Source organism: Athene noctua, chromosome 3 (genome assembly GCF_965140245.1).
Source record: "Athene noctua chromosome 3, bAthNoc1.hap1.1, whole genome shotgun sequence".
NCBI classification, from domain to species: Eukaryota; Metazoa; Chordata; class Aves; order Strigiformes; family Strigidae; genus Athene; species Athene noctua.
In genome coordinates this window covers 50,284,077-50,572,434 of record NC_134039.1, presented here as the reverse complement: position 1 = coordinate 50,572,434, position 288,358 = coordinate 50,284,077, and the positions used below count along the sequence as shown (strand labels likewise).

Sequence of the window (288,358 nt, the reverse complement as noted above, 5' to 3'; positions counted from 1 at the left end):
CTGCCTTGTATCTTAATTATCCCTTATCTTTGAAATTGATAAAGGCCATTTTATTCAAAGAATTGAATACCAGCACATTTACAGGTGCTAGTGTTCACCAACATATAACCATCCTAGCTGGCTAACATCAGAGAAGTCTACCTGCAAATCAGAAAGTCTGGTAAACTTTAATGTGGTGAGTCAGCCAACATACATTTATCTCTATAAACATTAAAGAACTAAGAGACCCTGTCAGAAAGACTGAGTATTTTAAAATAATAACAGTAATAAATAATGCCGAAGATAAATACTGCAGCATCCTATTACAATAAACCAATTTGCAGACCAGTGATGGAAAGTACCTGAAGGTGACACATGCACAGCCTTTATATTGATTCTGAGGACTGTCAGTAGGTGAGGGGCAAAATTTTCATTATTTCATTATATGACCTTTTTTGTAAAAGATGAGCTGTTAGATACTGACAGAAGGTGTGTTTGTGTCAAAGATACCCTGAAGGGAACATTAACAATAACCTCTATATGCACCCACACATAAGGACAATCATCTGAATATTTTTGGGGGGCCACATTAAATGTGGGAAACAGAAAGGGAAAGGGAAGAGAACTTCAGTGAGGCCATAAAGGTGGACTTCGATAGCCAGCAAATTGTTAGGACTGGATCTGAATGATGATTGGAGAATGAAGGATTTTTGAACAAAAAGTTTGCATTTGCTAGGCTACATCTATGACTCATATTCTAGGATCCATTCTCCAGCACCTTAGAAAATCTCTCAACTGCAACCTCAAGAGAGTGAGGTGATCTAATTAATCATCACTACATTTGGCATTATTCAGCCAGGAATTAATCTACACGTAGTAACTTCTTAGGCTGTTTAAGGTATTTACAGACTTCTAAAAATAGCCAAATGAAAACATTAAGGACACAAGAGATAAGAAAAAGTAAGGCAATAATGCAAAGTGTTATTACGAAAGCTATCATCTTGGTAAATGAAACATAAAGCAAAAAGGAATGAAGTTCCTTCAGTTTTGTAATTAAGCATCAAAATATATAAATTCCCAGACTTCATTAGAAGATACTGGAAATTAAAGAAAATGGGACCTCCAGTGAAATTATGCCAATATAAAGAGTGCAGATAAGAGCTTAGGCAAAAAATATAAGAAAAAATCTCATAGAATGGTGAGCCCACAGAGATAAGGGGAGCTGATTGAGGAGGTAAAGAACATCCTTGGAAAATTTTATAAAAAACTGGGTATTGCAGAGTAATACTCAAGTCAATAATAGAAAAGCAAAGAAAATTACTACCTCAAAGACCTATCTTTTCTTTATTTAAAAACAGAAGATAGATAAATCCTGCACAGTTTGTACATAGAAAAGAAAAGCAAGGTTTTTATAGGGGTTTTTACGCATACAATCATTTATTTATTTAACAAAATCAAACAATGAGAAGTACCTCACAGAATCATCTAGGTTGGAAAAGACCTTGAAGATCATCTAGTCCAACCATTAACCTAACAATGACAGTTCCCAACTACACCACATCCCTCACCGCTATGTCGACCTGACTCTTAAACACCTCCAGGGATGGGGACTCCACCGCTGCCCTGGGCAACGCCCAACAACCCCTTCTGGAAAGAAATACTTCCTGACATCAACTTCCCTGGTGCAATTTGAGGCCATTCCCTCTTGTCCTAACGCTTGCTACTTGGTTAAAGAGACTCATCCCCAGCTCTTTGCAACCTCCTTTCAGGGAGCTGTAGAGGGCGATGAGGTCTCCCCTCAGCCTCCTCTTCTCCAGACTAAACACCCCCAGTTCCCTCAGCCGCTCCTCGTACGACCTGTGCTCCAGACCCTGCACCAGCTTCGTTGCCCTTCTCTGGACACGCTCGAGTCATTCAATGTCCTTTTTGTAGTGAGGGGCCCAAAACTGAACACGGGAATCGAGGGGCGGCCTCACCAGTGCCAAGGACAGGGGTAAGACCCCTTCCCTGTCCCTGCTGGCCACACTATTGCTGACACAAGCCAGGATGCCATTGGCCTTCTTGGCCCCCTGGGCACACTGCTGGCTCCTGTTCAGCCGGCTGTCAATCAACCCCCCCAGGTCCCTCTCTGACTGGCAGTTCTCCAGCCACTCCTCCCCAAGCCTGTAGCGCTGCTGGGGTTTGTTGTGGCCCAAGGGCAGTCCCCAGCATTTGGCCTTATTGAAACTCCTCCAGCTGGCCTCAGCCCATGGCTCCAGCCTGTCCAGGTCTCTCTGCAGAGCCTCCCTACCCTCGAGCAGATCAACACTCCCACCCAACTTGGTGTCATCTGCAAACTGACTGAGGGTGCACTCGATCCCCTCGTCTAGATCATCAATGAAGATGTTAAACAGGAGTGGCCCCAAAACCCAGCCCTGGGGGACACCACTCGTGACCGGCCCCCAACTGGATTTAACTCTGTTCACCACAACTCTTTGGGCCCAGCCATCCAGACAGTATTTTACCCAGCAAAGCCTGTGCCCATCCAAGTCACAAGCAGTCAATTTCACCAGGAGAATGCTGTGGGAAACGGTGTCAAAGGCCTTACTGAAGTCAAGGTAGACAACATCCACAGCCTTTCCCTCATCCAATAAGCAGGTCACCCTGTCGTAGAAGGAGATCAGGTTTGTCAGGCAGGACCTGCCTTTCATAAACCCATGCTGACTGGGCTTGATCCCCTGGTTGTCCCACATGTGTTGTGTGATGGCACTCAGGATGAGCTGCTCCATCAGCTTCCTGGGCACCAAAGTCAAGCTGACAGGCCTGTAATTTCCCGGATCATCCTTCCAACCCTTCTTATATATGGGCGTCACATTGGCCAATTTCCAATCTGTCAGGACCTCCCCGGTCAGCCAGGACTGCTGGTAAATGATGGAAAGTGGCTTGGCGAGCACCCCAGCCAGCTCCTTCAGCACCCTCGGGTGTATCCCATCCGGTCCCATGGACTTGTGTGTGTCTGTGTGATGCAGCAGGTCACTGACTGTCTCCTCCTGGAATGTGAGGGGTGTCGTTCTCCCAGTCTCTGTCCTCTGGCTGAGGAGGCTGGATTCCCTCAGTACAACTAGTCTTCTATTAAAGACTGAGACAAAGAAGGCATTAAGGACCTCAGCCTTCTCCTCATCACTTGCTGCCATGTTTCCTCCTGCATCTAGCAGGGGATGGAGGCTCTCCCTGGTCTTTCTTTTGCTACTGACATACTTATAGAAATATTTCTTGTTGTCTTTGATTATGGAAGCCAGATTAATTTCCATCTGGGCTTTAGACCTCCAGACTTCTGCCCTGCATAGCCTCACAGCATCTTTGTAATCACTGTGAGTGGCTAGCCCCTTCTTCCAAAGGCTGTAAACTCTCCTTTTCTCCCTGAGTTGCAGCCAAGGCTCCCTGTTCAGCCAGGGTGGTCTTCTCTGGTGTCAGCTTCTCTTACAGCACCTGGGGACAGCCTGCTCCTGTGCCATTAACACTTCCTTCTTAAAGAGCGCCCCGCCTTCCTGGGCCCCTATACCCTTCAGGATCACCTCCCAAGGGATCCTTTCAAGCAGGTGTCCAAACAAGAAAAAGTCAGCCCTTTGGAAGTCCAGGATGTCAGTTCTGCTTCCCCCTCTCCTGGCCTCTCTAAGGACAGAGAACTCTATTATTTTGTGATCCCTGTGCCCTAGTCGGCCTCCAACCACCACATCATCCACCAGCCCTTCTCTGTTCACAAAGAGGAGATCCAGCAGGGCACCTTCTCTGGTCGGTTCACTCACCAGCTGTGTCAGGAAGTTATCTCCCACACATTCCAAGAATCTCTGGGACTGGTCCTGCTCTGCTGCGTTGTATTTCCAGCAGATGTCTGGGAAGTTAAAGTCTCCCACAAGAACTAGGGCAAGTGATCATGAGATTTCTCCTAAATGCCTATAGAATATTTCATCCACCTCTCTGTCCTGGTTGGGTGGCCTATAGTAGACTCCTACTACAACATCTGCCCTGTTGGCCTTCCTCCTGATTCTAACACTCCACCCTGTCTTCACTTATACTCAAAGCAATCATAACAGTCCCTAACATACAGAGTCACTCGACCGCCTCTATTACCTTGTCTGTCCCTCCTAAAGAGCTTGTAGCCATCAACTGGCATACTCCAGTCTTGGGAAACATCCCACCGTGTTTCTGTGATAGCCATGACATCATAGTTTTCCTGTTTCATCATGGCTTCAAGCTCCCCCTGTTTGTTACATACACTTCAGATGGGCTGATGTTTTGCCCCCTTCCCCCTTCAAATCTACTTTAAAGTTCTCTCAATAAGCGCAGCTGACTCCTGCCCCAAGATCCTCTTCCCCCTCTGAGACAGGTGCATCCCATCTGATGCCAAAATGTCTGGTGTCCAGTATACAAACCCATGATTGAAAAATCCAAAGCCCTGCTGGTAACAACAGTCACAAGTTCATCTGTTGAATTCTCCGCTATTATTCTTCATCCATCCCCACAACTGAAGGGATGGAGGCGAACACAGTTTGTGCTCCCGACCCCTTCATCAGTTTCCCCAAGGACCTGAAATCTCTCTTCATTGATTTAGGACTTCTCCTGGTAATGTCATCACTACCTACCTGAAAAACCAGGAGAGGGTAGTAGTCCTTGGGTCTCACTAGAGCAGGGAGTTTAGCCATGAGGTACTTCACACGGGCCCCAGGGAGCAGCAGACTTCCCTATGAAGCCGGTCTGGTCTGCGTATGGGGCCTTCGACACCCCTCGGAATGGAGTCACCCAATGACTCTTCTGGGGTTCTTTTTAGAACTGATTTTAATACCTGGTCTAGAATGACCCGGGCTTGGTGGGCCTTGATCTTCCTCCTTGTTTGTCTCATTCTCTTCATCCTTCTCTTCTTCATTCAAAAGTTCCAGGGCCCCATACCTGTTGTGAAGGGACACCATGGAGGGTGAGGGAGGTTGGGAGAGGATTTTCCTGCCTCCCTGAGCAGGGACCTGTTTCCAGCCTCCCCCATCTCTTAGGTCCCCTCCTTCTGCCTGGTAGCAAGAGGACAAGGGATTACCTGCCTCATTTGGAGCCTCCATTTGCTCCTGTTGCTTTAGGGGTGCTAGGGTGTTACTCCACCAATCAATTTCCCGTTCACACTCCCTAATACTTCTTAATCTCTCAACCTCTTCTTTGAGTTCCGCCACCAGGCTGAGCAGGTCACCCAGCTGATCGCAGCGCACACAGGTGCTGTCACTGCTGCTCTCTGACAGGATTGACAGGCTCAGGCACTCCCTGCAGCCTGAGACCCGAACCTCTGCATGTTTGCATGGCAGCTCCGTCTGGGTCACCATGTTCTTTCTGGCGGTGGTTTTGACATGAGTGGAGACCATCACAAGTCTTCTTCAAGCAGCATGATGCCTGAAGAGAAGGGTTGGATGCCTAAAGAGGAGGGAAACTTAGACTAGCTGCTTTCAGCATGAGCTGATTTTATTAATAAATGTTGATACTGATTCTTGCCCATATGTTTGGCAAATAAAGTGAGTATATCAGGGTTATGTGCAGCCAGATAAACCCACAATAAGTAAGTTGCTGACTTTCTGTGGAGTGCAGTAAGAAAACCCTTGAGCAATACTTAATTTTCAGGAAAAAAATTTCAGGGTATTTTAGGCTCTGCCTGCATGACTGCTTACCCTGTTCTTCTGCACTGAGAAGAGTGTGATAAGCTGTCTTCATGGTGTTTGATCCCAGACATTCCAAAAGCATATTGGTACATGCATAGTAAACACAAACTCATTCTTCCCCAAAGAAGAAAAAATATCTTTTGACCAAGCAGAACCGACAGTGAAGTACATAGACTGCAGAAGACAACATTGTTGAGGATTTTAATTTCTGCCTTACTTAAGGATTCCAGAACCTCTCTTTTAGAGAGTGAAATTATCTTAAATAGATTTAACTTAATAAAAAGTACCTGGCAGAGTACTCTCTGTCCCCCTTTGGGTCATATATATGAACCATGAAAACTCTTGCTGTAGTAATACCCTAGACCCTACCACATGAGGAATGAATGTTGGATCAGACCCAGATCACAGTTTTATGCAAATAATTTCTACTTTTAAGAAAGCAATAACATCTTTGTTAGATCTTAGTTTTGGTTCAATTCCTATTTCACTGCAGATCCCCCAGTCATCCACTCTACCCACAGTGGTAGGTCACTCAAATCTGCCTGTAAACCAGGCATTACCCAGCAGGGAAACTTGGTGTTTGAGAATGAATCACATTGTGTTTCACTCCTGCCACCTGAGAGTTATCCTCCAGCAACATCCCAGGAAGTCCTCTGACCCATTGATTTCCTTGCTATTGGCCAGCATACGATTAGCGTAACAGGATTTTTTTGAAGTGAAACAAGAATTACAACCAGTTCAATTTTGAAATCTAAAGCTGACTTACCAATCAAAACATTTACACCACAGAACACCAGTAAAATGGTATTCTTATTTAAGTCATGTTAAGTAGTAATCCAAAGAATGTGAAGCCTTTCTATGTCTCCATAATTAATGTGTCTGATATTTTCATAGAATCATAGAATCATTTAGGTTGGAAAACACCTTTAAGATCATTGAGTCCAACCATAATAGTTTACTGAGTGATGTTATGCTTTATGGCTTTATGCTTACTGACAAATAATCTTCATTCACTACTAATACTGAAGTTACACAGCCTAAGATGAGGTGAGAAGTTCTCAAATATCAGGTTATTTGAATGAACACACTAAGGCTTACATCATAGCGGTTGGTAGTCCAAGGCATAGTAGCCCAGACTTCACTGAAATAGGTAAAATTGTTATGTCTAATAAAAAGCCTTATGAGATATATGAAAAAAAAAAAGAAAAAAAAAAGGTTTTCATAGAAATAATTTCAGGTCTGCTACAACTGAATCACTCTGGATTCTTGCAGAGCTAAGAAGAATTGGTTCTTCCTTCATTATGTCATTTGATTTGTTCATATAAGTAAATTAACCTAATCATTATATGTGAATGAGTAATATGATGTTTTGGAAAAAAGCTATTCCAACAAGAAAGAAGGATGTTTTTTCTGCCCTAACTTTCCCGTGCATGAGAAACAGGCACAGCCACTATTCATTTGCTTTACTATTCCTGAATATATCCCTACCAGCAATGCAAAAAAAGTACAATCTATTGACTTAATGGATTGTTAGTGAAAATTAATATTGTTTATTCCATTTTTTGTAATGATTTGTTCTGTGACAGAGATAGTAATTAATATCTTCTTCTGGCAAGTGATGGTTACAAGCACAAGAGTTTATTTAATGATCTGATCTTCCCCTGTGAATATCACAGCCATTACAATTCTAGTCAGAGCTAGCAAGTACTTTTGACAAAATCATTGTATCCACAAACAGCTTATTAAATTCTGTTAAAATGACATTTGACATTACCAAAATGTGTTGCTTTCCTTTAAACAATTGTGCAGGCCAGGTTCCTTGAGAACAGCGCTCCGTTACTGCATCTATCATTCAAACACCACCCTACATGGAGACTCTCTGCTCTGTATGCAGTGCACAAAAGTCCCCATCAAGACAAAGGGTAGGGCATGTCTACTCAGTTGGACCTGAGAAAGATGATCTGACACATTGGGAGCACCACACTAAGTTGCCAGAACTGTGTCCACCTGTAGTGCTTGGCTGTGGAAGCAATACCCTGGTGCTCACATGAACGAGACAGCCAAGAAGGGCAGCTTAAACACAGCACTGTGAGTGAAGGGGACTTGCCAGATCAGGTGAGCATGACCCCATTGCATGGTGTGCAGGCAATGGGCAGTGCTGGTGATTCACCCAAGTCCATGATGGAAATCAGAAACAGAGGTAAAAAGCTGAAGCAGGTAATGGCTGGAAAAGCTTGACCTACCAGCCCATACTTCCTCTTTCAAATGAGAATCCCAGGTTTAGGGTATCATAAACTTTTTATCATGAAGTTGGCAGTAATGCAGGACTTCATAAAGAAGGCAATATTGTCTTCTTTGGGTTGGGATGTCCAAAGCCACTTGGTGGGGCTTTCATTTAGTGGGAGAACTCAGCAACTGCAGGAATAAGATTAGGCCAATGCTGAGCATTTACAGAAATTTCACTGAGGTTTTTAAAGCAAAGATTTATAAATATGAGTTCATTCACAGTCAAGGGTATTTAGAAAAAATATGATCTTAGTGAGGCCTTTTCTGAAGCTGTCACAGACTGACCCAAGCTTCCCGGACTGAGGTTTTGCTCCCGTTTGCACAGAGATGCTCTGACTGCTGCATTATTTCATCAGAAGTTTCTATATGCTTCAACCATGTTTTCAAGTTAAATTTTAATGTTACTTTAAATGAAAACACAGATTTGACAAACTGATGAGGTCACTGTATTAAATGAAGCCAATTAAGGTTTCTCCCAGATTTTTAAAAAAAATTCTGAAGCCTGCTGTCTAAACATAAGGAAAGAAATTTCACCACTGTGTCTGGAGAACATTTAGTTCTTTTATGAGCTTCTGGTCTTCCATTTAGTTTATCTAGCTCCATCTACCCTTTTTTACTGTATTCTGAGGCATTACAAATGCCTGAAAAGTATCGTATTTATCAATAGAATAACAGATAAAATTTTGTGTAATTTTATCTTTTTTTCAGTGAGTAAATGTGTGTGATCCTTTGCTTTTCAGTAAAGATTTCTTCTATCTCTCATTTTAGACATGTTCCCTTACTTCATTTTAAATCATATTCAGACTGCATAAAATAGGGCCCTGAAAGCTTCAGTTAAAACAGCTGTCCTCATCTAAAGCATTTGCTTTGATCATGACCAATGGCACTAACAAAATTAAGGAAAATTATTTATAAGCTGGCATTGGTTGTAAAATGATGATTCCTACAATACTAATGCAGAGCAGCAGATCCTCCTGCTTCCCTCCCCTGCCCAACAGTGTTATTCCTAAATTAGAAGGTGTGAAGCATTTTTTTACTATTCTTTCCAGTTACATTAAGAGCAGGTAATAAAAAAATAAATGGCACTTTCATGATCTTATTATTCTTGCTTCATGTTCCAAGAAAGAAACTTACAAAATTCCTCAGCCTAGGCTATGTATGAATAAATAATATACATAAGATATATGAGAAACACCAGAAACAAGGCAGAGCCGCTTTGTCTCAGAACATTTTTATTAACATGACGTACAAATGGTGCTCTTTCCCATCATGGTTTCACATCATTCCAATATTATAAAGTAACACATTAAAATGACTATCAGAAAGAAACACTGGGGGAATAAAACCTTTTTGGGATGACATCCTACCTACTCCACCAACCTCCTTTCTCCGGGTTTGGTGTGGTATGTGTGGCATGTGAGCAAAGGAATCTTTTTTCCAGTGCTACCCTGGGGGGGTGTCAGGCGGTGATAAATCTGCACAGAGTCAGAGCAGGAGGCCCACCTCTGGTATGGACCAAGGGAGGGGGTGTGCGGCTGGGCTCAGGAGTCACCAGGACCTGCTGCACCAGCTTCCTCCTCCAGACAGGGCTGCATCTGAGCCTCCCCTGCTCCCACTGCTCAGAGTGGGCCAACAAGGAGAGGGAAGAGCTCAACCATCTTTCTGACAGTGGCTTTTTCATCAGCCTGTAGGACGTCTATTCTTTCCCTCAGGAATGTGTATAGATGGGATGACTGGCATTGTTCAGGTGCCACCCTAAAAACACATCCTTGCGCTCTACTGAGGAAACCATCCCGTGGAATAATACCCATTGAGTCTAAAAAGACGTCAGTGGTTGAGCATGATAATTAAATATGAAGTCTGGGTGAAGACTTTCATCACATGTGCACAACAGGATCAACCTCTCTGCAACAGCTCAAAGCAAAATAATCATTTGGACCAATTATTGTTGAGGCTTAGAAGAAAGAAGCTCTGCATTTCAATAATTTCATCATCCATCTAAGTTTGCAGACAGGTAAAACAACAGAAGTAGTTCACCCAACATCAGAAGGACTCTGTTTTTCGCCAAGGGAATTATATAGTCATCACTCATAAAAATGTTACATTCAAGAACTAGCTCAGTCCAGGATTTACAATGTTGGTCTGTGGCTGTGGGCACACTGGAATTTGCTGCTGTTTATTTTAGTTTTAATATGCACAATAACCAAGAAAAACGTTAATTTAACTGGGGAGGAAATTAAGCAATCATTGTATTTCAGGATATTTCCACCTCTAAGAATATGTTAATAGAACAGAAGATCTATTCACCATCCTGTACATTTATCCTTGATATGGCATAGTGACCTGTTCAAATATAAAAACATTTCCATGGGCTCACTACACAGTTTTGTATAGAATGTTCTGAAGTGCCAAAAGTTATTTAGGACCTCAAGAGCAACTCCAGTAATTGCCACAGTGTAGTTGCTTTAAGCTGGTATTTTGCTGAAAACATGATCTATCAATGTAATGAATGGGACTATTTATGTACGGAGAGTAGGATTTGGTTTCAAAAGTGGTCTTGAGCAATGAACAAACTGTTTCAGTTACAATTAACAAGTAGCTTTGGAACAGAAAAGGAGCAGGTAACAAAACAAAAGCAAAAACTATGGTACATAGAATAAAATATCAAGTTGTAGGACTGCAGAACGAACATTTTTAAAGTGTTTTCTGTAATATTTTTACTGGGATTATATTACAGTGAGGATTAAAAAAACCCTTAAGATTTCACCATTAAAAAGTTTATGTAGTCACCCAATTGAAAAGCTGTGCAAGAGCCTGTAATGATCACCATCTGGGAAACAGATGCAGATAATTAAGGAGAATAATTCCTTGAGTTTTATGTTGTCATTCATTAGAAATTAATTTTACTTAAGATGATTAAAGCACAAAATAATTTTCAGCAGTAGAGCATCCTGTAAATTGTAATCATGCTGTAATTGCACCCTGTTTTTGACTAGGTCTGGGAGTTTTTCTTGGGAGAGAAATACCAACCCTTTCAATAGAGAATGGAGAGGAGAGGGCTGTTCAACCAAATATGGTGAATAAATGTTAAGTAAGAGGAGCTTATTTCATGTGAAATAGAAGGTGGCACTACTAGGTCAGCAAGAAGATAATATAAAGATCAGACTGTCTTTATGGTTCTTAGCCAAATGGTCACTATAAAAGGAATTGATCTAGCAAGTATCTAGTACAGCTGTTTTTTGATTCCAGTTCAGCAAAGCATCAAATTCATCCTTATATTTCTTGATATTTAAACACATGCTTTAATACTTTGCTGTGTTGTGGCTATTTGGATTGATATTTTGTCCTGCAGCTTCTAGTTTTGCGAATATAAGCATGCAAGACCATCTGTATGCTGACACCTATGCCACAGTTCCAAACCAATCCACAATTAAATCTGAAATAACCAGTTTTGTTTATATGTGTAATAACCACAGAGGTAGTTTTGTAGTCAGCTCCATGTTTGGATATAAATACCATCAAGAGGCAGAAAAAGGAGTAAAGGTTTTAAGAAACCATAGATGTCATGAAAAAGGGCAGAAAAACAGTGAAACAGAATAGTAAAAGAGTTTCTAGTTCAGAAGAGGATGTAAATAAGTGCTTAGTTGTATGTGCTTAAGTGGGGCTATGCAAGTGCTTAAATTTAGGCATATTGTGTAATGTATTTCTGGATGTGTCAGAATGGGGACTGTTTCTACATGAAAGCTAAATTTCAGACACTTATATAAAAATATTATCACCCATAAGCTGCTAGATATTGCGACTTAATGTTTTCTCTTTCTTTGAAATACAGCTAATGGGTCTCATGTCTAGACACTCTGTGCAGAATCCGACTCTTTGATAAGGATCATCTTCTGTAAATCACATCCCCAGGACCAAGCTCGATGCTGCAAAAGTGAAATATGCTTGCTAGAGTTTCTGTGCAAAGGCACAACTTAAAACCAGATGTTTATTTCAAATTCAATTTTACAGCATTGACATCTTCATTCTGATTTATAGCAACGTCATTCTTTTTACTATCAAATCAATAATTAACAAGGTAGTACAGATAGCAGTTTATGCTACAGCTTTCATTGGATTGTTCAAGATACTGTTTCAGAGGCTACTCTGAAAAGCTTTTTGTTGCTGCTCCAGCTTATATATGAAAATATCACTTAAGATTATTTTGATCACCCACCCTAAGAAACCTCTTTATGGAAAAGAACAGTAGGATCTTAGTATAGTTAACGGTAAGGATAATTAGATCCACTACAATTAACTGACCCATGTAATCAATGAAGAAAAGATCATTAAAAAAACCAAGTGTAATATGCAGAAAGTATATTCTCTTCATTTACTTTGACATGATTTTCTTAATCATAATACAGCAGAGTGTAAAGGGGAATATTTAAGTTTAGATTTATATGGTTATTTAAAATTGAATCTAAAGAGTAATAACCAATTAATATGCTGTTCTTAGGGGATAACCAGCAGCAATAGATTCCACTGCAAATCCAAAAGAATCCATGAAAACAGTGTCAGACTGGGCTGCTGTTGACAGGCAATTCTGCAGGTCTGGCACCCATCCCTCTCACTTCTGGAGATCCTTTGGGGTGGATGGGGACCAGGAACAATATGCAAATGTTGTTGGGTAACAGACACCTCTCCCCAACCACCGTCCCTCCCCAGTGCAGCCAGTGCAGAAGAAAACTATAGTGTAAAACCAACCTTCCAGGTAGCATCTGTCCTGCTGCACCAGCCCAGGGCTCCAGCCAGACTGGGCAGCTGCCCAGCACCCCAGGGAAGGGAGGCAGCTCTGCTCCGCTGGAGCCAGTGAGCCCCTCTGTGGGGGTCCTGCTCCTGCCACACTGGGGACTACGGAGGGGCACATGGCTCTTTTCAGCCACTCAGAAACATTGATACTTTCCTGGCCAATATGCTGGCCACCACAGACCTTGAGCATTTTCCACTCATGTGTGTAAAACATGCTGCTGAAATTCACAGCTTGCTATCAGCAAATATTAATAGTTGATTGTCTCTTTATAAACCATTTATAACCTTAATAACACATGATCCATGCAACCACAGGAGGAGAATCTGCTTTGACAGTAATGCACAGGAGAAAAAAAAGGGAAGCCTTTCCTAGAACTTGGTAAACTTGGCCATCCTCCTCCTCCTCCTCCTCTTTGTGCTGGGGCCAGACTGTCTTTTCAGTAATATTTGCAAAGTCAATACGTGTACAGGCTGTTACAAATTATAGGGCATTGCTACAATGCCACTCCTCTAGTCCAGATCTTATTTTGAGGGGAGGTAAAACATATGAAATAGAAAGGGTAGATTATTTAGACAAATGAGAAATCTTTCTATTCTAGAAGTTACTGTGGATGATCAGCTCTGTGAGATTCCACAGGTTTTTTTATTGAATCATCCTTGCAACAAAATAGTATTAAATATCATCTACCAGTTAAAATGTTTGAACACCTTGTAAGGGAGGGTAAAGCTAGTTTGCAAGAAATATCACTAAGATCAATGACTATTTTTAGAAACAGTCATTTGTAATGTTACTTGATTCTCTTTCAATCAGCCCTGAAGCACAGACAATGTCCTTAAGATTTGCTGTGTCTAAATATAAATGTTTCTTATACTACTCTATACTTCATTAAAAGTAACGGTAGAAAAGACTTTCAATGCTCAACATGAACCCTCTCATATAAAACATCTTGTCAGTTCTGTTTGTAATAAAAAAAAAATCTCTATCTTCAAATGCAAATAACCCTGGTTTGTTTGGCATAAGTGGAGTATATGCCTTGTATGTATCCTGAGCAGTTCCTGCAAGTAATACTAAAGCCATAAAACCTTCCATGTCCCCTCCTTAATTTCTATATCACCCATCTAGTTTTCACAACAAAATTTCTGTCAGAGTACCTTCCATCCCACCACCAAATTAATCTTTTTATAACTAACTTTAACCTCTGGCTCACATCTCTTACAAAACAGCAGCAGTGTTGTTCTTTCGGTTCAGAGACATGCACAAATAAACCTTCTGAGGCTTTCTGCAACAACCACTTGCATTAAAATACACTAAAAAGAAAAATAACACAGCTTTTTGGAACCATCATTTGGACCAGTTGTGCCACAATGCGATACCCAAAGGAATCAAGCACTCATTACTTTTAAACAAGTTCTTGAATCTCCGTTATAAGTTATAGAAGAAGTAATAGTATTGGAGTACTTGCTGCATGCAGGGACTGTCATAACCTTTTTTGACTGCTGAATTCTATATTGTGTGGTGGTCAATAAATTTGATTACTACATTCTGATTTCTTCTGAGTTTGGACAGAATTGATGAGAAATAGCTACTGACCGGCTGCCTGTGATGCTCTGAAGTATTCTTCTGAGGGGAAAAAATGACAAATTAAGAACTTGGAGATTTCAGTAGCAGCAAGCAAAAATACGTATGAGACTGTGTGTAATTTTGCCAAAAAGTAATCTGCCTGGGGTCACTGCCAGTATAACAGCTCCATGTCTGAGCTGCGAATGAACATCTCTGCCATGCTGGTGCTGTATGTGGGGTGCTGCCTTCAGTAGTCAGATGCCCCCATGGCCACCTGGCCTCTGCAGCACAGGGAGCAGAGCCCAACAAAGCTGCAGCCCAGAGGCACACACTGATGGCAAATAGCACAGGGCTTTCTGGGGCAAGCTTACTGTCCTCTGACAAAAGTAAGGAGCAGTTATGATGAAAACACTTGCAAATTCAGTGGAGAAGCCATACTGCTCCATGAAGAGGGTAGAAACCAAACGGTGTTACAGCAGTGACAGTTTGCTTCCCTACTCAGCATGAGGAAGAACTTCCCTCACCTCTTTCCTCACTTTCTTTGCTTTAACCTCTGCCATCTCAACTGAGTCAGGTGGTGCACTGCTCAGTGAAGGCTCAACCATTTACACCTTAGAAAGAGTAATTGCCTATGAGTTGGTGTCTTCTCTACACAAGGAATACAACACAGGGCTATGTAAGCTCTGGCAATGTATGTGTCCCAATGGGAGTGAAAATTATTTAGAAAATGTTTCAGAAAATTAAAATCCAATTACTTTCTCAGTATCTGCAGGATTCTTTATTGCAGAGCTCCTGCTTATGGCTCAGCAACACAATTAAACAATAGAGATCATTAGTTATCATAATCAAAAAGCATTTGCTGAGCTGAGACAAGGTATTTGAAGCATGTTCCTGAGCCACACAGGTGAGGACTGATCCTGCTTTATTCTCAGACTGCCACCATGGGTTGCAGGTCCCCCAACAGTCCAAAGCAAATTGACTTCTGAAAATTGTGAGGACAGAAATACCTTAAACTTTGTAATTGTCTTGTTCAGTCTTTTGCTTTAATAAAAAAATGTTGAACTTTTAATCCACTGGCATAAAAATCATCATTTACTGAATGCAAGCCAAACTGGTGACATGGTCATACTTCTAAAGACCATGTCAGAATGTGTGTGTCTTGGAGAATTAAAAACTGGGGCACATGTCTCTGAAAGGCTTACATACCTTAACAGAAAGTTGTATGAGACCTCTGCAGTTTGGCCAGAAATGTTTAGAATCCAAAATCAGTTAAAAGACAAGTATGCCAATACTCTTCCCAATACAAATTTTTCCTGATCAAAATATGAAAATATTTTTTAAATCTGAAGTTGAAACAGTTATTTTTAATCGAAGGGGTTTGCATTGGTATCCATAATTATAACAGATAAGTTACCTTTTTTTCAGTGGATCATTTTATTTTATAAATAGATCTTTTAGAAAACTAATAATGTCATTATAATGCTGTTAATCTCTCAGGTTGACAGCTATAATGCCCTCAGCCCTGGCATTAGAAGGAAAATACTTCTGAACTCCTAGCTATAAGCCATTTCTCTTTAGTTTCAAATTGTATTAAAACTAAGAAAAGGTTACTCTATTTATTTTGGAAATATTACACCCAAAGGAGAAGTTTAAGCAGCAAGAACAAAGCCACCAGGGTGCAACCTAAACAAAGTTATTCTTAAAAGCAGATGATGTATTATTTTACTCTGAGCAAAATGTTACGCAATAGTAATTTGTCTCTGAAAGCAAGTTCATAGGGCAAAAATATCTGACTGTGAGTCATGAAGTGAAAACTGAGCAAAACGACTATAGGGACTTCTTCTGATTAACCTGGATAAAGTAGTTCTTAGGAAACTCATTAACTTACTTTCAAGAAAACAGCAGTAAAAGCAATATTAAGTAACTGTTTTGTGCTGTTGATGCTGGATCATGTGCAGAGGGCCAAAGCAAATATTATAATCATTAAGATACAGTACAGTGGTAGAGCCTGTTTGGCTCAGTGGCCTGCAGAGCAGCAGCTCCCATGGCCAAAGGCATCCCTCTCCTGTCAGGGCCGTGCAAGCCAAGGACAGTCCAATCTGGCAAGATGTTTGCTGGTGCAGACACAGTGATAAACAAAGCAACATTAGCATGTGTCTAAAAAAACCGCAGAGGAAATGGAAAGAAAAAAATTATTATTGCTTCTACAAAGAGAACTTCTCTCAACAAATCAACTGCAGATGAACTGGTGGACAGTCAGTGAACCGGTCACCATGTTTGCTTCTCTCCAGTCCATGGGCCAGTCGTTCCCACTGCAGCCAAAAAAACCATGGTCTCTCCAGATATCACCCTCACAGAGCAAATGAAAACGCAGTTTCTTTCCACAGAGTCATGGTAAGCACATCGAGAGTCTCACTAGCACAGTTGCACAATAGATTTTCTTGGTACATTAAGGTACTTCAGCATTCGGTCCCTGAGACAGTAATAGCTTAAGCTCTGCAGAAGTTAGTCACTGAACTGTTACAACATTTTACTATCTATGTATTCCTACATCCAATATTATTTTGAGATAAACACTTCTTGCTTTTAATTACTTATGTAGATTTAATTATTTATTTCAATTTATTATATATATTTATATAGCTAGTCATTAAGAAGAAAGGGCTTCTTCACATGAAGACATTCCATAAAATTGATCAGAATTAATTTTTAGAATGGACTGATGAAACCGAACCAAACCTCTTGGGAAACTGTGCTTTTATAGGGAATTAAGGTGAATTGAAATAATTCGGGTTTTGCATTGGAAATAAAATATAGCCATTTCATTTCTCTATGAGATACAAAACATAGTGCAGTTTTACTGATCCACTATAAATTCTTACTGTTACTTAGTTCAGGGAAGTTTTCCTATGTTCTGTCCCAGTGATACACCCAAAGTACCTACTCCTTGTGCCATCAATCACCAAAAGGCTGTGTAGTACTAAACAGTCAATACACAGGCAGTTTGTCAATATACCACCTTTTCTTTTTAAAAAGGCAGTAAGTAGTACTAAAAAGGCTAACATTTTCTTTTCACTCAGTGATTTGTCTAAAAAATTATGAGAATGGTCACACTGAGCAGCAAGATTATTGTATCTTGCAGCACTGTGCAACACAAGGCATTTAAAAGTGTATATTCTTCTTCCCCCTTAATTATGCAGCCTATATTTTGCCCACTTACGCATCTGGAATTAATGCGAATGTTTGTTAAAGACTGTAACATATCTTTTCAGGGTATCACAGCAGTGCTGGGGTGGATGATCTTTGTGCCCTTGGCTGTTTCAGCTGAGTTTCAATTATGAGCACTGTCCCTCTTTTTCTTGGTCACGGTGATAAAGACAGGTGCTGACAGTCATGTTTAGAATCCTTTTTCCTTCTGTGGTCAGCAAGGTAACTAATTTCTTTTGTAGAGCCCGAGGTGCTTTTCTTGAACTTCTGATATTGTGTGCAACTTGTTGAACCCTTCAGAAACTGCCTTTGTTTCTCTTGTAACTGTAGTTGTAGAGGCTTAGGTTTTCAGTGACTATACAAGTCAACAAATACTGGCTGCACACAGTTATTCTGTATGATAACTCAAAATTTAAGCCTTTAAGCCTTACTGATTCTTATAATCACTAGCCCATTAATTCCATTCAATCTAATTAGCTGTATAAAATTTAAAAAGACAGTATTTCCTATTTATTGCTACCTATATTTGTCAGGCATTATGGTTGTTTTCTTGCCTAATTATAGAGAGAAACCCTACTATTTCACACATATTTAGAATTGTGAGTAAATATTAATATTTGTGAAATTAATACTGTATATCCAACTGACTGGTTTGTTAACCTGGGCTAAACTATCTATAATAAATACAAATAATGGGGTTGGTGGTTTCCATTTTCTTATTGATTTATCATATTAGTAAGTCCTTGTGCAAAGATAAGCTATCACCCTTTGAATGTCAGAAACAAATGCAGCAAATAGCTAAATGACATACTGTGTCTCACATCAATACTCTGACTACCTTGTGTGCATGTTTCGATCAAATCAAACTGCAGTTTGTATTCTAAATTTTGTATCTAGTCAGACTATGCTCACAGGACAGCCACTTGACCTTTCTGTTATGAATGTCAAAGTGAAACACATCTCTCAAAGGTAAGTACAGCCAGAAGATCCACTAGACCACTGGGCATTCATGGGTCCACACAAACCTAAAATTGTTTCTATCTTAGTGACTGATTTAAAATACCACGGCAGAACCAAATCATTATGGGCTTTAGAAGGCTCTTACGAATGGATGGGACCTCAACTAATTTTAATTTTTTTTTGAGTAATTAGAGTCCAAGGTTAATTGCCATCACCCTTTCTTGCAGCTGGGGAGACTGAACAAAATCAAAAGATCCTTCCAGTGGAGATGATGCCTGCAGGCAGGGACATACAGAGCTGCGCCCTGCCTAGAGGTAACAGTGAAAATATTTAGTGGAAAGGTTCTCATGCGGCACAGTTTAAAAAGTTCTTCATATCAACAAATTTGTCCAAACCTTCAGCTGCCAGCCCCCACCTTGTATTTCTCTCCAGAACTAACCTCAAATAACACCATGCTTGCTGCAAGGAACGGGCTGTCAGCATTCACTTTGTGTTTTTGATTGGAAGCTGCTTTAAACCCATGGTACAGCCCAGGTAAAGGGCTTTAAGGCAGTATCTAATTGATTTGGTATATCAGTTAACAAGCCTTCTCTTGTATGTTCAGATACAATTTAGTCCCTTTGTCCTCAATTTTCCATAGCTGGAGAAAGGATATGGAGCAGGCTGTAAAGTCCCAACAGCAAAGGAACTGTAAGATGATTTTGTACGTCTTGTGGCCTTTCTTGAAATTTCCACAATTCTTGCCTAACAGAATTGTTTGATAAGCTCAAAAACGACCAAGCTCTTTGTTCAAAAACAGAGTTGGCCTTCTGGTTCTTCTTTGGCAGTGCTTGGTACTGTGCAGCCAGGGGTAGCTGGGAGAGTTGCTGTTAGATCAGAGGTAATGGAGAACAAATATTAATGGTGTTACTAGAGGCATTTTCTACATTTCACCTTATGGATTGCTCTAAATTGCCATCTGACCTATGCTACGTCCCATGGTACCTGGCAGGAGCCAGAAAGTATCACTGACAAATTGTCTGAACTCTTCACTGTCTCCTCTGCTCCACTAGAGCAGCTTAGAGAGAGTTTCTGTCCTCATAGCTGCACCCAAAATAAAAATGATCCTCCTCTTTTTTTTTTTTTTTCTCTCAAGAAAGCCCTCAGGTCATTAACTTTTTTTGGATGGGAGGGATCAGACTTGCACTACCACCTACTCACATTTATTTCACTTAAAAACTTCCATTTCCTTAGTGATTTTCCCCATTTTCTATTGGGAGATTATAACTGGATACCTATGAAGAGCCTCTACAGTTAGGAGACAAGTTCTCCCTTTTAGAAATATCAATCCATGAGCACAAGGAAGATGGGTACTTCATGATTTCAAGATGTGTTTCAGCTAATGCACACCAAGAAACCTTCCGGTCTCACAAAATGAGGGCCTAGAGAGGGTCAAAAAAAGAGAAATGGTCTACAATATCCCTTACTGACTGTTATTTTATTTATGCCTGGGCAATTTCCAACACTGGGAGCATTAAGTCTGTAACAATCTGTTGTAGGAACGAAGATAACAGCACAACACTTTCTTAATATCTTGAGAAAATTAAAAACAGAAAAACCCATTCCTCTAAAGCAATTTCTGAACATGGAGGAATATATAGCCACAGCTTGATTTCAGTCTCTGCAGATTTTCTAAGCAGAGTTTCTCAATCACCAGGCTGGTTGAAAGAGTATATGCTGGTTTTGGTTTTGCCCTGACGTTCTTGCTGTATTTATTTTGTTCATCTAATGGTTTGTGTCTCCAATTCTGAGTTGCTGAGCCTTTCTTCAGAAGAAAAATAGACTGAACTTTCTCAGAGGTGTCATCACAATATAAAAGCAAAGAAGCTCCAGAGACAGCAACATCTATGGTAGAGCTGGCAGTAGGAGGATGGAGTTCAACTCAACACCTTTGTTGTACTCCTTGCCACAGGCAGGACCTTCCAGGGCCTCATGTTCTCCTTCAGCTGACTCCCAGATGTTGAGCATCTGTCCAGTAAGATGTGGCCACAGCACTTAGCCTCAAGCATCGTCTTCCCAACCCTCTGTTCTCACTTTACCTCTCTTAGGGAAATAAAGCTGCCTGCTTTGAGACCCTTGTTGAGTAGGCTGAGTGGGTATGTACCCACCAACCCAGATGGATCCATCCTTGCTCACCAAAATTGGTCTCTGCCAGATTTGTTGGAGAAGAGAAACTTGTGTAGGCAGGCTGTGGAGTACCTGAACTGCCTTTCCACCATCTGGGATGGAAGTGCAAATACTTTCCTCTTTTGCTTTAGCTTTCATCAGCCTGGCTGTCTCTGTAGAGTTTTTATGGCCTTTGCCAACACAAACTCCTCAGGGAGAAGAAGCAAAGAGAGCTCTGTGAGGACAACTTTTTAAAAAATGTCCTGCAGTTTCAAGATTTGGATAGCATTAAACAAAATCTTGAACTCGATATTAATCTAAATATTAGTTAAAGTGTTTGGCATTTTCCTCAGAAAGCCTTCGTAGCAGTGAAGATAGATGAAGCTGGTAGCCACAGTGGAGGCAGGAGGCAATGACTCAGTTACAATGACTGCCAGGTTTGGTTTTCATCCCAAGCTGCAAACAGACTGAAGAATCCCAATTAATGGCCTTGTGGACCTTAGCACAGAGCACAATCTCTTTGTCACTAAAATATTACTTTTCATTATAATCATCTAAACTTAAAAATACCTCAAACATCAACTTTCTTTCCATCCTATTTATCCTGAGTTTTTTCAAAATCCCGTTCAAATTGATGGGATTATTATTATGATGTGATTTTAGAGCCAAGATCTTAACATTGACTCAGAAACTGACAGCCACCCTGATGCTCAGATAACTTGTAGTGTACACAAATAGTTGCCTTGCTGCAACAACCTTTATGTTGTATTAGTACTGATAACCCCACATGTTAATATAGGGACAGGAGGATTTAAGGCATTGGAAACACCTAAGTCCTGCTTTTTTCCTGTGTCACAGTATCCTGGGTTTCCTTTTGTCTTCAGTACTAATGTACTGAAGTACAAATGTCTACGTATACAAAAGTACCTCCTAAGTTGTAAGGGAAGTAAGTGGCATAGTAGTCTGTAGTTCTCCTTTGAGGTGAGGACAGAGCAGATGTCCTGGATTTCACATCTGTGTTGACTACCAGAAGACATTTGTCTTTAATCACAGAAATCTCAATTTTATGGTCCTCTGCTTTCATGTTTCTATTCTATCCTCTTGCTATGTGTTTGCATATGATAGTATCTTTGCATCTGTATCCCATTCCATCTGCTGTATAAGAACTACAATCTGCAAAGGAAAAGTTATGCAAGAGTTTCCAGCACACAGCAAGAGCAATTTACGTGCTTATTGAGGATAAGGGTCTCTCAGTACTCATGCATGGTATATACGTTTTCATCCTTTATAACTAACCCTACCAATCAGATTGGACTGAGTGACTTCAAAGACCTACAAAATACTGCCTTAAAACTGCAAGGTACTGTCTTTAGATACCGCATTTCAGCTGTCAGGAGAACTGCAAATTCATCCAAACAGTAACATTTTGAAGACTTTTCTTCCACCTTTCTTTAATTTTTTTTTTTTTTTCATTTCAAAAACAGATCAAGCGAACAGAAGATGGTGCAGAAGAAGGATGCCAGAACTGGGGCTGAAGGATCTATAACTTTGAAGTTCAATGCCTTTGAAGTCATACTAAATAACACTAGTTCATGGCAGTAACTAAAAATCACAGTTTTTAACTGTTTATGTGGAATTCTACTTTTACTAGCAAGAATAAGAATACAAGCTCTCAGGAAACGTTCCTGCAAATATCTGCTGCTAAATACTGTTTTCTATTTTTTTGTCCCATCTCAATTCTCCTTAATTTATCTTCTGAAACTTAAAATTATTATTTTTCCTGCAGCTGTAATCTTCTCATGTGGCAAAAATATTTTTTTTTTCTTTTGACTTCAAAAAAAGTACACAAATTTATGGTTTACTCATTTCCTAGTTTGCCCATCAGTATTTTGAAGAGAACGTATTTTTTACAGCCAGGATTTTCAAAGTAAACTTGGACTGATAGATGTGTGAGTTCTGATGAAAGTCTTTAAGGAGTATTGACTATCCTCACCTAAGTGTCAAAGCAGACCAAACACTGATTATTGAATTTTTTGTGGCAAACGAGCAAATATAATTTTCTGACACATTGGACTTCTAATCACTGTTAGCACAGGTGAGAATAAAAACTACAATGGATAGATAGCTACCCTAGAGGTACAAGATTTTATTCCTAGTACAAAAAAGTATAAACATAGAACTAGGCAAAACCAGATCATACTCAATTACTATTGTAGGGGGTTTAATTATTATTATTTTTATATATAATAGTAATTATTATTTATATTATACAATTATTATTATTTTAAAGAACTCATTGCTGAAGGTAGCATCTTTACTCTTTGAACAATATCGTATCATTTTCATAAAGTCCCAGCTGTTGTGTAAAGAGACTGCCTGAGGATCCCTGTTGTCAGAGTCTCCAGGAAAGATTATGATTTTATTTTGTGAAGATCATAGTATTTGAATGGGGTAATTTGCTAATATTACCATATAATACAGAAATCCAAGCAAAAAAAAAATTAACCCATCAGTATTTTGCTCTTTTGGTCTTAATTTTTACGTAGAAGTCTTGATTTAGGGGCATTTAGGGGCTTTACTTATTATTTTTCAACTTCTAGGGTTAAAAACCCCATATAAAATATGACTCTACACCTCACTGTTTAGTACACCTTTAGTGTTCCCTTCTGTTATTGAGAAGATAGATGACACTTGTACCAGAACATGGATCTGTATCTGTGTCTTTTAAACTTAGTAATATACCATGTTTATTTAATTCTGCATTAAACAAATTGTGTACAGTTCTTTCAGCTTCTCAACTTGATTGAAGTATGCCTTTAAGAAAAATGTAGCAGGCTATGCTTGAAAAATATTATTTAAAATTTATTTGAACATGAAAATGCCTCATTAGCTCTGAAATGTGTTTCTGAGTAATAACAATTAAACAATAAATCACTGTTTGAAGTCAGTTGATTCTCAAAGATACTAATTAAATACAATCTGTTTTCCTTTTTGAAGAAATTTAGATATATTTGAACATAACCATTACATGAGAAATTATTCACATCTCAGTAGGGTATATAAGACCTAATTCTTGCTCCATTTAAATTTGTAGCTAAACTTCATTAAACTTCACAAGTGCAAAACTGGCTTTACAACATATTATAATGTTTGATTCTTCTCTTTTTAGTTATTTTTATGCATGTGACTGGATTTGCTCCATAAAAATATAAAAAGGCATTCTAAGAACTGAATAGCTTACTTCTAATTAGAACCACGGCTTCACTTCAACAATACTGTTGCTAGTTGGAGGAAGGTTTTGCAATTATTTTTTTTTTGTGCAACAGGTACAAGTTTTTGTAAAGGATGAAAGTCATCAGGCTTAATTTGAGTAGCATGGCACCTCCCCTAGTGTGCCCATTTATTTCCCTGGATTCACTGAAAAGATAATTCTGTTGAAGTCCTCATCATTCAGAATACATAATGAAACATTAATAAATATAGCATGAAGGAAAAGTCATGTCTCTTCCCCAACTAAGACTCTCTGAAGCAAGGAAAGTGTTAATTAAGATGTCCCAAAGCTCATTTCTGATGCTTGACCATAAACTGTCTGCAACTCAGATTCCAAAAGAGGTTGATGTCCACCAGACCAGCTCCTTGGCAGCCATCAGTGATGGTTCCTGACAATTTGACCTTTGATTGGCACTTTCTGCTCAGCAAAAACATCTGGAGATAAATGCCCACCATGGATTATCTGAACCTGTATCTACATTAGACACCTAAACCTCCTCCAGGACAACTTGCAAGTGTTTCTCAGTGTCAGGGAGCTGTGACAATGTGAATGACAACTTCAAAAGTAAGACAGTGTCTGCAAGCATGCAAATGTTGAGTATTTCTTATAAGCAGAATGGCAAAATAAGTTTCTGTACAGTTGTGGGTTTGTTTGTTGAGTTGGGTTTTTTAAATAGTATTTTAAAAACACACATGGTGCATTGTTTGAGCTTCTTCACTAAAAATCACCAGGAGTTGAGGCTGAGGACATGAGGAAAGTTATTTCGTTCCTGGAAACAGAGAGAAGAGGAAAGATCCTACCCTTACCAGTACCTAAGGAATATCTCCCAGATTAATCAACCAGACTAAGGAGTAATTAGAGGAAATTGGTCAAAACAGTCAAAGTTGAAAAAATAGGTGGATTGTGACTGATGAAAGTCCTGGGTGTCTGCTCTTGTGATTTGCAAAGCCCCTCCAGCTGCTTCCCCTGTGTGGACAGTGCCAGTGATGGGGAAATTTCCAGTGTTGCCCGGTACCTACAAATCCCTCTAACCACAGATGTTTCTCCCTCTTGCCTATCAGGTCCTTCCCTTGCAGGCCCACATCCCCAGCAGGGAGCCCAAAACTCCAGTTTCATCTCTCCTTTCCTTTGCCTCCTCAGCACAGTTACCCAGTTATCAGGGAGCCTCTCTGGGCTTCAGCTGCAGGCTGGACACGAACTCCAGGTTTACAAAAAACTAAGCAAGTTTAGTAAACAGAAGGGATTATTTATACCATCTGCACCTTAAATGCCATTTTAAGTGTTTCAGGAAAGGTCATCTAAAACTGGCAGTCCAGCACCAGCTCTATATTCACTGGGGATTTTAGTGCATTTAATCACAGAGTGCATAAAATTTATACCATCCTAATTCATACGTGCAAGGTCTTTTTTCACTGCTCTCCACTTAGCATGAGACTTTAAAATCAAATCACTTTTATCATTGACCTGTAGAATAAATGCTAACCAGTGGTTCCTCAAAGCTAGTGTGTTTCATTACCAACTTTTTGCCAATGTTAGCTTTGAGAAAGTCAGATCCAAAGGGCAAATCCAAATACGCTGTATGTTCTCTTTGGGAGAGGTAATTTTCAAAATGGACTGTAAAACTGGACAGAGTTTTACTGTTAAAGTAAATATTTTTATGTTTTTAAAATTTTTCTATACTATCTTACATATATAAAACCACCAAAATATTAGTATACACTTGGTTTTCACAATCTGTCCCTGTAAAATGTTTCCTACTAACTTCCTGTAAAAGTTACAGAAAAATGCACAAAGTTGAGGGATGTGATGTTTTATTATTCAGGTACATTTTTAGAAGCTAAAAGGTATGGAATGATTGTGGGGTTTTTTGTGTAGCGGGTTAATGCTGAAGTATGTATGTGTAATCCTTTCTCTATAAACACATAAGTATAATCTCTAGTCTGCACACTGTCTAGTCTAGCATTAACTGATGACACCTGATGGAAAGCACAGTGCAACAAAAACTGTATTTTGAAAATTTTTTTTTATTTTGACATGTGCTCCACAGGGATACTTCATTTTGTGTAGGTTTATTGATCATAATACGGTACAAAGAAGAATCCAACCACAAGAAGATGAAATAGGACATTCAAATGGAAATGAGAAATATAATTTTAATTTGTGAAGGGCACCATTAGCATATTTTATCAGACAATAACATGTTTAATCTGTTTCAACCTAGAGCTATTAGGCTCATGTCATTTACTTTCAGAGCACAGCAGAATGATTTCAGCTGTTGTATGTGCTCCTGTTGGAAATTTCGTTGTCCCTTAACATTTACACTTGCTGGATGACAAAGTGATCTTCTGGGGCTTTGAAATCTATGCATGTAGACTCTTCAGTGCCATCCTAATCATCAATGAGATGATAGGTCTTACCTTCCTATAATAAAAATATTTACAGAATATATACAGAACAATATCACTCTAAGAAAGATCTCAAAGAAATATCCAAGAGGGACTGGAGGAAATAATTCCAGATATGAAATCTCTGATCTAAAACCTATTGAACAAAAGAAAAAGTAGGGAAAATAATATGTATATAAAAGGCAATTAACTAAACCACCCTAGTCTCTATATGCAACATTTTATCTTTATAATTTCCCAGTGGAGTTGTGAAAGCATGACTGGCAGAGTTTGCTATTTATGTGATCTCCCACACTCAGAAAGTTAGCATCATGGAATATGACAAGGAAGTAGAGAGATTTCTTTCCTTTCCTCTGTTTTTAAAGAAAACTTTGCTAAATTTAAATTCTAGGCACATATCACCACTTCGCACATTTTTCTTCATACTGTAGTCAGTGCCTGAGCAATGTTAAGAAATCAAATGTAAGTAAGAAGGAAATCAGCATAAGTAGAGCCAATATATCAACATAATTACTGATAACAATGACACCATGTATACCACATTGGTTATCACCAAAAAACAGTGTTCTGAACCATGTCATCTACAACACAGTAGATAAATTGGTTTTTATTCTTATAATTAAGGGGGAAAAAAAAAAAAAAAAAAGAGAAAATAGCATTTCCACCATCAGAAGTTTTCCAAAACAGTGTACATTATTCCTCAGTGTACACAAGAAATCTTTAGCAAGAGTTGCTAAATATCCCATCCCTTGCACAGTATCAGGGCACCAGTTACACACACTCTTAGGCTTTTAAGTCTGCATGTAGATGAAACATTCTGAAATATGTGCCATATGGAGGGACCAACCTTCATCTTGGATGCTGTCTCACAGTCCCTGCTACCTCACAGACTAAAAAATAGTGTACTAGAAATTACAGTCAAAAAAAGTAAGGGAAGATCACTGTGTGATTAAACTTTAATAGTGAAGGAGTAACACCCTTAGAAGACCTGCTATCAGAGTTTTATCATAAATATGCACAGGCAGAGACATGTTGGTAGGAGAAATCAGGGAGGCAGCAGCAGCTCCTTCTCAGCTGCTGGGCAGGGCATTCAGCATCACAGGGTTTGAGGGGGATTTCTGTGCTGATTGCTTTTCTCAGAGCTACTCAGGTAACCCGTCTAACTCAGTCTCAGCTGCAGCTTCACTCAGCTGAGAGAAGGATTCCCAGGACAAGTCCCTCAGATGACCTTGGGACCAGCAGCTGCTTGCCCACATAGCCACAGCAGTACCTAGAAATGAGGTGGGGGTGTGGAGGAGAGGATTTTAAGAACAAAGAAACTGAAGAAAATTTAACACATTTTTTTTGTAAATGTCTTCTGCCCAAGTTTGTGTCAGAGGTAACTAGACTGACCTTTACTGTGAATGGAATAATAAGGAAAGACTTTTTTAAAATAAATATAATTAAATAAGATCAACCTCAGATAAACTTTCACCCAGCATCAAACAAATACACTTGTCCTTCCATAATGGGACCACACATAGCAACCCAGGACCGTATCTGTAACCATTCATTCCTCATCTTACCTTTCTTCACTCTCCTTCTTTAGGCTCTCAGCAGTGCCTTCCTGTATATAATAAATTCCATTGTGCCGAATTAATATTGGCAAGAATATGCCTTCCTTCTTCTCTCAGAAAAATTAATGTGGTGTCATAAAGCTGAAAATGCTGTATAGTTCAATATTAGGGGCTCTCACCTTGAACTCAGTTGGAGGCCAGCATCTTCCTTCAGTGTAAAATGACAGTGCTCTAAAAAGCCACAGAGCTCTGTTGTCAGCATCACATACTAGCTGCATTAGTTTGCATTTTATTTCCTAGCATGATTCTCTCAGAAATGCTATATGAAATGACTCATGCTAAGGTTTTACTTTCAATAATGGATGTAAATAAAGTAATTCAGAAATAGGTATGGAGGAATTTGGCCAAGAAAGTTAGAAGGAGTAATAACATCTATAGTCCAGTACTGAAAATGTATCCTTTATACACTACAATGTATCCATTTTAAATATGACAATGAATAGAAAATCATTTCAGGGACAAATATTTTATGAGACTCTCAGAAAGATGTGGTGAAGAGCTCCACTCTGTTCATTCTGAAGATGAAGCAAAACAGCTGTTAATTGATGTCCAGGGACCACCTAGCAAAAGGAGGAGAGGTTTATTCTCAGTAAATATGGGACGATCCAGAACACCTCACGGCATGGCATTATTCACTGCATGTGTTTGTCTGAACAGAGTTCATTGCAGATAAATTCATTAAATCCACAACATTTAGCCCAAAGCCATTCGCTTAAATTTAATTCTTTGCTCTTGCCAAAAATACAGCAAGGCAGGCAAAGGGAAATTTTTGTTTGTTTGGAAGTTGTGGGGATTGCAAGGGGGATGGCAGGTCTTTCATTTTATCCTCCCTGATAACAATTATATGAGGGTTAGAGGCACTTTATAAATAGCAACAGAAAAGCATTTAATCATGGTATCAACTAACTAAAATGCCAGTTTATTTGTCTTGGGTGATGACAAGATCATCCTTTTCAAAGCACAAGATTTAATTATTCAGTTGCAAAACAGTCAATTTTAGTGAATGTCTCCTGACACTCTCCAAAGAAATCCATATGCTGTGAAGCTGCATTTATGGACCAATTATTTCTAATAGAAACAGCCCGCATTTGACAATGCAGCTTGAAATCATCTGAAACAAACCCAGCAAACCAATGGAGAAAGCGTCCCCTCACTTTTAACACTCCCATGAAATATATCCACCAGTGGAGCATGAGGCTGTGTTCTTTAAATATGTTATATACTTCATACACTATATACATATATATTTAGAAAATAAGTTGTTTTTTCCTTAGGGCCACATCAAAACTTAGGAAAAGTCAAGCGAAAAAGTGCTCAGAGGCCAAAAGTTTATCTTTTTCATCCAGCTGTATAAGATGACTTAATAAAAGCTATTACTTCTCCTTGCAACCTAAACCTCACTAAACATTAAATAAACACACTTTTTGAAAAGGGGTCCCAACCTCCACCTGCAATAAATCTTTACAGTTTACACATAACAGAATATGTTAGGGCTATTTGTGAGGGTATTTGTATCCTTCTGGCTGGTATCTTTAACAGGCAAAATAAACAGGAAAGAGGAAGACAAACTCCTCCTGGTTCCTAACAGTCATCTAGGGAGCCGTGCAAACACCTTGCCCTTTCTGGATGTCAGTCTGGCATACACAGCCATGAGCTGATTATTGAGTTAATTATTCTACAGCCAGATGGTACTGTATGTGAAGGCTGTTGTGCCGATCGCTTTTAAGCATAATTTTTTGAGCCAATCCCCTACTCCCAAATTCATTTGAAGCATCACTTCAGGGTGGTTTTGACAGCAAGTCTGCAGAGGAAGTGCCCTTTACAGGCTGTAAAGTTAAGTAAAATCATCAAACCCAAACAATTAAATCAAGTCTGGTTTTATGCACAACTGGCAACAACTCATTTCTAAACATTTTTCACTGAGATAGAGGCAAAAAATTCATATATTTATTAATAATGCTGGACGAATGACATCCTGTTCCTTTCTCCATGCTATGTTTCTTCACTGGCTGCAGAAGAGGGAAGCAGCATGCAGAGAAGTGCAGCCCCTCCAGTACAGTCTGATGCTTTCCATACCCATCATGGGCACCAGGAGACAGAACATAACATCCCATTGTATTTTAAAAGAGTGTTTTCGGCAAAAGTCTCTGCACCACACACCCTAGTCCTGTGCCATGCTGATGAGCATTGCAGGAGCTGTAAACCCAGTTAGGATGGTGGTGTGCACTTCTTACAAAGTAAGAAAAGCTTCAAAATGTGCATGTTGCCATCATGCTCAGGAGGCCCCAGTTGTGGGTCTTGCAAGCATCACAATTCAACCTTCTGTTTTTTAGTTTAATTTTCACTGGTTTCTATTTATACCACAATGGAAGCTGCAATCCAAGGAATTAGTATAACTGAAGAATCAATTAACTGAACACCGATAGCAGTATAATCTTCAAAGTGCACTTCTAAACTGTTAAGAATCTGAAGACCTTACTCATACAGAAGAAATTGCTAACTGAAATCTTCTCAGTTGGTTTGGAGTCTGATGCAGGGGCTGTCCTTTCCCTCCTTTGCCCTGAAATCACCCCTGCAGAAATAACTGAGGGTCACTGCCATGGTAGATGCTGCTCTGTGCTGCTCTGGCAGCCCTGTGCTCGTCTGAACTGGCAAGAGAGCCAGCTAGCCTCCAGCTTTTTGTGTTGCCAAAACAAAGCAAATTAACTGCAGTGAACAGTTTTCCTTGCTCTGTATTTTTTGTATATATATATATATTTATTTATTTATTTATTTTGAATGTGTGTATATATATATGTAGTCCAGAGAGTCAACAGTTTTGCAATATTCATATTCTTTTGCATGTATATATTCAATGAAGTGACTAGTTTTCCTTGATTCAGTGTGTGTGTGTGTGTGTGTGTGTATGTATCTACATGCCATGAAAAGTCATTCCTGCTTGTCCCACCATTTAGGCAGCAGACTCATGCTGAGGTGCATCACTTGCATTGAAATCAAGCAGCACAGATAACGAGTGGGACTTAGACACCTGTATGCCAGGAAGATCTTGGTTAAAGCCGCTGAAATAAGTTGCTAAGCACTGTTCTGGTTAATAACTGACTAGTAAAATGAAAAGGGAAACAGCAAGTTTTGGCAGACTTTCACAAGCTGGGTAAATCAAGCACTGAGTACACAGAGGGCTTTTAGACCATGCCAGATGCTCACAGCCCAGTCCCCCCAGCCTGATAGCCCTGCTAATGGATTAAACTGTCATGACGTGGCTAAATATAAATACCCTGTGAACAGCAGAGCCTTAAACAACTGGTGCCCAGGGTTCAGAGCCCCTGAAGTCCTAGGGGTGACAAGGAGGACACTCTGGGCCCAGCTGTGCCACCCTCCTGCTGCTGTGTGATGACCCCTCAGGCATCCCATACCAGAACCCCTGGAGGGGCAGGGGCCAGGGAGGGTCAGTCCAGGCCCCCCACTGCCCTGGCACGGGGGGATTGCTCTACTCCCCTCTCTAGCCCAGCAGATAGCTTCATCTCAGCCCCATTAACATTACCAGAAGCATTATTAGCACTATTGGTAGCCACCTGTATAAAACTGAACAGACTATTTGCTACCTTTGTTCTTCCAGTTGCTGGCCCTCTTCTGAGGACAGAAGCCCATCAGTCCATTTCCTTACCCAGTAGTCAGAAACCTGTTGAGCGACAGCACACTTCAAATCTTATCACAGGGAAGCAGAAACGATGTATGTTCTCAAATGCAATAAAAGCGAAGCATTGTTTCTTCCGGGTGTTAGAGAAGGCAATTGATGGTAGCCTTTGACTGCAGGGCTCCATCTTCTGGTCTTAGGAAGATATTGTATGGCATAAGGAAACAGCTCATTTTCAAAATACCTAAGAAATTAGGACATTATTCATATACTGGAGACATACTGTTTCATTGGGTTAAAAACCTATGTTATTCTTTATTTCTGAAGTAGTGCAAATATTAGAAAAATTTTATGATAATATATGCTGCTCTGTGTAGCTTCAAACTTGCTTCCTTGAGATGAACTGAAAATCCTTTGACCACATAGGATATTCCTGCTGTTACGGATGCAGTGTACTAAGCTGGAGGGGACTTCTCTTCCACCTTAGCCTTTGACGAGTTTCTGTAGCTGATCTTCAAAGGTCTCTTCCAACCCAAACTATGGGTTCTATGATTCTATGAAATCACAGACTTCTATGATTCTATGAAAACGTTCTATGATTCTATGAAAACATTGCAAAGAGGCATTTTGCTATGTGTTCCTTTTTCTAGGGCAAGGTTGTGAGGGATACCACCTCAGATGTAGGGAGTGGAATGACTTCTCTAGGACATACAACTTTCCAGACCTCCATTGTCTTCCCCTATAGGCTTAACCTCACGAGCACCCCCAGCTCTGTCCAGACATGCTGGAAATACTGACCTTTAGTGTGGTTGTCCTCACAAACTCTCACTCACCAAATAATTTTGAAATGCACTCATTCATTGGGGTTTTGTCTCAATCAAATTAAAAGAATGGGAGAACCCTTTCTTGTGTTTAACACCCGCACACTACTCAGAGACAAATAAATATCAATGCATTCAGGTCACAGACCCAAAGCTGGCTACCAGTGCACAGATTGCCATGTTTCTCTGAGCTGCCTCGGTGCAAAGGCCAAACAACTCAAAAAAATTAAAAAAAAAAAAAAAAAAAAAAAAAAAAATCACAGCAGAGCATAGAATTTGGGCCAACCACTCTAACGACAATCCTTCCGTAAGAAGTGAGATACATCTCTACTCCAAAATACTATAGTTCAAAAGCAGTTTTACACATACGTAAAACATACCTAGAAGGTGGGATGAAGGTCAAACCTTGAGGTGATCTGCAAAGGAAATATCAGTGGAGGAAATGCAGCATTTGCAGTGAAATGAGTAAGACAACCTCATATATAAGAAAATGGAGATCACCCAATGTGAAATTCCTGCCCATTATTTTTAATTATTGATGAGAAATATTTTTTCATTTCAAACTATGTATTATTAATGATGAATCACAGTGCCAGAGCCAGAGGAGGCACTCAGAAAAGTCAGCATTCATCACAGTCATTATTTACAGTTAATATTTTATCATCAGCTTAAAATGCAAAACATGTCAAGGAAATACCAGATCCCTACATCACAGACTTGAGGTCTGAGTTTCTCTCTTCTTATCTGTCATTCACATAGCCAGAAAATTCATAGAATCATAGAATGGTTTTGATTGGAAGGGATGTTAAAGATCATCCAGTTCCAACACCCCTGCCCTGGGCAGGGACACCTTCCACTAACCAGGTTGCTCAAAGCCCTGTCCAACCTGGCCTTGAACACTTCCAGGGAGGGGGCAGCCACAGCTTCTCTGGGCAACCTGTTCCAGTGTCTCACCACCCTCACAGGAAAGAATTTCTTCCTTATATTTAATCCAAATCCACCCTCTTTCAGTTTAAAACCACTAGCCCTTGTCCTATCCCCACAGTCCCTGATAAATGGTCCCTTCCCATCTTCCCTGTAGACCCCTTTCAAGACTGGAAGGCTGCTATAAGGTGTCTCTGGAGCCTTCTCTTCTCTGGGCTGAACACCCCAACTCTCTCAGCCTGTCCTCATAAGGGAGGTGCTCCAAGACCCCTCACTATCTTTGTGGCCTCCTCTGGACCCACTTGAGCAGGTCCCTGTCCTTATGCTCTGGGGGCCCCAAAGCTGGACACAGCACTGAAGGTGGGGTCCCATGAGAGTGGAGTAGAGGGAGAGAGTCACCTCCATTGACCTGCTGGCCACGCTTCTCTTGATGCAGCCCAGGACATGGTTGGCTTTCTGGGTTGTGAGTGCACATTGCTGGCTCATAGTCAGTTTTCCATCCACTAAGGTCTTTTCCAGCCTAGATGATTCTGTGATTCTGTAATACCCCCAGGTCCTTCTTTGCAGGCCATCTCTCAATCCACTCATCACCCAGCCTGTATTTGTGCTTGGGATTGCCCCAATCCATGTGCAGGACCTTGCACTTGGCTTTGTTGAACTTCATGAGGTTTGCACAGGCCCACCTGTCAAGCCTGGCAAGGTCCCTCTGGATGGCGTCCCTTCGCTCCAGCATGTTGACCACACTACACAGCTTGGTGTCGATGGCAAACTTGCTGAGGGTGCACTCAATCCCACTGTTTATGTCTCCAACAAAGATGTTAAATAGCACTGGTCCCAACACCAATCTCTGAGGAACACCACTTGTCCCTGATCTCCACTTGGACTTCGAGCCGTTGACCACAATTCTTAGAGTGAAACCATCCAGCCAGTTCCTTATCCACCAAGTGGTCCATTTGTCAAATCCATGTCTCTCCAATTGAGAGACAAGGATGTCATGTGGGACAGTATCAAGTGCTTTGCACAAGTCCAGGTAGCTGATGTCAGTTGTTCTTCCCTTATCCACCAACGCTGTGACCCCATCAGAGAAGGCCACCAGATTTGTCAGACATGATTTTCTCTTTGTGAAGCCATGTTGGTTATCATCAGTCATCTTATTTCCCATGTGCCCTAACATAGCTTCCAGGAGGATCCACTCCATGATCTTGCCAGGCACAGAGGTGAGACTGACTGGCCTGTAGTTCCCCAGGTCTTCCTTTTTCTCCTTTTTAAAAATGGGGATAATGTTTCTCCTTTTCCAGTCAGCAGGAACCTCACCAGATTGCCACAACTTCTCAAATATAGTGGCTTAGCCACTTCATCTGCCAGTTCGCTCAGGACCCACGGATGCATCTCATCAGGTCCCATGGACCTGTGCACCTTCAGGTTCCTTAGAAGGTCTCAAAACTGATCTTCTCCTACAGTGGGCAGTTCTTCAGTCTCCCAGTCCCTGCCTTTGCCTTCTGCATCTTGGGCAGTGTAGCTGGAGCACTTACTGGTGAAGACTGAGGTAAAAAAGTCATTGAGTACCTCAGCCTTCTCTGTATCCTGGGCAACCAGGTCTCATGTTTCCTTTCAGAGAGGGCCCACCTTTTCCTTAGTCTTCCTCTTATCACCAATGTACCTATAGAAGCTTTTCTTGTTGTTCTTGACATCCCTGGCCAGATTTAATTCTATCAGGGCTTTGGCCTTCCTAACCTGATCCCTGGCTGCTCAGACAATTTCTCTGTCTTCCTCCTAATCTACCTGTCCTTGCTTCCACTCTCTGTAGATTTTCTTTTTGTGTTTCAGCTTGTTCAGAAGCACCTTGTTCATCCATGCAGGCTTCCTGGCATTTTCACCTGACTTCCTCTTCACTAGGATGCATAGAGGAAGTTCAGTTCTTCCTGAACAATATTCTAAGGGGCCTCTCCTTTTCTTCCCACTCTCTCTGACGTCAATGGAAATTTCCTTCTTAGCAGTGGGGATGCATCTAGTCCCACCTCTTTAAAAGTACCACTACCAGCAGGAATGATTCCTCTTCACAATAGACAATATTCTGCATGGATCTGACATTTTCAAAGGCTGGGGAGGTAGACAAGGCAGGACTTAAAAGACATTTGATGGAAATTTAATTTTGCCCTGTCCTTCTCACAGTCTCCTTGAACATCATACATTTATCATACAACCATGGATGCAAAAAATTTTAATATTTTGTCATGAGGTGGTGTTTTCACTATGTTGCCAGGCATCTATTTTCCCCAAATAATATTTTGCCTGTCAATGGATGACATAAATATAACCAGTGGTGTGGTGTTGAAAGGCAATTTCAATGTAAATGAGCTACAAGAGAACAAGAAGGTTTTACATGTAGCAGCTTTCCAGCACCTATAACAAATGACAGGTTAGTCTGCCCAGTGATCTCAGTATATGTTGAGGAGTATTGTGGCAGTTAAGCATGTCCAGATTTCAGGCATTTTGCAATGCAGTAAAGTGACCACTAACAAATACTTCAACAAACCCTTCTGATCAGGCTTTGGTGTGCTTGATCAGGCCATGCAGTGTTTTCTGCTGCATCATTCCCTTTCAAATATGAAAAAAAGCAAGGGAATGAGTCAACATATTGCACTTTTTTATATTTTCTCCTTTTTTTGAAGGATGGTACTTCTGCACAATCAGGTTACAAAATATAATTTCATATCACCAATATTTGAAAAAAAAATATTTTTTTCCAATTTTGTTAAAATAACTTAGGCATGACGCCAAATGGATGCAAGAGCTCAATATTTTGAAATTAGACCAGCCTCAGATTTGCCTACATTTAAAATAGCAAATGAGCCACTGGGAACCAAATCCTCCTGACTTTACAAAGGCAAAATTTTCATTAACTTCACCCCCTACACAGCTTCCAGATATTACCTGTGAGGGTATTGCACATGACCACCATGTCCAGCATGTTCCTCTAACTTACAGCTTTAATTGTTACCTAGGGTGGTGGCTAGTGGTTCCATACTTTTGTGACTCTCTGGAAACTGTGGCAGGGCTGGCTTCAGCAAGGCTATGGCTGAGAACATGGGGGTAGGTCACTGTGCTCCCTTGCACACCATTCAGGATGTGCCCTGCACAGACTATGATAATGGTAAAATGAGGGGAGAAAGGCTCTACAGGTATGGTGGGTTGACTTTGGCTGGCCACCAGGTGCCCACCAAGCCACTTTCTCACTCCTCCTCCTCAGCAGGATGGGGGAGAAAATATGATGAAAAGCTCACAGATCAAGATACGGACAGTGAGATTGCTCATCAGTTACCACCATGGGCAAAACAGACTTGACTTGAGGAACATTAATTGTATTTATTGCCAATTAATGACAGAGTAGAATACTGAAAAATAAACATAAATCTAAAAACACCTTCACCCCACCCCTCCCTTCTTTCCAGACTCAACTTCATTCCTCATGTCTCTACCTCCTCCCCACCAGCAGTGCAGGGGACTAGGGAATGGGGGTCGATACCGGTTCAAAACACATGGTGTCTGCTGCTCCAGTATGGGGTCCCTCCCACTGGATACAGTCCTGCATGAGCTACTCCAGCTTGGGCCCTTCCTCAGGCTGTGGTTCTTTAAGAACAGCTCCAGCTTGGGTCCCTTCCATGGGGTGCAGCCCTTCAGGAACAGACTGCTCTGGTGTGGATCCCCCACAGTGTCACAGGTCCTGCCAGCAAACCTGCTCCAGCGTGGGCTCCTCCCTCCACGGAGCCACAGCTCCTGCCAGGAGCCTTCTCTGCAGCATCCTCCAGGGCACACCTGCTGGCTCTGGTGTGGGGCCCTCCATGAGCTGCAGGGGCACAGCCTCACTCACCATGGTCTTCACCACAGCCTGCAGGGGAATCTCTGCTCTGGCACCTGAAGCACCTCCTGCTCCTCCTTCTTCACTGACCTTGCCATTTACAGAGTTGTTTCTCTCACAGTTTTCTCACTCTCCATCATAGCTGCTGCTCAGCACTTTTTACCCTTTCTTGAATATGCTATCACAGAGGTGCTACCAACATTGCTGATGAGCTCAGCTTTGGACAGCAGTGGGTCTGTCGCAGAGCTGGCTGCTGCTGGCTCTGTCCAACATGGGGGCAGCTCCTGGTGTCTTCTTACAGAAGCCCCCCCTGCAGTCCCCCACTGCCAAAACCTTGCCACAGAAACCGAACACAACAGGCAATCCCTTCAGCAGTCCATCCTCATGATGAATTTCAGTCAAATCCAGATCTACCATATTTAAAATCTGCTTATGGGAATTAGTATCAGCTTTTGGTCAATGTTCTTAGTGAAAAGGGGCTGCTGCTGTATGAATACACAGCTGATAGTTATGAACAGCACCATCACTAAGATACTATGAAGAAAATGGGCGTCAGCTGAACAGAGAGCTGGAGACTGAATCCTGAATTTTAGGAAAGCAGGTAGTCCATGCTTCAAGCCAGTAGAAATCAAATGTGTTAAGTGCCATGAATTTTCACACTTCATTCCCTAATTATATTTCTGACCCATTTAAAGCTGAATTCTGAAAATTGTTACGGCAGTGTATGATGCTTAATGCTTCATGTAGCCTACACACAATACTATGCTGCTTCTTTTGTGGTAATTGTTTCTTTGTTTAATTTTTTTCCCTTTCTTTTTGCACACATTTTTGTATGCATCTTTTTTCTGTATGGTTTTGAAAGGCATAATGAGATGCCAAAGTGCAGGGAGGTCACAGAATTATAACCTCAATTTTCCAGATTTTATTTACTCTTGAATTTCAGAATGCACATTTTCTACTGCTCTGGGAATAACGAAATTCAACAGAACTATTTAAAAAAGATGGAGAAATCTATACAGTGTCCTGGTTTGTTCTAAGGAAAGCTGCATCTATGAATAACTTCATTTCCATTACATCCCCAGACTATCATTACTTTCTTTCCTCTCTACCATGTATTTTTCTCTGACTTCTTGGGTTTACTATAAGGATCAGTATCTGTTTCCTGAAGGCAGGCGAGAATTTTTTTATCCTCCACTTGAAAAGGGTGGTGTATCATCCATGCCTGCATTATCTAAAACAGTGTTTCTCAAACAAGGGACAGGGGCTGATAAGGATGTGTGCCAGTCTCCAGTAGTTGAGGCCTTTGGTAGTTGAAGCCTTTGAATAGATCACTGAAGATTTCGAGGCAGATACCAGACTGCTTTTCCAGGCATAATCCTCAGCATGTCAGCTGTGGCTTTCTTACATGTAAAGGTATGGATCAAGCTTTATTTTTGTTCCCCCTTACCAATAGCTGTGTTACTGTTAAGAGGAGTGGGACATGTTGTGCAAGCTACATCCCATTTGTATTTGGTGCTGGCTAAAGGAACAGCTCCATTACCTATAAGCAGCTAATTCCTGTGATGGTTTGACTCTGGCTAAATGCCAGGTATCCACCAAGTCGCTCTATCACTTCCCCCCCCCCCTTCCCTTTGTTTTCTCAACAGGGTAAAGAGGGGAAAGAAGATAAACTAACCCTTGTGGGTGAAACAAAAGCAGTTTTAATATAAGCAAAGAGAAGCAAAGGTCCGTGAACGGAAGCAAAAGCAAACAGATTTATTCTCTCCTTCCCATGGACAGGCGATGTCGGGCCTTCTCAGGAAGCAGGGCTCCCATACGTGTAGTGGTTGCCTTGGAGGACCAAGGGTGACCCCACCCCTTCCTCCTTTCTCCCAGCTTTATACCGAGCAGATGTCATATGGTCTGGAATATCCCTTTGGTCAGTTCGGGTCAGCTGTCCTGGCTGTGTCCCCTCCCAAGATCTTGCCCACCCCGTCCCACTGCGGGAAATGTCAGAAAGAGCCTTGGTGCTGTGTAAGCGCTGCTCAGCAGTAGCCACAGCACCAGGGTGCTATCAACACCCTGCCAGCTCCCAGCATAAACCACAGCACCGTGAGGGCTGCTATAGGGGAAAACCAATTCCAGTTCAGCCAGACCCAGTACAATTCCACATCTAATATGGTTACAAATTTCCCACAAGCAAGTTTTCCTTCATCACTATTATCATGTAGCTATGGACAGTCCCCACCATGCAGATCCACTTCATGACACAGGCAGAAGGAAGGGGCTGTCTCAGAGGGGGTGAGATGAGGGGCTAGGATGGGGTGATGTGGCAAATGTGTGGAGCAGGTCTTGCTGTGAATCCCTGTGCCTCTTCACAAGTACTCACCGGCACCAGAGAAGCACCCCACAGGGGGATTGGGGAGGACCTGCTGGAGAAGACAGGGGAGAGAAAGTCAGGCTGAGGAGGTGTGTGGCTCTTATCTGCTCTTGTCTGCGTTCATAAAAAATGTTGATCCTGTTTCTGTCACATACCTTTGATACAGGAATTATTTTAGAGGGATTTTTGCTTAATTTACATTAGACACCACCTTTGCCTGATGTACACCTTTCTAATGAATTTGCTTTACTTCCTAGTGAATACAAAATGTTCAATCGATAAGGTTGAATATTCTGAGGTCACTTTTTGTGGCTAGATCCATGTAAAGTAGTTTTAGTGTGATCAGGGCTCTGGCTCTGAGGTCTATTCCCCCAGTCAATCATAGGGCTTATGGAAAGAGCATGTAACTCATGGCCTGAAGCCAGGTCTTTTTAACATCACCCCCTTAAGAGCTCAGTTCGTTGGTGGTGAGTAAACTTTTAATTCATAGCTCATTTCCAGCATAGTGCAGAGTTAAAACAAGCCAGGAATTGCTATTTTACTTTTATAAGACCAAAAATTTTCTGCTTTAACAACAGATGATTTTGGCTATTTCATTATACCACCATAATTTACATAATTCCTATTGAAACTGATTCACACAAATACCTTAGATATGCAGGTAAGTTCTCATATCCCTTTCAGCAAAGATAAAAATTATTACCCTGTAGTGTGTAGAAGGGTAATTTTGCTCAGTTCACTACCAGACTCGCTTGAGCTTAAAGATGCAAATGTGAAAATAAACAAAACTTTTTTTTTTTTTTTTCCTGATTCTGCATGACTCTTGAAACTTCCAAGAGCTTCCATTGCCTTGCTCAGATAATTTTGCCTCTGGGAGAAAAGGATGAGACCACTGAGAGTTGATGGTACAAGACAGATGGGAATCTCTCATAAATGGCTGTGTATTTCCAGCCTCCTGCAAAGAGATTATTCCAGTCCTCTCTCTGTGTCATTCAAATGCCAGAAACAACAAAGGTAGTCAGTAGACACTGAAGACATCAGAAGGACTTTTATGAGGCAGGGTAGCATCCCTTAAATGCCACAGTAGCTATGATGAGAGACAGAACCTGGCTGTCAATTATACACAAACATAATTGAGTTCCAGTTTTACCACATGACATGTTTTATTCATAGGGTATGCTACATATTTTTTAAATTGCTTCTTGTCATTTAAGCAGGTTTTTCAGGGAGAGACCTTGTGTTTTTTAAATAGTTGATGGAGTTGGAAAAAGTGAGCAAGTTTTCTTGTTTGGAGTTCCTTCATTAGCCCTGACAAGTTGCAAGTCCCTGCTATTGCTTGTCCAAATGACTTTCCTTGACAGTGAGGGGGAGGAGAGAAGAACACAAGGAAAGAGAAAGAAGGGAAGAAGGGTCATGGAAAGGTGGCACACAGAAACACACTGTCTGCATTTCTATTGTGAAACCTTCTCATTTCCTTGTTATCTATCTACCAGAAACTGTCTTACCCAAATTTTATATATATATATATTTATATTTATATATTTATATATACATTTATTTCAGAAGCCTCAGTGGAGTATTCTCATTTAATTAGAGCTGCAGTTAGTTATATAGTGTATATGAGTTATATACAAGTGTACAAGAACAGTTATATAAAAGTATGAACAGATCTCCTGCCAGTCACTACTAGTTCGCCCCAAAACTCAAGTTTTAAGGAAAATGTAGAAAATGCTGTGTCTGAGTTAAACATGATACATTTCTGGATGCTCAACCCTTCTCAGACTTCAGAGAAATATACTGACTGTGAGCCTGCATCGTTGATGCTAGCCATTTGAGGACATCTGAGTTCATGCACTGCCATTAAGCTTTGAGAATGATTGCTTCAGCTTCGTTACTCAGTCATGGTCTGCAGTGTTCTGTTTATACAGACAGTTATAAAACTACAGTTTTAGTCAAATAACACAGAAATTAAGTTAACTTCTTAGTTTCATGCTATCTACTTCTTCTCCAGCCCTTCATGATACAAAAGAAGGATGCAGATCATAAAGGAGCCTTCAAGGACCATGGCAGTGCCATGGCATGAGGCACTGCAAAATGTTGAGTATTGCTGCAAGCCAAAGAGACAAAGGGAACAACGTAGCTCACACCAGGACTCTGTCCAGCCACAGCTCGACAGCAGAGAGGCTAATGGGCCCCTCACCCACCAGGGCTGTGGATCAGGGCTACACAGACACTCACCCAGTGTATTTCCAAATGTTAGCGTCCTGTACATTGTCCAAATAAATAAATATAAAAGGTTTGCATCCTGTGTGTGATGCAGGATTTGCAGAACAAAGAGAAAAGACTATTTTTTTTAATTCAGTCCATTTTAAGGCAACTACTATATCTGAAGGCATTTCCCCTCCATACGTGACATGCTGTGATTAACATTTTCTTGAATTCAGTGACTGGAACAAGCACAGCTTTCTCCCCAAACGTAAGCTGTCTTTTCCTTGGGCAACCATATGAAATTCCTCAGGGAGCAAGTGCATCTTTGCTAAGGAAAATGAACCACTGGTCAGGATGAACCAGACACCAGATCTCACCTGGCTACACCACTCTCCCAGGTACTGCACAAATTCATCTTCCTTCAGTGTGCAACAGCAGAAACCGAGGAGCAGATGTGCAGAAGACAAACCTAGTCAGAGAGAACGGCTTTACACAAGTTGCTGTCATTTTCCAAGCCTGACTTTGTGAAAGTCATCTCACAGGACAAAGCTTGTTCTTCTTTGTATTTAAATCCCTAGATGAATTCCTACTCCGCAGGAGCAAAATCTAGTCACTGCTGTACACATGTACTCACTGGCCTCAGCAATGAGTTGTATGTGTTTCTCTATTTGTAGTAGTCCTAAAAGGTAGCATTTGAGGGAGAGGCAGCACAGCCTCAGAGCTCCTGTGTGTATCTCCCAACAATATCTTTAGGACTATGAATAGCAATTTAATGCTGATGAGCAGAGCCCTCGAATTTAAGTGTATTTAAGTAGAGAAGAGAACTTATATTATCATGAAGCTTACTTCAGTGAGGCCTCTTATTTTTGCCCATCACGCTACAGGAACCTGGAAGTAGAATTAGCCTTCAGTTATGGTGTACAAATGTAAATGTTAACTTAAAGGTCTCAAAATGTCCAACACACTCCATGAGGATCTAGTCAGTGGAGGCCAGAAGGTGATTCAGCCCTGCCTGGGGCTTGACTCTGCTGCCCATGCAGAGCCATCTCCTGCTGTTTGAGATGCCCAGAGGTTTTTGAGACAAGTGCTGAGGCCTTGTAAATCTAAGGCACAACCTACACAAGACCTATGCTGCTGCAGGGTATCTGCTGGTTGCCACTCAGGTGCCCTCACACCCTTTCAAGGGCATTAGATGCTGGATGTGTTGGCTGGATCTCACAGACTCTGCTGGGAGCTTCGATACGCACATATGGTCTTCTATGTTTAGGCGTGTGAGTCCCACACCAAACCCTGATTTGGCAGTTTTTATGAACTGTTTGCCACTTCTCCCTTTGCATGACTGCAGCTCTCCTTGAAGGGGTATTTTCAGTTTTGATTATTTTGTTAATTCCTCTTCATTTTACCTGGATTCATGAGGATTTCTGAGGTAGATCAGGCATCACTGTTTCATTCACCTTTTTATGATGTAAAAGTACTATAAAATATTCCTGTCATACAGTTATCACATACTGACTTACTGCTTAATGCAGCACAAAATTCAAATCATAAAATGAAATTAAAATATACTGTTGTAGGCCCAGAAGGGAGACAGTATTGTTAGAACTAAGCTGACATCAGCAAATACAGATGTAGCGCGTTTCTGTCACATGGCAGGTAGCACATCAGCTGTATATCCAAAACTGCAGTCACAAACTTATGCAGTAATAGCTTTTTTCCATTTCCCCGCCATCCTGTTTATGAAAGTGAGCAAGCAAGGGGAAGTCTACTCAGAACCTTTGCTTGTATAATCTGCTAACAGAGCAACAACACAGCGGTGGTCCAAGTGGGAGCATGGTATTGTGGAACAAAGCACCAGCAGCCGGTACAAGAGGGCTTTCCTCTACTCATCTGGCCAGCCCGTAGGCTTTCAGTGGGTAACCCACAGAAAGGCTACTGGGTAGGAATAGTGGTCTTGAAAGAGTTTTCCTGCTTCAGAGGAGTATTTGTAAATTATTTCATGGCCAAAAAAGCACCAGATGAGTTGCTAAAGAAGAGACAAGTGTTTGAGGGAGTGTTGCCCTTCTATAACACTGTAAGTGTAGCAAGAACTTGTACTTTTTGGCAACTGGTGACATCACAAGATCAAACCGTCATTTATGTTATAAAATGTCTTGTCTGGGTAATACTTCAAAATGGAAAAAAGGGTCACAAAAGACACTTGCTTCTATCCTTGTTACCTTTTAAGGTATTAAAAAGAATATTTTATCATATTATCTGTGTACCATAATAATTCCTGTTACTTTAACATAGGACACTGCATTTTTATTGAAAAATGTCCGAGGTTTAATAAAATGAAAAAAAACCCAAAATCTTCAAAAGTAAATAAAACTGAAACCAGCATTATAGCTGTTATGGTTTGCAGATGCTGAATAAAATAAACAAATAACATACACTTCTATGCTGAAAATAACCCAACTGCTGCTATAAAGTTATTGTCAGTGCTTTCTGTTTCACAAAGCAACCAATGCTTTATTTAAAGATATTTCAGGCATTTTCTTCTTCACTGCATCAACAGTGGCTAGGCATGCATTAGTTAAGATGTAAATAACCTTTTCCCACAGTCTGTATTAACTTCTGTGGGAGAACCCTGATGAGACCAATGCATTTCTGCACTGGAGCATTACACATGGTACATGTATGCAGTGAAGCTAAAATCATCTCTGATAGAAAATAAGAAAATCTCAGAATTAATGAGCAGCTGAATTTTGTCTGTATCTGAGCTTTTGCCATGTAAAATGTTTGCATCCAGGATTTCAGCTCATTCAGAGAGAGAGATGAATGCCAGGCATGTACCTCAACTGCCAGTGTATTCAGAAATGATCAGATCCAATGTTATGACCTCAAGCCAAGTTTAATTTGGCAGTGGCTGCCAGGTCTTCTATACAAGATTAGACTTCAGGTGAGGAGCCTCAGAAGTCACAGAGGAGCTACTCATTTCAGTGAAGACAGGTTGTCCTCACCGTGGAGCAGGCTGCAGAGGTAAAGTCTGGCCACTGATGAGCCATGTTCAATTCAATTTATTTGATGAATCTTAATCTAAACCTGTTTCTATTTTGACTTTATTCATGAAGTCTCTTTCTTCTAAAGTCTGTCCAGTGAACTTCTAAATAGCAAACTCTCAGGGCATCCTGATGGCATATAGTACATACCACTGTAAGCATCTCAGGATCAGCTGCTAGGGTCGTTCTAGTATAAGCAAAACATTGAGACTTTAAATCAGAAACAAATGATCACAGTATCAAAGATTTAATGTAACTCCTCCGCATTCCTTGTCAAGTCTTGGAAATTATAGCTTGCTTTCTCTTGTGTTTATGAAAATGAAAAGTTTGTTGAAAGCAAGTAGCTTCAGTCCTACTGCCTGACTTATCTAAACATAAGAATGGGAAAGTCAGAGACATGTTCACAGACCTCCACATCATAAACACTGTTATCTTCTAGGCTGTTATCTTTCTAGACTGTGTATGTGATTAGAAAATTATTATTTCTAAGAATGTGTAAACTAGCAATAGCTGAGATGAAGAAACTTTCCTATCCAAAGTGAAAGGGAAAAGAACCTGTGAAGTTCCAAAAAGTTTACTAAAGTTCTTTTTCACTTAATCTTCTCTGGTCAAATTTAATCTGAATCTTAACGTATTAAGTGCTATTAGCATTAATCTCCAGGCCTAATCAATTTCTATGCCATATCATCTAGCATTCATATGCAAATGTGGTCGGGATCATTTCATCACGGGTATTGTTCCTTAATCAAGCTACTGAAAACAGGAACCCTGCTAGAGAAAGGAAATTATCCCTACAGATCAGACAAAGAGAGATATTTTCTATTTCAATTTTATTTTCCTTTTTTTTTCAGTTTTCACTCAAGAATTCTTATGAGTTATTTTAGAAAAGTTAGGAGATCATGTATCCTATGGCCTTTAGATATTTTTCCTAAACTCTCTTTTAAACTGGTCGCTCTTTTCCTTTGTCCCAAGTTCCTGAATGAGCAAAGGGAGCTGGAGCTTTACAGACACACCTCTGTGTGCTGTGGGCCCTGGGACTATACAGCATGAGAGGGAGGTTATCAGAAACATCCTAACTCTGTAGTTAGAATGAATGGTGCTTAATTAGCTAATCCACAGTCCTACATCTTAAACTCAAAAATTATAGTTTACTTTGACCTCCACTGTAGCACAAGTCAGTTCTTCCCCGAATTAGTTTTTGTTTAACTAGAACATCTCTTTTTGAAAGATAGAAAATTGCAATTTAAATATTTGCAGTACGAAGAAGCTATCATTATTTTTGTTAAATTATTGATGTGATTAATTTTCATGATACTAATGGATGTAATTTCTATTTCTGAATGTCTCTATTTTCAACTTCCAGGCACTCGATCTTGTTATGTTTGTGCTTTTGAGACTGAAGAGCCCTCAATTATCAAATTGCTATTCCTCCTAGAGGTAATTAGAAACTGTGATCAAGGCACGCTTTATCCTTTTCGTTAAGGTAAACAGACTGAACTTCAGTTTTCCACTAAGGCAGATTTTCCAATTCTTTAATCTTTCTCCTGGTTCATCTCTGAACCAGAGAGATCCGATTTATTCCTTCTTAAGGAAGTGCTAGTACTCTGCAGAGCATCTCAGAAGAAGACTTGTTAGTGACAGGTTGCATAACCTTTCTAACCCGTTTTGGTGTTATTTTGCTCATTTATCCCAGGACTGGCTTTTTGTTTTGCTGTTATTCCCGTTGCATACTGCACAAGGAGCTTATCTCCAGCTGAATGACATGATGCCCCAATCATTTCAGTTACTGTTCCCAAGATAGTTTCTCATTATCTCTATAATTTCTGAATATTGTTGAATTACAATTATCTGTATTGATTCACATGTCATTTGCTTGCAGCAGCTTATCAACTCATTTGTTTCAGTGTACCCTCATCATGTGTCACATGTACACTTTAATCACTTTAATAAGGATTCTCTCATTTCTTCCATATCATTAGTAAAAATGTAAAGGCCAAGAACTGACCTCAGTGTGGCCTTAAGGATACACACCCTTAATGAGGCCTCACTGTTTTCAAATGCATTTTGAGACCTGTCAACAGATTTAAAAAATAATTTTCTGTGTACCACATTGCTTTTGTTTTAATTATCAAAATGTTGTATAGTGCCAAGTTATAAAGGATTCTGACTATTCCATATAATGTCTATTCTCTTTCTCAGTCACTGAATGAGAGTTCATTAATTATGCAAGAAGTGAAGGAGGCACCTGATGGGAAAAAAAGGATGTGATCCTGCAACTAAAGACTGTATCACAATGCACTGATGTAAGACAGGTGAATTAAAGATGCTCAAGCCATCATAATCCCCACATACCTTAATTTTTTGTATGATGGATTTTACGTCCTAATTTTTCTAATATAAAGGGCTTTTGTGTATGAGAAAGAGAGAGAAGAGACTTGATACACACAAAAAAGGGGGGAGGTGCATCTCACCAGCTTTAAATATTTATAGATGAGCTCATCATGCAGTCTCCCACTTTTCCTAATTGAGGGAAATGGGCATTTCCAGAATATGGCTCACTCATTCAAATGTAAATGTATAGAATAGATTGCATGAACTGCATTCCCTAAATGCATATCTTTTGCTGCTCACTAGAGAAAGACACTGTATAACCAACTCAGGTGTAAATGTTAATGTGACAGCCAAGGTTAGATAAGATGAATCCCAAAGCATATGGACGTCTATCATGATTCTTGGTTTTCCATTTTGATAATGAAGTCTATAAACAAACTCATTTTTTGAAAACTAAAAAAGAATTCTAAATGTTTTGCTTTACTAAACAGCATTTTATTTGTTAACCCAGCAGCTATTTACTTGCTGAGTGGGGGACCCGCATCTTATTTACAGCACATTATTCAAAACCACATATGGTTACAAGATATTTTTTTTTCGTGGGATTTCTTATACTGTATTGTTAGGGTGCTGCACCAACATTAAACTGTACATCAAGCCAGTTCAAGATGGAGGAGTGGAATCACTGGTATTGTAGGGAAAGAGCACCAATGTGAGATTAAATTTGAAAGCACCTGTTAATTGTGGATGCACCGTTTGAAAGGCTTGTACCTGATCTTTCAAAATAACTTGAACTTCTGAGTACTTCATTTATTTAAAACACAGCTCCCACCAGCATCAGTCATGGCTCTGAAAGCTTAGTACTTCTGCAAATCAAGCCCTAGCAATTCACATGGAAACTCAGAAATTAAGATCACGCAGTTAATGACCACTTCTGGATGAAAAATTATTTCAAATGATTCCTGCAGTAGAGAACTGCAGAAACTCAGTCTCCAAACCCAGTTCTACAGGGCAATGTTCAAAGATTTAATTCTGAGATCAGTCCTTCCTATTCTGGAATCTCCTTTTATGATCAGTACAGACCTTTTTGGTTCTGTAATGTAGGAGACAGGGATAATTAATAACAGTCCCCTTCACTGCACAATCCTAGTTCATCCTTAGAATATATCCTGCCACCACAGTCAGTCTCATAAAGGTCCTATGAGGAAATGATGCACAATGAGGAAGTAAAGGTAAAATATAAAGAATATCCACGAGGTTGTAGAGAATTTTTCTGCAATTCTGGTACTTCCTAGTTATCAAGAATCTGAATTTGCAATCTTGGTGCTTTTTCTAACAGTTTCTGTTTTAAATGTGTCAGTTCCTGGGTTCTTTTATCTTTTGAGCAGAAAGAGTATCATTGTCATTTTACCACCTGATTCCTCAATGGAGAAAAAATATTTGGACCCAGCATGAAGAACTGTGTTGTACAAGCTAGATAAGGAATGAGCTCACACTAAGCAGCTGCCATCCTTCTGTATCCTCACACAGTTTCGCAGTGGTTTTCCTACACAATCGTCAGAGAGGAGGAAGAGTGCTCAGCTACCACAGATCACTCACCCTCATACCTCAGCATGTCCATCCCTCCCAACATATCACTGGCCTAGACTCTTCATGGTTTCTCCCATGGCTTCCTATCCATCCCTGTGCATGCACATAGGTAGAGATGTAACTGTGAGCTCCTGCAAGTGCAGAAACTAAGGGAAGGATCTTCTTGGCATGCATGTGTCTGCGTGCAAGGAAGGTAAGAAACCAAGGGAAGTCCACAAAAAGATGGAGGAGCATATTTCTTTGGCTGCTAAGCCCTTAGGGAGGCACTGGGTGCATGGAGCAAGCTGAAGGCCAGGAAGACCTGGCAGGGGCCACCAGCAAGCAGACACCAGGCAAGGCTGCTGCAAGCCAGGCTCTGCACAGCTTCTGCAAGGCAAGCAACAAACGTTTCCCAAAGCGGGCTGGGACATGCCTGCTCTATCAGTGTGCACGGTCAAAACATGCATGGGCAGCACTACAACAAGGGGACACAAGGCTGCTCTGCCATCCTGGCCTGACTCACCAGATATGCTTTCTTAATTTAACTGCTTTGTATAGTGCCTAATTCTTTAAATAGTGTGGAGGTGCCTGGGAGGAAGAGACTTTCTCTAATATGCAGGGAGTATATTGTGCCTGACTAATTTTATGGGTCCCTATTGACAAAAGGCTTTATCTGTGCTTTCTATCCATTTAACTATAAATCTCTGTGAGTTTTGACTCATGAGGACCTGTATAATTTAGTTTGATGAATGATGATGTGTTTTATGATAGTGCAATGAAATCTTTTGGTAAGATGTAGTAATTCATTTTCTCATATTTAATTGGCGACAGACAACACAGTACAGAAATAACAGATTGTTGAATCAACAGATCTATCAAGGTGAGCCAAAGCCTACACAAGCTGCCAGTTAAGAATTAGACAGTGCCTTTGTAACAGTATGAAGTCCAACACAAGGTGTAAAACTGAATAGTAAACACATGCAGTGTTGGTCCCAAATATCTGCTGCCTGTGGCATCTCTCTGGGACACCTTTACCTCCTTCTGTGCTTTGTGTACACTGTGGTGCCGCACACTGTATGCACATATTTTGCTTTCCCCAACTACAGTAACTTGATTTTTCCATCATATAATAATCCTCTTACATCTCTTGAATATTGAAATATTATTAAAAAGACATTTTCCATACAGCCTTTCATTTTTCATAAAGCCTTCCAAACCACTTTAACTTCCAAGAGTTAACTTCTGAGATGAAGTTGAATAATGGAAACATTACCAGTAGATATCCATTTATGGGCATTTAAAGTCTTTAAAAATTAAAAAACCCACCTTTTTTGTTGCTTTTTAATCAGGATTTCTCCATCATCTCCCAGGACATTTCCTACTAGAAAAGGCAGAGGCTTGAGAGGAATACTGATGATTTGCAACTACAGCAGTAAGCCTACTGCAAACTGTGAGGGATCTGAAGTTGGCAGGCTGTCCTGGCAAGTCCATTTTCAGCAAGGAACTGTAATCAGTGATCAGTGCCTTCAGACCCAAGATTAATTATGGGGCTCTCCATCACTGTAATACATTAGCAAAGGACAATCTGCAAGGGGGTCTTTTGTAAGTCTTTCTACAAGAAGTGTGCCCATGAAATTGCCAATAGTGTTGCAAGCCTGCTCCTACAAGACATCTTGTGTTGGGCTGGTGCATGTAAGTATTTACCATTTCTCTTTTTGTCTAATATTGCTAAATGTGTGTGGCAGGTTGGAGGAGATGGGGTTTACAGAGGGTGTGGACAGAAAACAGAGAATAGAAATTTGGTACAAAATCCTCCATATAAGCCTTGACAAAAGCAAGGGAAATCTACCTCTTTGACAGTGCAGTTTCTCAGAGGGTAGTAATGGAAATGGCAGGCAACACTTCTGCGGTGGAGGCACTGGCCCCTTGGCAGCGGCATGCAGCCTTGCCCAAACAGCCAGTGGAATAGCTTCTGGTTACCAGTAATGCTTCTGCTCCATCAACACCCAACCTCACAGACCGGGGGGATGGATTTGTTTCAACTTGTCCTGTCCTTCATCATCACCTCATATGCAGAGGTCCTGTGTCTGCAGCCAGCTTGGTGATTTCTAAGGACCTTTCAAGTGGTCAGTATTGACCAGAGGATCATGGGGATAGCTTTATTTGCAATAGAGAAGCAGTCTGTGATGAGGGCAAATGCTCCACCCCAGAAACATCCCTGTGGCATTTGCCATCTAATTAATAGGCCATTTGGGTCCTTACATGTTCAGGATTTCTAGAACCTTATATTTCAATCAACACTTAATGACTGTGAATATCAGTCTCATGATTTATAATCAAAAGCTCCTTATTGTCTACATAGAGACTCTCAGAGTGTTTCTTCATCTTATTTCTGGAAAGGTTAAAATGGTAACACCGAATGCTGCTAGCATTCTTTATATAGTCAATATCTATTTGGAAAAGAAAAACTATATACCACAACTGACAGGCTAGACAGGATAACAGATGTTGATACCTGTAAATAAAGCAAGTCCTCCAGAATCATATCTTAAAGAATTCAATTGTGAAAATCTATTTAAAAATACTAATGTTGCCTGTTTTCCACTCAGTAGCCCATGGTAGTGCTCCTACAGTTTATTAACAACACAAGCAAAAAGAAGAAGCAATTTAGAAGCTTTTCTTGCTGCTAGAATATCTACACAGAGATTCTTCTTATGATCAGAATAATGATTTGAAATTTGTACATAGCTTTCATCAGCAAAGACTTTGTCTGACCTGTCTTACATATTAACAGATGCTTCTCACTACAAGTGCTTGGCCCCTGTGGGACAGCTGCCACTTGTATTCTGAATATAATGGAAGATGGTGGTTTTAATACTTAAACAAGCCCACAACTTCCACAGCTTGGTGGTGCGCAAAGGAGGTAAGCTCATATGCCTGATGTAGAGGGAAAGCTGTAACCTCTACATTGCTAAGTTAGACACAAATAAATTCTGCTTACCTGTGTTTATCCCTGACGACATGCTGGCGGTTCATATCTGCTGCCTCCTTGCAGGATGTGCTGGTAGCTGCAGGTGACTGCTCATGCCACCTGTCTCTGGTACAACAATGAAGACAGTGGCATGTGGGTATTTTAAGCTGCAAGGTTAATGAGTTTTGCCACCTTGGATCATGTGGCTACAAACACTCTGCTGTGAGAAACAGCCAGCCCCACATATAGCCTCAGAGCCAAATTAGCTGCTGCTGTCAGTTGTTGCAGGGTATGTCATGACATGGCAAAAACGGAGAGGGAATTTGAGAATATTCTCTATAGTACTTCTAGGGTTTCCTTACTTGCCCCATATGTGTCTGATGCTCAATGCAGTGGCTACCTGTCCTGGAGGTGACAACATCAGATAGTCCAGTGACACAGGGTCTTTCCACGAGAGTCCTCAGCCACTCCTGTTGGAAAGGCTATAATTTACAGGCAGTCTGGGCTGAGGCTGAATTCAGGAAGAACTTTTGTGGTTTTGTGCTCAGGAAGAAGCTAAGGTGCATAGTGCTCTTTAGGGTGGTCTGTTAAGCACTGCAGACAACTTGATAGAGGTCTTACAATTCCTCAGCTACTGACCTTCATCACTGGCAGGATACTTAACAAGGTGAATCTTTTGTCTGATCCATACATGGGCAACCTTGTCTTTGGACATATTGAGCTTTACAATGTAGTGCAAGAGAGGCCTTCCCAAAATTTTATAAAGGAATGGAGGAATCTGTGAACAAAATTTGGAAGTAGAAGTCATATATTAATGTAAATTCCTTCAGTGTAAGGGCAGGACATGTAGTATAAGGGAGATATTGAGAAGTTACATTTTAAATCCCATTAACTACATTAAAATTACTTCTACAATCTGCTTAGAATAGTATCAAGACACAATAAAGACTATTTTTAAGTAGAATAAATAAATGAGCAGTAAGATAACTATTTTGGGAAGTTAGCTGTAGGACTACCACACAAGGCAAGTGAATGCCTGTGGTGGGGCTTCAGTATCTGATTAAGAAACCTACCAACAGTCATTAAGTCTCTGTCTTTCCTCCCAAGACTAGCAGCTCCTGCTGCTGTGACTCTATCCTCAGTCTTTCTTGGAAGAAGAAAGCCTGAAAGAACAGGTCAGCCCCTAGATAGGAGTGTCTGAGGGAAAACCCCTTTGGTCTGATTCTGGGGTCTCTTACAAAGACTGCCTCAAGTCAGCTTCGCCATTTTTTTCTGAATGAACAAATTAGGCAGGTCTCAGCCTCAAAGCTACTCTTGTCACAGGTAATATTTATGAGTGCTTTCTAGCAAACAGAAATTTCCTCTAATAGAAGCATCAACAAGCAAATCTTTACCTACAATCATGTCGGTCTGTGCAAGTGGTCTCAGCATTAACCATGGAAAAATTTTCTGCAAAAGTTTTCTGCAAACACCCTAAGTTTGACTACTTATGAGCACTACACGATTAAAATCAATATATTTTGAGGTTCATAATCCACTTCAAAAGTTACAGTGCAGACAGCCACCAACAGCCAAACAAGACATCTTGCTACTCTGAAATTAGTCAGCCAGGCTCCTGAGCAGTCAGAGGTAGCCAATATCTGTTTGGCTTCTGTGTCTCTACAGAACAGTTTCTCTCTTGTGAAACTGTGAAGCTTCATGCAACACTCCAAATACATGTACATTATCCCTTTTGTATTATGATTCCTGAAGGGGGGTGACACTAAACAAGAGTCTGAAATGATGTTGATAGAAAGGCTAAGCGGATGCCCAGAGAGGAATTGTGGTAGGTTCCTAGTCACATAATTTTTACCATTAACAGTTCAATTGCACAGATTCATTTCTGTGAAAGTACCATTTATTTATTCAGAGGCATACCGATAGTAGTGTTTTGTTTTCTACTTCTTCCCTAATGATCTCTAATGTGAGGCCTTTTCGACATTCTCTGAGCATTACATTGATGTTTTTTAGAGCACTAGCTGTGATAACTCAGATCTTTTCTCCATGAATCATAACAACTTATCAGAGATAATTACTATGCCTCCCTGCAGAGATTCTTTCTTTTTTTTCAAACCAAAAGCATTAACTGCCCTTATTGGTACTGAAATTCATCTGCCATATTGCTGTACAGTTATTCAGATGTGGTCTTCTCTACCTTAAATGAAGCATATTGTAACACATACAGCAAACAAGAAATACTATGTAACTTCATTGTACAGACATCATGTAAAACAGCAGAACCAAAGGTCAGAATTTGCAGTCCCAACACAAGTTACAATCATTCAAAGGACTGAACACAATGTAACCCAAAGAAAAAGATAGATCTCTCTCTCTCCTTTTGTCTCTCTTTCTCTGTTTCTCTCATTACCCGGTGAATTTATCTTTCAGAGAATATTCCAGAAGAGGAACTCATATTCAAAAACATCATTGAGTTGTACTCAGTATCACCAAACATTTCAAATTTAATGAGCTATATTCTTTCAGTTACTTCATAAGAACAAAATTTAGAAATAAAACCCTCTCTATTCATTTTACTATTAGAACATACATACATGGTGTTCACGCTATACTGTATTTGTTAATGAACAATGCTATAGACTTCTCAGAAAACAGTATCTTACTGAATATTGATAAAGTTTTAATCATAATGGAAGTGTTCAAAAGGTTATTTTATTGGTTGCATGAGTTTTTGTGAGGAACTGCTATCTTGAAAACAGAAGTTGCTCTAAAATTAACTGGAAAATAAGGGAACGAGCATTTAAAACAATCAGTCCCAGCAATGACTGAAGGACACTCTCAGCTGACCCTATACTGTAACTTCTCTGTCAGCTTCAAGCTGAAATTTGTGATGTTTATGGGGACACACTGTTTTCAATCCTAGTAAATGGGTACATAACATGACTTTCTGCTACCATGCAAAAAAAAAAAAAAAAAAAAAAGATAAAAAAATATGCCAGATATTACCTTCTAGGATATCCTGAGAAAATGTCATCTGCTATTCCTGTATGCTTAACACTGCTGATTTCTCTTATGCAGGTCCTGGTACCCTAGCAGGCAGACCAGATATGCAGTCATGAGGATCAAGACAGTGACTGGGATATGAGTTTTTCCCTCTTCTTTTATTGAACAATGTTTGAATAAGGAGAAAAAACAAGGTGTTATATAGGCTAGACCACCCTCGACATCATGTGTTAGAAGACTCAGTGTTAACATAATCTCCCTCTGCTTTCTATATTGGTTGCCTAGCTTGTATATTTGCTATCCAATTTTCTTCATTTTTGACCATTCAATTTCTTATGACAACCACTGAGCTGATCTTTTACCAAATTTGCAACTATACTGTTCTCAGAAGTCCTAAGGACATCCAAATCAGGAAGCACTAGAAAAAATCCCTGAATATTGTATCAGATTCATTCACTTCTCCCTCAACAGCAGTGCTTCTCTCTGAACCACTTCCCTGTAGAGGCCTACGGACTAGAGGCACTGACACCAGAAACCTGTCAGCATGTTATCTCCTTAAATATTTGCCCAAGCCAGCAGAGGTTATGGATATTCCCACCAAGACTGACACAGACTCTGGCTGAATTAATCTCTCAGAAAATGGCAAGTGAATTAGTGCAAGCACCCCCAGTTCAGCCATATTAACATGGCAACACCCATATGCAATTGAAATCAAACTCTGTAACCAAGAACTATAAATCTGTATTCAAATGTGGGTATTTCAATATATATGGTGTCCATTAAGTCAACAGGAAATATCCTTATGTTAACAATCTACTTCCCTGCACAGCGGACACGTTCATCTGAAGGGGGTTTTTAATGGAGAAAATAAATACAGGTGGATCAAATCTCTGTCACAGAGATGTAGTAAAAACTTCTTAAAGTGCTAGAAATGTGGTAGATGGCTTAATTCAAACAGATCTTCTTCTTGTCAATGAAGCCTGAGTGACAAGTCTCACAGCAGCACAGGTCTTTGCAAAGAAGAGATCCTCTGGCCTGTAGAAAAGATGCAGTGTTAAAAAATCAGTGCCTTAATCATGCCAGGATGCTAAGCAGGCTCAACGGGAGAACAGATTTGGCCTGATTTTAGAGTACGCCCCACCGGACGGACAGAGAAGACAGACAGAGCCCCCATATTAAAAGAGAAACATTCTGTTCTGGTTTAAATAGTTTCACTTCCCCCCTAACTTACTTAATCATTAGGGAACTGTGAGATTGCATAAATAGATGCCATTCAGAATATAAACACTGGAGTCACTTCGATTTGTGATTTGTTCCCTTGCGGCAGAGTACATCTGAAAGGAAGATAAGCAAAGATAATATATCTTGAAATTCCATCCTAACAAACAATAAATTACCCTGCTGAAAGCAAGCTTCCAAAGTACAATTCATGCAATCTCTCAGCCCAGCACACAGCTAGATGCCTTCAGGACAAGTAAGCCACTTTAGAAGTAACAGTAGATGGCAAGCCATGTAAATGGCCAATAATAAGAGAATCACAGAAATCTCTGAAAATGGGAGCAAATGAATTTCATTACAGAGTCATATTCAAAGTTTCAAAAGAGTAGGAGTTCTGAACCTAAAAAGCAGTTTTAATAGTCTTCTATTTACTATCTGTCCAAGGACTCTAAAAGAATTTGCTATATAATTAAAACTTTTCAGTTGGATGAAAGAGCTCAACAGGAAAAATCAGAGGCTCAAAAATAAAAAGGTGGCTTCTAAATATAAAATCATACTACTTGTTACAGCTTTCATAATTAGCTTCTTTTTTAGTTCTTTTAACACACTTCCTACTGGGATATATTCAGAAAGCCTAGGGCTTCCATTATTTCCATGTCTAGCAGGAAAAAAATATAAAAATTAGGAAGATAAAATAGACACAAAGGATTTGATTTAGACTGCATACATAAGAATAAGGGCACAGCTGCACTTCCTTAGGTAATTCTGGTATAAATAACTGAAAGCAATGCTCACAATCACAAAAAAGATGAGTTAGTGTTTCAAAAAATGATCTTTCTTCCGCTGAAAGTTGCTGCATCTCAGCTAAGAAGCAGTAACTAACTGATTTTCTGTGTCTTCTTAAGACTTATACAATGGGAAGTAAACAAGATTCACTTAAACGACCTTCAGGCTGACCACTAACATGAAACCCAAACAGAGCTGTAACTAACTCTTTGTGGTAGCTAGCCCAACTAACACATGGAGGAGTGAAGGAAGAAGAGAAGTTTATTTTGGTTCCTCTCAGAGTATTTCCCTCTGGTTTATCACTACAGATTTAAAAAACAAAACAAAACAAAAACAACACACAAATAAATAGCTTCTCTTCAAAATTATTTTTTGAGCACAGCATGAAGCAAGCTGATTCCAGAAGGTAATTTATTTCTTTGCACTGTTATTTTGAAATGATAAACTAATCTGTTAATTTAAAACGTGTCAAAGTGTCCACACTATTCCACCATTTTAAAAGTTGTTAAAGTATTCATGAACAGATTTAATTAATTGACATGTGCCATTCTCAATAAAATATTTGTGTGAAAGTTTATCCATGTGCAATATCTTCTTGATTGTTCAAATGGCACCAAAAAGGGTTGGAACAGAGCACGCACAGCAATAATTCATGCTATGGTAGGCAGCAGAAGATGAAAGAGGGGAAGAAACCTGATAAACAGTCATTGTATGGAAGCACTCAGAGAAGTCATAAATGATAGGAAAGCCTAGTCCTTCCTGTTCAATACAAAAGTCTATGAGCTGGAAATGAATATGGTTCCTGTCTCCTTCTTGGAGGGGAAATAATTCTGAGAAAGAGGTCAGGGACTAAAGAGACATTCACAGATGAGAAGCACAGCCTCCTGGGCTTTAAAGAGGAATGTGAGCCTTTGTACCCTGAGAAGAGAGAGACTGTGAACCTTTCTGGCAGAAAAGGCCAAAGGGAACAGCAGGAGCGTTATGATCACAAACAGTCATGGAGGCATTACACTTCCTGAGCCTTTGACAAATTATTATAGGTGAAGTTTCATCCTGTTGAATCATAATATCTAGATATAGCCTTTATGATCCTTTCATGGGTGTCTGCTGCTTATTAAGCATATAAACATCCTTCTTCATCAATCTACAGGTTATAAGTCATTACCTCTATGTTCTGATCTTGTTGTTTGGTCATCTTCCATTCTGTTTCTAACTATATGATGCATTATTATTTTCTTTGGGGTAGTCCTCCTTGTTTTCTGCTTGTCATGGAAGTTATTTATCTATTGACTGTATCACAATTTAGTATCATATTTTTAAAATATCAAGACTATGACTGCTTTCACCCAAAAAGAAGTACCTTATCACAGTAATTGTATATGGGCATTACAACAAGATTTTTCTAAGCTCCTAAGAAAGTAGGTGTAAAATGGTTTCCATGTACTTTATGATACCACATTAGTGTAAATAGGATGAATATGTGATACACCTTGTCTGTGAGAACTTTCACACTTCAGCTAGAATACCGATGAATTTACAGCTGCATGTTACATAACCAGCCATTTGACAGCATGGGAGCAGAGGACCAAGCCAGGCATCAGGTACAGCCAAAACCAACACTCAAGTGGTGAAGCCACGTTCTTAGGTGTACTGCCAAGCACACAGCAGCAACAAGTACCAACATGTCAGCAACGCTGACGTGTAATGTAATGTAATGACTACGTGCCTGCCTAACATTAACAGTGAAGGAGCAGCTTCTTCTGACACCATCATTTCTAATCAGTTGATGAGATGAAGCATGGACAGCTATCTGTCTGCATCATGCTGTGCTCTAGCCCAGGGAGAGACTGAGTAGAGAGTAACCTGCTCCAGAGGTGAAGAAGGAATAAGGTGCACAGTCTTTCTTCTTTTTATTTCCCCTCCCTTTTGCCAAATAGTATTGGCAAGGACAAGGCACACAAAAAGCGGGGCCACTACTGGGGGCCAAAGAGCACATTTGAGTTGGTACCTGGGTCTGTTTTGAGAGACTGGTATAGGAGCCATACTGCTGCCAATGAGAAGTTGAACTGGCTTGTTAATTTGTTCTCTTCCTGGGGTCAGCAAAACTAAGTTCTGCCTACATCCAGAGCTGGCTCTGTAAAGGTTAGGAGTGGCAGAACTGCTGTACCAGCACTGGGTACCAGAATTTCCCTTAAGCTCTAAGGTGATCATCTTAACTTCAAGTTGCTGTAAATCACATGGGGACAAGTTAATGCTTGGATATCTTTTTCATTCCTTAGTGAAACATGAACCAAATCATCACTTTATCCTCCTTCTTGACGAAGGAAGTGAAATTTGACCTCTGCTGCAGATCCAGTCCAAGGTGCTTAGTACTCCCAAAAGCCTTCATTCTAATTGCATCTGTTGAAAGGTTCATTGCACAGTGAACAGGCACTGGTGAGAACATCAGTGTTGGGGAATCATCACACTTCATTCTCAAAATGTGGTTGCATTCAGACACATCTATAGTTACATCTGAAACGATATTCTTTCAGACATAAGAAAGGTCATTTCAAGGATAATATTTCTTCCTGAAATTAATTCACCAACATGGTCTTTAAATGCAGACTTTTATATCTTTCATATCAATCAGGAAGAATATGCATTTGTTATAGCACATCATCCCTCAAATCATAGCAGCATGATAGCACTCCTTGATGTTGTGCTCTTTGTCATGTTTTAGAGACGTGATGGTTGTCTGAGCACTTCCACGTTGGCTGATAAAGGATTATCTCCTGAAAAGATAATGCATAGTGGGTTTGGATTTATGTGCAACCGCGTAATACATTACTCATAAACTGTCCAGCATGAAGAACCCAAAATAATAGCTCTGATCTTTGAACACACATGAGGAGAGATGGAGCAGAAGTAGCTAATGGATTGGCAGTCACAGGACTGCTCACATCCCAGGAAAGGTCTCCAGCCTCTGCTACTGCTGTCCTTTGGAGAAAACCCAGATGAGACAAACAGTAACCCAAGTTCCTAGGTAAGTAAGCAAGATTTGTAAGAAGGCTAAGGAAGGCTCAGATCAGATCTGTTTCAGAAGATCTTGATTTAAATGTAGAGATGGCAACTTAAAGAGAATGTTTAAAATAAAGAGACAGGGAGCCCTGAACACCTAGGTTTTTCCATTGTATTTTTTTCCAGTCAGAGACCAGGCATACTGAAATCAAGATGAGTGAAATTAAGTCTCTACACAGATCCCTGTGCTCAGCATTGAGACTAGCAAAACTACAACTTGTGTTAGCCTGTTTTCAAGTCCCAATAGAATTTAATTAATGCAATTTTGGCAATGAAGTTTTGGGTAAGACACAGTGCCATATATGCAACCCTTGTGTCTGTTCTCATGGGAGTGAAATCAGATTTCAGCAACAACAGATTCTAACAAATTAGCAACAGCTAATTCTTCCTCTTCCTCCAAACTACAAAACTGTCATTACTGATGCCATTAGAGAAATGTTAAATCAGAAGTCACCATGTAAGAATGACCAGCTACTACAGGGATGAGGGGATGCTATCTAAAATTTAAGCTGTATTTAATACTTCAATAAGAATTTAATATGACTCACTATCTCAGAGCCCTCCTCCAAATATCTGTGTCCTCTATATAACCTATCTGGAGGTCTGGATTTTAAGATTAACAAAAACTGAATCTTAGGTATTCCCTACGTGCTTTACCTCAGAATAATTAGAAACGCTCATGGAAAGAATCATAGAAATCTTGGTAGAAAAATACCTCTGGAGTTCTCTAGTCCTATCTCCATCTTACAGCAGGACTATAGCCAACACAAGATCAGTCATGGCTTCGCCCAGTTGAGTCTTGAAAATTTCCAAGGATGAAGATTCACAACTTCTCTGGGTAAATGACCCTTTCTAATTAAATGGTTTATCTTAATGTCCAGCTTGGACCTCCTATGCTGCAGTCTTTGGCTTTCTCACCTTCTCTGAGTAATCTGCCAGTACCAAGAACATTCTAGCTCCACCATCTTTGTAACCACCCTTCAAGTAGTTGTAGGCTGCTATTAAATCTCCCTTTACCCTCCTTTTTGCCAAACTAAACAATTTCAGCTCCCTGACCTCTCCTCATTTTTCGTGGGCTCATGTGCTGACCTCTCTGTAGCTCTCCACTGGACCCTTCAGTTTGTACACATCCTTCCTGAGCTCAGGGTCTCAAAACCAGGTATAGCTGTGGCTTCCTCAATGTCAAGAAAATGTATGTCTTCCTTGGATCTGTTGGTCACACTTCCCCTAGAGTTGTCAAGTATGCAGTTCACCTTATTTGTAAGGAAAACATTCAACTGAGTGATAGTCAGTTTAGCATCTGTAACACCCAGGTTCTTCTGGCAGGGTTCCTGGCTCCCACCACATACTGACACACAAGACTACTCAATCCCAGGTGTGAAATTTTTCACTTATCTTTATTAAATTTCACATGATTTCTGTTGGCCCAATTCTCAATTTTCTCAAGATCTATCCAGACTGAAAGTTCAGCATGCCTGCCACCCACCCTCCTGCCCAGATCAGTAGCATATGCAAACTTGCTATCTCATCATTCAGATCATTAATGAAGAAATTGAACAGTACAGTCCTTGTTATGGATCCCTGGGTAATTTTGTTCCTTATCAAACACTAACTGGGCACAGAATCACTAATTACTACTTCTTGAATACTCCTTCTTTGATTTTTAGTTCATTATAAATCTACTTTTTAGGCAAGAAGGTCCTCTGCTGAATTTTACAGTCTACCTGCACAAGAGGATAGTTTGTTTCTGAACACTTAGTATGTTTTCCTTAAAAATTAGCCTGCCATAGTGAGGGACCTTTCCACATTATAGCAGCTTTCCAGGTGATTCTGTCTAGCAATACACAAACAGAATTCTGCTCTCCTGAAGACCAGAGTCCAAACTCCACTGCTTACCATTCTAGCCTTCCTCCAGCTTTTAAGTAATTCATTGCTCTAAATCATTTTAGAAAGACATTTTTTAAAATAACTTGAGATTAAGAATAGGCAAAATTCTTCTGTACTGAAGACATCAGCCAAAGAAGTTTTGAGTCCCAAAATCCAGAAACTTTGACCAAGTTCCAAACCAGATATGGATGCAATTTCACAAATTCATCTATTTCACGAAATATTTCTCCACTTATAGCTAACTACAATTTCCAGACCTACACTGAATGAAGTCTACTGCAAATCCATGATACCCAGCCTATAAACCCTTGAGACAGAACAACTTTCACACAGACCTGCCCTGTCTCCTGGTCAATCCCCAGATACAGGCAGTGAATAAACTATAAACTGCGGTTCATATGAATTGTTTAGACAGGTCACACACTGTTGCTCTTTGCCAAGTGATCTATATTCCCTCTCTTATCACCTGTGTAACTGCCATGTAAATGAGGCACATACATGAACATCACAGGAGAAAGTCCAATCAAGTGCCAGAAGCACAACTGTTCATGTGCCAGAGAGAACCACAAACTACAGCTCTAGAATTCCTCCATGAGAGATTACATTGCTCGCTTTCCAGAAATTAATTTTTAAAGAAACTGCAGTTTCAAGTGATTTTTGAATGGCACAGCAACCACCTCAATTAACACTGTAGACTTTAAATGATCCCTGCTTTCCCATGTAAGCCATGTGGTACAGAAACTCAGAGTGACTCACACCACAGTGTGGTATGCAAATATAGTTCTATTTTAAAATACAGCCAACATTCCTGCTAGTATAAAACCTATTTGTTCTTCCTATAAGAACAAATTCTTTCACTTGGAATCTGTTAGATGAATGTGATACACAAATATGTCCCTTCATGCTACTCAAAACAAGAATGAGGGGAGGAAAGATTATAATCCCATCTATCCACAAAGCAATCATTTATGTTATTGAAAATCCTTGAAAATTTATGCAAAAGGCCAATGTAATGGTGCTGGTTTTATAAATATATTTATCTGTCGTAGATTTGTACTTAAGTTTGTAAAACCAGTGGTTTTTAAGAGGGTTGACTTTACCCTATTACAATAGCAAGTGTGCCATAAAGTTTTCATCTGGGTCAGAACATCCAAAGAAATCTTAAAGGAGCAGAGAACTGACTTTACTGCCTTCCTTCATTATTGTCTTGGTTCAGCTAGGATAGGGTTAAGTTTCCCCAGCAGTGGGGAGGGAGCTCTAGCTGGGTTGTTCCATACCATGCTGACCTCAGGTCCAGGCGCCCAAGCACGGGAACAGTTTCTGTGTTGCTTTTGGCCCTGAGAGTATCCACGACGAGACTGCTCTATCCTGTTGGTATATCTCTGTATATCTTTTGTTTTGTTTACTGTTATTACTGCTTATTGCTATTGTTATTGCTATTGTTGTTGTTCAGTTTATTGTTACACTGTTGTATTAAATTTTTCCTTATCTCAACCCCACGGTTTGTATCTCACTCCCTGCCCTGTCCGGTCTGAGGGTGGGGGAGGGACAACGGCAGCGTGGTCTCGGGTCCTGGCAGGGCCTAAACCACCACAATTATGCACTAACTTAACAAAATACTGGAGATGTGACAGTGACAATTATGAGAACAAGGGGAAGCATGGTTGAAGGTAGGCATGGCTAACATCAAACCCATTTGGGTTGTTGGAAAGGTCTAACCTAGCCCTGACACAGACATTAAAAAATGTTTAAGTCATGAAACAATCTTGGAAAGTAGCATCTATGAGTCCTTTCTTTGTGTTACAGGAGGAGCCACAGTGTTTTGAATGGCTTTATGCTTTTACAATAGGAATGGAATGGAATGGAATGGAATGGAATGGAATGGAATGGAATGGAATGGAATGGAATGGGATGGAATGGAATAGGCTAGACTAGACTAGTTGTCTATGCAGACAACAGCCTGGAGATATTCTAAATGTAAGACATGCTACATGGGAGGAAAACCCTTTGATATCTAAAAAAGTCTTCAGATAGGTATGTCTTGTACCAGAGAGAAACACAGAACTAAATATAGCAGTTGGTTTTCTCATTTCATTAGGCTGAAAAAAACACTTTATTTTGACGCTCCTGCAGTGCATTGGTTTCTCAGGAAGAGGCTGTTCTCATTTAAACCAAGAAGCTGCAAGACCATAGGTGGACACCCTCTTCTTTTATCCAGCTGTACCAAAAAAAAAAGAGGTCGCTGCCCTTAATTTTTTCACCATTTTCAGCAGTTCCTTACCATCACCTCTCTGCCTCAGGCAATCACCCCATGAGGTGACAGTTCAGCCACTGTAAATTAGTTTCAGGTAAAAGTGAAGTTAAACTGAGCCTGATTCTGCCTGGAGGACAATGTCAGGGTGTACATGTAGGAACCAGAGCCAGAAGAGGGAAGAAGTATTTCTATTAATCAAGCAGTAACGAGCAGGGGCCGTGACCTTTCTCGTCACAAGAGACCTATCCAGTGAGCAACCTCTGCCAAAGCCCAGGGAAGGGCACTGTGATCTGTGGGCAACAGAGAGGCCTCTTCCTGGCTTCATATCTTTAATTGCCTCCTTCAGACTTCTCCCTTTCATTCAGCCTTGTACAGTGCAGCCTAACAGGAGACTCAGGCTTTTGGAGAAGAAAAATTGTAACAGCAGCTGCCTACTACATTCTGCAGGTGGCAGTAGAAAACTCAGCAAACTTCTGAATGAAAATGGGACTAATAAGAACAGTAATTACACCTCAAAACCTTTCTGCAGGGATTCTGGCAAAAGCTGTCTTCATTCCATATTCTAGTTAGAAGTCTAATCAATGCTTTCTTTCATTTCTAGCTGTGCTCTAAAACCTTGCTCAGGTCTGTGTACGTTACATGTTGGTCAACACAGTTTTTTAGAACTTCCCAGTGATGTCTGTCAATCAATACCAACCCAACAGCCAAGAGCAGAGACTAAGATAACACAACTAATGCCACAGAATTTAACAACAGGTTTGGTTGGAAGGGTGAAACAGAGACCAAGGAATGATTTATTGTAGGCAGTCATGAGTAGCAAAACCAAGTTTCAGAAAGAGTTGTTTTTATCATATGTACAGAATTAATTAATTCTCACAGAGAAAAAAAGCTTACTTTTACAGCTACTTACTCAAATTACCTGATGTACAGCAGAATGTATTTTGACTTAGGCTTTCAGCCACACTCATAATCTTAATTTTGAAACAACAGGTTAATTTTCACTTGTTGCAATGAACTCTTGAAGAGAATAGGCATATGTTGAATGTACTTGACACTTCTGAGCTCTTTTTGTTCTTTTTCCTATCTCTAAATACAGCTATTGAACCTGATGATACATCTTTCCCCTGGATCTCTCAATTTATGATGCCTTATAATGGAAAGAACTTGGAATGTTTGTTTGCTGCTCAAAGTCCTTGTTATTAAATAGATTTTCCTTGTTATTACAACTCTTCCTGTCTTTATTGAGTACCTGTCATTCAAAGAAAACTTCAACTATTTTGTATCAGCTAGGATTCATAACAGTCACAGAAGTTCAGTTACAAACATTTTACGAGGAGTCAATTGGAGCGCCATAAGGCAAGATAATTTGCCACAAGATCATACAGCAAGTTGTCTCATAGCTAAGAAAGAATCTGTCTCCTGATTTACCAGATACGGGTTCAGAATTTTCCAAGTCGAATCAGCTGCTGCTGTTGGGCTTTTCACCCTCTTCTACACTGTAGGACACATCTGCTTCTTAATACAAACTAGGAGATATTATGATCTTGTTTGCACAGAGGTCTGAGACATCAATGATGCTCTTGATCTCTCCCCCCTTCTTGCGACATATCACTTGGCTTTTGGTCTTCTACAACACATCAGAAGTTTGTTACGGAGTACTAGGAAGTAGTACTTGCTAGGCCTTTGTAGGCCCCCACAGACACTGTTTATAAAGTACAGGCATTTCCTAAATTCGGTATCTGCTGCATGGTTTCCCATGATTTCAGGGAATTCTATGGTTAAGGTGGTTCCTTCCAGTTTTATGTTCCTATAAATTCTACCTCTCTAGTCCCTAGACAAAGCTCCTACTCTAAGATCTTAATTCATGTAGGCAAGTCCATCCCCTCACCCCCTCTTAGTACATTCTTATCATTAAATATATTCTTAAATCCCACTAGTTTCTATGTGATTTGAGTTTGCATTATAGGAAAACCATTTATCTGAGTCTGTCCTGAACTGGCTGGATATTTTGAACAGAAGACAAAGCTCTTTTTATAAAATTAATATGCTTTTTTACATTACATATAGCTTTTTCCATCCTGCTTTGCCCATGAAATGAGCCAATGCAACTTGCAACATATTGTGGCAGGTGCACCCGTCAAAGGAGAGCAGAGGTTCTTGGCTGCTGAGGTGCGGCAGCTCGGGGCTGCCTTTGCTCTCGGGGACTTGCGGTAGTTGGGGCCTTTGGTCATTGGGAGCCGCTACTGACCACAGGTCAGATCGGGCCTGGGCATCAATGGAGTCCCCTGGAGCCATTCTGAGCTCGACCCCTGGAGCAGCAGCTGCGGCGAGGACTCTCCCCTTGGGTCAGGATGCTGCCCAAGGAAACCCCTCGAGGTGCCTTGGGTTGGAACGCTGCCCTGAGCAGGTCCTCGAGGTTGAGAGCCCTCACTTGCCAGGTTTGTCGTTAAACCCTAGGGAATGGGGCTTTCTTCTGCGTTCTGGGTTGCCGTTAAACCCTAGAAAGCTGTTTTGTTCTCCTCACACAGACATTTGAACCTGTAATTTATGGACAGCTAGTTAACTGTTAATTCTTTTTATTTTTAGTGGTTGGTTGTTTATTTGAGAGCATCTGTAACACATATACAAGGAATTAACATGAGTAGGAAACGTAACATTAAGAAGTTATGCGCAGAAAGTATATGCTCTTCCTTCTCGTGTTTTCACTTCTGCATTTGAATTTCTTTACAAATGGTCAAACGTTGACATCTACTACAGTTGTTCTAAGACTTTGATTGATATTGCCTGTTCACTTCAGTTGGTATGCCTTTCTCCTCTGCTCTAAATAAGACGACTGTATCATCACTATTGTTAAAGACCCACTGAGCAATGATCACTACTGTTCCAAATCCCATTTGCTTTCTGCATTTTTTATGTAGACTTTCAAGACACTCTATGAAATGGACTATAATCCAAACTCTTCTTAGATTAATCCTTCTTGACTTCTTCTTTTCAAGCCTCTTCTGCAATTTTTTTAAGAAATTAACTGCAACTGTGTGGGGAGAAGAGAGAACGTTCTAATCATCTTTCAAAGCAGTTAAGCTGTGCAATAGGAAACCTGCGTTCCCAAATGATTTAACCTTTTACTTTCTTCTTTGCCATTAATTCATTTCTATTACCCTCTTCTTTCCTTTTGGCTCTATGTTTATCATACTTTCATTATCATGTTCTGTTTTAAATTAAAGTGTTTGTACAAAGGTTTTCTATGAATTTTTGCAACTCAGCACACAGATCCAGTTACTGATATAGTCTGGAAAACAGACTGCAGTGAAAGCTAAAAACAAGTTTAGTATCCACAACTACAGACATCATGTGTCTGATCTTCCTGAAGTTTGTGACTGTACCGCTTCACTGTACATTCATACAGACACACTAAGCTAGACAGGCAGGTGAGAAGCTCAGTCTTCATTTCAGAAGCGTTTATCTGGTGCACTTTTTCCATAAAATTACAAATCACTATAACCAAAGCAATGTGGCCATGATGCCTAACAGGAAAAAGCGTATTGACCTGCAATTCTACAACAGGTTACTGCTAGTACTGACAAGAGTCATCTGCATTATATGCAAGTTTTAAATGGGTAGGATTTCAAGATATAAAGGGGGCTTATAAGAAAGATGAAGAAAAACTTTTCACCAGGGCGCATAGTGACAGGACAAGGGGCAACACTTTTAAACTGAAAGAGATTGGATGTAAGGAAGAAGTTTTTTACAATGAGGGTAGTGAGACACTGACCAGAGAATTTGTGGATGCCCCATCCCTGAAAGTGTTCAAGGCCAGGTTGGATGGGGCTGTGAGCAACCTGATCTAATGAAAGATGTCCCTGCCTGTGGCTGGGGGGTTGGAACTAGAGGATCTTTAAAGGTCCCTTCCAAATCTTCCAACCCGGACCACTGTATAATTCTATGGTTCTATGAAATCAGGGTTACATTTAGGATTAAGAGCTGGGCTGGAAGAAAGTTGTGACTCAGGCTAATGCAGCCTTCATCAGAAAGGGATGTCAAAATAAAGGACTCATTGTTGCCACTGTGGGTCATCAGGCTAGATTTCTAGTTCAGTGAGTGTGTAAATCATTAAATTAGATTTAGGATTTGGCAGAGGGATGACCATAGGGCTGCTATGGCAACTAGTTACATTTTGGTTTGGAGCAAACAGGTCCATTGAATAAATTTTAGGTCAGGGTTAGAACAAAGATTTGTGTTCATAAGGGTAAAAAAATTGATCACGAGAGAATTGCTCCAGTCCAGAGCAGGCTGCAGGGTTGTGTGTTGTGTTATAATCTATACTGTTCTAAACTCTCTGCTTTGGATAGGTGAAGGCCACTATGCTTTTGGCTACAGTTAGGATCACAGTGTTTGAAAACTGGCTGGTAGAGGCTTTACAGAAGTTGTGATATCTAGCCTTATAAAGGACTCAAGGATAGCCTGAAATGAACTTCAACATTCTTACTTTGCGACATAGCTCAGGCCACGCTCTCCTCGCTACACAGAGTTCCCATGACTGGAGAGTGCTGTCCACCTACCCATTTACAGCCGGGTTGCAGACGGCCATCACACAGCTCCGGGCAGAAGTTGGCAGCTGGTCAGGCCCACCCTTCCTCCCGTGCCCCCCGAGGCACCAAACCACTGGGCACGGGTCACAGGAGCTTCCGCCCATGCCGGGACCACGTATACCGAACGCTAAAAGCAACGTACGTTTATGTACGTTCGGCAGCAAAAGTTGTTTGCCCGTCCTGAACCGATCTTCCGTGCCCATCGACCCTGTGCTGCCGACAGCGGCGGGCAGCCCGCAGGAGCAGAGCGCACCGCGGCTGCGGGCCGCTCCGCGCCGCTGGGGCAGCCCCCGGCACCGCCCTAACACGGCCGGGAAGGACGGGGCCGGCAGTCCGGCGGTCTCGGCGCCCAGCCGCCACGGGACAAGTGTCCTCGTGCTGTCGCCGCGTACCTGAGGCTGTTGTGCCGGCGGTGCTCGGGCGGGGGGGGGACGCTGCGGGGCAGCGGCAGGTCACGGTACGAGGGCTCCAAGCCTCGTCAGCAGGGGACGATGCCCAGGGCCGCGGGCGGAGGCCCCTCCCGTCCCAGCGGGCGCGGCTCCCGCCGCCGCCGCCTCACGGCGCCCCCCGCCGGGGCCTCCGCCCGCGCCGGGCGGGATGCGGGGCACTCGCAAGCGGCTGTGCTCCGCCTTGATCGTCGCTTACGGCCTCTTCTCCCTGTACGCGGCCTACACCGTCTTCCTGCGGCCCCGCCGCCCGGCCGCCCCCCGCCCGCCGCACCGGGACCGCCGTGGCCCGCGAGGTGAGATGCCCCCTGCCGCGGGCCGGCCTGGCAGCTGCGGGGCCGGGGGGAGGTTTGGTGGGGGGCCGGCGCGCTGTGTCAGCTCCTGCCTGCACCGGAGAGGCCTGGGCGCCCCCGGAGCGGGGGAGCGGCGGCGCTTCGCCGCGCTGTTGTCCCCGGCCTGGAAAGCCCGGTCCAGGCCGAGAGCAGCGCCTCGGCTCCCAGCGCCTCTGCTCGGCAGCGCCGCGGCGGGCGGCGCCCGGAAGCAGGTCCTGAGGGAGCGCGGGGCCGGGGCCCGGGCCCCCTTCGCCGCTGCCGGGCCTGCGCTGCCGGCGGCCATTTCCCCAGCGGTTCGTGAGGCACCGGGCCGCGGGGGAGGCGGTGTGCCCGGCCTGGGGCGGCGGGAGGGTTGTCAGGTGCTGCTTGTAACTGAACTCGGTAAAATCGGTCATTTTTCTAAACTTGGAAATCTGTTCTTTTTTTGTATGTAAATTACGTTTTTGGTTTCTTAGATCATGTTGCCTTGGGAAATGAAGAGTGGAATCCATGGGAAGGGGATGAGAAAAATGAACTGGTTGCTTCTCAGCAAAGATATGAAGCTAATCTTAAGATGATAAAAAATGCACGATCTCACCTAGAACAAACCAGGCTTAGAGTGCAGATTTGGGGCAAAGCAGCAATCGGTAAGCAGATACAATCAGTGTCTATCTATCACTTAACCTTTCTAATACAGTACTTTTTTCTGCTTTTTTTTTAATGACTAAAATTTATGGATGTCATTAAATAATACGGGTATCTGTACATGAAGAGCGTGAAGGAAGTGGTAGCTGTTACTTGAGATTTATGTTGATGGGAGCACTTAGACTCCAGGTTCTTTGTACCAATTCTTTCCAAGGCTGTTTTTCACATCTGTCAAAGAAAATGGCTCAAATGGCAGAGAAACAGTTACTTTTTGAATCCAATCTAGCTGACAGTACCTGGCTAAACCAGAGTATTTGTTTTTGTCACGTTTACACTTTGTAAAATAAAGCATCGCACAGTGAGAAACAAGGCATTTTCTATACTGCAGTGCTACTGCCACTGATAAACTTTGAAATTCTTCTGTTCTTTAACTACTGCTGAAGATATACCATTGTTCTTATTTTAGATTTTTTGAAAACGTAAAATTTTCAGCTGCAGTTGAACTTTCATGTAGCATTGTAGAACACGTTGTTATATTACATGGTGATGCAGTCTGTCACAAAAATTGAATGTGTTTCACAAAAGCTTCAGGTAAGTATGCTTGTCCTTAAAATGCTGATTAATATTTGCTCATTTTTAAGTGGTATGTGTACTGAAGAGAGATAATAACGGAAGTGGTAATGTGTTATATCATCATCTACTGATGCTTTGACAGCCAAAGAATATTTTTTAATGCCCCAATGTGTGAAAAATTCATCTTAACTAATTTGAAGTCATATGGAATTTGGGAAGCAATATTATATAAGAAGTTCTGACATTTCTTTCCCAAATTCTTATGTTGTTACGCTTTTTCATCTCCCAGAAATACTTTTATTTCCTAGGAGAGTAAAGTAGGCAAGATCCATGCATTCAAATTCTCCATTGTATCTTCATTTATAGGTCTTTACCTTTGGCAACATATTTTTGAAGAGCACCTTGAGCCAGCTAATGTGACTGCACATTGGAGAGAAGGAAGCCAAAAAACAGGAAAAACATATTTCAGGTACTAGCTGCATGGTGTTGACTTCAATTGTGTTAACTTTAGCAAACAATGCACTGGAAAGCTGAAGAACATGGTAAGGTGCACTGGTGCATTATTTTGTCTATCTCAAAGTTGGAGTTATTTTAATATCTGTTGCAAATACTTTAATTTCGTCATGTTTTGATAACTATGGAGTTTGCACACAACTTCTCATTCAAAATTATCACAAAGAATGGTTACATATATTAATGGAAACACATACTTGATAAAACCAGCAAATTCTAGCCCAAACGTATCGTTATTAAAAATAGAAAACTAGGGAGCAATTTCATCTGCTTTTTTATGAAGATTTGTGTATTTGAAAGAAATGTGGAAAGACTTACCAATGCTGAGACGGAGAGCAGCCAAGAGACCCTCAGGGGGGAGGGGGAATACAACCCTGATAAAAGTCTTAAGAACTGGGGTTTGGAGCTGGCAGTTGATTGGAAGAAGCTTGGGGTTTTGAGGCAAGATGTTTCCTGCTATTTGGTTTCTGTTGTATTCAGGGAAGAGGGACTTCATAATTCGTTCATAAATTGTATTGTATCAGGATTGTATCAAAGCAATAATTTGTTTCTATTTATAACAAAAACAATCTGTGAGACCTAGCATCTAGTTAATTTGCAAAGCAAAATTCTCTATGTAAAGGAAGATTACACTTGAAGCCTTGTTTGTTTTAAAAATGTATTTTGATCTGTGACCACGCATGTTTTAAAACTATTGTCAAACATCAATCTGAACTTTAACATCCTATTTAATACCATTTTTAAGGGTTTCTGTAAAGATACAGTGAAAGCTGAAGGATTTTTCATCTCTTTGACCAGTCTGCCAGTCCTACAACATTTAAATCACTTGCACCAGGACCCATCTGTTTAGAAAGTTTTCTTTTAAAGCATAAATGACAATCTTCAGTGAATTTAAACTCTGAAAAATGTGATGCTTCAGTGTTTTCCTTGTGCAATAAGACAGGGTGTTCTAGATGAAATTTGCAGATAATGTTTGAAGTAAATACGTGATTGTGAAATGAAAGGGATTTTTTAAGTGATCACAGAAGTTATCACTTTGAATTGTTTATCAAGGTATCTGATTGTGTGCATGCTACTGGCCATAGAATCTTTTCAGTAACGCCTGCATCACATTCATAAGTGATTTTAAAACATGTGTTCTAGAAAGACACATAGACTTGATTTAAACATAGTAATTTTTAAAGAGTCTGTGTTACGTCTAAGAAAATAGATGAAATGACATACTCTTTAAAAAAAGTAGCTGTGCTCCTTGTCTGCAAATACAACCTGATTGAGATAGACAAAACTAAGGAATCAACTATGAATTGTGCTACTGCATCTTGGTAATCTTCCTGACAGAGAAATAGAGATTTCCATTCATGGATTTGGAGAAAGGATACAATACTTTCTTTGAATAGAGAGCAGTGCCTGTAGTGTTATCTTGATGGGAAGAGACATTCCAGAATTAGAATCTCAGAAGCTTTAGAAATCAATGACATTCTACCAGATAGATTGTCTCCTTGGTAAGGACAGAGGATTTTTTTTCAAGCTCTTGCTTTTCACATTTATAATATGAAAATAATTTGCTGCATTTAATGAGTCTGTCACTTGACTGATTATGGTCATTTTCTCTCTGGTGTGCCTGTTTCAGATGAATAATAACCTCACGTGGTTCCTTAGGGTAAGCACCTCTCAAAGAAAAACTTGTATACTAAGCATTTAAATATCTTATGTTTAGAGGAACCAGGGATAATAGAATCTTTATTTTAACTTCAACTTGGATGCTAGATCCCATAAAAATATAAAGTTTTAAGTTTGGTACCTACATAACAGAGGTTAAAATTTGACAGACTGGTAGGAACTTGTGCAAAGTATAGAAAATATGCAAATATAACTGTTATTTTAATCATTAGAATTCTGAAATTAAATAGCTGAAGTTTGACTTCTTACTGAAATTAGAAATGTTATTTTGTATTTTTTTGTGAGGAAGAATTAGTACATGATTTTGGCTGCTCTCTGGTTAGAAGATTGTCTAGAATTATTGACTATTGCCTGGCTGAAGTAAATTGTCTCCATTTGATTACTAGATGAGGCTAGAGGGAACTAGCTGAGGTGACATGTTTGGAGAATATGTGCTGCTGTGCAGTTTTTTTGTGATAAGTTTAATGATTGTTAAAACATAGAACTCTCATGAATATTTTTAAAAACTATCAAACCTAAAGACACAAAAATGCCAAAATATCACTTGAACACAGTTGCATGAATAAGCCCAGTTTGTATATTTATGATGGAGAATACAGATATTTAATATAGATTTTGATGGCTTCAACTTTTTACCAAAGAAGTTACATAAAGAATACTAGAAATATCAACTTCTACGTGAAATGCAGGGACATTTTTTTTAAAAACATGGGTGAAACAACTGCATAGCTGTGGATTTTGGTGACATGTTGGTACATTCGTACAAGAAGTAGGAGAGCAGAGTTTAGCACTTTTCTTGACCTGAAGCAATTCATATCCTTCTCTCCTGTCATCTAGGAGGATGTTGTAGAGCAGGGAGTTTCAAACTTGTTACCTCTTATCGGTAAGTTAGAACATTCCTAAATTTCTGTTCCACTGAGGGTCACATCCTCTCTCTGTTTTAACATTCAGTGCTGCCTTCCGCCAGTTCCTGTTAGCCCCAGTTGTTCCGCAGTTCTTCAGTCCCATTCTCCTGTCCTTTCACAAATTGTAACCATCTTGATTCATGCCAGGATGAAACCATGTTGGTCAACAAAGTTAACCAGCAAAGATTTCTTTACCTGCCAGAGGATTCTGCCAAGGATAGCTTGTGGCAATTTAGTTTCCTTAATAGGCTTTGGTGAAGCATTTTGAAAATCTAAATACACTGTGTCTACTGGATCCCCTTTATCTGTATTCTTACTGACCCACTCATAGGTCACCATCATATCAGTGAGACAGGATTACTCATTTCCAGCGTTGTTTATCCACATATGTGATCAGTGATCTTACCTTTCAATAAGATCTACTGGTCTTACTATTTATTACAGACTCTTCCAAAGAGGGAGTTCATACTGACTGGTCTGCTCCAGAGTCTTCTCGAGTTGTTTTTGTAGGTGGGAGTGACACTGGTGGAGCCTTTCTCATCAGTCATAGTGGCTCTTCATAATGACAGCTGCACACCTTTGGCAGTAGTTCTGCAGTTTTGTGTTTGTGTTCTTTCAGAACTCTCAAGTGAATGCCATCCAGGTCCAAATCCTCCAGTCAGTATAATACTTGTGGTGTTTTACCTTCTATTTCTGGCTGAAGAGAATGAGTTAGGTGTGGGCATCTTTTCTGCTATGGCTTTGTCATCCCATTTTAAATGCTTTTTAAACTGTTGCCCCCATGGTTCTGTAGCTTTTTGGTATACTCTCTATATGTTTTGGTTTTCATATATTAAAAGATTATTTACCTGTCAGCCAGAACATCCTTTTACAAGGTGTTTTTCAAGTTGCTTTTAGCTTTAATTTTCTGTTTGCATTTCATAAGCAGTATTTTATGAGCTTGGTGTCCTCCTTGTTTGGGCAAGCTTTTCATTGTTTTCAGTGCTCAATTTTGCCCTTTGACAGTCTCCCTAACTTTTCTGTTAGGCCATACAGGTTTTGGGGGGACTGTTTCCTTTTTGGATTCAGGCACACAACATGCCTGGGCTTCTTAAACAGTGTTTTTGAACAGCCTACAAGTTCCTTGCAAGCTTCTTGTTGGGCTACTCCTTTCAGAGTTCTCATCTTGATTCTCTCATTTTTAAATAATTACTGCATATGGAATATCTCTACTCTGGATGTTCTCTTCTCTGCCATGTTAAACTTAATCATATTGCTATTACAGAATGGCTGTCTGACTAACGCCTTTGGAATTAGGTCTGGAAGACCCAGTCTGGAATAGCTTCTTTTCATATGGGTTCTAAGACTAGTGAGGAAAAGCAAGGACTTATAGGAAGCAAGTCATTTATTGAGTCCAAAAAATGTAATCTCTTCATACCATCCTTGATCTAGCCTTCGTGTGAGTAGTGAAAATCTCTTACTACTACTGCCTTAATTTCACAGTTTCTGTAACCTCCCTTACATTTCCCAATCCCAACTGTGTTCTGACTGGGAGTTAATAGTACAACCTTAGCACTGTGTTTTTATTAAAGTGTGCGGTTTCCATAGTGTTTCTTTTTTTCCCCACTGTAATTTTATGCTGTTAAACTTTCTTACACACAGGTTATTGCATCCACACCTGCACATCCTGTTATTCCTATAAAGTTGAAGGCCTCGCAAGACTGTGTCCATTCATAAAAACTCTTCCTTCAGGTGCCTTTTAACAAGGTGGTCACTGGACTGACTATGTATGCTATTCACTGTTTTAGGCCTTCTGATGCTCTGTTATAAATCCCAGTGATTCTTTTGTCTGTTAAACTGAGAGGAGTATTTTATCATTGTCTGTTAAACTTGGTTTTAAGTTTTAACCTGATTTACATTTAATCTATTAGAAGTCCTGATTCCAAGTCATGATTCTCATGAATCTTGGCTCCAAAATATCCTACTGCCACCAAGTGAACAGCATATTGGTTTGACTCAGATTTAGAATATGTAAGGTCAGTCTGCTTCAGATAACCTCATTGGAGTAGTTTTTACAGCTTTTGCTGTGAATTTCCTCAGTAAGCCCACTTGAACTGAAACTAGCTGTCAATCTCAGCACTTCATGAGTTAAAACTCGTGGTTATTCTAAATTAGTTAAAACTCATGCTCTTTCTAAATTAAATTTTGCTCGTAGCCAAAAACCTGTAGTAATGCAGCAGACCTAGAAAACTGACACTTAATTGACTCCTGGGGAAAAAAAAATTGCTATTTTTTTCCTCTCCACTCTTTCCCAAACTGTGTAATCACCAACTGTTGGAGTTCAGTCAAAAGTCTGTTAACACAGCAGTTAACTGAAGAGCAGGAGCTGGTAAATGTTGGCTTGTTTCATTGAGGTTCACAAATGGTTGTCAGATACTTGTAAATGATTAAAGATTTAATGATTTTGCTATATGACTGAAATTTCTGTGTTAAATACATTGTGAAAGATCTAGAAATGCAGTTTTCTACCTAAAATGTTTGTGCTTACTAGCTTCTATCAGAGCCTCAAGTCTGACCTGGGTCACACAAGCAACATAATTTTCCATTGAGATCAATACCACTTGTGTTACAAATTCTACTCGGTATCAGATGACACAGTGTTTTTTTGGTCTAACCTAAAATTAGTATGCCAGGCCAGCTAACTGTCCCTCATAATGATACCTGGTTTTAACTCTTACGGGTTTTTGGGAGGGCCCCTCTCTTGTTCTAATACAGTATTCATTGGTTATTACTGGAATTAAGAAAAAGTTTGAGCTTTAATGAACATCAAAGTACATCCTTTTTTGTAAAGTTTATTGATTTACCCATATTTTGGTGTTTGAATATGGTAGTAGTTTTGATTTATTGACAAAATACCTTATTTTCATTTAAGTCTAAATCCCCTTTTTCCTGAATAAAGACGAAGTCAGCTTTATTCCTGTGTTAAACTGTAGATACTAACAACAAAATGGTTACAGTTGCACAGTTACTTTGCAGTATATTGCATTAACTTTATTGAAGCAAAAAAAAATCTCTGGAGTACAGATTGTGTAGTAAGGATGTTTAGAGGATTATGGTCAATAATTAAGGGTGTTTACTGTTTGTATTTTGGTTTTCACAGCTTCATCACTGGTCCATCTGTAGTTCCTGGCTACTTCTCAGTTGAAACTGAAAATGTTGTGCTAGTTCTGAATGGAAGAGAAAAAGCAAAGATTGCTTACGCCACTCAGTGGTTGCATTACGCACAAACATTAATTCAGACTCACAAAATACAGCATGTAGCGGTTGTGCTGCTTGGAAATGAGCAGTGCAGCAACGAGTGGATTCAACCATACCTGAAAAGAAATGGAGGATTTGTAAATCTACTCTTTGTTACATATGACTATGCACTGGTAAATGAAGAAGATGTTTTCCAGTGGCCTTTAGGAGTGGCTACGTAAGTGCTATAAACACAAATTACAATTGAAACCTAATTGTTATGCATGAGGTATGGAAAAATATATCTGAATGTTACTACTGATACCCAAAACAATTCTAGTAAGTAAACTGTAGAACATAATCCTATTAATGATTTTCTAAATGAAGCGTTGGAATCTTTGGGAATTACATTTAGCTATAAAAATGATAACAGGAAAAGAATGCTCGGATTTAGGGAGCTTTAAAAAAAGGAACCTGTGTCTGGATTCTTTTGTTTTCTGTTGTTTATTGTTCCTTGAGTAGATTTGCTCCCGAGATTTATAATAAATGCTGATGTAATATGTACCAGTGACATAAGAATTTAAAAGATATTTATGTAATTGAGTTCCGACAACTGCTTGTTTAGGAAAGGAAAGGGATGGTACTGGTGCTACGTTTTTTTAACCCCTGTTATGGCTCTCAAAAGGAAATTGTATGCCTCCCATTTCTAATTGGTATACTCCAGTATCACAGTAACATAACCTGGCTTAACTGGTTACTCACAAACCATTTTTGTTACACTCACTGCTCAAATTATTTATTTGGAGTAGATAAAGGTTTGGTTCAGTCAGATGCATTTTTACTCCTTACAGGGTTAATATTGTTTTAGCTACTTATCATGGTAATATAAGATTAAAATAATACAGAATTATTTTCATATTTTATGTTGAATTTGAATTCAATATCCTGTATTGAGCCAGTTGGCAAATGTATGGAGTTTTTATACATAACTTGAACTTGCTCACAGTGTCATTGAAAAACACTAAATTTTGATTCTTGATGGTGTCAGAGAAATTGATGGCATTGTAAGTTCCTAAGCAAAAAGAACCTGAGTTTTGAGATGCACAGATAAAGGTAATGGATGATAGAAAGCAACAACAGTTAAAACAATATACCAGAGTGCGAAGCTGTGTGGAGAAAGATAGATCAGGTATCAGTCAGAATGGGGGTTTTCAGCCCTTGATCACTAACGATTGTAAAAATTGTGATTAAAGGTATGCAAATGTGCCAGATTTTCAAGTAAAGAGGGAAAATAAAGGTGTTGAATCCTGCAGAAATATTTGGCATGAAGAAAAAAAAGTTTTCTGAAAGTTAGTTAACATTCATTACACAGGAGGAGAACAAGGAAAGGCCTCTTTCATCAAAATTTGGGAAGGTGAAGAAATTGAATATGTCTTCAGAACTATTAAAGCAAATGAAGTAATCACTGAAATGAAGTAGAGACTGCCTTTGAAACCAGTTAAAAATTGGGATCAGGGTATAGTTTTTCTTACAAAAAAGAAACAACAGGGAAGTATAACAGTGATCCATCAAAAATAGTGACATCAGAAGCAATATGTGTGTTAATTTGAGAATGCAAAGGAGCAGAAACTTTTTTAATATTCATCTATTCCAGAAAAAGTACTGACTTTGTGTAATGAGAAAGTTAGTGTCAGCTCTTCAGCTGAAGCAGTGTTTGACTGGTGAGTAAAATAAGTGATGTAAGATTTGAGGAATCTGTCAAAAAAAGAAAAATGCCTGATGTGATGAAAACATGTCTAAAAGGATAGCATACAGCTTGCAGCTTACATTGGATCCCAGAATGTCAAACTGGTTTTGTTGAGTCCAAAAAGGCTTGTATGACAAGCTTATTTAGTAACCAGAAGGTTAGATTAATGAAGTCCACCCAGATCAAAGTGAGATTTTACTTGAAGAGATTACCAGTGATATTTTCAGTTAAATGTGCGCAGAGGTTAACGTAACTGAGACTTAAACTCCATAGTTACCATTAGCCTGGCCATTTCAGTCAAAACTAGTGGTTGGCATCAAGAACAGATGCTTTTGAAAAAGCACGTGTCTGAAGGACGTTTTGTAACATGCACACATAATATTTCTGATGTTGAAATAAGACATAAGTGTTCTGGAAAGTCTCTGAGGGAGTGGAGGGGCTCAGTGGAGAGAGTAAAGGGAATAAAACTCAACTTTTAGGACAGGACTTGCACTGGTTTGCTTTTGGGTCTATCTGTATTTATAGATTGGCAACAAATAGGTGGCTTTAGTCTTAGACTCTCTTGCAGTAAAGGTGAAATGGTGCAAAATGTTTTTTCTTCAACATAAAGCATACAGCCTAACGTATACATTGTTTTTACAGGTACAGAAATTTTCCAGTTGTAGAACCCAGCTGGTCAATGCTACGTGATCCAAGATCATATATATGTAATTTCTTAGGAACAGTTTATAAGAACTCTTCTAGAGAGGCTCTAATGGAAATTCTGAAGCAGGATGGGCTTGACAAACTTTGCTGGATTGCAGCCAGAGAACAGTAAGACTTTGATTTACTTCATGAAAATACTCAGACTTTTTTGCCTGGCTCATTATTACCAATCCTTTCTTGAGTGTTAAAAAATACTACAAATAAAGGTACCCAGTCATAATTAAAACAGAGAACATTGCTGATACTCTTTGTATAGGTCTTCATAATGTAATGGACTTTCTGTTGCTATATTTTACATAAAGCATATTTTTAAATACATAGAAAAATGTCCTATGTATACTACACATAAAGACCATCTCTTTTTTTCTTATATATGTTTGATTATGGTGGGTGAAGAAATATTTGTCTTGCACCTTGTGTGTATTAACGTCTTAGTAGAAGAAAAAGCTGATTTTTGTTGGGTTCCATATAAGAGTGGATTTAATCTGTACAGTGTGGCTCTTACTTTAAGTAGGTAGAACAGATCTTTTGACCAACAGTAATAGGGTTCTGATTGTATTTCTAATTTTGCCAAGCAACACCTATAAAATGTTTGATGGCAGACGCAGCAGTGCTTAGGAAGACCTCAGCTACCCCGATGAATCTCAAGAGACAGATTGTGACATAAACTCTTATTTCACAGACGTTCTGAGGCACTTCAGGCAGATGGATTCAGGTTAACGGATTGTTTTACATCCTAACTTTTGAAGAGACAACCTCTACTGTTTTAAAGTATTTGAGGCCAGAAACTTCATTAAAAAGTCCATCAAATGTCTCCCTGTATGTCTGTTTCTGAACTGTGCTGTGAAGTAAATTGACATATGCATCATTCAAGTCATGCAAAAGATGTAAAATTGTGTTTCAGTTTGCCTCTTATACTTCTAAGTATTAATAATTTCCTAAAGGACCATATCTAAAAAGTGTTACAATCTATTTTTAATAGTGACATTGTCAATACATTTTTAGAAGACTTGTTTAAGAATAGTTAGGACTAAAAGTAAAAGCCTATTGATTATGTGTGTAATATAAAATTCTTGTATTTCAGTTTTATAAGTAATTGAAATTAAAGCATATCTCTACTTTTTCATTGCAGTGCCTGTGAGAAGAATGTTAATTTTGAACCCCTTTACTTTCCTAGGTGGCAGCCTCAAGAGACAAATGAAAGTTTCAAAAACTATCAAGATGCCTTGCTGCAGAGTGATTTGACATTGTGCCCAGTGGGAATAAATACAGAATGCTATAGAATTTATGAAGCTTGTTCATATGGATCTCTGCCTGTTATAGAAGATGTAATGACACCGGGTGATTGCGGAAATTCATCAGTGTACAACAGTGCTCCATTACAATTATTAAAAACCATGGGGGCTCCATTTATCTTTATTAAAAACTGGAAAGAGCTTCCTGCTCTTCTAGAGAAAGAAAAAAAAATGAGTTTACAAGAAAAGATTCAAAGGAGAAAAAAGCTTATAGAATGGTATCGAAACTTCAAAGCATGGATGAGACAGAAGTTCATTAATACTTTGGAAAATTCATTTCTGCCCAGTGATAAAGGATAAACTGTCCATTTTGAAAATCTAGAATAGATTGAAAGCTTAATTTCCATTAACTTTCTGAGGAAGCTTTTATACAAAAGAAATCTCATAGGGCAGGTGCATTCCTTTTGAAGTCAACAGAATTGCGCTAGCTTGGCCAAGAGCTATGTTTGGCCCTCCATCCTTAGCAATTTTCAGAGAGGTTGTTGACTTAGCAGGATGGTAGTCTTTAAGGATGACAACAATTTTATGACTATTTTTACAATTTCCATATTGGTGTGACCTGATAAATTTTTTTTCGGAGAGTATCTTTGAACAAGTGAACTTGTTGAAATCCAACATAAGAACAACAGTTGTGCTTGAAAAAAAGAGAAGAATGAAAGCTGTATAGTACAGAGTAATTTATTATGTAGATTAAAGAAGAAAAGTATGATTATAGCCAGAATGCCAGGTTTAGCACAGTCATCAAGATATATCCTGGTAACTGCTTGTTTTGAAAATTAACCGTTTCCTTGACAGACATTTCATTTCCAAGGAAGTGGTCATAAAGCTAATTAAACACTGTGGAATAAAAATGTGTATTTCAAAGTAAAAATGGAGGACTCTTTCTTTCATAGCAGTGTGTTTCTCCTTTAATGTCAGATACCGAAGTTTCCTTCTACCATTTCCATTTAGTCTTGGGACATAACTTTTTGAAGTGCCGCTGAGGAGCATTCATTACCTGCAGTTACAGCTGGACATTCTGAACACCAGGCCTTAAACATGAATCTGTAGCTTATCTGATTTCTCAAAATCTGCTGAAACTCATCAGCTCCAAAAGACGCAGAAGTATAATATTGCATGTTTGTGATACTACATGTCCAACAAAGTTTCAACAGTTTTTATTAAATGTAGCCAAAGGGATTTGCTACTGTCCTTGTACATCAGAAATCAGTGTGTGCTATTATCTCCGGTGTGTTCAGCTGGGCAGGGTTACTGCATACACAACATTGGTGTACTGGAGGGGGGTAATAACCAGTCCTGTCTTTGAATATCAGCACGCCTTGTGGGTTCATTCTCATGCAGGAATTTAAAAGCCAGTGCAACTGTACTGCCAAGTAATACTAATTTGTGTCAGGATACTATCCAGTTCTGGAATATGTATCATGCAAGAGCGTTTCTGTGGGGTGGTTTTTCAGTTTTCTTGCATCCCTTCTTTGTAAAAAAACGAAACCAAACCAAAACACAAAAAAAACCCAAAAACATATGAAAACACTGGAATTTAGTTTGCAAACAGTGGATGATATTGCTGGTGGATGCTCTAGATTTGGAATAAGGTATGTTTCAGAAAACTTGGATTTTTAGGAGCTTGTATTCCAATGCCTAGAAGTTGCTCTTAGAAAACAATCTAAATCCAAATAATTTAATTTTCTGTCTAACATGAATTTTCTGTGACTTGTCATCCACCCAGTTTATCCAAAGCATCATGCAGTTGCAATACAATGCAAACATACTCATCCAGCTGAGACGGGAAGTACAGCTGTCACAACTCAGCATCAAATTGATGAGCCTTACTTAGAGGTAAACCTTGCTAGTCACATTTACAATCAATTTCCATACTGAGGATCTAAAGTAGCCATCAGCACAGTAGTACACAATACTTGGAGGGTTAGAGGAAGCTCAGGTATCTGGAGTAGTGTGCTGTCATTGCTGTAATTCCCCTCTAGTAGAGTCTTTCTACACAGGCTACAAATCTGTAGAGCAATGATCTCAAGCAGTGTTTTTCAACCCATAGTCAGCAGATCCCTCAGCACTCCTGCAGAATTTCAGGGAACTGTAAAAAACAGCTGAGTCTTTACCAGTCAGCCTAGATTCTTATACAAGAGGCTGCAGCTCCCAAAAAATTTTAATAGTATGCAAGTCAAAGTCTGAAAAACAGTTCAGTGTGTTACTTGATCATCAGTAGAAGAAACATGCTGCTGTTCATGTGTCCATTTCTAAGTAAATGTATGAGTATTTCCAAACTCGTGGCAATAGTATCTTAAGGGAGGCCAAGACATGCACCGAAGTTTTATCAGAATTTCACATTGCAGCTCTTTGCTTGCTCTTGGAGTTTAGAGGGAAGTAATTTTCATTTTATCTATATTTAACCAATTCTTGACACTTTAATTTCACCTGCTTCAGTCCAAAAGGAATTGTCACCAGAAGATTTTTTCTGTGTTCTATTTCTAGTGCTTATGGAGCTAAGAGTGCAAAACATCTTTAAGTTAAGGAAGGGTTCCTAACACGTTAGACAGGTTGCTAGTATTTTAATTATTTCCTTGTTCTACTGTCCAGTATGTGGGAGAGATTGTAGTTCTCCTGTTTTTACTTCCTAATCTTTTCTCATTTGGAAAAATTGTGCCCTATTTGGATCCAGAGATGAACAAGACAACAAAAGGGACCTTGGCAAAAAAAGCATGAGACTGAGGGAAGAAAGACAGTGAGGGGCGCAAGAAATCAGAGAGGAGGTTTTATCAGGGGTAGAGGAAACTGGTTTAAAAGAAGGGAAGCAGTTAAGCCACTGGCAAAAAAGAGTTTATCCCCTGCATGACGCATCCAGGCAGGAGTAGTTAGTGTCTACTGTCAGTGAGAAGTTGAAGAATCAATTTATTTGTTTAATACTGAGAGGAGAATACATGCTCTGTTTTTGTGGTTAGCCCTCTGGTTTGAGACTGGGATGCTGAAGTACAACTTTCCAGAGCACAGAACAAGGACTTGAGGGCTCTTATAACCGCACATGCTGTGTCTGTCGGAGAGGGAGTTGTGCATAGAACCAAGCCTGTCTTGAGTCAAGAATGCCAACTGTAACATCAGATGTTATACAGATTGCTAATTATGCAGTATTTTGCATCATACTTAGTTTTGTATGTGGAATATATAACTACCGGTTTCATTATCAGAGGTATTTCCTGCTGATGAAGTCTTCGCAGTTTAAGCTGGATTGCCTTGCTGAAAGAAGAAACAGATCTGGCTTCTCACAGTGTAGTGTAACTCTATCTCTCCTACATATTTCTGAACCATTAATATTTCTGAACCATTAAGAGTGGCTGTGAACACATGGTGTAAACTGTTTAAAAGATCAACTTCTAGAGAGCAATATGGTTCCAAAGAAATGTAACCAGTCTTTATAACTGTTGGTGATCCTGTAGATAAGGAAGTGGCTTGCAAAGGATCCAGCTGCCAGTTGCTTACCATTCTTGGACATTTCAGTTGTGATAGTGTATTTCAATAGGTTTTTTAGATTTTAGTATTTTTAGATACTGTCTTTCAATGAGTGAAACTTACACAAGGAGTGATAGAACTAAGAGTTTTGTAGACACCTTTCTCACAGCAGTTACTAAGTATGAATTAGGATTGCTATATGCTGGAATCACCAATTTCTCTCTTGGCTTATTGCCCTCACCAAAACACTTGCAAAACCACAGAAATAAAATCCTGTTACTTCTTGGCAAACTTTGCATGTTAATAATAACCTCTATGAGCTGGACAAGCTCAGAAGCAGCTTTCATGCTGTAGAGTCCTAAAATATTTCCAGGAATTCTTCCTACTGGGATGGGAGAATTGAATGACGGTTGAACAAGATTATGCTTATTTTGGCATGTTCATACTGACTGATGTTGGGAGACACAAAAGTATTTCAAATGCAATTCCAACCGTGCCCTAAGAACTGTCGCTTCCAAGAAAATTGCTGCCATAATGCATGTTGGGACTGCTATCTTCTGGTAGTTAAGAAGGAGTTTAATGCTTATGCAGTGCTGTGAATCCTACACAAAGGATGTGATGAATCAGTCAAAACCAAAAAAGCTGACCTGATGAAAATGTGCCTGAAAGGATGACGCATAATTTACATTGGATCCCAGGACTTTGTGGTTTGGGTTTTTTTTCTTTCTGAGTCCACAAAGATAAGTTAAATAGTTTGTACAATAAGCCCTTCTGGGATCAGTCCAAGGTGATACTATGAAAACCATGCTGTGCAGTGAAAGGGGCAGTGGTTCTAAACTCTTCTCCTCATCCCAGCAGTTTGTGCAGTTACAAAGAATTGCATAGATTTCTGACTAATTACCAGTCCCTAAATCATGACTGATAATCCTCTTGATAAAGAAACAGCTTGCAAAAGGTGACTTACCAAATGATACTTAAACTCTTTGGGCGAGTTAAATTTCAGGATTTCTTCAGTGTCTCCTGAACAAGAAAACCAGTAAGTGGGTATGTATTTATATCTTGTAAGTATAAATTATTTTCACATCTTTACTACTAATCTGAGCATGGAAGACTGCTTTGAGTGTTAAAATCTCTCCATGTGACTCTAGTTTTAAAGAATGTAAAAGCTGAAAATGCACTAGAGGTGAAATCTAAGGCCTAAGAGGTGTGCTAATGAGAAAAAGATGAATGCATATGTACATTTCTGGTGTATTTAATTCAAAGTGTTTAAGAGAAAATGCATCTGAGAACTGAAACTACCCAGCAGTAAAATGGTAAGCTGAAGAGCTTCAAAACAGTCTCTGTAACGTAAGTCACCTAGGGTCTGGTGTTTGTGTGTGGCTAGTATTGTAAGTATCTCTGATTCAAGATCCCATAAAGAGGCCTCAGTCTTTAGAAGAAACATCTACACATTTTGAAAATCAAGAACCTTTTAAGATTTCTCTAGTGCAGTACCCAAAAGTCACTGTCCAGTTTTGAGAGGCTGGCCTCACAGACAGGTATTTGTACAGGAACATCGCTTGCCTCCTAGCTGTGTTGAATGCCCTGGCAGCACATGCTTTGCTATTCACATTTTCTTCCCTGAACATCCTTGGGACCTGAGTGCAACTCAGTGAACACTGCTATACCAGAATACAAGACGTTTCTGATCCAGTCCCACAACACAGATGTGTTTTGTCAAGCATGCCATGAAATAACATGACTCATTCTCTCAGCCAGTCTTACAGCAGCTTAATCATAGAAGGGTAGTTTTAGGTAAGTATCCTAAAATTGCTTCTGAGTTGATATTTTGCACAGACCTGTCTGACAGTGCAAAATTTCTGGTTTTCAGGTGACAGCATTCCTATGGTTTTCATTTTTTTCATCTTCAGGAATATGTCATTTGCAGTTTGAGCTGCATTTTTCAAACAGAACAGAAGTATTATACACAGTTTCCACTAAATGTGTGTTTTCAGAAGATATGAGATGCAAAATAAATGCATCGAACAGAAATGAGTCATTCACTAAGATCCAGATGAAGACACAGCCCATTGAAAGACAGCAAGTTGTGCAGGTGGCCACAAATAAAGAAAAATGAATCTCTGAATGACTGAAAATTAGCCTGATCCTTTCAGATGAAGATATTCAAACAGCATAAATCTGTTAAATGTCATATTTTGAAGTCTGCTATATCAAAAGAGTTTTGTTCAGGGCCCAAAATGAAAGGTTTCTACAGAAGTGATTTCTTTCTTTTCGTGCTTTTCCCTCTGCAATGGAATTCTTTTCTGAAGAGTAAAGGTGGTCCCTAGCCATGAGCAGAGATCCACCTTAAGTAATGTTTACATAAGGAGATGCTGAAACATCTTCCTGTGTGGCTGCTTATTTACTACTTTTTAGTATTTGTGACAGCTCTTGTCAGCAGTGGGGCTACCAAGATGCTAGATGCTAGTGCACAAAACACTCTGAGATGTGAGATACCCGGGTTCAAGCCTTTGATCCAGCTTGGGCAGAGCAGTGACACTGCCACCGCCACTGCCCAGCTGCCATTTCAGAAACACGATCACAGGGAAGGCCTCTGTTGAATGCCTTTGATCCTGCTTTTGTTTGGGAGGGGTGAGGAAAAACAAGGTTTCCTTTGTCATGGAGGAGAGCTGGGAATAATAAATCTTGAAATTTTGTATGAGACATGAAAACAGTCTTATGCTATAGAAGGCAGAGTTTTTGTGAAGAAATTTGAAAGATCCAAAGAAATAACTCTGAAACGCACAAAACCATTATTTTTCTCTTCTCTTTCACTTTTGTGTTCTCTTTCTCATACTAACATTTTATGTTGAATAGCATTTCATCCAAATCACACTACATTAGAATCAAACTATCTGAACAGTAAGATCTACACTTGTAAGGGTGGAACGTAGCAGCAATGTTTGAACCTTGATTGATGTTAAGGCATTTTACAGGAGAAGCAATACTCCAAGATTAATTTGAAGATGTCCCACATTCAGGACGGGATTGTATCACTATTTATTATTTAACCTTTTATTCATCAAAATGTATAATATCATGCATATACTAGGAAAGGTGTAATTTCACTGACATTTAGACTAGTATAATAGACCTGAGCAAATTTAGTAACTGAACCAAACTTCAAGATAAAATACTTAGTAAATTTTGATAGGCTTACTACTTTGTTTGCTACGAACATAAATTAAGTAATTGCTACTCCAGGTGTAGTACAAAGATTTCTTTATATCCTTAGACAAAAAGAGTTGTATCAAAGACTATATCATTTTTTTAAACAATATTCTGTTGTCTGCTACCATTGGGTGTGTGAAAAGTACACAGTTTAATTTCAAGAGAGTTAGTCTTAATTTCCACACACACAGTCCAATGGAATCATGGATTTTTTTCTGAATATGGATCTCCATTCTCTCTGAATATGGAAATGGGAATTAAGGACAGCACTGTTTCCCTTAAGGGGAAATGGAATGTACTGATGAATTGCTGTAGGAATTTAAATGGTGCTTCACACTTCTTTCCTTCAAATGCTAGCATAGATTTAAGACAGCCAATGACATGTGCTCTCTGGTGTACAGTCTTTAATTGCATATTCCTTATTGCTGGAGCGTTCAGTTTATTCATTTAATAGTGATTTATCAATCTCCATCAATGCAACCCTTTGCTCATGATTGTAGAGTATCATGATTGTTTTACAAAGAAAACTATGTAGTCTTACTAATGCTAAAACTGAAGACAATCTACCATCTGATGAGTATACAAGTAGGAATCTGCAAGTTATGCCATGTTGTACCAATTTTCCTTCCTTCCCCTGTCTAATCAGACTCTGATTGTTTCCTTTTGTATGTCTCTTTTCTCTGCTTTTTTCTCCCTGTGAACTGATTTTACCCAGCTGACCCTCTTTTCACATTGTTATTTTCAGATTATAGCAAATTGCTTTCTATCTGGTAGGGATATAATTTCCTTGTCCCCATGGAGAATTTCTACCAGGTACCCAGTCTCAGTGGAGATGTAATTAGGCTTTTGCTGAAGTTCTGCTTTTGCTGTTACACAGCATGCTGCCAAAATATCTCTGTAGGATATTATGTCATCTGAGTGCTTGTTTCTTAAACATTTATAGTGTTGTTTAAGATTTTTTACTGTCTGCTTTAAAAGTTCAGTGAAAAGGATTATGTTTGTATGAGCAGAAAAGAGGACTACAAACATCTCTTTGCTTTCCATTTTACATCAAGGAATGCTCTTCGTTCCCTGAATGAAACTTCACATGCAACTATAGGTACCTGAACACAACTCATGCTGTTTGACACCTAAGTCTTAGACATTGGCCCATGACTTTTGAGATTTGAATTCAGTTCCCCACAAGATAAGTTACCAAGGGCTGAATCCATCAGGCTACTGACATACAGTGTAAAACCGAGGACAGGTCAGTTCTGCTTAGATTGACTGTCCAAAGGACCAGTCCTTTAAATCACTACTAGACAGCCTGTGAAACAGCACAAAGTGGTCCTTAAAACTGTTACTGTGTTTGTTTCCCAGTTGCAAATGCACATTCCCTACATGCAGATAAATAAAGAAGTTCCCCCTGCTGCCAGTGTTTCTGGTGAAGTAAGATCGCTTCGCTTGCTACTGATTTTCAGTAAAGCATTTACAAACATGAAATACAGCTTTGTTAAAAGATTATTGATGTGGTAAGTATTTTACTGTTATTTCCTCCATCATCAAAGAGCAGTATGATGTAAGGTAGAGGCTAGGCTCTCCCCCCACCCCCCAGCTGCTGTGTGCTCTCTTGGTTTAAAACCTACTGGTTACTCCAGAGCTCCCACACTCTCACCAGTGGAAACTTCTCTACTTCTGTGCCTCCAAGTGCCCCTGAGTTCCCTGGTCTGGTCAGGGCTGAACGACTCCACACTTTATCTCCAGCCAAATGTTGCTCCTCAGACTATGTATTCTCATGTTCATTTCCCTCAGGGCCCTTTACACATGCCCACAGCACGCCTAATGCACACCTCTTCAAAAAGGAAAGACAACCGGTTTTGTTCAGAAAGCAGCACCTCAGGAGGAAGGGATTATGCCTGTTCTTTCATGTCACTGTTCCGGCATGAGAGCACTTCCCCAGTATGTGTGAGAACTGGGTTCTGTTCCCTTCCCTTCTACAACTGTGAAAACTTGAGCCCACATATTCCAGCTCCCAGAATTAAAAATGTGTGTCAGCATAGATTGGAGATGGCCTTTCTCCATTTAAAGTCACCCCACTCTTCACAAAACTTTCCAGTATTCACTGAGATAGCAAATATGTGTGTATTGGTTATGGCACCCACCAGGCATCCTGAGTTTCTGTCTCTGTTCCCAATGTTCATGTATTTCACATAGGATATCATTAGATAAACACCAATTTCCCATCAAATAAACACCAATTTCCCATCACTTGTTGCAATTCCCCCTTCCTTGTAAGGCAACTCACTTTTTTAGGGACTGAGCTGAATAACTCAGTACAAGGGACTCCACTGCAGAGATCACACACCTAAGCTGAACACTGTAACACTGAGCATAATGCCACACCAATGTCCTGGCTAAACCCAACCCAGCAGACCTCTGTGACTCTGGTCTGGTATGAATGAGAGACGCTACACCTATATAGCAGGGCTGTAAGCTTAGATCTAAAAGCTGCAATGCTACTTTCCTCAGGTATCCATATGTGGTTGTATGTCCACAAGCCTCTCAGAGGGGCTCATGAGGAGCAGCAGCAAAATGTACACAGCAATCCCCTGGCTAGCATGGTTGCCACTGGCTCCTGTTCTTGCTGCTTACCCACAGTGGCAATGTAAATGTGGAACCAAGTTAAATAATGTTAATAAAAATTAGCTTATAAATATTTTAGAAAGAAACAGAGCAGCAGAAGTACTGTACCTAAATAACAGTTTATGTCCTGAGTTTAGGTCTGGTTCCCCAGCTCTGCCAGTTCCCCTGTTTGTGGAATAGTGATGTCTCTCCCACTTCCCACGGACACAGCCGTTGTGAAGCTGTAGTGATCTGCTGGTGTTAGGTCAGCAGGCTGATGATTCAGATTGTTGTACAGATCTGTATATGCAATCCTTGTGTTGGACAACTATACATTTTTAAACTTCAGGAGTTTGAGTGTGCCTGGCTGTCAGTATCCCAGCAACTTCGACTCTTGGTTTGTATTTTCTGATTGTGATTCTATATATGGTTTACAAATGCATTAAAAAAAATTTCTTAAACAGAGCTAACAACTGGACATAGTACTTTTTTGATGAATATTTAAATCAAGTTCTTAATCTGCTTCTGGGCTTGTAATCAACAAGACATTTCTGCTGTGTAGAGCAACTACCAATCTCCTTCTTTTTCTCTGTTGACTTTAATTAGTGTTTCAGTAATTGATTGAACCTCCTTCACACAACATTAAATTGTTTTATCAAAGAATCATAGTTTCTCCCTGTTGAACTCACAACCTATGTGTAACACCCTGTTCTCCACTGTCTTGATTGCTCTGGCCTTTCATTAGAGGTGGCTCTTCTCTTTCTGAGCTTTGGCTAGGTTTGGTCCCTCAGACTGCAAAGTCACACAGTGTAGACACTCCACCAGAGACTACTCATGGTCATGGCTATCCTTCTGTTGCCTTCTGCTACAAATAGAGATAACAGATGATACTGAAAGAAGCCATCACTTTGTTATGGTTCAGAATCCTGGGATGACCATACATCACTTTGATATACCTAATCTCCACATGAGAAGTATAAATCTTTTCAAAACTTTGTTAATTATTTCTCAGCTGCTTAATGTAGCAAGCATAACGTAATGTTCATGTGAAGGATGTGTTACACAGCAAAATGAAAATAGCTAACTTGCAACAGTTCCGCAGGCAGAAAAGACACTCACTGTATATTTTATGAACTTGCAGCAACACTTGACATATTCAGGTTGCTAAGAAACAAATACAACTGCACCAAATAAAGATGAAGTTTTCACCTTCAAGTTATCTCCTTTATCAAATAGCAGTCTGAGTTTTGGTGACCTTATTGGTAGTGTTTTGTAGCTTGCATTTCATGTGGATAGGACTAGGGGACGAGACTGAAGCAGCAGCAGAACAGAAACCTGAGGCTCCAACAGCATGGGAGAAATAAGGACTGGAGATAGCAGTCGCAATGTCTGCTTCAGATATCTTCAAGTACTGTCCAGGACAGTAGCTTCACTTCTCACTCTAAGTAACTTGGCAGTGTGATCCTTTTATTACCCACATTAAGTGCATATCCTGGACTATACCAACCAGTCACCAGTGAAGTGACAATAATACAGTGTAAATACACTCTTGCCAGGGTCAAAAGACTGCCAAGGACTGAGGCACTGAGGATTTGCGTAAATTTTCCCTGAGTTTAACCAGGGTTTGACATCCTGTGTTGGTTTTGCTGAAAGTTAGATATGTAGTCTCTGAAGGGAGCTGAAATCTCTGAGCAGGTGGGTTTTATTTGAACAATAAATACATGGCATGCTGACAGAAGTGGAGTGAAATCAGGAGCACCGAAGACAACACAGAGACAAAGGGGTTCTGGCAGTCCTGCTACTCCAGTTCTGTAGAAACAAGATCTGAGATCACTCATTTTCAATGCTGTTGATGACGAACTGGAAAACAAAATTTGAGCATTTTAGATGAGGATCAGCCCCTAAAGAGCAGAACAAAAGAGAAGCATTGTGTCTGAACAAGATTACAAGCTAAACTAATGCTGTCTTTGATTCCGGTGATTAAAGAAACCAGTTTTTATAATATTTTAATTAACAAGTTTGAATAAATATTTTATCTCCTCCTGAAGTATCTTCTACCTCAACTTCAGAAGGATTAGAGGATTCTGTGCAAATTTCAGCATATCTCTCTTTAACACAATATTGCAACATTACTGGTATACTGAAGCGATGCATATTAGTAAAGCTACAGTTTGCTACTGATTCGACACTTACAGTAATTGCAAATCAAGAATGTGAAGATGTAACAAGATGCTGTGGGGTCCCAGTAATCCCATAGGTGATCTTTATGTTGCTGCCCAGTGCTGGACATTAAAGAAACACCAAACATCATTCTGGTAATAACCCAGTCGTCCTGAAAAGACTCAGATGGGTACAGGTAAGCAAAAAATACCCCAAATATATGCATGCACCTGGTGTTGACATGTCATTAGACATGTCCATAATGAATGCCTCTAAGAATGTCCCACGGAGCAGAAGTCACAAAAATGAGCCAATGGCCCTAAGGAAAGCCAAGTTCACAGTCCAGAGATAACTTCTGCCAACACCTTCTTGTGATTAGATTTGGCAAATAGACCTGAGCCAAGTCATTGGTTCTTGGACACAAAGACACTTCAGTCTCCTTCAAGAATGGCAGAGGAACAGAAGTCATGACCAAGAAGTTGTATAAATCTATTCTGGTTTTCAATTTAAGCTCTGTCCTACTGACAAGAGACTTTCTGTCATGAGAAGATGCTTCTGCAGATCATCAAGATGTTGCACAAGAATCTGCAGTAAAAGATTCTATGTGTGCAGTCAAAGACCTCACATCATCCCATGATGAGCTGCCGTGGAAGTGAAAAAGAAGGCCTGGTCACACATTGAAGTTCTGGGCATACTTGCAGCACCCTGCAATCCCATTTCCCTTGGGAAAGGCTGTCCGCAAACTACGCCAAGTAATAGTCCACAAGGGAGTTATTGATTCAAGCAGAGAACCTTCTGAATGCCACATGCCATCTTCCCTGATGAATTGGAGCTCAAGAAAAATATGAAATCTATGTGTTATGCCAAATAAGACCCAACTGTACTGGCTGGAAAATGGCAAAATTCCCAGTAACTCAATGCCAAACTTTGGATTTTGGCAGATATTTCTGTTGATAAACATTCTGTCTGAGAGATTCAGTTGCCTGCTGTTTGGAATTTCCTCATCCTCTGAGATCTTTCAGACAGAGATGTTTTTGGAAAGCCTGGAAGGGATGGTCTATCGTTTTTACAATACTCTGGTTCATAATTCTGTTGTGAAGACTAATAACAATTACCTATGCAAAACATTGCAGATACTTCAGGAAACTGTATATCATCTGATGCACAGCAAATGTAAGCTTCAAATAGACAACATTTTGCTTTCTGGGGCTCATAATCACTGGTGAAGGTGATTATTAAAGTAAGCATAAGAATGAAGCCATTTTTCAAAATGTTAGCTAAACCAACTCGAGTCAATGACATGAAAGTTGTCTGTTTACACTAATTTTTAAGGCAAAGCAGTACCTGGAATTCCTGATGCCTACAACTTCTGCATGAGCTTTACAGTGCAACAGTGGTTATTGACACCATTTTAGGAGAAGGCATTTTATTAGATCAGTGAGATTTTTGCCTCCATTCTGAGTTTGGATCATCATTTCAATCTGCACAAAGAAATCTCTGCTTTGACTGATGAGTTGTCCAACATTAGATGCAGCAAAATTATAAGGTGAGCTCTCTACCATACATAGAACTTCTCATACAGAGGAAATAAATTCCTAGATAAAGAAAAAAGATCTGGTCACTGCCTCAACATGTGGATACTTTTGTGACTCTGTTGTAGACTTTGGTGTAACCGGCAAAAATAACAGCAAACCACCCTCTTTTGGAAATGCCTTGGATCACAATAAATAAAAATTCATCAGTATTTTATCACTGATTATTGGGTTGACTGATTATCCTCACAAATAACTCTGTACTCATTTATGATCCACTATACATATTTGCAGCAGATGCACTGTGAATAACCCTTGACAGTGGTAACCAAGAGGAGACTGATTAAACTGTGGCAGGTAATCCTTACTGCTTTACCAGCCACAGATCAGAAGTTATCTGAAATCCAGCTGGATGTGAACCATAGTTGAAATTTAATCAGCTCAGCAAATCAATAAAACGTATCATCAACTGGCCAGGTGGTAAGTGATTTGGCCTATCAAATACAAAGTGATTTCTGATTTCAGACTGTAATGGGGGCATGGACAATAAACTATGGTACAAGAGGGACCACTTATGAACAGGGTACTTTTGATTATCCCTGCAATCCTGCTAACTATAATTCTCGGGAGGCTACATGATGCCCAGCATCAAGATATCACATAATGCTGAGCTCTGCAAACCATTTAAAGGCCAAACCATATCCCAGGTAAGTACTAATCAGCACTTCCTGATATGTCTGCATAAAGAGAACCACAGACATGGACAGTTGTTGTGGGTTGACCATGGCCAGCAGCTAAGCACTCACACTGCCTCTCAGCAGGACAGGGAAGAGAACAGGAGTAAAAGTGAGAACACTCATAGGCTGAGATAAGAATAGTTTCATAAGTGAAGGAAAAAGGAAAAAACAAGTAAAGCATCAGCAATCATTCACCTTCTACAAGCAGACCAACATCCAGCCAGTCTCCATCAACAGCTGCTTTGGAAGACAAAATTCCCATTTTTTAGAGCTGAGCATGACATCAAATCACAGGGAATATCCCTGTGGCCAGCGTGGGTGGTTATCGCCCAATTTCTTGCCCACCCCCAGTATACTCACTGCAGGGGAGGGGGCAGAACGAGAAAAAGAGAAAGCGTCAACAATGTCCAAGCACTGCTCAGCAATAGCCAAAATGTTGGTGGCATCAACACTGTTTTAGTCACAGATCCAAACCACAGCATCACAGGGGCTGCTACACGTAAAGTTAACTCTATCCCAGCCAAAGCCAATACAACAACTTCTGCTGTTTACCTTGCCTGAGCATCCTCCTTCCCTCAAATACTCAGCGGCAGCTTTTCATGGCTGACTACTATTTATGTTATTTCAATTAGAGAAAGTCAAAGAACTTCTGCTTCAACGCAGCTATCACGTGAATTTCATCTCTGCCAGATGTGATTTCCAAGACACTCTGGTGAGAAGCAGTACTGGAATCGTTCCAGAGATGTTTCTCTTCATCTCAATAACAAAAGACTAGTCTTACGAAGTCATTCCTTGCTGTTCACTGTGAACTGAGTCCACTGATGCTTTAGTGAACATAATGGCATTTAAAGAAGGCCAGCGATCCAGGCAAGGCATTATTAGCTTATCATAATACCCCATGTGCAAGTGGTTTTGGTCCAGCTCATGAAGAAGCGCTTCTGCACCACAGGTCCAGCAGTAAGTCTATTACAGTTTAAACATCCCTGGCAACCATAGGAAGGACAAACACCACTTGGAACAACAAAGGAAGAGTTATAACAGATGTTACACAGCATGAGATCTTTGTGGACTGGTTTAGACTAATCAGACCAGATTATCAGTAGGTACATTGAACAGATGGTCTGTTTGTCACATGGACAGCACTGTATATGCCACATGCTTGTATGCCCTTCACTACAAGTACCTGAGGGAGCAATATGGACTCAAAGAAGATGCCAGCTGTACTCCTGCACCCATTCAGTGTTTGTCATCCAAGCTTGTCATTCATGTTGTATTTCTGGCTGGTAAGTCTGGTTTGTGCTTCTCCTGCTGAAAGCTGACTCAGGAATGAGGGAAGAAATCCTCAGAGGTTGCTTTTTTAAAGTCACATTTAATTCCTTTCATTGGAAGTAGATGAGCTCTTGCTCACACTTTTTTTCCCCCCACAGACTTTTCAAAGAAAGTACTGGTTTGCTGGAGAAACTGAATAAACAAACTACAGAGAGCAGAGCTGTAGCTAGTTTTTATTGAAGCAATAAAAAAGCAATATTGCAATCCTTAATTAAAGGAAAATTGAGAAAATTATGTGGTTTAATGATCTGGTAGAACCTTTTTTATTCCAAGAAGAGATACATTTGTCAAGAAAGGAACAATCAGGGAAATACATCTAGTTTACCTCACAACAGAACCAGTATCATCTCCTTAAAATAGCAGAGTTTTCCATTTTAAGAAGTGCATTTAGTATTAGCTTCCCAGTTCTCTCTTTGTGCCAGTGAGCAAATGTGTGTGTGTGTGTGTGTGTGTGTAATTCATACAGGAGTACCCTCAGAAGACATGGAGCTGGCATCACCTGTTTGGTAGCATCTATTTTCATTCGTTGCTTCATCCCAGTATTTTAGCCATGCCAGATAATAAATTGCAGCACTGTAGAAGAGTATTGCAAAGAGCACTTGGCAATTCTGAACTACTAATCTGTGTATTTACAGAATTATTTCTCAAACCCTCCTTTGTTTAGCAATCTTCAGCTCCTAATCCCCCAGGTCATATATGTACAAGCTACTTCTACACAGCAAGATGACCTCTGTCTCCACATTGGTAACATATTCTCTACCTCAGATTCACGATCTTTTATCAACAGCAGCTTGTCTATGAAGGGAGTGAGAAGGGACATGCAGAAAAGCACTCATATCCTGCTTTGTCTGGAGATTTTCCCCTATGATGCCCTGAGAAGCTATGACTAGCCAGAGCAGTATTATGCTCCCTTAAGATCACACACAGACATGCCACAACTACGGCAAGACCTTGTGTTCTTAAAGGTTGTTTTATCCTGAAAGAGAATTGAATTTGGGTCTTACTTTTTGATAAGCAGGATGCCTTCCTCAAAGCAGCAGGTGACTTGAACCATTTAGTCACGTTTGTTCCAGTAATTTTCCTCTGATAATCACATGTCGTAATGTTTAACTTCTGGAAAGCTAATGAGACACATGCCCATGGTATCAAGAGCACTCTGCAAAACATTGGAAGGATGTTTTCTGCCTGCCTTCATGTTTCTAAGGAGCAGAAATGCAAGCCAATCCTGCCAGTTTCAGCTCAGATAAGGGGCTTGTTGCTGGAATCACTCAATACACATGAATAGTATTTTCAGAACTGTTTTATGAATAGGATATATGAAGATCATGAAACACATAGCAGGAAAGGATTTTTTTGTACTATCTTTTTCTTTTTTGGAATCCCCATAACTGATAGTATATTGGACTACAGGTTTTTCCAGGTGGTATGAATAGAAAAAAGGCATTTTTCAGTGGTTACAGGCTGGTATTAATCAGGAATATTGAAGTACAGGTGCTTTGGGTTTCCTTTTACCCCTAAATTTTCAAATAGAGCATTTCTGTGATGACTATTTAGAAAAAAAAAGTGTGTAGCCAGGCCAGTTTTCATATGACATCTTTTCACCAGAGGAAAAAAATATTTTATGATAGGGTGCTTTTCAAAGGGAAATGTGTTGTGTCTTTTTCTGGAAATTGTCTTTCAATGTATATTTTGGTGTAAACCTCGTTTTTCTAATTCATATTTGCATAATAAATTCAAGCTGTTTATTTCAGAAAGCTCTCACAGGTAACAATTCATCCATACAGTGGAATAGAAAGACCCAAGCAGACCAAATGAAACATATCTGATGGGCGTCCTGATAAGGCCTGAAGTTAAACTCCACAGCTGAAAACTAAGCAGTTAGTTAGGTTAAACCAAAAAACACCAAGGCTAAAAGCTGGATGTAGTGTTCACCAGGCAAACTCATGAAATGGGACACAACAAGCCACAGTGGGAGGAGAGCAGAGGATCCGTGTTGCCAGATGCACGCAGGATGCCCAGCATGGAAATTGCAGGTACTGACTTTGGAGCTGGACACCCCATGCAGAGCATGACTGAGGGCAGCTGCTGGTCAAGCAGGAGACGTCTCCTGGGCATGCGTTCTGCTAGAAAGAACAAAGAAAATCATCCTGGATGGGATGAGCAGGTAGCAGAAGGTTGCTGAGGGGTTCCTGGGGCCAGCTGAGGCAGGCCCAAATGCATTTTGAGCTGAGTAAGCAAGGGTGGCTGTGTGCCATGGCCCCTCCGCACAGTCTGCACTCTCAGAGGAGCGTGGAAAGCAGAGGAATATTGATACCCCTTTGAAGCTTTGTCTGTGCCTCTGTAATGAGTAAGATTAAATTCTTCCATAGTCTCTCCCCATAGGATGGAAATTGTTGGTCCAGGCACAGCCAGTGCTGGGGTCATTCCTGACCCCTGGCTCTCCTGACCCAGTCCCCGTTGCACCCTGGCAAAAAGAAGGAAAAAATGATCTCTCACTTCACCTGAACTAATGTCAAGAACAAGAACTGATCTAGATGCCAAGGAATATAAAGGAAAGAAATAAAGTAATTATGAGAGCAATTAAAAATGTTCCTTTAAGAACATAAATTCTCCCTATTTGGTGTTTTTCAAACCTGTAGGATGATTCAGGCGATTAGACTATTAAAACAACAGCTTACAGCCTGCTGAATAAATACAGAGAGGGCAAAAAGGAAAATGGAGTAGGTCTCTGTGTCAAACATGTCACCATTTCTCTGAGTCACTAACAGCTTGAAAATAAATTGCCATGGTTACATCTGGATCGGTGCTCTGTGAAGGCAGAAAGAGCCTTGCAAGTTGATATTTGCCACAGACCATCATGTCACTTTGGTAAATACAACCAATAGCACATGAACAGCTGTTTGTAACATGCAGGGAGAAAAAACAGCATTACTGTGAGACATTTCAGTATGAGTGATTTAAACAGAGGACTCATAAAGCCAGAATGAAATATCCTTGAAACTCTTCAGTATTATAAATGTTGATTTGCTAACCAGCAAGATACTACGTCCAATATCAGGGGATTCTAATACTGCAAAAACTTCATCTTGCAAAGAGAGGAGAAAGGACTGTACAACAAAAAAAGCAATAGTTGTCTAGATTACACTGACAGTATTTTGGCCATAAACAGCCCATTTGCTGTGGAGCAGAATCTCAGCCAGCACTGCAGGCTCTGGTGATTGCCCCCAGAAACAACCCCATCTGGGTTTGGAGGGGTTCCAGCACTGCAAGTATTTAAACCAAGATTGGACCTTTTTTCTGAAAAATATGTTCTGTTTCAGTCTGAGCTACTGCATCTGAAGCAGCCATTAATTCCTGAAATCTCATGCTCTGTATAATGCAGCAGAACAGCCAAGGAGATCATAGTGGCTTTTTCTTAATAACTCAGTCTTGATAACTATAAGCATTAATGTAGGCTAGTGCCGTCATTTACTGGTGATGTCATATGCCCAAGCACTTGGGATTCTCAGGGTAAACACTATAAGATAAACTTTAGAAATGAATGAATTGTAATGTTTGAGTTTCTTTATACACTTTTGCCTTTAGTAGGAGGCACTCATCTTACATTTTGCTGTGTATGATGTACATTACTTAGATAGAGTTCAGCAGACTTTCCTAACATCCAGATGATGTGGAATATCATGGCAAACATAATGAGAACTCTTTTCGTGTAAGTAAGACTGGAAAGGGAATTATCATCCAGAAAGTCAATACTCTATCAACAAGTATCCTCCAGGGACCAGGAGCCAGCATGTTTAGAAAAATAAAGGAGGAACTGGCACGCTGTCAAGCCACTCTAGAACGCACACTTGTCTGTCGCTTGCTTTTGATCACCTTCTTTCAACAATTTTATTTTTTCACTCCTGATCAAGACAGAATGTCAAGTCCCCAGAGTTGTAACCAAATATTTAGAAACTATGTGCTCTGTTAGCATAGCTGAATAATAATATGTAATTAATAATAATGATGATTCTGACAATAATAACAATTGCACTAAAATAAGATATTGGAAAATACATCTTCTTTTTTTTTCCTAGAAAAAAAAACCTGCTATAGTCTGACATTGTAGGTTCAGCATTGTGAGGATGAGCTTAGTAATAATTCTGGTTTGGCACTGAGACTCCTAGATTTTATAGAATATCATTAAATAAAAAGCATGTGGGCTTTACTGTCTGATAACTATCAAAAGTAGAGTTGGTGTTTTTATTCTGCTGGCAAAACAGGATCCTGTGTCTATCTGTTGACCAGATCAGCTAGTCAAAACTCCAAATTGTCTTTTATTTCTGTAACTTTTGAACGATTCTTTGAGAAGATACTATTATACTAGTCAGTCTAGTGCCATGAGAAATACCGCCTTGACTCTTGTAAAAACATATTCCATATTTCTCATCAACTGTACTTCCTGAGGCATTTTTATTTAATCTGTCACAGGAAAATGCGGGAGAGCTGAGCACGTACACAACCAATGTGATCAAGCAATGCCCATTTATTACCATTAAGAAAGCCCTTTTATAATGTTCTCCCGCACACCTGAGTAACATGCAGTACAAGTCCTCAAGACTGGACAGTTAACTCAGCCCGCGCTTTAAACCTTCTTATGATTGGATAAAAAGTGCCACATCAGCCTTGCCAGGCTTCCAGCCTGGTGTAACTTCCTCTTCCCTCCCAACCCCTTCCGGGGGTTGTTTGTCTCGTCGAGTTTCTCCCCCCTCATTCAGGGTCACATCCTTATCGCATTCTTGCTCGGCTGAGGCTCTTATCAGTCTTGTTCTCACACAGGATTGCTCACATGTCCATTCTCTCGCAGAAAGTTCTCTAGAATCCTAACAGGAAAATATTAAAGCAAAGTTTTCTATAAAACACCCAGGTTGAGCTAGTTTGAAACAACGAGGAGTATGTTGCTAACGGTATAAAGAAACTAAGCTTTAAGCTAGCACTGAAGTGCATCCAGACTCAGTTCTTGCTCAGTAGGGTCTCTTAAATGACATTCGTGGGAGGAAAAGTCAAGTCACCCTGAAGTGGAAGGAAAAGGATTATGTCCTTTCTGGTAGAAACACTGTTCAAAAGCTTTTCTTGTGTCTTACCAATAGTATATTTAACAATACAGTGGTTTCTTCTTTTTCTTTAATGTTGTATTCTGACTGGTTACTGTAGGCCTCAGTGCTACTTGTACTTTCTGTTCTCCTTCAGGTGCTTACAGGAGACAGCAGACTTTCAGCTGCTGAGGAACCACCTTGCTGTTATATCTCTATAAAGAAAAATGCTGGCTGCAAATCAGTCAGTTTATCACTATTATTTTTTCAGTTCTGTGGGGCTGTTTTTTAAATATTACATCTATCTTATTTAAACTGAGAAATGCGGTAGATTTCCTCATCTTAGAAATGTTTCTTGTGTTGTGTATTCTTTAGAGTTTAATGCTCTAAACTCACTGTAAATTATGACAAGATATGTGTAATCTAACATTGACACAGCTCAGTGCTTAAAAATTTTGGTCTCCAGTCTTGGGCATCTCAAGGACTGAGCATGTTGCTCTTAGATCATCCTGTTCACTCCCTCACAGCTCAATGCTCAAAGGCCCAAACCTGCCCCCACTGAAGTGGAAGGCAAAGCTCCAGCCTTAATCGGTGTTTGCAGAAGTTTAAGCCTTTTAGCTATGGAGACATTTTTGTTTCACAAGAACAGGGTCAAATTAAACAAAGGGAAGAGTCCAGTAGGTGTTCATCAATATGAGGAAGAATAGGATGGTGGAGAGAGCCCCAGCCTAGAAACTAGGAGATATGATGAGAGTTTTCAGTTCTGTCATGGGCTTTCCATAACTTAGATTTACCGAGTATGGCTACCCTGCTAATCCAAGCCTGGGCTGACTTACTGTAGCTGTTCAGCTGTGCCAGCTCTCTCTCAGCTTCTACTTTCAAGACAGTTAAATTTGCATTCACACTATAGATGTTGTTTCATAGCACAACTTTCCACATGGCAGGTGGTTTTCTAGTGAGATGACATTTTGTTCTAGTGAGATGACATTTTGTTCCTAATTAACGTATGCAGTTCTTTGCTCAGGCTAGGTGATCAAAACAAGCCCTGCCAAGATGAAAATAAAAAAGCATCCACAGCTTGAACACTGGGCCAGTTTTCCTAACTGTTTCAATTAGTTCTGAAGCCAACATAAAATGTGTCCTTTCTTCCTGTTTCTCTTACATCTATTAGATTATGATTATATTGCCTTCTGCAAGATTATGGACAAGGTGAGATCGCTGGAGAGCAAAATGCTCCGGGTGATCTAAAAGGGGAGGAAGCTTCTCTGTTCTTTCTCTTCTTTCTCAATGAATTTTCATTCTTGTATAGTGAAAATTAATGCTGAGCTGCCATGTGTCATGAGAGAATTTACAAGTTCATACATGGAAAGAAGATCTTGAAAGACGATAACCTTTTCAAGTTCATGATCCCTTTTGGATAATGGAAACCAGAAGACAGTAGGTGGCAATAGATGTCGGCTGAATCAGTGGAGCTCTGCAAAACCACTGGAAACAAGGTTGGGAGCCTGCATCAGTTAGTTCTGAAAGGAGAACCAGCAGAATAGTTTGTTTACAGAATCCTGGATTCTAACCCTGACTTTTAGAGGACCACTGCATGGTTAGGAGGTGCTCCTGCTCAACATTCGCATTCACACCCACCCGTACAGCCCAGTGCAGGCTGCTCATCAGGAGCAATAGTTTAATTTTCTTACCAGGAGCTCAAGGTTCCAGAAAGCAAGCTAGAAATGGCTACATGCAGACACAAGACATGTTATGGCATATTTTGAAACAGAAGTGCAGCTTAGTCTGCATGCATGGAGACAAAGCCATTATTCACATAAAGCATAAAACGTGACTCTGATACAGCCTGCCTCCAAGCTCTTCAAGGGAAAGTCCAACACTAGCACAGGCCCAAGATATCCTCGTGCAGTGCAAATGCAGCCAGCCTCAGGTGTGCCAGGTACAGTACAGGACAGTAAAACATTTGACTCGCACTCAGCTTTAAGTATGGCAAAGACATTACTGCCAGGCTGACAGATCCAGTCTAGACAGAAAGCACACAGGAATGGCTTGGTGTTCTCCTGAAGCCAAAGCACTAAAACTGAACACATAACTTCTGCGTCTCTGATGGCTGTTCCTAAATGGGACGTTGCAGAACTTGTCTCTCATCGCCAGGCCTCGGCAAGGACCATAACACAGAAAGAGCTTCGTATGCTCAGGAGGAGCCGGGGTAAGGGCCATGTAAGTACCACAGATACAAAATACCTGCATTGCTCCTTATGTTCCAAGGTTTGTTACTTCCTCTGAACTGTTCCTCAAACGGGGAGTTTGGTTTAGTGCCCTGATTAGTGACATAATTTCCTTGTAAATACAGCTGGCCACGTGCTCCCTGACATCTGATGAGCAAAGCCTGTGCCACTGTGCCCTGAGGCTTGTAATTTTTAGCCAGACACTTGGAGGACCCATTGGGTACACCTGCATTAGCTCAGAGCATCAGCTTGCAGCCAGCTGAAGTTCCCTGCCCCTTATCGTGCTTTACCTCACCCTGTGCCCCAGTCCAGAGAGAGCCAACTGCTGCTACCCTCTGTACAACTCAGCCCAGCAGAGAGTAGTACTGGCCCATAGGTGTATTCAGCCGCCCTGGCGGGATGGATGGACGTGGTTCTGCAGGTTTATACCTGGTGAAGCTGGCTTAGCCTCTGCCCTCCAGACTAGCCAAGCTGGTAAAGCAACACAGACACATTACCCTACTCACTGTTCCTGCACCATTGAAGCAGGAATGGTGGCTACTACAGCGATGGATGCAACTTAGTGCAAGTAGCAGGAGACCTCATTTGCCCCTAGAAAGTGGAAAACACTCCCAGGGAAGGATCGTCCTTTGTAACATCCAGTGAGTGAAGAGGACAGGGTAGGTGTGTGGTGGGACAGATATGGGCCAGAAAGGGTCAAAAGAGGGATTGAACTGACTTTCCAGACCTGGCTACTTGGGCTTATCACATACCTGGAAAGTATGAATGGCACGTGTGTGCCTGGGGAGGTGCAAATACCCATCAAAAGGGAAAATACACAGTGGGAAGGGCAGCACAGAAGAAAAGTGAAGCCTGATCTTGGGATGAAGAGGAACTGTTCTTCATCTAACTCTGGAGCCTCTCCTCAAAGAGTTTTTTTCTTTAATTCCTCCAACTACAGAGAGAAGTTATTAAAATGTGAAAAGATGCTGGGATAAAGCACATACATCACTGTGTGTTCAGTTAAAAAAATCTACACCAATATCCTACTGAACTTTTAGCTAAGGCACAGTAGTCTCTTCTTACCTGGTACTGTGAGGAAAATTATTTTATTTGTTCTCACAGTATGAGTCATCTACAAAAAAGGAGCCTATTGCATGCATTTGCCATAATTAATGACGCCCACATAAAATGAGACTTTTGCCCCCTCTGTGAGATAAAGCTTAACTTGCAGAAGGATCCTTTTGAACACAGTGGTGCTAAACTTATCAGTGGCTGAGCACAAAGCATTTTCATCTTGCTTTGAAGCCGTTTATGAGGGTCTTGCAGCAGCAGAGAATAAAGTTACCTTTCTCTCCTACATGCTCCTTCATTACAAGTTCCCCAAGCATCATAGAGAAGCAAGGAAAATAATAAATATTCATTTCAAAAAGTTTAGTTAACACTTGTGCATGAAGACTTTTAGTGGGTTTATGCAAAAGCACATTGGAGACTTTACTGTGTTTCTGTACATAAATTCCAGAACATGAACCACTCAGAAGTCACTCAGTCAGTCACGGCTGTCACTTTCTTTAAATACCGCAAGACCTTATTCCACATCTATTTCATCTTTTTATCATGAGACAGCTTTAAATAACACTTCATCTTGAGAAAACTACAGGGTAGAGTGGACTAAATGAGACATGCAATAATCCTTAACAACTTTGTCGTAAGACTATGGGTAAAGCTGCCTCTTTTAAATTATTTTTATACTTTGAGGAATTCCTTCTTTAAAGCATATGTGTTGTCTTCCTCATTACAGTTAGTGACCATGTTGAATCACATTTCTTTTTCTGGTCATATATTATTCAAAATAGGATTTTTAAAATGTGACTTACCTCCTGTTTGATACCTCACCTGTCTGGGTTCAGTCTGAGTGCCTGAGCAGTACAATCATCTACTTATCCTTTGCTTTCTTCTCAAAGTCGCCACTAGCTTTCTCTTTTTGAAGACTAAAAAATGGAACAATATTATAGATTCTGGTATTTTTAACTTTTTCTTATTACTTTCAGTAGTAAAGGACTTCCAATTTTCATCACCTAAGCCACTTTTCATGGAATCATAGAATCATTTAGTTTGGAAAAAGCCTTTGAGATCCTGCAAAATTGCAGACAGAGCACAGTATTTTGACCAGGGCCTCCATGACATGCCTACTGCCACCACCATCATGCCTTTCCTTACCTGTGAGGTGGCTGCTCAGGCAATAGAGCTTCCAGATGTCTCCAGCTGGAATCCTTATGTTTGGCATCCAGCCCTTCACTCTTCCATCTCTCAAACATGCAGGAGCCCTGTCCCTGGCTGATAGTGACAGGGCCACCGTCCCCAGCATTTGGGGGAGCAGGGGTCTGCAGATATGGCATGTCTGAGCGACAGGTGAGGCTACAGGCAGAAATCCAGAGGGATAGAGAGATTGACTCTGGCTTGGTCACAGGGTAATTTGTTGGGGGCACAGTGCAACAGAAAGGTTTAATGAGAACAGGACAATTGCAAAAGCCCTGGAGGTGCAGCAAAGTGGGGATTGAACTCTGTCTATGCGGCAGAGTGCCAGTGCTAAGGGCAGTGGAAAGTCCCACTCATGGGATCTGCTCCTCAACAGGGTGGTGTCAGGGGAAAAGAAGGAAGATAGATCAGAGATATGAGAGCTACCTCCTGCCTTCTCCTCATGGACACACAAGGAGCTACACAGCTTTACCTCCATACAGCAGTGAGGAAGTGTACCGCTGGGAAGACAGGAGCCCGTGTCACACTTGCCATTTGGTCTCACCTCACCCACCAGCAATTGATCTTGAAAAACAAGAATTAAAGAGGCTTACTTAGTCTTATGGAAGATGAAAGAAAAGATACTTTTTGGCTGCTGTATAAGAGTTGAACTTTGAAAACATTTGAACAGTTCTGAAGAGCAACATGAAAATTGTACTGTTGTGGCAGGACAAAGCAACTGAGAATGAGATGAGGTCTCAAGTAACTGAATTGAATCTAAACAGAACAAGATCCCTGATCCAGCAAAGCCACCTCACACAAGTGCTGCCGTCCCCATGTTCTATTCTGACAATGAGGTTTGGCTAGGATGTTGTGATTACCATTTAATATCTGGTTTAATATCTTAGGGAATAAGCTACTGACAGCATAGCTGAAGGGGAAAAATATGTTTTTCCCAGCAAAGACAACACAGAATATGGACAAGTAGAGAACTGTTCTCACCAGAACGTAATTATCTTCTCACCTTTGACCCTGCTTTCTGCAAAAGGCATTAGCTTCATACTGCCTTGGCAAAGTCAGCCACAAAAGAACATCCATAGTTTGAGCTGTTCAATATATGAACTGTGAAATGTTCGTTTTCAGAATAGTTTTTCCACACTCACATTAAAATTTCAGCTGCCATGCCAAAAAAAGCTTAATGAGAGATAAAATGCTTTCTAAACATTAGATACAGACTTCTTGTATTCCTTTCTAGAAAGGAATATCAAGTCAGAGTACCTGCCCTTTCTTCCCAGTTCAAGATAAGTTCTAGCCACTCCTTCAGAGTTTCTAGGTTGGGTCATCTCAAGTTAACATATGAACTGCTAAAAAGAAAAGTGATGGAGGACTTTTTTACTATTTCTGGCTTTTCTGAAGACAAGTTGGTCAAAATTCCATTTGCCTGAGGCAAACAGTTTTTTTGATGTGTGAGTAAAATATTATTCGGGGTTTTTTCATCATAGTAAACATCAGACAAGTAGAACTGTGTGCCTAGGCTTGTAAATTTTCATGATGGCTTTGCATGCTGGAATGATTCATGTAATGAAATAATGCTGGAAGTTAATAAAAGAAACACAGCTTCTCCCATCATCCACATATTCACCAAGACACAGAATCCTACAGCTTCTTAAAGTCATTAAAATGATGCCAAATTATTTCAGTAGTTTTGGAACATACACATAAAGACCAATTCAAATTTTCCTTCCATGTTGGTACCTGCTTTGCATGGTGACTTATCCAGGGCATTGTTCTAGCAGAAGGTAAGTAAAATACTTGTTTAACCCTAAAGATAGAAGAATCACTCCCATGTTTGATTAGCAAAGTAATGGGAAAAGAGATGATCTAGCTCTAAATACCAATCTCAGCACAGTCCTGTCCTAGAAGAGGACTGAACAGTTGGCCAGACACCTAACCTTGCTGCATACACACTTGTCTGCTTGATCTAACCATTCCCTCCATTCCTGTTTTTGGGCACGCAGAGGATCAGACTCATCTCAACAGCAAAACAACTGTTCTGGACCTGTAATTAAACAGATCCAGAAAACAGAGGCTGCTTAGCCAGAGAAAGAAGAAAAGAATACAAAAAGTTTAATGTCTACAATTAACACACTGAGCTCAAACTTAAGCACTGTGGGGCTTAGTTTTGGATGTCTGGTCCCCAAAATGGTGCCCAGAAGCCTGTGCTACAGCTTTATATTTAATGCACAGAGGTAGTCAGGCATCCAACCTCCTAATGACTACCATTATGTTGGTCTGCTTATGCACCAGTTTTATAGCTCTCCATCTTGATATAATTCTTTCTCCCATGCACTTCATAGCTTCATACCTGACTTTGCACAAACTTGGGAAACACCTGACAGAAGCCCCGAGACTCTGTTTTGCATGCCAAATACCCAAAGGGCAGTACATCATCTGACCCACCAGCACTGAAGTCCTCCATTGAATTCAGCCATAGGAACTAGCAGTTTAAATCCATCAACAGAAAATTGGACCCAAGAAGAGGATAATTTTAACTGCATGGATAAATGTCAATATGCTGTGGGGCATTTTGGGAGCAGCTGAAGTTGCTGATGTTCTTGAGGAGTCAGCAAAAGCTGCAGCTCTGCAAAATGAACCTGATTTGACTTGCTCCCTTTGTCTCCCAGAATTGAGTCATACTGTTCGGTATGTCCAGCTTTTGTACAAAACCTGTTCATTACATCACCTCCAGATCAAGTACGCAAGTAAAATGGATCTGGCACACATTTTTAACTTGCAATGATTGTCTTTGCCAACTTTTCCTAATTAGAGCAGATTCTCTCCATGATCTGTTTTCAGGAACTGAGCGGTTCAGTCAGGCCTAGCTGATAAGAGCCTACACTTTTCCTTCTATAAAATAATGAAAACCTCATTTGTAACTTCAAATTTCCTTTTAGCTGCTGCTAAAAGGTTATGGGTAAAAAACAGGCCGCTTATTTTCAAGGTTAAACCTTGAAAGTCCTTCAAGTCCTCAGCACTGCAGACATTTTTAATCAGAGAATCTCTTCTCTACTTCAGGTCCCGATTACTCTGTACCTATACAGAGCAGATGTGACTCTCCCACTTCAATTCCTCACTAGACTGCAGAGAAGTCTTCCTCTCATTTTCTTTCTCTTGTGGTCCTGCCTGTTTTTTCTTCCATGAATCTTATTATCCTATCTGTTTCTTTCTTCAGTGAGTCTTATTATCCCATCTGAACAGCTACACAGTTTAATGGGTAGAGCAGAGATTACTTCCCTGGACATTATTGCCTAGAGTCTAGTGGGCAGGACACTTTCTTGGGCAGTAAGACATGTGGCTGTGAATCCCCCTTGGCTATGGCAGATATGCTTTCTGAAGCAGTACTCTTAACCTGTAGGCAGCTACGTAGTGGAAAAGACCAGACGAGGTATCAGACACTATCTGCCCTGTATGGCCAAGACACCCACTCCGATGCTGGAGAGCTGAGGAGGGATTCCAGGCTTACTCCTATGCCCATGTCTCCTGGTCCACACAAGGCAGGTCCCACACAGCACACAGGATTTTCTGTGCAGTTGCTTCTCCCCACACACTGTAAAAGGGAAGTGAACAGCTAAGACTGCATTTGGCATTAGGCACTGCAGGGCTTGATTTTTAGGGACTAAAATCTTACACTGGGCTAATCTGATGTATCTAAAAGACAACCTCTGAAGTGTGCTGATAACCCTGTATCAATCCTTCACAGTTCCCTTTATGAAAAGAGATATAAAATCCTCCTAGTCTAACACAATTTCAAACCAAAGCAAGAAACTCTCCAACAACAAAAAAAAATATCATGCTAGATGGTTCTGTTCTGCTCTGCCCTGACTGCTCAGATGGGATGCAGCAGCTGCTGGTCCACCAGCTCACTGTGACTGCTTGGGAGCAGCCCATAAGATTCTATTTAAGAACTGGCTCTTTGCTCTGCTCCACAGGCTGAACTTGCCAACTTCAGAGTCATGTCCTATTGCCATGGGTTTGGGTTTTGAGACCGATTTCTTTTTTCTCTGTAGGTACTTTCAAGTTAGTTGAGAAGGTTTTGGGGGAAGGGAGGAGGGAGAGACAGATAGTAACTGGATCTTCTGATTACATTATTTTTGCTGTATGTTTCACAGCATCACAGAATGGTTGAGGTTGGAAGGGACCTGTGGAGGTCACCTGGTCCAACCACTCTGCTCAAGCCAGGTCACCTACAGCTGGTTTCCCAGGACCATGTCCAGATGGATTTTGAATATCTTTGACAATGGAGACTTCACAACTTGCCTGGGCAACCTGCTCCAGAGCTGAGTTTAACAATGTATGTGTTCCTATTCATAGTAAGTTTGGTTCATTTTTTACATTTTATAAAATTAGGTGAGGACTCCATAACATATAAGGAAAAAAAAAAAAAAAAAGTGTAATATGAAATCAGTGTTCTAAATTCTGAGTATGAAGCAGTAGTGCCTGAGAAAATCTGGTCTTTGTTCTCATGTAACCATACAGTGAAAAAGCTGTACAGAGCTGAGTACAATATGAGGAAGTACTATTAATGCCATCTTCTCTCAGATGGTCTCCCAGGGCTGTTTTCTTAGAAGGAGTGAACTAGCACTCAGTTATTTCTTGAAGGTTCCTTAATAGGCAGTTAGGTGTAAAAACACAAAAAGAGCATAACCTCAATAGGGACTTGAGCCCATATATAAAAATTAAAACAAAATAAAACAAAATAAAACAAAATAAAATAAAATAAAATAACTAGGGATTTGAAAAAACACAGAAATAGGGTAGAACTGAATACCTATGTCCAAGAATTCAGTTCAAAAACTCTGCAGCAGCTGGTTAGTAATGCTGGAGGCACCTTGCCTCACGAGAAACTTGCCCATGCAACTTGAAAATTCTTGTTTGGTGTAGCTGAATTTCCACATGTATCTGGGATTTCTTATCTATAAGTGACTAAGGATCTCCTTAAGTCTCTTATGAAGTTCTGTTCAAAAGGCTGTCTCAGAGTTTATTAAAGACCCTCATACAGGCAGGAGTCCACAAAACAGAAATGTGAAATTGTGACACCCTTTCCATAACCCACCTTCTGATTAAAGTATTCCCCCCTAAAATAGGGGAGTTACTCCTAATTCACTCCATCAAAGTGGGCTTAAACAGAGGGGTGACTGACACTGCAGGATGTTGCAGATAGTGTGCTTCAGAAAATCGTTGACACCTTTCCTGCTGAAGCTGGGCCTGCAAAGATTCATGAGACTTAACAATTTCTTCTCTACATATGTTCTTCACAGAGGCTAGTGTGCTGAAGACCATGGATCACAGTGTGCATCAGAGCTGTGATTTTTAGAGTTTTACTAATGTGTTCCACTCTCAGTCTTTTTAAGATACAATGCAGTAGTTACAGTTTACAGAAACCTGGGAATACAGTATATCTTGGATCTAATTTTTCAGGTGTACTTAGCTTACCTCAATGCAGATGAAGTATGTTGTAAACTACTGATATGTGCCAAGACGGTCTGCATGTTAGTGTCTTTCCTCACACAAGGTAGAGGTCCAAGCCATAGGACAGCAAGAGCCCTAATTTATTCTCTATGTGGCTATCAGATGTAAGCACAAACTGATAGGGAAAAAAGAAGGAGCAGCAGCCCCTGACTACATGAAGGACATTTTATAAATCCTATAAATCCTGAAAAATTCAAGGAAAAGAAAACAGCTCCTGCATAATTATCCTTGAAGTTCAATACTGTAATGTGTACTTAGGAACAACACCAAAAGCACAGAATGCTTGATTAAAGGCAAGGCATATTGATGATTCGGAAAAGGAGTTCTTTTTTTAAAATAAATGTCATTTTTAAAGCGATAAGGCAGAGTCACTGTTCTTAATTCTGTGGTCATGCAGTATCACAGGGACATAATTAAAAACACTTACTTTGCCAGGCTGGGAGACATGCAGTTGCCAGGCAACATCTTATGTACCTTGAGAACATATAACAATGCACATGATTTATGTAGTGCTACTGTTGTGTCTCCAGATGCTAATAGCATTGTATCTAATACAGATACAGATCCTCATAGGCTGAGCCACCACCTAGCTATAACCATCATGCTGAGTCTATTCCTTAGTTTGCCAGCACCATCCATCAGCTGCAAGCCCATTTTAAACCTACAGTTTGAATCACTACTTAATATAGTCAGTAATGTAAGCAGAAGTTGGTTGGAAAGGAGCAGTTATGAACTGCATTAAACTCCCTTAATTACTTTTTTCTCATATCAAATTATCAATCTAATAGTATTAAATTATATATGTTATTAATATAGGTGGTGGGTTTTACTGTATTTGGGAAAATTAAGGTATTTATAAAATGCGTGTGTCACAAGACATCATCTCCCTAGAAGCCACAAAAATTTCTGGGTTATGAAAGTCACACAAAGAATTACACCCAGATTTAGAAATATTGGAGATCTCCCAAAATAATTGTTCTGTGTTTTCAGGTTCTTGGAAAGAAAGAATCCATTCCCATTCTTCATCTGTTACTTAGCCTGGGCTAGACTTTGTCATTCATATGGACATGGCTTCATCCACTGTCACTCTTGAAAAACCCATAAAAGGAGGAAGGTTCAGAAGGTTCAGAAAGTTCTGAACCTGTAGAGGTTCAGAAATACCAATAATCTGTGTTATGAAAGCAAACCACAAACTCATATATGTTCAAATGAATAACATGCATTTTGTGTTGTATCTGTCACAGTTATTTGATGATGGAGAACGATTCTTGCAGGATGTTAATATAGGAAACCTTCCTTACCCTAGTACATCTCAGATGTTGCATCAGCCATGTCACCCTACTCAGCATGAGTAAATGTATTTACATAGTAATCAACAGGAAATAACCACTTTCAGTCTGTAAGAAAATCTGGTCCATGTAGGTTAATTTTCTCAGATTTTATACAAAATTTTGGTTAAAATATTATATTTTGAGGAGAGAAGAGGGAATCAGCTACTGTATTCAGAGTCAAAAAAACCAACAAGGTGGTTTGAATATTTTCTTTTTGAGGTTTGAAAGCTTTGAGTTGGTGTCTGCAGAAACCCTCCTGGCAGTAGACTGCTGCCAGCATCTTCCCACTGGAGGGAGCTGTGGCATCTGAAATATATCAACAGTCTCGGCTGGAAACGGCTCTGGAGGTCCTCATGAAGGATTTTCTACACATTTTTTGTCTTCCGCACTTTTGAAAACTATGGATCATCTTAAAAAGATATTGTCAGTTACATTAAGTCTTTGGTCAAAATAAATTTTTGAAGCAGTTGGTGTTAACAGAAAACTTTCAGTTATATGTGTGTGCATGAGAAACAGAGGTGAGTTTTACAAAAAACATTATTCACCCGGAGGCAAGTATTTGTGTGTAGTTTGCAATGTTTGCACACTCAGTTATTGTGACATTGGGATGCTGAACAGAAATAATAAAACGAAGCTAAGACTAAGGAAAGTGCAAATGCCAAAAATGAAAGGAAAAATTGCTCTTGAACTCCTTACTGATTTTCTTCCATACAGGACACATCTTCTTGGAAACTGGAACAAAAGCTTAAAAGCTTTACTTTGAAGCCACAGTTGTGAGAGTAAGATCATTATATTTTACCTTTGAACTACTGTGTGTCTCCTGTTGATAAGAGCCAGCAGCCCAAGTGTGCAGAGAGGGTCAGCTGCAACCTGAGGATGTGACAGAAAAGCAGGTCTAATAAAGGACAAGGGTACCTACAGCATCTCTTGCCTCCTGGCCCCCAGCGAGTCCACGCCTCTGCAGCAGACACTTGGGCACTACCTGAGGAATCATAGGCACTTCAAAACTCACCCAAAACCCTGCAGGCTACATGAAGAGACCCTCACAGCCAGGTGATAAGAAAAGCCAAGGACAAAGAAATGTCTAAAGTCTCCGTCCTGTCCAGGGCTAGGTGTTTAGTAGTTTTGAGGGAGACTGCAGCAAGGACCACCTTCCCTTTAGAGAATCACACAAGTATTGAGTCTTTAAATTACAGCGTTCAGCCTAACACTTACATTTTAAAACTGAATGACAGGAGAAGTGATGCTTTCTAATACAGGGGAGCAGCAGCCTGAGAAGCAGAAGGTCTGGATTCAATTCCTTCTGCAGCCTGACACCCAGCTCACCCTGGAGTGCTCTCAGGCAGTGCTAGCAGTTGGGATTTTGAATGATGTTAAACTGGTATTAAGCAAAATGTAAAAATACCGGGTGTCTCCAGGCCCAGCTTGGTGCCTGTATCCCTTCCTACCTCCACTTGCCCAGGTATTACCACCTTTAGCCATCTGACACCCCTCCCACATGATTCTGGTTTATCTTTTTTTTCAACAATGAAGGCAGAAGTAGCTGAGGGAAGAAAGAACTCAGGAAAGCAGCACATTTCTGCTATCAATAATCAAAAGAGAAAATGCTACAGAAATAGCCTTTCTTTTCCTACTCTTGTTTCACTCCACATATGCCTTTCTCTTGGGCAAAGGCTCCATCAGAGGGTGGGCCAAGAGGCTGAATCAGAGAAATGGCAGTATGCTGGGTAGACCATTAATAGCAAGGCGCTTTTTTAGCCTGATAGGCTGCAGCTGTTCCCACCCATCTAGCCCACACTAATGAATAAGCAGACTAGCTAGATGTTTCTGCGAAAATGAACAAGGCTGACATTTGAAGTGTCATTGCTAGGCTTCAAAATTAATGCCCTTTTGAGATAAATGAGGGCAATTTGCAACCTTTAAACTACTGGCATGGATTGAAGCAGCCCAGAAAGCTGAGATTGTGCAAAATCTGGACAGCCCATGAAGGCCATATAAGGATAGCAAGACCAGGAGTTGCATTCCCTGAGGGTACAATCCAGCAGCCTTATTCATATAAGCATCCTAGTTAAAGTCAGATAACAGCAACATGCTGAAGTACATAGGACTGATTTTTGAAAAGGCAACATTCTTAATTCTCTGATGCTGCTTCAAGTAGTTTCTGCTTTTTAAAGTCAACCTAACTTCTAATGTTCTCCACACAAAACCATTAGCATGAGAACAGCAGGAGTAATGAAGTAGCAGAAGTATTTCATTTTTAGCTGAGAACTGATGGAACAAACATAAACAATGCAAATAGAAAATTTAAAGCCAAAGGCTAATCATCAGAATTGCATTTATCTGCTCGTCAAAGACTTGAATTAACACTAACAAAGCCCCTTAAGCTCACTTGGAAGAGTTCTCTCAAACATACCGATGTTCCCTCACCAGGCTTGAAAAGACAAGCTAAACCAAAACTCATCTTAGTGTTTCTCTGGACAATATAACTGTTAAATTTAAGAAGATAAAGTTTGAGAATAATGCTAGTGCATGTAAGCTGGCAGGTGTAAGGCACATGCTGTTGCCTAAATTTAAGTGTGGAACTTAAAAATTGGATATTCAGCTCATTATGTTTAAAAGTGGAATATGAGTCTCAAAGGCTACGAACAGGACAAAAGTAGTGCCAGAGAGAACCCAAACCCTGCAGTGAGGATGCAATTACTTCTGTATTTCTTCTTTTTCAAAATGGCAAGACTGTCTCAGTCTCTTCTCATTAAGTGCAAAAGTTATTACTCAGAGTTCATTCTTCCTTGTAATTACTAATTGGGAAGTGAATAGCAACACCATATAAAAAAAGGATAATATTCTTAACAGTAAAAGGCATAAAGTAGCCTCATCACTTTCTATATATAAATGATTAGTCTTATTAGTGCTGCTCAAAATGAACAAGTTAACAAGGAAGCATTAAAATGCACTTCATGACAGTAAAGCCAAAGGACTAAATATTGACATACCAATTACTGCTTTAAGTCTCATTTTTTCAAACAAAATAGCAATGAAACTAATGTGGGGAGGCTTGGGTTTGGTGCTTTTCTTTTTGCTTTAGAAGAAATACAACACTTGTTCATGTCCCAGACTGTATCAGTTCTCCAGGGCTGAAATCTTACCTTATTGAGGCAGAAGGATCTCTTTCATTTCAAGTCAGTGATTTCACCTGGAAGATTTTTGTGTGATGTGAACAATTCTCCGCTGGATTCAGATGGATTTCATGCTGAGAGCGCTATTGCATGCATTTGAACATGGCAAATTGGATGGATATGCACACGCACACACACACACACACATACAGAAGGTTACCCCTCAGATGACAGGCCGACAGGATTACTTTCCCACGTGACTGCAAATAGTAAATGAACAAATGCAATCTGCATACACTTAGCTGTGCATTTTATTCAGGAGTAAGGGACTATAAATAATAACCATATTCCTAATAGGCTGTTGTAACATTCAGCCTATTACATTCAGGTTTTATGAAGAGGATGTTATTCCTGTCTTACATGACCCTTGGTTACGGTAGTAAGGAAAACTGGAACAAAATCCATACTAAACAAAGTGTCTAGAATAAGTGAACTGTAGTGATCACCACCGAGGACATGCTCAACTCTCTTGATTGACTTTTGAAGGAGGATAAATGACTTGCTTAAATGATTCATTTAGATTAGACATATAGACTTTAGTTGCCTAAATTTTGGTGTGTGAAGCTCACAAAATGGACAGTCAGATCCTTATGCCCAGAAGAAACCCAGCAATTGCACAACAGGCGAAAACACTAGTCTGAAGGAGTACATAGTAAATGCCTAAGGCTTGAAAATGGTTATGGACCCAGGTCTAGCATGAATTTAAAGCACATTGCCAATTCTACCTACTCCACCTGTAGACACTCTTACTGTGAAATAAGAATGCCTCTTCTTCCTTTACTCTGCGTCTGGGAGAAATTGTGTCCGCAGACCATTGCAGTACGTCCGTGCCGGTGGTCAGAGTATTGTTCCTGGAAATGAAAGGTTAGTGACAGCTTAGGCTCACAGTGATACTCGGGTGAGGGAAACATCCTTACTGAACTACTGAAGTTTGGGCAGCTGGCGATCCTCATTTCATTGCTGTGAGGGTCCAGATGAATGCTTTAGAGCCACTCACTTTTGGGTCAGTCAGGGTGAAATCCCAGCTCTTCTGCAGCCTGTGACAAACCCCATAAGTCCAGATTTTGTCTCCATGTCTCCAGAGTTTATAAGCATGGAGCAGCATTATGTGCTGCACTGCTTGGGGCACAGGAGAGAAAAAAAATCCTTGCTGGCTTTATATCTTAGATAAGCAACTCTATTTACTAAAATAATCTCATGCCCAAGAAAATAGATTTGATTCTATAGAAATGTGCATCTTATCAGTGACAAACATTTGAACAAACTCTATGAATGGTGCCTCTTTCTGATTTTTCAATAACAATTGAATGGTTCATTGTTTCAATTAAAGCTTGGTTTTTCATTTAGAGACTTACTGTCCAACTGTAAAATGATTGATTGACTGCAATTATAAAGCAAGATGAATTATTTCTGTCTTCTTTTCAGCCTAAAGAAAATTAGTATAGGGTTTTGTTGTTTAAGGGGGTCGATGTGTTTCATTATGTGCTCACAGAGAACAGCTCAGTCATATTCCAGCAATCAGTTATATGGTCTATTTTTATTAGCAGCACAAGAAAGCAAATACCGCACAGCTCATCAGGCTGTGTAAATGAAGTGTAATAATGAAGTTCTCAAGCAGCAGAATCCAGCATGTCCATGTTATTCCCTTTTTGCACCGAGTGCATGAGGTATTGCAGGAACTGCTCTCTGTATAAACACATCTCTGTTTTATCATACATAATTCAGGATTTCCAATTCCCCGATGGATTATCTAACTCCATACACTGATGTACGGTCCACAAACCCTGCACCAGTATTGTACTGCTGCAGTACCCTACTACACTGCATTATTAATACAACTCTACCCCTTGCAACAACATATGTGCTCTCAATCAGCTTTATCCTAATATCTTCTAGATGTCTATAGTGTCCTCCCTGCCAAGAACTGGATATGCACTGCATGAAATAACTTAGAGTTCATCGAACAACGTTATGGAAAAACAAGAGTTTTCAAGCATCATCCACACGTGCACAGGGGTTCATATAACAAAACTGTTCCACAGCTCCAGCACTTGCTGCTCTTAAAATTGATGGGAAATCTGTGGGGACCTCTTTGAGAACAGGTCTCAAAAGACAGGCATTTCTGTAATAATCTTCTGTGTCCTGTAAGTCACCTCAAACCTGGCATTGCAGAGCCCAGGCAGGGTCTGTTCCTGTGCAATCACTATCCTCACAATGGGATTGCAGGCTGTGTAAATCAGTGCAGAATTGAGTCCAGAGACTTGAGCTGTCACTAACATCTTAAAAGAAGATTACACCCATGTAATAACACGCAATCCTTTGCCAATCCCTAAAGAAGGGCAGAGAGGGGGGAGGAAATCAGATTTCTGAGCCAGCTCAATCCTGGTTGTCCTGGAGGCCAACCCTAACTCAGAGATCCAGAATCTGTGCAGCTCTAAGACTGGCATGCTTGAGCCTGCTGGGACATGGGTCCATCCTTGGTTGGTGGTCCTGCCATGGACACATAGCCCCGAGGCAAGCAGCTGAATGCAGGCAGATCAGTCTCCAGAGCCAGAAGATGGTTTCACAGGCAATTGCCTTTGCAGAGTAACAGAAATGCTCCATAGGCAGCCTCTGATTTAGCTCTGTGAAGCCAGCCAGGCCCATCCTCTGGTTGCAGCATCTAGTGCAGAGAGAAGGGATGATGTACAGATGGTGTTCAGCCCCCTTCTGTGCCCTTCTCCTGGGGACAAGGATCTGGGCAGTATTTCCCATCATAGGTTCAGTGGGAAGAGGGGGCTGTGTCCTTCAGCCCCCAGGAGAGGAGGGGGGCAGATAACTTAATCTCTACACCTCCAACCACATCTCAGTCATGATTTGCATGCTCAGCTCCTGGGCAAGGGAGATAGGGCCTGGACTGACCAAAGGTGCTAGCCTGCATAGCCTCACACAGGGCACAAGGACACTTGACCACCATTCTCTGTCCTCACTGTTTGCAAAAGCTGTACTCTGCAAGACCCGGCAAGACTCACCAGCTTATCTTCAGCTAGTGCCCTGTGTCCCCTGGGAACAGGGCCCACTGTCTTGTAAATCAAGCTCTCCCCAGCCTAACAGGTGGACTGCAACAGCCAAGAGGCAAGATGTGAGCATCAAAGGCTGAGATGAAAATCAGAGTTGGGTGGGATTACAGAGATGACTGCTCTTTTGAGGCTGGGCTTCTTATTCAAGGGATGCAACTTGACCATACAGCCTGGAGTTCAATTGCCTTCAGACAATAACCTCCTGTACTAAGATTGCTTTAGGTGATTTGAATTGGGATCAGCACTAGAAAGAGATTGTGCTGGAAGGGCAAGAGGAAGGAATGTATTAAAATTACAGAGAACAACATATGAAGAGGGTAATGGGAACAGGAATCCTGTTACCCTGATCCTGTAGCAGGGGAGAGCATGGTACCTAATGAAACTGAAAGACAAACTGCAAAGGGCAGGTGTACGCTTACTGCTGAAACACAGAGGTGTGGGAGTGACTGCAACGTCAAGTTCATGTGTTTATAAGAATTAAATATAAACACAAGCAAGAATGTCCTCATGAGTACAGTTGACAGTGCCGTTGCTCTCCGAGCACCAGGTCCCCATAGCACTAAAGCTCCAATACGGCCAAATTACTGGGCAGCAAACTTCAACTTTACCAGCAGCAGATGATCCCACAGTTCACTCTTGTTTGTCCTGAAGGGTCAGGTCCTGGCAATGTCAGGACTAGCTGTCCAGGATAGGATCTCTGGGCACTTTCACCGCAGAAATCATACAGCAGCCATCTTTGGAAACTCCTTGTGAATAGTTTGCAACTTTGCCTAATCACTCCTGGACAGACATCAGCAGAGCACTCTGTGCCTCCATAAATTCCCCTGCCTACCTTTAACCTCCTCAGAGCTGACCACTCTGCAGCCCAAAGCCTACAGCTGTGGCCTTGAGGTTTGACTTTTGACTTTGATTCATGAAAGACAGCCACATTCTTTGCCCATCACAAGGCAGCAGTGTCCATCACTCTGCTTTTTCCATGTTTTTTTAGCAAGCTCTTCTCAGGCAAAGGCTGAGTTTCAGGGCAGCCAGGTGGAAGAGAAAGGGGTTGTGCAGCCTGAGTCATGCCTGACTCCTTTTGCAGGTGACTCCCAAGTTTAGAGACTGGGACATAGAAGTGTGGTTAATAGGTCTGTGAACCACCGTGCTCAACTCCTGGCATGCACAGCCTCATCTCTGCCTGCAGAGCTGGCAGCCAGCACATCCTCCGCAGCCCCGAAGGGCTGAGACAGGTGCCAGCTCTGCAGGCAGAGAAGGAGGCTGTGCCCATTTTTGTTAGAGGCACCCAGGAGCAAGGGCACGCCTGGGCCACCTCTCCCCTTTGATGACTCACCCCATACTCCCAAATTCAGCTTTTCCAGCCCTTCTGGACCACCTTCTACCCCTCCCACAGCCCCAGCTTTGCAGGGAGGGCTGTGCACCATCACTCACAGGGCTGGAGTCCATCCTTCCAACGCTGATACTGAATGTGACCGTCTGACAGGGCCAGCCCACATGCGTGTCACACACAGCAGTTCAAGGGGGCAGCATTTCAGTCGGCCTCCCACCTTGTTTTGCTTGTTTCCCCCATGAGCTTTGGGGAGTGTCCCACACAGGGGTGCTGGCATTCCTGCCCTCGGGAACATGCTGCATCCGAAGGGGTGCACCATGGTGGAAGCAAGACCCGCTGTGCTGAGAGCTGTGTCTATCCTCTTGGTGCCGCCATGACCCGGCCCCTCTGGGTCCTGGCCCCGGCACATGCCGGTGCAGCCGCGGCCGCGCTCAGCACAGCCGTGCCCTGCTTCCACAGAAAGAGGCCAGAAAATGGGGGTCCCCAAAGGACACCTCTCCCTCTTCCCTCCCCGTGCGGCTTGGCCGTGGCAGCAGCGCGGAGCTTTAACTCTCCCCGCCGGATCAAGGGCTTTCTGCCACCATATCGCCGCCTCACACCCCTGTTCCCTGAGGGCACCCGGTCACCATAGGCCCGCTGCGGGCCGCGGGGCGGGGGCGGCCCTTTCCCTCCCGCCCAGGGCCGGGCCTGGCGGGCCTGCTAGGCCTCCCGCCGCGGGGCAGCTGGGCGGCGGGGCCTGCGGGCCGGCCTCGGCCCGCGGCGCGGCGGAGGGCGGCGGAGGGCGGCGGCCGCGCACCCGCCCCGGCTGCCGGCAGGGGGGAAGCGGAGCGGGCGCCACCGGGGACGAGGCGAGCGAGGAGCGGGAGGCGGGCGGGAGGCAGGAAGGGAGGAGTGAACAGCGGGAGGGCGGGGAGAAGTTTATTCCCGGAGACACCTCTCCAGGGCGCGGCGGAGGTGCCGCCCCGCGCCGGCCGCTGCTGGGGCTGCGGGGCTGGGACATGCGCCTCCGCGCTGTCGCCCGGGGTTAGTCACGGCGGGGCGCCGGCCCCGAGTCCCCACCCAGGCGAGCGCGGCGACAGGAGTAACTAGTGCCTCTGGCGTGCGGACCGAGCGCGGTCGCCTGCCTGCCTGCCTGCCTCCTGCCCGCGCCCTCCTTCCCTTCCCCTCTCCCGGGTGCGTGAGGAGAGATAACAATGGTGGGGCGCAGCCGCCGGGCCCCCGCCCTCGCCTAGTGGAAGCGGGTGCCCCGCGGCCAGAGGCAGCTCCGCCGCCGCCCCGCCCTGCGGCGGCTCCGGGCCGCGGACCGCGTTGCTGCCGGCGGCGGCGCCGGGAGGCGATGGTGCCCGCGCCGGGGTTAGTCTGATCGCCGCCTCCCCGCCTCGCCGCCTCCGGTGTCGGCGGCGCTCCCGCGGGGCCAGCCGCCCGCCGCCGCCCCGGCCGCCGCGCTCGCTCGGGCTTGTGGCCATCCGATACAACTTGGGAGCCCCTACAGAAAAATAATAACAATTAATAATAATAATTTAAAACAAGGAGAAGAAGGGGGAGAAGCGGAAGAAGCAAGTGGATAATGTCAACCCCGAGCAGATTCAAAAAGGACAAAGAGATTATAGCAGAGTATGAAAGTCAAGTGAAAGGTAAGCGCGGGGGCGCCTCCCCGGCCTCAGGGGCGCGAGGCGGCGGTGGGGCGAGCCCCCGCGGGGACCGGCCGCCTGCCGGCCCCTCACCCCGGGATGCGGGCCGAGGCCGGCCCCGCCGCCGCCCGGGCGAGGAGGTCCCGGTTGCCTGAACTTCGGGGCGGCGGTGGAGGGGAGCACTCTGAGCGGGGCCGGTTTGTGTGAGGGGCCGGCGGGGGCTGGGGCCGGGCGGCAGCCCCGGCCGTTGTCCTCTGCCCGGCCCGGGCGGAGCACCTTCCCTTCGGCCACCGACTTCGGTAACACGGGGGAGACGGGGTGCGGGGGGATAAAAAAAGAAAAGGCTTGGCAATTAAACTGAGGATAGAGACAATAGTATGCCATGCCTCTTTCTTAAGGCACATGGCTGGTGTCCCCCACCCTCCCCTCAGGGTTTTAGTTTCTGCCGTTGGGCTGTAGAAGATGGCTAATAAAGAATTATCCTTGACTATTGAATGAGCCCTTTCAGCCATCCCAGGAAGTGTTTCAGCCTCGCATAGCCCGGCTGTATCGCATCCAACTGTTGTGCTAAGGACAGTGCCGGCAGACCCTGGCTTGAGCCACCAGCGCTTTCAGACCCTCGAGTTTCTGCTCCTCGCCTAGCGTTTTCCCATCCTCTGCCAGCGTCTGGGGTGAAACAGAGGATGGAAAGTAGCGACATGGGCGGTGAGGTGTGGGTCTTTTGGTGCACATCCTTTTCTTCTAGACGCTGTTGGGGAATATATTGCATAATACACAAATTGCAATAAATCCAAGCTTTGAGGATGGAGGTGAACCTGAAATGCAGTGCTAAAAAAGCTATGCAACGCCTGAACTCTCTTTACTAAAATGATGTAGGTGTGGTCTTTATATACCTGGGGTGGACCCTCCTTGATGCTGCCCATGGTCTGCGATGTGCTGAGACAGAGCGTGTCCCCATGAAGATCCGTGGGCTTCAGGAGCCCTCCTGCCCCACCCAGACAGGGGCTGGGGACCTTCAGTCTGAGGTGTCTGAAACGGGGTGGGAGGAACTGCTCAGCTGTTCAAAGATTTGTTGACTTTCTGTAATTGCACAGTATTTTTTCCTCATACTTGATCCTGCAAGATCAAATTTTCAAGACAATTTTTGGAGTCTCATTGTTTGTTTTTTTTTCCTCTTAAAAAGGAAGAGGCAGTTTTTGAGTTGTCTTCTTCCTACGCTTAACTTTTTATGAAAAGTACTTGTCACCAGTGAGTGTCTGTCGGGGTCCAGCAGGAATTTAAGCTTCAAATAAGAGACCTGCCAGATAGGTGGGCAGTGGGGAGTCATCTCTGAGCTGGCAGGTAGGCCATGCTTCTAGTGTCTGTTTGACATGGGCAGGGCTGAGACAGCTCTCTCACAGCTGGTGGATTCACTGTCGTTGAGCCCTTGGAGGATTGGTGTTTCTGCCTCTCTGTGGAGATGGTGCAGATTTGTCTTGATCACTGAGCAGAAAAAATGTTCAAGATCTTAAGCTCTTTGCAGAGTGTGCAGACTGTTCTTTGCCTCCAAACATGATTGTTAAGGGCTCAGCCTTCATTAGCTACAGCCGGTTGCTCTATAAGCTGTTCTTTTCTTTTGAATAATGAAGAAAAAATGCCATGCCCTTCAGCTACGTATATTCAATCATTTAATAAACAACAAAGGTTGAGGTAGAAAGCACCTCTGATATCTTGGCTCTCATTTGGTGTGATGGACTTCCATCATAATTGCAGAGAGAGGTGGCATTTATAAACACAGCTTAGTAGGAATTTTGACTTGCTTTGTGCCTTTGTGGTGGTCTGGGGTGTGTGCAGTCTGGTCCCAACTGTCTCGCCTGAATTGTTGATTAGCAGCTGTTTGAAAAAGTATGCTGGGCTAGAAATTGTAGCCAGAGATGCTTTTTCTTTAACTGTCATCACTACAGTTGAATTTTGGGTGGCAAGAGCCGTCTGTACTAAGACATAATAGTGTTATGATAGACATAAGCTCAGTGATACTATAACAAAGTAGTGATACCATTGTGTGGTACCTTGAAAATCTTTTTGATGTTGTGGTGTTCAAGGGCTAAGGAATTAGTCCTAATTAGCCAGCAAGGTAACCTGAAGGGAATGTAAATGCAGAAAAGGCAGGTCCCAATGTACTACCTGGAATTTCATATATTAGGGTAGGAGAAAGGGTGTGGTCAAAACGCTTTTGCTGCTTATGACTTCTGGTGTTTGCAATGGCTAGCTGATTTCTCGCTGCTGACATGTTTAGTTGCCCGAATGATGTGGACAATTTGGCAGCAAACTGGCCGTTTGAGGTGCTATGGACAGACGCATGCAAAGAAGTATAACACTATGTATGTACCTTACCTTGTTACGAGATTGCATGGAGTCCAGCATGCTGAACGCCAGTGTTGGCGATTCAGAAACCATACCACTTATGTGTGCATTTGTAAATCCTGTAGCAAGATGTCTGAATATTGATACTGAAGAAAGAGGGGCCTCTAATATACATGGCCTGTAGGGTATATATATGGTGCCATATTTGGAAATGAGGATTTAACAGTGCCATTCTTCACATAGCTTTTCTGGTCTTAACTCCTCAAATAGGAAGCAGTAACAGATGTTAATTGTTCTGCCTGGTTCCTGGATGGTGTAAACTTACATCTTTTCCTTGGACTTTTAGCTGTATCAGTAGATTGGCTGTTGCTTTAGTGGAGGTCATACAGGAACAGTAGAAAGACTGCAGATGTTACCTGTTTGTCAAGCTGAAGTGGACAAGGTACTTCTGGCATATTGGGCAGAACATCTTGCACATTTATTTGCAACATCCCTGATCTTCAGGCTAACTTCTGTCAAGAACTATTCCAATTGCAGTAGTAAGGGAATTGTGTTCACTTCCATGCACATTATATAGAAAGTAGAAGGATATTTCTTAAGGATCTCTTAATATTGAAGTTAGGTCTGTCTAGATGGATACCTATATCCATTGTTTTGGGGGATGTAAGGATATTATTATGACATAGTTACCTTATTTTGTAGACCTAAAGCTGTGTAGGAAGTATTGCTTGGTTCTGTAACTCTTACTTGTTGGAAGTGAGCTACCTCGTTATGCTTCTGTTCCAGTATGACCTTGTTACTTGATTTTGCTGAAGCACCCTACTTCTCAGCAATGTTTCTGATTCAAAAGCTTTAGGAAAGGCATCAAGAGCTTGTTTATTCAAGAACATTTTGACAGTTCTGAGGAACAATTTAGATTATTGTTGAAATGGCTTGGGCAAGGTGCCTTGTAGACTTCCTGCAGACTGTATTGGATTACTGAGTAAAACTGCTTCTTAAAATATCCCTGATTATCTAGGCTATCAATTGTATGTGTTTTTTCTGAAGAATGTGATAATTTTATAGGCCTTCTGAAGTCATTAGAAGTGGATTTCCTACCAACCTTGCAGCTGGGATGGCAGATACAACTAGAGCTAGAAAGTGGAGGGAATCTTGTTTAAATGAACAAAACTGGTGGTATAGATAGTTGAGTAGTAATTTCTGATACATGACCTTACTTAGATTTATGCACAGCATTCCTTAACTCAAAGCTCAATTGACTATAGTAGCCTATTGTTTTCCCACCTTTTGTGTTCTAAGGACCACCTGCTCCTTGGTACTGCTGATAATGTAAAGTAGTGTCTATTGATAAAGTTGCTGAGCAATCCACAGTAGTGAAGAAATACTAGACCATCCTCTGATGCCTGTGCGGGTATTTCAGCTTTGGTGAAGGGTGAGCTAGTGAGATCTTGAATATTTGGCTTACTTCAGAAATTTTTCCCCCCTGGAGAAGAAATGTGTAGAAGTAGCAGAGAATCAGGGATGCTGCTTGATAGCTTTCAGGTCATTCAAGTGTTAAACTGGCATGTTTACCTTCTTAAGACTTGTAACTGGCCTTCCACGCCAAGGACAAATGTGCTTTGAATAGGTAAGCATTGTGCTGACTGATTATCTGGGCCTGTCTATTCAGTGAGAACCTCTGTATGTTTGAACTGTTGAGGATCTTTGGAATTTAACAGTCTATTGGCCTTCTTATGAAACTGCATCTCCAACTGAAAAGGGCTGAGGAAAGAGCTACTTAGATGCTTCCTTTTTCCACCTTCATTTTCCAGTTGGAAGTGACTGAGTGGAAATATGAGCCCAAAAGCAGCTTTGTGAAGGGAGATACTTCCCTAAGATCAATATATGCATGGTGTTCTTCAGAACAAAATATTTCTCCTCCGGAAACAACTTGTTAGCACGCTGTATTGCATTGCCTAATAATTTTTGTGGAAAAATGAAAATTCTAATTTGTGAAACTCAATTTAATTTTAATTCAGATTAAAACAATCTAGAATTAAAACAACAGAAGCTTCTCTGAGGAAAGGCTGAGCTCTGAAATACAAACTGGGTTGACTTTTTAGTAAACTTATCTGATAACTATTTGGAAAAAAAATCTTCATAATGAAAAATTTGGTGCCTTGGATGATGCCAGAATTCTCAAATTTTATTTCAAAAAATTCTGGTGAATAGATGCCAGTTTCCAAAGTTTAAGATTATCAGGTGTGGTTCAGTAGAAATTTTTCTAATCAAAGACCTTGACCACAGTGAATTTTGTCTTATACAGAAAGGATATTTTTCTCTGTGCTGTTTTTCATTTGGAGTTACATGTTGTTCAAGAGAGGCTAATGAAGGATAGTTCCTTGCCTTTTTCCCCCACTACTTTTTTCCTGCTCTGATCTTTCCCTTCAGAATACAAACTTCAGTTGTCCAGGTAAATGTTAATAAGATTGTAGCTGGCTATGCAGCTGTAAGGAGTATCTGCAGGTGTAGATATAAGTTCAGTCATAAACCGAACATTCTTTTTTTTGGTTTTTTTTTTTTAACCTCCATATTCAGTACTCTTCTCACCACTTTCTTGGAATGAAAACTAAGGAGCTTGTTGTAGTTCACCAAATTATTTGGGGGATGGGGGAGGCCTACAAAAAGCCTACTTCCCAAAGGTCATGATTGAGGAACTTCAGAGGTTTTGGCCTCTTAGTCTTTCTGTAGAATTAAAGGAAAACAAAATGCCTTTCGGTACCTTTTTGAAAATGTGGCCAACAGTCAGGAAAGTAGACCTTTTTTTTCCTGGTTTGAGCATATACTGCAGCTGGTGTCTCCCAGCACCGCAGTGAAACTACATTCAGTATTTTACTTGAATTTAAAGGTGAATAAAGTCCTAATTTCTGTAGCACACATGAAAGAGTGAGCAGTGAATGGATTGTCTGACCAGTGTTTCTGGCCATATGGCAATCATAATGCATACTTAATGTGCACGTTTTGTGTGTATCTGTGCTTTTCTTGTTAGTCTCTAGGAAAGCTTTAACTCGCCTCTGACTCTGAAACAGTTTGGATCCCTTTATGGTCACTTCTTTGAGGCTTTTTTTCCCTTTCAAGCCTACTTTCTGAGCAGTTTGCTGTTGCAGAGCAATGCTCTAAATCATGCTAAGGTTCATTTAATTTCCTGCCATTATCTTTTATTGGTCACTCTTTTATGAACTGAAGTCCTAGTTGCTAATAAAATTAAACTTATAGCTTTGAAATGGCTGCAGTAAGACAGAATGAGATTCGAATTTCATCTCTTTTTCTTCGTCAAACTTTGTGAGGGTTAGGTTTTGCCTTTTGTGAAAACTAGTCTCCTTGTCAGCTAGAGGTGATGGATGGTAGCACTGGAAAAAAGTGGGTCAGTGCTGTTGAGACTGGATAAGAAATTCCCTGCTGACCATTACACAGCCTATTAGAAATCACTGACCATGACTTGACAGTGCGGCACATCTAATCTCTGTTCTGGACAGGGCTGGACATGGGGGAGAGCACAAATGGAGCCAGGCAGGTGTCAATGGATGCTCCTGTGGTGCTTGTTCTTCCCTTTACCATTTTTTCAAGCCCCTGCTACATCTAGCTGTCATGTTATCCCACATCTAACCTTTCTGGTCTCCCTCGTGGAAATTAGTGCTACCTTAACTTGTCTTAATCCCTATTAGAGTCTAATCTACTCTTAGTGCTTGGCTTTCACAGGCTTTGGTGTGTGGGAGTTTGGTTTTGTGTGTGAGCCATTAGTCTAAATGCATACCAGGGCTCCTTGCACCCTGCATTCTTCCCACTGTGCCCGTTCTGCTTCCTGCAGGTTTTAGCCTCGTGGCCGCATTTCCTCTGACTGGCAGCTTCTACCTTGCCAGTTACTGACCCGATGTTCCTGGGACACCCCCCCCCTCACCCCTGTGCTCTCTGCTCTGAGCTATCTGGGCTGATCTGATCAAGTTCTGGCCATCTCAGAGGCAAGGCTGGCTGACCTTGCTCTGTGCTGGTCAGTTCGGGAGCTGTGAGTCATGAATAGCCTGTTCTGTCTGAAGTTACTTTATGTCTTTTCCTTCCCCATGTCTTGTCTCTTGGACACCGTGCCAAATACCCTGAGGTTGAAGAGATTGTGGGCATATGTATGCATGCATGCAGAGGAAGAGCAACAGCTGAAAACTGGAGGCAGTGGTCGAAGGTGCAATGCCTGGCATCACTGCTTGTGCAATCCCTTGTGTACCACTAACAGGGATGAGACTGGTAGACTGTGCCATAGCAGATACTTGGGATGAAGAACAGCGGTCCATTGCTGAGAGCATGGGACTATGTACTGGGTGAGAGGCAGAGCTGTCTGCACAGGAAGAGACTGCTTGCTGCGTGTCTTTCACATTACCAAGACACTATCTGGCACCAAAACCAAAGGAGTTGGTTATCACTGCTCTTTTTATTTTGTTTCCAACACTTAAACAACTACAGGCTGTTCAGACAGTTTGTGTGGTGTCTTGGTCCTGTGGGAGTGTTTTAAGACAAACAGTTCTCTTTGATCTGTTGTAACAGGAGCAGTAATCCTGAGGTACCACTTCCTCAGGAACCTACTGTTTTCTGCAGGTTGTGGAAGTTATCTTCTGGTAGACATGGAAGTGTGTCACAAGTCAGTTAGAGCCATCTAGTAGGCTGAAGGTGGTGTATTATGTATTACCTATGCTCTGCCCACTAATCTATCTTGTCCAGACAAAACACTGGTATTCTCAAGTTGTTTTCTGTTAGCTACGACTTAGTAACAGAACAAGGAAAATCTCTTCAGTAGTCCCTTCCCTCCTCTGTTCATGTCACTATTTCTTAGGTGTATACCTGAATGAATTTTAAGGTGCAGTATTCAATCTTTCATTGTACAATCCACTGGAAACCTGGATTTTACCTGGAGGTGACCATATGATAAATCCTGAGATTGAGATGCAATCTCTTTATGGAAAATGAAGAATGCTTTGGAAATAACCCCAAGTAAATCTAATGTTCTGTTTCCAAGAACTGGCTTGTATGTGCGCATAGCCATGACTCTGTTAGTCAGTGAGTGCAAACATAATGAAGTTTGTCTTCTCTTGAAGAAGAAGATGCTTGTTTTAGTTCATGGTTGCCACAATAAAATAATCCCAGCTCTAAGTGCATGTTAACGAGATAGGTGTTGCAGGTAGGAAGAAAAGGTGCTCCTCATAGTCTTTCACTTGAAACGTTTGGGCAAGAAGGTGGCCAAACCTCCTATGTCAGAAAAATCCCTAGGAAACAAACACCAGCAAAACCACTAAATGCTTTCAGAAAGTTCTGTGGAGAAAGTATATGCTTTATGATTTGACTCTAATAATCATATCTGTGAAATGCGTTAAGGATTAACTGTGTCATTAACTTTTAACTCTATGCAGTGCAGGACAGTGCAGTTGATCTGGTTTTAATGAAGTCCTTCTGAAGGTGTGTGGGTAATTGATCTGCATTTACCTTTATCATAGCGTCTGGGGGATTGCTTTTAATTACAGAGTGGTGAGAAGGGAAAAAAGTCTTACCATTTTTCTAGAAAAAATTTCAGTAGAACTTGCTTAGAAGTGTGATCATAGATTCATCAGTTAGAATATCCGTATTAACATTGTTATGTTATCTATTATTGACTGATAAAACCTCTTTGAGTTTCAGTTACAGCCTCCTGAGACTTCCCATTATAGATGTAGATGTGCTGACAGGCAGACAAGAAAGCTGTATTATCATATTAACCAAAACATTCTCAAAATATACTAGACATAAAATTATTTTTTTATTGTGAAATAAAGTTACAAAAATATAATTAGAACACTTATGGTGTATTATTTCTTGTTAACTATATTGGGGATAAAAAGCAAATGCAGCTGGCTTACCGGATGATGACTTCCAGGAAGTAATGATTGTAACCCTTCACATAATTAGCTGTTGTGGGAAACATAACTGACTACTGCAGATTCATGTAAATGGACTGTCCAGACTCCTTAACTGACTCAGTGCTTACTCATCTGATTTACTCTATATGGGATCTGCTAGCAGTTTGTTGGTGCTGTCTTGTGTCAGAAGTATTCAAGATGCTGCTTTGACTTGTTTCTTCTGAGGTGTCACAAGTGGAGTGGTGCACAGTTTGGACTTTGCTCTGTGTGTGCTTTAAACTAAATAAGGAGGTGTACTGATCCCCTTTCATTTTTCAGTGTACATTCCTTCATATGGTAAAAGAAGCCAGTCTCTACTGTTCTTGCTGGTTCCAGAGTATCTGCTTCCTGAAAATCAGAGGAATCCACTCATGTTTACAGAGTACGGCAGAAGTCTAATAAGATTCAGTGATAGCTCTTCTATGGCTCTGTTCTTTCACCAACCTGTCTTCTTTCAAGCCTTACTGTTCTTTGCTTTTCCCCTCTGACTCTTTTTTAGGAGAAGAGAGGATAAACAATCTAAAGCATTAGGTCAGAGGCAAGATAAAGTAAGTGTTCATTTGGTACCAAGATGAGCAGGCATCTGAACCAAAACTTCCTGACTCAGCAATTAAGTTACTGTTTTAGAAAGTGATAGAGAAATTGAAAGGATTACAAGTACTTTTTTTTATATATATTATAGGACGAGAACTTCTATTATTCTACTTTTTCTGCTGAAAAAAAACCCCAAACCTCTTCAGCATTTCATCATTAACTTTTTTTTTCTTTCAAAAGATGCTAACTGTCCAGTAAATAATCTTATAGGAAAATTTACAAGATAGGATTGTCTGTGGTAGCAGCAGACTGGACTTGATGATCCATACAATCCCATTCCTTAAAGTTTTATATTGCAGGTAGTTCAGGGCACTGTGTCATGTCAGCTCTCTGATGCCTCTAGTCATTGTTCTCCTTGCTTGTTAGATACACTGCAATACAAGCCTCTGTACCAGAACATGCTGCAACTAAGTTGAGAGACATAAAGTTACTCTTATTGCTTTGACAGTATTTCTGCAGGCATTCAAAAGGTATACTAAAAAGAAAAAAAAGGTTCTCACCCTTATTATAGGATACTTAACACACCAAGGTTGTTTTAAGTGTTTAGATGGCACAGCGTGCTCCTCCTCTTGCAAATCACTGATTTGATGATTAGTAGAGGTGAAGATATATACGCTCTTGTTCATAGATGCCTTGTGTATGTGGCAAATGGGTGTATCTGCATTCTTGGCATAAATGATATCAGCTCCATGAAGAACCAGCTCTGTAGTGGAAAGCTGGCTAGCTTGTTTGGTTTGTGCTGCAAAGGGATAATTGGTATCTTTAAGAACTTGATTTAAGTTTAAGAACTTGACAACTATGCTGTCTTTGCTGCCTAACAGACTACTTGAGGTTAAGACCCAGTGTAATAGTTGTGTGCTTTATGTGTCTTTTTTTAAGGCTGCCATCATGTATTTGTACCTTCCTAATTTTCAAGTAACAGTGCATAAAATTAGTGAGATTCTTAATGTCACAACCAAAAATATAACAAAAATGTTAATCTCCTCGGATACCCTTCCACTGAAGTCACAACCATGTTCAGAGTGGGAGAAGGTGCCTTGTGCAGAAGAGATGAGGGAGCCCGGTGCAGGTAGCAGGTCCCCACCTGCTAGGGCCTCCTCTCCTCCCAGGATGCTGTGGAGGAGCAAGTGCTGTCATGCATGCCCGGCATTGCTTCTTCCCCAGCAGCCTGCCATGGAGCAGTGTGTGCAGTCTGTGAGCTCATCGGATTATCGTTGACTGTACTGTAATCCTTTAATTGCCAGCCACTTCTGATGCCATGATATTGTAGTTGTGGGTCAAATCCCATGCTGCTTAAGCAGTGCTCCCACTACTGTCTTTAACTTTACCTGTGGAGTGGTGGAATATACTGCCCCTTGCAGACTTCATCATATGGCCTTATTGAGAAACAAGCAGCCAGGAGCATCTTGAACCATTCTGTTCCTTGTTCCTGACTAAAGTTACTGAGCTTCACTGGAGTCTAGGCATACAGCTCTCTGTCAACAAACTTGTTTAAGCCAGAACCTATAAATTGAGAATGTGGAATAAAATACTACTTTTTAGGGTTTCTGCTGGACCTGAGAGGTTGTGGGGTGTGAGAGTTGGGGAGTTTTTCCTCCAAACTCCCTTTGAGACTTCTTCCGGCATCTTCCTGCTTCGGGTGTCTTCTGCCAAGGTTTAATGCATTATCAAGATAACCATTCTGATTAAAGGCACCTTAGGGAGGCACGATATCTGGTCTTGTGGAGATGTCTCTGGTACTTTAAGTAAAGAAAAATATGAAAATGTTAATGGCAAAACTGGACAAAAAAAGTCTATTTGAGCAGGACTTCAGTGCTGCTTCTGTCTGCTAACACAGCAGAACAAAGGGAAGTGAATAGTGAATTATATGTGGCTTTGGCTCACTGTGCCTACATACAGAAAACTGGAGCATCTTTTCCTTATGAGACTGCTTTTATGACTAAAACCAAATCTGGTGAAATATATGTGTGTTGCACTAGGCTGCAGTGAGTCGTGGAGTACTGAGAGGCTGGTGAAAGAGCAAGGATAACTGACCACCAAAGACCAAGCAGTTAATGTACATTAAATTTGCTTAGAAGCTTTTGCCTGTCTTTCAGAACATCTCTAGGAAACCTTTCGGGACAATCCCTGATAACTGGTTTGATAATGCTGGGCAAGAAAACCCTCTTTTTCATATCAAAAGGGAAAAATAAGAAATAAGAGCAAATGAAAAATAAAAGTGTCATTCCTCCAATACGTACCACCCTGACTAGCAAAGTAGTAGGTGTAGAGGGGATGAGTTGCCAGAGGGGCTGTTCATGAAGATACCAAGTGTATGCCTTGCTGGTGACCCACCAGCCAGTTCCGTATAGCTCTGTGCTGTTCCCTGGTGATTGCAGGACGGCCTCTGAGTAAGGGGGGGAAGTCTGTTCAGGCCTGAGAGAACAGACTTCCCAGATACAACAGCAGTTTTCATACTCTTCCATATGGTCTCAAAGAGTCTTAGGGTGAAAAGTATTCTATGGTATTAAATCCATAAAAGAAATCTAGCTCCTGTGTTTGCCTTTCAGGTGACATGTTTAGTTCCCCTTTGGCTGCTGTCTCACTTCAGAGATGTCTGTGGGTATGTTTATGCAACTGCATACACTGGCCTAAAATGTTTGTTCTGCCGACTGTTTGCAGGAGTTAGTGGGAAGCTGTGCTTCAAATTATAACATAGTTCCCATATTTATAGACCAGAAACTGCCTTGCCTCCAGCTGGCAGAGACAGGAGATAAGCACCGGCCCCATCCATGCTGATGTCATCTGAGTTGCCACCATAGAAGACCTAAAAATGTTACCTTCCTTTGCTGAGCCATGTGAAAATATGTATGAAATTGCAGCATTAGGAATCTGATCAGTGCATCCTTCCTAGTGGTCAGAGCATTTGCATGAGGAGTCTGGTTTCACACCTTGCTGCCTTTTATCTCACTCAAAACCATGTCTTGAAACCAGCTCTCCCACCCTGCAAGTGATTCCTCTGAGAACCAGGGAACAGAGTATTCTGAGACAAATCTCCCTGTTTACTTGTTTGTTGAAGCTCTCCTGCTTTTTTTCCCCACTTAATGAATATTTAATTATTTATAGAGTGATTATGAATCCATTGCCTGGTAGTTAGAGCAGTCACCTGAGAGATACAGGTCTCACTATGTATGTGTTCCAGCAAGTCTGTGTTCCTGTTCTACTTGTTTTTTTACAGAAACAGAAAAGGAAGAGGGCTGTAGGACTGAGATATTTGCATGACCATTCTAAATTAAGAATACTTAACTTTATTAATCTGGAGGGGGAAGTATTCAGAGGATATCTTTTTTTAATTCATTGTATGTGATCATACAGTATACAGAAAACCACCATCTCTTTCCTTTCTATTGATTTTTAATCTCAATGCTCTGCCAGCATTTAAGGCAATTTTTGGCAGATTGTCTCTGGTTTTGTTCATAGCCTCTATGAAAAAAAATGTTTGTTCAGAGTTATTTGAAATGTTTATGAATGAATGTTTGTTTGCATGAACCTCTGTTCCAATGACTCTTCCTGCAGCATTCCCTTTGTAAAGCATATTCAGTCCTCTGTTCCATGGTGATTCTCAGGAAGAAAAGGAGAGTTTACAACCTTTGGAAGAGGGACTAGCCACTCACAATGATTACAAAGATGCTGTGAGGCTATGCAGGGCAGAAATCAGGAGGGCTAAAGCCCAGCTAGAAATTAATCTGACTTCAGCAGTCAAGGAAAAGAAATGCTGAGGGAACTGGGGGTGTTTAGTCTGGAGAAGAGGAGGCTGAGGGGAGACCTCATCGCCCTCTACAGCTACCTGAAAGGAGGTTGCAGAGAGCTGGGGATGAGTCTCTTTAACCTAGTAATAAGCGATAGGACAAGAGTAATGGCCTCAAGTTGCACAGGGAAGGTTTAGATTAGATATTAGGAAGCATTTCTTTACAGAAGCGGTAGTTAGGCGTTGGATTGGGCTGCCCAGGGAGGTGGTGGAGTCCCCATCCCTGGAGGTGTTTAAGAGTTGGGTCAACATAGCACTTATGGATGTGGTGTAGTTGGGAACTGTCAGTGTGAGGTTAATGGTTGGACTGGATGATCTTCAAGGTCTTTTCCAACCTAGATGATTCTGTGATTCTGCTCCCCAGTTGCCTGAGTTGCAGATCCACAGATAGCTTTCACTGCAGCCACCAGTAACTTACTGTGCGAATACTCCTGACTTATTTCATATCTGTGATTAGTAAGGGTTTGTGTGTTGGTTTTTTTAAGGGTAGAAAAACTACCTCAACTGATGTTTTAAGGAGGAAAGAAGGGGAGTGGCTCTGCAAATATTACTGAGGCAAGCCTACAGTTGTTAGTCAAATAACAGTGAATGTTTTGGGGTTTAGTGACTAGAGGCAAATGATTACACAGCATTAATATAGCTGTAAGAAGGAAACCTGAGTGCTCTGTCAGTCACGGCAGTTGATCAGGTTGTTTCCTTTGCAGAACTATTTTGGAGAACAGCAGACAGTACTTCAAAAATCCAGGATACTTGTAGATATTGGTCTTTATTTGGCTGTATTAACATGCCTATTCTTTACTTGTACTACTTCAGCTGCATGTGGTGAAGTCAGGTTGTTTGAACAGCTGTATGCAAAGTACCGTAGCTCAGAATCAGGCAAGAAGATAGAAATGATGGAAATGTCCAAATTCGTTTCAACTTAATTTAAAAGGGGATTTAAGAAGACTTTTCAGGTATGTTTCTGAATTTGTGTACTGGCATATTTTGTGTTGGAAAGAACAATTTGTTCTTAGTTCTGTTCTTCACTCGGTTACCTGGTAATTTATCTAGCTATTCATTTGATTACTTTTTTTTTTTTAAAATGTAATTGAGTGTTGTATTAAATGAATAGCTAATGCATCCTGAATCAGTAGCAGCTCTTACTGGATAAGAGGATGCTTGTAAGCTTGTTAAAGTTACTGTAAATAAGGAGTTAAAATATATGTGAAGACTTAGGGAACTGAAGTTTCTATTAAGTATTTATATGTAATTTTTTGGTTTCTCAGTTGTAACATCTGACTTGCAGAGCACATGTTGTTTACTTCATGTGGCTTTGTTTTTCCTTTGCTTTGCTTGTGTTATGCTATTTGAAAGTAAATTTAATTCCAAATACTTTTTTTTTTAGGTAACATCTCTGATTGCTTTTTTCTCAGTTCATAAAATGTCAGTAGTATGTGAGATTATGGCATTAGCTGCGATAACTACCTCTAGTTGAGGAACTTCTGCCTTGTTTGTAGGTGTCTTTACGAGATGCTCTGAAAGAGAGATTTTTAAGTTACAACTTGCACATTGTATAGCGCAGTGGGATTCAGACCTGTTATTGGCATCATGTGGGTCATTATTCCTATTACAGTGTGTTTATAACCTTGGAATTACCCCTTTGAATCTCATCTCAAGAGTCTGATCCTGGGAAGACATACTTCTTCTGTAGTTCTTGTGCAAAAGACCTGACAGTGAAAAAACCACTTTTGGTCTCTCCTTCTCCAACTCTGGGAGAAGACTCTCCTCTAATTTGGGCAAGAGCACTTAAAGTGAAGAGAGATCTTAATTTTACGTGACTGAATACACTGACAAGTTTCCAGAAGTGACTGAAGGTGGCCTTACTCACATCAAAAACCAAGTACAAAGTTTCTTATAATTTGATGCAGACTTCACAATGATGGATGAGTATTGATGAAACTGGTTGTTCCCTTTGTGAGTTTTATTTTTCCTGTAATGGCTAAGATTTTTGCCAACATCTGGTAATTAGTCAGGTCTCCTTTACTTGCTTGTGTTTTTCCAAGCAGTGGGATGGGCCTTGCTGAAGCAGTGCCCCACATGGATGGGGTAGAGCTGGAGCACTGCTGAAATTCATCTGTTGTGTATAGACATGTCAATTCTCTGTAATGAGCCTTGGCTACAGGAAAAGCTTGAGACCCGCTGCTGTAAAATTTCAGTCAGTTAAAGCATTGGGCTCTGTAATGTATTCAGTGCTCTCAATAGTTGCTAACAAGTGCAGGGCTGGGGGGAGTGAATGAAGTGGTATTGCCTTTACAAGCAGTATAGTAGCTGCCGTGTGCGTCCTGTTATGCACAGCCTTGTTTACTTTACACACATGAATTTGTTGACCTCACAAGCGCTCTTAACCTTCCTAGGGCTACTAATCTCCACAAATGTCTGCAGGATTTGGCTTAATTTTGGCATGGAAATATGCAAAACGAATGAATCAAACTGTGAGTCATCGTTTTTTACAGTAAAACATTCTGACCTAGTCCCACAGTCCACGTGCCTGGCTGATGCTTGCCTGAGAGCTTGTAGGATCTGACCCATGCTTTGGGAATCCTGACTTCTTGGAAGTGTAGCAGAGACTGTTCTGAAACAAAGGATATGTGGTGCAGAATACACCGAAGCAAAACAAGAGCTGTCACTTGATTCAGGTGCAACTCTCAAGATAAAATTAATGTAGGTTGTGGACAGGATTATGCACACATTACAGAATGTGTCAGTAGTACTCAAGATGCCCTGTGAAAACTGTAGGGTAGATGTTTTCAATTTACTGAGTGTTGTTTTCCTTATTTGCATATAGCTTAACTAAAATACGGTACAATGAAATAAGGTCACTTTTAGAATTTATTGGAGGCACTGAATTGTAGACCTAATGCAGATAAATTATGTGAACGTCACTTTCATGTCTGCAAAATGCAAAAGCACAAACATAGTAACCACAAGGCTCTTTTTGATATTTTAATCTTTTAAACCTTTGAAATGTTGATGTGCTTGAAAGGGGTTCTAAATCCATTGGTTAGTCTGCACTGTCTCGTATTGTGTTCAGAATCATAGCAGATAAAGGAAGAGTGATCAGAAAGCTTAATGCAGTCAGAACGTCATGACCTGTTATGTAAAGCAACATTTGGCAGGGCCTTCCCAGCTGCTGTAAATTAATGTTAACAGCACTTTATCGTCTGCTTTCACTGTCTTTATTACATAATCTGAATATGTATGACCCTATTAATATGTTTAGCTGTGAAATTGCAATATTGGTGGAATGAATGTTCCATAGAAGGTTGAACGCGGAGAATGATTTTTGCTTCATGAACAGAAATTGTGTTAATATTAAAAAGCTTTGAGTTCATATTTCAAAGAAGTTTGCTGTATTGCTTTATGGAAGTGGCATGCTATTTCCCTAAATATTGTCATAGAATAAGTACTTTGGTGACAGGATAGTGTTTGCCAAACACTGTGTGTGCCTGTGTGTGTATAAAATACAGAGCACTAACCAGAAAGTAGTGATTTTTTTTTTTTTTTTTTTACCTTTAATGCAAGTTTCCAAATCCATGATGATATTCTGTAGCCTTGTACAAACATAGCCAACCTGTGGACCGTAGACAAGACCCAGTTTATCAGAATCACCTCCACCCAGAGAGCTGTTCCAGGTAGGATTTTGTGGCAAGATGTGAGCCAAGTTGTTATTACAATGATTTTTTTTTTGGTGACCAAGATCTTGCTTTCTGTCCCATTTCCTCACTACGCTACACTCCCTTCTTCTGTTGTGACTAGATATACTGTTGTCTTGTGGCCTGAAATGCATGTCACACACGTAGAGTATGTGTGCACCACGTTATATGGCTGGCGATTGGTTGCAGATGCTGTCCCATTGCTGAACGCACACTTGCCTGTATCGTGATTGTATTTGAAATGTGTGGGAAGGTAATATGCTGGGTCAAGAGATGAATAAGGAGCTGTAAGGCATGTCCTTTGGGAGTCTCTTAGATTGTGTTATGTCTCCAAACAGCTGAACACCCCCATTTGAGTAGACATCTGCAAGTTTCTAATAAGATGATGTTCAGAGGCCTGACACTGTTGTGTTAAGTGGCTCCCACCTTCGGAATTTACAAGTCATGTTGCTATCATGCTTTGTCATTCTGCAAGATAAATAGCTCAATTAGCTGCAGGCTTGTGTGTGCAGGATGCCTACAAAAAGCTGAGCTGCAAAAGTAAGTTTTTCGTTTGAGTGGGATGAGGGTGTTGGTCACTTTTATCTTTGAGTGCAAAACCTATAGCCTGTCTGAAAGCTACCATCCTCCGTGCCTTGCCACTGATTACCGGGGCTAGAGTTTGAGAAATGCAGTTGTTTGTGGAGTTCCCTTTTGTCTGCAAGAGTCTCACGGATGGTAGTGCAATTCCAGTGGTGTGTTCTGACACTACCTAATTCCAAGCAAATCTGTATCTTAATAGACTCCACTTCCACCCTCCACAGTTCAAACCTTGTGAGCTGGTACAGGAGGCAGCTGCACATAACTCTTAAGTGTACAAAATGTTAGCAATGTAAAGGTGAGTACAGGGTATGGAGAGTCAGGAAGAAAGTTTAGATTAATACATATTTTGTCATAGTATTTTGTCCCCAGGCAAGTTTGTTATAGTTACTGTAGAGCTCCAGATGATCTGTTTTCCTTCGTGGGGTTTAGAGATTTAAATATGTATTGTTCTTCTGGGCAACAGTGTTGAGCAGTCAAGTAAGGTTCATAATAGAACAAAGAAACCTTTAATTAAGACAGGAGTTTCAGCTGCATTCTTTTTTGCTTTGTGTAAGAGAAACTTGCATTAAATCAGATAAATAAATAGAACAGTGAATGAGGTAGAGGAATTTTGGAAGAAGCACATCTGTTTACAAAGTTAAGTGCCGAGTTTACAATAAACCAATAATTTTTACTTGGGAAGCTCTTAAATTAAGATTCCCCTTCTCCACGTCGCTGAGCATCTGAGTCAAGATATTTTAATAAAATATTTTTCAGCTTATTCAGTGGTTTGGTTTGGGGTTTTCTTGCTCACTTTTATTTTTCATACAGGAAATACCTTTATTGCAATGTAAAAATTAACAGCAATGTTTATACTGTTACCATATTTTGGTTTTACGTCTGTATATGCATTGTAATTGCATTCTTCATCTTTGTACTTAGTTTGATCTAAATACGATGTGGTATTTGCTTTAAATATGAAGAATGACAGTATATCTTTTCTGGTATGTTCTGGGATGTATGTTTCTCTGTGGTGCCAAGGTCTTGAAGTCAACCTTCTGCACAGCCTCAGCAAATTGCCAGTGTGCAGTAAACTGTAAAACTGGGACCTTTAAGGAATAATATGTAGTAGCTTAAAGGGTTTCTTAATTTGTATCCGAAATTACCTTTGGCAAAAATACAAGCTATGGTCTCCTCAACAGATACTGGTAAGAGGAAGCCTAGCAGATTTGATGCTGTTTTTCTTTTGCACTGGCTTATCTAATGTTTACTGACTTGCTACAGGCAATGAGACAATGGAATAATCTCCTGTCTTAAATGAGTTTTATAAAGAAACACTTTAAAAAGATGACTGTGGTGAAGCTTTGGCCATCTGTCCTATGCCTGTCCTCCGCAGTTTAAATGCCAAATCCAACCATGGCAAAAGACTGCTGTTGTCTGAGAAACAATTGATTCTACTCCTTGTTAGGGTAGAAGAGCTCTCAGATGTGGCTCAGGATAGTCCATTTCCCTAATTACCTATCTCTTTGGGTATTTTACAGCCTCCTGCCCTTTCCTATCAAGAGAGTGCTTTCCAGAGCAAAATCCACAATGCTTCTTTAAAGAACTTAATCAAAACTCAAGAAATTCAGAAGAAAGCAACTATTGACTTCAGTGGTCAGGTTTTTGGAGAGGAATAGTATATCCTTTTGTGTTAAATAACGGCTGTGATCATCACTAGTCAAAATTTTGTGAGCTGTTCTAGAAATAAAACACCAGTTTTATTGGGTGAACAGTAAACTCCATTTTAATGCAGAACACAGTACATCTTACTTGTGGAGGTGCAAAGGGTACTTCACAGTAATGATATACTTGGAACTTGTTGAAATCTCCTGCCCTGGCCAACATCTTGCATCCCCTTTGCTGCATCCTATATGAGTAATCAGTTTGCAGAAGAAAGCTATTGTCCTCCCTCTCCTTGGAACAACCTCAGCTGACCTGTTGGATCCTTTACCAGGAAGGAGAGGCAGGGACATTGTGTTGCATTTATAGAATGTGCTACTAAATGACTTTTCCTGTTGCCTGACTCGATCATGACTGGTTCTTGTTTGTCACAAGGATCAGTACAGTAACCTCACATAAGGAAGATACTAGTAACTTGAGAGTGGAAATTTAAAAAGGTCTTTTTTCCTGAATATTAATTATTGCCCATTGCCTCCTGTCCTTTCCTGGACATCACCGAGGTGAGTCTGGCTCCATCTTCTCTCTTCCTCTCCCCTGTCCCCATCAGATATTTTTTGATTTATTAATGAGCCTCCTTCAGGATGAACAGGCCCAGCTCTCTCAGCTTCTCCCTGTATGTCAGATGTTTCAGTGCTTTAGTCGTCTTTGTGGCCCTTTGCTGGACTCAGTCTAGCATGCTCATTGTATGGCGGAGCCCAGAACTGGACACAGCACTGCAGATGAGATCTAACCAGGGCTGAGCAGAGACGAAAAAAAGTCACCTCCCTCAATCTGCTGGCAAAGCCTTCCTAGTGCAACCTCGGAGGCTGTTTGCCTTCTTTGCCACAAGGGCACATTGCGGATTCATGTTAAACTTCATGTCCCTCAAGACTTTTTTTTTGCCAAGCTGCTTCCCAGCCAGTACTGTGTACTGGTGCCAGGTTATCCCTTCCAGAGGTTCAGGATTTTGCATTTCCCTTCAGTAAATTTCATCTGTCCATTTCTCCAGCCTGTTGAGGTCATTCTCCCTTTGAATGACAGCACAACCATATGATGTATCAACACTGCTCTTCCCAGTTTTGTATTATCTGTAGACTTACTGAGGATGCACTCTGACCAGTCATCCAGGTCATTAACAAAGATGTTAAGCATTACTGGCCCCAGTATCAGCCCCTGGAGTATAGCACTAATGACTGGTCTTCGGCTGACCACAAGCCTGTGAAATTGGCAGTTTGGCCAGTTTTCAGTCCACCTCAGTGTCTGCTCATCTAGCCCATACCTCTATCAGTTTTTCCATGAGGGTATTGTACGGAGCAGTGCTGAAAGCCTTACTAAAGTCAAGACAGACAACATCCACTGTTCTTCCCTCCTCTGCCAAGTGAATCACCTCATTGTAAAAGGCTATCAGGTTAGTCAAGCCTGATTTTTCTTTCATAAATACATACTGCCTATTTCACTTCTTGTCCTTAATATCTTTGGAAATTATTTTCAGAAGTACTTGCTCCTTCACCTTCCCGGGGATTAAGCTGAAATAGGCTGGGCTGTAGTTCCTGGATCTTCCTCCTTTTCCTTTTTGAGGAGTCACATTTGCTTTTTTCTAGTCTTCAGGAACCCCTCCTGATAGCTATGACCTTTTGAAGATACCCAGAGTGACCTTGTATTGGCATTAACCAGCTCTCTTGGCATTCATGGGCGCATCCCATCAAGTCTAGGGGAGTTATTTCTGTAAACTGGACATACATGTTCCCTAGACTAATCCTTTTGTACCAAAGGTAAGTCTTACTTGTTCCTGACTTTCCCAGTGGTCTCAGGAACCCGAGACTGACGAAGGCAAGTCTTGCCACTAAAGTCCAAAGTGAAGATGGCATTGAGTACCTCTGCATTTTCTCTGTCTTTTGTCACCAGTTTTCTGCTCTGTTCAGCAGTGGCCCCACATTTTTCCCTAGTCTTCCTTTTGTTGCTGATACACTTGTAGAAGCCCTTGTTGTCACCCTTTGTGTCCCTAGCCAAATGCAACCAGACAGGTTTTGGTTTTCCTAACTTTGACCCTGCATGCTTGGGTAGTATCTCTGTATTCTTCCTGGATCGCTTGTCCCTGTTTCCAGCTCTGATATGCTGCCTCCTCATGTTTGAATTTTGTCAAGAGCTCTCTTTTCATCCATATAGGCCTCCTGTCACTCTGGCTTGACTTTCTACTCATCAGGGCAGACTATTCTTGAACTTGGAGGAGGTGATCATTCAAAATCAACCATCTGTCCTAGACCCTCCTCTCTCCAGGACAGTAGACCAAGGGCTGCTAGCAGGTCCCTGTACAGACCGAAGTCAGCTCTCCTGAGGTCCAGGGCTCTGATCCTGCTGTTTGTCTCATCTTCTCCCTCATACAATCCTGAACTCCGCCATCTCATGGTCATTTCAGTCATGTCTGCTCCAGCCTTCACATTCCTGGCCAGTTCTTCCTTGTTTGTACGTATGAGGTCCAACAAAGCATCTCCTTTCATTGGCTTCTTGATCACCCATGTCAGGAAATGATTATCAGGGTGCTCCAGAGACCTCCTGGATTGCTTGTGCTGAGCTGCCCTTCCAGCAGTTAGCAGGATGGTTAAATTCTCCCTTGAAGACTACAGCCTGGAAATATGAGGCTTCTTCCAGATGACTAAAGAAGGCCCAATGTTCTCCTTCCTCCTGATAGGGTAGTCTGTAGTAGACACTCACCGCAGTGCTGCCCATGTTGGTCTGCACACTAATACTGACCCATAAGGTCCCAGCTGACTCTTTGTTCATCCCAAGGCAGAGCATTCCCACTGCTTTCTCAAATAAAAGGCAACTCCCCCTCTTCCTGCTTCCAGCCTGTCCTTGCCCAAAGAACCTCTATCTGTCCATTGTAATACTCTAGTTGTGTGAGCTATCCTGCTGCGTCTCTATGATTCTGATGAGATTGTAGCCATGCAACTGCAATCAGACCTCTAATTCCTCCTGTTTATTCTCCACACCGCAAATATAAGTGTACAGGCATGTCAGAGAGGTATCCCAGTCTTGCTGATTTCACGGAGTAGGTGTGAGCTCCCCCTATGATACTGTTCTTGTAGGTACTTTCTTATTTCTGATCATGCTCTTGAGGTGGTCCCCTTTCAACCCTGTTTTGTTGATTATAAGGTCTCTCTTGTCCAGATTATGCTGGCCCCTTGCTTGTCGTCCTGGTCTGCTGCTTCCTCACTGGATTGTAGTTGTGTTCTTCCTCCTCTGGCATTCCAATTTGAAAGCTTTCCTCACCAGTTTGGCCAAAGATCCTTTTGCCGCCAGCTTACGTGGGATTGGGATACAGGGATTCTTACTATGTTATGGTGGCATTGTGTGCTTAGTGAAGTGAAAATTCATTACATAAGTGCATTCAAGGACTCTACTGTAAAATGACCTGGTATATTGGTTTACCTTAGTTACCAAAACTTTTGTAGCCATCTTGCAGTTTTCTACTTCTTCCACACCCCTGCCTTCTGGACAAGCAGTGGGGAAAAAAATTGATGTAGTTTTTGCTTGGAAGTGGTTTTGTTTCTAAGAAGCACCTTCTTTGGAAATGAAATGCAAATATGTTTCCATAATCCCAACCAGTTAAAGATTGCCTGGGTCTCCTAACAGCTGTCTTGAAGCTGTCTTCTGTGCAAAACAGCACCACTTACTCTGACTATGGGAGAAAGAGGAAAACCCAGGAAGCTTTCCTGATATCTTTCTATATCTACTGATTTCAGGTCTGCCAACATTTCCCCTGCTCGCCCAGCCAGACGTAGAAGGGGTACAGAGAAAGAGGATGGCCTACAAATTCAAGGGAACTTAGGAATCAATTGCTGTCATGTCTTGATAGCATTCTGTGTTGCTCTTCTGGAGACATTTTGTCATACCAGGGCAGCTCTAACACGAGGTGGCTCTGCTGTCGTTGGGTAATTGCCAAAACTGCTTCGTCCCGAAAGAACAGAGAAGAATGTGTTGCTTGTAAAACTCCCTGTGACTGCTCTCCAAGTCATCTCTGTAGATTAGATTTTGTTTGTTTGTTTTTCTTTAGCTCCAGTTTAAAATCAGTCCCTCACCTTGATCCAAATAGGACGGAACACCTGGTGAAAATGTACCGGCAGCAAACGTGTTCTTATGATGGATGAATTTATGGAGCTAATTAACTACATTTAATACAACTTAGATTACATAATTAAAGCAATCAGGAAAACACTAGTATATAGCTATTAAAAGTCTGGACTGATACTAAAGATTTTGTGAATTAACTTTTTTGATTAAGCAGTGATATTCTTCTGTAAACTTTTTAAACCAATCTTGTACTGAATAATTCTAGAATAAGTTTTACAGGGTGGTTTTAGGACAGAATGTCCCTAAGTTGATGTCACATGCTGACTCTAGTCTTTGCAAGAATTTTCTCTGTGAACAACCAAAAAAACGTGCATCTTCCATCTTAATTGAATCCTTGAAAAACATGCCTACAAACCAAATGAAAATGGAAACTTTATACATCTTGTCAGCAAATTGCAAGCTATCAGTCACAGCTACGGATGAAAGCTAGCACGACCTACATCTGTCGTGCTGCTACAATGGTGCTGGCATTACAGTTCCATTGTTTAGGTTTAGGGTCAAGCCTGTTGAGACCTCTTTTTATTCAGCTTTGAATGTATCCATTTTCATTAAGTTTTTCAAAGCCATATGAAAGACTCAGCAGGGCAAGATGTGGCAATGTTGAACCTAAGTTAGTCTTGCAGCTATCGAACTGTCTCATAGTCACAGATGGTCACTGCGATTGTCCACAGCAGTCTACCACCGGAGCGGCTATTGAAAGGGCACAAAAATGATGGTACAAAGGGATGCCTTTTTTCCCGCCAATAAATGAGGCTACTGTTGCTCTGAGCTGGCATTGTTGGAGGTTTTGTACAGGAGAAGAATGGCTGTTGACAAACGAGTTTCCATGCTGAAAAATGCTACTCTTATTCCTCAACTTAGAGATCTTTCCTTGGGTGAATAACTCTGTCTGACTAATATCAGAGTGACATTTTGCAAACTATTTTCATTGATTATGTGGATGACGGCTGTACTGGGAGGTCTAATACTGACAGCAGTAAATGCAAGCTTGTTAACGTGCTAAACAAGGCATGCTTCTGTTTCGTAATTCCATTAGAGGAAAATCTCTTTGGCTGTACACTGTTAAAAATATCAAGGGCATTAATTGCTACATTTCTGTGTTTAATCCTCAAATGTTAAAGTGTCCTTAAATAGATTGAAGGACCTTGGTCAGTTGTCTTCCCAGGTTATGTAACCAAGTACCAAATATCTTACTCTTCACGCTATAAAAATTTAAGGTTTTAGAGCTGGTAAGTAAATCTTCTAAATCCTCTGCATTGACAATGTGAATGTTCTTTTTGTTTTGTTTTGTCTTTAAACAGAAGAGCTTTTTTCAAGTGTTAACTATAATTTTCCTTCTTTTCTGGTATGGTGGGGTGAAAGCCTCCATACAAATGATCTGCCTGTTTGTAAGCAGCCTGGTGAAGGTTCTGGTGAGATTAAAATAGTTCTTGCCTGAAAGAACAATAAAAAGCAGTAAAGCTGATTCCTGTTTTATGGGATCCTTTGTGACTTCTGACAGATCAGTTTACTGCTGGTGAGGGAACCCTTAAAATTCAAGTGGCCAAGTGATGAAATGGATGCTTGTTCCTGGACAGGAAATATCAAGTCTCTATGGAGACCAGTTGAATGATTCACCCTATAATGTTTAGAATTCGTGCTTTTAATAATTAGAGTGTGTGGTTTTGTGGTTGATTTTGGGGGGGGGTTGTTGTTTGGGGTTTTTTCTACCCTTATCCTACTGAAGCTGTCTGTTGGTTAGACTCTTGTCCTATAGTGGAACTTTCCAGCCCCCCGAAGGCCCTTCATAATTTCCAAGTGGCCTGTTGCCCCAGGAATTTCATAGTTGAGTACATGAATGTTTGTTTGTTGTGTCCCTTCCTTTGGCCTTGGGAATCTGTTGCTACATGAAATATCTTAGCCAGACAGATATAAGTTACAGAATATTGTATTTCTACATGTTAGAGGTAATGAACCTGGGAATGTACTTTGACTTGCAGTCACTAGAATTAAATACTTATGTGCCAAAGATGGAACTGAAAAAAAGAATATTTTTCCCATAAGATAAAAATCATTTGAAGAAGGATGGGTCTGACTGTTTCAGAAAGAAACTTCCAACTTTCTTCTGCCTGGATTATTCTGTTAACAAGGGAATCTAAAGAATGAGACTTCTTGCCAGGAAAGAGATGAATATTGATGATTTTCATGATTCTGAAAGAACCAAAAGGAATTTGACACTGACCTAAAGCTGAGTCATTTGTGCAACTAGTCCTTCATAATGACTTGAGTCAATGACCTCTTGTTTCAATAATCATACTTTCTGCTGCCTTGCTTGGGCTCAGCTCTGGTATTACTTTCCCATTTCTGCCTTACAGTATACTACATGCAAATAATCCCTAAACAAACATGTAGATTATTAGAATTTGTCAATAGTGGCTTCTTGGAAGCTGCATCCTGTTTAGCGGGTGGTTTCTTGGCTGGTAGTTTCATTTCTCAATAGCTAGCCTGCGTTTATCATGATGTCACCATAGTTTATGCTGTATATGTTTCAGGCAGAAGGTTTTTTCCTGTTCCTTCTGATGTAACAGGTGCTCGTAGACTGAGCAATAAATGTACTTCAGACAAAGCAGTACAGATTTCACAAATTCAAAGCCTTGTGCAAAACCAGGCAGCCTCTGCCAGCCATGGACTGCAGAGCTCCAAGGTCTGGGCATGGGGGAGCGCTGGGGGTGGCATGGGCGATGTCAGCCAGAGCCTGGTCCCTCCACTGTGAGGTGGAACCAGCTTGGGCAAGTGCTGGGAACAGCTATAGCTGCCTCAGCAACCTCTGTGCCAGGCAGTCCTGCACCTGACTGGTATACGGAAGGGCTCTTCTGACTCGGTCAGTTCTGTGTTTTGGGACCCTACCATCTACAGATAAACAATCTGACAGTGAACTGGTCAGGCTATTGGTCAGATTTAATTAGTAGTTTGAGTAATACAAAAAGAAGTGCTTCAGATTTTCCGTAGTTGCTGTCAAAACAGAAATACCACTTCAGCCTCCCTTTTCAGCTTCAGTTTAACTCTACATCCAGAAAGAAATCAAGGTCTGCCCTGTCAAATGCACTAGAGTCAAACAGAAACTTATTGACATGTCCATGATTTGTACCAACACAAGTACTTGCTGAGTTTCATTTCAAGATGTTTTCTGGCTTTGCACACAGTCAGATTTCTAAGGATAAATAAATCTAAAGGAATAACTTTGGAGTACAGTATACTCTGCTGAGGGAGTAGTTCCTGATGTGTTTAGACCAGTTGTACCTTCTTTGTCTGGTTTCAAATATATCTGTAAGTTGGATGGAACAGCAAATCCAAAAACACCGTTAAATGATCTAAGGGGTTGGATGTGGTTTGTATGGCAGTGGGTTGTTGGGTTTTTTAGCCTTCTATTACAATTAAAGAAAAATCTATCCCATTAGTTATCCCACAGGAGTTAAGGTATTAAATAAAATGTGCTGGCTGCATATATTTTGTTGAGGTTTGAGGTTTAAGCTAACAGCAGCATCCTGAAAAAAAAATGGGCAGACTCAAGTTTTGGATGCCTGAAGAGAAACCTTCCTCCTTTGCGACGAGTTACTGCTCTGCACTTCAGGACAAAGCCAATGTGTTGCAGTTCATACTGCGAAATTAACCTAATTTATATTGTCCCAGTGTCATAGGAATATTCTGCTGATTATTGATGTAAATGCCCAAAGTGATCTATAGGCACTTCCTTACTATTCTAGTGTTTTAAAATGTTACTCTTTTTATCCTATGCCACTTCTAAAAGAAGATACTCATAAAATCAAGTTTGCAATTCCACACACAGCTGACTACTGTAGGGTTTTTTGTAGATTGTAAAATGGCTTCTGGATGTTCACAAAACACAGAACAGTATAGGATATTTTTACCTTACCTGATAATAAAGCTGAAAGCATTTCCATCACCTCTAGAGAGGTATCATGTTTTGTGACAGAATTAAAATGTTTGGCAACTGTTCTGTATGCTGATTATTACCATCGTCATTTCCTTCAAGACACCTATTTCCAGTGATCTATCCTGTGTTATGGCTTTTCTTCAGAAGAAAAGGAGAGATTCTACCCCAGGTAATTGCATTCACCCACATTGTTTTCATACTGTCTAGGAGCCCGGGGGATGTTTTAGCATTCCAGCCTGGCAAGAGGATACAAGATACTAGAATTCGTCAGCTTGGGGCTGTTGCTACGTGAGAGCTTTCAGTGTGAGGACGCTTGGAATCTTGTGAACTACTTCTTCTGCAGCCAGAAAACTAGGAAGACAAACTTGTTGATAATAGGCTTATATTTGCTGTGTATGTATCTCTTTTAGAAAATACTTATGAAGTTGCTCTATTCAAATGGCATTAAAATGCAGTGCAGCCAGGGTGCTGCATATTGCTGTTTGCCTCAGCCTACAGTATATTTTATTTTAACTGCTAGAACTGTTTTTTTCCCTGCTCTGTAATGCTTCCTTTCTTTTGTGTTGGCTCCTTTTGCACCTGTGTCTCAAAAGTGGCTGTTGCTACCCTTTTGCCTGAGTGCTGACAGTCTCATCTTTGAGCTCTTCCACCTAAATTCTTTATCAATCTGTGTCCAAGACAGCACGCTTGCTCTCATGGGTCTCGCCTGCCAAGAGCACTGACCTGATGTGTTTGTCTTTCTGTGGTAGTTGGACTTTGCCTACTCTGCATCTGTCTGACCATGGAGGGGCTAAGCATCTTAGTTTTAAGGGTCTTGCTATGGTTTTGGGGTGTTTTCTATTGGTTACCAGTTAGATAGTTCTGCATGACAAACTGCTCCTACTTTTAAAGGTCCTATTCCCTCAAAAATATGCAAAAAATAAATGCAGATATTTCAGGTACGGCTGTTACTATCAATGCAAACCTTTTAAAGCATTCTCCTGAGGTAAATTAGCAAGACCTTATTCATCAGTGTACTTTATAATAGTCTTCCTGTGTTGGGTTGCTGTTGTTTGGTTACTTTGCATTCTGGTACAAAGCATGGGGAAAACTCTTTTCATGATTTATGAGTGGTTTATATCAGGAAGAACTGGAATTTGCTTTCACTCTTTAAGTGTATAATTCCTTTGTAAGTTGCTTATTAAGCTAAAGACTAATTACAGCTGGAGCTGTACATAAAACTGAGGAGTGGCAGAGTAAGAGGTTTCCAGTAATACCTTGAAAGCAGTACTTGCAGTGGGGCTGGAATTGAGCCCCATACTTGCCAGAGGTGGCAAAACCTCTGTCCTTTAAGTTCATCTTTTGTTACCTTGACTCAAGAAAGAACGAATTTCTTTCTCCACCTTGCTGTGTGGTGCTGTCTGAAAGTAGCTGAAGATTGACTTTTGTAATGTGGATTTTTTTTTTTTTAGATAGAATTTAACCTTAAAGCTACTTAGTACATTTTTAGTTAAATGTTTTTGGAAAGGCTGTGATATAAAAATCTCAAAATAAAAAAGCACAAAGGAACTTTTAACTGCTTGAGCTGCATATGCTTAAAGTTTATGAAAAGAGGTATTCAGGGATAAGGGTGCAGTGTTGTATCTTGCATCCTTGACACAGCTGCTTAGCAGCGATAAGGAAGCAATGCTCTATTCATGCTGACCTTGTTTCCAAAGAAGCCTTGTCCTATGAACTACTGAAAATAAGGAAGAATTTCCTGTGACATGCTGCTCATGTTGGCTTTTAAAGGGGAGTAGAATGAAATCTCTGAGCACGACACATACTGTATCTAACCACACAGGATTTCCTGTGCTGGAATGGAAGCTTAGTGGAAGCCACGTTTTTCACTTCCTCTTAATTCATTCAGAAAAAATAGAGGTCAGCATCATGAATTGATATGGCTGTAGTCACTGTTAAAAGCTGAAATCAGCAATCGCTAATGGATACATTGTGATGCCAAGAGGACTGCAAGGCAAAATTGTTTCTCTTTAACACAATAAAGGCTACACTTGCTCCTAATTACGCTTTTAAACTCTCTTAAGAGAAGAGTTGTGCAATTAAAAATTCCACCTCACTGAAGGTAAAAAAAATAATATATATATTGCATTAGACTTCAGTGTCTTGGTAGTATGCTTTTTTTCTCGAATCAGAATGAATAAAGCTGTTGATGAACTTGCAAAAGACACAGATCAACACTTGGCTTTTGAGTCTGAAAACGTTGCTGAAGCTGAAGAGGGTTAAAAATACTTTTTTTTTGCCTTAAATTAAACTTCATTTTATAATACTTAAATAAAATTACCAGGTTTTTTTCTGTCTGCTTCTGATTTGTAGCATTATCTACTTGGGAGTGCTTCATTGGCTTTGACTAGTAAGATTGGAGCTTCCTGTCATAACCACAGTGAAGTTTGGAGTTACGCAATGGATTTTGATAGGATAGAGTGCTTATATTTTTAATCCTGTTTTAAAAGTTAATTACCCTGTTTGCAGTAGATCTTCAGAGAGTGAGCTAACAACCTGTGCCTTTTCTTCACATCCTATCTGTGCTTAATGGCAAGTCATCTAGACATGCTCGTACTGTGACATGGGACCATGCAAGCTTTCTTTGCTCGAGAGCTAAGCTAACCAAACAGCCTCCTGACTATGCTGTCTTGGTGGTGAACCCAGAGCCTCCTTAGTACTTCTTGACTTCGGTTCAGTGCTTTTAAGTCACTAACATGGTTTTATTCTTCCTTAGTCCAAACTGTGGTCTAGTGTCATCCTAGAATACGGAAAGAATGTATTACTGACTCAAGTTGCTTGTGTGTACTCTGTGCAAGTCTTTTCCCCAACTATGGCATTTGCAGTGGAGACTGATTAATTCAGCTATAGTTTTCACTTTTACTCAAGTGATGTGATCCGTATTACTCTAATGTCCTCTATCACAATTCTGAGACATCTATCTTAAAGAGCTTTTTTTCAAATAGGAAGAAGTCATCTCATGGCACACCTACACCACCCCTGCCTGGTAGAGTTTCTGTACGTCTTAATTTTCTTTCAGAGTATTCATAGCCTGGTCCTGCAGTCCCTCAGTGTCATGAGAGTCAATCAATAGTACATGCAAAATGCCTGTATGGATGTACTATACCTGCTTTTTAGCCCAGTCCCACTTGATATGTTTCCATGTTATGCATACCAACCTAAATGCATCAGCTGTTTACAGATGTCTCTGCAGTTCAGTTTTTACTTATGTCAGGTTTTCCATTTTTATGTTACTGAGGGGATACTTAGATCTTGTATGTTTCATTTATTTAATTGATTAAATAGTTTAATCACAAAGCAAAAATCATAAGAGGCAAGATATTAAGGAATTTTTGTGCATGTTTTACACGAGGACTTCCTTCTGTGCCACTTTACATATATTTTGGTAGTGTATTTATCTTGAAAAAACAGAACAGTACCCTGGAGCCACTACAGACAGATGGGTATGTAAACAGTTTGCAGAAGCAAATAGAACTTGTAGATCAGAACATTTCCACTCAGTTTGATGATCTGTTAAATAAGGCAAAATTTAAAGGCACATCTAAACAAAACGCAGTGGGGTTTTTCCTCTATCCTTCTCTTCACACAACTCCCAGCTCCTCCCTGGATAATTGTTTGAACAAGCATTCTACTTATTACTGGAACTGAATAGTTAGAGGGAATTTGATCTTTTTTGAGTTCACTGTAAAGCATTTTGAGTTATGTAGAGAAAAAGTAGCATAGATTTAAAAAATATATTTTACTCAGAACATAAGGTATCACAGGTTTTTAAAGTGACAACAACTTAAAAATACCACATATCTTGCAACACATTTGAAAATTGAAGTAGTAATGTCTTTTATCTTTTTACCCAAAAGGAAGTATTGTTCACCTTTGGTTTTTGTATGGTACTGCATGTTGTTGTACTCTGGGTCAGGATAGTAGCATATGCTGTTCAGTCTGAGCAAGACTATAGGTGGATTGACCCAGAAGGAATAGTTTGGCAACTCAGGGTATGTCCAAGAAGTACTTTAGGGAAAGGAGTAAAATTTTCTCAACTCTTCCGAGGGTCTTACTAGTTTTGGCACCGTTTCCATGCTTCCTGTTTCTTTGGTCCCCAAAGGAACCACAGTTCTATTCATCAGGTGAATTTCCTCTTCTGAACAATATTTATGGATTTGCACAGCACAACCAAAACTAAAATTCTGTATATGTGAGTTTGCTGTGCACTGCTTATTTCAGCCTACAATTTCTTTTACTTGCCAGTCACCTGTAATACACAGTTAAATTACAGTAGCACGTTTTACCTGGTCTGTAGGAAAGCACCTAGTGCATTTATGCTGTATTTTCTAAACCTTTCAATTTAACTAAAACTTAGCTGTGTTAAGAGGACATAGGCAGCCCATGTTTCAATTTTTGGCTTCTGGGCTTCTGCCTGACAATTCTTTTGAAATTCTGCAAGTGATGGCAGACACTGCTTGGCATACTCTTGTCTGAATTACAATTTTACTTTAGTGTGAAGTTTTGCAACTATGTATTAAGATAGTGTGATAATTATGCTCTGTACCTGCCTTTAAGGAAGTAAAAGTAGATTTAAAGCGGCAATTTGCCATTAGTAACAATCAGGTGTTAAAAGATTTTACCAGACTGTGGGTATCTCTAGGCTTGCTTTATTAACAACTCAGAGCTGGGCCATCACCTCAGTGAGTGGCCACAGCTGACAAAAACCATCTTACATTTATATGATTCTTCATAACATGCAATACAATACCAATTCATCATCAATTTCAAAAGTCCAATATATTCCAGAGTTCTGACTAGTTCTTCTCGTTCCGCTCCAGTTCGTCTTCTGACACCACTGTTGACTGATGCAGTCTTTGGTCATCATGGTTACTTGTCTTCAGTATTGTTCCTAGAGCACCTGTGCATACTGCATTGAACTGTTAGTATGGTTCCTAGAGCACCTGTGCTGTATAAAACAATATCTATTTATTAATATTCCTGCTATTAATAATATCCTAAGAGAAAAGAGTTTTCTAAAGCTTATTCCTTTTACATCAGGTAGGTTCCAAGTTGATAAAACCGAAAGGGAGATGTCTGAAACAACATGGTGTGTACAAGCGTTTGTGTGTCCTACTGGCTTAGAGGGAAATTCTGCTATATACTGCTTACCCCATGGGCTAAATTTATATAAGACAGACATCAGTGTTTATTACCTTGGTCATTGGCCTTTCTTTCAGTGCTGCTTCATGAATGAGTTGCGAGCAACAGCTTTGCATCTGCAGATTTTGAATGAAACATTGGATTCCATATTAACATAATGGCCTTCCTGTGTGGCATTTTGGTTGCTTGGACACACTAACCACACTTCCTTTTGATAGCTAATTTAAATACATACATACTTTCGTGTGTGTATGTGTATATATATATATATATACATGTATGTGTATATATATATATACACATGAGATATATAGTATGAGGATGGCATTTTAAACATATGGTCATCTTTTACTTTCTTTGTGGCAACTCAGAAAACTAAGGTTTTTTTAAAAAAAAATCTAGTGTACTTGAGAATCATACTGTAAGTCTGCTGTATCAGCGGTTTCCTGACACTATTTGGGTGCCTGCTGAAGGCTGCATGCTTAAAGGCTGTGAAGGGGAAGGTGGGACATGTACTGACCTTCGTAGGTATCAGACAGACTGTTACTGGGCAGTAAGGCTTAATGCTTGCTCTGAAGATGCTGAAGGGCAGATGTTGAAGATTATTCCAGCTCACCTTTCTTTGCATTTTTTCCCTCACTTGTTTGAAGACAAAAGAAATTTTGGTGGAAGCCCAAGAAGCCTGTCTGGCAATGACTTGTCTGCTTGCTTGTTAAAAGGTTTATCACTCATGCTCATCTGGGAAGGGTATACTTGCAGTTATCTGCAAAAGAAAAAAACACATCAATAGAATAGTCACAGTGTAAAGACAACAGTATAATATTTTAAATTTTATTTTAAGCCTTTTCAATTTGAAAATATAAAATCATTGCTTTTACTTTGTGGTAGCAATGATTGTTTCATGTTGCCTGTAAACAGAAAGATCCATCAATAAACATGTTGGTCTACTAGCAACTGCATTTGTGTTTTATGCAGGTACTTACATATGATAAATGGAAGACAATAAAATACACCTGAATTGATGTATAGAGATTAGTAAGGACATATTACCAGAATTAAAACTGAAGAATATTTTGTAGAATAATAGGTGAAGTGAGGGAAGAGGAATCTTTTTGTGTATCTGCCATAATGTGTGTTGTGCACATGCAGAATAGGAAAAATTGTACTACTGATCATCTGTGATGTGAGAGCAACTGATGAGAATTTCAGGACTTTGAGTTAATATTTTGTTATTTTCTTTGAATTTCTACTGAATCTTTATTGCTACTGTAATGAAAACAACTGCTAATCTGCCTAGAGAGTCACTAGTTTTGGTTTGTTTAAGTAGACCAGGATCATGTCCTTACACCAATTTCCAATTTTAATACTGGGTTCCCCAGTAAATTCTGCAAGGCCCTCCACACACACTTTGATACATAACAAGCAGCAGGTGCAGCTGGTCACAGACGTTACCAGATTTGGCTGTCTGTTCAGATTGATGATATTTTGAAGCCGTGACATGGAGTGAAGTGTTCACTGTGTCTCTTCAGAGAGCTGATGCCTGTCAAGTGCCAAAACAATTTGGCACCCTGGAGTCACAAAGTACGTATGGGCTCCCTGGAGAAGAGAAAGTTGTAATACACATTCAGGGAGGACTGCATCTTCTGGTAGATTGCTTGTTTAAGAGAGATGCAAAATATTCTTTTAGAAATGCTCTGGTTTAGGAGTAGTCATTTTACCTAAGTAGTTCCCAGAGTCCACAGCCTGCATCTTTCACCTTCTCTTTTGGACCAGGTGGAGAGTAGGCTGCAAACCACAATTAGTCATCATGGATCACGCCATGGTTCCTTCTGTCCCAGGGGACCTGTTTCCCTTCTGCCACCAAAGTGTTAAGGCTCTCCCATTTTGTGCTGGACAGGCATCTTACTACAGGACTAGATACATGTGCAAGACTTCCTCATCTGGGCATATGGTAATTACAAACAACTTCCAGTTCTGTGCCCAAGTGCACCTCCTGCCATGGTTGCTTCGTATCTGGGTACAGGAATGCCTACAAGCTATAGCACTTAACACTTGTTTCTCCAGAAGGTTTTCTTCTTGGAGGAATATCTAAAGCACCACTACTCTAGACAAAGAGTTAGAAGTATCCTGGAAAAAGAAAATAGACTTGTTACCCAAGTGTTCAGTTTCTTTCATTATGTTATTTGTTGCTACATCAATTAAACAGCTACAGAAATTTTTAAGAAACTTCGAAGAACAGAAGTCACAGAAGCTATTCCAATATCATATTGAATTACTTTCATATATTGACCTATAGCAGGCTTTTAATGTCTTCTAGCCTTGAATTATTTTTATTTGGCCTTCAGACTCTTGCTTAATTTCTCATCTTTAAAATGATAAAGGTGCCTATTGTAGTCTCTGGGACAAACAGAAACAGGATTAAGGAGAGGAGGAGGAGGCCCAAACAAAATGGAAACAACCTTGTGGTAGGAACTTGAATAGATCAGAGAGGTGAAAAGGACCTACTAAACTTTGAGTTTTACCTGAACTCTTGAAATTAAAATGTCATTGTATACTGTTATTCTTAGCATATTAAAGATAAGGTGGAAAGTGTATTCTCTGTTTTTGATGAGGACTATGAAACCATGAAGACATTCTTCAAAAAATCTGGCTTTGTTTTGTGAATCAAATCATAGGAAAAAAATATGTGGTTTTGGCACTTGAGGAGTATCCAGTCTTCAGTAAACTATTTTATTCATCCTGCACATTACAAGAATTCATGAAAGTTCTCCAAGTTTTTTGGGTGTTTTTAGTTCGGAAGTGTTATTAGTCTAATCAAAGACGTAGCAGAGGTGGGCATGGTTACTGTTGCCTCCAGCTGAAGAGATTCAGTCTCATACTTCCCCTTCCCTCATGAGAATGCCCCATCATCAGACAAAAGCCTGTTTTGGGGCAACAGTCTCTTGCCTTCCTCCTGGCAGCATTTAGCTTTATTTCTTTAAGACAGAAAAACTTCAACCTAGGTTGTGTCATACTTGGTGACCAATCTTCTTTTGAATATCTTCTTCTTTTGTCTGTCTTTCTTTCAGGGAAAAGTTAGAAGTTTGGATCCTCTCTTGGAGTGAGTGCCTGAGATGTGTGTATCTCAATGCAGGGAGCTGTTCCTGAGCTTCAGATATAACCTGCAAAGTCCCATCTGTATCACAGTAGAAGGCAGAAATCATTCTAGGGTCTGGAAGCAGCAGAACTGCATTTGCATGATGCTGTGTTGTAGCAAGTAATTCTTGCTTCTCTGTCCAGTCCTCTCCCAACCTAGAGACTTGGAAAAATGAATGCAAATGAATGTGTGCTTTGGGATGTCTCTCCTATAGTAGAAAGTATAGGAAATTCTCTGAGAAGAATAGGTAGAAGTCTTACCAGGTTGTAACAAGAAAAAAACCTGTGAACATTTTTTTCAGAGCACATAAAAACAGTTAATCAAGCTTAGACCCAGTCTGCAAGTGCTTCTGTATGAATGTCAAACCCTTACAAGCTAATAGAGATGGATTGGAGTGTCTGGATTTCAGTTAGGATACTTCCACAGTGAATATCCCAGAAATTGTTTTATTGGGTTATGTGTCAGAATAAGAGTAGGTTGCATGATTAGGATAATGGCTCTGTGCTTTAAGGAAAGTGAAACTGGATAGCGTTAATAAGCTAAAAGTATCAACAAGGATCTCAGTCAGTGTGGATAGAAATTTAACGAATATATAGGAATGATCCTGGAAATACACTGGCAGTTATAACACAAGGTGGTGTTAATGATGCAGAATACAGAGGAAGACAAGTATTACTGTGATGACAGAAAACAATAATGATCAGAGACTTCAGTTGCTTCTACATACACAAGGGAGAAGTCACAAAAAGTATGAGGTGGAAATAATGGTCAAGTATAAATTACTTTCTTGGAGAATCCACAAGAAAAATTCTGATTTTGTCCTGGGGTTTCATTCACAATTCATATGCTGAAGAGTTGTATAATAGACAATGTAATCTATTTTAATTCAGTTTTCTCATTAAAAATGAAAAGTCCTCCAAAAAACCCCTCATTTCCCCCATAACGTGTCAGAAAGGAAATAGATTAAAATGAGGAAACAATCAAAGGCATATTAAAAGGAGCAACTGAAAGGGTAAAATACATAATAGACTATGGATTAAACCATGGATTAAGCTTTTAAACCATGGCTAGGGTTTAATGTGTTGTCTTTAAGTGTTCCAAGTTAATAGTATGCTACATAGCAGAAAGTGTCTGCTATATAAATCCATGGTGCAGAATTTCTCAAATGCTGTATATGATTGTAGTTTCTCCATCTCAGAAAGAAGGTATCATCACTAAAATTGTACAGAAGGCAATTAGAAGTATCGAACTACTTTGATGCAAAGGTGTATTCCAGATAGCTTGGGAAAAAATGGTTGGGGAGGGAAAGGGGAAGTTGTGTGTAACTGAAATCAGCAAAGTAAGGAAGGTCATGGAGAAGATGACTAGGAATGACTGAAGTGGTATATTCTGGAACACGTTGTTCCTGGAGATTGTGAGTACAGAGCATGCATAGTATTGAGAAGGAATTAGAGAATTATTAGCCTGTTAGAGGTGTCCAGTGTGAAGGGTGGTGATCTCTAACCTGGGAAGCAACTGCCAAGTTGCAAGTTCTTCAGCCAGCAGTGGTCAGAGGTTGGAACCGTATGTAGGAGCCAGTCTGCATTTACTGTTTTTCTGCTTACCCTGGCTTTTGTTGGAGATTAATGTACAGGGCTGCACAGATTTTTGGACTGAGTTGTTGTGGCTGTTCTTCTATTCTTATGTAGCATTTATAAGGTTGAGTTTCATATGGATAACCTTGGTTCCTGCGGCCTGTGGACATGAAGCATTGCAATTTCCAGGTAAAAATGATGGGCTGATGGAAATTTCTTTCTCAAGAAACTCTTAATTCAACATTAGGCAGGTAGGAATATCTTTTGACTGACAGTTGAAGAAAATGCCTGTATGCCCTAAGAGTAGGGTATACTTTGTCTTGATGTGTTTAAGTCCTTATTAAGAAGAGAATATTCAGTTCAAGGATGAAAACAAGTATTCGCAATTCTGGAAAGCCTTATACTGTGAAAAATGTCACTAATTCAAAGGCTAAATTTAATTTTTTTTTTTCATGAGATCAGTTTTTCTCTGTCTTTCTTTATTTTGGGAAAGCCATTTGCTTGACACGTTGCTTAAAATAACTTTGATAGTTGTTAGCATTTCACCAAATTGTCTGAAAATATTGCTTTATAATAGAAATGTGAAGAAACTGCTTCTGGACCTCTTAGGATAGATTTTCAGGCAGCAGTTGGGCTTTCTTTTTAACTTTTTTTGGTTTTTAAATTGGCCTTCATTAAGTAATTTTGCTGGTATTTCCAGTATGTCAATTACGTAATGGAATAGTAAAACTTAGACTATATATCACTTAAACATGGATGCATTGACATTTTTATTCCTGAAGAATTTTATTCCTGTATCCTGAAACTGTCCTACATTCCTGCACTGACATTAAGTTATGTGAAGAAAGGCAAATATTTTTTCCCTGAGTTTTGTTAGGCTGATCTGATCATGCTTACCTTTTTGGATGATACTTCTTCGAAAAGGTAATACATGTAGCAACATCAGTCAGTGGTATTAAAAATATTAAAAGATATTAAAAATGTCCAAAAGAACTTTTTAATCTACCTCAGTACATGTCAGATAAGAGTAGTTAACAGACACTGCTTTTACAGAACTCTGTATTCTCTCAGGGAGAACTAGATGTCTTCCTGATCCAGGCAAATTGTGTGTACAACAAACACTGAGAGTTTTTTTATTTTGAGAGTTATTTTTATTGTTTCCAAATGAGTTTAGCATGTGATTCTGTTCATTTGATCAAAAATTCTTACTTGTCTACGGGACTGTCTAGATTTTAGTCCAGTAAAGTTTTCTTTAACTGTAATTGTGTAGCAAAATTATTTAGTTGTATGTGGAGAAGAATAGGTGTATTCACTTTGCTGGTGAACATGTAGATTATCTTTTCAGTGTCTGTATAGAATCGTGGTATAATTTAGGTTGGAAGGTGTGTCTGGAGGCCATCTAGTTTAGCCTGCTCCAAGCAGCCCCTTAGATGAGGTTGCCCAGGGCCATTTCCACTTAAGCTTTGCATGTGTCCAAGGACGGAGATTTCTCTACCTGTTCCATTGTTTGATCATCATCATGGAGAAAACTTTTTTCTTTCAGCTAATCAGAATTTCCTGTCATGCAGTTTGTGTCTACTGGCTCTCCCCCTGTCACTCTGCACCTCTGAGAACAGCATGGTCTGTCTTCATGGTATGCTTTCCATTAGAGGACAGCCCTAGTATCTTCCCTATATTTCAGTCAGTGATTAAAAGTGGCATTCAAGTTGCCATTTTTTCCTGTGGGAATTGTAATATGGAAGTCTTTTGTCTCAAAATTCCTCTGTCAGTTGAATTTTCTAATTATAAGAATTTTTTCCCCTCTCCTTTCAAGGGAGTGTAGTCCAGTTGAAGTTGTCCATTAGATGGTAGTGGAAAGTATAAAGTACTTGAATTACATCTCTGAGAATTACAGTTCCATTTTGAATCTAGATATTTTCAGCTTGAAGTGTTTTGTTCTTTCAGGCTGACTTCCAACAAAATATCAAAGTCTTGTGTGTGTAAAATAATCTTTTATAAGAAAAACTCGATCTTTGTCATTCAATAAAATTTGGTTTTGGCTTAATTTTGCCAGAAAGCTTTTAAGCAGATGTTTAATACATCTAATACATCTGGATGCATTTCTGTGGCTGCTGGAGGAATTGTACCCTAGTGTTTTCTGAAAATGATGTCTTTAATTGTGTTTTCCAAGCCGTCTGAAAGTTCATCTTTGGTGTATTCCAAATTGTGGCAGTTTCTGATGTTCCAACCAATTTTGATTTGGTTGGAATTGTTGACTCTTTTTAATAACCAACTAATTTTCCTTTACTACTACACCAAGAAGCATAAAATGAGTGTAGTTTTTGTGTGGTTTTCAAATATTAAATTTGAACTTGCTTTGGAATATCCAGAAAACAAAACAAAACAAAAATGCAGGAGAAGTTGTTATATTGAACTGTGGTGTTTGGTTCTGATGTATCAATTCAAGCAGGTTTAACTGCTCAAAACATACATAATCAGGCACACTGCAGTACTTTGACAACAGGACCTTACTGCCTTGGTGTTACGGAACAAACATTAAACATAACAGTTTTGTCTTCTAAGGTTTATAAAGAAGCAGTTTGTGGGTTGGAGGTGTGTATGATTTAAAACACACAAAATGCTGGTATTTCCAAATTAGTAAAAAGGAGAAAGAACTGAATATGACTTATTGTGGCCTCTCAAACAGTGTAACTCAACTTGTTCAGATATGTAAAATGCAATGAGATTCTTATGGCCCAGTGTTTGAAACTGATGAACATAGCCCCATGGCTTTTCTTTAGTCCGCTCACACCTCGATGTGTTTGACCTGGTCTGAGCCTTTTAAAAGGACAAGACACCTTTACCTTCTCAAGCTCAGTACTTGGAGGGGCAAGTTTTGAAGAAGAAATCTTCTAATCTTGGAAGTTTTTAAAATGACTCATTGTGGCAGGCACAGGCAAACCCTATCCAGTGCTCGGGCTTGGATTTCCAAGGGAATTAAAAGGAAAATGAGAAGAATTTTACAACTTATTTTTTAGGGGTAACAACACTGATAAAAGTTAATACAGCTAAGGTTAGAAGGACTGTGTGAAAGCACTGAAAATTTATTTTCAAGTATTTCTCATGGCACACACTGAAAGTGTTCGTAGTAACTATCACCAGGGAGACCAGTGAAATCCTGAAAAATCCTAAGGTCAGATGTGAGCACCAGGAGACATTCCATCTCGATTAACTGGGCTTTGGACTGAGCAATCCATTTCCCCCCACCCCCAACATTTTTTACATGGCTCAAGAGCACCATGCTTTACAATGAAGTAATTCTTCATTGCTGAAAAAAGTTACACAGACACAGACAGTATTACGTAAGACTAGGATGGGGCTCGCATTGTAATGATCTCAAACCTCAGAGTAAGCTGTCAGGATGCCAAATGGCTGTGAAAAGCAGTTGCGATGGACACACTTAATGCATATTAGGCAGTCTGACAAGCTGCTTTACTTTTTCGATGTATAAATGGCCACCTCCTGCAGGCACTGCTGTTACATAGGTAACATTGACAAGTTTCTGTTTTGGCTACTATGACACAGAGTTAAGTGCAAAGCTTGGAGATATGCTGAAGGATGTGTTGTTTGTGTTTGGTTTATTCTTAGCTTGTAAATTGAGAGGAAGTGTTTCACAATACTCTTATGAATATTAAGTAAAAAGGATATTGGAAATTCAAAATACTTAATTGGCAAATCGAGGGACAAGTTTTCTGTGGTTTTTGAAAGACTGACTGCGGGATCCTAATGCCCTGTTTCTCTAGAAGCACTTACATAGTGGGTATGACATCCTTGGTGGCACTGTTGGAGATTTTCCTTTTTTTTTTTTTCCTCATGGTTCTTTCTTGAAAGACAGTACCTTTGCATCTACTTCTTCATACCTCTTAGTTGCCTCCTTTTTTTTAGGTTTATTTTGCTGTGTCCAGGATTTCGCTCTATTGTATTGTAAGTCTGAATGTGTATTGCTGGCTTGGGGTTTATCTGTAACTTCTGCCAATGTTATACTTGGGTTCTGGGAAATGTACACTGATGGATGTCACACCCTGACTTGCTCTCCAGCCAGTCGTGTCCTCCACTCATCTGACACATCTTCTGTTTTGTGACCTTTTTATTGATGCTTTTTAAATTGAGAGCAATAGAGAGGCCATCCAGCATGAGAAGTGGGGATAGCCACTTTCTGCTATTGATTAACTTACACATGACCACACTTTTTAATTTGTGTGGATAAACAAAGATGAAGCAGCAGGGACAGCAGCTCAGTTCTTATGTAACATTTCCAAATGAGTTTGGGCTGCAGCCTGGATCGGTCCGACTGGCTTGTATTGATGAAATTTAGCAGTATTGAAAAGATGTGGCAGCTGTTAGTGTTGGAACTGACATCACTGGTCTGTGACCTGATGATCTCTGCATAAAACAAATGGGTAGAAAAGTAATTTAGGTTTGTTCTGGGGTGGGGCCATCCTTTAAATTCTGGAATAAAAGACCTCACTGTAGTAACTGCTATATTTAAGTTTTTGCTAAGAGGGTCTTCAAGATGACCTATGCTGCTGTTAGCAAACAGGGTGTGAGGTTGCAGACCATGCTATTTGAATGCCAATGCACTTCTGCTGCTGTCTTCCTGATCCCCACATATATGCCAGGGTGAGCTGACAGGGTTTTGCAGTTCCTGTAGAGCCATCAGCAAGTGGCTCTGCTGGCTGCAGCCCAGCCGAACCCACGGCAGTCACAGGGAGAGTGCACCTCCAGTGATGGGGCTTTGTGCAGTGGGACTCGTCCAGGCAAGGCCAGACCGTGCAGGAGCAATGGTGAGGTGGCAAGGAGGATGGCAGAGGGTGTGAAGATCTGTGTGGGAACTGTGACTGCCCGTGCTGTGTTCCTAGAAGGTCAGAATAGATTTGCTTTCCTTGGGATGGTGGTTTTAAGAAGAAGAAAACAACAAGGGAAAGCAAGATGCATTCCTATAGAATGGACCAGATCAAATGTCTTGGTGTTTTATCACTTGCCTAGTGTTAGGATGAAGTGCAACACTAAAGAGAAAAAAGTACTTGTTTTAAGAACTATGCCTGATGATGCCTACTGTTGCAGGGAAAATACCAAAGGTTTTATGGCATTTTCCACTGGATTTCAATCTTATACTCCTAAATCATTCATCTGTGGTACAAAAAAATGCCAGTATAGTTCAGAGCTGTTTACAAGGGATGTCTTAGTTTTAAATTAGCAAACTATCCCTAATATTTTAAGGTTTGCCTTAGAACTCATAATTCTGTGGCTTTCAGATGCTGCTGGCACCATCCTAGTTGTGTTATATCGCATCCCTACCTACCTTTGTGCTGAACTTAGCTTAAGCTGAAACTAAGGCTGAAACTTCTCAGTTAATGATGCTTTTATATATGCACCACCTTAATTCAAGCTTAATGAATTATTGGAAAGGTTTCAAGGAAATAATTTATTTAGTTCTGGAAACAAAAATATTTTTAATACTAAACTTTCGTACCATATGAAAGAACAAATTGATTTGACCTTAAATTTTGTTTTATGTAAAACAAAACAAAAAATCTGAATTTTTCAATACCTTTAATGTAATTTGCAGAGCTTTGGGATTTGGATAAAGGGGATTAATTGTTTGGTTCACCTTGGGTATTCATAGAGGAACTGCAAAACACAAGAGTAGGAAATGACTTTTTATGAGACTTCTATAAATGCCTATAATATGCCTTTAATAATGGTATCCCTGCCCATTCTAAGCAAATAAATATCATGGCATTTGCTGAGAAATGCATCCTGTACTATTTAATATTTTAGCTTCATAACAAAATACTCATGAAAGGAATGCAGAATTGAGTAAGAATATGATGTTTGCTCTCAATAATAGGAGGAAATGCTTGTGCCTTAAGAGGCATTTTTTATTTTTACTGATGGTGATGGTGGAAGTATGTTCTGCAAGATGACAGTCTTCTCATAGAACATAGGAAAATAAATCTTTCATTTCACTCATTTGCTCATAAGCCATTAATTTGTTGTCAGGGTTATAAGATTCAGAGAATCTCAAGATGGAAATAATTAGTTTGGTTCGTTAACTTTGCCTTTTAAGTATTTGATTCTTTACTGCCTTGATTCTTAATGAGGAAAACATGGTAATTCTGCATTTAAAAAGGACTGGACTGGCATGTCACCTTACTGGATTATTTATAAACATTATAAATTACTTAACTGAATTAATTAGTGATGAATCACCCAATTCTGGTGACAGCAGGGATGGTTTTGACTTTGGAAGATTGCATCTGTTCAGACTTATAAGCTGTATCTCAAGTGCTTTTCACTACATGGGCTTCCACTGAAATCTTGCTAGTTAGGTTACCTTCACACCTATTTATAGCAGAGTTCATTCAGGTTGTACGCTCATTTTGCTTGCTTCAGATGATATTGTATGGTGCAGTGACTACCACAGAATGCACATCCTGAAAAACCTTGCTGTAGCGAGTGCCTTGATTGCTGGGCAGGCAGCAGCCGCCCTGTGCCTTCCTGGGATCTCCAGTTACGCCCTATCTGAGCAGGAGACCTCAAACCCTCCCATTCTGGGGAGGAAGCCTGCAACTTTCCCTCTCTTAAAAGGTACTTTGAGTTTCAGTCCTCCAATTATACGTTGTGGTTTCCTCACCAAGACTAATTTATTCCTTAGATTGTGTAATTTTGTTCTTTTTTGGAGCAAGGACATGCTGGATTTAGAACAAAACCTGTACAAAATAAGTTTTAGCTTTGAAAATAGTGAAATAGTTCAAATGCAGTGCATGTTTACTAAATGTTTAGCCAACAATGGATGAGCTCAAATCCTTCTTTGGAGCTTCTCTCTTTTCTACTTTGTTTCTGGGAGCGCTGACGCTTTGGGAAACCCCTGGCAACTCATCCAGCCTTTGCAGAAAAGGTGCTGTTTATCCTGTCGGGTAGGTCTTTAGTCTGATTGTATCAGCACTTCTAAAGCAAGATTTGCACCAGTTGGAGACAGAGGAAACCAATTTCTTGAAGCTTACATCTTGGCCCGTTGTATTTCAGGAGTATGCTTAAACATTCTAATCTGGGAACCCATTGTCTTGCTTCCATGTTTTTGCTCTTCCCACAGCCCTATTAAATTTTGGCATTAAGACATACAATAACTGCTCTATTAGACAATGCTGAGTTATGGAGTCTCAACTGGTTTATGCTGCAATGCCTTAACTATTTTTTTGCATAACGGCTTTCTTAGTATTCATAGCTTAATTGTATATCACTTCTATTTCACAGCTTATATCTTTTGAATCATGGCTGATATATTGATGATATGTTTGTTACTCCAGGGGTAGAATATGGTCCTATCATGGCATTTATAATAAGTGTACTGGACTCAGACAACACAATGTGTTTTTCTTTATAGCTACTTTGCAAAATATGTTCTTTCTCTGAAAAAGCAAAGAGTGATCTCTCTGCATCTACTGGAATTTTTTTAAGACCTACCTCTACAGGTAAACTGCTTCTATTATCTCAAGTAAAATGGATGTTAGTAACCGATAAAATAAGCCCCTCAGAACGAAAGTTGAAACACTTGCAGCTAGAACAGAACATGACAAAATCACAATGAAATGTATGATATGTCAGGGGTAAGTAAGGAAGAATTTAATGAGACACTTGGCCACTTTGAGTTGAACTACTGGTAACCCCAGAATGACAAATGACTCATTAGTGGGCTACTATTACCAAAAAAAAAAAAAAAAAAAAGAAAAAGAAAAAAAGTGGACTGCCAGTACAAGGGGAAAAGGGGTGAAGAAGATCGTACCTTGTGAGATTTACTAGAGCACTGAGGGAAGACCTCAGTTTGATTCTGACCATGGATGGAGGCAGATGCCGTGTTATAGTTAAATATCTCTGCATGCCTGGATTCCTTTCTCAGCTTCCCTGCGTGGCTTGAACAATGTAAAGGAGGGATGGTACTTTCTGTGTCATCCTGCTGTTGGTAAACTTTGGGGGAACGTTGTGGGTTATTCTGTATTTGCACATCATTTAGCACAATGGGGTTCCTTCTCAGGTGGGGTTTCTGGGAGCTTTTATGCTTAAGGAATAAAATAAATGTATCTAATTATTAAACCATGCACTCAAAAAAAATTAAGATAACAGCTAACTTCTTTTGTGCCATGGAAATAAACTTAATACACTTAGCTTATTTAAATATACAGTTGATACTGAAGAACATTAACCTTGAACAGAAATATCCCACCAAATCTTTTACGCTCAAAACCTGCTTTGAAAAAAAAAAAAGTTTGTAGTCCTCTAATGTGGAAAGAGTTAGGATATTAAATGATATTCATAAATCTCATTAAAAAAGTAAAGTCAAGATGCCATCAGTATCAGTGCACTCCTCAAGTGCTCATATCAAAGATGTTATTTGCAGGCAAATGTTCAAGTGTACTGTATTCTGTCTTTTAGCAAGTTTCAAATAGCATGCTGTTGGTTGATATTAACTGTTGCATTCACATCTATGATCCTGAATCTCTGTATTACTTTTTGACTAGGAAAAAGAAAGGTAATGACACTTGTAGTGTTGATGGCCAGAGGCAAGACCTAGTTCTGGGTGTTACTAGACCTTATGAAGTCTCTACAAGGCCTGAAGGTGAAGAACCACAAGTGAGGACCTAATGCCTCCTTTAGCAGTCAGCAGTAGAACTTGCTTTGGTTTCATTGGTGCAAAACTGGATCTTAAGTGAACTGTGGGCTCTTCATTCTTGTATCTTTGTCTTGGCTTATGTTTTCATTGTTTTCTGAACTTAAAAATTTTAATCTAATAATAATTCATAGCTCTTAAAAAAAAAAAAACAAAACAAACATCAAAACACAGCAAAACCTGTAACCATCCTTGAAATATTGAAGAAACTGTGCACTGGATTTATACCGAACTGTCAGTGGTGCCTTTTGCAAGACTGTGTTGTGTCTCTGATTTGCTTGTATTGGATCTTACAAGTGTTTCTGCATACATGAAAACTGAGAGGCTTAGTGATCTATCTGAGATTAACTAAATCCAAATGCCTGGAAAAGCTTCCTTTTCTTAAAAGTAAACTTTCAAGGAAAGAAATCTTTACTATTTTAATTATTCTTGTTTTATTTACTTGACTTTTTATATAAAAAAATGTAAACATAGTGCTGCCTGGGGCACTTGGACATCTGGTCCTTTTTTTCTCTCATTGCCTCATATTGATACATGGTTCAGTTAAAACCCGAATATTCCTGTTTGCAGTCTGGAGCATCCTCTTCTTGCACTGACTGGGGAGCATGGTCTTGGTTTTGTGGGGGTCAGACTTTTCTGAGTCATTGACTATCTGAAGAGTGAGCTTATGTTTCACTGTAAGTGCCTGTATTCCTGCCAGTGCCAGTATGACTACTTGTGTTATTTATGCTGAAAATGTATGACTCTTCACAGGGTCATGGCTGTGTAAGAAATTTTTATATTATGCAGGAAAGTTTCTGTTGTGGAAACTGCCAGTGGGTTTTGGTGACACTCCTGCTATGAACATGAGATATAAATTAAGGTTTAGAAAATGTGCATCACTTCAGAGTGTAACTTCATATTTGCTTTTCTGACTTCCTCAATGTATTGGGATTTTACCAACATGCTGGCATTTTGAGAAGCTGTCTTAAAATTTTGAGTTCTTAAATATGCAAAGCTACCTATCAGCATTCCACTTTGCCTTTCTTTTCTAGCCAGTTCCCATTTCTCTCTTAAATACCTCAGAAGATAATTTATTTTCTCTTGGTATAAGAGGAACATGTTTACATTCCTTTATCCTTCAGATGTTTTAACCTGTTTTCCCAAGGAAACGTACCACAAGATCCTGCTGTGTCGGTCCACCTGGCTGCCTGCACCTCTCTCTCCAGCACCTTTTGAACGGGTGAGCAGATCTCAGCCACATGGGTCAGAGGGTCAGCACTCTGAAAGACAGGATGCTTCTGTGAGCTTTTACAGTATGCATATCTGTCTGCAGGAGGGAGGATTTAGTCCCATCCAGCTGAGGGATGTGCTAATTAGCTCATCTTTCATTAGCTATCAGGAGACAGAAGCAAAGAGGTTTCATCACTTCCGCTTTTGTTTTTTTCCTTTCCTCTGCCCTTGCCTATACTTTTCACCATTTGCTTCCCCTCTTCAAACAATGTCTCTCTCTTGGGAGATCCTGTGTTTGTCATCCGGTTATTTTGACCAGTATTCTTGTCTTTGCCCCACAGCTGCTTATCTTTTGAACTTTGCTTGCCTAAAAATATTGGAGAAGCTGCAGGGAGGCCAGCTGGAAGTCAGAAAAGCCATCGGAGCTGTGAGGTCTGTCAGGAAACAGGAAACCTGAGTTGTACAGTGGGGGTTCTCTACTGCAAGGCTGTGACCAGCAGAAAATCTAATCCTGCCATTCTTTACTCAAGTGACTAATTCTAGTTTGTGTGCTCAGGCTCTGGGAAGTCAGCAGAGACTATCTGTGTCTGTAAGGAGTTGCTGTACCAAGTCCTTATTTTAAGAGCCAGCTAAATTGTTTCTTACCTTTGAAATTGGTGCCAGCAGAAGCAGTCTGTGCATGCTCAAAAAATCATGTACTTTGGTGGGCTAATCACTTGAATGTTCAACAAATGGCTAAGTGGTAAACTTTAAGCGGATTATGTTTCACTGAATTGTTTCCCCTGTTTGTTTTTTAGAATGTCAAATATATCACAATGTAATTTATGAAGACATGCCTTTGAGTAGAACCACAAACACTTATAGGGACACTTGCTTCAGACAGCATATGGCATATCCTATGAATTATGCGCAGTCGACATACGAAGAATGGAGACAGCCTAAGGAAATGATTAGACCTGTTACCATAGCAGTGACTGTACCTTATTTTCACTTGACTGGAAAAAATGCAATTTTACTTCCAAGATTGTTGCTTCCAGGTGCAATATATTAACAATGCATATGAATATTGAATGGTTGCTAGGAAATGTGGTGGTTTAGTTTTGGCTAGAACATTAATTCATTGAAAAGCTAGTTCTCTTCTGTGCTGAACCCTGTGTTTCTGATATAACTGGTACAGTGTCATTGCAAGAGTAGTGACATAAAAATAGATCTCTATTTTGTAAGTGGTTTATTGTAAAACATAAGTTACACACCAGCAAAAAACACACTCCAGATTGGTGGCTTTCAGCAAGTTTGCCTTTACCTGTTCCTGGTTTTCTTGATCTGAAGAGTAGATTTTATGTTTTTACACTCAATTGTATTGTTCCACCAAAATTATTTGCTCGTCCTCCAATAGAAATGCTATTAGTAAAATGCTGGTAATGCAGAGATTGGACTCTTTGGGCGTGAAAGGCCTGAAGGTTTTTGATTAAAATCCTGTCTCTGCTTCTGAGGGTTGTCAGGTGTCTTCCATAGCATTTACTTCCTGGAAAAAGACCTAAAACTGACTTGTTTCACAGCAGCCTAGCCCACAGCACTTCCCTGCAACCATACAAGAGCCCATGGGTGACTGACCACCCAGGACATTTGAGCCAGCTGTAGCAGTCAGTGTTGGGTGACTTTGCTTCTTCCAAAATTTCTGCTACAGTTAAAACAGAAGTCCAGAGGTAACATTTTAGTTTAGGTGGTTCTATTTTGCATTGCAGAGGTGAAAAGCTTCTGGAACTTCATCTGTGTGATTCAAGTATAGCAAAACCAAAGAAACAGAAGTCACAAAAAAGAATGAGCTTCTTTTGCACCTAAAGATTTCCAGCCAGACCTGCTGTACCCTGGAACCTGACAAAAGCTTAAGCACCAGACCGCTGCTCTCAAGCCTGTGTGAAAAGCATTTGTACTGTCCATTATCTCCTCTTTTCTGATAGGGTTAGCCGTTTAATTCTTCCCAGCTGACTGATAGTTAAATAGGTGTTCTTCAGCCTCTTAGATATGTTTCCAGTGACACTTTCTCCTAGCCAGCCTCCTAGGAAGTGGTATGTGCTGATGATGAGCTAAATCAGAATCCATACTCCATGTTAACAGTCTTACTTCTGCCACTGTTGTTTTCAGCACCCTATATATTAGGTATGTGAAAGCATTTTGGCTAAAGATATTGAAGCATCTAATTTGTACACACTGTAAATCCGTAAAACTCCTATGCTTCTGAACTGTTGATAATGCTTTCTGGCTTTACCTTTCCTGAAGACATCTGTCAGAGCACTATTACAATAGCTTTCACCATAGAGAATTAACAGACACTTCACAACATTTATATCTAGAAGTATTATGGAAAAGCTTTTACCTTTTCTATGGAGGAAGAAGACGACTAAAGGGCAGAAAGCGTCTCAGTCAAATGATGAACAACATTACTAGTTTTGGAAGGGGAAATTTATAGGTAAATCTTAATGTCTTGTGTCTATGCTATATGGTGAAAGGTATTTATCTGATTGATTCTCTTTCTGGAAATCCAGGTCACCTTCCTTTAAGAGAAGTTGGAGTGAACGTGACTCTTCTTCTTTTGAAATTATTAAGATTTAGAGCAGTGCTGCCTTGCTCTGTGTAGGTGCAGGTTAAGGCAAATATCCTCATAAAGATGTGCAAGACTGATAGATTTGGATGTCACATATGCTACTGTGATGATGTAACAAAAGACATTGAACTTATTAAACTTGATGCCTCTAAAAATTGGGATCAGGGCTTCATCCTAGTTTTACTAAAAAGGAGTCCAGAATCTTGGATGTTTTCTCTTTCTTGTTCATCATATCAGCATCTGCAAAAATGAATATCCACATTGCAGGAAGATTAGGCAATTCGTCCTGGTAGTATATTGAAAGGTCCTTGTACGGTTGGTCAAAATTCAACATGAAATTTAAAATATTTTAAATCAGAACAGAATATTTTGTTAATGTAATTTAAAAAGCTTTGACTGAATCAGCCTTCTCCTGTGTTACGTTTAGTGAGGTCAAGATTTTCTAAGAAAAAATGTATTCCAGTGTCTTTTCAAACACCTTGGCTTTTGTCTGTTGCTCCAACACTCCTGATGAGCTTTGACTAGCCTTAAGTTTGTGGATCACTTGAAAAAAATCACACTTTCTAAAATGGAGTTGTATGGTAATATCTCAGATACCCTGATCACTGAAAAAATACAGATGTGCTTTAGGATGTAAAGATTTAATGGACTTGGAAGCAAGTGAACAGGAGCTTATTTGTCTTAAGACAAATTAAGAGACACCTAGGAGCTTAACCCTGCAGCCACGCTGACTGCTACAGCACACTTCCCCAGGCAGGTTTGTAATCAGAAAAATGTCCTTTTACTTTTGAAGCAAATGTTTTTCCTTTTTGTGATGCAATGAGAGTGTCACCCTGCATTTTAGAGGTACTTGAGAGTCACAAAAGACTTGATTGCTTTGGGGATTTGAACTTTAACTTGGGGATTTTTCACAGTACTTTCTCCACTCTATAAAATGCAGTCACTGGCTGAGTTTCTTTTAACAAGTTGAAAAATTTCAGGAGGACAGTTTAATAATAAATTTTATTTGTAAACCCAAATTGGCTTTAACTGCTGCTTTTCATCTCATCAATGTATGCATCAACTACTTTCTGGATCAGATAGCATTTTTCAGACAGGAAGCAGAAAATGATAAAGCAACTTCTTACTATTTAAAAGCAACATTTGAATTTCTAGAGTTAGAATTTTAGACTTGCAGCCAAGATAATACAGAATAGCTACAACTTCATTTTGGAGCCTTCAGAGATGAGTAAAGTTACAAATTATGAGCAATGGATACTGTAAATGTAGATCGGTTGAAATGTGGCCAGGCAATTTACAGCAGCTTTTCATTCTTCAGATATTTTTACATTACTATAGTCTAGTTCTGTCTTGTCTGTCTTGTAGCCCCAGCTGCTGAAAGTAGATGTAGACAGCTGTAAGGCTGTCCTGCTTTTGAACTTGGACAATAAATGCTTGTGACTATGCAGATGTTTGTTTTGCACACTGAAGGCAGAGTTGCACACAGTTTCCTCTCTTCATCCTACAGATGTCTGCATATTTGAATTGTAGAGCTTCTTGACACCTAGAACAAAATGTTTTCCTTAGGAAGCAGAAGGAAGTTATTACTATGCAAACCCACAGCAGAGCTTTTATATGAGATATTTCAGAAGTACTAGTATGTGGGTAAATGCGTCTCATATTCTCTCTATACCCTCATTGTTCACTCCTCCTGGATTTCCTTTACCGTCAATGCCAGGCATTGTATCTGTCAGTGTGCTGTGTGATCGAGCCTATAGCCAGCTGGAGGAGGTGGTTTTGGTGTCAGAAATCTGCTCTCACTCACAGCTCTTTGTCCTGCTACTCAGCTGTTTCTTCAGTGCTGTGCCCTTGTTTCCTCCAGTGGGACCTCAGACCTAAGTCCTCCTGCCCATGCCTGTCTTAGTTGCCCAGGCACTGCACTGGTGTATCAATAGCTGTTTTGCTTTTCCACTGCTTTGATAAAGACAGTGGTTAACTGTGGTATTAATTGTATGTTGTTTTAATAAGGGCTGCCTTTGTGAGTCATGGCAGATGAGCACCTGTAGCTTGGATGCTCGTGTTAACTGCAGGACACTAGAATAGAGTCCTGATGAGGGGGAGCAGCTGAGGAAGGAGAATTGATTGTGAATTCTGACAATGAGATGTACGATAATCTCTGTAGCTCTTAGGTCCCTTGTGCCTGACTTCATTAAGGTCAGGAGAAGGAAAGAAGGTACTCTGATCATCTCAACGCCTTTCCTCCTGTACTGCAGTTTATATGGAGTGGCAAAAGCACACTTTCCTTCTCAGCATGTGATGGCAGCAAGAGGAGAGAGACCCTATCATCTCTTTTTTACTCCCTGGCAGAACGCAGGAAGAGGTGAGATGTATAAGCCTTCTCCCACACTCTCTCCATCCCTATTAGCCTGAGAAAGCTGAGTCGGAAAATTGAGGAGGAAGGAGGCATAAGGGACTGAAAACGAGCTTTCAAGAAAGATAGACAACTGTGTCTTTGAAGCACAAAAAGAAGAGGACATGAGGGATAGGAAGAGTACCACTGAGATGGGAACAGCAGTGTAACACCCACTGGCAGTTGGCTGTGTGGAATAGGGCTGCTCTGAGCCGGGGGTCCATCACACACTCTGCTTTGAGGACCAGCAGACAGTGCTCCTTGAGGGTGAACACTTAGCTTAAAAGGTCAGAGGGAGAAATGCTTTTCATTCTCTTGGCTTTTGATCCCTGTGCATTTCACACCTAGTTACTTTTTCTCCTTTCTTCTATATCATTGATTCCCTGGAAGCTTTTTCATTTTTTGTTGGAGAGGATGTTTTAAACATGTTAGCAAAAAAACCCGAAAACCATGAAGTTAAAGTCACAGATCTTAGCCTGGGTGAATCCTTCTGATGGCTCAGAGGTTGGCTGAGTTGAAGTTGGTGGTATGCCTTTAAGATTGGAAATCAAGCCAGGCCAATTGAGCTCTTCCAGAGGCAATTCTGGGAAGATTATTGCCCCATTAGAGTTTCTCATTCTGCCATAGTTATGGCCTTGTCATTACTGTGGTTTTGAAGCTATCATCTTACACCTGGAAAACATTAACATAGGATTCAGTTCCTTGTAGAATTCTCTCAAAAGCATTTGTTTGTGGAAGTTATCTGTTGCATTTGATGTGACATTTATGGTAATTATAATTCCTTCCTCCTGAGACAAATCCTTCTTTTGTTCTTGTGTATGGGTTTTTTTACCATAGCATTTCCTTTCTGATAGATTTGCTTTATAGTTTTAAGTCCCTTTGAACAAAGAGATATTTGGATTTGTTCCTTAAATTGCCATAATTGCACTCTTTCCTGACTAGTATGTTTGTAGGCATTTGTAGTTTCTTTTGTGTTAGCATTCCAACATCTGGACTTAGAGGTCCTTACTAAGTGCTTATCATCTGATCTGTAATATGTGCTGGGTATCATATTCTGTGGAGCTCTTACTTAAGCAGTTGCCTTGGGACATCAAATGTATTTCATCTTATCTTCCTAACAGAGAAAAAAACAAGTTGGAAAGACCAGTAGCAATCAGGGAAGTGTTGCTGTAGTTACAAAAGGCATCCCACTGGTGCAGGAGAGGTTGACTCAAGTCAGTCTGCTGTGGCTCACAGCAAGGAGGCATGTTTCCACTCCTTCAGAAAAGAGCAGTATGTGTCCCTGTCTAGCATATGTGTATTAGCCAGCTGGTGACCTGGCCAAGCTCCTGCTTGGCAAATCTGTCCCTTTCATGCACTTAGGCATTGGGCTAATGTTGTATCCAGCCCTTCACAAAAGGGAGAAGTACTGAGCAATGCCATAGATAGATGTTCTACCTCTCTGGGACTCACCATTTCAGAGAGCAAACTCCTGTCATAGGAGTCTTTTGTCCCTCCCTAATAAAAATAACCAGACCTACAGGATAAGGTATTTCCTTTTCCTCACAAAAGAATAACATCCTGACACCTCTATGCCTCAGGTTTAATGCACACATGAAGAAGCAATTATATGACAGAATGTTTCCTCTCCAGCTTCCTCCATGATTCAACTGCTTCACATTCCCATGTACTCTCAGCACTGGTTGACCTGTCTCTTGTCACAGGTGTCCAGAACCCTTGGGACCAGTGACCTGTACAAAGCAGGAGGTGTGTTGTACCTGCTCTGAATTCTCTGCAGGAGGACTCCTCTTGTAGTTGACTAAATGAGGAATAATTAGGTTCCTGAACATGGGTATTGCTCTATTTATCTTAGATATCTAATACAGGTGCTTGCCTTCCTGAGGCACAGCATCCTGTGGATTGCCACTCCATACCACTGCAAACCCAGTAGTGAGGTGGATGCTTTAAGTGATGGTCTGATCCACAAGACCAAAAGGAAATTTTTACACAGGAAACGAGGTGAAATATGTGGTTGTATCTGGTGCAGACTTTAAGCAAGAGAGTCATTTATCAAGGAGGAAGCTATATCATCCTTCTTGTTAATGCTTTACTCATGCATTTTTACTCAAGTGCTTGACAATATCCATTGTACTTTATGGCTGACAGTAACAGAAATCACCCCTGTGCTGTAGGATTTGGACTGGAAGACAGTGAGCCCTTGATATTAGTGCCATTACTCTTGCCAAGGCATCAGAGCATCATTTTTAGGGAATTGTTATCTTGCAAGTACTTCACCGGGGTGCCTAATGCACAGCTGACAGATAAAACAGAGCCTGTGCCAGGCACTGTGAGAAATGGTAGAGCTTGCTATTAGATGACGGTGTATCATGCAGGGCAAAGCGGGCTTTTCTTGACCCTTTTTTTCTGACATATGTCAGCACATCTGACATGTATTCAGCATATCTGAATAATTTAAATGATTTTTTTTGTCCATGTGCTGATGCACCTGTGTGCAGTTACTCTTTCTGCCCCTCCCTGACTCACTGGCATGGGGGCTGCTGCTTGCCGTTTCAGATGCTACAGATCTGTTCACTGATGCAAAAATGGATTGTACAGAGACTAGTGGTTTATCGTCATCAAATCTTTTTGGAAAGGGACTGGTTTCTCTGGGTTTGCTCTGTCAGCAATAGAGAGAGGAGCAGCTCTCCCAGGGAGCAGGCCATCACATGGCACTTGGCTACTGCTCTGAATTGGTGGCTGAAAGAGAAGCAGGGTAGAAGATGAGCTCTCCTAGGCCAGAGTGATAATGCAACCCTATTGTAAGTGTGGATGGAAAACAAACCTTACTCTCAATTTCCTCACACGCTTTGGTTTTCTGGGCTGGATTCAGGCCTTGGTCTGATAGATCATGCAGCCACATGCATCTTGTTGGACTAGAAGGAAAGAGAGGGGGTGAGCAACCAGGGAGAGGAGGGAAGGTGAGATCATGTATTTCCTGAGCATCCCACAGATAATCAGCTAACAGAGATCAGCTGAAGCTTCAGTCCATCTGCACTTTGGGTCCCATGATCACTCTGGTTTGCAGTAACCTTCTTAGCTTCTGTCATATGTTCTTGCCTTCTCCTTTCTCTCACACTGGTTGCAGTGAGAGCTGATATGAAGGATAATATTTTTTACCATGTTAACTTTTAGCAAGATCAACACCCCGAACAGGCATAACACATGTTAGCGCAGATGCGCAGCTCTAGATCCAGTTTATGTCAGCTTAAGTTGCACCTCTGCGGTGTGCAAAGGGCAGAGTCAGATGGAGATTGTTTAACAGCAACTGCAGATACAGGCAGTAAGGTTTCTCCTCTCTCGTAACACCAGATTTGATATATGACTAACGATTCTGTTTTTGATAGTACCTGCAGAAGATAGGATAGCTGCTGGGTTTTTATTCTGCTGGATTTCCTTTTTCCTCAAAGAATTGCTTAGGTCTTGCTTTCAGAACACAAAGGTGGACTCATCCTCCCCCTCTGTTGCTTTGTCTGAGTGTCAGAGCTTGGCTTTGCCTCCCGGCTGTTGTCTGAGGTCAGCTGGATTTTAGGCAGTGATAAGTGGCTCATGGTAGAGAAAGCATGGCCACATACAGTCCTGCCAAACTGAAGTTTTTTGCTTTTATTCACAATGACCACTCCTAGACAGCTTCATCTTGGTATAATACTCCTTCATTTAAAAGCACTTCTTAAAAAAACCTCCAAACAGCATGAAGGTATGTGGTTTCCTGCTTTGTAACAATCCAACTTTGTACTGAAATGCCCTTCCCTTTATTGAAAAACACCAAACAAACAACTTCTTTTTTTTTTTTTTCTTTTGACAAACTCTAAAAATTGACAATACAAAAAATTCTTGAAAAATATGGATAAGTTACAGGACCACTGCAAATTCGGTCACAGAAGAAAGTGAAACACCTTCTCCTTAGATCACTCGAGAATTTAGTGAAAGCTGAGAATAAAAATCCCTATTTCCCAGGTGTTGTGTTTGTACGGTGTTCACCCTCAGCCAGGCAGCTCCTGTCCTGCCTGCATAGATTCTGGCATGAGATACTTCATGCTGCACAAAACCCATGTTTTTCCAGTATGTGCAGCATTTGTCAAACAGTGATTTGAGATTTAGATGGACATGGTTGTAGAAAGGTCACCATTATGTACCGCACAAGAATGAGCACAACTGCACATCCATTTGTTTGATCAATACAGCTGCTGTTGTGAGCTGTAAATGGCTTCCTTGACCAGATCTTAGCAAAAGATGTCTCATATTAAAGAGGGTGCAATATTATGGCTTTTTATGCAGGAAAGGTATGGCTTTCTGAGCTGACCTGACCTTTACTATATTTTTTCTTAAGTAGCATATTCCTCTTCAGATGTTTATGTCTACAGGCTTTAATAAGGAATGTCCTTAATGACACAAAACCTTGTTCTGTATTTTTGCAGAAGAGTTTTTGAACTGAAAGATCTAAAACCTCATGTATTCATCAAGTAGGTTCTCCTATCCTCTTTGCTCTTTCAAATGTTTCTCATATAAGCTGCCTGCAATGGAGCAAATGATTCTGCTTCTCCAAATTTATTTTTTAAAAAAACCCAAAACATATGGGGAATACAGAGGGAGCATATGCTTGCTAAGTAAAACATCTTGGTAAACAGAGAGGAGCATCCTGCAAATCAGTGTGTTGTAAATGTCTGTCTAGTGCCTGTGTAAAAAGATAATGAAAGGATTTCCTTTTGCTCCTAAGCACTTAAGGTTCTTGCTATCCCTCCCTCCCCACATTCTGAGAGCATCAACAGAGGCTCTTGAGTGATGGCAGAAGCTGTTGGGATGTCTGTCTAGGGCAGGGGAATACAGGGAAGGTGTCCAAAAAACTGTTTTCGAAAGGAGACTTAAAACTGATACCGAGGCAGTTTTGGATTCATTTACTTGGGATCACCGTACTGAAGTCACCCATGCACAGAGGAGTTCAGAGGAAGAACATAGGTGGTGGTGAATCCAACCCTCAGCAGAGGCAGATATATTTGGCATTATACAAGCAAGCCAGCCAGACAGTATGTTCTCTTGCATGGCTAAGATGTGAACGAGTGCAGGTTTCTAATAAGACATAAGAGATGTGCCACAGTGCTGAGTTGGTGGAGTATGTGCTGAGTGACAGCGTAAGGAACAAGTACAGCACTTTTCCCTATATTTCAGCAAACAAATGCATAGATCTGAAGGTACAAACTGGAAAAAGTTTGGAACTCATGAGAATGCTGACAGGTTTGTCAGGTATCCCCCTGCCAGATACAGCCTCTGCGAAGTTGCTGCTTCTCCTGGATCCTCTGTTGCTGTCAGTAAAAACTTTTATTTCTTCCCTTAAATTTCCTTTGGCAACAGTTGTTTAGGTCTTTTTACTTGGAGATTTAAATTATACCATTTCTGTCTAAATCATATTGACTAATGATGTATTAAAAAGAAATCATCATAATTTCCCTCCTGCAGGAAATGGGAATGTTTTAAACTTTTGTTTGCATCTTAGTTACAAGCTTTTAATAAATCAAAAGACTGAAACTTTGCAGAGGAGGGAAGTTTTAATTAAAATCATTAGGTGCTCTAGAATTGGAATATGTTTGTTCTCCTTTGTTGAATAGGAATGCTTAAGGGCTTTCTTGATTTGTTTAGATTGTGGGTTTTTTTAAATCACCTCTGCTTATGCTATTGATGCATCCTTATGGGTTGAGATATGCTTTGAAAGTGTCTTTCCTTTTTTGCCACAAACCTGGAGGATCTGCAGCGCTGGTAATGGTACTGTCTGTGGGAGTGACCCTGGTGCAGGCAGTGCCCGGGAGGAGGCAGGCTGTCCGGCTCAGTGTTCCCAGCAAAACACCGAGGGACGGGGACAGGTTGAGGGGAACAGGCACCCTTGATAGGGTGGCACTGAGAAGGTTTCTTGAGAGGAAGGATCCTTTTTCAAAGTTGTAAGCGCCCTACCCTGAAACTGAAATCTGGTATGTTTCTATCAAAATGCAGTTTTTACATCTAGCCTTAATGATGATTCAAGAAACAATTTATTCAGAAGAATTAAACTGTTGCAGATGTGCTTCTCACTCAAAGGATATGAGATAGGTCTCTAGTCATCATCTCCTCATACTGCTTAAGTCAGAGACTACCCTAATTCTGGGTGGCTTTTCCACCCACTCTGAGCAGCTTGTCTGGCTCAAGTGTGAACTGCTTGTAGGTCTGCTGGAAAACTTTTTCCTGGCAAGCTGGCTTACAACCAACCAGCTTTTTCTGTTAGAGTTACTGTATTTTCTGATATGAATGTCTCGTTCAAGAGTGCTGTATACCTGTGTGGTTAGAGGACTCTTTCTATGGAAGTGGGAAAAGCTCAGCTCAGTGAGAGGAGGAGGCTGAGCTCAGCAGCCTGGCTGGGTGCCATGTACAATGACCTCCCAGTCCAAGAGAGGTTTTTACCCGCTCCTGTCTCTCAGTTTTGTAAATCTGGCTCTAGGGGGGGAAAAAAAACATTTAGCTGTAACTTTTCAGTAGATTTTGGTTATATTTGCAAACAGTTTAAGAATGATTGTTTGTTCTCCAAGCAAATTTTCCATTGTTTGGAGGTAGGGAGAGGACGTTCCTGGTTAGGTTAGCTAGGCTCATCTGCAGCAGGATCTAGGTATTACAGTTCTGTTGAGTTTTGTGACCAGATTTTCTTCATGTATGTGGTTCATTTGTTTTCTCATGGGTCAAAACCAATGCTAATTTGGGATGAAACTGGGTTTTACAGACAAGGAAAGAACTGTTACCTGAAATAGTGTGTCAGAAGACTTGACTTGCAGGATGCTTAATTACGGAGCACATATTTGCTTTGCTTTCCACTCTAGATAAAAGATTCATTTTGTTCCTCCTATCAGCAGTTTGTTCCTTCAAAGCAGGTAAAAGCAAATTATATTCAAAACCCTCTTTTGCATCTCCTGGCTATCTTACTCTTGTTCCTCATAACCTGAAGGTCTGTGTAAACAAGTAAAAACATATCTCCACACTCTCTAATGAGACTACTTGGTTTAGAATTTGTAACTTGCCTTTGGACTTCAGACATTCGGACCTCACTATTTGTAGTACAGTAGTATTTAGAAATACAGTGTGGAACACCAGGATCATACAGTTTCCAGCCCCATGCAAAGGTGGAACAAAACTTACAGTAATAGTCTCATACCTTTCTGAATGGTATTTGTACACATGCTCACAAACAGGTCATGCCACCTGTATAGCGGTGAGTCAACTACAGACCACCATGGCTTCACTGTTAGTGTTTGTTATGTGTTTTGTTATTGTCTATAGTCACATCTGGGCTTGATAACTTGGTTCAGCACTGCACAGTCATACAGTAAATTGGAAGTAGAAACTGCGTTATAGATGACTGTCCTGAGGAGGGTACAGCTAGTTGTGAAATGGTGGCAGTTGGATAGAGAAGCCACAGAAGAGGTCTTTCAGGTAATGCCCACTTTGGACATGAGTAATCTACAGTTTTAGACTGGGCAAATGTCTGTGATGTATATATGGAGTCAACTAGGATGACTTAAACTTCATGCAAATATAGTCTTCATTTCTTTGTGATTTTTACATGGCTGGATTATGACAGATTGCCACTGAAGTGGTATAGCAGTAAATTAGTGCTAAAGTGAAAATGTATATCTAGGTAGAGAGGACAGGATTGATTCTTCAGTAAACATGCTCACTGTACTTGGACTGACTAGGTGCAGGAAGGAAGCTGCGGCCAAAATGCCACGCGTTTTGTGGAAACTGGAAAGATTAAGTTCTTTTTATCCAGATTATCTATTTTTTTGTGCCCTGTTAAGGTTTGTTGATAATCATTTTAAATGGAACAGGAATAGAGCAGTTTGAGGCTAAGAACTGTAGGTAACTTGAAACTGAAGGTCAGCTGGGTTTAAGTTATCCGCTGTCTGTTGATAAACTCGGGTAACTCCAATAGCTTGCCATCATACAGTTTTATTTTCCAGGAACTGCCATGGTTTCTCCTTCGCTCTCCACCTACTTTTATAAGTATTTCTAAGGAGAGCTTTGGTAACTTATTTGATGCAGAAGTAGTGATTTGCTTCCCTAGAGTATGCTGGCATTTCTTTCTGTTCCTTCTGCCCCTTTCTGGGAGATGCTCTCCAGCAATTTGGTCACCGCAGCCCCTTTCAGGGAGGGGGCACATGTTCTTGTCAGCAGTTTGGCCACTGCACCTCAGGGTTCGTCCAGGCTGTGTGGGTGTGTACTGCCCACACCTCATGATTTTTTTGGTCCTTAGTCACAGAATGACAGAATCATCTAGGTTGGAAAAGACCTTGAAAATCATCCAGTCCAAGCATTAACCTCACACTGACAGTTCTCAACGACACCATATCCCTAAGCACTATGTCAACCGGAAAAAAATCCTTTTGTTTCAACTCTTTTCTTAGTACTCCTGACTGACTCTAGCTCATCTTTGTCTCAAAAAAGAAGAGCAGGACTAAGGTAAACATTTGGAAATATAGTGCTGTTGTAAAACCAGTATCAGGAGTATTCCTGTCATCCTTTTACTGCGGATAAAGCCTCCTTTGGCAATTTGCCAGAAGCCTATGAGACTCATATCACTTGCTGGTATGTCTGGTTTGTCCTTCCAAGTACCCTTGCTTTTTTCCCCAGTTGGTATCCATGTTTACTGCACTTATTTTTAACAAAAGTTCCCCTAGTTTTTGCTCATGTCTGGAGGATGGGCTTCTTACAGAATGGAGATTTCTCCATCATAGGAGTCATGTCTTTGATTTCTTCACTAAATTGTGAACCGCTTTCTGTGAATTACTGAACTACATTCTTTTCCCAGAATAATGAATAGCTATTTCTGCAGGTTACCACTTTGCCATCCAGCTGCTATGGCTGTTGACGTGCTTCTCAGAGCAGGCACTTTATACATATGAAAATTAAGTGGCTCAGGTCCAATTTCAGTTTAGCCCCAGAAATGGCCTTGGAGCTACTGCTTCTGCCCTGCCCATTGCAACCCTTCTCCTTTAATCACTCCAGCAGGGCTTTTGCTACCAGAATGTCTACTTCCAAGTAGAGCTAGGCTAAAAACATAGGCAATAATAGGATTTTTATAGCCTTTTTTTTATAAAGGGATCTTGAACTAAGAAGCAGGTGAAGGATTCATCTCTTGGCCTTTTGATGAAAGTGCCCTAAGTGGCACATCTGTTTCCTACAGCTGCTCTTGATGTCTTTGCTTCCATAGAGCAGTCATCAGAGCCCTGCTGGAAACCCTAACCAACCATATGTCTCTTAGAGACGGACATTTGCAGAATAGACAAACCAGTGAATTAATGCAGGAAGACAATGCAGAGAGTGGATACTACAAATAATCAACTTTAAATTTTGCTGGTTCTGACCTTTCATCTCATAAAAAAGAAATGTGAGTGATTTTGTTGTTGTTAAACTTCTAACAGATTGAAGATTGTGTCCAGGGGAGCTGGAAATATGCAAATTATTTTAGCCCAAAGTTCACTTACTAGCAGATACAATTCTTCATCTTACTGTTGAGCAAGTGAGCAATGGTTACCTACAAACAGTCTCACAGTGGGTTATTTTTTTTCCATTCCCATTAGCAGGAACCTCAGGGGGGGCTTTCTTCTCCTAGTGTAACAAATGAAGATAAATTTAATTAAATGTGGTACACAATCCAATTTATACTTCCCCATAGCAGGAAGGTGGAACAGAAAATCTGCTCTGTGACACTGAAGGATTTGTTTTTTCCCATTTAGTGGAATTTGGGGCTCTGCCTAATTGAGTTCCAACTTGTCAGAAAACCTTCCTTTGAGGTAGGCATTGTATTTTCTCACTTAGAAACTGCATCTTTTACCAAATCAGAGCAGTACATAGACAAAGGTATTTGAAGTTTGGCACAATTGTCTTACTAATTCAGTGACGTAAAAAAATACCTGGCTGTTACTACTATTTGTTTGATAGTTATAATCAACTGACATGGTGGTTATCATTTTACATTTTTTAGGATTCCCACAGACAGAAGTTCTTCCATCATGACAGGGATTATTGTTTTGTTTAATTAGGAAAAATATTAACTTTTTCTGCTAAAAGTTTGGCATACAAAACTTCTTTTTTTCATTCCTGGAATTTGATATTGTCATGTTTCTTAAATCATCTATTGAGTCAAATTCAGTATTATTTACTATGTGAAATTGAGACAAGACACTGAAATATATTTTGGGGTAATATCATAGTCATGCTCAGAGGACTGGTATCACACCCTGGGACTTTCCTTTCACAGACTCAGGCCACGTCTCTACTGAAAAATGAAGCAGATTGAAGTCTGTCTGATCTGACAGACATATTCCCCAGCAAGGCTTGCATTTGTACAGATAAATCTGTACAAGGAGTATGAAGCATTGTGATATGATTTAGTTCAAAGATTTATTAGATGGTAGACACCATCCTTTGCTCAGCACTGAGTGGGTGAGGGAGGAGCTCCAGTCCCCCGCTGCCGTGGGGACACCTCACCGATGCAGAGTAATGGGGACAGGCTTTGGTCTGTGCTGTCCCCCGAGGCCTGCACAGCCAGTGTCCAGTTGGTGTGCCAGCGACTAAACCAGACTGTGCAGCTCTGGCATGTTGCCCGAGACATGGTTTGCCCCGCTTGGTTGACTAGAATAGACAGGACCTTATGCAACTACAAGGATGTACTCAGGTGACTAGTTAGTATGGGATGTGGACATAAAGTTTTACAACTGGTGTTGAAGTCATCACAGTGGCATTGTCTCAAGAAGAGGAGCATCATGGATCTGTTGCAGCAAAAAAATATGAAGTTGTTTTAGAAGAAAAACACAGAAGTTCTCAGTATGTTAAATTTGTAGTTTTTAAGGAGTTAATTGTGTCAAAGATAAATGAGCAATAGTGAAAGTATTTTGCTGCATGTCAGGCAGGTTGGGCTGAAAAGGATGTGGGCAAAATCCTGGCACACAGAGCACAAATTGTGGTTTCCTTTTTGTCCTTAAGTGGACTGTGACTTCACCTTGGGACTTAAAAAGTTGTCACTGAAAGCCATGGCTGGGTCAAATGCATGCTCTTATTTATGGCATGCAGTGGAGTGTGTATCATACTAAAAATGTTTTACTGACCTCTTAAAGATGTGCCACGCATGAAGAATCATTTTCACAGGATGTAGGGAGGGCATATTCTCTAGCTATTAATTTCTAAGTCTTATTGTAGTGATAGTCATCAACATACAGGAGAGGCCGTATCTGATTGATGTGCAGATTTCATGGCTTTCCCACTCTTCCTGCTGCTCAGGAGTTCCAGCCCTTGCAGTGCTACCAGCGTAACTCTCATCTTAACAGCTGTGTCACCTGCCAAAGGTTCAGAATAATTTATTTTTTGTCAAGAAAAGACACATCTCTCAACATTTAATTTCTAGAAAAAGCCTTCAGACATGTTAGCTGTCCACCTGAGATATTAAGAAGGAAGGGTTTTATTGTGGCAGAGCTTAACAAAATGACATGGTGTTCATGTCTGTGTGGTAGGGAGGTTTCTGCTTCTCTGGAGGTAAAGGATGTGTGCCAGCACCAAGCCTGGCGTCATTTTAGGGAGGCATCAGCAGATGGGTGATACAGTCTCTGTCGCAGAGCGGACACTGCTGCACTGCCCAGTCAGCTCCATCCTCAGCCTTGTGGCAGCCAGGGCAGGGACTTAACCTGGCTTCACCCAGCTTACAAGTGAGGAAGCTGATTAAGATCATTAGGTTTTCATTACTGTTCAGCTTGTGACAAACTGATTTTTTTTTTTCTCTGCATACTTGCCTTTATATTATGTTCTGCACTTAGAAGAAACTTAGAAGAACCTTTTGAAAGCAGATGCTACAACTAACAAATATTTTGTGTTTCGTGCACAGACTCTACAGCAAGAACATACATATGCTGCTTGCTGAAGTACTGGTGCAGCACCTAGTAGTTGACTACTTGTTTCTGCTTAGTCTTAGCTAGGGCAGAATGGTGTGAAATGTTCTTTGAATTGCCATGTTACATCTTTCAAGAAAATAAACTCTTAGAGTCTGGGGAAACAGGGAGCAGAAAGACATCTAAAATCAGGGTGCTGAAGGAGTGGAGTTGCCTTGAATTATTTCCAACATAACTGGAACTTGCTTTCACTAAAGATCTTATTTTCTAACTGGCACTTGGATATTATTCTGATAAATCATAGCACTTATGGAAGTCTAAAATCAGTTTTAGATATTTTTAACCATTTAAATTTAATTAGAGGAGTCATGAGTTAATAAAACAGTGCAATAATTTCTGAGTGCTAGAGAGGAGTGAAAAAAGTGGACTTAAATCTGCCAAGTTGGGATAATTAAGCAGCGTCAGGCAGGACTCAAGGTTCCCCAGTGCTTCAGCAGCTCTTGCACACGCAGAACACCATCTCCAAAGTGCAAATTAAAATGGGAAAGGAAAGGACTACCGCGTCTTCCATCTGCCTTACAATTCTGTCCTTTTTGCTACTGCTTACAAGGGAAATTGTGAAAACTAATGGTGCAGTGAACAAATCCGGTTGCATGTGGTAAGCAAAAGATTATCCAGAAGTCCTCCATGGCAAGAATAGGTTTAACAAGCTTGTCTGCATTTTAGTACAAATCACCATCAACAATGGTGATCCCATGGTCTGTAAACCTGCATACATCCAGTGTTGATTTTATTATCAACTTTAAGCTGCTGCTCCTTTTCTCCATTTCTTGTCTTTTGTTACTGTAGTCCAATGAGTATCACTCATCTCAGAGGGGCCCTTTGGACGTCAGCACTCCACATCACCTTAAGGATACTCTGGCCAGTTGGCCACCCTATCTAGTAGCTAAGAAGCTTAGGGCTGTGGGCCCAGAAATACCCTCAGAGGTGGGCCACTGGGCCTGGAAGTTTAATTGAAATCAGACTGTTTTGGAGAATGCAAAAAAAAAGAAAGATACATTTCTTGACTTCTTTTCACTCCCACGGTCATTTTCCATGGCAGAGGCTTGGTGACGATTCATGTTATGTTGCTTATTTAATTGTACAGGTAATTAGCTCTATAAACAGTTATCTGAGCAGTAGGAAACTTTGTAACTATGTCCTCAAGTCTGTTCTGGCTTTAAAAGAAAGTAACAAAACACAAGCCAAGGAGAAATTATTATACTGATTTTTAAAAAGCAAATATTATGAGTTCTTCATTAAAACAATGAATTCACAGGTAGAGAATTTCTCCAAAAATAAGGAGATTTTTTTTTTTTTGAAGTTCCAGGTGACTTGAAATAAAAACACAGCAGATAAGTTTTATACATACAGAAAGATAAAACCTGACAGAAGTTCGTCTGTGAAGAGCAAATGAATTGACTGTCACCCAGAAAAATTATGCCTTGTAGTTTGATTTAATTTGCAGAACAGATACAGCATTTCAAGAGCAGTAAGGACACCCCATCTGTCCAGCAGTGGTGTGTGCACTTCAGAACAGCTTCTCTGCTGGTCCCCAAAGATCATCCTGTTCTTAAAGCTGAATTTCTCTCACAGTCCCAGTCTTGTGGCGATGTCACGTGTGTGTCAAGCTGTGCTGCTCCCCAGCCTGCCCTTTCCACCCGGCCCACCTGCACGCTGCCATCAATGCAAAACAAGCAGCCTCTCCAAAGAGTCCATGCATGCTCCTGCCGAGCCTGCTGAGAACATAGTATTTCACTCACCAGTGTAAGCTGCTGCTGGGAAATTATCTTGGCTGTAGCTACCAACTTTTGAGAAGATTTTGAAAGAAACTGAGGCTTATCTGTAATGGCACTGGCATGAGTGGTCTGAGCTACACCTGCAGTTCTCTCCCCTGCTCTGACAATACCCATGGAGCATAAATGTCAGGAAAGACTTCTTTTCCCTCTATGGGTTAGTCCTTCTGTCTGTAGAAGCTCTGATACTGAGATGTGGTGACCTGGGAGAGTTGTGTAGTCTGGATGTAACAGGCAAAAAGACTGCCTGCTTTGATAGCAGTATGTCAGCTGAATGAGTGTAGAGTGTAACCTTCTTGTAAGTTTAAGTAAAGATAGCGATCCCAGTAGGAGTAACATTAGTGACAAATCTCTACTTTGGTGAGGTCAGAATTTAGCTTATAAGCCTTGATCTTTTGCTGACATGAATTTTCTGGGAGATGTGAGCTTGACCATCATTTATGCTAAAACTGCTTTCATTGCTGTAGAAATAAACGGGTTCTTTTGTTCAATTTTATGAAGTGGCATAGCTGAAATAACATTTCCTTAGGTGCTAGTCAGAATGTAGAATTTATGATCTAAATGCGTAAGAGCAAGTATGTAACAAGAATATAGCATAGAGCATGTACTGGGTGAATTCTGTTGAATAGTTAAGAGACAGCCTGTGTTCTGTAAAGGAAGAATTTTCTATACAGAGGAAATAACTAGAAGGAAGGATACATTTCATCTATGGATTAGAGCAATCACAGCAGTCTATAATAACCAAATTAAATAATAGATTTATAGAAATCTGTGGCCAGGAAGGTTTTTTTTTCTTGTAGAGTGCTCATGTCAATCCAGCATTCCAGACACTGCAGCAAAGAATTATTCAGAGAAGAGCCATGAGTCATTTTTCTGTTCTGCTGGCAGGTAGCTCATTGGTGAGAAAAGGAGAAAGATTTGGGCATATTGAGTTTCTTTTTAATTTTCTCATGTGCCCAAAATTTGTCTGGAAGGAAAAGCTCATGGTATCTTTAACAAGCATAAAAAACCCCGTATAGTTGAAGACCTTCGGAAGCTTCAAAGTAAGTTGTCACATAGACCTTGACAGTTGAAATGACCTAAATGGGTTTTTAGACCCCTACTGCATGATTGCCTGTCTACTTAGAAGACAAAGATGTGCACAGACTCCTTGTCTGTCTCTCTTCTTTTTCTTCTCTTTTCTTTCCTCTCCCAGGCTACAGACCTTTGCCATGAATGCCATAGTTGGGGTAGTTCTGCTTTGTTTTGTTCTTCTTAAATGGGGCTTATTTGATGTGGATTCTCTTCTTCTGTGTGCTGGTTGTTTGCAGAGTTGATTTGCTCGCCTGGAGGTGGGGCAGTTGGATTGTAGGAGCATCTGCTCCCGAAGTGGGAGGTGAGGGCTGGATCACACTGGTGAAAGACATTGTATCAGACCATTGAGGCAGGGGAGGCATCTTGTGCTTTGCTCTTCTCTTCTGGTTGTTGGTGTTTTGGGAGGAGCTGGGATTTAACTGCTGAGCAAAACAAAGTTTCCTATCCTATGAGGAATAGAAGTTTTTGTTCTCAGAGTCCCAGCTCCTGTGACCAGAAGGACAAAGTATGACATGCTCAAGGTTTGGTAGGACGTAGTGCCAGCACTCATGGGTGCAAAGGAGCAGTTGCCGCAAAAGCGCTGGCACTCAAAATGTGGTGCAGGCAGACTGCCTGCTTAAATCCACCGATGCTTGGCAGTAGCACTGTGGCAAAAAGTGTCCTGCCAAGTTACGAGCTGGCGTGCAGCCCTCCATTCAAGGCTCGGACTGTAGGCAGCCAAGTGACCAGCAGCTGTGGCTGTGAATAGCAGGAGGCATTAGTCCAAAAACAACAAGAAGAAAAGGTTCTTCAGCTACGTATGGAGGTTTTCTTGGCTCTTCCAGACATGTCTTCCCATTTCAAGGGGAACTGGAAGATAGAAAGTGCCCTAATGCAGCCACTTCGTTTTGGATCCCGTCCACTGGGATCCACCAGTAACACAGTGCTGGTTGGGGGCATATTGTTGCTCAGTCTGTAGCTGCAGTAGGTAGGACTGTGTTTGCTTGAATGTGTAGAAATAAGTTTGCAACAGGAAAGAATTCATTCTTTCTCTGCTCTCTTTGTTTCAGCACGAATACTGAAGTGACCTGTCTTCATCCTGCAAATGGCTCCTATACCAGTTTTCCTGCTAATGGCTGCATGAGGACTGTTTTTAAGTGTGCCAAAGTGCTTGAATGAATGAGGTTTACCGTTTTTAAATGGGTTGACAGACGTCCAACAGGGGCTTCAGATTCCTGACCCTTTGTACAGCCCTTCAGATACCAGGCATGATTTTCGCTCTCCATCCATATTCACAGGCTACTACGGCCTGGAGATATGTTCTGTCTAAGGCAACCTCAACCACATCCCCCAAAACCCTCAAACAAACAAAAAGACTGAAATTAATTCTCTGGGAAATGTTACGAAGTCAAACAGTAAATTTAGAGCTGGGGTGTGCATTGCATAGATTTCACTTTAAGTGGGAACCTGTATAAGGCTGTATGCTCAGTGTTCTAAGTGAAATCGGATGGGGGGCAGAAAAAAATCCACAGAAGTCCAGCCTTCAGAAGCTCAAGGGCATCACTGTCTATGCAGCCACACTTCTTACTTGAAGGTTAAACTAGTCTGTCATAGAAAGCTAATCATGATCTATTTAAAAACATTTCTGCAGCAACCTGCAAGATCCTCACCCCAACATCTCTCCTCAGCTGTCAGGCTGGTGAGATTTCCTGGCTTTTGAAGTGGAATTTCCTGCTTGTGGTCAAGGAAAATGGCAACAAGGACCTGGAAGAGAGTGTGAGTCATACTCCCTGCTGACCACAGAGCTTCCCTTGCCATTTGTCATAGAAGCTCTTAAATAGCTTTCTAGCCATGGCTCTGTGAAATAAAAGCTTGTCCAGCACTGGTACCTTTAGGCTGTGTAACTCAGAGAGGAGTATCAGCAGCTGGTCCAGAGAACCCACCACAGGGCTGATACCTCTCATCATCTCTATCTTGTCTGTTGAGAGGCAGGATAATGTCCCTGGGAGGCGTGGGACTGCTGATCCTAGCGGTGACATGGCATTAAGGACTACTAACTGTACACAGGGGCATCTCCAAGCCCCTCTTAATGGTTCCTGCTGCAGTTTCTATGCTGTCAGCATCCTCGGTGGACTGGAGCTAAGCTCTTTCCTGAAACAAAACCTAAACTGCAGATGTTGCCCAACTGCATTCAGCTGGACCAAAGCTCTGCCCATCATGATAGAGAAGCCAAAAGCAGGTCCTTTACAAAGGCAGAAGGCTGGGATGAGACTGGAAAGATCAGTCCCCTGGTGTAGCACCCTAGCTTCTAGCAGCAGACTCAGACATGAGCCATTCTTACACTAAATAACTGAGGTGCAGTTCGAGTCATGTAAGACACAAGTGTCTTTAAGGAGAAATTGCAAGATGATTAATGCTCCAATATCTGCTTAATTACAAGTGAATGTTGGTCGCCAGATGGTATCTAGGCTGAATTTAAAGTCTGAATCTTTTCCTATGAAATATGATCTGGATATCATAAATGTGAGAATGAGGGATATGTGTGTTGATAGCTCACTGGTGTGAAAAAGTGACTGAGTTGTAATGGTTTGGAAATACAAAGTCTGAGATACCATGTATTGTCCTTAGTGCATTTGATGAGACATTTCTGAGTGTTTTAAAACTAATCTAAAATCTTAAATTTTTTGTGAGGAAGGTATTTAAGGAAAGATGGGAGGTGATACAGCTTTATCTGATGTTACCCAATCAGATAAAACCTGCAAACATAACTATGCATTTGGAGAGCCTATTTGTACTCTCAAATAGTTCTGACGAGCTACTTGCTTTTGTAATGGTTCACAGGATGGGACCCTGAGACAGTTTGTATTATTATCCTGTAACATTACTGGATTAATGTGTCTGCGTAGTTTGTGTATTGTAATCATGACTTAAATATAGCTCTTTGCCAGGCAGGGTTGAAGGAGCAGGTGGGAGGCTTGCAGTGCAGCTGAGTGAGTGACCAGGGAGAGGTGTTTGGCCCAGTGGCACCTTACAAAGCTTTCATCAGATACCAAAAGCTTTGGCAAGGCTGCTCTGTGAGCACAGAAGTTAATTCTACTTACATGGGACAGCTCTAGGGGTAGCTCAGGTGGGAAGCAGCTTTGAGCAGGTGTGTAACAGCACCACAAAGCGTTCATTAGAGTTATTTTTGTTGAGAGTTGGTAATGAGGGTTCATGGTGGTATGGAAGGTCTCCAAGGACTGACAGGTCTAGGCACAGCCTATTGCAGTGCAGCGAGAGCATTGCAGCATCACAGGGCAGGGATGTGGGCATTCAGTGGGGAGTGCTGTGGCGGGGTGACAGTCTTCATGCAAAGTGTTGGTCTGGCAGTGGGTTAATTTGATTAATACTGTGTATTTATGAGGTGTTTGGCTTCTGAGGTCAGGAGGGGGGTCTCCCATAGCTTTTTGTGATGTTTGATGGAGCCTGATGCTTTGGTGTGTTTGGAAGTGAAGATGACAAGTTTTGTTCCTTGCTGGTGTGTGGTCAGCACCATCCTTGTATGTCACATTGCAGTATATCTCACCATGGGTGCTTTCATGTGTGTCACTGGCCTATATCTGGTTGAACATACCTTCTCCAGGGTGTATTACTGCAGTGTTAGATAAGACATTATTTGTAATACTGTATTGTGTGCAAAGAGGTTACCTTGATGAGTTTATTTCTGATTATGATTTGGATTATGTCAGTAGTTCAGCTTCATCCACTCAGTACTTAACTCTCAAAACAGCTATAATTTTGTCTCTTTTTGTTTTTTCATAGTGCACTGATTTAACCTCTTGTCTGAAGAAAATAAAGATTTGTTGAAAGGTTAGAGTTATATCTTGAAGGCTGCCACAAACAAAACCTGATTTTGTACTTAAGGCAGTAATTCTAGAGGATGATGTCAATGAGGGCATAACTGAAATAATTTTAGGATTAAAATCTTTAGAAATAAAACTTTACTCAGAGGTTATTGATTTAATTACACGAGCTGCTTCCCTGCTTTGGTTGTGTGTGCAAATCCTGGACAAAAGGTAGGGTGTTTTTTTTACGCTTGATGTGAATTCAGACTGTCCAAGCTGCAGTGTAAATGTGTGGGATTCCTTTTGAACCAGCCCTTGACCAGAGGGCCAGTGAGGATGACTCAAAGCTGCTGTACAGAGAAGGTGTTAATTCATCCAGGGTTTAAACATGTGTTTTCCTGTCACAAAATAGCCTGACAATCATTTGACATCAGCCACCCCAAAGAGCAAAATAAGACAATGCCGTTGTCCATTACAGCTGATATCAGTTTGACTTTGAATTTAAATCTGCCAGCAAAGTAAAGACAGGCACCTTCCTGTTGCCTGCTGCACCTGTCACTGTATCTATGGAGCTTGGGCTCTGCTAGTTTTTAACTTGGCACCTTCTCGGCATATTGTGTATTTACTTCTCTGAATTCAGTGCAACAATTTTCTCTATGTAGCCCATAGCCACTCTATGTAGCCCTAGGGAAATCACACATGTGGATTGGTTAAAGAAGACGTTGCCTCGGTGCCTTTTTCTGTAACTAACATAGGCTACCCATTCCAGTAACGGGTAGCCGATGTTAGTTAATAGTACTTGGGCAGTTGGGACTTTGTGATGAACAGCCACTCAGGCTGGCTGGCTGTTATGTCAATGTTTGTTGGGTGTTTTTTGTTAGTTTGGGGTTTTTTTTAAATCCACAGCTTTCTCGTATCAGAAAGTGAAAATCACAGCATTTGCTGATCTGATTTCTTATTCATTGCCATCCACACAGCCTGCCATATGGCATTACACACATTATTAGTGAAAGAATTAAAAAGTGCAAGAGCAGAAGGACGTGAAAGAAGGAGAGCTGCTACACTGAAGTCTCTTCTGGACAGACTGGTCAGATGGCACAAGAGGGATGTGGATCTCCCCATTTTCTCCTCCAGTGGGAGGCCAGAGGCTCAGCCTTTTGGAGCCAGCAAGTTTTTTCTCTTTGTCGAGACAAAAATAGCCAGAAATTGTGGAACTTCCTTCATAAAGGTGCAGGTCCCCTGTACCCATAACTTACCTTACCTTGCTTAGAGTTTGGACATCTCCAGCCACCATCAGCTTTCAGAGATCATGCACCAATTTTGTTTTCTAATATACAAGTTTGAAGGAAGCCACTACTGTCCACTGGAAATCCAAACAGCATCAGAAAGTTAATGCTTGTTTCTTGTATCTCTATTCATATATTCCTGTTTCTAAAGTCTTTCTCTTTCCTGTTGCTATGGTAAAAGCCTGCCTAAAAAGGGAGAATTATAGCAGCAAGATCCACTGACCTACAAAATAACGAGAATGTAGTGGCTCTGTACAGAGCTCTGCTTTTAAAGTAACCAGCAGAAAATCTGTAGTGGGAAAGGGAGAAGGCCAAAGTACAGGGACCATGTACATGGATTTGTATTTAATCAAGTCGTATGGTGCGGTCAACACGCTGGAGGGAAGGGATGCCATCCAGAGGGACCTTGACAGGCTGGAGATTTGGGCCTGTGCAAACCTCACATGCAAACATTCAACAAAGCCAAGTGCAAGGTCCTGCATATGGGTTGAGGCAATCCCATGCACGAATACAGGCTCAGTGATGAGTATATTGAGAGCAGCCCTCCACAGGAGGATTTGGTGGATGAAAACCCCACAAAGCCAATTGCATCCTGGGCTGCATCAAGTGTTGCCAGGAAGTCGAGGGAGGTGATTCTCTCCCTCTACTCCACTTTCCTGAGACCCCCACCTGCAGTACTGTGTCCAGCTCTGGGGCCCCCAGAGCGTAAGAAAGACATGAACCTGCTCGGTGGGTCCAGAGGAGGCCACAGAGATAATCGGAGGACTGGAGCACTTTCCTTATGAGGACAGGCTGAGAGAGTTGGGATTGTTCAGCCTAGAGAAGAGAATGTTCTGGGGAGACCTTATAGTGGCCTTCCAGTACTTAAATGGAGCCTCCAAGAAAGCCAGAGAGAGACTTTTTACAGGGGCATGTAGGGATAAGACAAGGTGGGGAATGGCTTTAAACTGAAAGAGGGTAGATTTAGGTTAGATATAAGGAAGAAATTCTTTACTATGAATATGATGAGACACTGGAGCAGGTTACCCAGAGAAGCTGTGGCTGCCCCCTCCCTGGCAGTGTTCAGGGCCAGGTTGGACGGGGCTTTGAGCAACCTGGTCTAGTGGAAGGTGTCCCTGCCCGTGGCGGGGGGGTTGGAACTGGATGATCTTTAAGGTCCCTTCCAACCCAAACCACTCTGGCTCTAGCTTTCTATGAAAACTTCAGCTTATGGGCAAAACTGCTGCTTCTAATCAGTGAATCTGTACAACTGGTTTCCTATGTGCAGGAATTTTCCATGATTGCAATATTAAAAATAATGGACAACCAATAAAAGCAGTCTTGGGTTTTTGTTTCTGTTAATAGTCTTCCAGCTCTGATGTGATTTTCTCCTCTATGTACATGAATGTCATTGATACAGTGTTGTACTGCAGTGGCTTATCCTTGCTGGAGGCATGATCCTTTTCCAACAAACTGGTTTGAAATGAAATGAAAACTAAACCATGAATTTTTTGGTTCACCTCCCAGACTATAAAAATGGATGGTCTCATTAATGATTAACACAGCAGCTGGTAGCTCAAAAGAGATGTGGAAGAAAATACTTCAGAGTCTTCCTCCTCCAGTAAATATATTGGCTTAACAGTTTTCTGTGCTCATACTACTTTATTTCAGTATACACATTTGAATCCTAGCAGAGTGGATCTCTGCCTTCATACCTGCTTTATGATCACTAAGGATGCATTAGTTCCTAGTTGCATCAGATATTTTTTTGCAGTATTATTACTACTTACTTATTTGAAGTTCCCTGTGATGTTAGCAGTGGTTTTTACAATGCTTTTCTCTTTCAAACCAGTGAGGCATTTAAGATTTCCAACATCATCTTGCCCACAGCATGGTTACATCATTAGGAATCAAGTAGTTCACAAAAATTTTGTATTTACATGGACATCACTTCTGACATGTTGTTTTGCTATTGAGAAGTCCTTATTATAGCATTAAACTGTTTAAAAAATATAAACATATATTATGGTCACAAAATGTTTACTCCTGTGTTTACTCCACAGTATTGGATTACACTGTGCCTCAGCAACTGACAAAACTCTAATGAACCAGTCTCTCAAAAGAACCAGAGGGATGTTTTTAGACTAAGTGTTTCCAGAATGTGATTAACTGCTTAGCACTCAAGAAATAAAAGTGCTTAAAAAAAACCCTAAAACAAAACAAAAAACCCTACTACATAGCAATTGTGCATATGACAGATAGTGGGAAGACACGTGGAAGTCTTCCCATGTAACTGTAGATGATAACTGTGAGCATATAGTCTCTTCTAAATTGACTGATTTTGTTTTAAGTTAGTAAATACACCACAGACTCTGGAACCTTCTGCAAATTTTCATATAGCTATTTCTAAATATAGGTACACTTTTTTCCTCTGTATTTGCTGTAACATAGTGGTGAATGCATGTATAGTACACTAGTTTCCGCCCTGGCAGAGGTAAGGCAAATACACAAGCTCATCTGTGCATAATTATGGTGGATAATACCTCCAGAGTTTATCACAAGGTTGTTTCCATGGTGTACATGATATCAAACAGTATGGTCCACCTGACAGTGAGCAGGCTGATCCTGACCCAAAGACTTCATGTTTATCCTGTCATTTTTTAGGACAGCAGAAGGAGCTGCTGCTCAAATGGTTGCATACCATCTCCTGCAAGGAGATCACTCCAAGCCAGGTGTGCTAATGCCAGAGGCCAGGAAGAGGATGAGAGAGGAAGGAGGAGGCAGGTCTTCTGCTCACATGAGCCCAGCAGTCCTGAGCCCCTGACTAACAGTCTCCCTTTGTGAGACTAACAGTGAGTGACAGGATGCTGGGGCATAAGCATATGGTGGCAGAAGTGAGAGCTGCCACTGTTGCATCCCACCACAGGACCTGAAATACAGATCCAAGCTGGTGTATCTCTAAGGCTGAAGTATGCTGGAGTGTTTGTAATTTTGCTTGGTAACACTCAATTCTCATTTGCTTTCACTGACCTGAGTGGATATGTGTTTCTTTCATTAGAGATCCGAGCTCAACTCATCGAGCAGCAGAAATGCCTGGAGCAACAGACTGAAATGAGAGTGCAGCTTCTTCAGGATCTGCAGGATTTCTTCCGCAAGAAGTCGGAAATAGAGATGGAGTATTCCCGAAATCTGGAAAAACTGGCAGAGAGGTTCATGGCAAAAACAAGAAGTACAAAGGATCATCAGCAGTACAAGTAAGAGTGATTTTCTTCCCCCTCGCCCCCATGTTAGCCAGTGCTGGAGTGCTATACCGCTCTTTGCTTCTGTTGGGTTTGAGTACTGCTAGGTTGAGCCCACCTTCAAAGGCATGTTTAAAATTCCCACCCCTGTTTAGCAGCATAGCAATTCTTATTGCAGTTGAAGGTAGACAGATGCCTAAATACTGTTTTGTTGATTTGATCCTCTGCAATTATTAATATAAGCTTCTGACAAGTAGTTTCAGTTTCTTAAAAGGTAAGTTGTACAAATCTTATCCCTAACCTACCACATGGAATTTAAACCTCCCAAAATACAGCCAGTATCTAGAAGAGATGCAGAGCCCCAAAAGGGCTTCAAAGCTGCGTGCTGATCTGTTGCAGTGGAGTTGATAGGATTAGAAAGTGTCTAAATAAAGGTCAATCACCATTACAAAAAAAGGGGACAAGAATTTTGGCAAAAAAAGGCATTAAGAAAGAAAACTGTTTTTATTTGTTGTTGCATGTGAACTTGTGCTGCCTTTTGACCCTTCTTATTCCTGGAAATGAAGATGATGTGAATGTTATGCCTTGCTTATAATTTAATATATCCCTTTCACAGCATAGTTATTTGTGTGCAAAACGAAAGTGGTCAGGTAGTATCTGGCAAAACATGCATACAGCATGGTTTCTAAAGTATTTCAAATGCATTACTTGCTGGCATAGTCTCATCTGGTTATTTTCCTGATTTGAGTTGATTAATGAGTGCATTTGCCTGGCCCTGTTATGCTTAGGGGCATAAACCAATATTTTGTGTTTGTAAAAAACGAAAATAAGTGCCTTTTTTGACTGTCCAGCCAGTGCTGTGCTAGAGATACCCAGATAAAGCTTTTGTTTCAGTACAAAAGTCTTTTCCAAATAACATCTGGCAAAGGAAGGGTTAATCCAAATACAGCTTGCAGAGTTCAAAGAGCAGTATATTTCTTAATATTCAGTTAAGTGATTCAGTGATTCTCTGAAATAACCAATGTGTGCATATGTCACCACTTCAGAGAGCGCCCTGGCTTTTATTCAGCTTGTAGCAAAATCTTTTTGCCTTGTGCATAGAAATCTTTCCTCATTCTTAAACATGCTAAATCCAGACTGGCAGATGTGCACAAGGGTTGTGACTGGAGTCCTGCCTTTGGCTTTGTTCTGCAATTCTCTGCTTTGAGAAGAGGTTGCAGCAGAAGTCACTAACTGTGCTCTTCCCACCATTCCCCAAGAACAGGCAGGAAGGTGTGAGGTGTTGGCTTTGGGGCATGCAGAACCAGTGAGAACCAAGTAATGTCAGCAGGGACCTTCAGAGCTGCTCATTTTGGCTAACAACCCCCTGAAGCTCCTTGCTGTTAGTAACACTGTTAAGATGTCCATCTCAAACAAAATAGGGAAGTTTCCTTAACTCCCTTCTGATTCATAGCAAATGATTAAGAAAAGGCTTTTGGCTGTTAATCATTCATTGTTGTTTTGATTCTGAGGGTGAAAGCTAAAGGTAGATAATTAGATGAGGAGTTAAAAGGTATATTTCTAACAGTGAGAATAGTTAATTATTAGAACAATTTACAAAGAGTTGAAGGAGTTTCTCCCTCAATTCATCACCACCTCTGGCTGTTTTATCTTCATGGGCTTGACCCCTTTGACTATAGGAGAATCTCTGCACAAGAGGAAAAAAAAAAAGAGCAGCAAGTTTCTAGAACACTTAGGTGCAAAGCAAACTTGAAATTAAAATTTCTGTAAAATCATAAGGCAAATTGTATAAATAGTTTTTTGTTGTCTGTGAAACAGTTGTTGAACTACATGTATTTTTATTTTGCTTTGTGTAAAAGAAATGAGAACTCATCTGTGATTTCACTTTTTGCAATACTAAAAGCTTGGAGTGGGCCTACAATGCGAAATGTCTGTCAAGGAAATTCAGAACTGGACCACTGTGGAAAAAGTCCAGTCATGCTGTTTGGTTTGTAATTGAACCATCTGGGACTGACAGTAGCAGTGTATTTATGAGTGTTGTGAGTTTATGAATGCTGATCACAGAATATGTATGCTTGTGATGTTTCCTTCTACTTTTATAGCAGTTATACAAATCCATTGCACTGAAACCTGCGATTTTGCTCATGAAGGATTTGGGTTATTCTTGCAGTGCTTGTTTATTTCTAATGTCAAAAATTAATTACTGTTACTCTTTCAGCAGTGACCTTTATTGATTTTGAATATTTACATGTATTCCATCTGTAAGCTTTGTGGCAAGATTTTTTTTATACTCTCAGGTGACTTGAAGTATTCTGAATCCTTTTTTCTATATTTTTATATCCATGCCTCATGGGATTTGTAGAATGTGTCTTGAAAGTGATCTGAACCTTCCCTAACCCAAGTTATTCCAAGAATGAATTGACTGACTGTTCAGAAGCAGCCAGACACACTTGTTACATAACAAGTTATGACTGTAAATGTCAGAGAGATGTTTGTGTTAATAATGTAACTTTTTCATTTCTATACATAATACATGTGTGTACCTCCTCATTAGGAAAGACCAGAACCTCTTGTCACCAGTGAATTGCTGGTACTTACTCCTGAACCAAGTGAGAAGAGAAAGCAAAGACCATGCGACATTGAGCGATATCTACCTGAACAACGTGATCATGCGGTTCATGCAGATAAGTGAAGACTCCACCAGAATGTTCAAGAAGGTAATATCTCTCCTGCAGTCCTCCAGCTGAGCTTGTAAGATGTATGAGAGAGGCAAAAGTGTCCTAATAGGTAGCATTTGAGGAGAAGATTCATCACACATAGCCTAAAATCTGTTTTAGCACACGTATAAATTCTTCATGACTGTTCTCACAGAGCAAATCCTTTGTGCTGAAGTGCCTGGGAACTTGCTGTATATGCTAGTGACCTTAAGAGCTGAATTGCAAATATCAAAAAGGAAGGGAAAAAACCTGTTCTTCTCTCAAAAGCATGCTTGTCTACCCATGCAGAAAGGAAACAGTGTTCACTTAGGACTTCCAAAATAGTAATGCTGTATTAATGAATTATTTGTAAAAACAGTATTTCATTGTAACTCTATCATGAGAGAAATGGATTCAAGCCAAAGTAAGGGTGTGCCTTGTAGTGCCTTGGCATAAAGATGGTAGCATATGCTGCGATTCTCCCAAAAGTGTTTCCTTTACTTCCCAATATTAAATATGAACATACACTTTTGATAACATAACTACTTCTATTAAATCATTTAAGCATTGTATCTGTAAATGTTTGTCCTTGTACGTGCCCATTGTGTGTTTTCATAACACATACAATGTATAAATCCCTCTAGTGCTAAGCAAGCACTGTAGACAGCCTTAATTCAAGATCTACACAATGTGTTTGTAGTCACTGTTGTTATAATGTTCTGAAATAAAAATAGATTATAAATGCATACCCATCAGTCACTGTGTGATGCTGGTAGGCAAAAACAAAAAAAAATAGTTCAAAATGAATAAAGGTTAAAGAATTTAAAGTGTATGACTGAATGATGGCAAGTGTACCAGATTAATGTTTTCAAAATAGGGAACTGATTTCACATATAGCTGACCACAATCCTAGACAGATAGCATTGGGATAGGGAGAAGAATCATTTAGGGAGCACACAGGTTGTACTTGGAGGATAAAAAAAGTAAAAACATGAATCAAATGTCTTGGTGTGCATTAAAACCTGTAATAGAGTTGAAATTTATAGTTTCTCGGTAATGGTCTGTTCATATAATATGTCTGATGCATAAAACTGTAGTTCACAAACCACTAAACTTACTAACATGGAAGATTATTATAGAAGCTGAAAAAATAGGAAAAGCAATTTGAGCATGCTTCAGTACTGTCTATGTGAAGATATTTCAGATTTGCTTGGACCAGTAGAAATTTTTCGGTATTCAATCTGGAGTAGCTTTTCAGTTGTTCGTGTCATATCTCAGAAATCTCTTCTTCACTAGGTATGTATTATAAGACTAACCTGTTTGCTTTCAACATAGTTCAGTCCTTTTGCACTGGAAATCTTTCCTTTCCTTCCCTTCTCTCCAGATGGACTGTACAAAATTATCTAGATAAAGTTTTCTATGGAGACATGTATGTCCTCCTTTATTCACTCATAACTTGTTAATGGAGATTGCTGCAGTTTATGTCTCAGAAGGAGGAAAATACGTGGACATTTTCAGTGCATTAACAGGAGGCATATTGTCCCGTCTTCCTGACAGACTCATCTTTTTCCTCTATGTTGTGCCCAGGAATGTGCAACATTTCAAATTTTCTCTTTCTAGCATAGCTTTCTTGAAGAAGAGCAAGCAGCTGCTCTTGCTTTTTTATTCCTAACTTGGATCTTCTACAGGGGAAAGGAGAGAAAGGAAATGGAGTGAGTCCTGCTGTGCATAACCTGGAGCTCACATCAGTGAAGCCCAGATCCTCAACAGCCCTATGGTACCTTTAGCAGGGTTTGCCAGCTGACACAGTGTGATAGTGTCACATCAAACAACTGTTAGCTGAGGTGAAGCATGGGCAGAGTGAGCTCACCAAAGGCTGTGTAAAGGGATCTAAGCCAGGCTGGCAACGTGAGGGGGAGGGTGGCAAGAAGACACACGGCACCTCGGCATGGTGTAAGTGGGCATGTGGCCTCAATATGACAGTGGTTGTTCATCAGTATCGATTCTGAGTGCACAGTTTTAGGATAGTCTGTCAGGGATCAATACTTGTTGGAGAAGGTTGGTATTTCCAATGAGTCCCAGTGTGCACAATTCTTGCTGACGTGCTTGCTGCAGAGTACTGGTGATTTATTTGCTGTTAGTTCCCAGCTGCAGAACTGATTATACCTTGAATGATGATGAAGCTCCAGTTTCTCCTCTGTGAGAAGGGAGTTATGAGGTGAACATGTTGGACAGAGAGAAAACCAAGACCTGTGCAGGAGGTGAAGCTGTTAGCAAATTGTCTTGCTTTATTGATGAAGAACATAAGATGTCTCCGTCTATGTTTAGTCCAAATGGGCAGATTCAACCATAATGGTCTTAAAGATCCCTCCCAACCCAAACCATTCTATGATTCTGTGATAATTTCTGTCAGATGTGAATGATCAGTCTAACTTGGGGTATGTCGCAAACTGTCACAGAACTGTTTAGTGGATGTCCACTAGGCAACAGAAAGAGATTAGATGCAAAATACACGTCCTGTGCTGCAGTCCCCCTTGCAGGAGGGAGGTCACAGGAGCAAAGAGAAGGTGCACTTAGAATGAGAAAGGTGACATCCAGCACTCTCCTCCATCAAAATTGTATTCTCCATAAAGAAAATGACATGGAATTTGATGAAGATCTGTAAACATCAAATAGAATATTTAACTAATTTCTGTCACTTTCTGTAGGTTACTTTTAAAAAGACTGGATTTGGAATAAAATTCTGTTGGAGAAAAGTATAATCAGTCTCAATGGGTGTCATCCCTATGAAAGTGTGTGGGATTTGTTCACTGTTCACAGACTTAAGATTAAAGTAGAGACAAACCATATCCTGTAGATACTTCTACATTGGAGTCTCATCATTCTGTTCTGTGAAATATGTGCCCTCTCTCAAGTAATAAATGTAAATAATAAGATCAGTTGTAATATGAAGATTTCAAAAATAAAGGCTAACAAGTGCATGCTTAATATCTTACTGCAGTTCATGGTCAAGTGCAGGAAATACACCCATCTAACATATCTGTACTCCATTGGCTCTCACAGCATTACTTAGACATTAAGGAGCACTTAATGTCTAAGTAATTTCCAAATACCAGTTAATCAAACTTCTCTATATTCAATAATTATATGATTTAATTATATATCTTCCAGTTTATTAACCTAATAGTGTTATGCATCACTATCATCATCTTGTTTTAGTTCTCCCTTAGTCTTGCAGCAGCAACTTCTGCATCTTCAGAGGTGCTTTAGCTCCACTTCCAAGTCTGGAGAGTAACTACCCTAAGTCCATAACCAGAGATCTCCATTGTTCTGCTGTGAACCACCAATCTCCCTGTTGCAGAAGGGGAAAGTGTCTCAGAGTGGATTGCCCCATTGCTCACAAGCAAGACAGGGAGACAACAGTGAAGTCACTTCTTGGCTCTTTCTGTCCCTCTTTTATCTCCCCGTCTCCTCCCGAGAGGATGAGACTGCCCATTCTGCTTCTCAGTGGTAGTCCTTGAAGCTATTTTCCATCTTTTTCCATCTCCTTTTTTTCCATCTCTCTGGTGGGTATGTAGGTCCTCAAATGAAACTTTTCCATGAAGTGAGCACAGCATTTTCTAGAGGGATACTGTTTGTATGCTGTCCTAAGTTTGGCTCCAGCTTGAATTACAATAATGAAAAGATCAAACAGCTTTCATATTTCCTCGCCATGCTTACCAATAGAGTACTGTTTTGTTTCCTCTCCTGCTGATGTCTCCTATGTGGGATGCAGCACAAAATCACGAGTCTGTAGCAACTCCTTTCTCTAGTCCTTCTGTAAAGGGTGTATGCAGTACCCAGTGTTGGTCTATATGAAATGTACTGATGAGAGGTGTCTGTGCGCCTTGGTCTTTGTACCTTGCCCTTGTCTCACTGTCTGTTCTTCCTCATGCTCGTTCTTCCTTTTGTGTGCATCTATGCATCTGTCTCAACATCTGAATTGCTTTGGTGAAATGATCCCTGTTGGTTCTACCTTAGATGTTCTGATGGGCCAGGAGATACTATATTCAGATACCTGACTGTACATGGCTTTCCTGTCTAAGCTGACCCACTTAACATGTAAATTTTCATTATTTTTGTACTCCCAGGAGCTCTTTGTCATTCTTTTTTCCATGAGTCAGGAACCAGCATCTGTTTAAATGTACTAAATGCAGGACAAAGGTAGGATCTAGTTCATAGATCTTGTGGCATTTATCTGATAATATTATGTCAGGCCTCATAGTTCCAGGTAGACACTTAAGCTCTTCTTTTTAGTTGCATATAAAAGCAGTACAGATTGCTGTTCATGCCTGGCCTTCATGCTGCACATAAAATTACAAACATAAAGTAGCAGAGTTCAAACCTTGCATTCTTGCATGTTTCTTCAGGCAGATGGGGTAGATGGCCTCATGGGAACAATTAAAGAATAAAGTAATAAGGAAAAATGTCAAGCAGAAAGGAAAAGTATTATGCAGAAGATTTCATGCAGTGATTCTGGTTACCCCAGCATTAATAATCAACTGTATAAACACATACTCACAAAATCCTTAAGCAGATTTGTATATTTATAATTTATAAACATGTATTTTCTTTGGACAGAAATCATAATGAGCCAAGATGAACATATCTTCCAGTGTTTACAGTAAAAGATGCTGGAGAAGCCAAGCACAATAAATATTTTAGTTCCATAATCTTGCTATTAACAAGGAATATGACTGCCTGCCAAATCTATTTGATGTTATAAAGATTGTGGCACATACAGAGATTTTTTTTCATTGTTTTTTTTAACATTTAAAGGTTTAAAAGGATAGTAAAGCTATTTGTTGCTATAGACTGGCAAATCTGGGACAACATTTTACTATGAGTTGGTTATGTCAGTGTCACTGCAGCTCATGAAAGCTCCTTAAAAGAAGAGTTTGCACTTCACTTCCCCCAGGGACCAGCAGCAGACTCATTTAAAAGCAATAGTCACAGAATATTTTCCCTAAATGATGTAACTGAGAGTAGCACTGTGTGTGCTAAATACAGACACTAAAGAGTTCCAGGAAGAACTGAACTGACTCTTAAATTTCAGTTAAAAAAAAAAAAAAAAGAGTAAAGTTTAGGTGCTCAATTATGCTATAACTGAAATGGATGAAAAAATTGTTATAGACTTCAATGAAGGGGGATTAATGTGAAATAAAATTTTAAGTTTCTCAAAGATTAATCTATAAATATAAATCTCGATAACATCAGTAGGGCCACTGATGTATTGAATACTGAGCACATATGGAAAGGGTAGTTTAGGGACACTTACTTGTTGCATGGGTGTGAAAAATCCACTACTGTCTCTTAATGCTTTGAACCAGATTAGTAGCATATATAATATTTTTAGCAAGAGTTTGTATGTGCTCTAACATTTTTATTATGTTCTTTGTTCTTTTGGTTAATAGATGCTAATACATTTCTCTAGGACACAGGGAATAAAGAAGCACCTCAGTGATTGTCAGGTTTTAATGGCCTTATTAGGGATACCAGCTCAGCTCCAGGAAAATGTGTGGTGCATCTTACATTCTGTTGTTTGGCTACCATGAGGATAGGCTTCTAGAGGAGCACACCATTCAAATGTGCTGAACTACTGCAGGGAATAGGTAGCCTAAAAGAGAAATAGGAGAGCCGTTAACCACTGAAAATAAATGCACTTCTTATCTGGTGCCCTTAACGTGCTATATAGTACACACTAAAAGCTGTATTGTTTGACACTTGAGTCAGTATTTCTTGATCTTAAATACTAATGTAAAATGTGTTGGTTCTTGAAAATAAATCCCTTCTATACTGCTAAAGTTAACCAAATTTCCTGATTTTTATTGGACAATTGCTACAAAATCTTTCATAAGAAAGAGGCAGCAACTGACATCCATCACTACAGGCACCCTCTGCAGGTTGGAGTCCCCAGATGACCTGGTGGAAGGATGACTCATCTGTGATCATGTGGCATTGCCAGGCTGTCTCTATCTAATTTTTACTCTTTTTGCTGATCACCTCCCTCCCACTCTTCTTGCTGATCACCTTCCTCCCTCTCTTTTTGCTTCCCATTTTAAAGCCTAGTGTCCTTTCCTATAACCATCTCCATCTTTTCTCTGCTGTGATTATCTTCCATTTACTTTAAAATTTACCATTGATCAGTGTGTTGTTGCCTGGGGAAGATCATATATGCATGGTGGTGAGTTAATCTTGAGGGCTGGACCACTTGTGCTTCAGTGCTGGGCAAAGCTCTACAGGAGGAAAAAGAAAGGGGTCCTTGTAAATAGTGATCGTTCCCCAAATCCTCAACTCATCTGGTGTCTATTCACATTAAGGTTTAACTGAAGAGCAGAAAAAGAGGGTGTGTCTTTCAATAAACTGTTGTGTGTTTTACTTATAATAAAATCTGCAAATGATAAAGAGAAAATTGATTTGGGGTTTTCTGTCTCACCTCAAACAAATTTTTGCACTGCTAGCTGAAGGCATGCTGCCTTAGAATTGGTATTGCTGTGTTTAGGGCTTGGTTTGCCACCAGTTTTGAGATGGTAGTGATCAACAGTTGAAACGGATAAATTGCTTGAAGCTGGAGTTCATCTACAGTTTTTTCCCACAAGTGTACGCTTTCGTCTTCCTGTCAATGTCAACCATCTTATTTGTATGTTTTGTCCTTCTTTCTGCTAAAGTAATTTAAAAAACAGACCGTTCATATTCAGCACTATAGAAGCAGCTATCCAAGATAAAACAGGTGGCCTCCACTTCTTGGAGCTATGAGATGTGCAAGCTGTGTCAGTGCTGTGCTGCTGACTTTTAAAGGCAGGGTGCCAATGTAAAGCAATGAAAAGCAATTCAGAATTTTTGCTAAAGCTTTTACTGTGTTTCCCTACAGCAGCTTGCAAATCTGCAATCCTTTTCCAATTCCTTACAAGCACTCTGTGCACTGTTATGCATATCAATCTTTTTCCTTAATATTAGGTGAAAATAATCTGTTGTTTGCAAAGAAATGGAACTAGTAAGCCTTATGTTCTAGATAGTTCAGTAGTAGAGCATACCTCATGAAAAATACCAGACTTTGAAAAGTATAAGCAATTAGGAAAGTTTCATAGTAGTTCTGTTTGACTCTGCTTCAGAGCATCTGTCTCACTGTGCCTTAGCTACTACAGCTAATGCTCTTGGGAATACAAGAATTTCACTTAAGTGTTTTTTAATTTGTATTTCTAGCTTCTTGTCAGTTAAAAATCATCTTGCATATAGGGGAGTGAATATTGTTTAGTGATACGGCAGGTTCCTTACCTAGAGTGAGAAGTATGACAGTAGGAATAGGAGAAAAAATTCAAAATTTTCTGTTCCAGCTACTGTATGTGTCTGTTTTATCCTTCTGGAAGACGCAGTGGGTGGGATGTGTGGTGTGGTTCCCACTCATACATGGGCATTGCACTGGAAATTCTCATTCAGAAACCATTACTCCTGCAGGTGTTTTAGTGATAGCCAAGTATGTGTCAGCGGCTTTGGAGATGAGTTGTCCCTGAGGATTTTCCTTTGGCTTCTGTACAAATACAAAGTACTTCTCATAGCTAAGACCATTATCTATCATGAAGTTGGAGTTTTTAGAAGCTGGGCTAATTATCAGTTTATTCACAGGAAAAAAAAAGCTGACATTTTCAGCATGAATGTTACAGTGTTAAGTACTGCAGAAGAAATGTAGTCAGGCAGTTTGCCAAGTCCCGTAGCTCTGTTCTGTAGCTGTTTTCCAAAGTCTGTGGTACAAATGCCTTCAACTCTTGCACAGTTGCCACAATTTTCATCTGATTGAACTGCTGTGGACAACTAACAAAGGAATATATTTGAATGAGACTCCAATTAAATACTCTTATTTTGACATACTTGCTTTCGTTAATAACTACTGCTAAGCATTTCTTTTTTTCTGGGTCAGAATGAAAGTAAAGACACAGTCCAGAAAAGCTAAACAAAGCTGTTTCAGCAGCCCACTCTGTGGAATATTATGCAGTTGGGTATCTGTTTCAAAGAGGAGCCATAATTATTTCTTTCATAAATATTTAGATAGTTGCATGTGCTGAGAAACAAAGACTGTTCTAGATGTAAAAATTGGGCAGGATGTCCCTCTAGAATATCACATTCCACATGGTTTAGTTTTTGTATATATCATTGCAGTCATAAAACAGTGCACAGTTTGTTCCATTGAAAAGGCTTATAACATTAATCCTGAACTTCACCCTTTCTGTTGGCACCAAATTTCCTGATGCTTCATGGGAGAATTTCTCAAATTACTTCTAGGTTTCCTTTTAGAAGTCTTGTGTCCAGATGTTATCTGTCTACCTCTGCATCCCTGAATCATTATTTTTAGTGCAGTTTAATTCTGTTGGAACAGTGTCTTTATGAGCAATGCTGTGTTCACTGTCTAGGATGAACAATGAGTAGAAATATCAAGAAGCAAATGTATGCTGCAGTTTCTACATGCCTTTTTCTAATGATTTCTTTTTAATTACAGAGCAAAGAGATTGCGTTTCAGCTTCATGAAGACTTAATGAAAGTACTTAATGAGCTTTACACAGTAAGTACTTACTTAGCTTATCTTATACAAATTCCATATCAAACTTCTTCTATAAGCTTTAAGTGTTCTTTTATCTGGCAAGTTACCCCCCAGTGGAGATGCTTACTTTTGTCTTTTTACACAAGTCTAAACTATCTCTTTTGGAAAGACTCTACTCACTTGTTTGCAATACATATGCTTTCAGGATTACTCCTTACTTTCAACCGGTTTTCCCCCTAGACTATGCTAAGCCAGTATGTTATAAGTTTTGTTGATTATTAATGAAGGATTTCTACTTAGAGCTTACAAGAGCAATGCTTCTTCCTTTTCTGTCTTGTTTTTGTCCATGCTGCCGTCTGCTTGATTTGACTCATGGACTATACTCAGTAAAAATCAGTAAATATTACTTATGTGACCTCCCCTCTCCCTGGCTGGGATAAGTAAATATTAATAAGAAAAACAGAGGATTGTGTAGGCTTTCTATACCATTCAGAGAGGTCAAGAAATAAACACTCTAAGCATTCTGGCAAGCTGCTGCTAACCCACTAGAAAATCTGTGAGAATGTGGGTCTGAACTTTTTTTCCTCTTTGAAACTCATCTACACAACTTGTTACTAGAGGATGATGTCTTGTCTACCTAAAAAACATTCCCCAAAATATTTTGGGGGGAATATGTGCTGAGAAAGAACAAAACAAGAATTACTTTTGGTTTTAAACATAGCTATACAATGAAGAGGAACTGGTGACATCCACCTCTTACAAAAGTCTGTTGATTTCTGATGGTTGAGGAAGTTGGACATCTGAATTCTCCCTTCTGTCTGGAAGAACTGAAACATCTGTGCTCCAGTACCCTGCATAACAGTCTTTAGAGTGCTCCCTTCCCTAGCCCCAAGATTTGGGACACCAGGGAAGAAAACCCACAATATCTATATCAAGAAACAATTTGTGGTTTTAAGGAAGTTTAGGAAGATATCAGAGACCAGTTTTGAGAGATTAGTCACATATTACTTCTGTGCATCTTGTCTGGTTTTCTTTTGACCTAGGTAAAATTGTGCACCCATCAGTGAATGAGTTGAAGAACATTTAAATTCAAGAACTTAGGTGACAAAAAGAAGATCCAAAGAAATTTAGACCTGTCTCACTGTCCTGGGTTCTTTTGGATTGTAGCTATGGACACAGATTCCTAAAACCTACCTAGCGCTTTTATGTTTTGTATTGAGGGCTTTTCTTCAGGATTTTTTTTTTCTGAAATCACTACTAATTTTGTAGGTTGCAATACCACAAAACCTTGTTGGCTCAGGCCTGTAGTCAGTGAAGTATGCTGGGATCAGCTTCTGCAAAGTAGTGATAGCTGCAGACATTTCACACAGCTACAGGGGGTCAGTGACTGTAGAAGCTATTGCACAAATGAGCCTTCAGTGGTGAGTAAGCCCTGAAGATACAGTCTTGTTTCAATTAAACAGTTGCATAAGCTCAGTGCCTAGTGAGGCATGGGATTAGTGCCAGTGCTCCCAAGGTAGGAAAACAGTGAAGCATGTGCTGAACTATTTTGCTTAATCACCAGTGAAAATCTGCAGGACTGGATTTTGGTATTTTCACTCTTTTTCTTTGCTCTAGTGCTATGTCTTCCCACTGATGGCTACAGATTTGTTCAGATATTAAGTTACATGGGCTTCCAGTGAATGCTAATTCCTTTCTCTGAATTTAAGGGGTTTGTAAAATAGATAGTTTTTTGAAGTTGTTAGAATACAGAGCATGTGCAGAATTTGAATTAGATTACTGTTGCAGAATAGTTTCTTGTGATGGAATTTACTTCACCTAATTTTCAGGCATCTTCAGTGTAAGTACAAATAGCTTGCCGTCTAGATTCCAGTTATATTCACTAGAAAACTAATATGGGGAGATCAGACCCCTTTGATCAGATGCAAGCATTAACTCCATTGAACAGCTTTTCATTGATTGCAAAGGAATTGGTCAGCTGTAGATGCCCATGTTTAGCCAGATACAACCTATTCTTAGTAAAGTGGCAATATGGTGAAGAATAACATCAGTTCCATTGACTGCATCTTTAGAATGATCATCAGCATATCTCTGTAATGTATGTGCTTGAGTACATGTAGTGGTTTGAACTCAGCCAGTAGCCAATCACCACGCAGCCAGTCGCTTCCTCCCCTCCCCCCCCCGCCCCATCCCTGGTGAAATAGGGGAGGGACAAAAGAAGAAAATTCATAGGTTGCATCAAAAAAATTTAGTTAATAGTAATAAAACAACAGTAACAATAATAAATCCAAAGGGCTAATATACAATACAGTTGCTCACCACTCGGCAACCAGTACACAGCTTGCCCCCAGCAGCGATCCCAACCACACCACAGATCCTGCCATGCCAGCCGGAAAATGGAAATGAGAGAGCATGTATCTCGTTTATATACTGAGCATGATGTCACATGATATGGAATACTCCAGTGATCTATCTGGACACAGCCCTCTAGCTGTTCTCCCTCTCAGCCCAAGGAAAGTTAACTCTATCCTGGCCAAAACCAGGACAGTCTCCACCCCTTTTTCCATACCGTTTATGTTATGCTCAGGTTCCAAATATATTCTGAGAAATCCCCATCTCTTTTCCCGGGTCTCACAGATATAATTCTCTCAGTCTGTGGGCCATCCTTCCAAAATGTCTACCGAGTTCATTTAGTCCATAACTTTGGGTTCCTTCTGTCCTTTCTGTTCCTTCTGAGAGTCTTTAAGGCTGGAGGAATGAGGTGGAGTTGGCTCAGTTGATGGAGCAGGAGGCTTTGGATGTGGCAGGAGGATGTTGCGGGGCACCAATTTCAATAACAGGGTTATTTAACAGTCCAGTTCATTGGCTGTTTTCACCTAAAATCAACTCCCCTTGAGGCACACATTGGACTTCTCCATCCTTCTGCATTACCCACCAAGTGCACCCAGATCCTTGGGCAAAAGTAATCCCATGCATAGATTTACCTTTACCCAGTGCAGGAATAACCCAGATTATCTTCCCCAGCATATTTTTAATGCGCATGATGGGGGCTTTATCCCCATCTACAGTATGTAGGAGGTTTAATTGAGCAAGGCCAGTTTGTTTGTTAGATCCTCTGGTATTAACTGACCAGGTGGCTTTTGTTAAATGCACATCCCAGTGTTTGAAAGTTCCACCACCCATTGCTCTCAGTGTAGTTTTAACAACCCATTGTATCACTCAATTTTCCCAGAGGCTGGTGCATGGTAGGGGATGTGATATATCCACTCAATACCATGTTCTTTGGCCCAAGCATCTATGAGGTTGTTTCAGAAATGTGTCGCATTATCTGACTCCATTCTTCCTGGCATGCCCTGCCACCACAAGACTTTCTTCTCAAGGCCTAAACTGGTGTTCCAGGCAGTGGCATGGGGCACAGCATAAGTTTCCAACCATCCAGTGGCTGCTTCCACCATTGTAACCACATAGTGTTTGCCTTGCCAAGTTTGTGGAAGCTGTTATAATCAATCTGCCAGGCCTCCCCATATTTATGTTTTAACCATCATCCTCCATACCAAATGAGCTTTAACCATTTGACTTGCTCTGTTGTAGCACGTCTCACATTCATGGATTACCTGTGCAATAACATCCATGGTTAAGTCCACCCCTCGGTCACGAACCCATCTATATGTTGCATCTCTTCCCTGATGGCCTGAGGAATCATGGGCCCAGCGAGCCAGAAATTGTTCACCCTTATGTTGCCAGTCCAGATCTGCTTGAGCCACCTTAATCTTAGCAGCTCAATCCACCTGTTGGTTGTTCTGATGTTCTTCAGTGGCCCGGCTCTTGGGTACATGAGCATCTACATGGTGTACTTTCACAACCAGATTCTCTACCCAAGCAGCAACATCTTGCCATAATTCAGCAGCCCAGATGGGTTTGTCTCTGCGCTGCCAGTTGCTCCGTTTCCACTGCGGGAACCACCACACAGCGCATTTGCCATCATCCATGAGTCAGTATAGAGGTAGAGCACTGGCCAGCTTTCTTGCTCAGTGATATTCAAGGACAACTGGAGGGCTTTCACCTCTGCAGACTGACTCGATTCACCTTCTCCTTCAGCATCTTTGGAAACCTGTCGTGTAGGGCTCCACACAGCTGCTTTCCACCTTCAGTGTTTCCCCACAATGCTTCTCATTATCCATTAGTTTATTATCTGGTGGGGCCTCTTCAGCATGTGCTACCTCTTCCTCTGGCGCCATTCCAAAATCTTTGCCTTCTGGCCAGTTTGTAATCACTTCCAGTATTCCTGGATGGCTGGGGCTCCCTATTCGAGCCCACTGTGTGATTAATGTGACCCGTTTACTCCACGTGGCATTGGTTGCATGGTGTGTAGAGGGGACACTCCCTTTGAGCATCCAGCCCAGCACTGGCAGTCAGGGAGCCAGGAGGAGCTGTGTTTCAGTCCCCATCACCTCTGAAGCAGCTCAGACTCCTTTGTATGCTGTAAACATCTCCTTTTCAGCTCGAGTAGAGCGGGCCTCGGATCCTCTGTATCCCCAAATCCAAAACCCCAGGGGTCGACCCCGAGCTTCCCCTGGTGCTCTCTGCCAGAGACTCCAGGTAGGGTCATTATTCCTGGCTGCAGTGTAGAGCACATTTCTAACATCTTGCCCTGTCCAAACTGGCCTGAGGGCTACTGCATGAACTATTTACTGTTTAATTTGTTCAAAAGCTTCTGATTGCTCCAGGTCCCATATAAAATCATTCTTTTTTCAGGTCGCTTGATAGAGAGGGCTGACAATCTGACTGTACTTTGGTATGTGCAGTCTCCAGAAACCCACAACACCTAAGAAAGCTTGTGTTTCCTTTCTGTTAGTTGGTGGGGACATAGCTGTTATTTTATTAATCACTTCCATTGGAATCTGACGATGTCCATCTTGACATTTTACTCCTAAAAACTGAATCTCTTGTGCAGGTCCCTTGACCTTACTGTGCTTTGTGGCAAAACCGGCTCTCAGAAGGATTTGGATTATTTTCTCCTCTGTCTCAAAAACTTCTTCTGCTGTATTACCCATATAATGATGTCATCAGTGTACTGTAAGTGTTCCGGGGCTTCACCCTGTTCCAGTGCAGTCTGGATCAGTCAAATGGTGGGGCTGTGTTTCCACCCCTGGGGCAGTCGATTCCAGGTGTATTGGACACCCCTCCAGGTAAAAGCAAACTGTGGCCTGCATTCTGCTGCCAGAGGGATGGGGAAAAATGTGTTGGCAATATCAATTGTGGCATACCACTTGGCTGCCTTTGACTCTAGTTCATACTGAAGTTATGGCATATCTGGCACAGCAGCACTCACTGGTGGTGTGACTTCATTCAGGCCACAACAGTCCACTGTCTATCTCCACTCTCCATTAGACTTTCACACTGGCCATATGGGGCTGTTAAAGGAGGAGTGCATCTTGCTGATGACTCCTTGGCTCTCGAGTTGACCAGTCAGTTTATGGATAGGGATTACAGCGTCTTGATTGGTGCAATATTGCCGTCGGTGCACGGTTGTAGTGGCAATTGGCACCTGTTGTTCTTTGACCCTCAGCAACCCCACAACAGAAGGATCTTCTGAGAGATCAGGTAACACAGACAGCTGCTTAATTTCCTCTGTTTCCAAGGCAGCTGTAACAAAAGTTCACTGATACCCTTTTGGGTCCTTAAAATACCCTCTTCTGAGATAGGAGAATACATGGAGTGTCTGGGCCAGTCACACTGGGGTGTTTTTCCCACTCTTCTCCACTTAGGCTCACCTCAGCCTCCAATACAGTCAGCTGTTGAGACCCCCCCATCACTCCTGAAATACAAATGGGTTCTGCCCCTTTAAAATTTGATGGCATTAGTGTGCATTGAGCACCAGTGTTCACTAGAGCCTTATACTGCTGGAGGTCAGATGTGCCAGGCCATCCAATCCACACAGGCCGATAAACTTGATTGTCCCTGTCCTCTACCTGGCTGGAGGCAGGGCCCCTCTAATATTGGCCGTAATACCCGCTAGTGACAAATGGGTTAGTGTGGTGTGTATGGGTTTCAGCCTCATCTTGATCACTCACTTCCTGTGAATGCGAATCAGTTCTTGCAGGATTGTGAGCAAAGTTGACCTTTTTGCTCTGTCTGAGCACTTGATTACTGGAAACTGGAGCAGCATTTCTCCTAAAAGAACCTAATTTTGTAGTTATTCTTCCCTCCAACGGACATACCCGCCCTTCTAGGAGGGAGGGAGGTTTTCCGTCCTATTTCTTCATGTCTTCTCCATAGTCACGCAGGCGATGCCACAGGTTCCCCCGTGGTGTGTGCCGGTTGTCTCAAGTAGAGAAATGACTGCTCCTAATAGCTAAGGTTCTGGTCCATGCAGGTGGGGAGTAGGACATGTCCTCTTTAAATTGCTGGAATTCTTAAGATAATTTCTCCACAGCCACAACCAGGGAGGGAGACTTTTGTCGTAGTCAGTGAGCCAGTTCATCTACGGTTGGTCCCTGTTTGTCTCTCCAGTCCATTACTGCCAATGCATTGGCGTATGATGAGGGAGTGCTCCATACAAACTTCCTCCACATGGGCCGGGTGCACTGGATTTCATCTGGATCTGTGGGTAGCCATGCATTATCTGGGTCATAGTAAACCATCTCTCACACAGCTAGCTCCCTCAAGTATTGAATACCTCTCCATAGTGGTCCACACAAAATCTTCCTTGAAGGGATACCTCTCCCCTCACACTTGACAGGAATCACCTCTAGAGACTGAGATTTTGTATCTTCTTTCCAATGGCTTTGTCAATGCCCCCTTCCTTAGACAGGGATCCCAGCTGCCTCACCTCCCTACCCTCTGATTCCACACTGCTGGCCCGTCTGTCCCAGGATTGGAGCAGCCAGGTAACGAGTTGCTGACTTGGATGGCGGCTGAAATCTTTTTGCAGGTCTTAAAACTCGCTCAGGGATAAAGATTGGGTGACTATCACTGGCTCTGCCTCCTCCTCCTGTTATTGTGATGGGCCTGGTTCATCATCACCCTGTATGCCACAAGGGCATTTTCTTGTGTATTTCTACTTATTTATGGGAGCAAATATCATCATGGATTGGTTCTCTGGTTCAGCTGCAGTGCCTCTCCTTGCGGTTGTAGTGGCTGCAATTTCTGTTGTGGACTTTGGAGTGGCTGCAATGTCTGTTGTTTTGTTACCAGATCCAGAGACCTTCTTTTTGAGGGTGCTGAACAGTGTTTAATAGCACTTGGTGAGCATGGGCTGGGCCCCAGCATGTTGCAGTGAGCTGTGCCTCTCTGCAATTACCCAGGTGACAACATAGTTTTTCCAAATATTTTACTAGTTTTTCAGGATTCTGCACCTGTTCAGGAGTGAAGTTCCAATACACTGGAGGTGCCCACTGTTCTAGCTACTTGCCTATGCTACTCCACACCCCAGCCACTCATAATTCTCCAACCTTGGGATAGATCTCAAGGTGATACTCTTCAATAGTTTCTTAACTCTAAAGAAAACCTGAACCACATGCAGAACACACTGGTTCCTAGCAGTATGACAACCATGTTAATGTCAACATTCCAAGGATATTTGCAATTTCTGAAATTCTCAAACACAATCGTAAATAACCCCTGGACCAACAACTGCATCATGTCATAGATCAGCATTACATAGTACAGAAAAAACAAAATTTTTGAGTTATAGTGGTGGGGACTATGTACAGCAAATAATGGTGATAAAATCTTAAGGAGCCAAGCAACAGACATTATGACCTGATCTGTCAATCTGTCATTATCTCAAACCCCAAGCCCCACGTTGAGCACCAAAATAGACTGTTGTGGTTTGAACTCAGCCAGTAGCCAATCACCACGCAGCCAGTTTCTTACCCTCACTCCTACCCTCAGCCCTCCACCAGTGAAATAGGGGAAGGACAAAAGAAGAAAATCTGTAGGTTGAATCAAAAAAAGTAATAGTAACGAAACTACAGTAAGAATAGGAAATCCAAATGGGTAATATACACTGCAGTTGCTCACCACCCAGCAATCGGTACACAGCCCATCTCCAGCAATGATCCCGACCACACCAAAGATCCCACCACACTGGGACTGGAAAACAGAAGTGAGAGAGCATGTTCTTCCTTTATATACTGAGCATGACATCACATGATATGGAATTCTTCAATGACTAATCTGGGCTCTGCCCTCTAGCTGTGCTCCCTCTCAGCCCAAAGAAAGTTATCTCTATTCTGACTGAAACCAGGACAATACATAAAGGTAGAAAGATATCTAGACACATGGAAACCTCACACATAGCTTTTAATTCTGTGTGACATTTACTGTTTACAGAGTAAAATCACAGTGGCCTTACCAAAACAAATACCTACAATTTTAAAATCTGGGAGGTATGTTTCTCAGTCACTTACAAGAAGGAGAAGCCATCTTCCTCTTTGCCCCATGATTTATGGAAAGAAGACAAAAACTCATTTTTACTATTGTGAGATATATCTTTGTGTCCAAAAGAAAGGAAATTATTTTCAAATCAGTGAATAATATACTAATATTGAAGTCTCTCCCTATTACTTGGTTCTGGGTTTTTTTAAAGAAATAGTTAAAATGAGAAGCCTTATTGGAGTTTAAATAAATACCTCTAAAGCCTTTGAGTGAAAGGAAAGTACTGGGGCTTTTAATGAACTGAGGGTGTGTGTGAAGAAGGGAATAATCCATTTACTTATCATCATTCTTTATCTTATAAGAAAGGTTTGTAAATTAAGGTCACCCTCCAGAAATAAAAAACAAACAGTTGTGCGTAAAAGTGTATTAAAGAGAATGAGAAAAGATAATTAAAACCATTAAAAGCTGAAATAGTAAGAAGTGTTTGTGCCGAGACACAGGTGTATACAATGTAAAGAAATTATAATTTAATTATACTCCATGATACTCCTTAGATGAGGAGTGGGTTCCTTAGGCAGAAGTATTCAGGCACACACAGTAGTTCTGCTGCTCCACAGTAACTCAAGCCAACGTGTTGTTTGCTCTGCTGACAAGGTTTAAGATATTACTTGCCTGGATTTCCCTAATGCTATGTGGTCAGGGGCTGGATTAAATGTTTTATTCAAACCTAAATGGTGAGAGGCTGTACCCACCCGTCTCCAGCACGCCAGCCAGACCTGAGGCTTCATAACACCTGCTTTCAGACTTCTCAAGCACCAGGTATCTCAAACATAGTTTATCTAGAATGATGCAGAATAAATCAGATGTTTAAAGGAATTGCTACTGATTTGGTCCAAATATTTTTAATGGCTGAGTTCTACCACAGCCTACTAAGTATCAGAATAACAACTGACTTTTCTTCAGGTGACAACACTGTATCAGGCATCCTAGTCTTCTCTGTCATCAAGGTGCCAGAAAAAAAGGTGACTTTGGGACCCAGCTCTGGAAATCTAGTCTTGCACTTCTGCCTCAGAAAATCCTTTTTAACCTGTTCATAGGGTCAGATCTATAACCCGATATAGTTAGGGAGTTGTGTCCATTGGGTTTGACATTTTTTAGATCAAACAAATCAATAAGCAGTGCCATAGATTTTGCAAAGAATAAACTGTTCTAAGAGAAGAAAATAAGAGATCACTGAGGAATTGAAGAAACACACCACCTTCCACTAAGAGTGCATTATGAAGATTTTCAAATCAAAAAACTTCCTGCTCAAAGATATTTATTAACTTGTGGAAGTTTGAACCTCTGCCTTTTGAGAGAGAGAGACTAGAAAACATTTTGACTGATTTTTAAAAGCTCAGAACTGCAATGAAATGTCCAAAAAAAAGTTTTGGAGTATTAAATACCTACTGTTCTTTAAAAATTCACACCAATAAGAGACCTTTCTCCTTGCTTTCACTTTATGTAATTAATTTTTTTTTCCATTTTTTCATTACTAGGAATTAACATAGAAATACGAGATTTGTACCATAGGTCTTCATTTACTCCCTGGGAGTAGCTTACCTTGAGTTGACTTTGGGTTGTACAATCCTCATTAAAATTACACGTCATGTACAGAATTGTTGAAAAAATAAGAAGAGAAGCAGGTGAACTGAGGCTTCAGAAGATGTTCTAAGAACCTGTGAGCAAAGTAGGCTTACTGTGCTGGAATAATCAGGAGTTTGTAAAGGAAACTTTACTTTTTCAGTTTCCATCTTTTTCACATAGAGAAGGTTTTCTTACATGTGACATTACATAATCATATGTTTTCTACATGTTACTCAAATGACTAGTGAAAATGCATTTTAAAACTATATTTTCATTTTTCAGTATTTTATGCACTGGTTCTTAAATTATGACTCAAAACATCATACTAAAAAGAACTGAATAGCTAAGCTTCAGTCTGTATCTTTGCAAGTTCAGTAAATTATGAGTGGCGAGTACTTTTAATTATGTATGGCTTCTCCCTGGCTGTGCCAGCCAGTCAGTGTCTTCAGGTCTGCAGCATCCCAGCTGCTGCATTCCTCTCTTACTCCTCTCCCTAATACACTTTCAGGCAATGTAGACTAGTAATTAGTCCCATGTTTTACCTAAGTATATAAGCTGTCGAAACTAGAACAAGGCCTACCTTTTGAGTGAGTGGGGATGGGGAGAGAGGAGCCCATTTGGTTATGTGGGGGTCACAAAACAGAGTTTTCTGACAATTACAGGGAAAAAAGTTGGTCAAACTGAAAACCGCAGGAGATTTGGGTTGGTGTTTTTTGTGAACTAAGAGATTTAGAAAACTTCTTACATGTTGCTTTAAAGAGGGAACGGATTATTGATTTTACAATAGATCATCTTTGCAACAGAGAGAGCTCACCAGTCAAACTCTTTCTTCCATTTTACTGGAAAGCTAAAATATCTTGTATTATCAGATCAAATACTGGAATATGACAATTAACGTCTGAAATGATTGGGAATGGTAGGAAACAGAAGGTAGGCAATCTTTTCTTGCAATGTAGGGAGGTCTCCACTGGATTTATGTAAGGGTGAGGGCATATTCATAAATGACCTCTGAAAGAGTCAGGGAGGGATCAGTTTGGTGACAAGTTTGCTAAAAATACAGAGCTGTTCTGGTAATAAGGATGGGGGAAAATGGTGTAGAAAACCAATGCACATCATAAAAGTACATCTTTGTGTCTCCCACTAGGTGTTTCAAATTATTCCAACTGACATCACACTTTTCGCAAGCAATACAAATGTAAGGCTTTCAGAAAAATAAAAAAGTAGGGACAGTCCAAAGCAAACAATTTAATATTAAATAAGACAGAGCTGCTGTGCTGCTTGCATTTTCCATTGCTTTATCTCACTCTTTAAAAATCTTGGCTGTTTAATTTCTCAAGGTAGTTGCTGCCAAATTTTCTTTTTTCTTTGCTGAAATAAAACAGAATCTGAATTCTCTATAGAAAAGTTAAATCCAATTTACTGTAGCACACCAGAGATCTGAGAAGGTGAAATCAGTAATTCTGTATTGGTAGTAATATATCAGTGGCAATTCCTGGAACCACAGAGGTTGGTTTGGAAGTGAACAGGATGCTGAAAACACCTAATACTGAGCCTACTTAACTGCTAGAAGCCACTGATGTGGTAAAGTTGGCATAAGATTTTACTTATTTCTTGGGGAAAGTAGTACCTAACCTGATTTAATGAATCTCTTGCAACTGCACCTTCTGATAAGAACTCATGACTTAGCAGAGACAATTATGAAACAGTTCAGACACAGTAATTGCAACAGGGATGAACTGCTGTTCTGTTAAATGCCTATTTCCTGAGAAGCACTATGAAAAAGCTCTTAATTACTCAGTTTTATTATAAAAATTAAGCACATGGTAACACATGGTAATTTCAATATATTTTAACTTCGTAGCATTCAGTCTTAACACGTTGGACTAAGAAGCTTTCTTGAAAAGTATGCATGTAGAAAAAGAAAGCCATCATCTTACTATGGGAACATTCTTCTCTTGTAGCCCACAGAAATACAGCACTAATTAACATCTTGTTGATGGATTTTCCCAGATAAAAATTGTGGGTTTAAATAAAATAATTATCTAAGGGTTTACTCTGATGTGCCCTTCCCCACGATAAGTGCTATCTTCTGCCCTAAGCCTACTTGCTGAGCTCTTATGAGTGATGCTGAAAATTTGGCACACAAAATGAGACATTTATATCACTAAGTGAACAGTCTGTCACCTACAAGTGGGAGAGTACACAGTTTGGGTAGCACAGGCTTTTTCATCTGCTTGTAGTCTGACTTAGTTATCTGACAGAAATCTATATTTTTACATCACTGGATCTGCAGAATAAACCTGCTAAATTAGTAGGAGATAAACTTAACCATTTCATTTTAGAAAGGGACTAGTACGCATTTAACAATGCTTTTTTCACTACAGTGGAGAAGTGCAGCATGTCATGATGACAGTTCAGCATCTGCAAAATTACGACCTTGCTCTCTCTTTTCAGTGCATATGTGATGGCTGATCAATAAGCACTTTGGGGACTAATTAAAGTCAGTTCAGTGATGGATACTCTCACAGGACAGTCTATTGTTCAACAGTTTGGTGGACATTAGAGAAGCAGTATTGCTTATTTCATCAGATTATTTGTCATTTGAATTACAGATCTATGGATCTGTTACATATTCACAGATCAGAGATCTGTGGGTCTCAACTCTTCATACAGTACTCTTCATACAGTTAATCTACAGGAATTAGGCAAGCCTGTTTCTGTCTTCTACAGTATCTAAAAGTCTTTAAAACTCCATGGAGGAAAAGATGGTATAATGTTAAGGGCAAGAGTCATATATGCAATTTAGCATGCAAATTCTAAGCTAATTTGTTGAGGAAGTGGGCACTGAAATATTTGGAAGCCAAATCCCTAATCCCAAATCCCTTGTTGACATTTATTTCCATACATGTCTATATAATGCTTTTTCAGGTTAAGTTTAGCTGCTGCAATATCAGCTCTTAAAAAACATTGACAAATCATGAAAAAAAAGACTGGAGCTGTCAGCTTTCCCCAGAGGCTTGAAAAATAATGATGTCACTAGTGCATGAGATCAGCAGTGCTGTCAACATAACAAACTGGACAGGAGACAAATGCATAGGCTGATCACTGCTCTGTACATAGTTTGTATTGATTTCTAAACCAGCATGGCTTGGGTAGGACTGTTGTCCAGCCCTGAGTATACTGCCAAGGGGAGGGCTGCTTCTTCAGTTTTAGTTCCCTTAGGAATTATTTGTACGAAGAACTTAGTGCAGTTTGTTGCAAGAACATGGATTTCAAGTAGACTTCTTGGTTCTCTGTAGAGACTATGAGCTGCATGTCATCCTCACACAAAACTTGACATACAGTTGGTGTACAGTGAGACACTGGAATTGGTAACATGTGCTGTAAGCAGGGAATGAGAGGAAGAAATACTCTTCAGCAATGAGGTTAGCAGAGTCAGCATGGAGGCATCTGAGCTTCTTCGTGAAAGCTGGTAGTGATACACTTGTAGTCCTTCACTCAACAGGGAGGAAGGCTGAAATGTCACAGCCGCTGCAGAAGGACATTAATGCCTAATCCCCTGGGCTACATGGCACACAGAAAAAATGCTTCAAAAACCTCAGTGCTTACTGCTTTTGTCAAGCAGAACAAATCACCTTCACCACTTAAGTCAGATGCTTTGAGATGTGCTGTTAGGAAGCTCTGGGATATTACTATGTGCTCTTTGCAGGCAGAAAAACTGAGCACCAAAGTAAATAACTTTCGTAAGTGGTAAGACACATGAATTAGACTTGTCCCACCAACTGAAAAGCCTCTGGAGCTGACACAGCACAAAAGATTAAAAAAGAAAATGCCTGTAGAATTCTGTAAAGAAGCACTAAAAAAATTGACTAAAAAGGCCAAAAGAGAAGGGCACAACCTTATTTTTAATTTTGTTTTTCCATAACTTTTAATAGAGCCATATCGCTTTCTGTGCTTCTCAAGTTGCAGCAGTGGCAATAACACTAAACACTGCTCCAGGCAGTTTGGGTTTTTTTAACAGAGCTGTAAACACATGGTTTATTTAAAAATAACAAGGCCACTCTTTTTGATGTGTGTCTCCAACTGATTTACCTTGCTACAGGAAGTTAGTGAAGAGTTGCCTGTTTCATTTTTAATATAAATCCTATTTCAGTTGTAGCAACAGCATGTCATCAGTATTAAATAGTGGCATACACAGTTATGGTGTATAAGATTATGCATAATGTGATTATGCAGAATTGCAGTTCTCTAAAAGCTTCATTCTTTCTGTTGCACAAGACTTTAAATAGGCATCATTTCAGCCATCACCTGACAGGGCATGGAGTTCATTAGTATCGATCCACACAAAGCCATGCTGCAGCAAATTTGCACTCTCCAGCTTTAATGTCCCCAGTGTTGCCACTCTGTGGATACTCCTTAGGCTGGCCTAACTACTCAGTTACAAAAAGTACTCTTCTCTCTAGGAAATATCTCATGACAGCCCCCCAGACTACTCTGTCTCCTCTGTGGGTCACACACACACAACCCATCTGATTCCTCCCTGGCTGTGTCCTTTGGAGGAGGTGAATGGGTGAATGGCTTGCGTGGCCTCAGCCCAAAGATAACATCTACCAGGGAGAGCAGTCTGGCACCCTGTGAAGAAGAGAGGAGGCCACTGGCTGCCGAGGATGCCTTCATGCTTTGTTCCTTGCTTGAAACTTAAGACAACAAACAAAAGGAAGGGGAAAAAAAAGGCTGGGAAAGGTGGAAAGTGCCTTTCTGTGCTGGAGGTGGGCAGAGACAGCCCTCCCCAGCAGAGGCAGGTGGTTTGTGGTTGCTTGCTGCCCACTATGCAGTATTCAAGCTGAGGCTTTTCTTGCTTGAAGAAGAAAGGGAGGAATGGGCTGAACCAGTCTTTCTCCCTCTTTGTGCTCTGTGCAAGCATGTATTTGCAGGCTGGCAGCCCAAGCTCTCTTGACTGCAGAGCCAGTGTGTGTGGAGGGGGAAGATAAAGGTATTAACTGGGGGACTATGGGGAAAGCATCTTCACAACTCATTTATCAGGCGGCTCCTTCTCCAGCTCTCATCTGGTGCTAGGTTGCACCCAGTCTGCTTGCTGCACAGTTGGTAGCTACTTCCCAGGCTGTAGACAGATGTCCAGCTGTCTGGAGATGTGCTCTCAGACAGAACCTTCCTGTTGCCTCTTTCTTCCTCTTTCCTCAGTGGTGAACGGGTCCTTCTGCTTTCAAACATTCAATGTCCACAGCCAAGCTGTTAAGTCAGCACTGAAGGAGTCAGATAGATATGGCACTGACATAAATTTAGTTTTATTGCTCATTATTTTGTGTTTTAATTCAAGGACAGGAATCCTGCAGTTTAAGAAGAAAGAGTTTGCTTTTTCCTGTCAGAGCAATGAAAAAAATCCCCCCCCAAATTTCTACAAAACTATATTTTATAGCTTACTGCCCCATTGCCTATTACGACGTTTCAGTGATGCAAGGCCCTTCTGAGGAGAAATGAGACAGGATGAGGGATGGTCTCACACGCCTACATTATGACTAGTTCTCCATCACCTTTCTCTTTATTCATAGTGCTTGGTAAAGCACTATGAACATTTAGAATTTTAGATACATAAAAATAAAATGAAAATGCAAACAGAAATCCTCAGTCTCTGTTGGCAAATAAATTTATCCAAGCTCCATGTTTATAAAAGAATGTTTTACTCAAAGACCCTGTGATTTTTCTGTAGGTACCTTTGTATTTTCATTTTGTCCTAACTCTCCTTTGACTCTGTTTTCTGCAGGTCATGAAAACATACCACATGTATCATGCAGAGAGCATCAGTGCAGAAAGCAAACTGAAGGAGGCAGAGAAGCAAGAAGAAAAACAGATTGGGAGGTCAGGAGACCCTGTTTTTCATATTCGACTAGAAGAAAGGCACCAGAGACGGAGCTCTGTGAAAAAGATTGAAAAAATGAAGGAAAAAGTAAATAGTCCTTTTATTTAGCTTCATTTGAAGTAAATTCAGTGCATTTCTGACATTCTTTAGCATTATTTTAGACAGAAAAGTCCAGCTGGAAAAGAAAATTAAACAAGATACACATATAAACTAGTAGTGGGTTATAGATAACTTGACTTAATTGCAGTTCAGAGAATGGAATACTTTATTCCCAGTATAATTCTTATTATATGGTTTGTCCCGTTTGAAACAAAACACTAAGTTATCACTTTGCATGACATTTGTTATATGCATAACAGGCTGGCAGCTAAGATTCATTCTTGTTAGTAAGAATGTATGCTTGAACTGTTACCATTGCTACATACCAAAAATGAAGTAATTCATTATACATTAAATACAAATATACTATCTTTTTCCTAGCGTCAAGCAAAATACTCTGAAAACAAACTGAAATCTATTAAGGCCCGTAATGAATACCTGCTCACCCTCGAAGCAACCAATGCTTCTGTTTTCAAGTATTATATTCATGACCTTTCGGATTTAATTGATGTAAGTATTGGCACATTTGTTTTTATGTTTATTCTGTTCAGAAATAATACTTTTTTTTTTTTTTTTTTTTCATTTTCAAAGGAATACATTAGTAATATGGGTTGCCTACAGTATGTTTATCATTTATAATATTGTATGGTATAATCAGCAGATTTTTCCTTCAGCTTTATATTTCACAAAATAAAGTACCAATAAGATGCTGAACCCATTCTTTTAAAGTTAGAACATTATGTTTTCTCCCCATGTGGCAAGAGAAATAACACAAAAGACGCATAACACAAAAAAGGCAGACATTTCAATTTTGTACTATAAAAGGATTTCTGGGGTACAAATATTTTTTACAAGATAAGCTTCTTAAGTGAGCATCTAATAATGGTATTTTAACTCTAAAGAAGACATTTCCTCCATGTTTCAAAATAATTTAGTTTCATTCATTTAGTCATTGCATCAAATATACACTGCTTTTTATTCTTACTTCATGTAGTTTGCAGAACAGACAAAATCAAACCTGTACTCTGTACTGTCAACAGAATTGTTACTGATTGTCCTTAGTTATTCCTGTGAGAACATCCTAGGAGAATGAGCTTGCACACTGATGTTGACTTGTACTAGGATTTGGTCTCCATAACCTGTATTACTGACATTTTTAGATGATATGGAGGGAGGATCCCACACTCTTGTCATGTCCCACTCTCTTCATAAGCTGACCACATATTTGATAAAGAAAATTTGCAAACACAAATTCAGGAATATTCATTTACTAGCAATGTAGCTTTAAATAAGTCAGTGGGTACACCTCTGTGGCCCATATGAAATGCTTTCTGCTGCAACAATAACATTTGTTATTTACAGTAGTAAATACCATTCACATACAGTCATTTCTGGTGGGATGTTCATCACAAAGATAAGCCAGCTAAGCTCTGGTTTGTAATATAGTATAACTTAATGCAGCATTTGACAAATATTTCTCATTTCTACTGTCTGGAGAAGCAAAGCTTGATAGAAAAATGCCTTGAGATGAATGGTCTAAAATATCTGCATATATGTGTTTTATTGTATGTTTTTTAAAGTCTATTTTCTTTGACATTTCTGTTTTTCTGTAATTTATAAAATATTGCCTGATTTTGTTATTTTTTCCTTTTCCTGATCAACTTTCTTCTCTCACTGTTGCATGTCTTCTCTTTTCTGATTTCTTCTGGTTTATTCTGCTATATATTGTCCCTGTCTAATCTATACCCATGCACCTTCATGTCCTGCTCCACCCACCTGACCTCCCAAGGCAATGAAAACATTTATCAGAATCCCAATAAGTAAGTTGATCAGGGTGGATAACTAAGAATAAGCAGCATATCTGCTAGGGTACCACCCAAGTGAGAAGTTGTCCCTACCTAATGGATGATTTTCCTGGTACTACTTAAAGTATGATGGATTTTTAGCCTCTAGTTAGGTCGTGTCTGATGTGAACTTTATGAGTTCTTCCTGGCTGCTGGAAAGAAGGAAAGGTCCCTTTCCCTCTGTTCCTAGCACCCCCACCCCTTCAGAGGTTGGAAAGATGCTGATTTTGTTTCTCCAGCCTTCTCTTTCGGAGCTCACATTTCCCAGTGAATGTCTCCAGTGTGTGTTTTTACTTGGTCAAAACTTTCTCAGGTTGGAAAATGCACCTGACTCTTACCCACTTCATTGATGACAACAGAGGTTGCCATAGCAGTGACAGCTGAGGGGAGGAACCACAGGCCTAGAGCTTCACAAAGAATTTCAAGGGGAGGAGAAGTTAAGCTCTCTGTGCATACATATACAATGACAACACTCTTTGGAGTTAGTGTATGTAAATATATTTACACGACCATGAAGGCTAGAGCTTTCTAACTGCTAGTTTTTAACTGAAGTATACATTCTACAGTATTTAGTAATGCAGGGAAATGATAACCTACTTTCTGTGGCTTTTTCCAAGCTGTGGACCAATGTAGACAATAGCATTCTTTTAACAAAATGGCTGTAGAAATTACTCTTCCCTAAGGAATTTAAATGGAAAGTCTAGCCGCCCTTTGCATCACTGTTTTGTAGAGTAGGCTGTAAACATGTGCAACCAGAATTTGTTACAGATCCAATTTAATCCAGTTCTGAGTTTGTTTAAATGAAGTGTCTTTCAGACATTTGTATTTAATAAGAATATGCTGTGAAAGCATTGGTATCTAGACAAGAGTGTTTGCTACTTGACAAAGGAAATGCTTTTTGTAAATGCAAGAGTCTTGGCACGATTTGGGGGTTATATCATTGGAATGTGAAACATGCTTCCCACTAGCCGTATGTTGCAACAGTCCAGACTATCTCATTCTGTAAATCTATTAATGTCATGGTACAATTCAGAGTTTTCAGAGCAGTGGTGGCAATTTTATTCTTTGCCCTGTCTATATTGTCCCCATCTACCTGCATGACTTTCTGTGGTTCCCTGAACTCTCTCTTTACCTGTACAGAAGGGGATACCTCTCCTCTGTGTCTGAATTCCAGTTAACATGGAAGGGGTTTAGGTGTCCCGGAGCTGTTGGTGTTGCCCATAAATGAAACTGAAAGTTTTCCTACATTACTGAAAAATATGTCTGATTAAAAGTGGGATAAATATATGAAGGAATGCAGTGAACTGTTCAATAAATTTTTAATAACAAGGTTGGGGAGGGTTGTGGGACATTTTTTTTTTACAAAAATTTTACAAAAAAAAAAAAAAGGTTCCTTTTTCCTTTTTTTGTTTGGATTCCACTGCATTTTCCATTTATGAGGGTCATATGGAAAATCCTAAATTGCAGTTCCTCAGCTGAACTTGGTCTGAACTATTCAACTCCTTCATTTCATTAACAAAGATCAGGGCTTCTGACTTAAAATGATGATGTGCTGTTCATCTTAAGCCCTTGAGATAAAAGCAAGATAAAAATATTGCTGCAGTCTTAGCTGGATATTTTAATGCATTTAGTGAGCTGAGGGTTGGGACCAACATTTGCAAAGAAGTAGGGTGATAAACAGGATTTGATCTGCATAGTGTATTTCTGTCCTTTGTGTATTGTACTAGAGGAATTTGAATTTTCTGTTGAATAATTTTTCTCTGCTGACTATATAGTAGGATCTAGTTCAAGTGGAGGACAGGATTAGCTTTTTTCTTTATTTGTATCATGTAAAAAGTTGTAAAGATTACTTTTTAGCTAAATTAAATAAGCTTTACCTAGTATGCAGAAACTTTTTTTTTAAGATTGTGGGTTTCAGAGGAGCAACAGCGTACATATCCCTGCTAATCTGACTGTTAGTACCAACATCTGTCCATGTGGCTACTACTACTCATACACTTGAAGATTTCCTTATAATTGAGTTTATTAGATTTATCTGGATTTTCAAGGAAGGTAGGGACCTTTTTTCAGACATCATGCAGTCATATGATCTGAAGATAAATGCTAGGAAATAGTGATCAAAACAATTTGACTGTAGTTCTGCTGCTGGAATAAATAAAATATTCATGTGTTGGTCTTTCTTAGAGTAGTGTTTCTGAATCTCTAATTGCAGTCTGCATGCTTTGGATGGTTAAGAAGTTAGGGAACATTTAGCTATTATGAACTTAATATATTCTGTAAAGGTTCTTAATCATTCATAGAACCAAGTTTAAAACTAGGGTAGAGTGTGTGCAGCTCACAAGCTTTGTTACATAAGTTCTCATAAATATGATATGTACAGCCAGATCCCTTTGATTTGAATATTGATGTCTGTGTTGCAGGATGGTTAGAAAGTGACTTATTCAGAGGTTAAGCCTTTTGTAATGAATTCCTCTCTCCACTGGCATTAGAATTTTTTATTATTATTCCTGAAATTAAATGAAGAGCAGCTTGCTTGTTTGGTTGAAGCTCTGTGCTAAGCACTGCAGTTTGTTTTGTTCGAGCCTAAATATACTCTGGGGTACAATAAAGACAGTAAATGCTCTTGAGACTCCTTCAGATTTAATTCCAAATAAGAATGAAATGCAAATTACAAAATTAATTTTTCACACATATCCCAAATGCATCACTTGTCTCCCTCCACTTTGCCCAGCCAAGTCTTTATGAATCCAGAAATTCAATAAAACTCATAGTCTATTACTTCATTCTCTCATTTCTCATCTTCGTGTTTTACTATACGAACTGACATCTCATCTCTCCAGCCCATAGATTGATAGCATCCAGGCTGTAGCCTTGGTGTGCTGATAGTGAACCTCAAAGATTCATATATATTTTGACTGTGTATTTGCTTGCTTGAACTTTACACATCTTTCTACAACTCTACAGATTTTTCCTGAAAACCGTGTGTACATGCATGTGTATGAGTGTGCATGTGAGTACATATGTACTTTTTTGCAACACCAGAAAGGTTGGTGATTTTTATTCCAAGCCTTGTCAAACAGGATGTGGTGGGGCAGCAGTTTAGTGACAGTACCTTAAAGTTTTAGTCTTAGTAATGAATAAATACCATAAGTGCCATCTCCATTATATACAACTCTCTGAACCATCACTAGTACTAGCAGATTAAAAAGGTACTTCTTTCCAAGTAGCTGTGAGTTGATATTGTAACAGAGCCATTCCCCAGTTAAAATTATCTTTTGTCTCCAAATTTTGGAGAAAGTGAACTAGAGTCTGGCAGAAGTAAGATTTGTGATGTCTAATAAGTGTTTATTTTGCTTTTTAAAAAATAATTTTACTTATACAAATTCTATTTTTACTTAAATCGTTGAAGCAAAAATTGTTCAGGTTCTGGATTTAGTTCCTGTTTGCTCTGCTGGCATTGTCATTGAAAGTAAATGCCTTAGTCTGGCAGGATATTCTGCTTCACTCGAAGAATCCTTCTTGGCTGGAAAGCCATACTTGTTACCCTCTTAAGCTGCCATCACCTCCAAAAGATGACCACGGCAATAGTTTCTAAGTAGATTAAGGGTTAAACAATGAAGTCCTTAGTACTGTCACAGCATAAAGGATGTTCCAACTTGCAAAAAAGCTGCTTCAGAAACCACCACAACTCTAATTGAAAATCAATAAGCTTTCTATTAATACTCAGATTAATCCTCTAGAGCTGAAATTCAAGCTCTAGATGCCTGTAGTTTTATAACATGTGGATAGCTGGCCATGCTAAACCTGGCATTGCCCTCTATTTCTCATTTCCTCTCTGTTTAATCTTCCATGAGGTCTCTCTGAAACTAATGCACATAAATAAAACAGCTGTCCCGATCCACTTTCTTATCAGCACTTTCAGTCTGTCTTTTTCATCCAAGACAGTGAATTAAATATGAGATCTGATTTGACATAGAACAAGAGAAAAACACCAAGAGACTTTTCCTTTTAGAAACAGTATTTTTTAGGCTTTGAAATATGGATGTGCTTTAGTATAAAAGTTGAGTGGCTGTTTTAGTAAGTGTAACACAATTTTCCATTCTATAAATGCAAAAGAGAGAGGTTAACCTAGGTGTGTTTGATTGAACATGACATCTTTTTTCCTTTTTCCTTAAATGGTTCAGCAACTGGTTTTTGGAGAGTCACTGTCCTATCTGCAGTAAGTACCTGGCATACTCACTAGGACTGAAAGCTTAGTCTTTTTTGTTGTGAATAAAAGAGCCTCTGTTGTCAGAGAGCGGTTCGATCACCAAGTGAGAACACTTGTTACAAACAAACACCTTGTTACTAAAACAAAGTGTGAGGACTTTCTCTTCTACACACAGGTTTAGGTATGGTGAACATTGAAAACTCTTTCCCATGCAGTGTGTGCATCTGTCTGTCTCTCTCCCTCGCTTTTTCTCTCCTTTTTCAAAAGCGTAAGAGGAAAGGGAAGGGAACATGATCCTGTGAGTCCTAAGGGTTTGTAACAGCTATGAGGGAGGTATGCATATAAACATAGTCTACAGTAAACCTTCAAATTGCTTCTTCACCCAACTGCATTGCTTAACTTACAAGTCCTGCAGGGAAGGATGATTTTAAACTGCCGGTGGGCACCCAGGATGGGTGGTGGAGGCCTGAGGGATGCCCTAAAGCAGTGTGCTCCCTGACTGCCCTAGCCAGGCATCAGTGTCTGACTGGGATAAATCTCTCCTGTTTGGGTAAAGAACGCTGCTTTGTATGCAACTCTTAGCAGACTGATGTGCTACTGTTGGAGTGACAGAGAGGTTTGTGATACATCTGCTATTACCTGGAAGCTCACTGAGCAGAAGCTGAGGATATTGTTTATTGCGTAATGTGGGGAAAAAAATAAGGAAATGATCACTTGATATGTTACTTCTATGACATTTTAAAAATATATTCAGCTGTTCCTCTAAAATATTAACCAGTTATGAATAATACAAACCAAGGATGTTTAAAATTCAAGAACAAATGCAACTTTATGTTCTACCAATTAGGTTTCAATTACATTTCAGTGTTATTCTCACCCCTAGAAAAAAAAGACATGAATTATAACTTTCTGCATTTAGTAACGTGATGTACATTGCTGGCTCTGTCTAAGCATGGGAAATAAGGTGTTTACAGTAAATACATTTTCACTATCAGGGGAAGGGTTGTTAAACCATTCTTGTTGCATCAAAAAGTGTCTTAGATGCGTCACTAATGCTAGAGGCAGTTGTGGGGTTTTTTGTTTGGGCACAGACATGGTGAGCAGGAATTTCTTCATTTGCAGTTCGGTGCTGGTATTGACTTAGAGGGGAGACTTATGTCGGGGTGGGTTTAAATAGATGATCTGAGGCTTACATATGACAATAATACTAAAAAGCCCATTTGTTTGTGGAGTTCCAGCCTTTTTCTGTGTAAATATAGTGACTGCATATCTGTATCTGATAAACAAATGCAAAGATATTGCCATACGCATACACTTGATCTCTTTTCTAAAATTGTCCTTTAATCTCTGCAACAGAATGAGGATACTAAATGCATATTGTCTTGACCCCAGTATTGTATTTTAATTTAGAAGATAATTTGTTAAATACTTCAAAGACAGAAGAGTTTCAGGACAGATAATTTGTGGCTTCTGATTTTGGCTGATGTTCCTCCTTTTTAATTTGTTTTCTTTTCCTTTTATTGTGTTTTTAGTGTTGTGACCTTGGATACCATGCTAGTCTGAACAGAGCCCTAAGAACATACCTTTCTGCAGAGTATAACCTCGAAACTTCCAGGCATGAGGGCTTAGACATCATTGAAAATGCAGTTGACAGTTTGGAGCCACGAAGTGACAAGCAGAGATTCATGGAGATGTACCCCACCGCTTTTTGTCCACCAATGAAATTTGAGTTCCAGTCTCATATGGGTGATGAGGTCAGTATACTGACCAGTATCCCCACAGTGGCTGTTTCTGTTCCTATATACCAAGACAAAGAATTTATCCCTTTTACCAAGAGATTGGTAAAAACTGTTAATTGCTACCCAAAAGCAAGTGTATCAGCAATAACATTTTGCAAAACTGGCAGCACTGTTCCGAGTTTCTTCAGAGTTCTCAAGAAAAAAAATGTTGTGTGTTATTATACTCTGTATTACCCACAATGATACTGTTGTGAATTTGCTGGCCAGCCTTCGCTCAGCCTAGCACCAGTATAAGAACTGGCTTTATATCTTCACTACTTGCCTCACCCATGACAGAGCTTGTGGGTGCTATTTGAGAGCAGCTGTAGAGCTGCTCCAAATTATGCCTGCTGAAATGCAGCCTTTTCCCCTTCTTCCTCCCCATTTTATCATCTGGAGATTTCAAGCATACAGGGTACCCCAGCTGTGCCCTGTTCTGATAGACCAAAGGCCAGTAGCAAAGCAAAATGCAGAATCACCTGTGTACATATTTTATCTGAAGGTAACTCCAGGGTTTGCATTTCTGTGTGATAGAGAAGCAACACAAAGCAGCCAATACAGCAAGGCTGTGCTCTGTAGTCATAAGATGCGGTACACAGTTCTACACCTTGTAACACATAAATACTTCAAATTTAGATGGACTAATTTTATTGTCTGCTTTATTAAGTTTTAATAGCTTTGGCAGGAGTTCACCTAGTTTTAAGGAGAGCAACCAACGACTGTTAACTGTTTTTTTAATTCCTTGCATCTTACAGCTCTTTCTGATTCTTTGTTAGGTTTGTCAGGTCACTGCCCAACAACCTGTGCAAGCAGAGCTTATGCTTAGGTATCAGCAACTGCAGTCACGTTTGGCCACACTCAAAATTGAAAATGAGGAGGTAAGATCTATGTCCACAAGGGCTGATTTCTCTGCCAGTCAGAGAGGGACCTGGGGGTGTTGATTGACAGCCGGCTGAACAGGAGCCAGCAGTGTGCCCAGGTGGCCAAGAAGGCCAGTGGCATCCTGGCTTGTGTCAGCACTAGCGTGGCCAGCAGGGACAGGGAAGGGATCTTACCCCTGTCCTCGGCCCTGGTGAGGCCGCCCCTCGATTTCTGTGTTCAGTTTTGGGCCCCTCACTACAAAAAGGACATTGAATGACTCGAGTGTGTCCAGAGAAGGGCAACGGAGCTGGTGCAGGGTCTGGAGCACAGGTCGTACGGGGAGCGGCTGAGGGAACTGGGGGTGTTTAGTCTGGAGAAGAGGAGGCTGAGGGGAGACCTCATCGCCCTCTACAGCTCCCTGAAAGGAGGGTGCAGAGAGCTGGGGATGAGTCTCTTTAAGCAAGTAATAAGTGATAGGACAAGAGGTAATGGCCTCAAGTTGTGCCAGGGAAGGTTTAGACTGAATATTGGGAAGTATTTCTTTCCAGAAGGGCTTGTTAGGCGTTGGAATGGGCTACCCAGGGCAGTGGTGGAGTCCCCATCCCTGGAGGTGTTCAAGAGTCAGGTCGATTTAGCGCTGAGCGATATGGTATAGTTGGGAACTGTCAGTGCTAGGTGAACGGTTGGACTAGATGATCTTCAAGGTCCTTTCCAACCTAGATGATTCTGTGATTCTGTGTATTGTGCGACCACCCTCTCTCCAGTCCCTAAATTCCTACCTCTGTAGTAGAAAGGATTTTGCATGGTCTTTCATGGTAGCTGAGTCAAAATCTCTTACGCTCTCAGCTACAGCTATTTATAAACACAAGTACTGAATGCCTGCAATGGGAATAGTTCACCTGGTAAAATAAAATGTGTTTTTTTGTAAAATACAGAAAAGCTATGCTGTTCTTTTTCCCCTACTCTGGCAGCAGAGAGAGGCCTCCCAGTGGGTATAAATTGCACTTTTATATCATTTAAGGCAGTGTTAAAGGCCCTCAGTTTAAAAGAGAATCTGTTCCTAATTTAAAACATAGGAATAATTTAATCTCTTGGTGTACTTTACTGATAAGTTTTCAGGGTTCCATCTTTTCTATATTATGTGCCTGAATGCCTAGAACAAACTGTTAATGTCAAAGAAACATGTACAGTAGTCTTGAAAAAAACCCACTTGAATTCAGAAAGTATCTCAAGGTAACAAAGACAAAAAAGGAAGAAGAAAGATTATTTCTTTCAGTAAAGAGAAGCACAAGGGCATAGGGGGAGAAATCATGTTGTCAGGCACGGAAGAGATATTTGCCTACACTGGAGATGAGCGTAGAAGTGTACATGATTTGGTTAAGCTGACTCTACTAGAGACTCTTCTGAAGCAGAACTGGGAGGTAAATCACATCCTTGTCAATCTTGCCCATTACTTTACTGCATTGTAGAAACACTGCATCCCCTGTTCCACAGCCTCCATGCCCTGGTTTTCACTATAAGCAATGGTGCTCAGTCGCTCATAGGAAGTACTGTGGGACTGGTGTAAATCATTATTTCTCCAGCCCCCTCCTCCATCTGTGTATTCTACTTCTGCAGTCTAAACATCACTGTGCTCCTTACCATAGCACTCTGCAGAATAGTGTAACAGATTTCTATCTTGGAAGACTATGTTGTTCTGGCAGCCAGATCCTTGGGTGTACATATTCAATCTTAACACGTTGACCACACTTAGGAGAGTTGACCCTTCAGAGCAGCATATCATCTGTATTGCATTTCAGATTAGGGACCATAATCAAATCATGTCACATTTCTATTCTAATTTCAGAAAACAAATGCTTGAGGGTGCTGTACAGCAACAAATGAGTACATCCATGTTTGTGGATTGGACCATGGTAAAGCAGAGAACTAGATAGGAAACCTAATCATGTCATTTTTCTGTTACATAGTTGTCTGATACAGTACACCTAATTTTTCACATTCACACACCAGTTTGTTTGGGGGAGTGTGACAGAGAATTATTTTGAGTAAAGAGCTTCCCCTCTAAACTGTTCTGATATGTATTTATCTTGCATTTGGCAAATTGTGCTTTTAAACACCAGGTTAAGAAAACAACCGAGGCTACCCTGCAGACAATACAAGATATGGTCACCATTGAAGACTATGATGTGTCAGAGTGTTTCCAGCACAGTCGCTCAACGGAGTCTGTGAAGTCAACAGTCTCTGAGACATACCTGAGTAAGCCTAGCATTGCAAAAAGAAGAGCTAACCAGCAGGAAACAGAGCAATTCTATTTCATGGTATGTTGCTTGCTTCCTCATTCATGTGATACAGACGAAACACCTGAAGTAAAAATTACGCAGAAGTTCCTGGAGTTTATGTGCCATACATAGTAATAGATTGATCTGCATCTCTACAGAAATTCAGAGAATATCTGGAAGGTAGTAACCTCATCACAAAACTTCAAGCAAAACATGACTTACTGCAGAGGACACTCGGAGAAGGTAAATATCACACAATAAACTGAAAAGTGATTTTCAGACTATACAATGAACCCACTAAAATGCCAAAAGATATGCAGGAAAAAATTACAAAACTTAAAGCTTAGCTGTCCGGTAAGCATAGATTTGATTTTTACCACTCATAGTTTTGGTGCAGTGGCAAGAGTATGCACTATAAATTGATTTTATTTCTTCAACAGATATTTATTTCCCCTGTGCAGACATTTAGACAAGTGACTATATTTGGAAATGGAACTGTTGAATGAAAAATCTCATGTCTGAAAGGAGAGCTGACACAGTCAGTGTAGGGTGATTTAAGAGCTGTGATGAATGTACTGTTTCTACTTCCTAATGATTTCTGTTGACTTGAGGTTTTTTTAAGAGTTGGGAGAGAGTGATATTTTTTAAGCATACAAAATTATCCAGGACTCATCTCTTACAATGTACTCACTAGTGCAACATTTCTGATACATGGACATGAATGTCCTTCTTGCAGCCTAAAAACTCAGTGGAGCATTCAGGAAAGGTAAAAGGTGAAATCCTGACCCCACTGATGTCAGTAGCGAGATTCTTATAGACTTAATTTAATGTTGAGTTTCTACAAAGTATTTGCATATTGTGAACTGGAATGAGTGAAAACTTAATGAATAGCTCTATACCTGCTGATTGTCATTATTGCATATAAAATTATTGCCTTACAAATTATGATAGAGATAGCAGAGAATTATCTGTTGTCCTCAACAGTCTCCACAATTTTTAAAAATACATCTTAAAATATAAACCAAGACAGCAGGTGTCTGTGATCAAATGAAGTAAAGCTGAATTAGGGCAGTAATGAATCAGGTACTATGCACAGCTCCAGCCCACCTCTTACCAGCTCTCCCAACAGGCACTTCTTCATGCATCAATGGGAAAAGGAAAATCACACTGCAAGCCTTGATGACTAGCCACATGGAGTGTTACAGACTTGAGAGGAAGTGAATTGCACTGCAAAAAGTACAAATCCTCTCCTGAAGATTAAAGACTATGATTCAGAGTTCAGACTCAAGAAAGGAAACTTGTTCTCTTGAAGAGTGTCTCTAAAGGATGTGTCAATTTATTTTCTTTTTACTGCCAAATATCTGTTGCTAATCAGATCTCTTCTTGGTTTTAATATGATGCCCAGATCCACAAATCCAGTTGAGGAGATGCCTTAAGAGCTATTAACAGTTCAGTGGCTATGACCCAAACAAAGCCCCTGTCCAGGGAGTGACTGAGATTGCAGTAGGAAATAAACAGCGTTTTCTTGCAAGGCCGGACTGTAGAAGATGGTAGCTGGTTTTAGACAACTAACTACATTGTGTTCTTTCTCATGGAAGTTTTCATTTAATACATTTTTTTCTAGAATGCTTGCATTAAACAGTTTATTCACACAGAACAATGTGCACCTGATGTTAGTCAAAAAAGAGGAAAATCTTCCTCCAAAAGCTCACAGAAAATGTATTTGAAAAAAAGAAAGTGAATGTTTGTTATTTGGAAGACCAGTAAAATGCATGATTGTCTGCTAGAGGGAGAAATATAAAAGGCAACAGAATCTTTTACTAATGCATGTTGGAAAGAAACAAGGAAAGAACTGTATGAAAGGAAATCCAAACGCAGCAGTGTAACCCAGGTGATAAATTGCCATCAGGCTCTGGGCCTTTCTGCCATGCTCAGACATGCTTGGACCATTTTGTTTGTTCCCTTCGACCCACCAGCTGTAATCCCCAAATAGTTAATCTGTGTGGCCCACAGTGTTTTTGCACAGAGTTTTTGCATCATCATAGCATAGTACATACAAATAGTACTCCAAATGTATACATCCCATTCAAAGCTGATACTTGGGAGAAAAAGGCATCGTTCTTTGATGGTTGAGGTTAAAAAGTTCCAAGTACCCCCTTCTTATTGAGGCATGTGCTTCACTACAGTGCACATGCCTGGGGACGAGGACCTGGATTCTGTACATTTCTTGGATGGAGATTGTTGAAAGGGTAGAATTACAACGGAATCAAGAACATTCGTGCTGTAGTTAGTATAGAAAAGATTTTGTAGGAAGTGAACTTCTCCCCTGCTCCACTCAAGCTGCCTTTTCTGGCAGCATCAATTTCAGCAACACAGAAGACAAATAATACAGGGTGCTGTGTTAAGTAATGCAGAGGAGAATGGAGGAAGAGGGAGAGGTTTGTCTCAACTGCAAGTTTTCCCTTGGCACCCTCTCTTGCTTTTATTCAAACCTGTACAGTGTAAGGATGTAGGCTGAATAAATCCAGATTCCAGTCTGGTGTCCACAACACTGACAGCGTTTGGCTTCTGTCCTGGTTCATCACCTGCCTACTACAGTCTGTTGCTGTTTAATGGACACAGCAGATACATATCCATGATCTGCACAAGGGAGATAGATGATGTGCTCTGTGCTGAGTCTGCATCTACAAATTTGGAAGAATAAATGAGAAATACTCAAATGACATTGATACTAAACATAGGAAGCACACTGACATGCATATTAATTTTGACCCAAGGCTCATCTATTGAATGAACAAATGAACAAAGCAAAAGGCAATGCAAGAAAGAGGATAAGCGGCTGTAAAAAATATTGCCCCTGTGTCCCAGATAGTTTTTTCCCTAATCTGTTAAATATCAGAGATGTGTTTAAAATTGCCCAGACTCAGGATTTATAACATCTTTTGTTTTAGTAGGATTTATTATTGGGATTCTTGGTTTCAATGAACTTGGTTACATGCATAGGGAGAAGTCCCTGGCTTACCCTTTTTCTGTCACAGGTTATTTTACATGCTCTTCTTTCATCCCTCTTTTTCAGTTCTCTAAAATAGATGCCAACAATCTTTACATGCCTTATTAATGCCAGAGATTTTTCCCAGAGCTTATTCTTTGTACCACCTTCTGAGGATCCCCACTCTCCTGGTATTGCAAAGTATATTTTCAGATTAGGGTTTTCAGTACTGTGCAGTGTTTCAGGTGCACCTGGTCATTGACACATAATATTAGGTTTTGCATATCACTGGTTTTCTTTTGGTGTCACTTTCAATTTGAGGGGTGTACTTAGCCTAAGTGATGCTCAGTGATTTTCAGAGTCAGTATAATTCTGTAGTTCTGTTACCTGCATAGGTATTTAATTCTTTCTTCCCTAATATCTTACTTGAACCTGTTAATACTGGATTTCATTTGTGTCCTGTTCCTCCATTGAAGGGCTTCACAGTTTTGTTAGGACTTGATACAAAAGTATTTCAGTCATCTGCACAATATTCCGCCTCCTTAGATACTGTGATCTCCCCAAGACATTAATAAATGCATTATGTATTACGTAAATGGTCCTAATGGGGAGGCTTGAGTAGATGACCATTACACTTTTGTCATGATGAAAAAAGACCATTTAATTCCACTCAGTTTCCCTTTTCTTCACTAGTTTTTGATCAGTGAGAATATTTTGCCACTCAATCCATGGCTGCTTTGTTGCTTTAGTCGTCTCTTGTGAAGAAACTTATCAGGGGCCTTTGAATGTTTAAGTAAATTAATTCAACTGATTCTCCTTTATCCAGTATTTTACTGACATATACAAAGAATTCTAATAAATTAATAGGGTACAATCTCCCTTTTGGAAAACTGAGCTGGTTGGAATTTATCATACCATGACCTTCATACTGTTTCATTATTTTGCTTTTCATTACCATGAGTTGACATGGTGCACATACCTGACTTAGTGATCTGTTCTTCTGCAGAGGTTACCCAGAAACCTTTCTGCAAATTCTCCGCATTTCGCTGTGGTCTTTCCCAGTGGTAGCATTGTAATTTTTTCTTGCAATACACAGACAAAAGAGAGGAAGGATTCTTTCAATAGCAAGCCATTGGTGTCTAGAACTGTATATTGTCAGCGCTGAAGAGGGTTTAGGCACAAGGGGAGATATAATCTAATCTTGGTGCAGCTCTATTTCCGTATTGATTTAGCCACTAAAACACATGAGCACAAACAAGATACATCGTTAGGAGTTTTACTTCAAATTATTTACAGTATCAAGTGACTCTTTAATCTACAGACAGGCTTCTTAAAAATTGTTCCATAAGGTGAGTTGTGTTTGTGTTTTAAATGGAACCGTGGAGATGGTAGATAACTGCACTGCCCTGTTTGTTGTATAATTGTATATCTTTTGCTGGTAACATGAAAGTAAAGGTTAAAAGTGATTTGCCAAGTGTAATTTAGATACAAAAAAAATCTATCTAAAACCTATAAGTGATTGTTTCCTGTTTATTGAACTTTTCTAGGTCACAGGGCTGAATACATGACAACAAGGTAAGATATTTTGATTTTATTTGATTAGACTTACAAATGTAATAAAATCTTAGAAATTACAAATTTTAGAACAAGTTTTTAAGGTTATATGACATTGTTACATAAATTGTGTACAGGCCCTGTGTGTTTTAACATTTAGCGTTTCTGTTTCTGCATGCTGATGGGTAAAGGACCAGGCTGTTCATCTTCCTCATTCTTGAGAGCTGCTTAGGTCAGTGTCAAGGATAGGACAAGCTGGAAGACCCTTAAAAATATTTGTGAATCACACATCAGATTTGGAAGTAGCAGGGGGCTTTTTGGTGCTAGAAAATAATTTTTTTTCAGTTGCTAAAGATACCTTGCCTCTCATAGTTTGTAATTCACTTGGTCAGAATATACAGTTCAGAAGAACCTGATACAGAGATGAATTTAGATGACAGGCCGCATCTTTGATCACTTAGCTCTGGACAGGAATATCTACCTCCCCCAGCATCCATGTGTTTGATACTTAAATGGGTCTGTATGTTCACTGAAGAGAAGGGATGCAGTTAGGTCTCCCTTCTTTGTGGAGTACATACTTTTTCAGTTGTGTAATGCCACACCTGCAATGCTGCCTCCAGACATAAACACCAAGGAGCTCTGCAGCACCCAGGGTATCCAACTGTGGGGGGCAATGGCAACTGTTCGGATTTGCAGCTGCCACTTGTGTGTATCACCGCTATGGGTGCCACCCTTCCCATCCTGGTGACGGCAGGAACATCCAGCCCAGCTTTCCTGGTCTCACTCTTCCCTTCCGTTTCCATGCCATACATACTTGCTCAATGTCTTCTCTTTCTCCATTTTATTTCCTGGACCACCACTCCTCATCTTTGAATTTTACAAAAAAAAAAAAAAAAAGTCTTCCCTCACAGATCAGCAATTTGGATCTGCCTTTGCCTTTGCTGGATCACTTGGTTTTGTATCATTTCTTCTGCCTGGCACCCATATTCCTGGGAACATCTCTACAGACTTAAAACCAACCTTTCACTGACCACTCCATGGTCCATTTTAACTCTGTAAATGGATTTATTCACCTTCTTTCCTTATATAACCCCAGTTGAAAAGCAGTAATAAATCAGAACATTCTTCCCCATTGCTGACATTAATTCTGAGGTCTGTGCCTTTAACTCTGCCCCCCAGTGCTACCAGGAATGCATGGAGGTCAGCAAGATTATGTCTAATGAGAAAAACATTCTTTCTTGACTCCAAAGCAGGTGACTCATCAGGTTCACATCATCCTCAATTCCCTCCTGTGTAAGCAGCTGAAAGAATATGATGGATTTAGGCAATGATTGTACCTTAGTAAAGTGGGGGAGCAGACTGAAGCCATCTTAACTATTTTCTTACAGCTGATCACTTAAACTCAGAGAGCAGGGCTTGACTGTCCATTCCTCAGCACCAGTTCCCCTGTTCCAGCTGAGACCTGCCTATTGCCCCAGGGTTCAGTTAAGTTTCCAGGCTGTAAGAAATGTAAACAAAAATGTTCCTCAAGGTCAAAGTTAAATGTAGAAACAAAGAAGATATCTTTAAAGATGAGTTTAAAATAGCAGGTAGTACCCAAACAGACCGAAGTCCCACCACTCAGTGTTCTATGCATTGTTGTTTCTCACTGTTTCCAAAACATTTGATTTTTTGCTAATTCCTGAAAAATCTATAGAAACATTGGAGTGCTGGTGCAGGGGAACTAGGAAAGCTGTTGGCATGTAGCATGCCCTGACATTCATAGAATATATTGTGACCTAGAGAACAATATTTATTTCCTGAAATCTCTTTTGGTTGTAGTCATCGTGTGTAACACACTAGCTAAACATTGTGCAGACCAAAGTTCTCTGTGTTCTTCCTTTTTTTTTTCATTATGCTGCTTTTGTTTATTTGTTTCAAGTCAATGATATTATTTTAATTCCTTTAGCTAATTTCCAAGGTGTTTCTTTTCTTGTGTGAAGATTTTGGTGGTTGGATGAGGAAGGCTAAAGCTGTTTAACTTTCCGGGCTCTAGTTGAAAATGCAGTCAACTTGGTTTTGAAGCACCTTAGGAGTGTGCTGAGCAGCTTTAATTTGCATTTGAAGCTTCTCTAGCACAAAGCTGATTGAGATTCTGCTTGATAAGAGGTGCTTCCAGTGACCTGTGTTCTGCTGCAGCTGGCAGGATGAATTCCAGTGGTTGCTGCACATTTCATGCATGACCACAACAAAAAAGGCCATTCTGATTGTGCTGTGTTTGGAATAAATGTATATGTAAAACTATAAAGGTGTCAATATTTATCCATAAGTAATGTGTTTTTAATGGGAGAGTTCTCCACTCTTTAATCACTGTTACAGTTAAATTTGATGGAAAGTCTTTATTTGATAAGTACTGTGTTTATTTCTCCCTTTACAATGTTCTGTTGTTTTGCCATGAGTTTACAGACGTTTCATTTTATTGTGTGACTTAATTCTACGTTGCTCAGTAATCATATTCCCTTCCCTTAGGCCTCCAAATCTTCCCCCTAAGCCCCAGAAACACAGGAAGCCCAGACCCCGATCACAGTATAGTGCTAAGTTGTTTAATGGTGATTTGGAGTCATTCATCAAGGTACTGGCACCAGCCACCCCAGTGGCTGATCTCAACACTTCTTACTATAATGGTCACTACCTCACATGAGCTGAGGCAGATCATTATGTTTAAGTCTGTCCTGGGGCTCTTTTCTTTCCCAGTTGATCAATATAATATTTCCTGAAGTCAGAGAGAAAGAGGGTGATTAATTTCTCATGTTAGCCTCCCTACGATTTTGTTAATCAAGTAGGGACAGTATTGGCAGCCTGGTTTTATTAGGAAACTTAGCATCATGTAGAGGATAGGATATAGTGGTGCATCCCACGACTTAGCACTATTTCCTGCTTGCCATTTTCATTACATTCAGTATTCAAATCTGTGGAGAAGCAGTACTACCCTGGGTTTGATATCCAGCTTTTGATTTCCTATGACTTTAGGAATTTATTATATTGTGTGAAATTGTGATCACCGCTATTCTGGATCTTGTATCTTTGCTGTATTTACTATCTTCTTCTTTTTCATACTTTTATTTCTAATAATGCTTCTAGCCGAGGCCGAAGGAACTCTCACACAAGACATCAGGTATCGTTCTGGTGACAAGAGAACCATCTCTGCCTCACTCTCGGGTTGCATTCACGCCTGGCTCAAAATTAGTTTTTTCAAAGACCTGGAGGGAGAAGTTTGCATTAAGAAATGAGTGTATGAGTACAGCAGGCAAAACTGAACCAGAGCACAATTCTACAGTGATTGTAGTCTTAAATGATGGATTTTTCCTTATTCATTAATAAGTACCTGCCCATCACAGTCAATTAGTGCCTCTGGATACTAGCTGACAGATCTAAGGGAAAGAAGTCTTCAGAAAATATGTAACAAAATATTTATAAATGCAGTGAATTACATTCCTAACTGCAAGCTCTGTGAACTGGGCTTGAATGTTACAGGGATTTTGTTTTCCTTCCTCTGCAGCATACCTAGTGGCAAATATTTTGCAGAACAAAATTTTGTGCTCCGTGGCACCATACCAGTTTACCTGTCTTTGAATCAAGCATTCAGCCACCCTCAGTACAACTAATATTTTCATGCAGGCTGTGATGTGCAAAGACTTTCAGGAAATCATCACATGATCCAAGAGATTAATATCATGAACAGTTTCTTTCTCAAGGATGAAAGTAAGCAAAGAAGCAGAAACTCCCACAACAAAAGCCCCTGGATTAGAGAAGCACAGAGCGAATCAGGAGAAATGGTAATCCATTATTTTCCCTCACAGAGAAGAGGGTTAGTTACCTGACAGGGTGGGTGACAGGGCTTACTTTTGCAAGTGGAGAGTCCTACATAGTTAGTCTTTCCAAAATAAAGAGGAAAAGAAGGCTGGTAGCCATGTGACAGATATGCCAGTGTGGCAGCTAACCTAAGGAAAACATCCATGCCCAAAGACCATGTCATTCCTGATAGGAATGAGTCATTTTGACAGGCACAAAAGGCTTACACCTAGTGAAAAACAGTGTTGCACCAAAAGGCTTTTTACATTTTTGCATCATAAGAAATGGTAATTAGTCCCAAACATACATTCACTGAGTACACACATCAGATTAAATTCACAGCAACGGTGGGGTCACTGTTCTTGACATTTGATCAACGCAGATTGTTACTTCAAATTATTTTCCTGTCATTAGGTCCAAAATCCAAAGGTGCTAGTTTAGATTATTTCAGGGAATTACTTAACTACATAGTTGTGTGTGGTTCTGAACGGATTCTCCAAACCCAGGTATGAAAGTAATTTATTTTCTTTTAATTTCTTACTGCAAACACTATCTTTTCTGAGGCTTTAGATTCTTTGCATGAACCAGTATACTAACAGGAGATACGGGTGCATGTTGTGCATGTTTTCTAATACTCTGCTTTTTGGAGAGCCAGACTGCTCAGTGTTGGTGAAGATGACAGTATTCCTGGGTTTAGCAGCTGACCTGTTCCATGGGGGTTTTTTTATTCAGCTGTTAATGAATCATAACACAGCTCAAACAGAAAAAGCTCATCCAAACTTTACTGATTCTTGGCTAGCCAGTCTTTGCTAGGCTTTAGATTAAAAGACAGACAAGCCACAATTTAAGTAGCATAATTAGTGGTACAGTCTTTTTAAGTCCCACTAAAACATCATGGAGTACACAAAAGATCAGGGGTTAGGTTATCGCAGTAAGTGCATTGTTTCATTGCTTCACTCTGTGTTATTTTTCAAACTTTTTTTAGTAGTTGACTTTTCTTCTACTTGCGCTTAATTTATAAACTTCCCATTAGTGTTATTTAGTATGAAAATTAAAGACTAGTTTGTCACAGGAAACATGTATTCTGAGTTACAAGGTGCTTTTGAATTCATGGGTTTTATAGTACAGACTGGTTTTATATTAAACTTTCAAATGAATTAGTTCTCTGAGTGCTCACATATTTGAAATTCATATGGAAAGAAAAATTACAGCTTCTAAGACAAGAATTTCAAAGGTAACTATTATTTATGAAACAGTAATTTTTTCAGCGTAAACACCAACTTTTCAAAATCATTTTTAATCATATGATTTGTGTCTTTAATAGATATTTGATGACTTGTAGTCCTTAATGTGCTTGGGGGAGAACATCCATTTTTTTAAAGTGCCAAAACACACAGATAAAGGACTGTGACAGTTCTTTTGGAAAATCAGCAGTTTAAAAGAAAAAAACAAATAACTCACTGAAAATTAGTGTATAATCATCTTCTCTCCCTCCCATCACAAGCGTTTATTCTCATTTATTAAAACACCTCTGCTTTACTGAAGATGTGGCTATAGACCTGCTGCTGTATCGTGGCTGAGACCAGGAGCTTTATTCCTGAGCTGTGCTAGTTGCAGGCAAGGAGGTGTAGGCTGTGACCTCCCTTTCCCAATACGTTTGTGGCTACAGAAGAGGCAGCTGAACCACATGCTCAGCTCGAAGTGGCTGCAATTAACCACCCAGTGTATTGCAGCTAGTTAGAGCAACCTGAAACAACATGCCAGGCCACCAACTGCTCTGTGTCAGGACACGCAAAATCAGCAGAGCACATAGGAGTGCTCTCAGGTCAGGAGAGAGACACCTGGTACCTCATGCAATGCCATTTGGTGGCTCTTCTCCAAGAACATTTCTGATAATCCAGCAGGTCCAGTAAAGGCCTTGACAACTCTGCGATCAACATTTGTCACAAAAAAAACCTCACCTCAGGGAGTTAGGTCCTATGTAATTAGGTCCATGTAGGATTTTCTCCATCAGGAAAAGAAAGGTAAGTTAAATGGATGCAGAGGGATCATCTTCATCATGAATGACTGTTCTTAATAGCAAACTTTTTAAAAGGAAAATTCACGGCTTTAACTCATTTTGCTTCAAAACCCTAAAATATGCATGAGCTTAGATGTCACATACAGTGTTAGCCAGATACAGTGGCAGAGGTAGAGAATGAAGTCTCTGAATTTCATGATCCAGTTATTTTACTGAAGAACCATAATCCTTTCTCATCACCTGTTCCTTTCCCTCCCTCCCTAAATGGGAAGAGAACTCTGTTAGAAATATTCTTTTCTTATGTGTTTTTTTGCCAGCACTGTATGTCCATCTGGATTGACCAAGAAAATGCATTTTCACATTCAGTCCAGAGTCTGGAGGTTTCCTCTTTTCAATCTGCAGTTCACTCTTTCTGTTCTTGTTTTTCCAGGATTCAGGACAAGTCATTCCTCTCATAGTGGAAAGCTGTATCAGATTTATCAATTTATACGGTAAACTCTGAAACATACTATGTCATTTCATTATTGTGCTGACTTTTTTGTGTATCTTCTGCATAATGCATTTACCACCACAGCTTTGTTTTTAAAATAGAGTTTAGAAGTATTTTAAAAACTAGATTAATTTCTCACCGCTGTCTCCCATCTTTGCTGCAGGTCTTCAGCATCAGGGAATTTTTAGAGTGTCTGGTTCCCAGGTGGAAGTCAATGATATTAAAAATTCATTTGAGAGAGGTAATTGCATTTTCATTTATTGGAGCACCTTAATATCTGACATTTTAAAATCTTTTAAATTGTAATTACTTTCTTGGGTTAAGCAGTTTGTATACACTTTGTGTACTGCACAGTCATATGCTTAAGATGAATTATTATGATTACATGTACATGTTTTTACCCTGTTATGTCCTAGGAGCTTGAGATTGGTTTTCATTTTGTTTAGACGAGGCATATGACTCCTGAATCAACTGTAAACTTCAGTCTTTTGTTAATGATAAACTGCAAATAATAGTTTGTCTAGATTTTATTTTAAAGATCCTCAGAAAGAAAAGATTATGGGTTTTAATTAGATTCAAGAGACTACTTAACGCAATTTGAGAACCCTGTTACTTGATCTTCTGGAATACAAGTGCTCAACTTTCTGGTCCCTCTGCCAAAGTGGCATCACGATCAATGAGAATACAGGCTGTGAAAGGGTTGTTCCATTTTCAACCATTGTTTTCATTCCTGAAAGAAACTTCAGCCTCAGAGGAGGAATCATGGGAGAGATACCAGGAAGTGAAAACAGTTTTTTAAACATGAGTGGCATGCAATACCCAGCCTAGGATTGCTCTGCTAGGGGAGCCAGGATCCAGCAATACCCTAATTGTGTGAAAACAATACTAGTTACAAATTTTTTTACATATTACATTCTCTATTCTTGGGTCTTAAAACTGTTTGTTTTTTTTTTAATTTCCAGAAGAAACTTTTTCAGATCATCTGCTAATGAGAAAACTCTTGGAGCAATAAGATTTGTGACTAAAAGCATGAAAAAATATGCACAGGATTTTTTCTCCCCAGGATTAGTTACATACCTTGTTAAAACTGATCTCATCTTTGACAAGATACATGAAGTAACTGGTTTTACTTGCTAAGTTAAGCCACATCCTCCTATTCTCTAGCTGCCTTATTGTTAACTGCTTATCCTAGGTAGTGTTATTCTGGAGGATACATACATTTTAAAGTGTTTCAAAATAAAGATTAAGTCTTTAAAATTACACATGGTTCACTCATGGCTGAGGTTTTAGTTAGGGTTTCAGTTACTACACAGTGTTTTCACAAAATGGTTGCACATATTACTAAATGTTTTAAGTTTTCAGAATGAAGACAAATTTCTAATTCAACTAACTCAATTTGTCTTATGTAAGCTCCCAAGGAATAGTCTGAGAAAGTCTATTCAATTAAGAAAATTTGGCTTTTTTATTTTACTAACTGTAAATCACAACATGTCCATAAATACCTAGTTGGAAGTTCAGGACCTAAGAGATCAGTAGGTTGTGTAATTTAAAGGAAGCTTTATTTAGGCTGCTGGGTTTAGTTTAATCACAGCCTGGGATTTCTAAATCAGTGTTTATTATCTTACTTGAATGCTTGTATTGCCACCTCCCACATACTGAAAACAAAAAACCAAAAAAATGTCACTCACTTATAAGAATGTTGCGTGCAAAAATGCTGCTGCATGTGTGTTTCATTCACTTTATTCACTTTTTAAGGTGAAAATCCTTTGGCAGATGACCAAAGTAACCATGACATTAACTCAGTTGCTGGAGTACTGAAGCTCTATTTCCGAGGGCTGGAAAATCCTGTCTTTCCTAAGGAAAGATTTAATGATCTTATTTCTTGTATCAGTAAGTAGAACTCTCTTTCTCAATAGAATTTTACTTTCATATATACAGTAGCAGCCTGAAAAAGAGCTAACTTCACAGATTTTTCTGAGACAATTTGTTTGCCATCTGTAACAGTCTGGGTCAGTTATTAGTCATACTCACAGCTGTGGTTGTTCCCTTTTTCCAGTGGGATTAGTGTACAGTACAGCTCTTTGTTTAATAGGGCAGGAAGAATATCTTTTGGTGTACAAGAGAGAGTTAAATTTAAATGCATTATTATTTTCCTCTGTGCATTGGGGCAGACGGAAGGGGATGAAGTCATGATGGTGCAAACAGGGTACATTACTTTCTGCAAAGGTTTTCATGCCCTGCAGCTTGGAGTCAGCACTGGCGAATAAGTAACTAACTGTTCGACATTGTGTAGTTCTGGACCTTTATTGTGCTCAGCCTAAAGTCCCTGATCCAACTGTTTGGAAAACCCTTCAGTGCAGGAATGGAGGGGAGCAGCTGAATGTGGAAGAGCCCTGTCTGCCTTTCAACACACAGGTTGTAATGGGATGCCTTGGAGGAGCATTGCATGGGTCTGTGCACTCCTGGTGTTCGCAGCTGGACATAAAGAGGTTGTAGTAATTTAGGAAGTTCTCAGTGGATGAGTGAATTGCTCTGGCATGCACAAAACCTCTTCCAGTTCACATATCCCTGCAGATGTTGAGGAGGGGTGAGGCCAAGCCAACTATCAGTAGGCTTACTGTTCCCTGTGGGTCCATTGGAGTGGTCGGAGGTGCTAGCTTTGTGGAGGAATTTCCTCCTTTCAATCCTTCCTTTATTAACTTGCTTGCTTCAGCCGGATGGAGAAAGAGATAGTTTCACAGGTAATGAGGGCCAGTCCTTTGGGATATTAATTAGGGCAGGCTCTCTCCAAAATGTGTTATTTTGGCAAAGGGATCTCAGCCTAACAGGCAGGACCGCAGATGAGTGCACAGTGTCCTGGGCTGGCCATTAGATGGCCCCCCCTTTCTGCTCGCTGCTGGGGGAACCCAACATGTGTGGTTTTCCTTCCCACATAGGGAGGATTGCAGTAATTCAGCCTGGAGGTTACAAATGCATGGATCACTGTGACCAAGTCTACGTGCAATATTTTATGTTTCATTTTTTGTGGAGTTTTCTGCATCAATTGCTACTTACAGACTCAGTGTTACTGAGGAGTCCTGAAGGACCTCAAAACCACAGTTTAACAGTCTGATTCCTGATGCTGAGGGGGACACTGTCTCTTTAGGAGGCAATTTCTTGGTTCTGCCTGAGTTTAGCTTTAGCTAACTACAGTGACACAGCCCAGAAAATGTCTGCGAGTCATAGAAATTGAAATCTAAAAAGGGATCGTTTTGACTGAGTGATTTTCTGGATGACAGGGATGATGGAACTTTACCTAATAATCCTGTGCTGATTTCCATAACTTCTGGATGAATTAAAGCGTGTCTGCTGGAAAAATTTATTGATGTAATGGCTTCAGTTGACAGAAAATCTACCACATTCTTGCATAAGCTATTCAAATGATTAATCACTTTCATCGTTAAACATTTGTACCAGTTTTCTTTTTCAAAATTTCTGCTGTCAGATTCTGCCCATTGGATCTCTTTATGACATTATTATTTTGACTAATCATTAAGAAAAATATAAATGATGGTTCTTACACGTGGAGGTGGTATTGCACTCTACTGTGTTGAAGAGCTTTAAATAGAATTGTAAATTACCAGGAATGAGTATTCAGTTTACAGATTATACTAGTGAGTGCTTAGGAGATGCAAGAATATTTGCCCAAAAGGACCTTTTCAATGTGTTCCGAGAAGAGGAACCTGAATGATTCCAAAGAGTTTCCATTCTCCATTGAAGCTTCTGAAGACAGGGTGGGGTATTTATTTAGAAGGAGGGCTAGAAGTTCAGTGGACTGAATATATGTGCATGACACCTGCACAGAAGGAGAGATCCACCAACCTCTCAGAGCATCACTGTCTGAGAGGGATCCAGTTCAGTTATCCTAAAATGGTCTTCTGTTATTAAGAACTCAAAGAAAAATGGCAATGAATACTAGATCCCTAGCATTACGCCTTGGTTTTCTTAGAGGATGTCCAACTATTGCATGTTCAAACTAGGCAGTGGATTATTTTTTTGCAAGAGTTCTTTTCTTTTTCCGTGCTCATGTGGCCTTACAATATTAAGTATGTTGGTCTTCATGTTAAGGGAGCAGGGCCTGACTCCCTTTCCTCTTGTGAGAACACACATTACTGTAACTTCTTTAGATCACAGTTGATATATAAAGTCTAGAAAGCTTTTGCATGTTTAATTAAGAGGGTTTAAATACCCTTAATTCATATTGCATTCACTGTCTGATAAACAGTAAGGAAAGGAATAAACATTGTTTTAATAGTTTTTCAAGATAAATGTGGAGGTTTTAATGATGGGCAGAAATTGTTATAAAAGGGGGGAGGGGAAAAGCAAATTCATAAAGTTAATGTTCATATAAAACTGTAACAAGGCAGAATGTCACACATTTTATATGGAAATGTAATGTTGCCAGTGAAAAACCCCTTAAAACTGAAGTATTTAGTTATGGATGTCAAGCATAGCTGAGGCTACAGCTGCAAAATGAACCTTTCCTCAGTACAGCCACTGAGGAATTCCTTTGCATTTATGCATATATTTCCAAATAAAACAGAGCATTGTGATTCAATGCTTCCCCTTTTGCAAATACAGTGGAAACAGTGCAAAATTACTGACTTTTAGGGCAATTTGTATTAATTAGACTCATGAGAACAATGTTATTCTGTTTGGGCTTATGAACTGTTTTAGATAAAATTTGGGGCAAATTATTACTTCTCCAGAGTAGGCATGAAAGGTAGGACAGAACATAAAAATCCATCTGATTATGGGCCATAATTCTGCATTCTCAGCAAAAGGAATGGCTGCTATTGCTCCCAGCAACACTTCGGTAATCCAGAGGGTAAAATAAGGTGTTGGGGAAGGGGGGAGAGTTGCACTGCACTTCTTTTCTGCCGCTTTGTAGAAACAGGTTGGGCCAAACACAAGCAAAATATTTGTAACAGGAGTTACATTGAGGCAGAGGGTACTGAAGCTGTACTTAGGGCTGGCCATAGTTCACCTTTGCTGCTGGGCAACTGCAGTTCCTCTCCTGATGTGAGTTCTCATACACATGAATTACAGTTCACTTTTACATAGATAGCTGTGCAATGTGGCAGGAGATACATCTCAACTTACCCAGACTGCTTAGCTTCTGCTCAGGTCATTATAATTCTTTATGGTTTCATCTCTCTGGCCTTAAATTTGATATATTAAGATGCCAAGATAGATGAAAACTTACATCTTTTTTCCTTCTGACTTTCATCATTTCAGTCCCTTCCTGCCAGCAGTGCCCATTTACCTAAAGTCATAAATGTTATGAAAGGAAATTATTTTATTGCTTTTCCAGACTATTGCTCATTACTTAAAAAGTAAAAAAACTATATTCTGAATTGTCAACTCTTCCTGAAAAAGTTTCAATAAAATGACAACTGTTTCCTTCCCTAAGTGACAGTGGAGACCGTTGTGTTTGTCCTCCTGTAATGGCTTCTTAAATAGATCTGGAAGAGCTGTAAGTGGCATTGCTGAGTTAATATATATATATCTTCAAGTTAGATTGCACTCATCTACCAAAGTGAAAAGAGGCACAAATTGTTAACTTCAGCACTAATACATATTCATGTAGATTACTTGTCAGCTGCAAATTGACCATAAAAATTACATCTGCAAGTGTAACTCAGTCCCATTTGATGTTCAGCAAGTGTGTAAAATATACATTAGGCATTCACTCTGTTACTAGTAGGTACCACACCAAGTGGAAGTAGCTAGTGACCCCCACATAGAGATACCACATTGGATTTAATCCTTCAAAACAGTGGTCCTAAAGGAGAGAGATAACTTACATTACCATTCTTTGCTTTCTTCTTCCGCCGTTGTGCTACCCTTGCCTGTGAAATATGCTTGGCTTGCACAGCACTGGCTGTTAGCGTAGCACAACTCATTTATTGCTGACAACAGGTTTCTCCTTCTACATGTTCTGATCAGCAACATCTTCCCTTTGCCAAATGTTTGCAGTTCTTTTGTTACTACTGAGTTTGGCCCATGGAGGTTTTCTGTTAACAGAGGGTGGTAGAACATACATAGTCCAGAACTTATGTTTCTGAGCTCTGACTGCTCCCAGGTTGAATCTTCTCCTCATTGGATAACTATATCACATCACCAGTGCAGGAGAGGCCATGTATAGAACCAAGACAAGGAAAAATACAGTGCTTTTGTAGCATTTTTAACTAAACCCAAGTGTTAAAGGCATGTAGCTGTCCAGTTGGCCCAAAATATTTCAAAACCACCAGCAATTGCTCTCTTGCAAAAGTCTTTTGTTCTCCATCACCAAAGCCCTGCATTTATATATTTGAATATTTATTGCCTTTTACTGGTCCACTACTTCAGGTTTGTTGCTTAATTAAACTTCAGTTTACATTTTCTTAGTGTTCTTTAGGATGAATGCATCCCTCTCTTCGGTTATAATTTATGGGGTTTTTATTTGTATTTGGGGGCTTGTGTTAGTAATTGTGTTTCCTCCCCTCTCAGGTTTCCTTTACTCTTCTGAGACAGATTGTTCACTTTTGACCTGTTTCACTTTAGAGTCTACCTCTGCAAAAATCCCATCGTGAGTCACCAGGTGGTTAAAATATATTATGCAAATATAAAATATATTATGCAAATATGGACATTTGTCAGTTCTGTGTGTCTCTGCAGTAAGCAAAGGTGACACTGCCTCTCCAGAACAGGTTCCAGTGTTCTTGGAGGCTAAAGATCAGATCACACCCTTTAAGGCTTGAGTAGCTAGGATTTATGCCTATCTCATGCTGTTGAGAACTGGTCCTTAGGCCATGGCTGACAAAGAGGCAGCTAGCTGATAAGTATTTATGTAATGACATTAGTCTCATCTGGATTCATTCATCCAGTTCAAGGACAAGGAATATTTGCAGAGGAAGTCCATGAGAGATCAATAAATAAATCTTTTCTAAGAGCAATGAAAGATTGCACCTCAGCAGATCTTCTTGTGGAGGTTGTGATCTGCCTCTCTGGAGGAATTTATGAACAGGTTGGACAGACATCTCTCAGAGGTGATTAAGGTAAAGTCAAAGATTTAGACTTAAAGGACCTCTGAAGAGTCCTCTGAGCTCTCTGTTTTTAATTTTTTGTAGTAGCTAGTGGAGGTTCCTTAGATCTCAAACACCTCTGATGCTTAGATGCCTAGATAATTTTATGGATACACAGAAAACCAAGCACCTTATATTACTAGAGTGCTTTGCTCAATTATTGTCTGATAAAAATACAATAACAGTTCTGGGTGCAGGTGCCCAGCTCTTCCTCAGGGTACTATAATCATGAAGGCCCAGAAGCTGCCCTCTTCCCCTTCTCTTGTTTCACCCCACAAATGTCTCCTCTGCTCTGAGCTGCCTTGTAGCTCCACTTTGACAGGAGTACAGTGTTCTCACACCAAACACTTTCTCATCTGGCTGGCAGGAAACTGTCCTGCTTGTGGGTTTGACCCCCATGGCTGAGACGGGCCTGGAAGGCAGGTGTATCAGACCACAGCTCCAAATGGTTTGCTCTGCTCTGAGAACTGGGAACTAGAAAGTAATAACCATTTCTATTTGTGATATGTACCTGACGATAGTCCTGATTTGTGGTTGATATTCATGTGTCCTTCAAACATATCTCCATTCCCTCTCTCACTCTGCAGTCAGATAAACCACGTTCGTTCTCAGTGTGCTTGGCCTTGCCAGAGGCTTGTCCTCTTGCTTGTGTTTGGGAATACGAGTCTCATCATATCATTACAGTAATGAACCAGTTTTTAAATCCCCTGATTTCTGTTTCTCTTGGCAGCTAATTGCATTATTAGGACAAGTCATGTAATATCAGCACTTCAATTTTCTTAGCTGAGGAAAGGGTAATACCTCATCGGGTGCTGAGGTAGGGCTAATTACAGTTCTCAAAAATCAGTGTAATGAAAAGAGGGTCTTCAACAGAAGTGATTTAAGAGGGAAGACACAGCCAGATTTTTGCAGTGTTGGGATTGCCGGTGGTTCCTTGCAGCAACCTGCTTGTAGCTTGGATGGCTGTTCTGCCCCAAGGCTCTCTTCAGCAAAGCCAGTGGAGGCAAAGCAATGCTTTCTCTTCCCTCTGCATGGGAATCAGCAGAGCTGCAAATTCTTTCTGCCCCAATGCAGAAAGATTGCTCTGTTTTCATTTCTTCTTTCCTATTACCCAAACACTCACACACTGCATATACACAAGCAACTATGAAATTTGGCTCCTCATTTAAAAGCAGCACTCAGATACGTAACATTATTACCTGTCTCCTTTAAACCAAATCAGTGCTAAGAAAGAAAAACAGGCCTTTTGAGACAATGTGGAAAGCACATGAATTTACCACTTGGCAGTAGTTTGGATTTTCAGTAAAGGGGTTTTCATGGAAACTGGCACTGGGTTACCAGAAAGGTATTGGAAATACACACACCTCATTCCCACATGTATAGCTTGTAACTGCTTCAGGTGACCTGCTTAGTACTTAGTGTTCATCATGCTACTAGTAGGTCAGTTTCGATAGCTCATCACATGGCCATACAGGCAAACTCTCTGTACCTACTCTGCCGTGTCCATGCTGCCTACTGAGACCAGTTTCTGGCTCATGAATCCTGTGAACCATGTCTAGGAACTGCTTAGAAGAGTTGTTGTTGGCACAGACCATGAGCACATTGGAGAGTGTGATAACTACTGTGTGGTAGCTGCCTGCTGGTGTTCAAGACTGTGCTCCATCCTGGTTTAGTTCACTAGTTTAGTCAGAGCTATTGCATCCAGATAGGCAGCACATTTCTGGAAGAAGCTGCTGGACCCACCTGGGAGTCCAGCCAGTGCATTTCTTGGGTCTGATTTGAGTTCAGTGATGACTGAACCTGGTCCAGGGCCGGTCTCCAGAACTGTCTGGAAGAGGCAGGTCTGCAGCACAAGGCATTATCCAGGAAAGGCTGTAATGCAGAAGGTGGGTCCTGGTGCTGCATCCCAACTTCCCTCCACCTTCCCACATCCAGCACACAAGGCAGAAAGGCTGCAGAGGAGCTGTGCCACAGCACGGCTCAGCAGTGCTGCTGAGGTGGGGGTGTTGAAAGATGTAACCAAAGTGCCTTTGGACTTTCCTCACTCAGCCCCACACCATAGAATATCCACCTGCACACATGCACACAGGCTCAAAATCACCCAGACCTACAGCTCTGTGTGCAGAGACTCACAGACAGGCTTGTCAGGGGGAAGGTCAGCCGAGCTGGAGACTGACAAGGTGCCCTCGCTGTAACAGCAGCTGGTTTTGTTGGAAGAACAGGAACTGAAGATACAGGCAGGCTCCTTCCACTGGGAATGGTTTAGTTCAGGCAGGTGGAACTGGGAATGGCTTAGTTCAGGCAGGTGGAGAAAGGCCTTGCACTGAAAGTGGTGTCTGTGGGCTGTGCAGAACAGCAGTGTTGCACTACAGTGCAGAAGTGAGGCACATAGCATTGACTTCTCCAAGATGTGCTATGCACTAGAAAGGGAGAGGAGAACTGCGGTTACTATGCAGATCCTCACTGTGCAAGCAGCTCCCAGGCTTAGCACACCCCTGCCACGGACTCCAGTTCTTAATCAGTAACCAGAAATACTCCTTGATTCATGCAGTCCACGTTTAACAGAAACATCAAAATAAATTTCAAGTCCCATACTCCACTTGAGAAAGTGTAATGGCTTGAACTAATTTTCAGCTAGAGTTTGGGCTCAGTGTGACTCATTACATTATAAATCATACAACTTTTCAGCAGTCCTTTTCCCCACAAGCTCTGCAACATCTCACCAGGGACACTGTACCAGCCTCCAGCCTCTCTGCTAGAGAATAGGTTTCTACCCCCTGCAGGAATTTTGCTTCGCTGCTCCCACAATAGATAACACAATCCAAATGGACTCATGCAAGCAGTGGAGGGCTGTTCTCCTGCAGAAGTTCTCAAGATGCTGAGTTTCACCCCATCCCAGAATCTTTTGCTCCACATCACACTAGTGGTACTGAGCCAGTGGAATCTCCTGTAAATACAGATGTGGGAACAGGGAATAAGCTTTCCCTTCAGTTTACCACACTGGCATTTCCTAATGAACTATAGCACTTCTGTGTGGTAAACAGAAATCTTGCTGCCAACATGCTCTGTTTATGCTTAGTTCTTGGTACCAAAATACTAATTACTAGACACCGGTTGTTCTTCTAAGAAACGTGTCAAATACATTTTGCATCTACAAATAAATGCTGATTAGTACAAACAGCCATACCAAAGAGCACAAATAAACACTAGGAACTCTGTTTACAGTTAGCACATTTTCATGTAAGTAATTATTTTAAATGTGTACTCTTAAATATCATGTTCTGTGGTACAAATGGCTTTTCAGCTGTTGGAATCAGCTCCTGTTTCATATTTCCAAATTTTCAAATATCCATTTCACTACCACTGGACAGTATTTCTCATGTAATCTGCTAAGTTTTCCCCTAGATGTTGTCAATTGCAGCATTCTTTCTTGGCTGACATAAAAAGCATTACTGAAATTTTAGGTTGTTTCTAGCAGTATCATTTACACAAAAAACACGCTGAGTAAAAAACTGAGATATTACTTGTGTTGAAAAACAATTTATGCTTTTTTCCCATCATTACCCCCCTTGCAGCCACATAATCCTTTTGACGAACGTAGAACATATTGCAGCCTGTTTATAAGACATCAGGAACTGATGCTTTTATTAAGCTGACCTTGTTTTGCCTGCTTCAGAAGAATTTGGGTGGACTGCTATAAATTCATTTGGGAAAATACATGTGATCTTTGTGTTTGTTGCTTACACACCATAAAACATAAGGCCTTTCTCCTGCTTTGCCATTAAGAGAGTTATAGCTAGACATTGGATTAAGGAAGCTCATTAGAGAAGCTTGACGATTGAAATATTACATCTGATGTAAACATTCAAATGAAGAGAATGAATCCATATTTGAAACTGATGGCAAACATCTCTCCTTGGTTCCCTTAGGTTATATTAATGTACTGATATTGTGGTTTTGTGGGCTGTCTACCTTAGCAAGTGGCCAAGGTTTGACTTAGACAGATTTGTAACTTCTTGTATTTAAAGAAGTTACTTTTAAATTTTATGGTTTTAATGAGAGGAAGAAGGACTTTTAGATTTTATTTTTGTAATAGGGCAAAATGAGAAAATAGTGGCTAGGGACATGTGATGGTAAAGAGTCAAAGTAAACTGAGTAAACTGACCAAATGCTATTTTAGACCATCATATGAAAGACAACTTAAAATACTTTCTTCTGTTTGCAGGAATAGACAATCTCTATGAGAGGGCTCTTCACATCCGCAAACTACTCCTTACTTTGCCCAGATCGGTCCTTATAGTGATGAGATACCTCTTTGCCTTCCTCAACCAGTAAGTACTTTATAATTCCCTGAGGTACTGTATCTTTATCTGCCTTCAGATACCGATACCTGGTGGTATTGAAGTTCTTTGAGTTTCCTCATACTCTATGTAGAATTTATATTTAAGCTCCATTTAACACAAAAGATGATCTAATTGACAATGAAAACAGAAGGAAAAGACCAGTTTTCATTAAAATTAGAATTCCATTTGTCCAAAACTCAGCAAGGTTGTAATAAGACAGATTAAAGTGTTGTCTGAAATGAAAAGTGCAGGCTACAACATTAAGGCTAATAACAAAATAAGCTGATAAAAAATCACAAATACAAACTGTAATTACATTTTAAATCTTTTACGTAATTTAAAAGTGAAGATATTTTTTTCCTTATCTCGAGCTGATTTTAATCTCCTGATGGGAAAAATAAGTATTATATTCAAGCAGCACAGGCACTATTAGATTCTAGGCACTGCCAGGGTGAGACTTTGTGTTGCTGCTTCTATTTTCTGGTAATAGGGCTACCAGTATGGAGAACATACATCCCCTGTGTATGCTTTCATATAAAGTACCTTAGTCCTCACATTGTGAAAGACAGGCAGCTGCTGGAAGGAGGGTTGTATGAGAAAGGGAAAGTGGTGTTCATGTCTTCATCATCTCAAAGAGAAAATAAAAGACAGGTTAGGCGATTGCACTGTGTTTCTCCTTCCAATCCTTCACAGCCCTCTCCAGTTTATGGAGTTTATACTGACCTCAGTATATTTCCTGCAAATTTTGCTTCTTGTGCACTTTGCCCTGATTCTAGCTTTTCTGTTTCTGCTGCCATATTGTCTGTTTCCTGTTATATCTGTTTTCATATTGCTTTTTTCCTCTTTTTTTGCTAAATTTGCCCTCTGCTGATTCATTCTGTCTTTGTGACCTTCCCCATTTCATCCGTCCTGTTCCTACAGAAACAGGGTCTTTGCAGCCAGGTTATGTGTGCACGGTTGTAGTCACAGCTGTTCCTATTTCTTTTCTTCTAATAATTTCTGAGCCACTTTCAAGCAATATTTAAAAGAAGGGCAGCAATCTAAAGTTTTATGAAAATAACCATTCATTTGAAACATTAATTCATCCCCTGAAAGTGACACTGTGAATGTCTCAAAAGCTTATATCACAGCTTCTTCTCTACTTAGACATACAGATTGACTGGAGTTATACGAAGTTGTACATGTTACATGGTCGTGTCAGCTACACTGTGCTCTCCACACGAATGCAATTTAGAAAACAGGCTAAATCCCTTATTGCCTCCAGAGTGCTCCTGGTACATCCACAGGGAAAACATCCCCATAGTTTGACTTTCTGCAAATCCAGTTCTGATTTTTGCATATGCAATTATGCCTGCTTGGCTAAATGAAGTCATGAAACGTCATGGCAGAACTCATCTGTCTAGCCCCCTGCTTGAAGTGTCTAAAGTTAGATCAAGTTGCTCAAGGCTTTGTCCATTCAAGAACCTCAAAGCCTCAAGGCTTTGTCCAGTCAGACCCAGTGCTTGGTGAACCTTACACTGAAGAATTTTTTTCCTGCTTCCATTAGGAATATCCCTTGCTGTGAATTGTGTCTGTTGCCTCTCATCCCGTTGCTGTGCACCTGTGCCTGATTCTCTCTATTTTGATAATTTTGATAGTAGAAGAGTGCAGCTAGATTCTCTGCTAGCCTTCTCTTCTAAAGCTGAACAAACCCAGTTCTCTCCACTTTACTTTAAAACCCATATGCTCCAGCTCCCCAGCCATCTCAGTAGTCCTTTTCTGGGCTTGCTCCAGTTTGTCAGTCTCTCAAAACTAGACACCATACCTCATGTGCAGCTTCATGAGCACTAAGTGGAAGAGGAATAATCAATACCCTTGACCTGCTGGCTCTGCTCTTCCTAATAGAGCCACGTATGCAACTAGCCTGCTTTGTGGGAGGACCCACTGCTGAATCATGTCCAACTTCCTGTCCAAGAAGTGCTTTTCCTTGGGAGCTGCTATCCAACAATCAGCTTCAGGCTGTAACAATACATGGGATTATTCCATCTCACAGACAGGACTGTGCGTTCATCTTTGTTGAACTTGATGAAATCCCCATTTGTCCATTCCTCCATCTTGTAAAGGTCCTTTTAAATGGTAACCTTGACCTTTAGCATATCTACTACCCTCACATAGTGTGGCATCATCTGCAAGTCGGCTGAGTGTGCCCTTCATCCTGTTGTCTGGGTCATTCATGAATCACAGAATCAGCTAGGTTGGAAGGGACCTTGAAGATCATCCAGTCCAACCATTCACCTAGCACTGACAGTTCCCAACTACACCATATCCTTAAGCACTGTGTCGACCCAACTCTTAAACACCTCCAGGGATGGGGACTCCACCACTGCCCCGGGCAGCCCATTCCAACGCCTAACAACCCATTCTTCCTGACATCTAGTCTAAACCTTCCCTGACGCAACTTGAGGCCATTCCCTCTTGTCCTGTCGCTTGTTACTTGGTTAAAGAGACTCATCCCCAGCTCTCTGCAACCTCCTTTCAGGGAGCTGTAGAGGGCGATGAGGTCTCCCCTCAGCCTCCTCTTCTCCAGACTAAACACCCCCAGTTCCCTCAGCCGCTCCCCGTACGACCTGTGCTCCAGACCCTGCACCAGCTTCGTTGCCCTTCTCTGGACACGCTCGAGTCATTCAATGTCCTTTTTGTAGTGAGGGGCCCAAAACTGAACACAGGAATCGAGGTGTGGCCTCACCAGCGCTGAGTACAGGGGTAAGATCCCTTCCCTGTCCCTGCTGGCCACGCTATTGCTGACACAAGCCAGGATGCCATTGGCCTTCTTGGCCCCCTGGGCACACTGCTGGCTCCTGTTCAGCCAGCTGTCAATCAACATCCCCTGCTGTTGAAGATGTTGAACATCAACAGATGTTGATGCCTGTTGTTTGGATGCTTCCAAAGTTAAACTCCTGTGGGAGTATGTGGACAGAAGGGAAGGTGCTCAGGGATCTTAGGTTGTACAGTAAAAACAGAAACCAGAAGTCACAAGAGTCTTTGCAAGATCCAGGAACTTAGTCGCCTCCAGAAGTCAATTCAGTCTGCCTAAGTTATATAGCCAGTTGATGGGAGAGATGCATCAAGGTCTGGTGAGAATGATAGGCATGTAAACCCACTTTGCATCCAGTCCACTTGGGCCTCCAAGGATAAGCACTGATGAGATAGAAGCAGCAGCAGTTGGTGCATTTTACATTAGCCCATTAGATCAGTGTATACTAAACACAACAGTGTGGGATCACTATATATACATACATGTATGTTGTATAAACTCACTTTATAATGTGTATATAGCCTAATGAAGAAACCCCCTTTTTTTGTTTTGTTACTTTATGTGGGATTAAGTGTCAAGGAGGACAGGAAATCGCTAAGTTGTGATGGAAAATAAAGTTCCTTCAGTTTTCAGAATAAGGTTACTCACAGTGGAAAAGTAAATTTTTCTTCATTTTTGTTACAACAGCCTTTCACAGTACAGTGATGAAAACATGATGGACCCATACAACCTGGCCATTTGTTTTGGGCCAACCCTGATGCCTGTTCCAGACATACAAGACCAGGTGTCTTGTCAGGCACATGTGAATGAGATAATCAAAACTATCATCATCCATCATGAGGCTATTTTTCCAGATGCTAAAGAACTTGATGGCCCAGTGTATGAAAAATGCATGGCTGGAGATGACTACTGGTAAGTCAGAATATTACCCTTCTATCTCCTTAAAATCAGTAGTCTGTTTGTCTGGATAACTCCTGTGATACAGAATTACTTTTGCACACAATAGAAGTATGAAGATAAATGAGAAGGGCATTTAGGTTCACATAGTAAAATGTTACCTATAAAGAAACCATGAAGCAAAGGCAACTACAATGAGGTTCCCTACAACATTTTGTGCTGGAGGTTACCATTGTGTTCAGCCAGATACAGCCAGTGTTCCAGGTGTACTGTGCAGAGCACACAGCCAGGTAGGAAACTGGCTCTCTGGCTGTGAACCACCTTAACAAATTTCAGCTTATGGTGCCTCCCCCCTGCTCCTTTCCTCTCTTAGCAACACACACACACTTTTTATAAATGAAAGAAGTCAGAGGTTCTGAAAACTTCTTAATAACTGAAGGTGAGTTGTGTGGGCTTCTTCAGTAATTATGTATTCATAGCACATCATGACAATTATGTTGCACATAACTTTATAACATTATAAGAATAATTTAAAATCATCTCATGCAGTTGACATATTTTTGATAAGTGTGGTTACTCTCTCTGCTCAACCTTTTGTTTTCGTTCAGTGACAGTCCCTACAGTGAACATGGTACATTAGAGGAAGTGGACCAGGATGCTAGTACAGAGCCCCATACCAGTGAGGACGGTATGTCTGTTGCATTACTGTGCCTTTGATGGGAGTAATTTTACAGGTGTTTTATGCGGGAGACCTTCTTTCTTTCCTAATTATGTCATATTTGAAAGAAGGGTATTTCAGTCCTGGTGTTCTACAGCAAAGCCGGCATCTTTAATCTCTGTTTGTGTGCTTTTTCGCTCTGATTCATCTGTGTTTGACCAGCTGTTTCCTTGTTTTCTCCTGATTTGCCCAGTCACAGGAAGGGCAAGAAAGAAACTATTGCAGTCAGCACATATTATTTTCTGATATAATGTTATATTTTTAGTGACTCTTTATCTGTTGTCTGCAAAAACTAATCAAAAGTGTCTCTTTAAATATTTCAGCTAAGGGATATTTGCCATTCAGTGGGCTCTATTTTGATACAAATTTAAAAGCTGTTCCATCTAAAGGATTTATAACTACTGAAAAACATGTGTGTATCCCCCACAGTGAAACTTCTGAACAATAGTCATTTGCTATAAATATTAATCACATATACTCTGACAGTTCTGGGTACAGTAGATATCCATGAAAAATTTGGTACATTTCTATTATATCAGTTCTTTTTAGCCAGGTTTCCTGAAGGTGTATTTGACTGTGAGGTATTTCAGTTGGACTGTCCTTCAGATGTGCCTCCCAGTAACTTCTACCCAGTTTCAAGCATATGTAACAGATGGAAGGAGGTGTCAACACTGTTAAATAACTACCATTTTCCTGACAATTAGTGGCCAGTTAGAGGTGAAGGACTCAGAATAACACTCCCTGTAGAGAAGACCTGCAGTGTAAGCTCACTGCATATCAGGCAACCCAGACAGAGCAACCACAATGCACTTAGGCACCAGCAGAAACAAAAGCTGCCCGTTGTCCATCTCAGAGCATGTATGGAAGGACAAAGAGGAATAGTCAGAGAGGGGAAAAGGGGAGGAAAAGAACTACAGCACAGGATTTATTAATTTTTTTAAATAAAGGATGTCATAAGGGATACTGGTTAGGAGCTGGGACAATTGCCACAGGGAAGGGGAACAGGAAAGTGTATCTATAGGAAACCTGGCTACACTGGTCCCATTGCACACAGAACAATGTAAACAATAGTTCCACTCTAACTGTACCCGTCTGCTTTGTCACGTAGACAAACTGTCAGTGACAGATTGCCTGTCTATTGCCCTTTGCCGAAGTGAGGAGAGACAGGCAGACTCTATCCATGCAGCTGTTTGTAGAATAGGGACAGTTGGGTGGGCAGGCGTCACAGACGGGGGAACAACTGAGGATAGGAGAGATGTCAATGTTAATCTTCTGCCTGTGGTGTGTACCTGTGCTTGCACCCGCAGTAGGGAATACTGACAGCTTTACAAGACAGCCTGTGTGCATGGATTCCTCTTGACCAGCTCTGTATAGCTAAATCCACTGTCTTTCTACAACACAGCTTCGCTAATTAGGTGTGAACAAACTCATAATTGCTTTTTTTTATTTCCCAAGACAGTATAGCTATACTTTATAAGAGCTCCTTCTTCCATTGGATGCACTAAGCAAGAGTGGAAGCTGAAGAAGTCTGTCCATCTCTCATTCAGAGCAGAAATAGTGAAATGCAGATGACACATCACTTTGATATATTGGGGCCAACTTTGGGGTCCCATGACCAAACTGAGAGATAAAGGCCCAAGTGGGCATGGAAAAGAAGTGCAGCTTTTCAGCAGCAATCAAAAGCAGTTACTTTAAAACCATGCCTAGGAGAGGTTAAAACATAAGCAGGATCCAGAGGAACTGGACTAGGGCATCTCATAGTGCATCACCTGTGCCTTGGTAATCATGGGCACTACACCGCCACTGTGTTGTTGTTATAACAGTTTTACATTTGTGTTGTGGTGCTACCTGTGTTACGACTGTGTCACTGGTGAAGACAAACCCTGAAGAGAATAGCTGTCAACTGGTCATGTTCTTTTAAGATATTTAACTGGTCAAGACATGGTTTTTTTGTTCACCAGATTGGCCAGCAACTTAATTCTAGTTGCTCCATTGCGCCTTCTTAATTAATTCAGTACTGAAAGGAAGTGGACGTTTTTTACAGCTAAATAATTGTTAGCACAAAAATATTTGTAATCTAGGGAAATTCTGCTGCAGAGATAAAGGTTAGCAAGCCTGGATCACATACAAAACATTGTTGGTCTTTGGTTCCCAGCCTGCAAGCCCAAACCCATTTTTTTCAATGGATACAGCTTTCTGTTATAATAGCACATTTTTCTAATGTAGGTTACAGGCTTAAAATTAAATGTATTCACCATCTCTGCACATACAGTCATGTGTTTGCCCTTTGGACAATGCCTTTTAAAAAATGTTCTTGACACCAAATATGAGAATAGGTGAGAATTTTTCAGTTTGTATATTGAACTTCATAAGAGTCACTGACTGACCTGTGATGGACAGAAAGAAAGCTTTACTAAAGGGACTGGAGTATTTGGGGTGTTTAATGTGATTGATTCATTCATTATAAGCTGGATGCATCTCTGCTAGCTGTATGTGGAGAAAGAGAAACGGAGGCACAACATTGCTGCTGTATTGATCAGGCATATGGTACTATTCCAGCCAAAACCAGGACAACATATAAATACTTCGTAACTGCTTAGATTGACTTGTTGATACTGGAAAGGGAAGAGAGAAGAAGGAGGTGCATTTTACTGTAGTGTTTTCAGTCTTTTTTAAATGTGCAGAAAGTATCCCTAATAAGTAAAACATATAAATTGCTTCTTTCTCCTAAATCTGGAAATGAAATTTAATTTGTGAAGTTCAGAATATTTGTACTCAAGCTAAGATACAAAAAATATCTATCTGTAATTTTGCTGCAGAAGAACCTTTACCTGCAAATGCCTCTGCAGTAAAGATTCAAAGGATATTGTTCACGTTTTGCTGAAGCACTTTTTAGTGTTTTCCTTTACCTTCATTTTGCTGAAGATTTTTTTATTCTTGTTGGAGGCATGTGGAAAAGGGTGACTAGGTTTGTTTTCCAAGGAAGTAAGAGAGAATTTCCTGAGGAAGTTAAACAGATGGGTTTCTCCTGGGAAAACATACATACAATTAACATCATACTGTTCATAGATATCTCATAAACATAGGGTAAAAACTGAGATGGTAGTTCGACAGGAAACAAAAATTACAGGGACATGTAAGACTGTAAGTTGTTGTTCTGTCCCCAACACATAGTAATTATACTGCTTTTCAGTAGGGCATGCTGTGATCTACATTTTGCCAGATTCTGTCAACACCTTGCAACATTTCTTTGCTTTTGCTATTCCCTAGTCAGAGAACTGCTGTCCAGAGGACAGGACTTTGAGATTGCAAAGTTGCTGTTCTCTGATGGGGTGCAAAAGATGATAAAGACATTGGGAGATAGCATCTTCCCACAGAGTTCAAGGACATACTCTATCCCGGACAGCCAGGGTACATCAGGGAGAACTGAAGAGCAGAGCAAAAGCACACACACACACACACACACACACACGCAAAGTGCAGTGAATGGTCTCCCCTCTTTTCCTTAGCTCCTTGAGGCGTAGAGGGCAGCGCAGTGGCACTTCAGTGCCATCACCTCTGTAGGGAGGTTAGTACTACATCTGGCATCCCAATCCCAAAACTAAAATTAGCACTTATGTTTCTTCTGCCCTTTCTGCTCTTCCAAGAAGTGGAAGTTTTTCCCACAGTTCTTCAGTTTGTCCTAATTTTTCACTTCCATAGCATTGCCTGAGTCACTAGAGATGATAGCTGGTGAGATCCTATATGTCATCAAATACTTCTTGATATTTTAGGCAAATGCCCCCAGGTATGGACAGAGCAGTGCAATTACCATTTCCTTCTGAGCTGTCAGTTTTACTGTTAGACATTCAGTACCACACAGAATTTGAGTTACAGATCCCAAATACAGCTTTCAGCAGCTTTGCTTTTTTGGAAATGCTTGTCTGTCATTCAGTAACCTTGATGTTAGATGGTTTAACTTTTCAAAATGCATTTATTTCTAAGAGTGACTGTCATGGTGCTTTGGTTTTAACTATTAAGGCTTGACCGGTAACAAGGTGAATTACTATTTAAGTACAGTCTCAGTACTGTTTGCTACAGGAAAGTTCTCTCCATGTGAAAGCAACATTCAAGCAAAGAAAATGCCCCTTTCAAAATAATGAAACTTGTCTGAATTTACTTTTGGTTCTATTAAAAAAACTGTGTCAGATCTAGTGGGGACTCCTCTCTGAGGAGGTGGGTTTTGTTACCCAGGCAATCTAACAAACATGTCTCAGAAGTCACATCCATTATGGTTACATTATCAATTCACACAGCTGGGCCAGTGGGGCAACTTCCTTCAGACCTCTGAGAAAGTACGTGAGTCTTGCAGGCGTTGGAAGGAGACAAAAAACAGACTCCCATTGTGCACCACGCTTAGATTAGTGTAATTTCACTGGGATAGAACTATTTCTAGTTTAATCCATTCATTTATAAATAAAAAGATCTGTATACTCAAATGTGGGATGCTATATGGTCTGTTAAAATTAACAGAGAAACAGGCTATTCATATCCATAGCTATTCAGTGTAGGGGTTTATCAATCAATCCAGTATCCATGACCATTATCAATTACAGTCAGAGAATGTCAAAGGAAATTCTGTAGAGGAAATTTGGGATTTTCTTACTTGCTGTAAAGCTTTTTTGTTTGGTTGGGGTTTTTTGCATTTTAAAGTATTACCTGTTAGTGACTGACTGGCTCTCTGAAACCGGGGAGCTTTTGCTTCTGAATTTTTGACCCACTCCTCCATAACCCATAACTTACCTGCAGTCGGAGAACAGTGTGTTCATACAACCGTCTGCTCAGTCCCACCTGATCCCAGTAATATCTTCTTATAACAAATTCCACAAGCAACGTGCATGATATGTGTCAAAACAGTGTTCTTTTGTCAGTGTTGTGTTATTGCCATTCAGCTTAGTACTGCCCTCTTAAACATGATGCAAGATAAAGATGTGGTTAGTTTCATTTCTTTTAATTTGGCAATAGTGTCGTTCCATGCCTATAGTCTCTTTGTCACATCCGTACTTTCTGTTAGGAAGACTGTAGACAACATCTAGAAATGAAAACAAGATTGTATATTAGAATATACATACCAGCAGGTTTAAAGGTTTCCCAGTTTTCCAGAATGATTGTTTCTATGTCATCTTTATATTTTCTTTCCTTAAAAACATAAACCCAAGAAACCTGTCACCCCTCCCACCCACCCATCAGGGAATGCCTGCCAGCAGGCCATCCAGTTGGGTACATTTTAAGGAATTAATATTGTTATTGCTATATACTGCATTTATATAATCAAGGTCATTTCTCCCAGTGTACATTACTTCTGCATGTGTAATAGTGAATTCCCCATACCACTGTGTGCCATCTCTGGAAAGTTTCCGAGTTCTTAACTCCTAAACACCCTGCAGTTCACTACTGACAAGAGTTCTTAGCATGACTGAAGAAGCAGCAAACCACAAGACACCCTTCTGCAGGCTGGGCAAGTTATTAAAAAAATGAACTGCAAACTATAACCTCAATAAAGGTGCTATCATTATGTTTTCATGCTGCAGGATGAAGTTAATTTTAAAAAGACATTCCTGTGCAAAATGTTGTCATAAAGGCACAGTGGCTTTCATTACCAGCCTGGTTCTTTGGGGAATTACAACCTCAGCAATTTTAATTTGCACCAGACGGAAAGTTGCTATGCTAGTCATTAGCCCAGATGTTAATTTCCATCTAAATATTTCTCTAATTATGTAGAGAAATTTGTCATTTGGGGGACTGAGTTATTGGAATCTGCAAAGTGTGATTTTTAAACCCATATTTTGCACGTTTTTCTTTATGTTTTGAGTCTGTGATGACAAATTTTAATCTATTTGAGCTCAGGTGCTTTTGGTTTTGTGCAGAAGAACTGGAGGTTGGTAAAATCACAGCTGTTTCACTGATGTCTGGGCATGGCTCTGAAGATACCTGCAGGCAGAGACATTCAGCAGGGGCCCTTCACTGACATCAGTAGGTTTCCAACATAGGCGTAGGTTACAGGGTAGAGTGCATTACCAGTGTAAGGCTGAATTTACTAGCATACTGACAGATTAGCCAGGACTGCTGTAACCAGTGTTTGATTTCAGAAAACAACCAACCTCCCCTGCAGAAACCAGAGGAATGCAGGATGCTGGAGCAGGCAGAGCTGCCTTAGGCAACTTCAGGCCACACAGGGACTCCTCCCTGTGGAGGAGTCATCCTTAGGCAGTCTGGAGCGGTCTGCCTCACTCAAAAAGAGTGTTAAGGAAGCAGATTAAAGCACTAGGCTTCAATGTTGTGTAAAACCCTAGGTTTTCACTAGGTTTGCATACTCGTCACATGAAAGAAATCTCATAGCCCAACTGGGCAGAGTAGCCCTACTCGTGCACAGGGAAATCCTGTCTTCCTTCCTTTGCCACTGCAGATGTTAAAGGCACTCACAGTTACTTTTCCTTTATCACACTTCCTTGGGCCTCTTGATTATTCATCTGAGTTTGTTCATCTTGTTTTCAGAGGTCTTCATTGCCTGGCCTCCATCCCACTCCCCAGCCATGAAGGAGCCCTTTGCAGCAGGAGGCAGAGGCCTCTCTCCCAGCAGCAGCTGTTGTTAATGTTTGAATATGCTGTTATGTTTTCTGCAGCTTGCAAAGCAACTCAGATGTTTCACACCTGGGGCACAGTTTCATTATGTTTCTTTGTAAAGGATATATTATAATACAGCCTGAAGTCTGCCTTAGCTCATCTGATCTCTGTCAGCTCTGCTCAAGAAGAATGAGCACTGAGAAAATGCAATAAATGGGTTTTATGAAACCAAAATGAGCAGGAAAGCCAGTGTGGAATCTGGTATCTGTTCTTCTTCCCTCCCTACCCAGAGTGCGAGCCCATAGAAGCTATAGCCAAGTTTGACTACGCTGGAAGATCTACACGAGAACTCTCTTTCAAGAAAGGAGCTTCCCTTCTGCTCTATCACCGAGCATCTGAAGACTGGTGGGAAGGAAGGCACAATGGAATTGATGGCCTTGTCCCTCACCAGTACATAGTGGTGCAGGATATGTAAGCAGTGTCTGGTGTGACTAGGTTCTTGGTGGGGTGTAAAGCATGCTGAAGCAATTAACAAAGTGATTTCCAAGTGGGACAGCAATTTGAAGGCTCAGATAGATTAAACATTTGCCTTCTATGCAGGATGCCTCTGTCTTTATTGCCTTGAATTGACAGCTCTTAATCAAAAGTCACTACTAGGCTAAGATACTTTGTTTATGGATATGTTCCCAGTACATCAAGAGACAGATGCTGCTGCATCTATTTTAATTTTACTATCTCTTTGTAGCAATTGCTGATGTTTAAATTCAGCTGGATTCTTCGTGCTGGAGAAATGCAGCTCTGAACTTCTGTTTTACAGTATTAAGCATGTGCTTTGCCAAGGGTGACAAAATTCTTCTTTACAGAAAGGTTACACTCGAAATATAAAGAGTTCAGTAAACAGAAGGATTATAAGTAATTTTTGGAGACATGGAGGAGCTGCAGTGCATTATAACATGCCTGATTTTCTTGAGGAGATTAAAATCTAGGAGTGCCAGGATGCTCTTTGTCACATTTAACTGGCTGACTTCTCATCTCACCATGTGTGTTCTGTTCAGGGATGATACTTTCTCAGATACACTGAGCCAAAAAGCAGACAGTGAGGCCAGCAGCGGACCCATAACTGAGGATAAGTCATCATCAAAGGACATGAACTCTCCCACTGACCGTCACTCTGACGTGTATTTAGGAAGGTAAGCTTAGCATAACATGTTTTCAGTAGTACTGCTCACAGCTTAGGTAACACAACAATTAATTTTCCATGTGCTTATGGTGGGTCACTACAATTTGTCCCATAACCACTTCTTCATTGGTGCAGGCAAAGAAAGAGATCAGAACCTCCACCTCCTTTACGACGCCCCGGCAGGAGCAGTGACGGTCACTGCCCCGTACACCCACCTCACCCTCTCTCCAACTCGTCCATGGAGCTAGGTTCCCCCAACCTGGCAACTCACTGCAGTCCCAGAGCCCTCCTTCAAAATCGCAACTTCAATGCTGACAGCCCTGAAAGGCGACGTAGACCTGGACATGGCAGTCTCACTAACATCAGTAGGCACGATTCTCTAAAGAAGATTGATAGCCCTCCAATTAGAAGATCTACATCATCTGGTCAGTACACAGGTTTCAATGACCATAAACCACTGGACCCAGAGTCAATAGCTCAGGTTTGTGTCTTTTTTATTTTATGTCGCTCTCTGATTTTCTGAGGAGCAAGTCTCGGTGAACAGCATAGCAGAGCACATACACTGGTAGGAGTGGGTGTGCAGGAGAATATCCTACTCAGCTTTCTAAACAGAGTGTGTGTGAAAGAAGATACATTAAGGGATCCTGGATAGAAGAAGCACGAGGGGAAATAGACATTGCAGAAGCAATAAAAAGAAATCATTTCCCATTATACTGTAATGAAATTGCCTCTGCCACACAGAACGCTAGGATAGTGTATAATTACAACAGCTACATAAATCGCTGTGCTCTGATGAAGGCTGGCCTATTCTAACTTGCGTGTGATTAGTGTTCAATTATTTCTCAGTATTACAGTATGCAGAAGAGTGCTCTGACTGGCTGGTAGCGACCATTGCCATTCAAAGCACAGATTTACATTCCAGGGTCTTGTATACTTTACATAGTTTTCATGTAGTTCATATATAGTTCATACCGTATGTTGATTTGATGCTTGTAGTTGTGCCTAAGAACATAACGTGCAAGATGTTGCACCTGCATAAATCATGGGCCATCTCATCCCTGTGTGAACTCTCACCTGTCTCATTCCTGGCAGTGAAGAGGTGAGGATGGAATAGGGAGCACCCCGATCATCAAATTGGTCTGTGGTACAGAGCTGGTAACAGCTCTTGAGCAAATAGATACCACCATCTTCAAAACTCACATTTTGTCTAGGTAGAATAACATGATTACTAGGGGCACCCTGAGGGCATAGTATGATTGCAAAACTATTTTACAGTAACACTAACACTCATGTTTTAAAATTTAATGTACTGGTAATGCTTGCTTTCAAACTTTGCTTCCAACGAGGGATAGAAGGGACTGTCATGTTTGGTCAGAAAGCTGAACCATGTATTAGAGTTAGAAAGTATAAATGTCATTACTGTTTTATTTTACTCTATTATTTGTTTACCTTCCTGGAACCACATACAGTGCTGATTGGCTTAAGCTACTTTCTTCTTTAATGCCTAGACTAGTGTTCATTCCACAATAAAAGAACCCAAATTTTGATTAAACTATGTGAAAGTCACTGTGTGCAAGCAGAGAATACCAGATATTCTAACCTTAGTTGTATCTCAGTATCACTGAAAAGTAGTAAATTAATGTCTTGGTGCATTCTTTTAGCATTTGCGCCAGAAATCCTAATGAAAAAAAGAATTTTTTAGGTAAGCTCACTGAATATCTTACAGTTTTTTCTGCTTAAGATCTAACTCAGAGAAACAAGAGGAGAGAAGAGCTGATAGACACACAAGCTTTATTTCACTACAAAACCGGGTTTTATAATCCATGTGAGGGAATACAGATCCTGAACATCTGAGGTACTAGATGAGCTAGCTAACAGTTAGCAAATGGACTAAAATCTTTACAGCTGTTAGTACCCAAGAGATGACAGAAATCTTCACATTTAAAAACAATGCTATGCAAATACACATTGTCCTGACAGTCACTTAATAAAATGGCTTGCGAGTTTTGGTTTAATGGATTTTTTTTTAATTCTTTCACGTAAACAGGTTAAATATTTGTAATGTCCAGCCAAAGCTGCCATGTTGTCAGTCGTACTGTCTTTCAAATAAATCTGGTGGAAATTGGTTTTAGCAATATAATATTTGTTAAAGAGAGGATGGTTGGCAAATTAATTCATGCATTTCTCACTCCCTCTCCTTACTCCTCCGGTGCTTTGCATTCGGTAGTGATTCGAATGACATGCCACTTTCTCTGTGCTCTGACCCAGGACATCGAGGAGACAATGAACACGGCGCTGAACGAGCTCCGTGAGCTTGAGCGGCAGAGCTCAGCGAAGCACGCCCCCGATGTCGTGTTGGACACCTTGGAACAAATGAAAAACACCCCCACCCCTGCCACCTCCACAGAGTCACTCAGCCCTCTCCACAGCGTCGTTTTAAGGAGCTCTGAGCCTCAGATCCGCCGTAGCACTAGTTCTTCCAGTGACACCATGAGTACTTTCAAGCCCATGGTGGCCCCTAGAATGGGAGTGCAGCTGAAACCTCCTGCTCTTAGGCCAAAACCTATTGTTCTTCCAAAAACAAATCCTAGCATAGGGCCTTCGCCTCCTTCCCAGGGTCCAGCCGACAAATCTTGCACAATGTAGACAGCTCAGCCACCCACAGTGCCGGGCTGGGATATGCTAGGGAAAGGGATGGATTAATGATAGAAGTCAGGGCTCAGTAACATCGTTTATTCATGTTTGTAACTGGAGAGGCTTTGTTTTTCAGTGGTTTTGAATGTATTGTCTGAAACTAGCTACATTAACATGGGCATTTGTATTTTGTATGGTTTCAATTAAAAGAAAAACTGGACAGTTGTGCATCGTTTTAAAAAACAAACATAGACTTACTTGAAAACTTGATGCTGCACCATTTGTAATAAAAACAACACGGATCACAGCTTGCCACGTTGTACCATACTTCACAGTCTTACTGTAGCTATATAATAACAGACCCTGCACAAAACTATGGGGGGGTGGGTCAGGGGAGGAGGGACCTCTCATTTCTGGGTCACCAAACCAAATCTCAAGCAGGTTAGTAAGAAAAGAAATCTAGTATGTGAGGATTAAGTGTCTGTGTGGAATGTCTAAGTCATCTCAATCCACATTTCTTATTTAAGACACACCAAAAAAAACCCCACCAAACCCTCACAGCTCATAATTGGCACTGAGTTTTAGCTTTCTTGTTGGCAGTGTCACTAGAGACAAGTGTTGGATGGATCTGGAGATCACACTGCTCTCACCAATGAAAAGCAGCATTCCAGGTCACAGCCAAAGCACATCTCCAGAATAGTATCTAGAAACTCCTTTTGCTGCCCTCTGTAATAGTGTACCTTTTCCCATGAAGCTAGCCCTTCGTTTCCCAATACCACATTTTTCACAAAAGCTAAATTCATTTAGAGTTCATAGTTGAGCGAGCCAGGCTCTGGGGAGTACGTGAACCTGTTGGTCCATTAGGCAGGCTGATAGGCGATTAAAAGGATCAACTACACAGTAATTCAGCAAAGTATCCTGTTGACTTTATTGCTCAGCGTCCAATTAAAGACACGATTTGAGTCATAATAGTTGGAGTTTAGAGCTGACCTCGCTCCGCTGGCTGCCTTGCACAGCGCAAACACTGCGCACATCCTCGGTTATGCTGACAGCAGCAAGACAGGGGCTCACTGAAGAGGGACTACCTCCTGCCAGCGATGCAGGGGTCACTCACGGGACAGACGGCTGCATTTCTACCACCTAGATTCAAAGCTGACAAAAGTTTTCCGTAACTGCTTTGCCCCCTTTTCCCTTTGTTCTTTTAAATGACAGAAATTAGTACCTTTCTTATGTCTGTGTGAGTGACAACTGTCAACTTTGCTTAGCGCTCTGTTGTTTAACTTTGTTAGGCGTGAACTAAATGTACAGCTGTTTTGCACATTGCAAGAGTAAGCCATAACATTATTTCTGTGAATATATTTTCTGGCATCCAATCCGTAAAATAAATTTCAGTGAAGAAGATGGGGGGGGGGGGAAAATATCTATTGTGGTACAGTACAACTGGCTTTAAGCAAGATCTGTCTTTCCACATATTCTTTAAGATCTCACAGTTGGAAAGCTTGAAGTTTAGCACTCGCTATACATAAACAATTGAGTTTGGGAGGAGAAGAGTAGTGATAAAATTTGATAGGCGTGATTACTGAGGTGACAGGAGCAATTTCCTGTTGTTACTTAGGAGCAATTTATTCCTCCTGCTCTGGTTTACACCCTGTAGATAGGTACTGCAAAGCTCCAGGTGTGAAGTACGCCATGAACTGCCTCTGAGAACCAAACTACTCCTGGTATTTGCAAACCCTTTTCAACCCTGCCACAGACTTCACAGGCATCTAGGTTAGAGGCAAATTCCTAATCCACCACAGCAGATTGTGCAGCATTGGTCAGTGAACCTCCAGCCCTCTCAACTCTACTGCCTAGTCCTAATATCAGGGCAAGAGCCTAAGGCAGGCCAGCCCTAGCTGCAGCCCAGCACTGGTCTATAGGGTCTGTTCACTTGGTTGGGACCAGAAGATATTTTCAAGTAGTTCCCCAATTTACTAGAATCAGTGGAACAAACTGGAATTTCAGCTTTCATCTACATGCAGTTTTAGTCTAGCATTCTTAAATTAACCCACCTGACATAATTGAGATGGATACCTGTATCTTTAAATTGCATAGGGAATTTTGTATGTTTAAATAACTGTACTGGACTCCATAATGCTTATATTAGAAATTGTTTAGCAAAAGAAAATATTAGAAACAGTGCTTTAGTGAATGCATCCACTTAGTGCATTCACACAGTTAAATGTGTAGTTTGATGGTTATTATAGATACTTAAAAGTATAGTAAGTGGATATGTAACAGGAAGGACTGCTACAACTACAGACGTACTAAAGGGTAACTCCTACACACCTAATCCAATCAGTATTGTCCCTTACTGTCAAGGTTGATAAATTGCAGTACTGGTAGCTTCCTGCTTGTTGACTGTTACCTAATTGTGTCAATGTACATCTGTAGTATGTACATGTGAAAGTGCCTTTAAATTTTAGAGGAGCTTTAGCCTTGCTCTTGTACTGTTGCATTTCCATTGCATCCTTCCCTGTTTGTGTATGGCTGCATTCCCATTGCATTCCTTCCACTCTCAAAGAACAAATAAAAACATGGAAATTTCACGGTTCTGGAAGAGAAATGTACTGTTAATCTGTTGTGACAATGCACTTTTATGTATAGTACTGTACATTTTTGGCATGTACCATTACAAGCTTCAGTATACATTCAGGTTTGTTCCTCATAGTGTATCTTTATAATAAAGAAGATTGTTCTGTCTGTGTGTGTAGTTTTGCTGGGTAAACAGCTGTATCTTCTAACAATCTACCTTCACCTTCCACATAAAGGGAAAACAATCAGTATCCCCCAGCCTCCCACACCTCACCCTGCATCAGGTCCCATCACCATCTTGGCCTAAAGACGTGCTTGTCCCCAACAGGCTGCTACCTGACTTAAAGAGCACCATCCCCATAAGCTCACCCAGGTCCCTCCGTACCTGAAGACCCCCCACAAAGGGCCACCACCCTCACGCAGTTCTGCTTTAGCACCCACCAAGGGTGGCCAACCCCCCTCCGGCCAGCTGCAGGATGCCCCTGACACACATTCAGCCAACACTGACACAACCCTCATGTTCCCCACAGGAGAAATGGTGGAAAAAAGACTCCAGCTTCCAAATTTTAAAAACACTGTCCCAGAGTGAAAAGGAAAAAAAAATAGAAAAGCCTACCTGGGGGCATTTCTTACAGCAGAACAAGGGCGGGATGCAGAGTGCCACAGGTAAAAGTTATCTTTTGTGACCACACGTCTGAGTGGGGGTGGCCATACACGCACCTCCGGAGCTGGCTCCAGGAACCAGGGGCTGTCAGTGTCAGGCTGATGGCTGCAGGAGGGACCATCAGCCACGGATCAGATGCTGTCGAGAACAATTCCTGGGCTTGGGCTGCGGCTGCCTGGACAGGCCCACCGTGCTGCCCAACTTATATGCATTGAAGGTGAGAAGAGCTACTTGGAAATGCATTTCCAATCCTTGCTTAAAAAAAAAATTTAGGGGCATGAACCACAGCTGAAGGGGTTGGTTTTAAAGTCATCTCTGGTTGTGGTTGAGGATCGCCACCTGCCAGAGGGGAAGAAGGAGATGTATCAGGCAGTGTGGGGTGGTATGGGAGGATGTGCACGCCAGCCACCTCGACTCAGAGTAGGGCTTTCATTCTTGACACTGGGAAAGCTGCCGTAACACAACTGTTCGTTAGTGGACTCATTGATCAGTCTGTGGTGGCAGCCTTTGTACCACAGTGTCCAGTGACCTACTTCGGGTATTTCTTCTTGTCCCCTACTGCACAAAAGCTGACTTAAGAAATTCAGGAGGGAACAGCAAAGGTCATTCCTCATTCAAGGTTCTGCACAGCCCAGACGACTTATAACCCAATTTCCAGTCATTCCCCTACGCTGCTGAGGAGAGAGGCTTCTGTGGTGGCTTTTAATCTGTTTCAAAATAAATAAGAAAACACAAGAAGAAGCATCTCCTCCTGTTGTGTAATGTGACGTTTTGCTGTTGCACCGCGCTGACTTCTTAGCTTGCTTCTAGGTTTTGTAGTGGAAAAAACTCAGCTGTCACAGAGACAGCCAAAGGTTTTGGCAGGTGACTAGGGAACTGCTGACTTTACTGGCACTCAGAAAAGCAGAGGGATGATGAGTTGCTTTGCTTAGACAAGTGTATTAACTGTGTGGACAATGAGCAGCAGTGGCAGCAGGGCGTTCAGTTCTCAGGCCACTGCTGAAAATTGCTGTTTCAAGCCCTGTGCAGCTCCAGGACACAGCACTGCCCCAGCCTGCACAAACACCTCCTCAGCTAGCATAAGGAAACCATGAAAGTTCAGCCCAGGTTTTAAGTTCCCTTTGGTAAAGACACATGGGTTTTTGCTTACTCTGCGTCTCGAGGGAACTTACCCTGCCCAGAATGATCCACAGTCACTCTGCTCAGCCACTGCTACTCCGCAGGACTAGCCTTGATGTTAGTCTGGATAGTACTGGTACAACTGAAACCAAAGTATTAACTAGTGATGGTACAGGATGGAAGCACCATTCCTGTAGGCCGGAATATTGCTTTTTTCATTAACTTGGCTCTTCAAGGAAAAAAAATTAAATATATATGAAAGCCCAAATAAATCAACAATTTAGCATCTTAAAATCCAGTTAGCTAAAACAGTTCATTTACTGTTAAAAAAACCCAAACCTACCACTAGTTTAGACATACCATCGTAATTGCAGCTTCTCCCTTGCTTTCTGTTTCACTCAAGGGTACTTGCAGATCGTGCTGCTGACAGTACCAGTCCCTGCCAGCACTATGGCTCCAGCAGACCCAGCATGAGCAGGTTTTCTTGCCAGGGGGCTGCAATGCTGGGATCCTTATGACTTGGATGTGCCACTTACTCGCTCTGCCACAGCCTGCTGGGACTGCAGCGGCCTTGGCCTCAGCCTGGCTCACACTGTCCGCCCCAAGGCCCCCCAGCATACAGCCCTGCTGGATACCCCACCTCCCTCTGACTGCCCCTCTCTCCCCCTGGCCCCAGCAGTGCTACTGTAACCCTAGCACAGTATTTCAGTTCCTCTCATCCAGCTATCCTACTGATCCACAAGGCCAAAACTGGTGGAAAGGAAAAATAGAAAACAGCAGGTCAAGGGCCAAGCCCTCTGATGCACCATCCCAGGCAGACAGGAGAAAAAAAAATTGTGTGTTGGCACTAAGCTGGACTTAAGGGAGAAGAGAGTGATGTATTTCCTTACCTTCTCACTCACATGACAGATATAGCGAGAGCTGGCAGGCCCACGGGCTGGAAGGTGATATGCAGAATGTGATGCTGACTAAGGAATTAAATAGTGTTCAAGAACATAAACAAGGTCCATCTGATTTAGACAAGTCAGCGGGTTTTCTCTCACCTTTCTCAGTGCATACATACAAATAAAAAAATGCAGGAATACAGTTTTTATGCCTAACTGCAGCCAGCTGAGCCTGTGCCCCATGGCTGCACAAGGACAGTGCATCCCCAATTAGGCTGCAGTCATCTCCCAGCAGGGTCAGGCCACACTGGTCACCACTGACACGCAAGGGAGGCTTTTTGGTCTGGGGTTAGAGGTTGGTCCTTTTTCCTTTTTTTAATTAACAAACTGCATTGATTTATTTTTCTTTTCAAGTAGCATAGCAATGGAGTAAGTGTGAAGTACAAGGTGAAACAAATTCAGCTGTAAAATATGAAGTTATGCTGTACAAAGGAGGTCAGACACTTGCGGGATTGAAATCAATAGTAGCTGCACTCAGTACAGCAGCATGGGTAAACCAAACCCAAACCCTGCCTGTTCCTATTTCCGTGGAACAGGTCGATTCCTCCCTTAGTATCTGCCACATGCATTTTCAGTAGTGTACACTGACATCTATAAACACTGACCAAACAACATAAAATGGTGGTTTACATTAATTTGAATTAATTAGCCTCTGGGAGGGACAAATCATGGGGACCAGCACTGATCTGAAGGGAAATAAGACAGTCATTGAAATGGTTGTTTTTCTGACAGTGACTTCCTGATTGCAATGAAATAGCATTAATGTGGAGATTGTTACCAGAGCCATGAAGAGTGAATTTAAATGTGCTAAAGGTGGAAGATACCTAAAATTCTTCATAACGTTGACCAAGGACTGCTAAGTACTATAAAACAACTCAGTGCAACACATTGTAATTGTTTTTTCCTGTCTACAATGTTTTCAGAGACAGGCATTACAGTAGTACATCAGCACCCTTGGCAACCAGCACCAAGGTGAACACAACAGGGTTATCCACCAATACCTTTAGGTTTAAGCTGAATTTCACTTGAACAGTTTTCTCAGGTCTTTAAATATTTTTTCCTGAACTCCAAGAATGTGTCAAAACTTAATTTCAGACCTAGTGTCAAGACCTTTTTTTAATTTGTCACACACACCACAAGTCTTATTTTATGGCTAAATTAAAGTTAGTCTGAACAAAATCGGTTCATGTACAAGGTTACAGTTGGGGATTAAAACATGGCTAGGCTGGGGCTTCCAAATCACATAGTTAATTCTGAACTCTCCTCCATTCCCTTTCCAAAATTACAAATTTAAAATAAATAAATAAATAAATATGCACATGTAATTTCTTGAAAGCATAGAGCCAGGCATGTTGCAGAATTCCTGATATGTGTTTTATTTCTGGTTAAGAAAATACAGTAATACGGTCTGTTGGGGGGAGGTAAGCCCTCCCTCCCCACACAGCCCCGACAGCAGGTGAGAGGGGAGCACAGTGGCAGACAGGAGCATGGGGGACACAACCCACCCCCATTGGAGGGACCCCTATTTCACTTACCCACAGGACCACTTCTCTCCTGCACCCCCAGGCTGGCAGCAATGTGGGTCCTGCCCAGCTTTCTCCTGCCATACCCAGAGCAATGTTTACCCTGATGTTGTCATTACACCTCAGTCCCTCAAAATGCTCCCAGTATTAAAAAAGAACTCACTTTGTCAAATACTAGAAGTTTAGGCATAATATAGTTTCTTATGTAGTGTAGGCCTAAATACCATTCATATCTGTGTACATCCATGAGGTGTGCACATGAAAATTTATATGTTCGGTGAAACAGCAGCTGATTTACAAGCTTTTCTATAGAAACCTAAGTTTCTTCTGTACCTGCATTGAAATATTGGTTCTGTGGTTTGACCTCTATAGAAATATCTTGATTTTCTGTTTACAAGTCATCAGTTGCAGTGTTTGCTCTTTCACTGACTTCACTTTTCTTACTTCAGAGGTGTACCAGCAGGCTCAAGTATTTAAATGCAATTTTTGTGAGCACTACAGTTCCATCTCCAATAGCAGGTACATTTATTATTACTTTAAAGTAAACTCAGTTTTCCCAGACATCTATTAGCAATGCTAGTCATAGAATAATTCAGTTATGCTTAATGTAGTTTTCATTCATAAATAAAATCGATGAGAAGGCAACTCCTGCAGATATTTAACTTTTCCCCAATATTTCCTCTCTTTTTTTTGTGAAAAAAGACAGAGTTCTGCTCCTTACAAATTTCCCAGCAGCTGCCAGCCATCCCAGATGTCACCTGAGCAAGGAGTCCTGTTTGAGGGTGCCTGTGCTGGATGGCAGCACTACCCTTGTCCCTGCACTACAACCTCTGGTGCTCACCCCACCAGCAGCTCTGGTCATAGCAACATCGGTAGGACATTCTCCCGCTCTGTTAACCTGAAAGAGAATATGCATGAGTGACATCACAACTATACATCTCCCTTAATACAGTCCAAATCCCATATGGTGTGGTCCACATAAAGCAGCATTCAAATGCTGCAGGAGCCAATTCACACCTTGCTCTCTTGGAGGAGGACTGGAGGCAAATATGCAACCTGTACCATCCCTACAAAGCTACTGAGTGTCAGACATCACCCCTGAGGAGGCTCTTTGCCCTCTTTGCTAAAACCAACGAGCATCTCCAGTGCCTTCAGCAGCTCAGGTTTCCCCCCCACATCCAGGGCACCCACTTCCTCAAAGTGCTGGGAACAGCCATGTCTCAGCTGATTAAAGGAAGGATCCCATTATCAAATAAAATCACATCAGGCAGGAAAAACACATTTGCATGTGGCAGAAATCCTCCCAGAACAAGGTGCTGCAATTCTGTGAAAGGAAATATAAATCACTTTGCTGTTATGCTTACATGCAGGAATATTTTTCAGTGTTGCTTGCAGGACCCTGAGTAGCAGTCAGGGATAATCTGGTTTGTTCATAACTTCTGTCAAGATAGCACTGAAGTGAGATCAGTGCTCTTCTCTCCCTAGGCATTTGTAATCCAGTCCTGATCTCTCAGAAATGTTATTTGTTACATCTGCTGTCTGCACAGCCACAAGCCCTGGTGAGGAGATGCTGGGCAGCCCTTTCCAGCCACTGTGTTCTTGGGGGCAGGTGTCTGTTTTGCTGATTAAGAATACCTATTAAACTCGGACACCAGAGTGAAAGGAGTAGGTGTATTTTACTGGTGATAACCAAATAAAGTAACAGTAATACAGAAAACACACAGTAAGAAAAGGCAGAATAGTGCACCTAAGGCAGCAAACAGGAAAATACAGGGTAATGCATCAAATCATTACTACATGAGAGAGAGAATAGTGATTAAGAAAGATCCATCACCACTTGCATGTGTTACCATCACCCAGCCCCGCAGTGGCTGGGCAGCCCCAGTTACAGCGAGGGTTTGGGGAGCCTGTCCCGGCAAGGGGGAAATCCTACGCGGTGCGTCCACCCATAGGTGAGGCTGACAAAGTCGCTGTGAGCGGGTCCAGTCTTATATACCAGAGACTGACAAGCCAGAATAGCTGGCACCTTTGTTTTGAGTGGAAAATTTCTGGTTTCATTCTCCTGTTGGATTCCACCCAAAGCCTGGCCGGGGCTCGGGGGAGGAAACCAAGGGAGTTTCTAACAAGGCCAATACGTGGGTTCTCAGCTTGAACAAGGCTAAACAAGAGAAGTTGTATACATTCTCTCAGCATTTCATCCTCACTACTGATTATATTCTAGGCTGCATCTTTCACTAGTGAGCTTACATACTTTGTTAATGATTACAGACTAAGTTAACAGCTTCAGCTTGGGGCCTGTTGTTCAGGCTTCAGTATTTCAAAGCTTTAGCACTTTTTACATCAGAATAGGTGGGTTGTTATAACTTAGTACAATACCTACTAGCACAATGGTTGTCAGTTATAAAATATACAGGATTCATCTATAGGTCAACTCTGGCTTGGGCCGGTTGTCCAAGCCTCAGCACTTCAGTGTCCCGCTCCAATGGAGGCAGAGGTCAGCCAAGGGAAGAACCCAGGTACAAGAGGCTCAACTGGTCAGCAGAGGATTCTGCATTAGAGTGGCAAAAATACAGGACAGTCAAAAAGGGAAGCTGATGCGTTATGCATTAGCCAGACAAGACTCTTCCCCACATGGCTCCTACAGCATTCAGCAAAATGGCTACCTGTCTGCAGTGCCTGCCCTACTATTATTTACAGCAGCTCTGCTTCTCCCCAGATAAAATGTTAGAGAGAGAGAGGGAGAGATTGTTATAAGCTGTACCTCACAGGATAATGTACACATATCTGAATAAACAAAAATACAGCACTTCAATGAGTATGAATATCAATTCAAAAATAAAAAGAACCAAAATATATCTGCATACAAGGTGCGCTGAAACCAAACCACATTTCTTTCAGCTGGTAAAGCCAAAGACTATGAAAGCCATCTCTTTGTATATGCCAGTTTATTCCACCAAGGTTTAAGATTTTACCTCTTTAATTTCCACATCTCCTCTCAGGGAAAAAAGAGGGGCTGAGGAAGGGTGGGGGAGAATCTGCTTTCTAACATGGTAGCCCAAAACAGTAATCTTGCTGCCAAAATCGTTCACTTTCCATGAGACACAGACGTTTGAGACAGCAATATGGGAAAGCCACTGCACACTGAATGGCACCTGGGCAGGCTCCCAGCTGGATGCCCATCCCTGCCCTCCCTCCTACCCACTTCCACCCTCAACCTGCTCCATGTCCCACACTGCCCGTCACCTGGGGGGGGTAAAATAAAAGGCAAAACTGCCCAAACACTGCAACACTGGGCAATACCTGATTCAGCTTTCTGTGGCAGCAAGCATTTCCATCAGACAGCTCTCACATGAGCCCCAGACTCCCACTCCCTGTTTCTGCTGTGGCATCTGATGCTGTAGGAACCGTTACCACATAAACAAAGTTTCCTGACCAGGTTTCTGGTCTACTGCTGATGTCTCAGCATTTCCTTCCAAGGAGATTATTCTGGTTTCTCCGAAAGGTGAAACAAAATCTTTGATAAAAGCTGTTGGATCTGTCTGTGGCAACACACTCATTTAGAAAGAGTTTTACATATTTTTTAGCAAAAGATTCAGCCAAAGAGGTGATGAACGGAGTCCAGCTTACTCTTGTGTACCCAACATACCAGGAGGTATTTTGCAGCTGGGTCTCTTCCCTGCCAGGACAGCGGAAAGGAAGCAGCACAGAATGGAGGAAGTTGCAGAACACTTCAAGCCCTGGTTTCTCTGATGTTTCAACACTTAAATGAACAGGGAGGAAAAATCATGGTAATTCAGGTGCAAAGGGATGCTTCAATTCCTAAGAAGCTTCTTCTCCATCAGGTTTTTTTTGTGTGTGTTACCTTGTTGTTGAAGACAGGAGCAACAGATCATGCTGTAGCAGGCCACCAAGGCCATGCAAGAAGCGACCAAGCAGGAGGTGAGACACTAGACATGGACAGGGAAGGAAAGGCACTGCCAGATTATTTCCCCATGCCCAGATCTGGTACAAACCTGTCTCCGAGATGACTATTTGTAAAACTGCCTTGTTTAACCCAAAGTAGAGAGTCCACTGGAAACTTCAGCTCTCTTCATGTATCATTCCTGAACTACTCAGAGTATGAAATACAAAGCAATTTATTTTAAACTCTAGTTTGTACCTCAAGGTATCTGAATATTTAAAAATCATGGTTCAGTTCATAACAGTTACTCACAATTTGTATGGGTTTTCTGTAGAGATTATCTTTTAAGGAGAGCTGAATGCACATTTCATGGAAGGAGCACTGGTGCTTGACACACCCTCGAGCAAGAGCCCAGCCACCACCAAGTTAACCTATATAAAACCATAGGACGCACTCTATTGGCTTGTCCTCCAAATACACCCTTTGGATTTTTATAAAGCAAAAACCATCCAAAAGGCCTAAACCAAACTCTCCAACAGCCCCTGAGTAGCTTCTGTTTAAATTAAACTCATTATTTCACAAGTGACACCCTCTCTTCCAGACTTAAATACCAAGTCAGTGAGTCCCATGGTCCTTTAGCAGATTCAAGTATTCAAGTATAGAGTCAACTGAATATCTAATATATAGAATGAAAGATGAACTTTACATTACATCTTTATGAAGTATTGTACAACTAAGTTATAATTTACAGAAGGCTGGACTGTAAAGATATCACAGCAAATAATTTCAAGCAATCAAAAAGTCAACCACAAACTGAGAAAACATTATTTATTGCACAGCTGAACACCTTGTGAATACAAGACATAAAACAAAACAAAGCAACACAGAGACAAAAAAAAAAAAAAGCTGCTTGTAACAAAATTTTCCCTTTCACAGCAAATTCTACAAGTTTAAATATATTTTCATAGAATACTACGTTGGAAGGGATCTCAAAGAATCATCTGGTCCAACCTTTCTTGGCAAAAGCGCAGTCTAGACAAGATGGCCCAGCACCCTGTCCAGCCGAATCTTAAAAGTGTTCAGTGTTGGGGAATCCATCACTTCCTTGGGGAGATTATTCCAATGACTGATTGCTCTCATTGTGAAAAATTTTCCTCTTGAGTCCAATCAGAATCTTCTCAGGAGTAACTTGGTGCCCATTACCCCTCATCTTTTCCATGCAACTCCTTGTAAAAAAGGAGTCTCCATCTTCTCTGTAGCTACCCTTGAAATACTGGGACATGGTGATAAGGCCTTGCCTAAGCCTTCTCTTTTCAAGGCTGAACAAACCCCATTCTTTCAGCCTTTCCTCATGTGATAGGCTTCCCAGACCCTTGATCATCGTTGTAGCCCTTCTCTGGACGCTCTCCAGCCTGTCCACATCTTTTTTTGTATAGCAGGGACCAGAACTGAACACAGTATTCCAGGTGTGGCTTGACAAGCACTGAGTGGAAATTTTGTGTAATAGAAATGGACAAAATCTCTGTAACTTGTCCCTAAATGACTTTTTAAAATTAAAATGCTTTGCTGCAATTTTTTCATCCTTATAGGATAAATACATTTCATTGTAACATCTTATATAAAACAATTCTGCTTTAACATAAGCAAAATTCTTTTTCCTGCTCTTTCTAGAATGAAATATTGTTACAAAGTATGTCTCAGGAAATGTTTTGTTTTTCACAAAGCAGCATTTCTTGATGGGACAACAACTTACAGGAAAATTACTTGTCAGTTCTGGCAAACACCTTTGGGATGTCTCGGTCCCCTCATGCACAGAAACCCCTGTGAAACATGGGGAAACATCAAATTCCAAGCCAGGATGCAGTAGAGCAAATATTGCTATTAAAATCATAATACTAAGAATGCAAAGGAAAAGTTGTCAGACTAAGAACTTTTATTTGAGAAAGACAGATGAAATCTTCAGCAGCCACATGTTTTGTTTAGGGAGTTCAGCTCAGTGATCTGAGGCCACTGAAACACAGCTGCGGTCCAAGGCATCTAACAGATGATGTAACAGTCACTGAGTGGTGTTACGCTCATCAGCTAATTGGCTTTTCAAAACTTCATTTTCCTCTTGCCAGAGTTTAGCTTTTTGTTCAGTAACTTTACGTTCCTCGATCAACTGATCCTGGAGAGCTTTTACCAGATCTTGTGAGGATTTGATCATTTTCTCTGCTAGTTCTTCCTTAACACGTTTATCTTTTGGGGCTGCAGTCAGTGTTGACCCTAATACAGCACACACTACAGTTTTTCCTTTGCCTGGTTGCGAACCTTTCACCCCTGCAAGCACACTGATATAGCCTGCCACTGCTTTTGGATTATGCCAATTATTGTGGGCCCAAACCTCTACTAAAGGAGGAGGACAAGCCTCATACTCCTTCAGCTTCTCAAAAATAGGGGAGCAGTCAAGCACTAACATTTCCTGGCCAGTCATGGCTTGCAACTGCACGAACCTCTCCCGGCTTAGAGCTGAGAGGTCGCTTCCCAATTGTCCCTGTCCTTATTGGATAGAGAATCAGTATCCTTCCGACCCTCTCCTAGCATATAGCTGAGGGGCAAATTCCCAGTTCTCCCTGTCCAAGTTTGTGGGATAGAGAACCAGTATCTCATAAGACGTCCCAACATCGAAGGGGATCCTGCTGACTACGCCAATTTTAATGTCATGTCCCACTCAGATGAGGGGACAAGTGACTCAGATTCGCAAATCCCCAATTGGAGCGGACCACAAGTCTCCAAGTCCAAGCACTTATTAACTACCTACAATGCACTAATTGAGCACACGATAATTGACTAAGTATATAGCAAATTGTGGTGAGCAATACAATATTCCTTTCATTTCTTAATGGAAAAAAAGAAAAGAGGGAGATAGAGGGAATGGGGAAATACAGATCACCGGTCTGGGTTCCTGCGCTGATCCTGCCAGCAAGGGTTCCAGGAGGCATCCGTCTTCTTCTCTTCACTGCACTCTCCAGGCCCCCCCCTTTCTTCCCCCCCACCTTGATTTATACCCACTTTCCTTGGGTCCGTCCCCTAGGTCGACCCACACACCTACGTATCCCATGTATGGGGAGGGGTAAGGTGTTTCATGGGATGATGCAATTAGCATGATCACATTAGCCTTCATTAGCATATTGAGGGGTGTTAACTTTAATATGCATTTTGTGGATAATGAAGCAAAGTTCATTCACCAGACAGATGGCCCTTGAAATTTGCCCAGGTGCCCCAGAGGAGAGCCGTCCTGTCTCCACAGGGCTCCCTCCTCCAGCTGCATCTTGTGGTATTGGGGCAGCCTCATCAGCTTCGACCTCCACACTGTCCACCTTGTGACTCAGAGTTTTATTTTGTGGGTCTTTGAGGCATTTCTTCGATCAGCCTCAACTTTTGCTTTCTTAGGCTGTTTTTCTTAGTTTCTCGCAGGCCTGGTTTCTCGTCTCTCACACCTGTATTGGGTCTGGCTGAACTGGAATCGGTTTTCCCCTATAGCAGCCCTCACAGTGCTGTGGTTTATGCTGGGAGCTGGCAGGGTGTTGATAGCACCCTGGTGTTGTGGCTGCTGCTGAGCAGCGCTTACACAGCACCAAGGCTCTTTCTGATATTTTCCCCCAGTGGGACGGGGTGGGCAAGATCTTGGGAGGGGACACAGCCAGGACAGCTGACCCAAACCGACCAAAGGGATATTCCATACCATATGACGTCTGCTCAGTATAAAGCTGGGAGAAAGGAGGAAGGGGGTGGGGTCACCCTTGGTCCTCCGAGGCAACTACTACGCGTATTGGAGCCCTGCTTCCTGAGAAGGCCCGACATCGCCTCTTCATGGGAAGTAGAGAATAAATCTGTTTGCTTTTGCTTCCACGCGCGGACTTTTGCTTTGCTTTGCTTATATTAAAACTGCTTTTGTTTCACCCACAAGGGTTAGTTTATCTTCTTTCCCCTCTTTACCCTGTTGAGAAAACAAAGGGAAGGGGGGGGGGGGGAAGTGATAGAGCGACTTGGTGGATACCTGGCATTTAGCCAGAGTCAAACCATCACAACACCCAATGAAATATAGGTCATATAAATTGAAGTTTCCGTAATACTTTTATTAGTGGCAAGTCTTAGCTTAAACTTGAGAGTCTCAGCTCTTACCTCCCTAAAGCTCCTTCCTACCCGTTTCATTCAGGTTGCAAATACCATGAGAAGGGATTGAAACTCACGGTCTTTGAAACTCCCACTGTTAATCATTCATGGTTTGTAAATGTCCAGCAGCCACTGACTTTTCAGAAAAAATACCTTTTTGACAATACTTTCTTTTAAATGTATCTGTTAACATCAAGTTTCCTTTGGTGAGCTCTTAGAGTGTTTTATAGAGAAGTAATCCTCATATTTATTTTTTTTAGCAGCTGCCTGATTAAACTGCTACAACACCATTTTTCACTTCTCCAATTTATTGTGCAATCAATTACTTCTGGATCCCTGCAAGGATATGACCAATAGCTCTTAGTTTCTCTTTCAAGTCTCCATTTCACATGCACATGAACCCACACACACAAATTGGTTTCACACCCCTACCCCAAACCTGGAGAACAGGAGTTTTCCTACTCCCAAGGCTTTAGCAAAGTTTTCTAACATATTTTCTGAGCCAAGAGACCCATGAAATAGAGATAACATTCCTCGGGTATTTTATGGCTATACATGTATTTACATATTTAGGAAGGCTGAAGGTGATGACATCACAAGTTGAAATTCTCTTTGATGCAACACATGTGTTTCCCACCATTGAAATTATTAGTTCATGAGCAGCCCAGCCACTTTCATCTGGATGCTGACTTCTCCTCACTCCCTGACTTCCTTTGCATTTTAGCATTCACGGCAGAGCATCAAGAGCATGTTATCTGTTGCTTGTCTTCACTCACAGAAGGAAAAGGATTGTGCCACAATGCCAATTTCTTTTGGTAGTTCTTTGTAGTGTGCTGCAATATCTCCTTAACAACTCCTTGCCATGTAAAGCAGCAGTAATGTACATATCAGAGGAGTTTTACTGCTGTTTAAAATTGCCTCCACTCATCTACTAACTATAATAGTTTGTTGAACACCTTAGAAAAAGCTAGGACAAACATTCAATCCTCAGAGCTTCCTGTTAAAGTATTTGCAGCAATTTCAAATACCTTCCTTCTAGCAAAAGAACAAGTTTCTGAACCAATGCTGTCCCTGTAAATAAACACTTTCCCAAAAGATGAGGGATTTGACTGTACCTAGTACAGTTAGTTAAACATAATTGAAAAGTTCCCTCCGTGCTCATAAATACCAGATTTACTCATTAGCGGGCTTGCACATCCTCTAATCCTGTGAGCAGCCTTCGCTGTAAGAAGTTACTAGCATGACTTCAAACAGTATCCTTCATTTCAGTGAGCTTTAAAGTTTCTCAGCAGCTGAAAACTGTTATATCCACCTCTCAAGATACGGTGACAGATACTGTGTCTTTCATTTGGGAGGGAGAGGGAAGTCTGGACATAAATCTTCTAATCCATACCAATGTAACACCAGAGTTATTTGTGATTTCAAAAGCCAGTTTACTTTTATCATCAGAAAGACTGACAAGGTAGAAAAAAAAAAAAATCACTGTGCTATGAGACTTCTTGAGGTCACTTGCTAAAAATCACTCACAATAATATACCTGCAGAACAATAATGCAGTTTACAAATCTTCATTCACTGGCATCACCTGATCTGGGACCCAGCTGGATTCACATCACAGTTTATGCCTGAATAAATATCCGAATATAGATCCTATGAAGTCTGTCATACTTCATTTATTTGTAAATGCCCCATGACTGCAGGCTTGCATTAACCCAAACAAAAGTAGACTGAGCAGATTCTAGAGAACAGGGACTATCTGGGGAGGTTTTGAATGGCTTCCAGGGCTGATACAACATCTGAAGAACAAGATGGGAACCACACAGGCCTCGCACCATGTGATTTTTTAATTTTTTTTTTACATCAATGGGACAATCTAAGGAGGCTCTGGATTTGAGTCCATCACTTAAAGATTCAACGAACTATGAGAACAGAATATTTTATATTAAAAGTAACACATGGTAGGAAGACAAGATGATACAGCTGAGGAGTCACATCTGCAAGATATTTAATATGATGGACCAACTAATGGCTCTGAGAAGCCTATGTTAAGAAGCCAGCCAAGAAAGGCTGCACTGGGTTTGACTACAGATCCACGTAGCTCCATACCTCATCTCTAACATGGATCCCTAGATGTATCCAGGGAAGTCTGGAAAAACAGGACCAGCACATGGTGGTATCTCACTGCTTCCCATCAACATGCAGATGAGAGTTTACCTCACCCAGAGGCTGCATTGTTGTGCTTTAATTAATATATGGGAATCACACAGCCCAGTGAGTTTCTGAAACCTTTGCTTCTTAAGTCAGTGAGCTTAACATCATTTATGGGAGTAATTATAAAGCTGTGAACAAGGAAAAAAACAACTGAAACTATGATTTGTAGACATCGCAGCAATGCTGAGGAACTGGCCAATGG

At 40.7% G+C, this 288,358-nt stretch overlaps 2 protein-coding genes across 7 annotated transcripts; both read left to right on the top strand.

Annotated features, from left to right (window-relative positions):
* The first annotated feature begins 68,870 nt into the window (after positions 1-68,870).
* RXYLT1 (ribitol xylosyltransferase 1) lies at positions 68,871-81,327 on the top strand. Of its 5 annotated transcripts, XM_074902967.1 has the most exons (7): positions 68,871-69,138; positions 69,348-69,379; positions 69,635-69,805; positions 70,743-70,845; positions 76,614-76,928; positions 79,080-79,250; positions 80,320-81,327. In XM_074902967.1, exons 1-7 carry the CDS (start codon positions 68,999-69,001, stop codon positions 80,735-80,737), a joined length of 1,350 nt encoding a protein of 449 aa, XP_074759068.1. In that variant the 5' UTR covers positions 68,871-68,998; the 3' UTR covers positions 80,738-81,327. The 5 variants fall into 5 exon arrangements, with proteins under 5 accessions (XP_074759068.1, XP_074759066.1, XP_074759069.1 ...); XM_074902965.1 differs by lacking the exon at positions 69,348-69,379 and having other exon boundaries at positions 68,871-69,141; positions 69,624-69,805; XM_074902968.1 differs by lacking the exon at positions 69,348-69,379 and having other exon boundaries at positions 68,871-69,146; positions 69,632-69,805.
* Positions 81,328-120,357: 39,030 nt separating this feature from the next.
* Positions 120,358-273,808, top strand: SRGAP1 (SLIT-ROBO Rho GTPase activating protein 1). 2 transcript variants are annotated; one of them, XM_074902963.1, is made up of 22 exons: positions 120,358-121,038; positions 195,502-195,697; positions 198,237-198,399; positions 206,909-206,971; positions 222,741-222,923; positions 223,317-223,445; positions 230,522-230,743; positions 231,544-231,645; positions 233,749-233,946; positions 234,066-234,150; positions 238,444-238,471; positions 241,571-241,604; positions 244,732-244,792; positions 244,955-245,032; positions 246,547-246,681; positions 256,123-256,228; positions 259,722-259,946; positions 260,540-260,619; positions 267,543-267,723; positions 268,308-268,442; positions 268,568-268,913; positions 270,701-273,808. In XM_074902963.1, the coding sequence occupies exons 1-22, from the start codon at positions 120,972-120,974 to the stop codon at positions 271,076-271,078; spliced, it is 3,195 nt and encodes a 1,064-aa protein (XP_074759064.1). In that variant the 5' UTR covers positions 120,358-120,971; the 3' UTR covers positions 271,079-273,808. The 2 variants fall into 2 exon arrangements, with proteins under 2 accessions (XP_074759064.1, XP_074759063.1); XM_074902962.1 differs by lacking the exon at positions 241,571-241,604 and adding an exon at positions 240,959-241,061.
* The last annotated feature ends 14,550 nt before the right edge of the window (positions 273,809-288,358 follow it).

Excerpts from the sequence above, each read along its gene's own strand:
- RXYLT1 (XM_074902967.1), top strand. The coding sequence starts at position 68,999 with ATGCGGGGCACTCGCAAGCGGCTGTGCTCCGCCTTGATCGTCGCTTAC. Across the intron at positions 69,380-69,634 it reads GCAGCGCCGCGGCGGGCGGC|ATCATGTTGCCTTGGGAAAT; the intron begins GCCCGGAAGCAG and ends TTGGTTTCTTAG. Across the intron at positions 76,929-79,079 it reads TGGCCTTTAGGAGTGGCTAC|GTACAGAAATTTTCCAGTTG; the intron begins GTAAGTGCTATA and ends TTGTTTTTACAG.
- SRGAP1 (XM_074902962.1), top strand. The coding sequence starts at position 120,972 with ATGTCAACCCCGAGCAGATTCAAAAAGGACAAAGAGATTATAGCAGAG. Across the intron at positions 233,947-234,065 it reads CAGAGCAATTCTATTTCATG|AAATTCAGAGAATATCTGGA; the intron begins GTATGTTGCTTG and ends GCATCTCTACAG. Across the intron at positions 260,620-267,542 it reads GCCCCATACCAGTGAGGACG|AGTGCGAGCCCATAGAAGCT; the intron begins GTATGTCTGTTG and ends CTCCCTACCCAG.